We start from the raw sequence: 270,647 nt of genomic DNA, 5'->3' as shown, positions 1-270,647 counted from the left end.
TGTGTTGTGAATTGGCGCTAGATAAATAAAACTGAATTGAATTGAAATCTTTCAAACCCTCTCGAGATCAAACATGAGTTCAGAGTAATTCCCCTCCGTGTTTCAGTCATCTTACTTTCTGATTGGCTACACGTCCCGTTCAACAGGCTGCATGCTTGTTTGTCCTCAGGGAACATCCCACACAGTCAAGACAATTCAACATGTGGAATATCCCCCATCTGAGGTTGGAGCAGTCCCGACGTCCTTCTGAGCAGACTAGATCGCTCTTAACAAACCACACTGTTGGGACCCACAGCCATGAGTTATAACGTGAAAGGCCAGTACAAACTTTCCTGGAACTTTCAAACTAAATTGCATTAACCTACTTCCGGCACAACTTAGGAACTGGGGGTAGCAGCGGACTTCCCATGATGCCACTGGCTGCATAAAAGCACCCCCTTTCCAATGGTCTGACCTCTTCCACGCCGGTGATCATCGGGATAGGAGGAGACAGCGTGTTAATGTCTCTTTGCTAGCAAACAGACATAAACTTTTCAACTGCATCCAAGGGTGTCATAGGATCCCACGATCATATGCACAAGTTAAGTACTGATGAATTACTGTTGAAAGAATCCGGTATTCATTCATAAAAAGGGGTAAATTAAGGTATAAGCATTGCTTACTTTCTCTCTGAGGCCTGCAGAAGCAAACTGTCCCAGAGAAGTCCCCAGTAGAGACGCTGTCTCTACAAGCCGAGTGAAGCGGTTTTCCCTGCCTGAGAGAAGGACAACAGGAGCCGCATCACCATGGTTACGGTAACGGGCCGACAGAACGGCCGCCACTCCCCACAGCTAAGGAGGTTAGCTGTAACTAACCATTTAAAGACTGTGGACGTTTCTTCAAACTTCGCCGCCCTGGACAACGTTCCTCACCACAGTTCATGAGGTTACGTGTTTGGGCAGAAAAACATAGAAGTGATTTAGACTGAAATGATCTAAACGTTTTTCATTTTATGAAGTTTGGTTTTGTTTGTGTTGAACTCAGCTATCTTGGTGCTAGCAGAATATCTGCAGCACACGTGTACAGGTTTGTGTTCTTTGCTTGTAGGTTTTTAAAGTTAAGACAAACTTTACTTGAAGGGTGATTTTAAACAGAAGATTGATCATAACGCGCCGTCCACGCTTATGCATTTTAACCCTTTTATTAACGGCATTTTTAAAGGTGTGTGTTTTGATTCTGGTGCTAAGCTATTAGCCTCCTTTGTTAGCTTCAACTGCTGGTAAGAACACGTGTTTGCTGCCAAATAATATTTACCCAAAAAGGTTTAGTTTTCAATCCAGTAAATAATAGTTCCCTAAACATTATTCTTTAAAACATTACTTTATTAAAATAATATTTTATCTGATCTTGCATTGTGAATGGTTGTCTAAGTTAGTTCCAAGACTAACTTAACTTCATTTCCAGGTTCTTCAAGATAATCCTTGGTTCTCAAACATAAACATTGCATGGTAATGTTGCATCACTCTTTTGGTCATGATTTCTAATCATCTTTAATCAACTTGTTTATATTGTACATAGTCCATTAGTCTTCATTATTCTTTAATTCTGCTTGGTAGTTTAGTTGGATTGTTTTAGCAAAGTAAAGAGTTTGTTGATTGAAATATGTTTGACTTTGAGTTGACTTATTTTTGTTAATAAATTCTTGTATTTTGAGAAATTGTGTGAATTTATTCCATGTGTGTGGAGAGTTTATGCTGTTCAATAATGTCAGAGCTCATCTCACACCTTTCTATTTTGTCCTAATACCATCGCTTTACTGGGCTGGTATTCACAGGACAACCCTTAACAGATCCAAATATTATTTGATAAAATATTAAAATATTAATATTAAATATTAAGTAATATTCTCAGATTCATAATCCTAACATTACACATCAGGAATATCTCATAAAAGTATGAAGTAGTAGAAGTATTAGTAGAAGCTCACCCAGTAGCTATGTCTATGAGAGACAGGGTTAAACACTGAAAGACAGGGCCAAGTGTATCATTTGTAGAAGGTGAACATTACGTTGTTGGCAGCAGCAGCTCAGCCGATGTCCACCTCCAGAAAGATGACACAGCTAAAACACAGATCCAGGCCAGGTGTAGCTTCTAGCAAGATAAAGAAAAGTTTTTCCCACTGCGACAAACTGTGTTGAGTGTTGGTGATTTTCTAAGGTACACATGTGTACAAATACTGGGCCACCCTCCACCTCCTCTTTCCGCCCCAGATACCTGAAAGGTCATCCAGCTGTGGTTAGTGGTCTTGGCCTTTACTCGCCAGTTGTTCTCTGGACCTCCTGAATGCTTTCACTGTATAACAGACTGTTGACGGTTAAAGCTCCAACATCTTTTTGTTTCATATCATAAAAATGGTTTTTAACCTGCTTGATGAGTTTTTCTTCTGAATAAAATCTAAGCTGGTTTGTGTTTGAATCTAAATTGTTGGATAAAAACATGTTATTTTAGAGACAGGGTTGTTTGTTTTTTTTTGTTTTTTTTTTATTTAGGGCATATATCACGAAAGAAAATCAAAATTTAAATAAATAAAATGCATGCCAACTCAGCCTTTTGATTGATGTATACAAAGCAACGTGTAAAGCAAAATAATTTTTTTTAACAATCACAATTATAAATAAAACATAGCTGGAAAATGAAGCCAAGATCCTCGTATCAAAAGAAGCTTGGGTGAACATTTGTAGAACACAACTAACTTAATGGAGCTCTAACCATTGGAGGGGATTAACATAAAAACATAATATGTGTTTATTACTCTTGATTTAAAACAAATACAAAAGGACCAGTTAAAGTATGCGTTTTATTGGAGAGAGTGGGGGAGTCCAAGGGGAATTATTTCCATATCTTCTGAAATTGTTCAGTTATTCAACTGCTCTGGGTTGAATTTGCAGGAACAATCAACACTAATGTCAATTACACTAAAATACAGTTATATGAGCTGAAATATTCCCACCATTGCCGCCAGTAACTAGTATTTGATTGTTTTGTTAAGAGTTGGTAAAACAGCTTTCAGAAGTGAAAGATTTTGATTTCAAATGTTCTTCTTTCTGGAGAAATATCAGAAGGAAAACCTTTGAAACTGGACTTTCAATATTGAAAGTTGGAGAGGCTGCTAAAAGCTGCAGAGATAAACAATTTACTATCACTTTTTCCAGTTTTCTAGCTCATAAAAAGTTGCCCTTAGAGTGCTCATCAGCTGTACCAACACTCGTGCTACAGCGTGTCAGTGTAGAAAATCCAGAGCCATACATTTTTACAGACCTGTATAGTGACTGAGCGATCAGGATATCTTACTTCTTCCCGACTTTCAACAAGTGGCCACCCCATGGCCACCTCTTAGCTCCGCTGCTGCTACTTAATCTCAAAGTTGGCTTTACTTTGATAGTCTGGTCTGTGCCAACAGCAGTTTTACAAATAATAGTGGTGCATTCAAGAATAACTGGAAACTTAGCATGCTAAGGAATACAATTCTTGAACAGAATACAAGTTTTTTTTTAACTGTACTCTAATATTATCTGAAATATCACTTTTGACCTATCCTTTGCACCTCCCCAAAAACTGACATAGATTTTACTATAGTTTATGGCAGTAAGAGATCAGATGAAGAACCCTTAGTGGTTTTACTAAATGCTTTTCTCAGTTATGTTAACTTCATTACAGCAAATAGCTATTTTGTTTTAAATAGGGTTATTTCCATTTGCATCAGAAGTATGAACATAGATCCAGCAGTGATATCACACCCATCTGCAAGTCTGGAAAAATAGTAGGTTTGATAAATATGCTAGGCAAGCATGTTAAACACTAATAGCAATGGAAAGCTGATGAACAAAGCATTTCTCCGTTTTCCATGCATTCAGGCATATACAGATTGTATAGTACTATGTGTGTAACTGATTAAATGACATACAATCCTTCCTAAGAGCTAATAAACTGTATATTTCTTTAAATATTACAACATTTTACACGTGGGAGAGCCATGTTGGATTATGATGTCAGAGTTTCTCAGGTTTTTCCACTACCTTGACATCACAACTTCATAGAGTTCTAGTCCAAACCTGGTCAAACCTTAAACTGAAATCATGTTGCTGTGCTAAGTGACCAGCCTATCTACTGTCAGAGATTGAGGCCTATATTAATATCCTGGTTTGGATTTACCAGGAATCTCGAACTATCCTGCTAAGAATATTCACTTCAATTTTTCAGCTTCAAACTTTAAAATTGTGATTTGAAATGAATTGAGCTCGGCCCTGCTGCAATTCAATGTTCAATGTAATGCAATGCAGACGTGCCCCCTACCGAACAAGATGGGTAGCTCGGTCAGCAGGAAGCTGACGAAGAGCGGCTGCTGACGTCACTCTGCTGCGCCCGCCGCTCGGAATGCTTTTTCGTTTTCGAGTTCTGGGCAGTACTTTCCGGGCAGACCACGAAAACGAAAAAGCAATGTCTGCTTTGTTTTCTTTTTGATCATGGCATAAAATGAGCAGTCGTGAAGAAGAAAATGCAAATAGGATGATTGATTACTAATTTTATTTATGGGTCAAATAATGCAGCCACATTCTTAAAATGAAAAAGCATTTCTGGAAATGCTTTTTCACTTTCAAATTTTACATTTCAAATTGAATTTTGGTATCTATTTGCTGGGGCATATTTTGAAAAATAAATCTCAAATGTCTTTTTCTTTTTCATTTTAATTTAGTGAAGGAATGAGCAGTCTTGAAGAAGAAAATTAAAATGCAAATAGGATTATTGATAACTAATTTCATTTATGAGTCAAACAATGCAGCCACATTCTTAAAATGAAAAAGCATTTCTGAAAATGCTTTTTCATTTGAAATATGGGAACGATTTGCTTCCATATTAAATGCTCTTCAGCTGTAATTTCTGCAATTTATTTTCAAACATCAAACTTCCGAGCCACCGTGAACGCAGCAACCTCCACGTTGTCTCTGACGTCAGCCGTATGGGGGCGTGAACTTCCTGGTTGGGAATTTACTTTCTGTCAACATAGCTGTGACGGAGTTCAAGTACAGCGACGTGTGTCTGGAAAACTTCGGCTCTGTTCCGGTACCGGTTCAAAGCTCCGAACCGTCATTCCCCTGCTCGTCCAGCGTCGAACTCCTCTCAGATGTGAAGATGGCTGTTTGGAAAGTCCTGTCGGTAGTGATTGTGTCCACATGTTGGCTGAGCCTGTTCGCCGCCGCAGATGTGGCCCCCGCCAACAGCACCGCGGCGCTCCAATCCGCCGTCGCGAACTCCAGCCGGGTGAACACCACGCTCAGCGAAGGCAGCAGCACCAAACCGGGGGGGATCAACGGCTTCGGGGTGGACAGCTCCATGATCCAGAGGGCCCTGTACGTCCTCATTGGCATCACCATCATCGGAGTCCTGTACTTCCTGATCCGAGCTGTGCGGTGAGAACCACCGACATGAGTTCACACCACAACCGCTGTTCTGCTTAACCCAGTTCAGTTCTGCTGAACCAGATCGGTTTTAAATTAAGTTTGGTTTGAAACAAGGTTTCCTAGGTTGAGTTTTACAAAGCTGAGGAAAAAAGCTGATGAATTATTTATCATTTTCAAAAGTTCAATCATGGATTAAAAGAGTGCATCCTCATTTACCTCTAAAGGCTCTAACGTGTTTTCCAGGTTCTACAGTAATTTAAAAAGAACCTCTAGTGTCCAAAAACACAGGAGATGAGGTTTTAGAAGAATTTAGTTTAATAAAATGATCATCATCCACAGGAGAGTCTTAAAAAAGCGAGAGCTGTGGCAGTTTGCTGCTCTGGAGCATACAGGTGTGTGTTTGCACAATGTCAAGATGGAAAGACATCAGCAATGACGTTAAAGAAGCAACTCCTGTTGTCCATCTGAGAATACAGCCATTTCCTAAATATTTGAAGTCAGGCTTTCCACATACAGAAAGATGTAACCCTTAAGACGGCTGCCAATCAACCTAGGAGTGGACATCGTGTCGGGCTCAGAGGACGGAGAAAAAACAATTATCTCCATCTCAGACTTTACAGTCCTCAGTTAGCATATTCGATGTTAAAGTTCATGGCAGGACAATTAGGGGACGGCTCAACAAGCGTGGTTTGGTTGGAAGGGTTGGAGGACAGAGCTTCTTCTCTCTGAAAACAATATGGCAGCACAACTTAACTTTGTTGCATCTTAATGAACCAGGGGACATCTGGAGCAATGTCGTTTGGACAGATGAGACCAAAGTTATGCACAGCTTCCAACACAGCACCTCATACTAACTGTGAAACACAGTGGTGGAAGGATGATGGTTTGGGCTTCTAACTCCTGTGAATATCGGAGTGTTTCAGATTGACAGCTGATTTTTGGCCAAACTGAGACAATAAAATAAAGCACAATGATGCTGCTGGTTCTAATGGTAGTCTTACAAACTGTTAAATCATAGGGGTGTACTTACTTTATCACACAGCTTTTCTATGATGGCCTTGTCTTCATTTAATAAATAACAACATGGAGGGATCTGTTGTTTGTTTTTGTAAACTGGAGGTTAGATCTAAACAGTCTTAAAACCTGGCAAAAACAGCTTTTTATTATCTCCCAACTTTAAAAACCTTAGAACTGAAAGAGGATCAACTTCCCAGAACGGAAAAATGAACGTCGATATAAAATATTAAGAACAACGTTTGCTGCTTTAAATCTGCCATTTGGTGTTTCTAAAAGTAACTTCCAGTTAGAGTATAAAAGCTGATGAATGAAGAACCTGATTCCAGCCTGTGATGTTCTGATGATCAGCTGAGTGGTTCGATCCGTCGGTCATTCCTCATCCTCACTGGTTGCTCACAGCACCCAGCTGACATTTATCATGCACTCTGAGTCACGGGTTGCTTCCCGCTCTGGGCTGGTGTCCGTTTTCACTCTTTTAGGTCATGTTGTTAATAAACGTTGTTTTTTTTCCAGTTGAGCTCCTCTCACTCCGTCTCGATTCTCTGTCCAGAAGGTGGAAACTCCTCTTCCAGAACACAGAACCCTTTTATTGTACTGAAGCACAGAGATTGTGAAGGTATTTTAAAAGAAACTGGATGTTAGATGATATGTTAAAACTAATGCTGCACAACTTTGAGAAAACATGCAGTGGCAATAATATTGGTGAATGTTGTTGATGATATTCCAGTCACTAAAACCTGTCCAATCAGGGCCGGACTTTAAGGACAGTGGGTCCGTCCCGTTGGTTGAACTTGTCACTGGCTCTCAGAGTTATTAATGCTTTAATGCACGGCACATTAAATATAGGAGACTAGGAGTGCACTAATTGCAGTTTTCTGGCCGATCACCGATCTTTAAAAAGCCTGACCTGCCCATACAGATTTTCTTTATAACCGACACTGGCAGGTGTCATAATCATAAGGTCACAACACACCTTCAATGTTCCAATCTTATGTTGTTGATAGTTATAAACCGGGCACGTGCAGATATGACCTGTTGGGCGGGTCATTCAGTCAGCTCTCTCTCACTAAACGGCAGAAGGGGCTAGATAAGATCGGTGGATAAGATCGGTTTCACATGTAAGTATCAGCTGACCATCGATCACCCAAAATTATGGAAATTGATGCAACCCACAGGAGACTACCTAGTATTGCACTCAAGGAGTCATTTGTAAATGTGATATTGTACACATTAATATTTATATGAATTATATTCATCTTAATATCGCAATGATGAGTTGATATATTGTGTAGCTCTTGTTGACACTGAACATCTACCTGCACCTCAGGGATAAGACAGCGTAGATGATTTAAGAGAGGCGTTAAACTGGGAAAAACAACTTTAACCACAGGCGGTGGTCCCAGGTTTCTCTAAGCTTTGACCTTCCTCCAGGCAACAAGCTGGTTTACCTGAAACATGAGGTGAAAACACCCGACCGACAGGAAGGACAGCCGGGTCAGTGATTCACCGACCGCAGTGACCCGTCCAGTAGCAGTAAGACCTCTCACGGCACAAAGAGACATCAATAATTTCACCTAATCTGTCAATAAAAAATTAGTTTATTAATTTTTGGACACAAAAACAGCAAACCATGGAGGAAAACATCAGTTCACCACAAAGTTCTCCTCAGAGATCCACATATAAAAACAAAAATAAACCATCAATAAATTACTTTGATCAGTTAGAAGATTTAAAGATGAGGAAAAATATGTTCAGAAAATGTATTTGTCATCATATTTTGACATTTATCAACTCTCATTTATCAATATATGTTCCCAGGTGTTTTATTATAGTTATATCTTAGTAAATTTCTTTTTTTTTTTTCCTTTCGTTCAATTTTTTGGCATCTCTTCGTTAATTGTATATGCTTAGAAATACTAAAATAAAACTATTATTTTATTTTAGTTGAATAATGTTAATAAATTTAATGACAGGTTGTTATTGAAATAAGTTCTGCTCCTCCATCTGTGCTGTTTTCTTATATTATCATTTTAATCCCTTTGTTCTGGAACCGCCACTTTCTAATGTTAATGTTTCCATCAGTTTTTCCACATCAATCAGACAGAAAATCAGTTTATTAATTTAATTTCTGCCTGTTTTATTCTCTGCTGTTTTTATTAATTAAACATTATTTATAAAGCACTTTTCAGACAGTCAGGTGTAACACTAAGTTCTTTACCGAGATAAAAACAGGACAAAGTTTTAACCACTAGAGACTAGGGATGCACTGATTGCAGTTTTCTGGTTGATCACCGATTGCTGGTCTTTAAAAAGCCTGACCAGCCGATTCAAATTTTGGCCGATATTGACCGATAATGTCAGAATATACCTTCAATGTTCCAATCTTGTCTTATTGAAAACACTGAACAATACAGGTCCTTCTCAAAATATTAGCATATTGTGATAAAGTTCATTATTTTCCATAATGTCATGATGAAAATTTAACATTCATATATTTTAGATTCATTGCACACTAACTGAAATATTTCCGGTCTTTTATTGTCTTAATACGGATGATTTTGGCATACAGCTCATGAAAACCCAAAATTCCTATCTCACAAAATTAGCATATCATTAAAAGGGTCTCTAAACGAGCTATGAACCTAATCATCTGAATCAACGAGTTAACTCTAAACACCTGCAAAAGATTCCTGAGGCCTTTAAAACTCCCAGCCTGGTTCATCACTCAAAACCCCAATCATGGGTAAGACTGCCGACCTGACTGCTGTCCAGAAGGCCACTATTGACACCCTCAAGCAAGAGGGTAAGACACAGAAAGAAATTTCTGAACGAATAGGCTGTTCCCAGAGTGCTGTATCAAGGCACCTCAGTGGGAAGTCTGTGGGAAGGAAAAAGTGTGGCAGAAAACGCTGCACAACGAGAAGAGGTGACCGGACCCTGAGGAAGATTGTGGAGAAGGGCCGATTCCAGACCTTGGGGGACCTGTGGAAGCAGTGGACTGAGTCTGGAGTAGAAACATCCAGAGCCACCGTGCACAGGCGTGTGCAGGAAATGGGCTACAGGTGCCGCATTCCCCAGGTCAAGCCACTTTTGAACCAGAAACAGCGGCAGAAGCGCCTGACCTGGGCTACAGAGAAGCAGCACTGGACTGTTGCTCAGTGGTCCAAAGTACTTTTTTCGGATGAAAGCAAATTCTGCATGTCATTCGGAAATCAAGATGCCAGAGTCTGGAGGAAGATTGGGGAGAAGGAAATGCCAAAATGCCAGAAGTCCAGTGTCAAGTACCCACAGTCAGTGATGGTCTGGGGTGCCGTGTCAGCTGCTGGTGTTGGTCCACTGTGTTTTATCAAGGGCAGGGTCAATGCAGCTAGCTATCAGGAGATTTTGGAGCACTTCATGCTTCCATCTGCTGAAAAGCTTTATGGAGATGAAGATTTCATTTTTCAGCACGACCTGGCACCTGCTCACAGTGCCAAAACCACTGGTAAATGGTTTACTGACCATGGTATCACTGTGCTCAATTGGCCTGCCAACTCTCCTGACCTGAACCCCATAGAGAATCTGTGGGATATTGTGAAAAGAACGTTGAGAGACTCAAGACCCAACACTCTGGATGAGCTAAAGGCCGCTATCGAAGCATCCTGGGCCTCCATAAGACCTCAGCAGTGCCACAGGCTGATTGCCTCCATGCCACGCCGCATTGAAGCAGTCATTTCTGCAAAAGGATTCCCGACCAAGTATTGAGTGCATAACTGTACATGATTATTTGAAGGTTGACGTTGTTTGTATTAAAAACACTTTTCTTTTATTGGTCGGATGAAATATGCTAATTTTGTGAGATAGGAATTTTGGGTTTTCATGAGCTGTATGCCACAATCATCCGTATTAAGACAATAAAAGACCTTAAATATTTCAGTTAGTGTGCAATGAATCTAAAATATATGAATGTAAAATTTTCATCATTACATTATGGAAAATAATGAACTTTATCACAATATGCTAATATTTTGAGAAGGACCTGTACAACCTTGTTTTAACTTCACATGAGGCGGTGCTCTCAAATATAAATGAAATGTATAGAGCAAAGCAGATCCTTTAGTTTTTCGTTTTTTCATTTTTTTAAAAGAAACAAAACTTATGCAACAGGTTAGACATGTAGATGAGATCGCTTTCACATGTAAGTATCGGCCAATCACCAATCTCCCAAAATGAATCAAATCGGGGCCGATCGATCGCTGCACCCCTACTAGAGACGCAATTAATCATCAAATGATCAAATCAAGTAAACGGATATAATAAGTAATTATTGATGATAAAATGATGAGAAATTAAAAGTGAGAGAAATCAATTAATCATCATGTAGATTAGATTAGTGAGGAACCGCTGGAGATAGAGTTTATAAGCAGAGTTATTAAATAACATAAAAACAATTGAAATAACAATAAGATCTAGAATAGCACAGAACAATATTCTTTAAAGCAACAGGTCTAATTTTTTTATTTCTGTCTCATGCATGAACGCATGTTTTAATAATTCAGGTCATGTAAGATGTTGAAGTTGATCGCAGGACTGGGTCGCTCCTCATCCGATATTCCTTCCATCGTTTCAAACCGCAGAGCTTTTCCTCTCTTCATTTTTCTCCGTCTCTGTTCTGTCCCAATACGTCTGATCTGGATAAAGATTCAGTGTTAGATTTGGCAGTTTGATGTTCTCTGACTGTGAGTAGGATGTTTATCGAAGTGTTTTAGAACCACGACCCGTCTCACCGCCTGCTGGTTTCTGCCTCTCTTTAAAAGCTTAACTGTTCCCTGTACCTCGTCATTAAAGCCGTCACGGTCCCTCAAACCATCACTTAACCCTGATTGGTCTCTCAGACGCTTTTCACGCTACCAGTTATTATATGGATCAGTAAGGATTAGAGGCAGACTGTAATCCAGCGGGTTATTAGTTGTTGGCCTTACTGACCTCAGATCAGCTGAGGCTGCATCCATCTTAGGAAAATATTGTTTCGTGTTGATCTGCAGGGGCCGATTTCAGCTGATTCTGGTTTGTCTTTAAGGGCCGCAATATAAGAAAAATTAAAAACAGCTTTGAAAATGTGTTTTCTAACCTTCCTGCCATTAATCCAAGTTAACTATCCTATCCTATAGAAGCAGAGGTGATATCAGAACTGAATGGTTTGACATTTTCTATGTCTTTAGCATCTTATGTTAGTAATTAGCATTGCAGGCGTTAGTAGGCTTGCGATGATGTGATTTCCTTATCTGCAGATCCTTACATAAACTCAGATTTCCAGAATACTGTCATCATTCCCAAATCTAGCAGGTTCCCAGACACAGATGCAAATATACACGTTAAAACATCCAAACTCTGTTCTTTATTTAGCCTTCCTGTTATCTGCTAACGTCTTGCTCTGACTTCATATTTAAACTTCTCACTGATTCCGTAGACCGCTAACTTTGCATCTCCTTTGCTCAGTAACAGCATCCATGCTGAAGAGAGTTCTTGTCAGTCCCACCTGTTAGCACTTAGTATGGTGCGTTCACTGATCGGAAAAAGGTTGGATGTTTGAATTTCCGACCGGCCAGTCAGCGGTTAGGTCAGTTCAGACAAAAAATCTCATCTGATTCCATACAACGGCCAGTTTCTTTATGCATTTCTTTAAAAAGGTTATGAATATAGGCAAATAAAAGTTTCCTGCAATATGGCAAATAATGGTCGGCTTTAGAAAAATAAAAATTCTGGTAGACGACTCCTGTAACAGAAGCTCAACCAAGTACCAGATTTGGGGGCCTTAGTTATTGACCACTAGGTGCTTGATAATCGGCCCGATAGTTTTTATGTAATTCTTCTACTGCTCTGCACAGTAGCACCATGGTTCTGTTTTTTATCCTTTAACTGATTTTCCTTTATGTTCTGTGATGGTGTCAGGTTGAAGAAGCCCGCCCAGAAGAAGAAGTACGGTCTGCTGTCCAACTACGACGACTCCGTGGAGATGGATGCGGTGGAGAGCGACGAAGACGACACCCTTTACGAAGCCCGCAGCCTGCGCAGGTCAGAGGTCAACACGTAGCTTCAGACGCTGTGAAACATTTCAGGTTAATGTACATTTTACTACAGTTAGGGATGGGTACCTTTCACATTTGCACCGATACGGCACCAATTCCGGACGATGAGTCGCTAACAGATGCAGGCGGCTAGCGGATGCAGGCATGCAGCAGATGCAGGCCTGCTAGCGGATGCAGGCGTGCTAGGGGATGCAGGCGTGCTAGGGGATGCAGGCGGATAACGGATGCAGGCGTGCTAACGGATGCAGGCCTGCTAGCGGATGCAGGCGTGCTAGGGGATGCAGGCGGATAACGGATGCAGGCGTGCTAACGGATGCAGGCCTGCTAGCGGATGCAGGCGTGCTAGCGGTTGCAGGCGTGCTAGGGGATGCAGGCGGATAACGGATGCAGGCGTGCTAGCGGTTGCAGGCGTGCTAGGGGATGCAGGCGGATAACGGATGCAGGCGTGCTAACGGATGCAGGCCTGCTAGCGGATGCAGGCGTGCTAGCGGTTGCAGGCCTGCTAGGGGATGCAGGCGGATAACGGATGCAGGCGTGCTAACGGATGCAGGCGTGCTAACAGATGAAGGCGTGCTAACAGATGCAGGCGGCTAGCGGATGCAGGCGTGCTAACAGATGCAGGCGGCTAACGGAAGCAGGCGGCTAACGGATGAAGGCGTGCTAACAGATGAAGGCGTGCTAACAGATGCAGGCGGCTAGCGGATGCAGGCGTGCTAGCGGATGCAGGCGTGCTAACGGATGCAGGCGTGCTAACAGATGCAGGCGGCTAGCGGATGCAGGCGGCTAGCGGATGCAGGCGTGCTAGCGGATGCAGGCGTGCTAGCGGATGCAGGCGTGCTAGCGGTGCTGAATGCAGGAGTTGTAGCTGCAGATCTGAGGCTGATGAAAACTGTGGAAATCTTGCGCTTAACCAGGTGCTTTCTCAGATTAGAAATATTCCCGCCGCTGTCCTTGCACGTCGCGTCACAAATATGGCAGTGAGCGTAATCTGCATCGTATTTTGAAAAGTGGAGCCATACTTTCAGTCACTTTCTATCAGCCATGCTTTGTTGAAGGTACCAACGATTACTTACGTCATCACGCTCTAGTGCGTGCAATGCTGTGTTCATGTCTGGCATGGAAAATAGCCCACTCTTCCACTCTCTGTGTCACAATGATGTGTTTAGGTACCGAAACATGGTACCGTTTGATTTTGTGTGGATCGGTACTTGGTAATACCGATGGAATTAATTCGGTACCCATCCTTAACTGCTAGAGCTGAAAGCAGCAGTTGCTTTGAGGCTGAAACATTTTATTTCAATTTTCCTTTTTTGAAAGCAGTTATTTTTATTATTTATTTTCAGATAGTTTATTGATCCCGATAATTAAAATCAATGATGCCATTTCTAAACTGTTCATGTCTAATTTATTTCCCAGTGATTAGGCCGAAAATATTCTAAAATAAATAGCATGTCTCAAATATGAGTTTATACCTGTTAACCCTAGTAACAACTGATGAGGCATCATCCTAACTGTATGCATGAAGTAAAGGTTTATTTATAAATCTGCCAGCAGTAATATGGAGTCAGAATAAAAACCTGAACCTACTGAGTCCAGGTGTTATGTGTCTCCTCATTACACAGTCTACCACCATGTGAAAGCAGCCTCTATGTTCAGAGAAAGCACCCTGTATAATCCAAGGATTGTATCTTGTAAGCAGGGCTGCGATAGACTAAGCTTACCATAATATTGGTAAATATTGTACTGACGATATTAGTTGTGTTATGCCTATTTTCTTCTTTCCTCTCTTTCCGATCCGTACTTCTATACTCCTGTGACCTTTTAACCTTTTGAGTAATGTCATTAGTGTCTGGTGAGCATCCGCTGCTGTGAGACTCTGTCCAACTGAAAAATGTCAGGGTCATAACACTTATGAACTATCAGACAACAGTACTACTCTCCAAACTGTCCTTTTCCATATAAATATTGCACACACTGATATTGTGATGACGATATATGCGCCCCACTTTTAAGTTTCTGAAAGTACCCTGTACGTTCGGTGGAGTTACATGAAGGTAACCTCTAAGTTCTGGGGCAGTAGCCAATAATTTCTAGCTTAGAATCTTCAAGGTTCTGGTAAAGGAACCTGTAACTTCAGTAAAGGTAACCTGTACCTTTTTAAATTAGCTCTCTGTCAGTTTTGGGAAGGTACCCCCTGTCTGTTCCAGTAAAGTAGCCCATAAGGTCTGTGGAGTTCAGTTAATGCAACCTTCAAATTCTGGAGAAGTACCCTGAGAGCTCTAGGATGGTAACCTGTAAGTTCCTGGAACGTAACCTTTAACTTCAGGAACAGTATGGGTTCTATGTTGTGATGCTACCAGTGGTCTTCGGGTAGTATTAGAAACATGCGAATGAAATTAATTTTTTTAATTACATAAAACAAAACTATGATCATAGAAAAAATGTAAACCGTATTTTTATTTTATTTTAATTTGATTGGATAGGCTAGAACATTTAATTTATTCATGTTTTATTTGTTGTCCATAATATTTGCAGAGAGTTAAACATTTCTTAATAAAGATGGAAAAAAATATATGTTGAAAAACAAAAAGAGCTGCTGAATATATAAAAACATATGTGACGTGTTATTAATATCTCCATAACTAAATGTCAGACACTGAGATTTTTTTTGTAGAGACATGATGGATTAATTAGTTCTGAATATTTATTTCTAAAGAATAAAACAATCCTCTGTTAAAAAAGAGTTAACAGATGATGATTGATCAGAGCAGAAGACATCTATCAAGTTGCTGAACTTTGTTCTGCAGGTTGATCTGATCAGTCTTATCTGTTGTCCAGATGAGTCCTGCGGCATGGAGTCCAACGGATCAGACCCGCTGCCTGATCACCAGCTCGTATTGATCCAGGACAAACTGGAAGAGGACGAGAACGGACCAAACAGTCGTCGAAGATAAAAAGCCAAAAACTTCAAGCTGCTTGAAGAAATAGAGCAGGATAATTAATATTTTGTAAATGTGGTGTTGGATGGCAGAAATGCTGCTTTCAAGAAGCAGACGGGACACTTTGCTGGATCCTCCTGAGGCCAAATGTTTCTCCTCTTTTCATAATTTTCATTAATATGATGTCGGTCTGTAATAATTTCCGTTGTTGTGTTTTTTCCTCCTAAGTCTTTTCGGTTTGACTTTGTTCTTTGAACTACTGCAAGCTGCCTGCAGAGAAACTGAGGGACGCGCACGCTGCTGTGCAGACAAGCCCACCGGCCGGGGCAGCAGCGATTGGTCAGGATCTGTCCTCCTGACGGACTTTAACCCTCAGATAACACAGTGTTGCAAAACCTGTTTTTGCTATTGATGCTGATTTTCTGACAGATGAGAGTAAAATTTTGTACAAATGTCTGATTTCTAATGCATTTTCAAGCTCTGTGATGATGCTTCTAATAACAATACGATTAAAATCTAATTTTGAATAAAATAATCTTTGAGCTGACATGTTTTTACATTTACTCTTGTTACCATTATGCATGTAATCAAATGTTGTTCTTATTTTTCACCTTATTCCATCTAAATATGGCCACTGTTATTTTAGCTTTATTACTAATAAATAAATGTCTTAAAGCAAATATTACAGGGCTTGATGGGACAAGTCAACACAAACTCTGGAGAATTTTTTAATTTGTGGAGATCTGTAGAAATGATAATAAATGAGAAAAAATATGAACCCGTAAACTGAACATAAAAAATACTATTTAAAGAAATGTCCTTAAAATATAAAAGAAAATCCAAGGTTTAAATAGTAGCAGATGTGTTGATTCGCATTCAGAAACCTTATGAATGATAATATCTCAGACTTTAAATATTAAAAAACACAAAAAGGCTAAAAAAGATCAGTTTGTGTGATTGAAGCCTAAAAAACTGCTGACATCGTTGATGCGGTTTAAAGTTTGACCAAATCTTTATGATTAGCAGTGTAATAGCAGGAGACGTCCAGCAGATGTCTCCAGCCGTCCAACTTTTACTTCTTCTCTATTTATTCAGAAATAAAACAGCAGCTTGATTTTCAGCCAAATAAAATAATCTGTCTAATGCTTACAAGACCTATTACGGTCACTATTTATATGTAATACAATTCTGACGTTAAATAATTGTGAATTATGGTAAGATGTAAAAGTAAAACATTTAAAGACTAATACTGGGGGTTGACTTCTCATGGAATATTAAAATCCTTTTTATTTTATTTAATGTTTTTTATCATTTTCATTTGTTAAATTTTTTCTATTTTAAATTGCTAATGTTAGATATTTTTTAACAGCAACAAATTATTCACAAATAATTAGTAGTCATAAATAGAATAATTTTGTTTTTTTTATGTTTTCTGATTTTCAATTATTAGTTGTTTTTATTCAAAATTGGTAAGATTTGATAAACTGTTAGACTTTTTTTAAGTACCCAATTAAGGAATTAAAAAAATAAAACTGATTTGAAACATGCAGTCATGACCAGATGTTGTTAGTGAGACAAACAGGTTTTGCAGACTTGGCAGCTTCAGTTTTCTGCTAATTAACGTCGTTTTTATGTTGTTGCACAGGATTGATCCTCAGGTTATCGACATTGTGGACATGTTGCTGAGATCAGGGAGTAGTTTAGTTTGCAGATCCATAAACCTGGGGGACCTGAGAGAAGGTTGATCATTTCCACATGAATGCATTCATTTGTCACCATGACTAGATGCTCCTGTGTGAGAGGCAGTGAAGCATTTTCCCACAGTAGGGTCTGCAAGGAACACACACATTGCCAGTGGCTGTGAGGTGTTGGATCGTCCCTGTAACTAGCCAATGATGAGTGGGCGTGCAGCTAATGACTGATATCCATCTGAGCCAAAGCAGAGAGAGGAAAAGATAAAAAGAACGATGGGTCCCAGAGGAGCTGAGGGGCGTGTTTCAATTACAGAGTCAGTGTGTGATGCTGGTTCGCCTTCAGTTCCCAGCTCGATCTCTGCACGGTTCATCTGATCGGCTGTTAAAACAACCACTGAAGAGATAGAGGGTCCTCTTTATTGTAGATGTTTGCAATTTAGGTGAAGCATTCAGAAGCAAGCCTATAAAAGGTGGCCATTCAGGGCCTCCAGTAGCTGTGAGAGAAACATTAAATGGACCCCATGATCCGGCAGTGGAAATAACTGCAAGTAGCTGTTTCTTTCACACTGTTGTGGAGAAATTTTTGTTCCGGTATTTCTTCAGCTCGTTGAGGTCCGCAGCCATTAGTTTCTGCACAGCCCTCTTAAGGTGCCACCTCAGCTTTTTAATCAGGTTGGGGTCTGGACTTTGACTGGGCCACTGCAACACCTTGATTCATTGACTCACATTTGACTCTGCAAAAACTTGGTGTACAGAGGTGTTCATGGTTGTTTAGCTGCAAAACAAGCGGATGTCATCAGCCCTCCTCCACTGTGCTTGACAGTTGGGATGAGGCGTTTGTGTGGACATGCTGTGTTTGGTTTCTGTCCAGCCATGCTGTGCATTATGACCAAACATCACTATTTTGATCACATCTGTCCAGAAGACAATGTTCCAGACGTCTATACATTGTTCAGATGGAAATGTGCAAACCAAGTTGGGCTGCCATATTCTTCTAGGTCAAAAGCCTGAAACCTTTTCGACTCAAAGAGCCACATTTGCCTCCCGCTGCGGCAAAATAAATATTTGCCTAGAAAACTTGTCCAGCTGCAAAAAAGATAGATTTTATAAACATGTAATAAGGAAAATGTACACGTACTCGTCGTCTTCCGCTTTATCCGGGACCGGGTCGCGGGAGCAGCAGACTCAGCAGAGACGCCCAGACATCCCTCTCCCCAGACACCTCCTTCAGCTCCTCCGGGGGGAGCCCAAGGCGTTCCCAGGCTATTTTTTTAATTCCCAAGTTCCTCACCCTGTCTCTAAGGGAGAGCCCGGCCAGCCTACGGAGGAAGCTCATTTCAGCCGCTTGTATCCGGGATCTCGTTCTTTCGGTCATGACCCAAAGTTCATGGCCATAGGTGAGGGTTGGAACGTAGACCGACCGGTAAATCGAAAGCTTCGCTTTTCGGCTCAGCTCTCTCTTCACCAAAACGGACCAGCACAGCGCCCCCGTTACCGTGGCAGCTGCACCGATCCGTCTGTTGATCTCCCGCTCCATTCTTCCGTCACTCATGAACAAGACCCCGAGATACTTAAACTCCTCCACTTGAGGCAGGAACTCCCCTCCAACCTGAAGAGGACAAGCCACCCTTTCCCGGTCGAGAACCATGGCCTCGGACTTGGAGGAGCTGATCTTCATTCCAGCCGCTTCACACTCGGCTGCGAACCGCCACAGCGCATGCTGTAGGTCTTGGCTAGAGGGGGCCAGCAGGACCACGTCATCTGCAAAAAGAAGAGACGAAATCCACTGGTCCCAAAACCAGACCCCCTCCGGCCCTTGGCTGTGCCTAGAAATTTTGTCCATAAAAGTTCTGAACAGGACCGGTGACAAAGGGCAGCCCTGCCGGAGTCCAACATGCACCGGGAACAGGTCCGACTTAGTGCCGGCAATGCGGACCAAACTCCTGCTCTTCTTGTACAGAGATCGGATGGCCCCTAATAAAGGGCCCCCGATTCCATACTCCTGGAGCACCCCCCACAGGGAACCACGAGGGACACAGTCAAATGCCTTCTCCAGGTCCACAAAACACATGTGGACCGGTTGGGCAAACTCCCATGAACCCTCAAGTACCCTGTAGAGGGTATAGAGCTGGTCCAGTGTTCAACGGCCGGGACAAAAACCACACTGCTCCTCCTGAAGCTGAGGTTCGACTATCTGCCGGACTCTCCTCTCCAATACCCTGGCGTAGGCCTTACCAGGGAGGCTAAGGAGTGTGATCCCCCTGTAGTTGGAACACACCCTCCGGTCACCCTTCTTATGAAGGGTGACCACCACCCCAGTCTGCCAGTCCAGAGGCACTGTCCCCAACCGCCACGCAATGTTGAAGAGGCGAGTCAACCGTGACAGCCCAACAACTTCCAGAGAATTGAGGTACTCAGGGCGGATCTCATCCACCCCCGAAGCCTTGCCACCGCAGAGCTTTGTAACCACCTCGGTGACTTCATCCTGGGTGATGAAAGAGTCTAACCCCGAGTCCCTAGTCTCTGCTTCCACCAGGGAATGTGTGATGGCAGGATTGAGGAAATCCGTGACTAGCACAGAAGTCCAATAACGAAACACCACTCGGATTCAGATCGGGGAGGCCATTCCTCCCAATCACGCCTCTCCAGGTGTCACTGTCATTTCCCACGTGGGCATTGAAGTGCCCCAGCAGAATAATGGAGTCCCCGGGAGGGGCTCTATCCAGCACCCCCGACAGGGACACCAAGAAGGCCGGGTACTCTGCACTACCACTCGTCCCGTAGGCCGAAACGACAGTTAGAGACCTGTCCCCAACCCGAAGGCGCAGGGATGCGACCCTCTCATCCACTGGGGTAAACCCCAACACGAGACGGCTAAGCTGGGGGGCAACAAGCAAACCCACCCCAGCCTACCGACTCTCCCCGTGGTCCACTCCAGAGTAGAAGAGAGTCCGGCCCCCGTGGAGGCGCGAACCCGACTATTTCTAGTTGATATCTCTCAACCTCCCGCACCAGCTCAGGCTCCTTTCCCCCCAGCGAAGTGACATTCCACTTCCCTAGAGCCAGCCTAAGCATCCGGGGATCGGGCCGCTGAGGTCTCTACCTTCGTCCGCCACCCAATCCTCTTTGCACCGTCCCTCACGGTTCCCCCTGCAGGTGGTGGGCCCACTGGGGGATGGCCTCGCATCTCTCCTTCAAGCTTGGCCCGGCCGGGTCCCGCGAGGAGCAACCGAGCCACCAGGCGCTCTCTGACAGGTCCCGACCCCAGGCCTGGCTCCAGGGTGGGACCCCAGCTTCGCTGTACCGGGCGATGTCACTTGCCTCGTTTGTGTGGTCCTCATGAGGGTGTCTTGAACCGCTCTTTGTCTGACCCGTCACCTAGAGCCTGTTTGCCATGGGACACCCTACCAGGGGCATTTAAGCCCCAGACAACATAGCCTCTAGGATCATTCAAGCACTCAAACCCCTCCACCACGTTAAGGTGGCGGTTCAAGGAGGGGGTAAATAAAATAAAATCTATTTTCATTTTCAGATTTTAGAACAAAATGAATCATTAACGTTTACAAAGGAAAAACTTTTGTAGAATAAGACCGACTGAGGGAGGCCTTTCCATAAATATGGAAATTGGAGAAAAATAGTTAGCCTGCTTAAAAATATAAAACACATAGTTTAAAGCCAAAGAACATTAAATTACTTCTAAAAGCCTTGCACCTGATGTGCCCTTCTATGCAAATATTGCATAAAAACATACAGAAGAATGCCTAAAATCACCCTGTTTTACTGTCTTTATAAGTAAAAATATTTCTTATTTAGTTTTAAATAAGCCACAATGAAGGGGCCAAAGAGCCACATGTGGCTCCGGAGCCACAGGTTGCAGACCCCTGCGCTAGACTGAAGAAGCTTTGTTCTTCAACACTTCCAAACAAACCATACTTGTTGTGTCTTTTTCTAATTATCCTGACATGAGCTTTAATAGGTACCATTCACACCTGAGGCCTGTAGAGTCTGAGGTGGAGCTCTTGGGTTCTTGGTCATTTCTCTGAGCTTCACACTTTGACCTCTGCTGGGACGTTTCTGTCTGTAGAATGATTTATATCAAGTTATCAAGTTGTTGGAAAATGATTCTCCACATTCCCAATTTCTTCTCAAAGATCATTGCTGTTATCCTTCCTTTCTGGCATCGTGTTAATATTGTACTGTGTGCTCCTTAGCAGCCAACTGACAAAGCTCCTGCTGTATGGAGGTGCTGATGATACATCACAGCTGGTTTGGTTTTCGTTTGCATTGTTAAATGGATAACTGGCTAACTTTTTTAATTCCATTGAGAGTTAAATGTTTGAGCAGTTCATTTTGACACAACTTGCATTAAGAACAGAACCCTGTGGTCCTTAAAGTAAAGGACCAGATAGAGTAAATCTGGTTGTTCAGGACAAAACCTAAATTATTTTTACATAAAATTACATCTAATTGGTCAACGTGTTTGAAACACATTAAGTCCCACGTTTCTGGGAATGAAGCACAAAGTGTGAGCAGACACAGAGACTGAGGTGGGAACTGAAGACGAGCCAGCATCACACCATCACTCTGTCAGCCCGCCGTAATTGAAACACGCCCCTCGGCTCCTCTGGGACCTGTTGAGCTGTTATCACCTCTCACTGCTAGGCTCTCTGCTTGGCTGAGATGTTTATCAGTCGTTAGCACCAGTTCCACTGTTCATTGAGACCAGACCTCCTCTTTCTGATCCACCATCCTCGGTTGACCTTCCTGTTGGTTTTGTGTGAGTTCCTCACAGAATCAGTACAAATAAAAAAGAAAACTGAGAAAATTAAAGCTTTATTTTCAGTCTCCATTACAAAATGAATAAAAGCATTCTTGATTGTCTTTATTATGATGAAGCTGTCCAACTCCACATTGAGTCGAAGCTGAGAGAGACAATCAACTGGTGCTTTTATGAGGGTTTAATGTTATCCTGATATGCTAAAGTTGTCCACTTTGACAGGTTTTAACTGGGTAGTGGGGTTGTGTGGAGTACCTATAAGTAGTTAGTTTATTACCTTTAGCAATTAGAGCAAGCCAGGTTCAAAGAACCAGAGGGAAGAATTTATTTTTAAACTCAGAAATCTGAATTTCATCATTTCTGGTATGAAGAGATAAACTGGAGAGCTCCCAGGAATTCTGATTTCCCAACCTTGACTTTAAATTACAAAATAACCATCTTTCACATTTAAAGTGAAAATAGCTGTACGATTCAGTCAGCTAAACACTATCGGTCAAAGGTTTTAGAACGCCTTTCTCATTTAATGGTTTTCTTTATGTTCGTGACCATTTCCGTTGTACACAGATTCTCACTAAAGGCATCAAAAACAGTGGAATTATGTAGCAAACAAAAAATTATATATAGGGCTGCACAGTGGCGCAGTTGGTAGCACTGTTGCCTTGTAGCAAGAAGGTCCTGGGTTCGAATACCCAGCCTGGGGTCTTTCTGCATGGAGTTTGCATGTTCTCCCCGTGCATGCATGGGTTCTCACTGGGTACTCCAGCTTCCTCCCACAGTCCAAAGACATGCCTGTTAGGTTAATTGGTCACTCTAAATTACCCTTAGGTGTATGAATGAGTGTGTGCTTGGTTGTATGTGTGTTGCCCTGTGATGGACTGGCGACCTGTCCAGGATGGACCCTGCCTCTCGCCCATAGACTGCTGGAGATAGGCACCAGCTCCCCCACAACCCACTATGAAATAAGCGGTAGAAAATGACTGACAGACTGACTGATGAAAAATTATAAAAGAACTTTAAAAATGTTTTATAGTTTAGATTCCTGAAAGTAGTCACCCTTTGCTGTGATGACTGAAATATCAACCTTTAGCCGTCTCTCAGTGAACCTCTGGGAAGTTCTTTCAAGACTCTTTGGAAAACCATTTCAGGCGACCTCCTCATGAAGCTCATGGAGAGAACGGCAAGAGAGGAAAGCAGTCATCAGAGGGTGGATATTTTAAAGAATCTAAGATATAAAAATGTTTAGAGTTATTTCACACTTTTTGTTAACTACATAATTCCATGTTTGTTCATTCACAGTTTTTTTGCCTTTAGTCAGAATCTACAATTTAAATAGTCATGAAAATAAAGAGACCCAATAAGTGACAAAGTGTATATAAACTTTTGACGGGTACTGTATATTTGGACTTCTTTCTGATCGTCCCTCATTAAAGCAGTCACACAGAAATGACCATCCAAGCTATCACACAATTAGAACCTGTCTGTTTTGCCAATAAAAGAAGTTCTGGTCTCAGAGCACAAAAATGAGCACATCAACAGATTCTGGTTTTCAACCTGCAACTTGGACACCAAGAAGTCTGGCGTGACATCATTCCCATGTCAAAGACCTTACACCCAAGACAAGTTGAACCAACCATGTTCAGCTATTAAGAAATGCCAGTAAACATAGTAACTACAATTGATGTCTAGCGTATTAGAGTATTAAGACCAGGCTTAGAGAATTTTTTTGGGAAGTTACGAGAATAAAGTCGGATTTTAGATGAGAACTCTTACAAAAAACATTGTTTTCTATGCCTTAAAATGAGAAATGTTGAGCATCTTGTGAAGTTATACTTTAGTATCAGTTTCACAAATAAGGACATTCGCACATCAACATCAAATTATTACCACCATCTGGACGTTTAAATGTGCATACGACTATGTCTGTTTCAAAGAAAGAACCACACGGACTTGGAAGAAATTTCTTGTTTGTGGAAGAGGAGCTGTCGTTACCTTATTCTTGTATTTTTACGCCTTTATTCTTCTAATATTATGAGTTTGTTCTCATAAAATTACCACTTTGTTCTCGTAATATTAGCATTCGACTTCACACCATTCACGCAATTTAAAAAAAAGAAATGTCTTAGGCTGGCCCTAATACTCCGTTGTAAGATAGACACTGTGCTGTTAAAAGGTTTTTAACCCCTTACAGATTTCTTCGTGTTACTTGTCACCTTTAATGTTTCATATAACCAAACTGATGTTAACATCAAATAAAATAACCTGTGAAAATCCCAGAAGCAAAAATTATCATTTCATTTATTAAGAGAAAAAAAAATGTAATCTAACCAATCTGACCCTATGTGGAAATAGTAATTGCCCTCTGACCCTAATACCTAATTGTTCCCCCCTTGGCAGCAACAAGTCCCATCAAGTGTGTATGATAATAGGCAATGAGTCTTTTTTATCTCTCCGGGGGAGACTTGACCCACTCTTCTTTGCAGAATTGCTTTATTTCAGTCCGATTGGAGGATATTCAAGAATGATCTGCTTGTTTAAGGTAACGCTACAGCAGGGGTCTGCAACCTACAGCTCTGAAGTCACATGTGGCACTTTGGGCCCTTATGAAGGGCCCAAAGAACATATCTTCATTCAGAACTTTGGTCTAAAATGATAAAGACCTGAGAAATTATTTTAAAAATCAAGGTAAAAAGGCTAGTTTTGGCATTTCTTTCAGTGTTTTTTCATGCTATATTTGCACAGCTGAATGGCCACTAATAAAACATGGAATTATTTTCTGTTTAATTCTTTCATTCTCAAGCACATTTAAAGTAAAATACAAATTATTAATTGTAAAAATCTCTTTTAGAGATGCTTTGACCAATCTACAGATAAGAGTTAGCCTGCTTATGTTAATTTAAAGAAATAAAATTAACGTCTGATTTATTGATTGATTTTAGTCACTGGAGTGTTTTTCATCTGAATACATTGAGAAGCCATCAGTTAATGTTCATGTTTTTATTTGTGTTTATAGAAACAGATAAAAAAGCATCAAATTTGTATCATAGACATAAATATTCAGTGAACAAGAGTTTTTCTAACATCACACAGGACAAGTTCTATACAGAAATTAAAACTTTAAATGGACCGAAAGTTCCTTTAAATTGAAGGAAACTGAACCTGGTTCCTGGTTCTTCTGCTGACCAGCAGAACTTCACATCCTGAACGTGAAAACACAAACTTTTTACTGAAAAATAAGATCGATGTGAATTTCACATGGAGTCACTTTTTAAAGAACTGTTTCTCTGAAACAAAACATCGATGATGATCATCATCTTTTTTAACTTTGGCATCTCTGCAACCTTTCAGAAACACTGACATTAATATTCAGACCAAGCGACAAGTCTTTAATATAAAATACAAACACAAAAAACTGGATGTTTCCAGCTGGGTTTCCACCACAACACCAGTCCAAACTGGGAAAGTTCCGGGGCCTGTGTTACTGTTCGTGGGTTCGGATCAGTCTGCCTGCTGCTTAGCTGCACATAGTGTGCAGGTAGAGGTGCAACTGACTCTGCTCCTCCGACAGACCATCAGAGTCTCCATCCTCTGAACTCTGGTTCCAGTTGGAAGTTGGTGAGAGCGCTCCCTGCAGTTCATCATCCCCTAGGCTCCCAGCCCGACCCCTGGAGGCCACCCTGTGGTCCTGGTCGGTCAGAAGGCTGTCCAGGAAGTTGATATACCTGAGGGCGTGGCGCAGGATCTCGTTCTTGCTCAGCTTCCTGTCAGGTGGGTGAGTGGGGATAAGGCGACGCAGCTCAGAGAACGCTCCGTTGACGTTCTGCTGCCGCCAGCGCTCCCGACTGTTGGTGAAGACCCGACGGACGACCTGGGGACGTGACCCTGTGGGACAGCAGAAGATGGGTCAAGGAAAGTCCACAGAACATCCAAAATACATTTCAGGATCACATGAAGAAGAATAATGATGAAGATATGTAGATTCATAGATGTTCATATTGGGTTTTGACTGGAAAAAACTTTTCCTTCATTTATTAAAAGTCTTTGTATGGCCAGTAGGTGGCGATAATTGTGAACATGGCTTTAGAACTTGTTCTCCTTTTGGGAATAGTCAGTCAGTCATTTTCTACCGCTTATTCCATAGTGGGTCGCGGGGGAGCCGGTGCCTATCTCCAGCAGTCTATGGGCCAGAGGCAGGGTACACCCTGGACAGGTTGCCAGTCCATCGCAGGGCAAGGTTTGGGAATATATTAATAATAATATTATAATGAGCATAATAAGATGTTTCTGAGGAACATTTTTAGTTTAGAAGATAAGTTCAGTCCGAATATAACTTTGATTCATAATTCCAACATGTCAGTGACTTGGAGACCTCACCATCACTCTGGATCCTCTCACACGGACTTCCTCCCTGCTTCATTGGGATGCAGGACCCTGGATAACTGAATCACACAGAAACATAACATATATTATTCTTAATCATCAAGACCTGAACAGAAAACAAAAAACCTCGTTAAACTGTAATGTTTCTGTTAAAATGAAAGTAATGATTTCTTTCAGGTTTTTCTTTTTTGAGAAGCTGCGCAGTCCAGATAAAACCAAATGAACAGAAGCTGCATGTTTGCTAAAACAAGCTGCTGCCTACTGTTGTAAAGATGGATTCACCTGCGGAGGTTTTTCTCACCTGCGGAAGCTGCGCAGCTGATGTTGGATCTCGCGCACTTGTTGCTCGGTCTCGCGCAGCATGTCTCGTGCAGGACTCAGGTGGGTCAGCAGAAAATCCGGACTCATATGAAGCTCGGGGTCCATCTGAGAGCTCCTTGTCCCACTGCTTCCTTTTATAGCGACCCACGGCCCCCCCTGTTTGTCTCTTGGGGTGTCGCGTCGTTTCCACGCTGGCAATGACAGACCGATTAGAGGACTCGTTAAACTCTGGCTCCCAGGAAGCAGCACCCCTGGGACCTGCAGGACTCCAGGATCACGCCTCCCTCCTGCAGGAGTCGTGTTTTCCGCTGCTATCGCCCTTCTCCGTCACGACCTCCTGCACAAAGTGGTCCCACCTCTCCAGCCTCTGCAGGGGGCCAAGTGTTTATCTGTTCAATAAGAGCAGGAAATAATCTGGTGCAAAATGTGCCGCAAGTCTTGATATTTTACCTGTGTGGACATTTAATTATAGATATGTTTAAAAGACCACATTAAAATATATACTTTAAAAATGTTTGCTCATCCGTAAAATATATTTCAGTCATTTTAGTTGACGTTTCATTCTGCCATTTATCAGCAGCTTGATCAGATGTTTGCAATTATTTTGCATTTAGCCAGAAAGTCCCAATCAATTTTCAGGAAAATGACATGTAGAACATGGAAAAGTAACCTGCAAGTTTCAGCAAAATAGCCTTAAATCGGCTGAATTGTGGGTACAAGATCTGAGTTCCATTAAAATAACCTGCATGTGCTTGGGAGGAAACTTGCAAGTTTCAGGAAATTAACCTGCTGACGAAGTAACCTACAAGATCCAGCAAACTATCCTGAAACCAGCGGGAAAACCTTCAAAGGAAAAAAAACTATGTAAGTTCTAGAAAGCAACCAGCAAGTTATAGAAATGAAATCTGACTTTAGCTGGAAATTATCATGTTCCAGGAAAACAACCTGTACGATATGGAAAGTAACCTGTAAATTCCAGCAAAGTAACCTCTAACCAGCTGAAAACTAACTCTAAAATCTGAAAGTAACCTACAGGTTCTGGGAAAGTAATCTGCATGTGCTTTGCGTAAGACACTTGCAAGTTTTAGGAATGTGGTCTGCAATTTCTGGAAAAGTAACCTGCAAAAACCTGGAAAATACCTTGTAAGTTGCAAAACAATAAACTGGAAGTTTCATGAAAGTAACTTGTAATTTCTGGAAAAGTAACCAGTAAGTTATAGGAAACTATGAGCGTTAATATGCATGACTACCATTTGTTTAATAATCGATTTAACTGAGACCAAAATGCAACAGAAATGGTACCCATAGTTCATCCTGACCCACTTATTCAAAAGCAAAATAAAACAATGAAATAATTAACTAATTACCTATAAATACCCTTAGGATGAACCAAAATTATAAAGTAATTAAAGAAAAATTACAAAGCAGTAAAAAGTATGAAAGAACAAATATCTCCAACATTGAGCTGCGAGATTAATGTTAATGTTGCTCATATAAAACTTTTAACATTTCCCAAACAATGAATAATGAAACATCTAATTACCGACATACACCCTCGCGTTTCACACCAGTTTACCTGTTTTTAACCGCAGTCCAGGTAATTTAAATGTCCCTGATTCATTCTAACTGACGGACTCTTATTTTATAAGCAGATCAGTGAAGAGCAAATTACGGTTTTCGTTTTTACTCGTTTATTTTGGTAGGAACCTCTCAGGCAATTTGCCTTCCCGTGCGCGTGATCCAGGAGGTGTGGGTGGGGCAGGTGAACAGGTGCTGGTCACGTGATTTAATGACGCACCTGAGTCTGTTTCATCGCGTGGGAGTTTTTTTGCTGCATTTCTTTAAATTCTAGTTTGATTTTGGTTTATCCGTGGAGAAAAAGCGGGTTTAACGTGTTTCCGCCATGTTTTCCCGCTAATCTGAGTCTTTTACCGAGTTAATCTGGCGGAGACGGATTTAACCAGGTGAGGCGTGTTTAACGTGTGTGTTGTGTGAATGAGCCTGGGAGCCGGTGTGTTGACGCTGTTTCATTGGTCTGAGTGGAAGCCTGCAGACAAAACCAGGGGCTTAGTTAAGAGCAGATAATAGTAATAGGCGTGCATCATTTTAATGATGTACAAAGAGCTGCTGCTGCATCCAGAAATCATATTCAGCTAACTATTTATTGCTTTTTTCTGCTCGTATTGCAGTCCATTGAGGGGAAGAGTCAGAATTAAAGAAAGTCCTCCATAGATTTGAACATTTAGGAACCTTTGGTCACAACCTGAACAACAGCCAGCAACTGGTTTATGCCTATAGCTGCTTTCTGCAGCGTTTTGTCAGGAGAAGACATATGCAACAATTATGTTCTGTGGGAGATGCATATTTTCACAACTCTTCATTAGTGCAGGTATCTATCATTGAACCTTGTGGTGAGTTGTGTGTACAAAAAAGCAATTTTGTGTTTTATGTGAATGTGGAGAGAGCAAACAAAGGAGTTTTTAATTAATTGTGTGCCTGTAGTCACCAGCTGGAAATCCAGTATGTTGGAAGGTAGTCTGTAAGTTCTGGAAAGTAACCTGCATGTTTTTGGGAAGAGACCTGCAAGTTTTAGTAAAATGGTATAAAGAAGTGGGAAAGTAACCTGAAAGTAGCCAGCAACAAAGGTTCTAGCAAAATAGCCAGAAAGTCCCTTGTAACATCCGAGGAAATAACCAAGAAGCCGTGTGAAAGTAGCCTGTAAGTTCATGGAAAGTACATTTAGAGGCTGGCTGTAAGTGTTTTCACACAAAGTGGGATTTTCCTTTTCGCTCACAGCTTCCTGCACAAAATGTGCAGCTCAGCTAATGTTTCATTCATTAAAAGAGGAAGTGTCTCTTTAATCTGTAAAACTGGTCTTGATTAATGGTTCTCCAGACTTCCTGAAGGTCCTTCAGAAAGTTTAGATTTCTTTGGACTTTAGCTGCTTTTTAAATTTTCTTTCCAGTCCTTGAACCTGACCATAACGCCTTTTTGTACTGTGTGTGCTTATTAAATGAGGACTCACAGGTTTTCTTTAGCAGATAAACAGTATCTGAAAGTCGTCTTTTTGAAACAACGAAGGCCTGAACATGACCTGAGAGACGTATCCTTCAGTAAGCTGATGGCTCGTTGGGAATCACCTTGTTGGAGATGAACTCTTCTGGGAGCGTTTTATGCCTGACTGAATTCATAGGATGGTGCAAAGTGGCGTGAAGTGGTTCATATAACTAAAAACATATTTTGTTTCATGCATCTGCTTGTTTTTCTTTGCTTTAACAAACCGTTCAGCAGCTCTTCTATGGAGCAGCAGCCTGTCAGAAAATATTCTGTCAGGCAAAACCACTTCATTGTTTCTTCTAGCCCTCTGAAGATGACCTGGAGATCATCTGAGTTTTTGGAGAACCCAAGATGTTTGTAATTTCTTAGACTTCTATTGGGACACATTCTACTGGACTGGTTTGCTAATTTAGATGTATAGCAACCCTTAAGCATGCATAACCTGCTCTTAAACACACTCTGTAGATTCATTTAATCAGGAACTCTTTTTTTTTTTTTTTTTTTTGAGTAACTGCAGCCTGCAAACAAATCTCTGTTCAGGTGGCGCCACCTGCTGGCTGCTCGTCCACACACTCAGCTTTGCTCTAAGGAGATTTCAGCAAGACTTTCATAAGTGAAGTTAGCCAAACATTATTCAAATCTATCAAAAATGGTTTCAAATTGTTGTTCTACATAAGTGGAATTTTGTGTATATGTCGTTTTAAAGATATCATGGATCATACATACCAGAATTCAAGGAAATACTCTAAAAGACCTTTGGACCACCTGGACAACTATTGATCAAAACCAGCTGATTTAAAAAAAAAAAAAAAATCTTTCAGCTGGGAAGGAAAATGTAAAAAGATGAGGGGAATGACTCAAGAGTTTTGCATGGATATAAACCTTTATATACAGGTCCTTCTCCAAAAATTAGCTTATTGTGATAAAGTTCATTATTTTCCATAATGTCATGATGAAAATTTAACATTCATATATTTTAGATTCATTGCACACTAACTGAAATATTTCAGGTCTTTTATTGTCTTAATACGGATGATTGTGGCATACAGCTCATGAAAACCCAAAATTCCTATCTCACAAAATTAGCATATCATTAAAAGGGTCTCTAAACGAGCTATGAACCTAATCATCTGAATCAACGAGTTAACTCTAAACACCTGCAAAAGATTCCTGAGGCCTTTAAAACTCCCAGCCTGGTTCATCACTCAAAACCCCAATCATGGGTAAGACTGCCGACCTGACTGCTGTCCAGAAGGCCACTATTGACACCCTCAAGCAAGAGGGTAAGACACAGAAAGAAATTTCTGAACAAATAGGCTGTTCCCAGAGTGCTGTATCAAGGCACCTCAGTGGGAAGTCTGTGGGAAGGAAAAAGTGTGGCAGAAAACGCTGCACAACGAGAAGAGGTGACCGGACCCTGAGGAAGATTGTGGAGAAGGGCCGATTCTAGACCTTGGGGGACCTGCGGAAGCAGTGGACTGAGTCTGGAGTAGAAACATCCAGAGCCACCGTGCACAGGCGTGTGCAGGCAATGGGCTACAGGTGCCGCATTCCCCAGGTCAAGCCACTTTTGAACCAGAAACAGTGGCAGAAGCGCCTGACCTGGGCTACAGAGAAGCAACACTGGACTGTTGCTCAGTGGTCCAAAGTACTTTTTTCGGATGAAAGCAAATTCTGCATGTCATTCGGAAATCAAGGTGCCAGAGTCTGGAGGAAGACTGGGGAGAAGGAAATGCCAAAATGCCAGAAGTCCAGTGTCAAGTACCCACAGTCAGTGATGGTCTGGGGTGCCGTGTCAGCTGCTGGTGTTGGTCCACTGTGTTTTATCAAGGGCAGGGTCAATGCAGCTAGCTATCAGGAGATTTTGGAGCACTTCATGCTTCCATCTGCTGAAAAGCTTTATGGAAATGAAGATTTCATTTTTCAGCACGACCTGGCACCTGCTCACAATGCCAAAACCACTGGTAAATGGTTTACTGACCATGGTATCACTGTGCTCAATTGGCCTGCCAACTCTCCTGACCTGAACCCCATAGAGAATCTGTGGGATATTGTGAAGAGAACGTTGAGAGACTCAAGACCCAACACTCTGGATGAGCTAAAGGCCGCTATCGAAGCATCCTGGGCCTCCATAAGACCTCAGCAGTGCCACAGGCTGATTGCCTCCATGCCACGCCGCATTGAAGCAGTCATTTCTGCAAAAGGATTCCCGACCAAGTATTGAGTGCATAACTGTACATGATTATTTGAAGGTTGACGTTTTTTGTATTAAAAACACTTTTCTTTGATATGCTAATTTTGTGAGATAGGAATTTTGGGTTTTAATGAGCTGTATGCCAAAATCATCCGTATTAAGACAATAAAAGACCTGAAATATTTCAGTTAGTGTGCAATGAATCTAAAATATATGAATGTTAAATTTTCATCATTACATTATGGAAAATAATGAACTTTATCACAATATGCTAATATTTTGAGAAGGACCTGTAGTGGAGAAATCCCCTGTGCCTGTTTTCCCCCGGGAACTTCCCAAAGCATGCTTGTGCCAACAGCGCCGAGCTTCTGCCCACACGCAGTGCTAGGGCACCAAGTGCTGGGGGAGGGGGGGCACCAAAAAAGTCAGGCTCATGGAAGAACCATCACAATTATAGTAATCATAATAACATATTTAAAAATTTGTAAAGCATGTTATTAGATATAAGCACTACAAAACAAATGTTGGATTATGCCTCACACTGTGATTGGACATGGCCACATTTAATGAAGAGACACCAGTATGTAATGATGGGTAAGTTTGAATCTGGGTATTTTGGCATTGCTTATGGGGTCCCACAGGGATCTGTATTGGGTCCAGTGTTGTTTATAAATTAATGATATATTTGAAATGATATATCACACCAATACTTTATTCTGGCAGTTCAAATTGTTAAAATTCTTTGATTTATTTGATTTTTATACAGTACAAATTCCTTATAAAGCCTATAGAAATGTATTACACAGAGAGAAGGGGTTTATAATCTGAGGGGCTGTGATAACTTTAAGATCCAAGCAGTGAGAACCACTAGGAAAGTTTACGTGTGTGTGTTTATTTTATTTTTGTATTGTATCTGTTTTTTTACTGGCTTTGTATCAACCTTTTAGATAAAATATATAGACACACCCTCCATTTCTGCTACCTGTATGACCCATTCTCTTTTCCAATGGTTATAATCAGTCTGACAGAGGGAGGTATCCCAATAATTGTGGTTTTTAGTGTAACAATGACCATCAGTGGGACCCTTTCTGGGGTTCCTTGAGACGACATTGTTGTAAATAAGCGCCGTTTAACTAAATAATCTGAACTGAAACTATCTGTGTAGTTATGCTGCTATAGGCTTAGGCTGCTGGAGGACATAATGACCACTTTCACCCTCTTCACTACATTCTCACACTACTCTCCAATTTTGCATTATTTGCTGTTATTTCAGCTTTTAACTTTGTTCTCTCTCTTTTCTCTTCCTAGAAGCTACACCTGGCCTGACTCTGTGTCTACCTGTGACACCTTCATCCAATCATCCAAGCTTCTGCTGGCAACAACTTAATGCTCACCCTCTACCGATGATCCACATGGCCCTGTCTTTCAGTGTTTAACCCTTTCTCTCTCCTAGACATGGCTACTGACTGAGCTTCTACTGTAACTAACTCTATGTGCTCTCTTTCAGACTCTAACCTTGAAAACTGGCTCAGAGTTTATCTGTTCTTTCTTTCTAGATGAAACGACTAAAGGAGCTACATCCACTAACATTTACTTTTCCTTCCCATAGAAAGTACTCCTAGATCAGTGCTTCTTTGTTCTCTTTGTGTCTCTGCTCTGTTCTCTCAAACCTCCAGTCGGTTGTGGCAGATGGCCGCTCACACTGAGCCTGGTTCTGGTTCTGCTGGAGGTTTCTTCCTGTTAAAAGGGAGTTTTTCCTCTCCACTGTCGCTACATGCATGCTCAGTATGAGGGATTGCTGCAAAGTCAACGCCAGTGACTGTCCACTGTCTCTACATGCTCATCCAGGAGGAGTGAATGCTGCAAGTCACTGACTGGATGCAATCTGCTGGGTTTCCTTAGATAGAAAAACTTTTTATCCAATTTGAATAATAACTGAATCTGACTGCACTGTTCAATGGTTAGGATTAATTGGAATGTATGATCCTGACTCTTGTGAAGTGCCTTGAGACGACATGTGTTGTGAATTGGCGCTATATAAATAAACTGAATTGAATTGAATATAAGAGAGAGGGAGAGGTATAGATTCAATATGCATGGAGTGAAAGATGTCCAGCGATTATTTCCTATAATTTGATGATTCTAGCTTACCGATAATGAAAACCCAAAATGCAGTGTCTCAGAAATATAGACTATTATATACGATCAATAAAAAATGACATTTTAGGCAGAAATGTCAAGCTTCTGAAAGTGTGTTCATTTCTGTGCACTCAATACTTGGTCTGGGCTCCTTTTGCATGAATTACTGCATCAATGCAGTGTTGCATGGAGGAGATCAGCATGTGGTTCTGCTGAGGTGTTCAGGAAGGGCAGGTTGCTTTGATAGTGGCCTTCGGGTCATCTGCCTTGTAGGTTCTGGTGTCTCTCACCTTCCTCTGGACAATACTCCAAAGATTCTCTATGGGGTTCTGGTCAGGCTAGTTGCTGGCCAATCAAACACAGTAACATCATGGTCACTGGACCAGATTTTGGTACCTTTAGCAGCGTGGGCTGGTACCAAGTCCTGCTGGAAAATGAAATCACCATCTACATAAAGCCTGTCAGCAGAAGGAAACATGAAGTGCTCTAAAACCTGCTGGAAGGTGCCTCCGTTGACTGTGGCCTTCATAGAACCCAGTGGATCAACACCAGCAGATGGCATGGCTCCCAAATCATCACTGACTGTCTAAACGTCACACTGGACTTCAAGCAATGTGGATTCTGTTTCTCTCCACTCTTTCTCCAGACTCTGGGACCTTGATTTCCAAAATAAATACAGACTTTACTTTAATCTGAAAAGAGGACTTTGGACCACTGAGGGACAGTCCAGTTCTTTTTCTCCTTAGCCCAGGTGAGGTGCTTGTTGCCCACCTGTAGGATCCGTCTGTGCCTAGTGGCTCTTGATGCACTGACTCCAGCCTCAGTTCATGCGTTGTGAAACGTTCCCAAATTGCTGAATGGATTTTGCTTGACAATCCTCTGAAGGCTGCAGTTATCCCTGTTGCTGGTGCACCTTTTCCCACCACACTTTTTACTTCCCCTCAACGTTCTACGAACATGCTTGGATACAGCAATCTGCAAACAACCAGCTTCTTCAGCAGTGACATTTTGTTGATTCCCCTCCCTGTGGAGGGTGTCCATGACTGTCTTCTGGACATCTGTCCAGTCAGCTGTTGTCTCCATGATTCTGTCTCCTACTGACCCAGACTGAGACCAAAGGGTGGCCCTTGGAATAATTTTGTATGGCCCCCGACTGCAGTTGAAAACAGCACAAAGTTGTCCGTCCAGCAAATGGAGCTGATGCAGATGAACACTTTGTAATTTTCTTTTAGGACGAGATTTTCAAGGACAATTTTATATCTTATTAAAATGAAAATTTTTGGTACAACACAAAATATTTATTTGCCTTGATTTTTATTTTGCTTTGATTTTAAAATCACAGTAGGTAGACCCATAAACATCCTGTGACTTTTTCCTAAAAATATTTCATTAAGGCAAACGACTGAAACCGTTTTTCTGAACTACAATTTCTTTTCTACTTTATTTCATTATTATATTGCATGTTTAGTTTATTGCTGAGAAGGTTAAATAATAATTCACAGTAAAATTATTTTTGCAATTTTAATTGGAAGAAAGAATTGTGGCCCATGAGTACTTTCAACTTGCTGTTTTTGGTTCTGGGCACCACGGATTTAGAGGCTCGGGGAACCTTTGCAGGTGTGTTGAGTTAATTACCTGATTTAAAAGGTGACACCATGGGCATCCAGTAATTCTGAGTCACTGAATTTTGGATTTCATTTTCTGTGAGCCTTAATCATCAAAATCACAAGAAATATAGGCTTGAACTAGTTCACTGCATGGGTAATGAATCTATATAACATACAAGCTTCACTTTCTGATATGAGTGACAGTGGAGTTGTATTTGCACATCCTCAACACGATGCCGTGAAGGAGAAAATCTGTTTTAAAGCAGCTCAGTGATGTTGCAGTGATCCAGACCAACCAGTAGGTGGCAGAATAACTTTAAAAATCCACCTAAGGTGTCTGAAGTTCCGATTGTTGATCTGAATTTGTTTGTTGCTCAGTGTGTCGAAGGTGTTGTGTATTTAAACTTTTGCACAGCCTTAAAGATCACTTTATATATTCGGTGTGGATTAAATCAGTTTAATGTCGTATTCTCCTCAGAGACTGATTCAGTATCAATGTCAGCTGAACAGCATCACCAACATGACGAGTCGTAAAACAAACGGCAGGAAGGTGAGACGATGATGAGATCATGTTCTTCCTGGCACTGCTTAAACCTCCAAAAACTGTGTAAATACGATTCTGTTGTTGTTGAACAATACAGAGTGAATGCTGCTCTGACTGGACTCAACTGGGCATCCGGAACCTCCATGAGTCCACTGGGCCCCTGGAAAATAATAGCTTGTTCTTGGAAGAAAAGGGGATTTTCTTCATTATATCGGTTCGGGTTCTGGTACAGTCACTTCTAGCATCAGTTTCTGCTGCTTCAGCTGAAGAAGTACTGACTGCACCAGAACACAGCTGCAACAACAGCACCAACTCTGCTGGGCCAGAGGAAGGGAACACCCCTCTTTCCCTCCCCACCACCCGTCAGCCAATGATAATGTTGTGACCACCATGATTTATGATGATAAAAAAAATATATAGAGAGATAAATTAAAGACCAACTAAATACAAAGATGAATATGTAAAATAAACAAGGTGTAAAAGATTTAAATGTCACACATAAAGATAAACTACAAAATTATTATTATTAATCTAGCCTATTTAGCATGAAAGATCAAAGTTGTTCATGAAATAAAAATTAGCCAAATGTTAAAACGACTGAGGATGAATGAACCCATACAGGCTAAATCCAACATGATTAGTAAAAAAAAAAAAGAGAAATGTAGGCTGAAATAAAATGAAAAATGTAGAATTTGTTGACAAGTAGTTAAATAAATAAAAAAAACAGACAGCAGAGCAGTTTTTAAATATAGTAAAGGTCAGCAAGTGTCTCTTTAAAACAACCTTTATGGACAAAACTGGGATCTTTTAATTAGGGATGCACTGATTCATAATCCTGTCATGGCCATTAACCGACATTTACCAGTATTTTATATATTTTCCTATCCTTTCGACACCATGAAAAAAAAAACGCTGACAGTGCTTCTCGAAATATGTTCTCTTACTCGTACTCGTCGTCTTCCGCTTTATCCAGAACCGGGTCGCAGTGGCAGCAAACTCAGCAGAGACGCCCAGACGTCCCTCTCCCCAGACACCTCTTCCAAGCTTCCAAGCTCCTCCAAGCCCAAGGCGTTCCCAGGCCAGCCGAGAGACATAGTCCCTCCAGCGTGTCCCGGGCCGTCCCCTGGGCCTCCTCCCGGTGGGACGTGCCTGGAACACCTCCCAAGGAAGGCGTCCAGGAGGCATCCGGTATAGATGCCCGAACCACCTCAACTGGCTCCTCTCGATGTGGAGGAGCGGCGGCTCTACTCCAAGCTCCTACCGGATGACCGAGATCCTCACCCTATCTCTAAGGGAGTGCCCGGCCACCCTACGGAGGAAGCTCATTTCAGCCGCTTGTATCCGTGATCTCGTTCTTTCGGTCATGACCCAAAGTTCATGGCCATAGGTGAGGGTAGGAACGTAGACCGACCAGTAAATTGAGAGCTTTGCTTTTCGGCTCAGCTCTCTCTTCACCACAACGGACCGGCACAGCGCCTCCATTACTGCGGCAGCCGCACCGATCCGTCAGTCGATCTCCCGCTCCATTCTTCCGTCACTCATGAACAAGACCCCGAGATACTTAAACTCCTCCACTTGAGGCAGGAACTCCCCTCCAACCAGAAGAGGACAAGCCACCCTTTTCCAGTCGAGAACCATGTCCTCGGACTTGGAGGAGCTGATCTTCATCCCAGCCGCTTCACACTCTGCTGCGAACCGCCACAGTGCATGCTGTAGGTCTTGGCTAGAGGGGGCCAGGAGGACCACGTCATCTGCAAAAAGAAGAGACGAAATCCTATGGTCCCCAAACCAGACCCCCTCCGGCCCTTGGTTGCGCCTAGAAATCCTGTCCATAAAAGTTATGAACATGACCAGTGACGAAGGGCAACCCTGCCGGAGTCCAACATGCACTGGGAACAGGTCCGACTTAGTGCCGGCAATGCGGACCAAACTCCTGCTCCGCTCGTACACGGACCGGATGGCCCCTAATAAAGGGCCCCCCGATTCCATACTCCTGGAGCACCCCCCACAGGGAACCACGAGGGACACCGTCGAATGCCTTCTTCAGGTCCATAAAACACATGTGGACCGGTTGGGCAAACTCCCATGAACCCTCCAGTACCCTGTAGAGGATATAGAGCTGGTCCAGTGTTCCACGGCCGGGACGAAAACCACACTGCTCCTCCTGAAGCCGAGGTTCGACTATCGGTCGGACTCTCCTCTCCAATACCCTGGCGTAGGCCTTACCAGGGAGGCTGAGGAGTGTGATCCCCCTGTAGTTGGAACACACCCTCTGGTCACCCTTCTTATGAAGGGGGACCACCACCCCAGTCTGCCAGGCCAGTCCAAACTAAGGGTCTGAAAAAGGGACACTGCTGATTCTCTGAATCAGAGATTGCTTTTGGGAAACTGTTTTGTCTTTGAACTGACCTGACCTGCAACTCTGATTAATGAGCCTTTGTGATGCTCAACTCTGTTAATCTGGAAGCATCTGTGATCTGACTGTCCTCTGGTAAATATCACAACACAGAGGAGAATTCTTCTAGTTCTGACATACATGGCGCCTCAGTGAGGGTTTGGCGGAACCAGGCTAAACATTTAGATGTTCTGAACATCTAGAGGTCTGAATCTGCAGACCGCTTCATCTGCCACCTTCACTATGATCCTCATCTCTTAACAGTAGACCTAGAGCTAAACGTTACTCTCCATCATGCTGATGCTTTTCTTGCTCTCTTTCTCGTTGACCTCCGGCTGGTGAAGTTTGGAGGTGTCACCTGAACTAAAACCCTGCAGCTCTGAATGGACAGTTGAGGAGTTCATGCACCTCAGAGCAGCTTTGAAACACACCAGAAGCCCTGAATCACTGATGTTTTGAGAACGTTTCTGTGCAGCTGATGGAAAGCAGCAGCCATGCACTGAGCCTCTGTGGTCACGTATGGAAGAATATATGGAAATTTTAATTTATTACCTGAGCTCAGGAGCTTTTTTATATCATCACGATATACAGATCAGGACTGGGACTATAAACAAACAAAGCTTTCCTCTGAAAATGAGTCAAAAAGTAGTGAAAAAACTTTAAAAGACCTTTTAGAAAGTATGGAGAAATATTATTTCCCTTGATGGGAAATAAAATAAATGAGGGATAATTTGAACCTTCAGCACAGATAAACTTCTCATTTGGCATCAGATGTAATAATTTTTTTCCGGTCACAGAAACACTCAGAAAGACGTTTGTTTATTCTTTATTGAATCTTCTGAGAAACCATTGAAGAGAAGAAGACCAGGAACTTCTCCAAGAACCTTTTTTTAATGTTAACCAGGACTCTGAGATGATTGTTCTACAAACGTTCCCAGTGAGTATTTATACTGGCTAACAATAAAGACAAATATGTGTCTTTTATTAAGGTTGGGCTCATTCTGCCTAGAAGATGCCTAAACCCATCTGACAACCTCTCATTTTTAAATGCAGATCTCGTATTATTACAAACTTTGCAGCTTAGTTTTTTGTGCTGATGGATCACTTTGCTTTTGGCTTGTTATAGATAGATTTAGATCCAGATTAAGTAATATTAGCCTAAAAAGTTAAATTTAAACCCAAATAAAAGAGCCCAGAATGATCAGCTGACCTTGTCAGTACAGTCCTCTGGTCAGAACAGGTGAAGCTGTGAAGGAGTCCAGCTGAAATCGCTCCATGTTGAACAGACTGCTGAAAGCAGGTTAGATGAGGTGGACCTCGGTCTTCTTGTCTTTGCAGTTATCACCAAACAAAAGGGTGGAGCCATTATCACCAGCTAATAAGGCTTCTTCCAATTGATGAATTTGCATCTAAAATCCCTGCGTTATAATATAGAAGTTATCTTTTTCGCTTGGTTTTATTTATTTATTTAAGCTGAACCTGATTTATTTCTTTACAGCTCTTTTCAGAGGCGGGGTCTGAAAATGTTCTGTCTGAAAATCTTGTCTTTTTCTCTGTGATCAGTCAGAATCAACAAAATTAAACAACTTCAGGCATAAAAATGTATCTGAATACTTTATCAGTTCAAACTGTACTTAAAAGTACTCGATTACTTCCCTGCCTGGCTGTTCTTCTGTCTGATTGGCTGACGGAGGAGCGTTTTCCGGGCGTTCTGCCAAACTCAGCTGGCCTCCAACCAAACACTCAGCGAGGCAGCGCTCCGGCCGACCTCATAATGAGATAATGATGACAATATGGTTGAACTGCGGCGAGTGCTGGACTGCTGCCACCTTCTTGCTCGCTGTTTGTGCCGTTTGAGTCTCACTGTGTCTGTTTGACTCGCAGCATCCGTTGAAGCTCAGGAAGAGGTTCTGCACCTCTGTGACATCCACTCATCATCGACGTTCTCCACATTTCAGTGGTGAGTTCAGAAAATCACGTCCTGTAACTTTTAACTCATGATTCATTTGTTTTATAGTCTGGGTTTGTCAAAAATAGACCCGTAGAAAGTTTGTCTCTGAACCATTTTGAGATGTAGAGCAGCCGTTTGTGTGTTTTTAATCTAAATTTTCAGTTAAATGTCAAAACTGAGCTTCTCCCTGTTAATTTATGGTGAATTTGTCATTTAAAGACAATTTAAATTGATATATTTCATATTTACCTTCCAATATTGACAATGTTTGAAATATTTAAAAAAATCTCCCTTTTTAATAACAGCAGTCATTGTTCTGATTTTTCATCATTGCAAACTTTTCCTTTTAAGATCTTTTGTTTATATTTTCAATGTTTCTACACAGTTATGCTGTTGGTGTAAAAATATAGGCCATAATTTTATTTGGACCCTTTCAACTTTATCTCAGAATCAGAATCAGCTTTATTGCCAAGTTCGTACATACAAACCAGGAATTTGACTCCGGTACACTTTGCTCTTTGGTTTTGTTTTTGTATTACAGAATATACAAATTTACAATTTACAATAATGTCCATAACGAACACCATGTTCAAACATAAGGGTGTCCATCAGTGCACTTGGCACCAGGACACCCTAGGCAGGAGGTCGATGATCGACTTTGTTGTCGTATCATCAGACCTTCGGCCGCATGTTTTGGACACTCGGGTGAAGAGAGGGGCTGAGCTGTCCACTGATCATCACCTGGTGCTGAGTTGGATCCGCTGGAGGAGGAGAAAGCCGGACAGACTCGGCAGGCCCAAGCGCATAGTGAGGGTCTGCTGGGAACGCCTGGCGGAGCCCTCGGCCAGGGATGTATTCAACTCCCACCTCCGGGAGAGCTTCGACCAGATCCCGGGGGATGTTGGAGACATAGAGTCCGAGTGGACCATGTTCTCTGCATCTATTGTCGATGCTGCTGCCCATAGCTGCGGCCGTAAGGTCTGCGGTGCCTGTCGTGGCGGCAATCCCAGAACCCGGTGGTGGACACCGGCAGTAAGGGATGCTGTCGAGCTGAAGAAGGAGTCCTATCGGCTGTGGTTGGCTTGTGGGACTCCTGAGGCGGCTGACGGGTACCGTGAGGCCAAGCGTGCTGCGGCCCGGGCTGTGGCAGAGGCAAAAACTCGGGCCTGGGAAGAGTTCGGTGAGGCCATGGAGAAGGACTACCAGTTGGCCTCGAAGCGATTCTGGCAAACCGTCGGGCGCCTCAGGAGGGGGAAGCAGTGCTTTGCCAACACTGTTTATAGTGGGGGCGGGAGACTGCTGACCTCGACTGAGGACATTATCGGGCGGTGGAAGGAGTACTTCGAGGATCTCCTCAATCCTGCCATCACGCATTCCATGGTGGAAACAGAGGCTGGGGGCTCGGGGTTGGACTCTTTCATCACCCAGGCTGAAGTCACCGAGGTGGTTAAAAAGCTCCGCGGTGGCAAGGCTTCGGGGGTGGATGAGATCCGCCCTGAGTACCTCAAGTCTCTGGATGTTGTAGGGCTGTCATGGTTGACACGCCTCTTCAACATTGCGTGGCGGTCGGGGACAGTGCCTCTGGACTGGCAGACTAGGGTGGTGGTCCCCCTTTATAAGAAGGGGGACCGGAGGGTGTGTTCCAACTACAGGGGGATCACACTCCTCAGCCTCCCTGGTAAGGCCTACGCCAGGGTATTGGAGAGGAGAGTCCGACCGATAGTCGAACCTCGGCTTCAGGAGGAGCAGTGTGGTTTTCGTCCCAGCCGTGGAACACTGGACCAGCTCTATACCCTCTACAGGGTGCTCGAGGGTTCGTGGGAGTTTGCCCAACCGGTTCACATGTGTTTTGTGGACCTGGTGAAGGCATTCGACTGTGTCCCTCGTGATGCCCTCTGGGGGGTGCTCCAGGAGTATGGAATTGGGGGCCCTTTATTAGGGGCCATCCGGTCCCTGTACGAGCGGAGCAGGAGTTTGGTCCGCATTGCCGGCACTAAGTCGGACCTGTTCCCAGTGCATGTTGGACTCCGGCAGGGCTGCCCTTTGTCACCGGTCCTGTTCATAACTTTTATGGACAGGATTTCTAGACGCAGCCAAGGGCCGGAGGGGGTCTGGTTTGGGGACCAGTGGATTTCGTCTCTTCTTTTTGCGGATGACGTGGTCCTGCTGGCCCCCTCTAGCCAAGACCTACAGCATGCGCTGTGGCGGTTCGCAGCCGAGTGTGAAGCGGCTGGGATGAAGATCAGCTCCTCCAAGTCCGAGGCCATGGTACTCGACCGGAAAAGGGTGGCTTGTCCTCTTCAGGTTGGAGGGGAGTTCCTGCCTCAAGTGGAGGAGTTTAAGTATCTCGGGGTCTTGTTCACGAGTGAGGGAAGAATGGAGCGGGAGATCGACAGACGGATCGGTGCGGCTGCCACAGTAATGGGGGCGCTGTGCCGGTCCATTGTGGTGAAGAGAGAGCTGAGCTGAAAAGCAAAGCTCTCAATTTACTGGTCGGTCTACGTTCCTACCCTCACCTACGGCCATGAACTTTGGGTCATGACCGAAAGAACGAGATCACGGATACAAGCGGCTGAAATGAGCTTCCTCCGTAGGGTGGCTGGGCACTCCCTTAGAGATAGGGTGAGGAGCTCGGCCATCCGGGAGGGGCTCGGAGTAGAGCCGCTGCTCCTCCACATCGAGAGGAGCCAGTTGAGGTGGCTCGGGCATCTATACCGGATGCCTCCTGGACGCCTTCCTCGGGAGGTGTTCCAGGCACGTCCCACCGGGAGGAGGCCCAGGGGACGGCCCAGGACACGCTGGAGGGACTATGTCTCTCGGCTGGCCTGGGAACGCCTTGGGCTCCCCCTGGAGGAACTGGAGGAGGTGTCTGGAGAGAGGGACGTCTGGGCGTCTCTGCTGAGTCTGCTGCCCCCGCGACCCGGTCCCGGATAAGCGGAAGACGACGAACGAACGAACAATTTACAATGTACAATATACACATATATAATAAAAAGGTGCATTTGCAACATCTGTATGCTGTTGTTTTGTACTTTATTGAATGTTCAACAGAGAAACAGCCTGGGGGAAGAAACTGTCTCTGTGGCGGCTGGTTTTAGTGAACAGTGCTCTGTAGCGCCACCTGAAGGTAAAGCTCTGAACAGTTTATGTGCAGGGTGTGTGGGGTCTGCAGAGATTTTAGCAGCTCTTTTCCTGACCCTAGACCTGTATAAGTCCTGGATGGAGGGAAGGTCAGCTCTGATTATTCTCTCTGCAGTCCTGATTATTCGTTGCAGTCTGGACCTGTCCTGTTTTGTGGATGATCCAAACCACACTGAGATGGATGAAGACAGGACAGACTGAATGATGGCAGTGGAGAAGATGACCAGCAGCTTCTGTGGAAGGTTGAACTTCTTGAGTTGCCTCAGGAAGTACAGTCTCTGCTGGACCTTCTTTCGAACAGTGTCTGTGTGTGAAGACCATCTCAGGTCCTCAGAGATGGTGGTTCCTAAGAACCTGAAGTGGTCCACGGCCAATACAATGTTGTTGAGGATGCTGAGGGGGGTGTATGGGGGTGGTGTTCTCCAAAAGTCCACCACCATTTCCACGGTCTTGAGTGGGTTGAGTCGGGCACAATAAAAAGGTCTGTTGGATGGGTGCAAAAAACTTGTTATCACTCATGTAAAAACTTTGTGTTGCAAGGCACCCGCACTATGCCTTCCTCCCTGTGTGTGTGAGATCATTGTTATCTCTGTGTGAACCAGCCTCCTTTCTGTCTCACACACATACACCCTGTCTGAACTGTCTGTTGAACTGTGCATATAAATAAAGAGATAGGGTGTCAAAAACCTTGTAGTTTCACTGCAAGGTGGGCTACCCTTGCTGCAAGTAACTATGACTGTATCGTTCTTACCTCTGAGTTGACTAAATAATACCCAACAAGGTCCCAAAAGCTCCTTTAGTGTTTTTATGCTAATAAGTAACTAATTCTGAGAAATCATTATGTACAATCAATGAAATTTAAAACATTTATTTTAAATAGTTTTTTTTATCCTACTTAAAACAAAACAAAAATTTTATTTCAATATTTACTGTCTAAAAGGCTACAGCTACACCGTTTTGGGTGTTTTTAATGGAAATTGATTAAGTTTTATGAAATATTTCAACACCAGGAATCATTAAATGGAGAGTTTGGACTTTTTGTGGAGGAGTTCTGTGAAGTGGTCAGCAGTCGGAACCAAATCCAGAAACAGAACTGAAGCTAATGAGTTTGTAGAACTGGGAGAGATGTTCCTACAGATGTCAGGTTAACTGCATGTTAGACCAGGATCTCTGATGGAGCAGAATTTAGCAAAATGAAAAATCTCCAAACTTTCATCCCGGTGTTGGTGGCATCAAAGTATGTGAAACGTGTCTTCATCACAACATCAGCTTGTCCCTGTCGGCATCGCCAGAATACCAGGGCCTGTTCAGAACAGTCGTCGGATATAATATTCAGAGTGTTAGGAGTTCACTGTTAGCATGCTAACAAGATAATCTGTTGGAGGGAGTTTCACACCTAACCTAGACTTTGAAGAGTGCTGGAAGTACTGATGAGAAAGAGGAGTGAGGGAAATGTGGCTTCATCATCACTGATGTTGTCATGCAGCATTATCATCAAAGTCTCATGATCTCCTAACATTTTGCACCCCTGCAGGGTTCCTCCAATTTGGCATCAACTTCTGCACGTTGCATCAGATCATTGATTAGTTCGTTGCTGGTAGAACCTGAATGGTGTCTCCATTGGGATCCAGAATGGTGGATGGATCGGTCCACATGATCAGCTGAGACATTCTGCTGATATTATCCCAAACAGGGAAGATGTTCTCCTGTGGCTCCTTCATTCAGGTGTCTCCACACCTGCTCTGCTCCTCTGTCAGACTGAACCCTCCTTCAGTCCACCAAAACCTTCTCTGTGGTCAGTCAGCTCCATGTTCTACATCCTTTAGTAGGTCCACCATCGCTCCTCTGCTCAAGTCAGAACCATCTCAGCCTTGCCTCTCTAACTCCAAGCTGAACTGTTCGTCATCCTTCTGTGTCCTGCAGCCATCCCTCTGTCACAAAACTATGCTGTTGGTTTTCAAAAATGTATGCAGTTATGTTACAAAATCCTTCTAACCTGGAAAAAACGTTTTTTCTGGTTAGACATTCATGACTATGTTGTAGTTCTGTACATTTTTTAAATAGGAAATAATTCAGACGGAGCTTATTAAGTAGAACTTTGAACTTATTTTTATTGGCGGTGATTTTTATCAAACACAGGTTCATATTTTAACATTTTCTCTCTGAAATCTTCAAAGTAAATTCACTAAATATAGTTTTTCTCCTGCTCATGCAGCGCAGGCAAACAAAACAAGGCCTGTGACCTCTGACCCCTCGGTGGCTCTTGAGCCAGTCAGATAAATGCTTTTTTACTTTACAACAGGACTTGATAAGCATCCAATAAGAAAATATAAAAAAAACTGATGTTTTTTGTCTTTGAAAGAATAGAATACGGAGACATTTTGATGTAGAAAACATTTCCTTCTTGAGTACACTTAAAAGTTTTTTTCTGTAACTATTCCTCTTTTACTTTAGTGCCACAAAAAACTAAATTAATTCACACAGAAATCAATGGCAACATGGTGACGAGCCAAACAAGAAACCCACTGAATCAGTACCAGCCAACAGAACTAGAATTCACAGGACTACAGGGACCAGAATGCATTGTGATTCAAGTGGGAACAAAACAAGAAAACAACAACAAACATCAGACTTTACATCATATATGAATAATCTCCTGGGTTTTTAAAATCAAACAAAATGGCACAAACTCAATAAACCTCATTCCTTTCATATCGACTGGAAAACATTTTCGCCACTTTGTTTCCTCTGTTCTCCACAGGAGTCTTGTTGCGTCACCCGTCTGTCCTCCATCACAGTGCCGTCGTTTGAGATACTGCATTTCCCAGCATGCCCCTGCTTCTCCACTCACAAGGACACACTTCCCTCCATCACCTGGTATGGAAGGACATTATGAGGTGATGAAAACAACAGAAAGTTTGGGGGGGGAGGGCTTTGATGAAAAGCGTCACCACAAGGTGTCGATGTTTCTCATTCATTTAAAAATTCAGCACCAGTGTGGCAGGGAAAGGCCATTGATATATTTGTACACTTGTATTTTTCGCAGAACATTCGGTTTTACTTTTTATTTAAAACAAAATGACAAAATTTAGAAAAGAAGTAAGCTCCTCCCCTTTAAATAACCCCCAGCTGCTGAATGGCGCAACCCAACCCCAACTGCAAAGAAGCATCCAATAGAAAAGGTTAACAAGTCTTTGGCAGATTTTTCAGGAAGGAAAGGCCGTCGACTGGAAAGGAAGTTTGCTGCTGCAGGGCTGGACAGTTTATACACGGATTATTTATGAGGAGTACAGATTACAGTCACAGATCTGAGCCACAATGTCCACAGACCCTTTATCTTTTGACTCAAATGTAAAAAGTTAGTTTTAAAATCAGGGTTGTTTGAACTTAAAAAGACCCACAGCTTGTTATTTTTCAAGAAGCTAAATGTCAGTTTCAGGCCTGGTCCTGTTGTTTCCGTTGACGCCTCGTCTTCGATTTGAACACTGCACCTCTATAGTGTGAAACTGCAAGCATAATTTGCTGAATTTCTGCATTGGAAATGATTACAAAAGACCATAGATCTTACAGAAAGCTCCCAGTTCTTGAAAAAAGGTCCTAGCCCCCCAAAGACCATAGGTACTGAAAAACAATTTAAGCTCATTTGAAAACCTGTTACCAAACACTTTAGTTAAGAAAATAAAAGAATCTAACGCACCCCTAAAAAACCTAGATCCTTGAAAAAATACTGAAAGGTTTCTAGGTACTGAAAGGGATGCTTGCTACTGAAAAGGGTCCTAGACTTCAAAAGACCCTGCTCTGATGGAGCTCATTTTCAAAATGACCTAGTTCATGAAAAAAGGCTCCAAAACGCCCTGGGTCTTCTAAAGAATCCTAGGTTCTGAAAAGTTTCTAACTATTTGAAGAAGAACCCAGGCTTTAAAAACACCCCAGGTGCCTAAACGTCCTACACTTCAACAGACCATCTGTTCTGTAAAAGATCCCAGATCCTAAAAAAAGGTGCTAGACCCCAAAAGATCTTTGTCCCATGAAAAACACACTAAGCTCTTCTGGAGCCCATTTCCAAAAAGCACTGTTTGTAAGAAAAATATTCTAGCCTCTAACAGATCCGAGTTCTATAGAGAGGTCTTTGGATCCAAATGACCCTTGGGCCTAAAAAGATTTTAGGATCCAACTGGCCCTAGATCTCAAAATATTCTGAAATGTGTGTGTGTTCTGAAATATCTTGGGTTGGAGAAAGGTCCTAGGTTCCAAAAGCCACGAGAGCCTGAAAACAGCATTCATTATCCAAAATTTCCTAAACCTCAGAAGATGTTGGGGTCTTAAAAGACTCAAGGTCCTGAAAAATCTCTCGGGCTTCAAGAGACCCGAAGGCCTGAAAACGGTTTCTGTGGTTAGGAAGCAGTTCTAGTTGGAGATAAATTTCTACTAGATGTAGGATATCTGGTAGTTCCTTTACTGCTTCAGATATTTCTTCCACTGTAAGAAACCATCTCTCTAAGGAGCACTGACTATTTCATTCACAGCAAACTTTAAAATGTTTCCAGCTTGCATGAAAGAAAACCCTGAATGTTTGTTCTTATGACTCCATTAAAACAAAACACCAAATTAAAAGTCAGCTGGGTTCAGGGAAGAGAGGAATTACCTACTATGGCAAATGTTCTATAAGTTAATATTTAAATAATATTGTGAATGCTGCCTTTTAAGGTGTCTGCATTGATCTGTTTTGCTTCCAGGTGGAAACGGTGGCTCATTGTGACTGCAATCATCAGTGATTTAAACATGGACATTTCTGGAGTTGAGATGAAGCTGCCGGGATCTTCAGAGTGAGCCTGTCCTTGTGGGTGTTCATGCAGACCGGATGATGTTCCCAGTGATCCAATGAAAGCTGAAGATGCCTGGACTCCACTGACCACCATGTTTCACAGGTCAAACTAATTTCCACAGCAAACGTTTATAACCGTGCTTTTATTTTCAACCTGTTAGCTGTCCCATGAGGGATTCTACTGATTGGTCAGATACGGCAGATTATCACCTGATTTAATTATGACTTATTGATCAGGTATCCCACTTTAAGAGACCACAGCAGTGTTTTACCAGCTTGCTGCGGTCTTATTTTCTTTTTTTTCTCCTGATTGGCTCAAAAATAATTTCTCTAAACAATTATTCACTCTTCATATAAATATTTCTTAAATGTGTCTTTTTTTTAGTGCTTTAAGGTTAAACCTGCTGTTACTTTCATTATTGCAAATAAAAAAGCGTTCATGTATCAGGAATTAACTACAGCAGCTTGATAAAGTTTTCTCCCTACAGGGCAGGTTAGCCACACCTGGATCTAGTTTGTTGCAGTTGTAATGTCTAACCTGACCACTAGATGGCAATACTTGACACTCGTTAAATACTTAACGTGTTTTTATCTTTTTAAGAAGTTCCTAAATCTGCAAAGAAAGTAAACATTTTAAAATATTTATTATATTCTTAATTATTTCATAAGTAAATTAAAAAGAGGCACGTTTTGTTTTTAAGATAATTATCTTTTATATTTGGGTAATAAAGTAATTCTTTTGGGGGGATTTTGACGTAGAAAATAAAGTAACAACTGAGGAAGTAAAGTGGCTTAATTTTTCTTAAGGTTAAAACAACAAAATTAAGTTTCAAGGACCAATCATTCAAAGATTAAGTAGCAGATCTCAATCCCTCGAATTTTATTTCCAAATGTATTTTAATAAATCATCTGCAACAGGATGTGTCCAAACACTTTTATTATACTTCATCCAGCTATATAATTACAGGCCAATAGAAGTCGTCAGAGCATGCTAGGACTTGCCACTTTTGTTTATTAAAATAAGTGCATGGCGTGGTTTTGACATTTAGCTCTAGCTAATGGGGCTCAGAATGGACATACACAACTTTGGCATCAACTCTAAAAATGACCTCATTCAAGGCAGATTTTATTTTTAGGAGCTTCTAATATGCATAAAATCCAGTCAGCAGTGACCATTCGAACATGGGAGTCAGTGGAGTCTCAGTTTGGAGATCTGCAACAGTGCATTTGCTTTTCAGCAGAAACATCACGAAGCAGAAATGTTTGCAGAAACTCCACGTGGAATCGAGACGCAGCTCCAAATGCCTCCCGCTGCTCCTTATTGATGTCCAGTACAGGATCAGAGTTTAGGCAGCAGGAGGAAGAGGAGGAGGTGCTACGAAGAGACGAGGAGGAGGATGAGGAGGAGTGAGAGCAATATGGCGGACGGCAGAGCAAGGCTGCTGCCGCCGGTGGTGTCATCGGTCAGGAAGGGCTCCGGAGATTCGTAAATGGAGTCATCTGAGAGAGGTGAGAAGAGAACGGTTAGTTCTGAAAAAAATTATTTGAATTGTGGCTGTAAAGTTGGGTGTTAGGGTTTTCATATCAGGACAGTAATTATAAAACTTAAATCTAACCTCAATTGTACAAAAACAGAAGCCTGCATAGTATTATAACAAAAACACATGACGACCAATCAAAGAGTGATGTCAAAAACAGGAAGTGAGCTAGAATCAGCAAACTCCTCAGCATGATCAGCAGAAGCAAGGTAATAAGTTTAATAATGACTTTGCAGCTGTATGTATGGAATCAGGTGTTGCTATAAAACCTTAAGGCAGCTATGGTTGTATTTAGCTTATTCACACTGCTTCATTATTACAGACACAAATCTTTTATTGTGGAAGTCTTTGGTCAAGAAGAGTTTGTCCAGACTCCTTTTTCTCTGCTAAATCTTTAAGAGTATTTATCTCTGGAGATAAATGCATTAATTCCAGTGTTCATGTTCTGTTCATTCGACTGATATCTATCAAAACCTCTAGACCGGGTTCGTTCGTGGTGTGAATGTGATCCGACCTCCATCCAACACAGCTACCAGGTATAAGCTGCAAGCTTAATCCAAACACCTTCCTGTAGCCAGCTTTGTGTTGCATTGTGGGATGCGGCAGAGTAAACAAACTAACAACGGCAGCGCATTTTTTTTTTTTTTTTGTAGTGCCTAAAGCCCATTTAAATTTTTCAAGACATCGTCACATCGTTCTCGCCTAGTTTTCAGTGACTGGTTCTGGTTTGCTTGGAGTTTTCTCCGTATAAAAAGAAACTGAATCAACTGAAAGAGTTACAACTTAAACTCCTCTCCTCAACTGATTGGTCCAAAGTAAACAAACTACACATGTGGAAACCCCCTGACCTAACTAGAACCCAGCCATGGTACTATCAAGTAGACCATGTAATACTTCTGACCTATGTGAGGTCCTCCATTGGTTAAAATGTCAGCAGCTTTAGCTTTCTTTGGACTGTACGACTGTAAATTTCCTGAACTGCAGAGATGTTGGGTATGTTAAATACTTAGGAGTGACTGACAGGACCAGTCGGTGCTCTTGTATAAGTCACAGTAATGAGTCTTAAAGCTGTCATCTGTTCTGACAAAATGTAGATGTGAAAAATGCACATGAATATGATTAACATGGTCCAGTATAGAAGAGGGTGAACATTTGTCTTTAGTTTGAACAGCAGGAGAAATAAGCATTTAACAGCAACATATTTCTAATGGGGCTAAATTCACACCAGATGTTGGTAACAACCCAAGTAATCCTCTTCATGTGTCAACATGTGAAAACGATATGAGATAGGTGATATTTACTGATATTTATTCAATACAAAAGCCTTGGTTGGTGATAACAGCTTCAAGATGACTCCTGTTATGGAAAAACTAGTTTCAGTCTTTGCTCAGGAGTGATTTTGATAGGTTCTGAAGGCCTACGCTATGGACTCTGATCCCCAGTTCTTTCCATAGATCTTTAGTTGGATTTATGTCAACTGTGTATTTTGGGGTCATTGACCTGCTCTAGTTTGATCTTCAGATTATCTTCTTCTCCATGTTTTTTTTAGCATCCGCTGAAAAACAGCCCCACGTTGTGATGTTCCCACCTCCAAACCTTACTGTTGGGTGATGTGGAGGGCTACTGATTCTCCAGACACAGCATCTAGCAATCCAAAGAGTTCAGTGTTGGTTCCATTTGACCTAAATCTAAAGGCCAAATGGCCTCCTTGGCATGTTAGGAAGTTTTGATTATTAAATATTCATTTGATTCAGATGTGTTGGAGCAGGGATGCATCCAAATGTTGCAGGACACTCGAGGAATGGAGTTTCAGACTCCTGTACCATAGCAAATGTAAACAGGCTTCAACATATGCTGGTGTGGATTCTCAGTCATCGCTTGTTGGAGGCTGTTCACTTCTCATCCAAAAGACTTCTTCAGTTCAGAACATGGTAGGAAGTAACAGGCTCATAAGACATAGTCAGAAAAATCACACTAATAGGGTCATTAAGGTCACTAATGGGGCCATTAAGGTCCAGTGAGTCATGAGTCCTACCCTTTAGCTCAATGTTTGGGCTGTTGTTGCTCAACAATAAAAAACATGGTCCTAACAACGCCATGTGGGTCATTTAGGTCACGTCTCAATGTGTGAATTGGTGTGAAACTGTCTGGGGAGACAAGTCAGAGCGCCAGAGTAAGTGTTAGAAAGATGAAATCTGAGACCACCTCTTCTGTTTAGTTTTCCCGTTTAACGCTGTAAAAGAAAATTTTAGTGTCTTGCCTTGTTCTCTACTTTCTACTCTGCAGGACCTGATAAAAGTGTTCAAACCCCTTCTGTGTTCTGTTACAGACTTGATCTATGACGAGGGTCAGGACAGATGGTTCTGTTTAGTCTTGGAGAGATGTCTTCTCAGCCTTCCCCAGAGCACTTACAGGTCCTTCTCAAAATATTAGCATATTGTGATAAAGTTCATTATTTTCCATAATGTCATGATGAAAATTTAACATTCATATATTTTAGATTCATTGCACACTAACTGAAATATTTCAGGTCTTTTATTGTCTTAATACGGATGATTTTGGCATACAGCTCATGAAAACCCAAAATTCCTATCTCACAAAATTAGCATATCATTAAAAGGGTCTCTAAACGAGCTATGAACCTAATCATCTGAATCAACGAGTTAACTCTAAACACCTGCAAAAGATTCCTGAGGCCTTTAAAACTCCCAGCCTGGTTCATCACTCAAAACCCCAATCATGGGTAAGACTGCCGACCTGACTGCTGTCCAGAAGGCCACTATTGACACCCTCAAGCAAGAGGGTAAGACACAGAAAGACATTTCTGAACGAATAGGCTGTTCCCAGAGTGCTGTATCAAGGCACCTCAGTGGGAAGTCTGTGGGAAGGAAAAAGTGTGGCAGAAAACGCTGCACAACGAGAAGAGGTGACCGGACCCTGAGGAAGATTGTGGAGAAGGGCCGATTCCAGACCTTGGGGGACCTGCGGAAGCAGTGGACTGAGTCTGGAGTAGAAACATCCAGAGCCACCGTGCACAGGCGTGTGCAGGAAATGGGCTACAGGTGCCGCATTCCCCAGGTCAAGCCACTTTTGAACCAGAACAGCGGCAGAAGCGCCTGACCTGGGCTACAGAGAAGCAGCACTGGACTGTTGCTCAGTGGTCCAAAGTATTTTTTTCGGATGAAAGCAAATTCTGCATGTCATTCAGAAATCAAGGTGCCAGAGTCTGGAGGAAGACTGGGGAGAAGGAAATGCCAAAATGCCAGAAGTCCAGTGTCAAGAACCCACAGTCAGTGATGGTCTGGGGTGCCGTGTCAGCTGCTGGTGTTGGTCCACTGTGTTTTATCAAGGGCAGGGTCAATGCAGCTAGCTATCAGGAGATATTGGAGCACTTCATGCTTCCATCTGCTGAAAAGCTTTATGGAGATGAAGATTTCATTTTTCAGCACGACCTGGCACCTGCTCACAGTGCCAAAACCACTGGTAAATGGTTTACTGACCTATGGTATCACTGTGCTCAATTGTCCTGCCAACTCTCCTGACCTGAACCCCATAGAGAATCTGTGGGATATTGTGAAGAGAACGTTGAGAGACTCAAGACCCAACACTCTGGATGAGCTAAAGGCCGCTATCGAAGCATCCTGGGCCTCCATAAGACCTCAGCAGTGCCACAGGCTGATTGCCTCCATGCCACGCCGCATTGAAGCAGTCATTTCTGCAAAAGGATTCCCGACCAAGTATTGAGTGCATAACTGTACATGATTATTTGAAGGTTGACGTTTTTTGTATTAAAAACACTTTTCTTTTATTGGTCGGATGAAATTTGCTAATTTTGTGAGATAGGAATTTTGGGTTTTCATGAGCTGTATGCCACAATCATCCGTATTAAGACAATAAAAGACCTGAAATATTTCAGTTAGTGTGCAATGAATCTAAAATATATGAATGTTAAATTTTCATCATGACATTATGGAAAATAATGAACTTTATCACAATATGCTAATATTTTGAGAAGGACCTGTATAAGAGATAACATGTACGCCACACTGTGTAAGGTTCAGTTTCCATTGTCAACACGTCCAGGAGAGAATTACAACAGGTTTCACCTTGTCTCCCTCCGCTGTGAGGCTGGGTCCCATGAGAATCACCTTGAAAGCTGCTGTAGCTGTTAGAAGGAGAACCTTTGCTTTGTCTACTCAGAATGATTTGGCAGCACTCCTGAACACATGCTGTAAAAAATCCTTCTTTCTTGCAAGATATTAATAAAGCTGATTCTGACTGACAATCATCGGTCTCTGTCTTGGTAAAAATGATTTCTTCAACAATCGACGACGAGTTTGATGGGATTTCTTCCGAGGACATCGACAAAAGAAGAGTCTGAGCAACCTGGTAAGAGCCTCCCTGCCTCAAACCTGATTATTGTTAACGGGAAAAGGAATTGGAAAAGGAAGTGGCTTGTTCCACTCCTCTCCAAAACAAACTGTCCAAAATGTGCACATTGATCATGAAAGAGCTCTTTGCATTTACTCACTGTAAGATGCTTCTTATAAAATGTCGATCCAAAAACTGTATAGAACATAAATAGGACCAAACGATCAGACATTAAAGTACACCGAAAGCAGGACTGGTTTCTAAATACTAGCAGATTTCTGATGTTTTCTTGGCTTTTTGTCATTTTTCCTCATGTGTCCAATAATTCTTCTGTCATTCTCCTTTATTACAAAATTGATTTGCTTTAATGTGCAGAATGGGTTGCCACCAACATCTGTCGACTATTAGAAATACTGTAAAATATCATAGGAGGCATTCGAGTTAATTGTGGAAGAAAAGGTTTGATGTGTTTTTAAGTATCTCATAAAGATACTTACCAAAGCACTTATTTACACATAAAAAAACCATGGAAAACAAGGTTGGAAACAGGATAGTTTGATTTATTAGCTTGTGTTTGCAGAGCAGGACCGTACTTCCTAATCGTCTTTAATGAATGCTGATATTTCTTAGTAAAGTATTTTAACAGATTTACCGTTTTCCCAGTGGCATTTTATTGTGAAAAGGACCACATTACTGATGTAGTTTAAATACTGCAGTGAGAAATGGTTTGTTTGCTCCTTTAAATATTCAGATTCTGTTTTCTTTCACAGCTCGACTGTTTCGGAGCAATCAGTGCACGCAAAGACGATCCACCTCATCTAATGAACACCTTTTCTTCCCGCTCAGCAGTAAACAACATTTACTCTGCAAATCTCCCCCCCCCCGTCTATCTGACAAATCAACTTCCAGCGGCGGTGGAGATGATGAACGCTGATATGTTGTATGTTGGAGGAGATGCCGGATTTCCAGCCAGCGATGGTGTAAATGTGTTAATGCTGTTTTCTGCAGTGACAGTTAAAATCTCCTAAACTGCTTTGAAACTGTGAGGAGGAAGTGTTTAACGCCTTCACTGTGACAGCTGCGAGTCTTCACATGTTCCCGACTTCAAAAACTGACATTTACAGCTTTACATGAAGGAGGAGGGATTAATTAGAAGATCTGAGGAGCATGATGGCTCTTCACAGGGTGGCTGCAGATTGGAGGTATCTGACTTAACATGAGTCAAATGGAAATTAAAGTTTAATTTAATGTGGGATTTCTTCAATATATGAATCTTGATGTGACTACTATGTATTCTACCTGAGGTAAGTTAGGACACCCTATCCCCGAATAGCCAGTCCTACCCCCGTCTGTACGATGCTTCCTGTAGACATTCACCAGTTTCCGGGATTGGTCTGGGAAAAGTTTGTCCCACTCCTCACTTTCATCTGTGGGATGGTTGAGAGGTTCTTCCACGTTTGGCCCATTTCAAGTCATCCCACAGCATCTCAAGCAGATCAAGATGTGGTCCAGGACTTTCCATTTCTTAACTCAGTCCTTGGTGGATTTACTGAGATATTGTTGGTCATTTCATGTAGCCTGATCCAGTTCTGCTTCAGTTTAAATTTTACAGATTCTCCTACATTTTCCACAACCTCTCCCCGAAACACGGTAGAATTCATGGTTGAGTCCATGATGGTGAGTTGGGCTGGTCCTGCTGCAGCAAAGCATCCCTGAACCATGACACTTCCATTCTTTTCCAGCAGTTCTATGTATGGTTTTTACCAAACATTTCCTCTGTTCTGGTCTCCAAATAATTACATTTCAGACCAGGGGTGCCCAGGTCCAGTTCTCCAGCTACCATTCTGCAACGTTTAGGTGCATCCCTTCTCCAACACACCTAATTCAAATGACTGGCTCATTACAGGGCATCTGCAGAGCTGAAAGACCGATGAGGGAATTCAGGTGTGTTGAAGGAATGCATCTAAATGCCGCAGGACAGAATTTCTCGAGGACTAGACTTGGGCTCCCCTGATTTATACTCATCTGTCCAAACAAGGTTATTCTAGAAGTCCTGATCTTTGTCTGCTTTCTTGGTGGGATCCTTAATTGGGCCTTCGTGTTTTCCTTAGAGAGCAAAGGTTCCCTTTTTGCACACCTCCCATGCACTTTCATATCAACAGTAGCTGGAGCCACCTGTAGGGCCATTGATGACACTTTAGGGGACTTATTGCTATCTGCTGTCAGTGTGAACTTGCTGGAGCGATTGTTCAGCTCCTAAAGTTTTCTACACTGAAACGACTGATTTCAAGTTCTTTGGAGACATCTTTACACCTGTCAGCAGACCCATAAGCTGCTACAATCCTCTTTCTGAAGGCCTCAGACGGCTCCATCAGCCCCATGATGTTCACTCTCAATTCAGCAGTCGGAAACACCCAAACTAAATGTGAGGTTTGAACAGTGAAAAACATTTTAAAAATGTGGAGTAACGGTTTTGCAGTGTGTTCCTGCTTTGACATGAATGTAGGGAAATTTAGTCATCTTAAGTGGGAATAAATGTTGATGTCTTCTAATTTATTCCTCACTAGAAAGAAACCTTTTTTTAACTGTGCTCCTCTTCCTGGTCAGATCATCACCACCAAAAACAGCGTTTCAGTACGGATTTGGTGGAATCTGGGATTAGTTTATGAAGGAGGAAAACAGCTCTACTGGTAAGTTTTCTTCACAGAGGAATAGCTGGAACCACAAAGAAAACCTATAAAGAACAAAATTATCAACCAGAGCGTTTTGACGCAAAGAGAGCCAGTGACTTCCTGTGATCTCTGTAGTACGACGGCGTATTAGTGCCAGGCTAAGAGAATTTTTTTTCAATTACAAGGAGAAGGTAATGATGGCTCCTCTTCCACAAAACAAGCAATTTCCTCCAAATCTGTGTGGTTCGTTCTTTGAAACAAACAGTCATATGCACAATCGTTTCAAACATTCCTCATTTTAACGCATGGAAAACGGCGCTTTTTCTCATAAAAATTTAGACTTTATTATTGTAATATTTAGATGGTTTTCTGGTAACTTCCAAAAAATAAAATCTTGTGGCCTGGCCTTAATACTCCGTCGTACTGAAGGCTCCTCCCATAGCAAAGATCCTCAGCACAGCAAGATGTATGTTTACTGATTACTTTCTGCAGCTCTGTGAGCCAAGTCAGAAATAACCTGAAACACGCAAAGCTTTAACTGTTGTTGGACTAAAATACCAGCTGTGTAAAACCCAGCAGAGACTCCTGCTTCAGGGGGACACACTGTTCATTCCCGTCAAAGCTACTGTGGATCATGTAAAAGTGAGAAATCTGAAGAGTTTTTATTTTATAAAAACAATTTCTTAATGTTCATGTGATATGTTTACTATTATTTTATAGCAAAGATGCTTATGGATAACTGACTGAAGGATTTTAAAAATCTTTACAAAAACATTAAATTAATCCCAGTAAAGATTATTTTCTATTGACAGGATTAGATAACATTAAAGGTTACATAGAGGATTTATTCTGTAAAACATGAAAACCTGAAAATTGATATTTGGAAAACAGCTTTAGGTTTTCTAAGTTCATCAAGTTTAGGTAAAAATTTCTTAGGAAATTGTTTTCATTCCACTTTACCGTCACAAATTAAAGGGTCTTTGGCATAAAGTGCAATAATAATAAGTGGGTTTTACTCATTGCTAGTTTTCCTGGACATTTGACATCAGTTTGAGTTTTAACTCTGCAGCAAATCTTTAGAAAGATCAGCAGTTTGGCTGAAATGCAGCTAATAATTGTGTGCAAAACTTAAGAGCAGTTATTTAGCAATTCAATCAGGTCAATTTGTCCAAAAGTAATTTATGCAAAATTAAGGATTCCATTCATTAGCCTCTTATCATTTATGTGACTGCAACAGTAAATATTGCAGACATCAAACCAACAACCTTACCTCTGTGACTGTTTTACTTATGAAATATTTGAGCTGCAGTCACAGATACATTAGCAAACAATAGTGACTCACTGCTTGGTTTGACGTAGATTTTGAGCTTCAGGCAGGGTTTCCCAGCCAGGTTAGGATGTGGGGACGCTGCAGGTGAAAGACAAAGAAAACCAGTTTATTTTTTCCCAACCAAGGACCATTACGATCTGTACATTAAATGAAAAGATATCTAATCCATGAAAATAACAGACATTACACGTGCACATGGGTCAAACACTAAATGCAACCTCCTAGTTTTAGGTTTTCCTCCAGATCTTAGAAAGTCTTAAGGGTTCACCCAATGATCCAGAAACACCCTGTGGTGAAGCTCAGCCTTTATTTGACTTCATTCATCTCTCATTTTATTGGAAAGATATTTTTACCCACTCAGGCAATCAGGTTGAGGTCTGGACTTTGACTGGGCCATCACAACATCTTGATTCTTTTCTCTTTCAGCCATTTTCTTTTAGATATGCTGCTGTTTGGGATCATTGTCCTGTTCCAGACTGCACATTCCAGAGTTCTCCGTCCTTTTTGTTGATGTTCAAACATAAAAACACTAAAGTTCATCATGAATTTATGGCAGATTATGGCAGAGTTTAAATGTGTAATAAAACAGGGATAGACAGGAAGGAAGCACACAACGAAGGAGGACACGACACAAGGAAGGAAGGAAGGAAACAAATACACAAGCAATAAGGAAGGAAAGAATGAAGCACATACCAGGCTGGGAGGAAGGAAGGACAACACAGAGACCACAGGATGAAGTCTAGAAATTCGATGTTTTTTCCATTCTCTTATTTTCTTTTTCCAGATTGCACAGGAACCCTGTTTAGCTGTTGGACTCACATTTAACTCTACTTTGTTAGACAGAGAAGTTCAAGGTCCACATGATGACAGGAAGGAGCCTGGGTCCATTTGAATGCAAACAAAGCCCAGCTCATCAACCCTCCACCACTGTGTTGGGAAATTGGTTTCTTAGTCTTAACTATTTAAACGCATGTCTATATACTCTAACATTCATACCAGCTACTTCTGCCTCTCAGCTTACTTGCAAGTTGGCATAATGAGGTTTGCCAACGGCTGAGCCAAACTTAATCCAGCTGAATAAAATGAATTTTATAAAAAGCTTTTGAATTAAATCTCCAGTTTCAGATTCTTTGTTCTGCTGTTTGACTCTGACCCACAGAGAATGTTTTATTCATGTTTCTGCTCTGAACCTGCTGCATTCATTACACACACACACACACACACAGTCATTAAGTGTCATTTAAAACAAACCGCGTCTCTGTCTCTGCTGGAGGCCTTTCAGTCCAAACGAGCCACAATTTAGGAAATGTTTTCCAGCTTGGAGGACAAATTACGTCCAGACAGAACAAAATGCCAGCAGCTTGTGTGTTTGTGGGCTTTGGACCCGTTTTAACTGCATGTTGTCGGACCTGTGTTGGTAAACCTGCCGAGCACTTGATGTTGGGTTTAGACTGCATGATCAGATGAGTGGTTCCAGAAATCAGGTCATTTTAGACGAGAAATATTAAAATTTTATTTTTGAATAATTAGCCAACAGTTGTTCAACTGGAACCTTCTCTCTTGCTTACCATAGTAAACCTTAATGTACCATTCTGTCACGGTGTGTGTTTTTGGTTTGGCATTTGTTAACATTCAGTCAGGTGTTTTCTGTTACTAGTGTGACTTATTTCTTCAGTTCTTGTTTCTGGTACCTTATTTGTTAGTTGTTCTAGGTTCTGTTCTATTAGTTTTATTCTCAGATCTGTGCTCTGGTTTCCTTGGGTTTGTTTACAGTTTGTCTGGTCTGGCTCCTCATGTTCTTGTCCCTCCCTAATAAGGTTCACCTGCCCCTCTGTCTTCCCGCACGCCTGATCCACACCTGTGTCCGTTTTCCCTGATTACCTGCCCTATTGTTTCATGTCCACCTTTGTCTGTATTTAAGTTAGTCTTTGTCCTTTGTTCCATGCAGTGTTGTCAGTCTTATTTAGCCTGTCTTGCTTAGCTTTGTTGAAGTTTGTGCAGCGATCCAGAAACCAGGACGTTTTCATGAACCTGGATTTTCATTACCTGGATCTCCTGTTGAGCCTGCACCGGAGCTGTAAGTTGGCTCACCTCATTGAAGAGTGATCATCTCACCAGCTGTTTCTGCTCGTCCTGCACCTCTGGTCCACCACCAAATTGAATTATGACACGTTCGTAAAGTACACCTACTTTTGAACATGCAAACTCAAATTTCCGTCTAGTTTTAACCCATTCATCAACAAATGATGAATCCCCTGTGAAACTTCATGTCTTCATTTATCTATAAACATCAGACATTTCAGACCAGAAAACATGAGGTTCTAACAAGGATACCGAAACGTGGAAAACTATTTAAAGCTGTCATTTCTAATAGATTAATTGTAACCTGATAAATCTGATTTATACCCAAGGTAAAAAGAAAGTACACCCTCTTTGAATTCTAGGGACAAACATGATCTGGCCTGTACCAGGTCATAAAATTATTTAAATCCTTACACAAATGCACAACAGATTCTATGCCATCATTTATCAAAGATGAAGGCAAAATACAAAAACTGTGGGTGTGGAAAAACTAAGTACACCCTTGCTGCTTCCACATGATTTTAAAAGGGAAGTAGAAGTCAGGTGCTGATGATCAAATGCATTAGTTACCTGGTCATCAGCATGAGACCCTCAATAAAAGCATGGATTTTGGGAGTTTGGTGCTCTGGAGCATCAAGGTGTGTTAATACAATGCCAAGAAGGGAAGACATCAGCAGTAACCTCAGAAAAGCAACTGCTACTGCCCATCAATCTGCAAAGGGTCAAGACAGTTTAAAGGACATTATTTAGAAGTTGAAAATGTATGAGACAGCTCCTCCAGATCTTCCCAGGAGTTTTTACTCTCTGAGGTGCTCTAGGCTCAGATAGCTCCATCTCAGTTAACATAGGATATGACAAACAGAAAGAGAACGGGTTTGTTTTGAAGAAAAGCTAGGAGAATACCAGTTGTCTCGGCTCAGGTTTGGAAAATACCCTCTGAATTAACCACAAAACTACCAAAGAAGAGTTTGGCTCTATGTTACATTGATAACTGTCGAACATTTTGGGGAAAACCTGGTCTGATCCGGAGAGACGGCATCCATCCCACTTTGGATGGAGCAGCTCTTCTTTCTAGGAATCTGGCCGAATTTATTAGTTCTCCAAAACTCTGACAACCCAGGGTTCAGACCAGGAAGCAGGGTCGTAGTTTAATACTCCTCTCTGCAGCTTCTGTACTGCTACCCACCCATTACCCTATTAAGACAGTGTCTTGCCCACGGCCAAAATTTAATAGATTAAAAAATAATGTTAAAGGAGGAAATCAGGAAAATCTCATAAAAATAAACAACTCAGACCGAAAAGAAAAATAAAACAATAAAATGTGGCTTACTGAACATAAAATCTCTCTCTTCAAAGACTTTCCTAGTTAGTGACCTGATTTGTGACAATCAGATTGATTTATTTTGCCTCACAGAAACCTGGCTGCAGCAAGAGGATTGTGTTACTATAAATGAGTCAACTCCTACTAATTATTTAAATTTTCACATTCCTCAAAATACTGGGCGAGAAGGAGGAATAGCAACCATCTTTCAGTCCAATTTATTGATTAGTCCCAGACCAATCAATAGCTACAACTCTTTTGAATATTTAATCCTTAGTTTTCCTCATCCAAATTGGAAAGCACTAAAACCACTTCTGTTAGTTGTTTTGTACCATCCACCAGGCCCTTATTCTCAATTTGTAGATCAGTTTTCAGACCTTTTATCTGATTTAGTGTTAAATACAGATAAGGTTATTATAGTGGGGGATTTTAACATTCATGTTGACGCTGAAAGTGATAGCTAAATATAGCGTTTAATGCTATCTTAGACTCAATTGGCTTTGCTCAAAACATTAACAAACCTACCCACCTTTGTCTTCATTCTCTGGACCTTGTGCTGACATATGGCATTGAGTGTAAAGACATAACAATATTTTCTCACAACCCTGTCTTGTCTGACCATTTTTTAATAACCTTTGAGTTTAATTTAACCGAGTACTGCACACCTGAAAGAAAATTTCATTATAGTAGATTATTATCAGACAATGCTGTAACAACCTTTAAAGAATCTGTTCCACTTTTAATTTCCTCATTACCACTGAAACGTACAGTGGAGGGCAATAATTTTGTTTCTGACCCTTCACAAATTGATTCTTTTGTTCATAGTGTTTCTTCATCATTGCGTGGTGCATTAGACAATGCAGCCCCCTTGAAAAATAAGGTAATTATTCATAGGAGGCAGGCTCCTTGGTTTAATTTAGAGCTGCATACTTTAAAGCACAATGTTAGAAAATTGGAGAGAAAATGGCGCTCTACACACCTAGAGGATTCCTACTCTGGAAAAATAGCCTACTGTTGTATAAAAAGACACTTCGCCTAGCTACAACAGCTTATTTCTCATCATTAATAGAAGAGAACAAGAATAATCCTAGGTTTCTCTTTAGTACAGTTGCTAAACTTACACAGAGTCATAGCTCTGTTGAGCCATCCATTCCCTTAGCTCTCAGCAGTCATGACTTTATGGGATTCTTCTTAAATAAAATTGATTCTATTAAAAAGAAAATCTTTGATATACTCCCGAAGATGATTACTTCATCCTCAGCAAGTGAGACAACATTGGAAATAACTGCAGAACCTGATTTGTGTTTGGACTGTTTTGATCCTGTGGAGCTTCCTGAGTTATCAAAATATTAGCTTCATCTAAACCTTCAACTTGTATGTTAGACCCAATCCCGACCAAATTATTTAAGGAAGTATTCCCTCTGATTACCAGCCCCATTTTAGATATGATTAATCTATCTTTAGTAAATGAATATGTACCACAGGCTTTTAAGGTAGCTGTAATTAAACCTTTACTTAAGAAACCTTCACTTGATCGAGATGACTTTAAAAATTACAGACCTATATCCAATCTTCCATTCTTATCTAAACTTCTTGAGAAAATAGTTGCTAATCAAATGTGTGAACATTTATACAGCAATGACCAGTTTGAAGAGTTTCAGTCATGTTTCAGAGCTCATCATAGCACTGAAACAACTCTGCTGAAAGTCACTAATGATATTCTTATGGCCTCAGATAATGGACTTGTGTCTGTTCTGGTTCTGTTAGATCTCAGTGCTGCATTTGATCCAGTCAACCATAATATTCTCTTAAAAAGGCTGGAATATGCTGTAGGGATCAGGGGAACAGCGCTAGGCTGGTTTAAATCTAATCTAAACAGACTCCAGTTTGTTTATGTAAATGATAAATCATCTTTAAACTCCAGGGTTAATTGTGGAGTACTACAGGGTTCAGTACTTGGGCCAATTCTCTTTACTATATATATGCTTCCAATAGGTCAAATTATCAGGCAGCATAGGATAAATTTTCACTGTTATGCTGATGATACTCAGCTTTACTTATCCATAAATCCTGCTGAGCCCAACCAGTTAGATAGACTACAAGCATGTCTTGAAGATATAAAAACTTGGATGACTTTAAATTTTCTGCTTCTAAATTCAGACAAGAAAGAAGTTGTCGTCTTTGGACCGGAGTCTTTAAAAAAGAAACTGCTTAGTCAATCACTTAACCTGGATGGCATTAAATTGACCTCCGGTAATAAAGTAAAAAACCTTGGAGTTATTTTTGACCAGGACTTGTCATTTAAATCCCATATTAAACAGGTTTCTAGGATTTCCTTCTTTCACCTCCAGAACATTGCCAAAATTAGAAATATCCTGTCCAGGAGTGACGCTGAAAAACTAGTTCATGCATTTGTTATTTCAAGGCTGGACTATTATAATTTGTTACTATCAGGATGTCCACAAAATGCAGTTAAAAGCCTTCAGCTGATTCAAAATGCTGCAGCAAGAGTTCTTATGAAAATTAAAAAGATAGATCGTATTTCTCCTATTTTAGCTTCCCTTCATTGGCTCCCTGTTAAATCCAGAATATAATTTAAAATTCTCCTCACATATAAAGCCCTTAATGATCTAGCTCCATCATACATCAGAGATCTGATTGGTCCATATGTTCCTAACAGAGCACTTCGTTCTCAGACTGCAGGTTTACTGGTGGTTCCTAGAGTCTCTAGAAGTAGAATGGGAGGCAGATCCTTTAGTTATCAGGCTCCTCTCCTGTGGAACCAGCTCCCAGTTTTAGTCCGTGAGGCAGACACCCTGTCTACTTTTAAGGCTAGGCTTAAAACTTTCCTTTTTGATAAAGCTTATAGTTAGAGTGGCTTAGTTTATCAGGGAGAGAGTCTTCCTCCCTCCCTGTTGGATGGAGTAAGGGGGAGTCAGGTTTAGCCTAAAACGGCTCAGTTATGGTTGAGGTGCAAACACACCCTCCATTTCTGCTACCTGTATGACCCATTCTCTTTTCCAATGGTCATAATCAGTCTGACAGAGAGAGGTATCCCAATCCTTGTGGTTTTTAGTATAACAATGACCATCAGTGGGTCCCTTTGTCGGGTTCCTTTTGACGACATTGTTGTAAATAAGCGCCGTTTAACTAAATAATCTGAACTGAAACTATCTGTGTAGTTATGCTGCTATAGGCTTAGGCTGCTGGAGGAGATAATGACCACTTTCACCCTCTTCGCTACATTCTCACACTACTCTCCAAGTTTGCATTATTTGCTGTTATTTCAGCTTTTAACTTTGTTCTCTCTTTTCTCTTCCTAGAAGCTACACCTGGCCTGACTCTGTGTCTACCTGTGACACTTTTCTGGAGAGGGGAATCGTCCGAGCTTCTGCTGGCAACAACTTAATGCTCACCCTCTACCGATGACCCACATAGCCCTGTCTTTTAGTGTTTAACCCTTTCTCTCTCCTAGACATGGCTACTGACTGAGCTTCTACTGTGACTAACTCTATGTGCTCTCTTTCAGACTCTAACCTTGAAAACTGGCTCAGAGTTTATCTGTTCTTTCTTTCTAGGTGAAACGACTAAAGGAGCTACATCCATTAACATTTACATTTCCTTCCCATAGAAAGGACTCCTGGATCAGTGCTTCTTTGTTCTCTTTGTGTCTCTGCTCTGTTCTCTCAAACCTCCAGTCGGTCGTGGCAGATGGCCGCTCACACTGAGCCTGGTTCTGGTTCTGCTGGAGGTTAAAAGGGAGTTTTTCCTCTCCACTGTCGCTACATGCATGCTCAGTATGAGGGATTGCTGCAAAGTCAACGCCAGTGACTGTCCACTGTCTCTACATGCTCATCCAGGAGGAGTGAAAGCTGCAAGTCACTGACTGGATGAAATCTGCTGGATTTCCTTAGATAGAAAAACTTTTCATCCAATTTGAATAAATAACTAACTTTGACTGCACTGTTCAATGGTTAGGATTAATTGGAATGACTGTTGTAAAGTGCCTTAAAACAACATGTGTTGTGAATTGGCGCTATATAAATAAAACTGAATTGAATTGAATGTTTGGAGAAAACCAAACAGGGCACTTCAGTACAAACACCAAAAGCCATCTGTCAAGCACAGTGGTGGAGGGATGATGATTTGAGCTTGTTTTACAGCAACAGGACCTGATGATAATATTTAAGTTGTTGAGTAAACAATGAACTCCTATTTACCAAAGTACCCTAGAGTCAAACCTGAGACCATCAGTTCAATATGAGAAGTTTGATCCAAACTGGGTCCACAGCAGGACATAGATCCCAAACATTACAGCAAATCTACAACAGAATTGCTGAAAAAGAAAAGAAACAAGGTATTCCAGTGGTCCAGTCAAAGTCCTGAACTCAACCAGATTAAAATGATATGTCTGGGCATTACGAAAGCTGTGCAGAGACAAATGTTTGGAAAGAAACGATAAGTCCTCCACCATATGAGAGATTTATAAAGTCAGACAGAACAAAGTTCCTTCTGCGACAGGTGGTTCTACAAGCTGCTGAATCAAGGCGTGTACTTAGTTTATGCTGTCACAGGATACCTACAAACCAGTGATGAGCAGTAAAACAGAGTGCTCGGATTTATCTGTGACTTTTTACTGGTATCTGGAAATAATCCACAGAGATCCCTTGATAACGAAATACTCCAGAGTGTTTATTACTTACAGATGTAGTAGTACTCATGTCCCGGCCTGAACTCAAAGCCCAGGCTGAAGGGCGTGAAGAGCTGGAACTTCTCGGAGAATTTGAGCGGTCCGTTCGGGCTCTGTGGCCGGTTGCACTCCCAGCGTTTGAAGCCGTTCCTGTAGTGGTTGCAGCTCATGTAGCCGTCGTAGTTGACCATGTAGAGAACATAGTGCTCCATGCGCTCGGCCGGCTCCGCCACCTCGTAGTGAGGACAGTAGATGTCCAGGTAGTCGTTGATCGCCACCTCCACTGTGTAGTCACCACGGAAGAACCTGAGGAGGATAAACAAGCGTTCAGCCTTTAATGTCACAGAAGATTATTTAAACTTTTATTGGAGGAACTAAATAAATCATTATCTAAACAAATGTGCAGCTCTGTCAGGCTTAGATTACTGTCAAAGACGTGTAAATATTGGTGGCAGAAACGAACACGGAAGAGGTTTCCGATGCCGTTATCAAAGCTCAACATTGTTTGCTTTGATTCATTTAAAATGAACACAAATCAGATACTCTCCAGTGGAGCAGATGCAGAAAGAAAAAATGAAGATTAGCTCTGGAAGAAGCTCGCCATCTCTTGTTTCCTGTTCTCACTACTGCTGATTTCAGCTGAATCTATAAATGTGGTTTCTTCGGGGACGTGTAGCTCTTGTTGGCAGCGATATTTATAAACGCTGATCTCAGATTACAAAGCAGGTCAAGATTGTTCTTCACAAATATTGACTATTGTTTGAAACTGAATTTATAAAGCAAGCTGGTGATATTGTGATAGATGTTGCATGGTGATCCTCTGCAGAAACTGAGAATGCAACAGTGAGCACATCATACCTTTATAAGACGACGCTTTTTCATTGATGAAATATCAAGAATTTCTTTTCTTTTTGCTGCCATTAAAATCAGGTTTAAGAACTTCATTGATCCCCATAGTGGTAGAAATGTATACAAACAAAGATTAGAGATATGAAATGGTTTCTTTGGCCCAAAATCACCCAGTGAGTGTCTGTCTGTTCGGCCATCCATCTATCTGTTGTCTATTCTGTTTTCCAGGTTCGTGGGGGATTGGTGCCTATCTCCAGTGGTCATCGGAGGAGAGGCGAGGTAAACCCTGGACAGGTCGGCAGTCCATGACAGAGCAACACTGGGACACAAGACATACAACCACACACACACACGCATACACACACCCCTAAGGGCAATCTAGAATGACCAATTAACCTAAGAGTCATGTTTTTGGACTGTAGGAGAAAGCTGGAGTACCCTGAAAGACGCCATGCATGCAAAGGGAGAACATGCAAACTCCACGCAGAAAGACCCCAAGGCCAGGATTCAAACGAGAGACCTACTTGCTGCAGGGCAACAGTCCTAACTACTTCATCACCAGTGGGTGTATGGATAAAATCATCACTCAGGCAACAGCATTATTAATGCAGATAGCAAAAACAACAGTTAGCTTCAGATGTTTGCTGTGAATTTGGGCTAGTCCAAATTTCCATTGTCCTTATTCAACAGGGATTTAACAGCAAAAATAAAACTTTCCAGTTTTCCTTTGAGGTCTGACCTGCTAATTCAGATTTCAATTTTATTCTGAGAATATCACAAAAAAGAAAAGTCTGCAGCAGGTGTTTAATTGTAGGTAGAAGTTTTAAATCTAACAGAAAATTAAGGAAATGCAAGAGTTTCTCAATTTGTTCAATAAAACATGCCTCTAATCTTTAAATCTGATTCTCAGATTTTTCAGTAATCGGCCTGCAGATCACCAATCAGAGCCAATTAATGGAAAATTGGCTGATTCTGTTCTGACGATTTATTGTTCCTTATTTAGTTTCAGTTGTTAAAAGTAGGAGAAACGCCCTAAAACACAGTTTTGTTTTTTTTCGTGTCAACAGAACAGCTGAAGAAAAAACAAAAAATAAATAAAGTCAAGCTTGTTTTCCTGCTACCTAAAAAAGCATCTCAGGTTTCCTCAGATTTATCGAGGTAAATCTGATGATTTGATTTTAAGGTCAAGCTAATGATTAGTAGTCCGACATTTAATCAGTCAGATCTTATAAACAGCAAACAAAAACAATTAGTGATGTAATGCATGAGTGTCCCAAAGCTGAATGGACCGAATAAAAATGTAAGGTTAGCTGCTTCCTAAGGCTGTGTCCCCTCAGACCAAACCTGCTTTCATGTTTTACCATTTCCTGACAATAAACAAAAACACACTGAAACATTTCAGGACCAGATTCAAGGAACAAAAAGAGCTGCAGCAGCTTCACAAGTTCATGTTTCTAACATGAGTCTGCAGACGACATGAAAGGCCAGAAAGAAACGGAGCGATAAAAAGTTTCCGAGTTCAGGTTAATCCATCCCATGCATGCAGCCGCCCAGAGTTCACCATCTCCAGGTCCAAACTCCACACATGGAAACAATTGATCACTGGCTGCTCGTGTGCATGGGTTTTCCCCCAAACCCCGAGAGGCACCAATTAATCAGAGCCAACCGTTTATCAGAGCGTTTTGGTGTTTACACAAGGGAGACGCTGCTACCAGCTGGGCCCGCTTCCTGCCTCTCAGAACCGCTCACACTCACTTAAAGGAACTCCTTTTCTGTTTTTTATGTGACAGGAACACCAGAAAATAAAACAAATAACTGAGCCACCCTGATGCAAACTGATACAAACAACAGCGACCATCTTTAATCCCATCATCAATCAGGATTCAGGATTCAAACCTTAATTTTTCACTCAAACGTGTTCTTTCAAATGCTTTACAGCATCCTTAGCATCTAGTTTGCCGGCTTTACACCAGTTATACCTTCATTAGTCCAGTTTCTGGGGTTTTGTTAAGGATACCCAGAAAACCTTTAAAAGATCTTCAGAAACCCTGAGGAACGCTATTTTCATTTTTTTCATAAACACTGTTTTCAATAAAAGACAGGAAAATCTGAAGTCTTTCTGATTACTTTAGCACAGATGCATCAACAAATATTCTTGAGAACTAAAGAAAACTTGATGCTGATGACTGTAGTCATTATGTTTTAACTGTAAATGCAGTGTTTGCTTGACCAGAGTGAACTCTTAAACTCTCCAGAGAGACAAAGACTGAAACTAATAAGGGGGGCTTGAACACATGAACCCACACTCCACCCGTGTGGGATTCAAGGTGTGGGAAATCGAGCGCTCCCCGGACAGCGGGTCAGTCCCTGCCGGGAGGGGGGGACGGGGGGTGGGGGGGGTGTGTTTCATTACGGCAACCCTAAACCAGGTCCTCACCTGGAAGTGTTCCGGGTCTGTGTTGAAGTTTAGCTTTTTGTTCCCCCGTGGTGACACAGAAAAAAAGATTTAAGGCCCCAAAACTTAAATTTGACAAACTAAATATGTTCAAGTCGTTTCTAAATGTCCAGATTTCCTCTTTGAGCTCATAGGATTGTCCTCTGGAGGCAGTTTTACATGGTGTGCATTTACTAAATCAGTCCCTCACTGCTGATATTTTCCCAAAACTGGACGCCAGTTCTCCCAGACCTGCACAAAGTAATTCATCACCACAGCTTCTTCCTTAACAGATGCATAAATCTCATCATTTCAGAAGTTTAAAAATATTTAGGACGCAATCTTAAAACAAAAAAGACTAAATACAGGTCCTTCTCAAAATATTAGCATATTGTGATAAAGTTCATTATTTTCCATAATGTCATGATGAAAATTTAACATTCATATATTTTAGATTCATTGCACACTAACTGAAATATTTCAGGTCTTTTATTGTCTTAATACGGATGATTTTGGCATACAGCTCATGAAAATCCAAAATTCCTATCTCACAAAATTAGCATATTTCATCCGACCAATAAAAGAAAAGTGTTTTTAATACAAAAAACGTCAACCTTCAAATAATCATGTACAGTTATGCACTCAATACTTGGTCGGGAATCCTTTTGCAGAAATGACTGCTTCAATGCGGCGTGGCATGGAGGCAATCAGCCTGTGGCACTGCTGAGGTCTTATGGAGGCCCAGGATGCTTCGATAGCGGCCTTTAGCTCATCCAGAGTGTTGGGTCTTGAGTCTCTCAACGTTCTCTTCACAATATCCCACAGATTCTCTATGGGGTTCAGGTCAGGAGAGTTGGCAGGCCAATTGAGCACAGTGATACCATGGTCAGTAAACCATTTACTAGTGGTTTTGGCACTGTGAGCAGGTGCCAGGTCGTGCTGAAAAATGAAATCTTCATCTCCATAAAGCTTTTCAGCAGATGGAAGCATGAAGTGCTCCAAAATCTCCTGATAGCTAGCTGCATTGACCCTGCCCTTGATAAAACACAGTGGACCAACACCAGCAGCTGACACGGCACCCCAGACCATCACTGACTGTGGGTACTTGACACTGGACTTCTGGCATTTTGGCATTTCCTTCTCCCCAGTCTTCCTCCAGACTCTGGCACCTTGATTTCCGAATGACATGCAGAATTTGCTTTCATCCGAAAAAAGTACTTTGGACCACTGATCAACAGTCCAGTGCTGCTTCTCTGTAGCCCAGGTCAGGCGCTTCTGCCGCTGTTTCTGGTTCAAAAGTGGCTTGACCTGGGGAATGCGGCACCTGTAGCCCATTTCCTGCACACGCCTGTGCACGGTGGCTCTGGATGTTTCTACTCCAGACTCAGTCCACTGCTTCCACAGGTCCCCCAAGGTCTGGAATCGGCCCTTCTCCACAATCTTCCTCAGGGTCCGGTCACCTCTTCTCGTTGTGCAGCGTTTTCTGCCACACTTTTTCCTTCCCACAGACTTCCCACTGAGGTGCCTTGATACAGCACTCTGGGAACAGCCTATTTGTTCAGAAATTTCTTTCTGTGTCTTACCGTCTTGCTTGAGGGTGTCAATAGTGGCCTTCTGGACAGCAGTCAGGTCGGCAGTCTTACCCATGATTGGGGTTTTGAGTGATGAACCAGGCTGGGAGTTTTAAAGGCCTCAGGAATCTTTTGCAGGTGTTTAGAGTTAACTCGTTGATTCAGATGATTAGGTTCATAGCTTGTTTAGAGACCCTTTTAATGATATGCTAATTTTGTGAGATAGGAATTTTGGGTTTTCATGAGCTGTATGCCAAAATCATCCGTATTAAGACAATAAAAGACCTGAAATATTTCAGTTAGTGTGCAATGAATCTAAAATATATGAATGTTAAATTTTCATCGTGACATTATGAAAAATAATGAACTTTATCACAATATGCTAATATTTTGAGAAGGACCTGTATACTTAGGCCAACTTTTAGAAATGTACCTTTTTACAGAACAGGGAGTTTTTGTACAAATAAAAAAAAAAACAACAAAAAGGAAATACAGTAAATCTGCTCTACAAACCAGAACATTTTTCCTTAATTACAACCATATTTATTAAGTATTTCAGTGATAAAAAATAAATGCCATAAGAAATTAATTTAAAGCTTTTTAAACATCCTTGTTCAAAGAAGCATTTTCACCTTGATCAAGCATCAAGGTCCTTCTTATGTGGTATCATATTTTTGTTGTTTTGCTTTTATTGGTTTTTACTTTGTAAGGTGACCTTGAGTTGCCTGAAAGGTGCTTTAAATAAAATGTACTATTATTATTATTATTATTACAGAAATAAAGGCTGTTGTCACTTTTTGCAGAGAAATCGTTTGCAAGATTGCATTTTCCTAAATTGTAGAGAATTCAGCTCCAACGTTTGACGGGTGTGTCTTTGTTTTAAAATACGTTTAAAAAGGACAAGATCTGGTCCAATGAGGCTGCTTTGGGTTGCGCCTGTAATGCAGTTTCTGGTTCTGACCCAGTGGGAGCTGTTTGAGATAATGCCCCAATGAAGTCTGATTTGTTCTGTGCTGTTCTGACCTGAGAATATGCAAACTGATCTCAGTGTGGTAAAAATATTTATTAGTGAGGTAGACAAGCCTTAAATGTTCAGGTTAAAGGTGATGTTCTTGTAATTTATGGCTGGAAGATGATTTTTATCCAAACTTCTACATCTATTTTACAGAGAATCTGGAGCAAGTTTCACCTCTGAAGTTTTAACTTTAAAGTGATTTTGTTTCCTGATGATTTCTCCTCACAGCTGCTCTGCTGCACTGTTGATGTATAATTTCCATAATTTAGCACAAGACACAGATTTTCTTACTCTGACAGATGCAACAATCGATCTCGCCCAATTAACTGGGCCAATTTAAATTTTGGTAACGAGATTTGCTCACGCTGATTTGGTTTGTTTTTGGCGCTCCTGATTAACTGATCCGAGCTGGTTAATCACAGCTTGTTTCAGATTCAACTCGAGCCTCGCAGGTCAAAAACAATTAAGAGTTAGATTTACACATTTTGACATGATGGGGGGAGAGGGGGGTGTGAAGATAATCTGTTTATTGGAATAAAATTAAACACATTAAATCACTTTGATTGCTGTTAGAAAAATAAATTTTAAGGTTTACGTCTCGGCTTTCATCCATCTAGACTCCAGGAAAGTTTGTTAACATTTTTGTAAAATTTCAGGTTGATAGAGACTCAGCGAATGATGTCAAATGTCATTAAATATGAAATTATGATTATTTTTAAACCTCCTCCTGAATAGTCTCATCCCTGGACGGTAAAATATCAGGAAATATTAGAAGATTTAAAACTTTTTTTTTCTTTAGGAATTTTTAAAATTTGTCTAAATTTAAAACAATCCATTTCCTGGAAGTTCACTACCTTGACAAAAACACAAAGTAGTTATTTTACAGCATAAATGGTACGCTTAAAACCACATCACTATAAAAACACTTTGACTTCAGAGGTTCCTCGCTGCCGAAGCGCAGCGCTGATTATTCCCATCTGACCTGAATGCAGCATCAGTGCCGTCCTGATTGAGTTTGGGGTTGGTGGATGAGAGCAGCTGGAGCATCAAAGAAGAAACATCCTGCTGAATGAAAACGATCCCGATGATGGGAGAGGACAGGGAGATGCTTCTCTCCTCCGCCTCGCCCTCTTTGTCTTTTCTAACACCATTAGCAAAGTGCATGCTAACTCAGTTAGCTGAAGGATCGGGTGACGCTAACAGCTCAGAGGGGAGGCGATGCGTTCACTGAACTCTGTCCCCTCGGTTCTCACATCATTACTCATCACTCTAATGGACCGAGGCTCTCTGTCCGTCTCAGCTGGGTGACCAGGGTCACCACCTCCATCAGCATTAGCATCATCTTTAGAGGGCTAAAGATTGGTTGATTAATTGATTGAAAGACTGACGGAGGAGTCAGGAAATTAAGTTTCAAACCGGGGACTGAAATAGCAAAAAGGGAACCAGAACCAGCAGAAAAGCACCAGGGAAAAAAAGGGTTGAATCAGGACAAATCCCAGAGGAAATAGTGGACCACTTTTATCCTAAAATACCAGGAAATATAGGAACAAACCGGACCTCAAACAGAAGAAATATTTCTTGAACCAAGTAAAAAACACCGCAGATTGCTGTGTCAAGACCTCAAAACGTCAAGACGTGACCAAACAGCAGTAATGAACAGAAGATTGTACTGCAAAGAAACACGCAAATAAATCATGGAGTAACACCTCTAGCTCATATAGAAACACCTGAAGGTAAGGTCCAACATGAACTGAAACATTACGGTAAACAGGGCCGAACACTAAGACGCCAGATAATACTGGAGCAAAGTTACAGCATGTCATAAATGTCCAATGTAGAACTAAACCAATGAAAGTACTAAGCTCAGCACAATGGAGAAAAATGGAAAGTAACTGCAGGAAACTCACCAGTCTAAAACTAAATGCCAGAGAATTTGGACATGAAGATGAATCTGGGCAACGCTGAAAAGCCAGAGGAAAGTAGACCTTACGGCAGAGAAGTTTAGCACAATCTAGAAACTACCAGTCCGGTGCAGGAATAATAAAAAATAAACCTGAACTCAGATCTCAAGCTAAGTTGAACCAGATTCAGACTGTAGGGACCAGACATCGTAATTTAAATTAGGAATAAAACATGAAAAACAAAGGGATGGTTTAAACCAGAGCTACAAACCCCAAATTATTTCAGAGAAAATAGGAAGAAACCAGAACCAAAACATCACAGCACTCAGGAGCCGTCTGGAATTTGATTTGAGCTTTTTCCACATCTGGAATTAAGTCTGGATCGGAAGTATGAGCATTTGCAATGCCAGCTGCACGCCTCATCCCATCTTTTAAAAGCAGCATTCATCCATTCATTAATCATGTGCTGATCAATCTCTGGGTTTACCAGATTCCATATCTTAATCCTGACAACTGTAGAAATACCTTCCATTAAGACACAAGACTGTCTGTATTTATTTAATCTGGGATGAAAGGACTGAGAAGTATAGGAATTTGAGCCTGGAAAAGTCTGGAATTTCAACATGAGGTGTGCAGAGGTCATGATATCAGGGAATACTGAACCAACCCAGAGCTAAACACCAAATAATGCTAAATAAACACTGGCCAGAGGTCGAGGAAGCTCTCCTTGTTTTATCTTCTAAGTGTTTCCAACAGTTTTCCCCTACAGTAGCAGCAGCATCCTCTGCTCTTACATCAGTTGTAAATCGATTTCATTTCCATTCACTTTTATGATGTCAGAACTCCCAGCACCCCTCCGTGTGATTTATGATTTAATCTGGGCCAGTCTCTGAAGGTCAGGTGGATTAGATCCAGGTCATGAGTGGATGGGGCTGGGTCAAGGTCATTTATCAGCGTTCCTGACAGAGCGGAGATAACAAAGGCTCTCAAAGTGAGCAGAAGAGACCCGCTGCTGACAGATTAATGATCTGACCCGTTCAGGCAGAATCAACAGTGTTAATGGGGACCAAAGGGTAAAGAACCAGGTTTATTCTGCTCAGGTGGTCTGGATCAAGCAAACTCCCAGTATTCTGATCCAAAAGAAGCAATGTGAGACTGATGGCCATGTTTAGGCCAAACCATGAAAGTGTACTGATCCAACCCCAACTGCATGGTATCAAATTACAAACCAGCACAGCTAAGAAGGAATACTTTCCACTTTAGGACCGTTAAACATGAGAAAACATGGGTTTTTCATCATGCATCCAGTTTTTGTAGACCATTATCATCCATTATCCATGACATACCTAAAGCCTGATCTTGTCTCGTTTTTCCCTATAGTGATGATTTATGGTAACTGTGTTTAATAAGCCTTCTTTTTCATCTCAGTGATCAGAGGAATCTGTGGAGCTTTGAATCTTATGGTTTCAGCATCTTCCAACCTGCTGTTGTCTTGTTTTTATAGTAGTCCCGATTTCTAGCTTTAAATGCTAGCTCTGAACCCTTTAAAACCGTTTACTGCAGAAAATAACTAGGTCGGGGTTAAACGTGATTACAATTCTATTAAATTGCTCTTTGCACCCGTGACCCCAGAGAGCTATCATTTCTTTCTTTGGTTGGAAAGGAAATCCAAACCAAATGAGTTTGGGACCTAAAGCGGCACCAAAATCAACCAGGACACCGATGATAAAGTAACAAAGGGAGCAAATCTCAGTCATTCCTATTAAAATTGATGGGGGTGCACTAGTTTTTTGTAAGATTGCTACATTTGGGAATATAAATGAGGGCACAACTCACTTTTCTTCACAGGATCAGGATTATTAACGGTAAAGGCAGCAGTTTGGGGACCAAATCAGAGTTTGTTGCCAAAAATGGATCAGAATGAGATCTCACCTTATTACTCGGACAGATTTGTCTCGACGTATTTTAGTTGGTTTTTTTTTTGCCCTTCTAAAACTAAAAAGGGGCCATTTTAATACTTTGTTATGATTTTTGGTTTCTGATTTGACTCTAATGGGCTGTTTCACTTGTTAGGTAATCTGGACTGCACTTGATTCGCATCTGTAATTCAAAGTCAAATAAAATATAAAGACAAAAGCAAATTGTGGGCTAGATCAGCACCAAAGGTAAAGTCCCACAGAGCAAAATGGAAAAATGTTGCTTAGTGCAGCTTGAACTCCTCAAAAGTTTCCTCAGAATATCTGAACACTGATGTATGACATCATGCAACCACATTTCTGCAGTTATTGAATTAGAGTTAATGATGGAGAAGGATTTTCCCACAGCAGCCGGAGAGAGCAGCTTTATTATTTCTGCCCTGCAGTCACATGATCGATGCCCTCTGGAGATACTCGGCTTTCCATTGTGTTTTAATGTAATGTGACTCTGTACTGACAGGCCTGCCTACAATAGCCACAGTGTTTCCTTCTGGTTCAGACAAGAAGCTACAAGCTGCAAGACAAAACTATCTGATTTGCTGCGCGAACACCTGATCCTACCAGCTGAATACACATGGTTTTTTGGGGCTTGTGTAAAGAGAAACCTTCACCCTTGCCTCACACGATGCTGCCCAATCAAAATCCAAGCAAACCAGGAGAGATGAAATAACAGTTCCAGCTTTACAACTTTATTTAAACAGCTGATGTTCCTTTTTTACACCAGAGCAGAGGAAGATGCTAATGTACCCCACTAAGAGTGAGGAGGTAAGCTAAACCAACGACAGGGTGTTTACTGGGAGTAGATTTCCAATAATTACATTTTCATATAGGGCTGCATGATATTAGGAAAACATGTAATAATATTGGTGAATGCTGCGATTACAATATGAAGTAAACAAATAAAATATACAAATACATTTTATTTCTGCTTTGGAGCCCCAGATAATAGTCTATTCAGCAACTTGAAAAACAATAAATTTGTTATTTCCATCCCAACAACAAGGTTTTATTGAAGTAGTTGCTTCTGGCTGACGTCTGATGCTGTAAGGTGGTCTGACACACAGCTTTTATGCTGCATTAAACAGTTGTCAGCCAATATATTACAGGCACAGAGAGTCTGAACACGTTTTACTTAAAGTATTAGCTAGCACTAATCGCAGTCCAGGCAGTTCTTGGCAATATTCATATTGCACATAGGTGTATTGCGATAACAATGAATTTGCGATATCTTGTGAAGGCCTAATTTCATTGTAACAGAAGCTCCTCGTTACACAGGATGAAATTCTTCCTCCAGAACCAGGAGGGGCAGGAAGAAGAAATGTTAGTGAATTCCTCAGGTCTCTGAGTCTGATTATACCAACGGTAAAATCTACAAAGATAAATTTAACAGAACGTTATAAAACGTTGGCCAAAAATTTTTGTTCATCTTGGAAACAGTGCTGGCATCAGCTGAAGATTAGCTTCTCTCCTGGAAAATGGGCAAAATACTGGATTTAAGGATGACAGTAATCTAAACAACTGCAAATTAAACTGATTGGTGATTCCATGAGGTTCATTTAGAGGCTCAAAAATCCTCAAACTCTTGAATTTTAATGTGGAACATCTAATGTAGAGGTTTTCAAAGTGTAACCAGTCATTATCCAGACCTGCCAACCTATCTACATGTAGTCCTTCAGAAATTCCCAGCCGTTTTGGTCTACATAGCTACAATAGAGGGAGGACACCTTTCAGCCTCCCTAAGATGGACCGTCCTAAGGTACTTGAGATCTGAGGTTCCTCAGATTCAAGTAGAACAATGTGATTCCTGCTGAAGACTGGACGGTTGAGAGTGGGCCAGAGGGTGATTAATCAGTCTTCATGTGATTTGTTGTCTTGGAGGAGGAGTTTCAACAGGTCCATTGTGATGTCCTGTGGAGACTATTTGGGGACCATGATGTTTAGGGGCACCAATAAAGGGCCATTTGGTCCCAGTACTGCTGAAATGAGAGCTTGATTTGGGTTGGGGTTAATAAATCAGTCATGTTTCCATGTAGTTTTTGACTTCAAAGTGATTTTAATTTTTCAGTCCTGTCCATTACTGCAAGGAACACAATTTCTGCAATTTTTTGGATTACATCACCGCTTTTTGCTGACAATGTGGTCCTGTTGGACCAAGGACATCCAGGTATATGCAGCTCAGCATAAAGCAGCTGGGGTTGGGAGCAGTACCTCCATAACAGAAGCAATGTACTGCATGAAGAAAAGAGTGGATGGTAACCTTTGGGTTAGGAGGAAGGGGTGGCTCAAGTGGAGGAGCTTTAGTGCCTTGGTTCATGATAAGCTGGAGATAAAAGCTGGAGGAGATGGATGTATGGTACCAAACTTGAGTATGCCAACCCAAAGCCTCTGTTCCATATTTCCACACAATGCTGCATAGGTGTACCAACAAAGACATTAAAGTATTTCTGCTGCATAAAAGCTCCAGTGTTAGACTGAGACCTGCCCTTGTGGCATTTGAGTTATGCACTGAGCACAAAGTATCACTGAGAGTACAACCTGGCAGAGTTCAACTGGGAACAATCTGGAATTTGTCCCAAGGATGCAGAAACTCTTACTTTGGTTAGACATTGGTTATAAATCCAGATAAAGCATTTCCAACACCCCATACTCACACAACACCCCTCAAAAAACACCTCAGCCATGGCCCAAAGCAGTGTCCAGATCCCTAAAATACATGTGGACTAGATTGCAACTGTGTGAGAGTAAAGATCTGGTCTGTTGGTCCAAGGCCAGGATAAAGCAAATCAGCCAATCACATGGCAGCAATTAAATCTGCTTAGGCATCTAGATGTTATGAAGATAACTTGCTGGAGTTTAATGTGAGGATCAGAATGGGGAGGAAAGGAAATTTATGGGTATTTAACAGTGACGTGACGTTTGGTGCCAGACAGGCTTGTTTGATTATTTCAGAACCTGTTGATCTACTCTACTGAGTTTAATGCACAACCAGAGAGAAAAATCCAGTGAGCGTCAGTTGTGTGAATGAAAATGTCTCGTTAATTTCAGAGGTCAGAGGAGAATGGGCACCCTAGATTGAGATGATAGAAAGGCAACAGTAGCTCAGATAATCCCTGGTTACAACCAAGGCATGCAGAACACCATTTGTGAGAACAGCACATGTGAAACGTTGAAGCAGATGTGCTACAGCAGCAGACTACACCAGAGGGCCACTACTGCCAGCTAAAAACAGGAAACTGAGGCAATGATTCAGCCAGGCTCAATAAAACCGGACAATAACAGACTGGAAAAATATAGCCTGGTCCCATGAGTCTTGATTTCAGTGGCGACATTCAGTCATGTATCCATTCTGCCCTTCATCAACTGCTCAGGCAGCTGGTGGTACCTATAATGGTGTGAAGGATATTTTCTTGGCACTCTTTGGGTCCCTTAGTACCAGCTGAGCGTCATTCCAACGCCACAGTCTACCTCAGTATTGTTGCTGACCATGTCCGTCCATGTATGACCACCATGTATCCTGCTGGCTACCTCCAGTAGAACATTGCACCATGTGACAAAGCTCGGATCCATCCCAAACTGGTTTGCCGCACACAACAGTGACTTCATCCAATAGAGCATCTTTGTGATGTTGAGGAACCGGATTATTACCATCATGGATGTGTACAGCTGGCAAATCTGCAGAAATGTGTGATACCATTACAACAACAAGGACCAAAATCTCTGAGGAATATTCCGACCTCGTATTAAATGTAGGCCATGAAGATTTAAGGCAGTTATGAAAGCAAAATGGAGACCAACATGGTATTACCAAGGTGATCGATAAACCATCATTTCTCATTGTGGAAGTAACTGCAAAAGGGTTTCGTTTTGCCTTTGTGGGAGGAGCAGGAACCCTTGGTGCAGTGGTACTAACAGGAGGTGTTTGCAGTATTCCTACAGCCGTACCCCTACAGCAGTACTGCAGGACTGACTGGCCATTTAGAGTTGAAGGATTCCTTAGTGCTGTAATATTCCAAAAACGTCAGATCACATTAAACGAACATGTTACACAGCAGCAGCCACATGTTGACTGTAACTCGACACCAGGCTCTTGGCTGTCGTTACCATGGGGACCCATGATGAACTCCACACCAGGCGTGTGTGTGTGTGTGTGTGAATAAAACACAGTGTCCACAGTTTATGCAGCTCTTGCACTGTTCTGTTTCTGCTCAAAGACCACTTCATGACTTAAATGGCATGTTTGAATTGAAGCTGAAACTGGTTTCCAGCTCATCCTCAGACGCCTCAGTGTTTAAGGTTAAAGCTCCGCAAGCTCACACAAGGACAGTGGCACAGGCCTCCAAAGCGCCTTCAAACAAGTAAGGGGGGAGAGAGAAAAACCCTCATGTAAAAAATGCCCCCTCACCCTCTGCCAGCCCCTATTGTTGACCCTGCTCCTCCCCCATCCCAGTCAGAGACAATAAAAACAATAAGACGCTGCTGCGGCTTTGTGTTTGCTGATCTGAGAGGTGAAGCCTGTCAGATACAAACACACACCCATGTGAGGATCCCACCATCCCGTCTGTCATGTGGGTCAGGTGGCCCCTGTTGGCCCCAGGACCCCGCATGGCTCACTATTATCTTTACTCCTGTCAATCAGGTTGTTTTTTTAGAAGAAAGCACAAAGTGAGGAGGAGGAGGGTCGAGAGCCGCTAAAATTCAAACAAGACAAATTCTCAAACAGAACATGTGAAGTCATGGCAGGAAACTGTTTTACTGTTAAAAATGTTGAAGCCGAGTATTTCTGAGTCCTGGAAGAGAGACAAAAGGAGACCGAGGGGTTTAATCAACTATTGCAACAGAGAAAAATAAAGCTTGACTGACACATCAATGAAAAGCAGTAATTAAAAACAACTTTCCAAATTTTAGAAGAAGAGATTGGTAATTATCAGAGATCCAATTTAACTAGATACATGCATGTTCTGAAACAATATCCACGTACATTATAAAGCACTTCTTTAGTAAATCTGTAAATCCGTAGTTATAATTTTACATCTTCTGTTTGAAGTGTGGCACACGCTACATTCTTGGACTTGTACCGTTGTTGTGAACCTCTAATCTGGTTATTTCAGTTTCTTTCCAAGGACGAGAACCATAAAAAGTCGTTAACCTTTTGAATTTAATCGTTTCAGCTTTTGGCCTTTTTGTCCCTATCGAGATTTTATTTGTCTTTCATTTGTAAATAAGAAACATGCTGGTGGCAGCATTCATTAGTTCCACGTTTTACGGCTCCGTTTGGGGAATTTGGATGTTATGTTTCATTCTGTCGGAACGAATTTATCGGCAGACATTCAGCCTTTTCAGCTAAAAACATGCTACTCCTAAAACTCGCTCATAGTTTACTTGGAGAATAAAAATCAAAAGATTCTTGTTGCCTTTTCCACCGCCAGCAGATCGTCATGGGGAATTTCATATTTAACCAAGTTTGGTTTGAATACTTTTATTTTGAAAGTTGACTAAAACCTTGGTAGCACATACTTTCCCAGAACCTAGAGGCCAAACTTTCCTGGAACTTTCTGGGTTACTTTCCAGAACTCAAACCGTACTTTTACTAACCTTCTTGGTAGTTTCCCAAACATCTCAGGACCTACCAGCAACTTTCAGGGATATTTTAGGTACTTCCCTGGAACACACTTTGGAATTACAGGTTACTTTACTAGAAAGTATCCACTAAGTTGAAAGAAAGTAATCGGGAACATTTAGGGAAAGTACCCACTAAGGTCCGGGAAAGCACCTATATGTCACCTAATGTTACAGCCCAGTTCCTAAAAGTTACCAATAAGTATCATTAAAGTTCCCAGCAAGTTCCAGGAAAGTACCTAGAGAGTAAACTGAGTTCTGTGAAAATACCTGGTAAGTTCTCATAATTGAATCCAACTCATAATACAGCCAGGTTCCTGAAAGTAAAACTAAGTGTAGAAAAAATAACCAGTAAGTTGCGTGATCCATCCAAAAAAAAGTACCTAATAAGTTCTGGAAAGGACCTGCTGAGTTATGAGAAGTGACCTCTAGGTTCTAAAAAAGAAAAGGCTAACCCTGGAACTGATGCTGTATAATGTGTAAAAGGAGTTAATGGGATAGTCCTTTTTTGTCCCTCTGTGGATAAATTTCCAGTTTACAGCAGTAAAACGGGACAGGCTGACAGAAGTACACATTTGTCAGATGACAGAGACAAAAAACACATGTGGACAAAGTTAAATCTCTCTTACTGAAGGTATTAATTAAATATAGTATTATGTGAGTCATTTTACATATTTCATGTAGGTCCTAAGATTAAATCAAACTGATAACAAAAAGGTCTTAATTTTAACACACTAACACTTGCAAAAAACCCTGTTTAAGTGGCAAAATTATTTATATCAAACTTGTTTTGTATCACTAGAAGTCTAAAATAAAACCATATTTGTACAAATAAAATCCAACTCAGAGAATAAGAGTAGTTATTCATTATTAATCAGACTATAGGCCCATTTTTCTTTTCTTTAAACACATTAAAACAAACGCACACCAGATGTACAAAGTTTTATTTATTTATTTTATTTTTTACAAGCCCTATACTTAGAATAAAGCATTGTCTATAATAATATTTGGATAAAATGGTCTCTAGTTCCTCCTACCTTAAACAGTCCTGGACAGAAGCTTAAATCAACTCGAGATGAGCATGGATACCAAATTAATTTGGGGCTTTTAATAATAAATGTAAAATGCTCTATTTAGGGGGAAAGATATGAAAGATTATACAAATTCAATAATGTTTCTCAAAAACAAGGACTGGGATCACAAATTTCAATTTATTTAGGATTTTCTCGAATCTGCCGAGGATCGAACATTTTACCTATAGATTCAAATAGCTCTAAAAATCCTGATACATATTGAATACATACAACTGTGTCCTCTGCTTTCTTTCTGTACAAACACGCATTCACATAAATATTCACATGCCTTGGATTTTCTCACTTCACAAACAAATATGTATTTTATTGGGACCTTCTGTGATAGACCAACACGTAAAAGACAAAATAGGGCATAATGTGAAGTAAATGGGTTTAAAATTTTTTTATTTAAAAATGAACAAATACAGTGCCTTGTGAAAGTTTTCAGCCCCCTTGAACTTTTCAACCTTTTGCCACATTTCAGGCTTCAAACAAAGATATAAAATTCAAATGTTTTGTGAAGAATCAACAAGTGGGACACAATCGTGAAGTGGAATGAAATTTATTGGATGTGTCAAACTTTTTTAACAAATAAAAAACTGAAAAGTGGGGCGTGCAATATTATTCGGCCCCTTTACTTTCATTGCAGCAAACTCACTCCAGAAATTCAATGAGGATCTCTGAATGATCCAATGTTGTCCCAAATGACTGATGATGATAAATAGAATCCACCTGTGTGTAATCAAGTCTCCGTATAAATGCACCTGCTCTGTGATAGTCTCAGGGTTCTGTTCAAAGCGCAGAGAGCATCATGAAGACCAAGGAACACACCAGGCAGGTCCGAGATACTGTTGTGGAGAAGTTTAAAGCCGGATTTGGATACAAAAAGATTTCCCAAGCTTTAAACATCTCAAGGAGCACTGTGTAAGCAATCATAATGAAATGGAAGGAGTATCAGACCACTGCAAATCTACCAAGACCCGGCCGTCCCTCTAAACTTTCACCTCGAACAAGGAGAAGACTGATCAGAGATGCAGCCAAGAGGCCCATGATCACTCTGGATGAACTGCAGAGATCTACAGCTGAGGTGGGAGAGTCTGTCCATAGGAGAACAATCAGTCGTACACTGCACAAATCTGGCCTTTATGGAAGAGTGGCAAGAAGAAAGCCATTTCTCAAAGATATCCATAAAAAGTCTCGTTTAACGTTTGCCACAAGCTACCTGGGAGACACACCAAACATGTGGAAGAAGGTGCTCTGGTCAGATGAAACCAAAATCCAACTGTTTGGTCACAATGCAAAACGATATGTTTGGCGTAAAAGCAACACAGCTCATCACCCTGAACACACCATCCCCACTGTCAAACATGGTGGTGGCAGCATCATGGTTTGGGCCTGCTTTTCGTCAGCAGGGACAGAGAAGATGGTCAAAATTGATGGGAAGATGGATGGGGCCAAATGCAGGATCATTCTGGAAGAAAACCTGTTGGAGTCTGCAAGAGACCTGAGACTGGGATGGAGATTTATCTTCCAACAAGACAATGATCCAAAACATAAAGCCAAATCTACAATGGAATGGTTCACCAATAAACGTATCCAGGTGTTGGAATGGCCTAGTCAAAGTCCAGACCTGAATCCAATCGAGAATCTGTGGAAAGAGCTGAAGACTGATGTTCACAAACGCTCTCCATCCAACCTCACTGAGCTTGAGCTGTTTTGCAAGGAAGAATGGGCAAGAATTTCAGTCTCTCAATGTGCAAAACTGATAGAGACATACCCCAAGCGACTTGCAGCTGTAATTGCAGCAAAGGGTGGAGCTACAAAGTATTAACACAAGGGGTCCGAATAATATTGCACACCCCACTTTTCAGTTTTTTATTTGTTAAACAAGTTTGACACATCCAATAAATTTCATTCCACTTCACGATTGTGTCCCACTTGTTGTTGATTCTTCACACAAATTAGAATGTTCTATCTTTATGTCTGTAGCCTGAAATGTGGCAAGAGGTTGAAAAGTTCAAGGGGGCCGAGTACTTTCACAAGGCACTGTAGATACAGATACCCCTAAATAAAAGCAAAGCAACAGTCTGCCTTTGGTACTCATCTAAACAGAGACCATCTGTGTGGAGTTTAATCTCAATACAACTCCAGCTGCTCTGTTTCTGGTCTTAGAGGTTTGTTGGAGAACAAACAGCATCACGAAGACCAGGGAACACAGATGACAGGTCAGGGAGGAAAGTTTAGAGCAGGATTATTTTCTACAACAATGTCCCAAGGTTTGAACATCAACCAGAGTTCTGTTCAATCCATTATTTGAACATGGAAAGAGGATGGACCAACTCCAGACCTACAAATACATGCACGTCCACCTACACTGACAAGGAAATAGGCAAGGAGAGAATGAATCAGAGAAGCGGCCAAGAGGCCTGTGATTACTCTGGAGAAGCTGCAGACACAAAAGGCTCAGGTGGGAGAGTCTGTCAACAGGACATCTATTAGTCCTCCACTCCTCAAACCTGGCCTCCATGACAGAGTAGCAAGAAGAAAGCTGCTGTTAAAAGAAAACCATGAGAGGTGAGCAGTTCACAAAAACATGCCACACTTTTCAGATTCTTATTTGTAAAAGCTGTTAGAAATAATGTATGTTATCATCTTTGAGATCAAAAAGCATTTCCTCCCCTAACAAATGTGTTATTCTCATTCTCATTTTCATCTGAAAAATCATATAAAAATAATTTTCATCTGGAAACCAGTGATGCTGAAACCAAAAACTCCAACTGGAATTAAAAAGTTTAAATCTGATAAATCTGTAACGGAGAGAAGAAGTGTGTGTGTTGTTTTTGGGGGGTGCTGCTACCCCAGAAGTGTAGCGAGCGGCAGGAGCAGAGAGATGGTTGGGGGTCAGTGGGGGACCGAGCACGGCGCTTACAGTTGGATAATTCTCCGTGGTGCACACTCATCTGAAAGAAAAACCTTCAAACAAAGATAATTAGTTGGAAACTAATTGTCCTCTGAGTGGAGCAGACTCCCTCCTGCTGTTTGAGTCAATCTTAAACCAACAGTTCCTCACATTTACTTCAGTGGACTTTAATACAGGGAATTTGGTTTGTGCTTTACTGAATTTTAGTTGAGAAGAATAATTTAGTGGCCGTTCCTCCTCTGAACATGAATATCCTGGAAAGGTTTTGAATGTGAACATGACTCTTCTCCGCGCTGGTCTCCAGAGGATTTCAGAGCCATCAGAGCTCACCGAGGAGGATGAGGAGGTTTTTCCTGCCAGTTGGCAGCCTCTTTATCACCTCTATTAGCTCCGGCCTGACGTCGGCTCAGCGCCGCCGTGGCCGGCTGCCATTACACGTCACACTTCACACTTGTGCAGTAGAAAATCCTGAAATTACGAACCTCCTCCTCTGAAATCAGCTTACAGACACCAGCAGTTTAGACACATTTCATACAGTTTATACCAAGATGCACCAGACGAGGGAAATGTGACCCTCTATACCCTCCCTGCCTGACCCCCCCACATTTCATCCGCGCACCAATAGACTCTCCACTCAGTTTAAATATGTCACAGCTCCACAGCAGATTGGATTACTTCCAGTTTTTCCTGTTTATGTTCATTATGTAGTGTTGGGAAGGTGGAAAGAACTGGGTCAGAGTGGAAAAATGATTCTGTTCTGGAGCAGCCGGGTATCAGGAAAACATGAAATATACGACAATATTATTGAATGTCACAAAATGGATATGACTTACTTAAACATACTTTGTTAAAGTGCTTTTGGCATGACCAGGATATGGAGCAGTCTGTGCAGACACTGGAAACCATTACACACACTTTCTCCATTCAGACTACATCTTTTTCATCTGCCTACAGCTGCTGTTTTGGCTATGAAATAACTGAGTTTTGTGGCAATAAAGTTTTTTTGATTTTGTTTTTTTATTTATTTATTTTTTGATAGTAGGCAGACAGGAAGGAGGGGCAAAGAGAGGGGGAAACATTCGGCAAAAGGTCGCCAGGTCCGGGACTCGAACCCGGGATGGCTGCTTCGAGGACTATAGCCTTTACATGTGGTCACGCGCTTAACCCTTACACCACCAGCGCCGCACCCGGCAATAAAGTAATCGCATTACCAAAAAAATCTTCCTTTAGCTTCCTTACAGATTTCAGACAATTTTTAATTACAATGAAATGTTTTAGGTAAAACAAATGTTAATATCAGAAAAAGATAACCTGATTAAATACAAACACATTTTCCAAATGATTTCATTTATCAGCCAAAGACAAATATCCAAACCAACTTGAACCTTTTGCGAAAAAATAATTGCATGATTTCATAAATTATGAACTAAATGTGATCAATCGCATGTTTTGGTTCAGTTTCAGTAGCTACACCCAGGTCTGATTACTATCTGACCCGCAGAATCAGGAAACCACCTAAATAGAACCTGTCTGACTACATGAAGCAGGCTTAAAGATATTAAAAGCAACACATCATGCCCCAAAATAAAGAAATTCAACAACCGATAGGAATCAAAGTTGGTGACATCCGAGTGTAGAAAGGGTAAAAGTCTGGAGAAAACATGCAAGAGTGGTGAACCATCCCAGGAGTGGTCGGCTTACTGAAAATCTACCAACAGAGCATCGAGGACTCTTGGAAGAAGCCAACAAAAATAACCCAGAATATAATCTGAATCTCTACAGGCTTCACTGGCCTCGGTTAAGGTTAGAGCTCACGATTCAACAATAAGTAAGGCATAGGTCAAAAATTACCTTTGAACCAAAGCACACTGATAAGTACACCTCTGGGTGGCAAGATTCTGGAGTGGCTTAGTCAAAGCATGGGCATAAATCAGATAGATGTGCAGGCATGACCTTATAATAGGCTGTTAATGCTCAAAACCTTGTAATGTGGCTGAATTAAAACAATTCTGTAAAGAAGAGTGGGTCAAAGTTTCTCCACAGTGATGTTAAAGACCTATTGCCTACCCATTTAAACCTTTTAGTCTTAGTTGTCTGAACAATCTTAATAAAAAATCCTAAACAACACTGGCTATTTTCAAGGGGTTTTATTGTTATTGTATATTTCATCCATCCATCCATCTCTTATTAACTAAATGGTAAATGGACTGAATTTATATAGCGCTTTTCCAGTCATACAGACCGCTCAAAGCGCTTTACACTAGAGCCACATTCACCCAATTGCACTCACTAACGCTCACACATTCATACACCGATACGCAGATCGGTAGGCCACTTGAGGTTAAGTGCCATAGGCACATCGACCTATGGCAGGAGGAAGCTGGAATCGAACCCACAACCTTCTGATTGCAAGACGACTACTCTTCCTACTGAGCCACAGTCGCCAACTAAAAATGTCAAACCAAACCTCCAGGCAGTTCTATAGTGGCCACTTTGTATTTGTTTCTCTTGACTGAAATGAAACAAAAACAAACTGAACCGTGACTTTAAAACGTACCGAACCGGGACGTACAGTTACACCCCTAATTACAAATTCTCTAAAACCCAGTTTATGTTATAGCCTTTACTGCGTTTGTGAAATCAAAAAAGGGTTTGTGCATTATCACAGTGTTGTCACTCTCTAGTGACAATGAAGTTGTAATGTGATTCGTAGCTTCTAATTCACCAGCCTGTAGGCTTGTTTAGAGCTTTTAAAGTATCTGGATACATTTTGATCAGGTCTAGTTTACCGACTGAAACACAAGAAAGAAATAAAACTCATGGGAAAAAACAATATGAGAAAAAACTCTGGGGAGTCTGAGGCTACAAGTCACAAGCTGACTTCAGCTTTAAGCAGTGGTTATGATTCAACTTTTCCTTTTCAACACACCTCATGGACCAGTCCAAAGGCTTTTTATGATCACCAGGATTTAAATGATCACTGAAAATCGTTGAAATCGGTCTATTTAAGTCTGTGCTGGTCCTCTTCACATACTGCTGCCAAATCGTCCATCATAAATGATTTGGGACATTTAGCCCTAGGTGTAAGGAGTAGACCCCACTGAATGATGGACTCGATAAGAACCAGGAGCAAAATCTGACAAACTGCTTTAAAATATGGTCTCATTCTCGTAGGGTAAATTAATCGTTACGCAACAAACACTCAGTTTTCCAAAACAAGCAAGACCTTGACATGGAAAACACCTCAGCATTTGCTCATATTTACCGTTTTTCCTTCTCACATTCTTAAAGAAATTTGGTCACTTGTAAGTTTGTTTGTATGTTTGAGTGCAGGTGTACATCTTAATGTAATGATAACAACTTCGCTCTGCTCTGATGACCTCTTCTTGAGTTTCTCTGACCTTTCTTCATCTTGGCCTCCTACTGCTGCTGTTGGTCCTCACAGCTAAAGCCGACCGGCTGCTGTGTGAACGAGGGATTTACTCAGATGACAGGAATGAAAATGCGAAGATGAAGAGCAGCATGGTGGGAGCTTCAGATTACACAGAGGAAGCCACAAAAACACCCACAGAAATGAAGTGTGGATTTCAGATTGTTGCAGCTCTGATCACTCTGGAGTCTTACTGAGTTAATGTTAATTACGGCTGCTTTCACTCAGGTCCTTTTCATAAAAAGTCTCCAAAGTATGTTGTTCAGAAAAGTGTGCCGTTTCACTTTCACTGAGGCTGTACTGTGCAAAAAAGAACAAATTTGATTTAAGGCCACATTAATTCAATATATCAGCTGGTCACACAAAGTTAAATGACCTCGATATGTATTTACTTGTCTTGTAATGGAGGTTAAGTCCCAGCGTGACTTTGTAAAACAGATTTAAAGGCACATTCACAGACACACAGCATTCCTCGCATCTCCTTTCCTGTGCCGCAGCAGGATTATTAGTGATTCTGGACCATCTACCCCTGGTTTTTCCTCAGACTGCTGCTCGGTGACATCAGGTCCACAAAAACAAACCACAAATAAACTGTTTTTAATACGGCCCTACAGACGTATCTTCAATGCCGTTTTTCAGCAGAAAACCACAGAATCACAACAACCCATCATGCCTTAACGAGATGTAACAATGGTCATCAGCTGAGATAAAACCAGTGAAGGAGAACCAGAGCTTTATAAAAACCTGAGTTGAATTCTCCCTCATAAACCCTCCAAAGCAACTTTAAATGCAGCCCTGCGGCGGCTGTAATGAATGCAGCGTGGCGATCTCAACCTCTTTCTTTCTAAGTAAAATACAGCAACTCGTTAGCATTTCAAAGCTCGTCAGGTGGTGGTGGTGGGGGGGTGGTTGTAGGTTAAACAGCTGTATGAAGGGGGTCTGGGGGACGAGGGGTTAGAACAAACAGAGATGTCGGTGACCTTCAGCAAGTTTGTTTGTCATCGACTCAAAGGAAACCGAGACCTGCTGCAGGCTTTTTAGCGTTTTTTTAACCAATGATCCGTATTCCCTTCAGAGTTCACTAATGTTGTCCTTTTTTCATTTCTTTCTCACTCTGTCATAGCACCTTTATTCCCTTTTCTGTCGTCTTTCTGACTTTATACTCTTCTTCCCTCTGTTTAGTTACCATTTATTTTCCAACCTGCTAAATGCAGATTTCCTTCCTTTATTTTATTCATTCTTTGTCTTTTAACGTTTCTACTTACTCCGTTGATGCTGGGTGCTCTCTCTTCCCATTTTATCCATATTTCTTCTGTATATAATTTTGTCCTTGCTTCTTCTTGAGTCCTTTTTATTTCATTTTAATGGAAGGTTTTTGAATAGCAAGTTCTGTTAGTGCCACTAGCTTGAAACCATGCGGAGGTCTAAAGTGGCATGTAGTCAGTGTGGTGAGTTTGTTTAAATATGTTCTCTTCACCATTGGTCGAGCATGGGTCAAATTTATCAAATGGATTTTGATTTATATCTTGGTCAATAATTTTTCTTTTCATTAATGTCTTTTCTGGATGTCAAACCCACCTTTATGTTAATATTGATAAGAAGCTTTTAAACATGAGAAAATGTCAAATGGTCTAAATAAAACCATTTACTTGACCAAAAAAACAATGAATAGTACCAGATAGTAAAACATTTTCTAGCAATAAAAACATGTAACATATTGTATAATATTTACTCTTTTACATTTACATTTTCTAATACTCCAGCTGTCAGGTAGATGGCCTCTCATTTAGACAATAAAATGCTTCAGTAAACAGAGTTAATGGTCAACACAATGACTGCAAGGTGCCAAGGTCCTACTGCTGCAGATCAAGACCACACAGAAGAGGTTTTCTCCTTCAATCCTTCCTAACAAGTCATTCAGGTACTTCTACTTGTCTTGTCATAAACTTTAATATTTAACAAGCTAACTAAGGTTTGTAAAATCTAAGATGACGGTCCTGTGTTTTTTTTTTTTTGTTTGTCATTTCTCTGAACATTGCATGCTCTGACCTGGGGAGGACTTTGCTCAGACGTCCACTCCTAGGAATATTTAGCCATCCTAAATCTTTCCACTTGTGCATAATATTTGTACTTTCAAATGATGGGTCTTGAAAAGAGTGGAAATTATAAGCCTCCAAAGATCGATTGTCAGCAACAGTTGCTTCTCTACAATCATTGCTGATGCCCTGCCACCTTAGCATTGTGTTAACAGATACCGGTATGCTCCAGAGAAATACCTTTCCTGCTTAAACTCAGGTTTCTTTAATAAAAAAATGACTATGTGGAATTTGTTTCCTTGTTTTGTAAACTTGATGTTAGATTAAAGAGTGTCTTGCCCACGGCCAAAATTGAATAGATTAAAAAGATAATCTAAAAAGGAGGAAACCATGAAAGTCTCATAAAAATGAACAAATCTCAGACTGAAAAGGAAAAATAAAACAGTTAAATGTGGCTTATTGAACATAAGATCTCTCTCTTCAAAGACTTTGTTAGGTAATGACTTGATTTGTGACATTTATTTATTTTATCTCACAGAAACCCGACTGCAGCAAGAGGATTATGTTACTATAAATGAATGTTACTCCTAAAATTTTTGCATACCTCAAAATACTGGGTGAGGAGTAGCAACCATCTTTCAGTCCGATTTATTGATTAGTCCCAGACCATTTAATAGCTACAACTCTTTTGAATATTTAATCCTTAGTCTTCCTCATCCAAATTGCAAAGCTGAAACCACTTCTGTTTGTTATTTTGTACCGTCCACCAGGCCCATATTCTCAATTTTTAGATCAGTTTTCGGACCTTTTATCTGATTTAGTGTTAAATACAAATAAGGTCATTATAGTGCAGGATTTTAACATTCATGTTCACAATTAAACTGATGGCCTAAATAGAACGTTTAATGCCATGTTAGACTAAATTGGCTTTGTTCAAAACATTAGCAAACCTACCCACCTTTGTCTTCATTCTCTGGACCTTGTGCTGATATTTGGCATTGAGTGTAAAAAAATAACATTTCCTCATAACCCTGTCCTCTCTGAGCATTTTTAATAACTTTTGAGTTTAATTAAACCTGATCTGTGTATGGACTGTTTTGATCCTGTGGAGCTTCCTGAGTTATCAGAAATATTAGCTTCATCTAAACCTTTAACTTGTATGTTAGACCCAATCCCAACCAAATTATTTAAGGAAGTGTTCCCTCTGATTACCAGCCCCATTTTAGATATGATTAATCTATCCTTAGTAAATGGATCAAAACCACAGGCTTTTAAAGGTAGCTGTAATTAAACCTTTACTTAAAAAAACCTTCGCTTGATCAAGATGATTTAATAAATTACGGACCTATATCCAATCTTTCGTTCTTATCTAAAATTCTTAAGGAAATAGTTGCTAATCAAAACACCCTGTCTACTTTTAAGGGTAGGCTTAAAACTTTCCTTATTGATAAAGGTTAGAAATGGAGTGGCTTATGTTATCCTGAGCAATCTCTGTTCCTGGAGGGGGGCATCGGCTGAGCTGCTGCTGCCAGCAACTAAATGCTCACCTTCTACAGGTGTTCTTGGCCCTGTCTCTCATAGACATAGCTACTGACTGAGCTTCTACTGTGACTAACTGAGGATGTTTTCAAGTCTAGGGGATGAAAGAGAGCATATACAGAGTTTATACAGTTTGAATAAATAACTGAATCTGACTGCACTGTTTGATGGTTAGGAACAATTGGAATGTATGAACCTGACTTGGAACCTGTGTGATTCGATTGAGTCGACTTGGTAAAGTGCCTTGAGATGACGTGTGTTGTGAATTGGCACAAAATAAAAAAAACTTAATTGAATTTAAATACTTTCAGAACCTGAAATGTACAATGAGCAACTTTTGGATGGTTCTTATTCAATAAATATGATCTCATTCCTGTTTTGCGTAATTGCGCCTTAAACATTTCTACTTCTTTATTGTCTTTTCCTCCAGTTATTTTCAACCAATAATTATAGTACATAATTCTTCCTCACATCTTCCCTTGTTTCTTTCTCAATGTTTGTCCATCTGTTTGTGTTCAGCCAGCCACATCAACACCGATCGGCTCCTGGTCGAAGACGCCATGGGAACAATGAACAGTGATGTGCAGTGAGGTGATGAAGAGGAGAAGAACAGGAGAAAGATGACAGCAGGAAGTTAAGCTAAGGAAGGAAGAAAAAGGAGGAGTGAAGGAGGGTGGGAGGACAGGCAGCCTCGTGTTTGGCTGACGGTTCGTTTGATTGGCAGGCAGATCCGGCCAATTGAGACGAACTAACAGAGCGGGACGCGGTCACCGGGGCGACCAAGAGTGGAACCATCAGAGCTGTCAATCAAGACAAGTGTGTGTACGTCAATCTGGGTGTGTGCGGACAAATTTTATTAACGCCACGAGGACATTCTGTCCAGTCCTCACTCTGGGACAAATCCCCCAAAGACCGTTTGAGGGCTCATGTTAGAATTAGTTACAGGTCTTCATGCAGGCAGGAGAGAGACAGAGTGTTTGTGTGTGCGCACACACGCGCGTGTGTGTGTGTGTGTGTGTGTGTGTGTGTGTGTGTGTGTTTGTGCATGTGCGCGTATGCACTGATTCTGTCAGGACTGACTTTTGGAGCATGGCTTCCTCTCCCACGATGCATCTCTCACCTCAGGATCAGTTCTCACCTGTCATTCACCTGTCAGTCAAAACTGATGCACACAGTTATTCTGTCTTTTTGAGGACCCTAATTAACATAAACAATTCCACATCCCAACTCTGTAGACCCAAACCTGACTCCATCCTGGAACCTAAAACCAACTCTGGAAAATTTTAGGAAGAACCTGTCCAAAATGTCCTCATTTTCCTGAGGGGCCCCATCGGTTCCGTGGTCCACTATTGCCCATGTAGACAAGAACGATCACACAAGTACAAATGTCACAACAGGCAATCGTCCTGTTACACAACAGCAACAAAGTGTTTCAAAGTGCATTAAACATCCAAACACAACATTTTTACTATTCTTTGATAAAGAACTGCTTATATATGGAAAGGATCAACAACGTTATTATAATATTATCTTGTGTTGCGTTCAGATTAATGCTGCTTCCCATTTGTTGCATATTAAGCTCCGATTTCCAACTTGGAAAGCTGGAAATGTGTACCAACCCAGATGTTAAAATTCAGTGTGTCTGTAAAATAAAAAGGTACTTCTGACTGTTTAAAACTGCCCTGAATCATTCAGGCACACAATGCTTCTCATATGCTCATTTGCCTAAAACACTTTAAAGTTTATTGTTTTCAGCTTATAACAGTAACGGTAGTTAATCTGGTCCCTAAACCGACAATTTCAAAGATGTCCAACTGACTACTTGGATCATATTGGTTAGATGACGTTCCCAGATTCCTGTACCAATGTCAATAAAGCATTAGATATTCCTCAAGTTTTAGCCATCGGTATTTTTGTTACCGACATCAAATTGAACATATCGGTATCGGTTTAAGAAGTAAAACTGGGCCTTAAGTAACAACCAATGTTTATTTTCATCTTGTTGCCATTTGTGTGCGTTTCTGGAGGGAGGGGTGTGGCCAGGTGGTTTGGGCCTGTGACAGTGATCTTTATGTAGCGCAGGACTGTGGGGTGTTTAACTAAAGCAGAAAAGCAATGTCAGTGGCCCCCATTTTATCTGTCTTGGTTCCGTTACCGGATAATGTCAGTCTATCTTAAGGGCGAAGGTTCTGGGTACCTTTGGCAGCTACATACAGGATCATTTCAGACACTAGAAGCCTTTTAGCTTATTTTGTTTTAGAGATTGGATCAAGACATCAAAACGACATGAGACATCCTCTATATTTAAATAGAAACTAAAATTTTCTAATTTCTTAAACTGCAAACATTCGAGTTAGTTTTCTTTATTAATACATTTTGATGTTTTCTTAAGTAAAGGATGATGTTCTAAGAATTTTTTCCCTACATTTTCATGAATGAAAATAGCTTTTTTTTTTAGATGTATACACACAAACTGCTCAGAAACATTAAGACCATCATGAGTGATTCACATCAATCTTTTTACACACAAGAACCACAAATCTCCAAAGTCTCATAAACTGAAACAGAAACGTGTGCCCTCCCACACACAAACATGACAGTAATTAGTGTCTTGTTTTTCACTCATTAAACAAATCAACCAATCAAATCAATCTGCGTCGCTCATGACCTCGTTGAGAGGCAACAGATTCAATCACACACACACACACACACACACACACACACACACACACACACACACACACACACACACACACACACACACAACAGAACAACAGCAGGTCCAAGTTCAACTCTTTGTTCTCTGAAAAATAAAGTCATGATAAGCCATTACAACATCTCAGAGCATAATGTACAAAGTAGAAGAATCTTCATTTATTCATGAAGATTTAATTTAAAGGAAAATTAATTTAAATAAATGTACTCATATCCTTCATAGAGGTTTTAAGTATAAAGTATAGGGTGCACTTTGGGTTAAATGACTAATAAAATAACTTTGCAGACATGTGGCAAAAGGGAGTATCAATACCAGATTTATAAAGCTAAGTAAAGCCCAAAGGCGGCGGCTGGCTACAAACACTGAGCCGGTCTGTGAACACAGCCATTTTTTTCTTTTTAATTATCGTCAAATTAGTGCAGAGTCACATGCAGATCTGTTGGTAATCAGGTCATTTACAAACAACACAGGTGCAGCACAGGAATAATTCTTCATTTTAATGACATCCTAATTTCTTATTGTTTGTCACGCTTCAGGACCATGGACAGAACTCTAGGATGAGGTAATTACTAGGTCATTAAAGGCTAATGAGCTCCAACATTAAGAACATGGGAAATGTTTGGGGCCAAACAAAAAGCTCTTGTTATTCTTCACTCTAAACTGTTGTGTATACTGTTGGTTTCACTCAACAAATAAAAATCAGACTCAAACCTCTGTGGCACCAGTTGGAGAACACCTTGCTGATCCTGCAGTTACGTAGAAAATTAAATCATGGGTTGTATGAAAGAAAAACAGTTTTTTAAGTTGGCTAGTTTGGACAATCAGGAAGAAATCTTATGGAGTCAAGTTAACAGGACAAAGCAGAGTGAGAAATGAAATCATGTAACAACTTTCAGCAGAAATAACTCAAAGTAACTAGCTAAACTAACTAAAGTAATATTTTCTGCAAGGCCCGCTCTTCTTTGCAACCTTCAGTTCATTGTGGCTTGATAATAGCGATGTTTAATTATTGAACAGTTTATTGTTATCATGAATTTGTTTTAATCATCATAAGAATTTTGATTTATAAATTCTTCTTGATTATGTTTGGAAAGCCAAGAAATGAAGTGCTGCTGGGATTAATACTTTTAATATTTCCACTGTTAGTCCAATAAGAAGCAAAACAATCAGTCTATTTAAAAATAGGATTAAATGCAGTTATTTTGTGCTGTTGAGCAATAAAACTGCATTACTTAATATAACTGGAGTCTAGAAGAGCGATATTTAAGTTTCCGGCGCTTTGACTGCAGTGAAATACTTTCTGTAAAAATGAATGTGGCTGTAAACTCCCTCTGAAACTCTGCCATTAGGAAGTCCCAAAGTTGGAGGTCCATTCTGGTTCCTGCAAGACAATTCTTCCATTTGGTTCATGAGCGAAGAAAAACCTGTCCAAGCATTCTTATGGTTGGAGATAAAAAGCAATGCAGCCAGATACTTTTCTGTTTTTGTGCTGTCAAAGAACGTTTAATAAATTACTGAGGCCTTTAGAATCAAAGAGGGTGCAGAGTTTTTTCTTTGGTAATTTCTCTGAGCATTGACTGGTCTGTCCTCTGATTGGATCTGCTGTGATGTCCACTCCTGGTAAGACTGAGCGTATTCCTTCCCTCCTCATTCAATAAATTATCTCAACCAAAACAAAGCTTTCATCCCACAGATATTTCACACAGTAAATTCATCTCGCTGTGCAGGATGTTTTCATCAGTGCCTGTGTGGTACGAAGACTGTTGTGCGCCTCGTCCAGTCTCTGTATGTCGTTAAGGCAGGAAACATCTGTCAGAGCTGCTTCTGTCGGTAACATGAGCTCCTAGATTTTTGTGTGTGCAATCGGCAACTGCTGAATCTTCAACACGCACGCAGAAACCCACATGCAGCAGCAGATGGGAGTGTGTACAAGCTCGTCCCTCAGCTCTTGTCATCAGTGTCTCACCTCACCTGCTGCCATCTGTGCACTACATGCTAAGTATATGCGGGCTTCCTTGTAAGTGCGATTCTGCTGAACATGTTTCTGCCTCTGAAGAAAGCAAGTGTGCTGCTATCCACCTGCCTGTATTTTCCCCACTTCAGAAAATAGAACTGCTAAAACTTTGCCAAATATTATAAAAAAGCTTTTCCAAGGAGAATTGTAACCGAAAACGTAGAGAAATGATCAAAGCTGAACAAGTCGCTCTCGTTCTCTGCGCCTTCAGAGGTTTGAGCTCTGTGTTTTCAAGTTTTCATTTCATGCACTTCTTTAGGACCCCTCCCCCCCACACGAGTCTTAAAAATATCAAGACATTGAAGCTGAACAGGATTTAATTTACTAGTTTCTGACAGCAGGTATGATTTAAACCAAAAAAGTAAACAGCATCAACAGATCAGCTCACATTGGATTTCTGAAAGCCTTTTGTACAACAGATCTCTGCACATCAACCTTGTCAACATGGGATATAGAAAAAACAAGGAGAAATTAACTTTTTTTTACTTCTTTGTTTTCTACTCGGAGAGTAACAGTAGATGTATCGGTACTGATCCATTACATTATTGACAACAGTCCAGGCAGAGGAGATCAGTGTCATCCAGACGAGAACAAGAACACGTGTTTTGCCTCAGACTCTGCTGTCAATCACACAGCTTGTTTCTGCAAGCATGTTTAACAAATTAGTAATATATAAAAACAAAAATGAACTATAGATGATTGCATTCTTTATTAAAAGAGCACTCTATCCAAAAATCTCAACAAGCAGATGCTGCATCCTCAATCTAACATTAAATAAATGGCACAACAAGTCAGAATTAAAAAGGACCCTGTTGTCAATCCAGCAAATGAAGTGCAATAACTCCCTTGCTGTCTGAGAAGGATTTATCCTCGACTTGAAAACATCCATAAAAATGTCTCAAAAGTATTAAAAGGGGAAATGTCAGCGCTCAAATCAAAATGAAAAGAATGAAACGATGGCAGTTTAGGAGGTAAATTACATCAACATAACAATGACACATTCAGACCAATACATTTCTTCTAAAACTTAGGCAGCCATCTTTTATTTGCAAACAGACTCCTCCCAACTTCCAGCATATCCCCTAATCTTTACATTTCAAGTTTTCTCAGAGCAGCTAACCATTAAGTTACCTTTGTTGTATTCTAACAGAGTTAGGCCAAAAGGAGTCCACCCCAACATGTGCACACAAAAAGTGCAAGGCCTTAACCTTCTACAGTGAGGTACTATGTGCATTTCGCAAAGAGTTTAAACGTAGGTCATCCTGCATTTACTAACAGTTACTCATTCAACTTGTTGATTAGCTTCATTATTTAGTACTTTAATCATTAATGACTCCATCACCAGGCTCAGAGCAATGACAAAAACCTAAGAGCTTCAGCTGGCTGAACAGGTAGACTATCATAAGTTTACGTTCATGACAGGACAATTACAAAACCTGAAGTTGAAAGACAGAACAAGCATGGAAGGAGTAAAGGAGTATATCTTGTCTCTCTGAAAACATCAGCATGACCGAGGTTTATAAAGCTGCCTCTAAATAAAACAAACCTTCCAGGACGATATCCTTTAGAAGGAGGAGGGAAAAGCAGAGGTTTGGTTATAATCCACAGCACTGTGTGTGGAGAAAACAGCTCAGAAAAAGCACCTCACAGGGTCTCTCAAGCACGGTAATGGAGGGGTGAGGGTTTGGGCTTGTTTTGCAGTCATAGGACATGGCCACCTTGCAGTCAACCAAGTATTTAAAACAATTTTTTTTGAATTTTTATTTTACCTTTATCAATGGGCAAAGCAAGTATTTTAAAACAGAGTTAATGTCAGATATCAACACAAAGTGTTGGACCACACTGGAGACGCCTGTCCTGGAGAAAGTCTGTATATTCATGCATTTTTCCTCTCTTCCTTGTTCTGCTGTTTCACATATCAGAATATGATGATGAGCCAACTTGTGTAGCTTGTTAGCAGATGAAAGAACTGTAAATTCATGAGTGTCTGGGTTAAAATCTTCCTTCAGCAGCACATAACAGTTGATTTTCTGAGTCTGGCTTTTTCTGAGCTTTAATTTACATTTTGAGCAACAGATTCAGAATCAACATCAAAAATCTGTTAACAGATTGGACTGCTTTTAGAAAACGTTCCTGTTCTAAATTATATTACAAACTAACCCTTTACTATGCACAAACATGTCCTCTGATTAAAGGAAAGGACTCTGGGGACAGCCCGGCTGGATTTATGTAGATCTGTTCTGATCCACGATCAGCTCAGAACGTCTGTTACTGGTCTGTGAAGAAACAAAGACTTCAGTGAGTGTCCGAAGAAAAATGTGGAGACGGTCTGACCTTGGTGGGGGCTGTTGGGGTTCAGTGATTAATGTGGGAGGGGGTCCTGAAAGGCCATGGCTGTCCTTTCACGAGTCTGAGTGTTAATTATCCTCCTGTTAATAAAAAAAGGTTTCACCTGCTGAGAGGGCGGAGTCTCAACCCAGTTCACAGGTGTTCATTTTTGAAGCGCGACGGGCTAATCAGTGATTCTGTGAACCTGAAGTCTGAATACCCGATCTAAAAAAAAAACAGAGTACTTGATTCAACTCACGCTGAGCGCAACAGAAAATATATATATATATATAATTATATATACACACATAAAAAGAGTTTAAAAAAACCGTTCAGGTTTTCTCTCAACAGGCAATCAGGTGATCTTCTAGGAATAAAACCAGAATACAGCCAGAATCTGCTCTTTGATGTGTTGTTGGTGCTTTATTTAAATCCCTCCATCAGCGGCTACCGAAAACAGGACGAATCAGTTCACCTGGATTCTCCTGGAGTTTTTTTGATGTCGAAAACCTGCTCATTAAACAACAGTAAAACCCAAACCAAATTTTACTCCGAATTTACTCTAAGATTTAAAGAAACATGCAGACACAGGAGTAAAACCGCAATTACTTTTACTTTTTATTGCAAGCTAAATATCACTGATTAAAGGTTTTATGCAGAGAAAATCTAAAATAATTTATGAATTTCCAGAGTATTTCCAGACTTTTGTTTTAAATTACATAAACCTAAACAGGAATCAACTGTTTACTTCATATACGTCATAAAATGTTTAGTTTTCTATTTTTTATGTTCCTAATCCTGGTTTTCTTTCACTTATCTTTAGTTATTCTAAACTACATTCTCCTAACCGGATAAACTTACCAAAAATATTGCTTATTATTCAGCAATTTTGTAAAATAAATTCAATAAATGTATTTTGATCCTAATTAACAAGGTTTTTTCAATTAGTTGGATGCTATCAGTCAAATACTTTTGTAAATGCTTTAAATTGTCAAAAAAAAAAGAAAAAACATTTAAATGTTTGTTTTGTTTTTCCTTTTAAATATTTTATTATTTTTTATGTTTAAAGTTTGTATATTTGCAGATTTAGATTTCTGGTCAAATTCAAACGATGAATGTACCAAAATAATTTAGGCAAAACTAATAATACATTTTAAATTAATTTCAAAACGTGTTTGCCCCATTTGCTGCAATATAGCTCAACTTAAACCAAAACGTTTCTGATTTTATTTTATTCATCATTCGCTACATTTACTTATAAGTGCAATACTATATTATAAACGCTGGTGTGAAAACTTTTTACTTGGGTAAATGAACCCGCTGAGCTGAAATCCAACTGTAGGTAAAATGAGAGTTTCCTGCTTTTGGAGGAAAAATCTCCGTCCACTCAGGGAATTCTGGGAATGATGGCAGCTATTGTTGACGGCAGCGTGTGATTGGTGGAGCATGTCTGCTGCTGACAGCCGGGACAAAGACCATGGGGGTGAAGGGGTGCGGTGGAGGGGTTCATGGCCGACCAAGTAGAACTAATCCACCCCTTTCCTCACCCCCTGGACTCACCCGTCGTCTTAAACCCCTTCAGACCCCCCCCCCCCTCTGACCCCTACGGTGGTTCTGCGGGGCAGAAGGGTCACAGAGAAGACCTAAACCCAGATTCCAAAGAAAAACCTAAAAAGTTGCTTCAAAAAATAGATTTCTGGTCTCAGCAGCTGCTAGACTCTCCAACACCTAATGCGGGATTTATTTTTGTCAAATTTTATATTTTTCTTTTAAAATACTAATTAAAACATTTTATACAAAATGTTTTCTTTGCTGAAAAAAAAAAGAACAATCTTTTCATTTAACGAAAAACATTAAAAGGCAAAATAAAAATGCTCAGTCAACAAAATTTTAAATTGTAAATATTTTAGCTGAAAAAGAGTATATTTTGCATAAATTTTAACTTTTTTAATTTAAAGTCAAAACGTTTTAAGATTTTAGTTCAGTTTTAGAGTAGAATAATAAAACAGCTTTTGAACTAACAACAGATATATATATATATTAAAATGCACAGAACATAATACAACCTAAAAAAGTACTAACATGTTTTATTGATGGATAAACCATAGAAAAAAACCTTTGTATTCTTCATTATTTTTTAAATGTATATAATGCTCATTTATCAATCATGTTATCTTTATTTTGTTTTAAATTCTATCAAATGTTTTACTTTTTGTTTGTCTTCTAACAGATTTTATTGTAACTGTCTGAATCAAGTAGCTGAAACTCTGCCATGTTCTGCCAGCAGCTAATAGAGGGTGAGATCAGCTGAATACATTAAATAATTAATACTCAAAGTATTTTGATTATTGTCCAAACTGAAAATCTATAAATCATATAAATTTCATAATTGAGCTTTAATATTCACTCAGGGGTTAAAAACACACACAAAAAAAAAACAATTATTCATATATAAAGGTTAAATTAATATAATTAGTTGTTTTTTTTAGACCCTCACATTCACAGATAACATGTATCGAAGCCGACGTTTTCGTAATGAATACGGCCTTTTGTCACGTTTTAGCATTTTATTTGAGTAGCAGCGGTTTCATTTTAAAACTATCTCAAGTTCAACATGAGACTGATTACATAGAGTTCATTCCACGTTGTGTACAATCAATTGAAACCATTTAATTCCCAGTAAAATGTCTGAAAAAACTTTGATCATTCAACACAGTTCGATGTTCCAGGTACATTTTCGTTTTTTATTTTCCTTAAATGTCGCCGATAAATGGTGCAGAAACTGACGTTTTTAGTTCTCTTCGTCCATGTTTGGAATTAGATAAATTTTAAAGATTTCTTTAATATTGGCTTACGAGCTTAAAATTTTGGCTTTTAGTTTCAGTAATGACAAAGTTAGCATAATTTACCCCCTTTGATTGATTTACTTTTTTTTTACATTTTTCAAAGCCTGTAATCTTGAAAAATAAATCTCAGTTGTCATGTCTCATTTAACTGATAAATAGTGAACATTTGCTCAAAGAAACTAAAATGGTATTAATCAAATTTTCAGTTTAGACTTTTTAAAAGTTTCCTCAGGACTGACATGTGGGGACACGTTACACTGCAACTGATCCAGTCTGGCTGCAAGTCGAACTGGATTTCATTAATTTGAGACGTGATTAATAACTTCTGCATGTGTGCAGATCCATGGAAGTCAGTCCGTCAGATCATTATTCATTTGTGTCCCACTCAGAGTGTAAATACCCGTTCCTCTGGAAACAGAACAGCACCCGAGTCTTTGTGTTTGAACAGTTGATTCAAGTTCAGGTTGACGGTGAAAAGCGTAAAAGTGTGAACAGAGAAAGCAGTCTGCTGCAGAGGCTGATCGGATTTTCCAAAAATAAGGTGTCACTCTGCACACGCTCAGTGGGTCTCTGCAGAGCTGTGAGGTTTCAGGTTTCACGCTCCAGAGTGCAGCAAATCAAACGCAGCCTGACCTCCGACCTTTACCGCCTTCTGCACTATCATTCCCCATCAGACAGAGGAGACTTCACACTCCTCCATGGGAGTAACGCGAATAATCTGACAGAAAATGTGACGTTTATTTGTTCATGAATATCCTAGTCCTGATTCCTTGGAAAGCTGCTTTGCTGCTTTGGTCGTTTTCACATTAATCCTGACGTTATCGGTTTAAAAAAAGCAGCCGAGGAAAAAGGGGTGTATGAGATCCTGCCCCTTGAAGAAATACATTTAAATCAACGTCTGATCCTGAAATTTTTGCCATTTGCACTAAAGCTGAAAAACTGAAATCAACGTTTAATTAAATCAGCCAAGAAAAACTCATACAAATTTAATACCAGTTGAGGAAAGTTCACAATCTATAAACATCTCTTCATGGATCATAGATTTAGGTTAAAATGTTTCCCAAAAAAGGAATCTGTTTTATTGTCATTGAACCATTTTAATAAAGTATAAAAATACGGCCAAACATTGTATATATTTTTGTTTTAATGTTAAGGTTATTGCTGTGTTTTACAGATCATTTCAATTCTAAAATCTTGATATGAAATAAAAAAATTATAGAAATTATTTAAATTATATAAACAAATTATTTAAAACATGTGCACCATACTTCGTAGATGAATTTCATAAAAAAAACATTTTACTTACAAATAAAAAATATCAGAAAATGTTTATTAAATGCAGAAAAGAATCTCAGAATAAAGAAAATAAAAGTCAACTTCCTGGCTGAATCTGATGCTAAAGACAAGCTTTGTGCACCAGTTACATTTAAATTTGTTAACTACCGTTTAATTTGGTGCATTTTTATTGGAAACAAACGGGGGAAAAATAACGATGATTCGCTCTCATTTTCTCTGAATCAAAATAAAAACATGACCTATAATGTTTGCTGTTATAAGCTCAGATAAAAGATCAACTTTATATTTCATCTGAACAAACTGAAGAATAAAACCAACAGCTGAATGAAGCACGCTCTGAAACTGAGCAGCAGCTGTTTGAAAAGCTTTACAGACACTTCATTCTGACCCATAAGTCAAGGTCACACTGGATGAAGACCAGTTAACGGTACGTTTCCAGTCCCACTCAGATCGGGGTCCTGAAACTCTGCAGACGTGTTACTGTGCTGAGATGCAGCTAGGCTGTGGTGGGAACGAGGGCCGCCATGCTGCATCAGCGATGACAGGACATAACGAGGTCAAGTTTCCAACCATCTTCCTCCTGAACTAGTTGGTCAAACATGAGCTGGGGCGGGTACCTTCTATAAACCGCATCGTTTTTACAATCTGCGCACCTTAAACGTTGGTTTAGCTTTGAAAAACAGAGTCAGAGCATCAGGAAATTAAATGAAAAAGTTAAATTCTGATCATTGTTGGTGATTCTCCGTTAAATAAAAGCTGAACAAATTTTCCCAGCGGTCCTTTCTCAACCTGTCCAGCAGACAGCGGAGGAGTCACAATGAAGAAGGGACTCTTTCCCATTTTTTCTCATACTTCCATTTTGTACCGTAAACAAAGCCTTTTGAACTCATGTATTTATGCATATCAACCTATTTCTGTTGGTAATCTGGTATTTTAGTTGACTGTTCCTATTTGGACCTGTCAGCTGTGGTCTTTTTATTTGTATTAAATAGGTTTCATTGAATTATTGGTTTTAAAAGGTCAACTTGTGGATGCCTAACCAGGGACTGGGCCTGCCAATTAGCCGTTAGCTAGAGACATAGACAGGACAACTGTTTCTTCAAATGTAACTTATGAATTATTTACTGTTTTCAAATAAAAATGAAATAAATAACTCAAATATGTCCTTTCAGTAGATGAGAAGTAGAAAACAGAACGTTACTTTACATCGGTTCTGAAAGAAGGTACCGCCACTAATAACGACGCCAGGTCGGCATGGTTGGTATGAAACCCGTTTTCTTCCCATAATCAAGCATTTCAGGTACAAAACAACCAAAACTGCAAATGTGTGAAATTACAAAGCGGCCAAAAGACCATTTTTAAGCATGTTCAATGAGATATTTATTTAACACCTAACTATGATTACCCCACAATTTGTTCTGGGATGCTCCCAGTTGTTGTTTTCCAACTAAACTATTTTCTAGGTTCAAGCCTGACTATGTGGAAAAGCAACTTATGCCCACCGTTAGGCTTGGTGGAGGATCTGTGATGCTGTGGGCCTGTTTCTGCAAACCTTTGCAAGAGAAATAATATGAGATTTTTTTTTTAACAAACGTGGTTTTTAGAAAACTAAAACTGGATCATCACTGGAACTTTCAAAAGGAAAATAATCAAATTAGCACAGAAATAGTTAACTGGACACTAAACCAGTCTTCTTCTGTTGACATCTCGTCCCCAGACCTACATACAATAGAAAACCTGTAGGCTGAGCTCAAGAGAAGACAGCAGAGAGGATCCTGGACCAAATGGACTTTTCTGCATTTTTCTGTGTGAGATGCTGCATCAGGAGATTCATTCATATGAAGGTTTATTGCCTTCTTGAACTGCATATTACACTTTGTGGTGGAGTGTTAACTGCTAACACAACAGAGTTGTATTAGTTGGGGCTAACATCTAGCAGAAAAACTACAAAATATGATCTGGCTTTTGTTTAAATTGTGCCCTTTGGGAAAAAGAAATACATTTTTAGTACCAGGTATCCGCTTCACCTTACATGATCCTCGGTGTGGATCCAGGTGAAATGGGATCCACACCAAGCGCATGGTGGTTCGCTGTGGCTAAATCTACGTCTCTTTTTCTGTTTTCTGATTGTTAACTGTGGCGGCATCGCATCAGAAATCACTCACTATAACAGACTCACATCTGGGAACCTAAAACTCCCAGTAAGACCAACATCAGAGGACAGATCCAGCTGGTCCAGCCACAGTTTGTTAGACGAATCTAGAATGTTTTCTCAAGTTTCCTCAGCAGGATTCAGGTCTGCAGTCGCTCTCAGTGGGAACAATGTGTCCTCTCGCTAACCCTCCTCTGTCTGTGGGCGTGGGCGGGACCAACGATTGGTCATGGCCTTGGTGTTGTCGCCCAGGCCCCTTCTACACGGCGGAGGGCTAAGAACCCAACAGAAACAAACATGTTTGGTTCAGCAGGTCTGGGCCTCCTGCTGATCACCCAAATGGAAGAGGGTGTAATTTCCATTAATTTGTTCAGTGGCTCCCCCTCCTTCCCCACTGTCCCCCACCCGTCCTCGCCCACGCTGTGTTTAATGAAACCTGAGGCCCCTCACTTTCAGCTGCTACCATGAAACCCCTGATCCTCCTCATCTTCATGTTTCTGGAGGATCTCCGTCTGATCCAGGAACCAGATCCGTTGAACAACTCCTCTTACATCTGCTAGGAGCAGCAGTCTGCCTGCTCGCGAGACCCTGTGGCTCAGGGTCAAATCTGCTCCTGTGTTCTGTATTCACCTAAAGTCTGTGCAAATAAAGAAACTGGTGGACAACAGAAACATCCTGAATCTGAAGATACCTTCTCCCTTATTTGTTTAGATGGAAAACACTTAAACAGCCCTGAGGACAAACGTGTGTCGGGCCTAATTTCAGAAGACAGAAACTTCCACATATTAAGCAAATTCAAATAAACTGAACTCTATGCTGAAATGTAAAAACATTAAACTTGTCAAAAGCTAAACTCAGAGTGGAGGTCTGTCCCCTTTCTGCTGCTTCAAGACACAGAGACCCATCCGGGTGCAACGATGCATTCTGCTCACAAGAAGGAACAATACCTTCACAAAAATCAGTTATCTAAGGATCCCCAGTTTTTGTGTCATAATTAGTGAAGAGTTAATATTTCACAAATTAGCTGTATTGTAAGGAATCAGTGTGTAATTAAATAGTTCAGGTTTTACCAGAATTTCTTGCCTTTTTCGGGATTTTCTCCATCTTAAGAGGTCATGATGCCAAATAAAAGCATTAAAAATAAATTAAAGGTCCTCTCAGCCCCCCAGCTTTTCTGGTTGCTCACACTGAGCTGGGTAACGTTGAAGGTTCCTTCTTGTTAAAACGCAGACACCGTCTCCACTCCATGCTTGCTCTGGTGGAGGAGGGATTGCAGCAAAGCTAATAGCTCGACACAGTTTTACCGGTTTCCAGCATATGACCGGCTGTACAATGCTCTAATAAAGTAATGTTTCACCTGCATGTAGTTAGCACTGAATGCAACTAAACGATTGGATTAGTGCTGCACAACATACAACATATTTATGGTCATAGCAAATCACTGTACGCAATATGCATAACAGCCTGGACTGTGATAAATGTTAGCCAAGAACCAGAACCCGAATTCAGGTTCTGTATGCCTGTAATGTATTTGGTGACACTTGTTTAATGCATCTTAAAAATATTTTACAAGAGAAAGAAGTAGTGCAGGGGGTTAAAATCATTAACAATTTACAACAAAGCAGATGTTGCTCAAAAGCAACTTTTCAATAAAACCTTGATGAGATGGAAATAATAAAGTTTTTTCTAGTAGCTGATAGAGTAGTGCCTATCCGGAGTCTATGAGTGCTATTAACCCGAAGCAGGAAGCAAGTAACACTTTATAATTATTTATTTATTGCACGTTATGCTGTCACCAGGACTTTACCGATATTATCGCATATCTAAACGTTTTCCTAATATTGCGCAGCCCTATTGGACTCATTTGAATTTAAAAACCTCCAGCAGAACCAGAACCTGGCTCAGTGTGATCGACTGGGGGTTTGAGAAGACAAAGCAGACACTCAAAATGCACAGTAGCTCTGATTCAGGAGTACTTTCTGTGTTTAAGAAAAAGAAAATGAATGGTAGCAGTAGCTCCTTCAGTGGTGTCATCTAGGATAGAAACCCAGCTAAGCAGATAAAGAATGAAAAACTACAAAATTAACCTGAGTTAACCAAAGTTAACTAAAGAAGTCACAGCTCCTTCCGATGCTTTGGCTCAGAGAGAGGGTTAGACACAGAAAGACAGAGTCAAGTGTATCGTCTATGGAGAAGGAACATGAAGTTATAGCATTAGCTCCACTGATGGCCCACTCCAGGTATATGATGTTTCTCTCTGAGAACCAACCAATCAGAAACCTTGCATCATCGGATAACTAACAGATCATTTTAATACAGTTCAGTAAACTGATGCAGGGCAAATCACAAAATTTAATCTTAAAGGACTTTACTAAACAAACAGATGTAATTCATATCCCATACAGGATCAAACCATTCCAATACAACCATAAGCAGATGTAAATTCAGTTGCAGTGCAGCGTTATTCAAGATGTAGTTCAAATTGTTAATAAAGTTATCTAAGCAAAATTTGCAGAGTGACTGACTCTGCAGCAATCCTTCCTCCTGAAAAAGCAGGCAGCTACAGTGAACAGTCGCTTGCATTCAGTGCAACAATCTTGTAGCATTAATGGCCTTGATTTGACAGTTGCTTGACAGGAAATGGAGCAGAGGGCAAATGAGTCCAACCCAACAAAGCTACATGAAAGACCAACAGCCTCAGAACCGCTCCACCCACGGATTTATGCAGCATCTCATCATGCGAGGCATCAGGAGATCATATGATGTTTCACTCTGCAGAAGTCTAGGTGTGATTGTGTGGATAATAACAACGTCTGCATGCAGAGGAGGGATTAAAGTGACCGTTTAGCAGATAAATACAACATAACGTTTAAAACTTAAAGTAATTTCTAGAGGTCATGCGAGCAAAGTGGGTCTGCTGGATAGTCGGACAACAGGTGATGTAAATATGTTATATGTTGTATATATTGTTATGATATTTGTGGCAATTATGCCTCATTTCTTCGTCTTCACAATGACTCTTCACTGATGCCACATTAACTTATCCCCACGTTTTACAAACATTGTTTAACACACATTTCAATGTTTAAATAGAGCTGGGTTTAATTGCAATTATTACAACTTGGAATTTATTTTCATTCCTTTTGGGACCATGAAAACAATTTAATTTAAAGTTAACAAAACTGCTTTTTTGGCACAGAGGATTTTTTATTGTGCCATCAGTGAAATTATGAATTCATATATATCTTCAGTATCAGCACAATCTTACATCCTAAATATAAAACCAGAACACAAAAGATAACTAAACTTTTCCAAGTAGAACAGCTCACCTTTCGAACAATCAATAAGCTTCATAACTTCGAAACACGCCGATTATAAAGATTATCAATAACAAACGATTCCAAATGCATAATGTTTTCATGACACGTTAAAAGCTGCCGCCTCCTCTGATCCTGATTGGGGGGACCTCCCGGACCCCTGCCCATCTTATCAGCACCCTGACACTGCTTGGATTACATGACCCCAGTGTCTGATGGGAGTTCTGCTAATCTGACCGCTCATTAATATTAAAACACAAATCCTACCAGAAGACACGGACACAGAAGGGAAGGCTGCTGTGGTGGGTTCTGGTTGGCAGAGAGCCACTGTTGTTGTCTTTTGGCCCCTCAGACCAGCCAATCAGCTGCTGCCTTTCACCAAGGGGCTACAAAGCCTGTCAGCCAGAGCAAAGGGATAAAAAAAAAGGCAACAACAAAGGAGTGACCGGGTTACTGACCACAGACTGACCCGACTGTATGCAAGCGTAATGACTTCAATCTCCACCAGACTCAGTTTAATTCGACACGCCCATAACAGTGTTATAAGCTCCCAATAAACTGTTTGTTGCTTCTTCAACTATTAAAGGTAAAATGTAAATATAAAATATATATGATATAAAATAAAGCGAATAATGTCCTATGATATCTTTTAATAATCTAAGTGACCGATTGTACTTATTTTTTTCTTTCAGCTTTTTCCCTTTCAGGAGTCTAATGTTACTAATTGTATTTTATTTCAGATTGTTTACAGTAAACTTTGCATTTAATGCAAACCACAAAATACAACGGAAGCAAAAACTGGCACTGTAAAGTATAAAATGTACGCATAAAGTGACAAAAATAATAAAATTATATTTTTTTATTTTGTGTATAAGAAAGGTATTCAAAAGGTTAAATATGATTAGATTGAATTGAAAAACAAAAAATGCCCTAATTTCAGAAAACAAAATCTGTTACAACCTTTTGCTTGAAAATAATCACTGAGACTGTAACATCCCAATCTAACCTATCATGCTATATTTATCAGCTGCATGTATTTCTGGGTTTGTCTGGTTTAAATGTATTTAATTTAGATACCAATGTTGTCTACACAAATAAATGTGATTAAAACAGGATGAAGTGAATTTTATTTGGTCGGCTGCACATTAACACGTGCAGACACAGAGTTGATCAACTCTCATCCAGAGGTAAAAGTAGCAGATGTGTCTAAAAGTAGCAGATGTGTCTAATTGTACTTAAAAATTATTAAAAATTAAAATTACAGTGGCTTTTTTTCTTTCGGTCCGCTCATCAGTAGCTGCTGAGTGGCATCTCTTCAGATGCTCATCATGCATGTGCCTTGTGTTGTTGCTGGGGTTTCTTAATGAAACCAGAACGTCTAAAACCCTGTTCATCATCACTTAATTTCAAGTACCCTCATATAGACCACTTCAGCTTTTGATACTGTCTGGAAGCCTTTTATGACCTTGACAATTTTGAGAGCTCCAGTTCCTCTGATGGTGGCCTTCAGCTCTTCTAAATTGTTGGGTCTGGCGTATTGCATCACCCTCTTCACAATACCCCATAGATTTTCTATGGGGTTAAGGTCAGGCAAGTTTGCTGGCCAATTAAAAACAAGGTTACCATGGTCCTTAAACCAGGCACTGGTAGCTTTGGCACTGTGTGCAGGTGCCAAGTTCTGTTGGAAAATTAAATCATAAAGTTGGTCAGCAGCAGGAAGCATGAAGTGCTCTAAAACCTCCTGGTAGACGGCTGCGTTGAGCTTGGACCTCAGAAAACACAGTGGACCAACACCAGCAGATGACATGGCACCCCAAACCATCACTGACTGTGGAAACTTTAAACTGGACCTCAAGCAACGTGGATTCTGAGCCTCTCCTCTCTTCCTCCAGACTCTGGGACCTTGATTTCCAAAGGAAAAGCAAAATTTACTTTTATCAAAAAACATAACGTTTGACCACTCAGCAGCAGCCCAGTCCTTTTTGTCTTTAGCCCAGGCAAGACGCTTCTAACGCCGTCTCTTGTTCAAGAGTGGCTTGTGACAATTAATGCGACAGCTGAAACCCATGTCTTGCATACGTCTGTGCATGGTGGTTCTGAAAGACCCGACTCCAGCTGCAGTCCACTCTTTGTGAATCTCCCCCACATGAATGGGTTTTGTTTCACAATCCTCTCCAAGGTGCGGTTCTCCCTATAGCTTGTACACTTTTTTCTACCACATATTTTCCTTCCCTTTGCCTCTCTATTAATGTGCTTGGACACAGAGCTCTGTGAACAGCCAGCCTCTTTAGCAATGACCTTTTGTGTCTTGACCTCCTTGTGCAAGGTGTCAATGGTCACGTCAAATCAGCAGTCTTCCCCATGACTATGTCGCCTACAGAACTAGACTGACAGACCATTTAAGGCCTTTGCAGGTGTTTTGAGTTCCTTAGCTGATTAGTGTGTGGCACCAAGTGTCTTTAATATTGAACCTTTTCACAATATTATAGCTTTCCGAGATACTGAATTTGGGGTTTTCATTAGTTGTCAGTTATAATCATCAAAATTAAAAGAAATAAACATTTGAAATATATCAGTCTGTGAGTAATGAATGAATTTACAAGTTTCACTTTTTGAATGGAATTGCTGAAATAAATTTTTTCATGATATTCTAATTTTATGACCAGCACCTGTATATCAAACATTGTTAAAACGATTATAAATCCTGGAATTCTCAAAGATCTTAGAGAGCCATTAAAATCAGACAGGTGTTCCTTAACATTATGACATCCTATTTGAATTTCTTCACTTTTATACTGTTCTGTCTCGCCAAGTCCGCCACCTCTCAGCAGCAGCTCTGATCTCCACATGCCTGTTATTGCATCTGCAACCTCCAACTTCTGACCTCACAACTTTATTGGTCTGGATTCCTTCACAGAAGCATCTCGGGCTCTGATGGGCTGTTTCTGGTCAGGTCAATGTTTAATAAACTGACTGTGAGTCAGGATTTAACGCTCCGATACAACCAGCGCTCCACCGCTTCCTTAATCCAACAGGAAATGGATTTTCTTCCTTATTAGGGCGTTGTAGGCGGCGCATGAAGATTGTTGATAAGAGGAGGAGGGAGGGCCTATAGGGCAGCTCTGAATCAGCTGATCATTGCTGTACCCCAGACTAACTTCCCAAACTGCATTGAAAAACTCAGAGAAGACATGCAGATTTATTCACGCTAGTTTCTGAAATCCTGCATGTCTGGAGTCTAAATGATATGAGATATAAATGAATCTAGAAGAAATTTCAGTTTCACTTCCTGATAATGTATCCAGCTGCAGCCTCACAGGAAATGCATCATCATTCATATGCATCATAAGCTATGGACTCTGCTCTGTCTAAAGATCTAAGCTGCAGATGATAATCACAGTCCCCACAGTGTTCCAATCCCCTCCTTTTACTAATGCCACTCACATAATTACTGACTACATGGTGGAGCAGTTGGTAGCACTATTGCCTTGCACCAAGAAGGTCCTGGGTTTGAATCCCAGCCTTGGGTCTTTCTGCATGGAGTTTACATGTTCTCCATGTGCATGCATGGGTTCTCTCTGGGTACTCCAGCTTCCTCGCACAGTCCAAAAACATGACTGTTAGATTAATTGGTATTTCTAAATTGTCTCTAGGTATGTGTGTGTGCATGGTTGGCTGTCCTGTATCTCTGTGTGGCCATCCAGGGTGTATCCTGCATCTGACCTAATGACTGCTGGAGAAAGCACCAGCCCACCCAGCAACCGTGCAAGAATAAGCAGGGATGGATGGATGATTACTAACAGATTGTCTAAAAGTCCGCATCTGTTACAAAAACAAAAATATAGGAGGAAAAAAAATCCCCAAAATGCTGCTCCAACATCCAGTAGATTTTAGAGCAACATTTCCTGAGACCACATCGGAGACATTTTCCAGACACAACCAGGCATTTTGCACAGAGACAACAGAAAACCACGTTCTACACATATTTCAAATGTTGGCTGAGGAAGAGGAGGAAAGGACCATCAGACAGGCACTTCTGACCAGACCCTGATACAGAAGATTGGGGAATTTAAAAAACTGGGATGACAGCGAGCCTGTATTGTTTGCGGCCTGAAATTCTTCATCACGCAGTTGGAGAAAGGAACTGAGACATTATAAGTTGAGAGAAACTTTGCTAAAATAAGTATTTGGAACTTGTTGCAGCCTGAATTGCAGGAACTTGTGTTTTAACCTAAATCAGTTTGACAGAGCAGAAAAGCTGCACTGATTACATATGTGCACTTTCCCATGCACACTTATCATGGAGAAGTTTATTTAAACTCATTCAGACTATAAACCAGACCTAATGAACTCACCGAAGGATCCAAGCAGACCATAACTGCCCAGTGTGGTAAAACAGAGGACACCCCTGGGGTCCTGAAACAAACAGGCAAGGAAAAGGTTTTTTCCTCTAAATCCTGAGATTTGTGCGATCAACATTTTTCATTTGCTGTTATTTGAAAGCCAGAAATTCACCTGCAGAGCACCTTTTGGTGAAATTTAAATGTCACAGTACCTGAAAGAACTGCAGATTTCTTTGGTGGAAATATTTAACTAATCCCTCATATCTCAATAATAACACACACATATACACACATATGTCTGTATGTATATATGTATATAGATATATATATATATATATAATGATAAACCATTTTCTGATGCATAACTTTTCATCTTCAGTTTCCGTCTTTTCTTTTGAACAAAAAAGTTATTGTTCTCTGCTTTTTGGTCAAGTTTTGATTTCATTTAAATTAAAAATTTGACAGTTCGGTTGTTCCCTGTAAATGGTAAGCGATTTATTGTTCGTCTTGTCCTAATGCATGCGGAGGTTTTTTATGTCTGTGCACCACCTGTGTAAAATCTCCTAGTCCATTAAATCAAACGCACCGATCTCCTTGGCAACCGCTCTGTGTTTGAGGTAAGCACGCATGCGCTCTCGTGTAGTATACGTGAAAACTCTGTTCATAAGCGGTGTTTTCGAGCTGTACTGTGTTGCTGTAATTCAGCAAAGTAACATGAACCACAACTAGTTTCTCTCCCTTTGCTTTTAACTGGGGTATTTAGCAGCGAGCAGACAGACATTAAACGTAGCGGTGCTCGTTTTAAAGGCTGGCCGTTCACAAAAACCTCGAGCTCCAAGGAGAGAGAAGCAATGCAAGAGCATTGAGGCTCCAGTATAGCAGAACAGTTCAAAAACGATTTGGAATGAGGGGAAAAAAACTAGATTTATGTTTTAGACTGCCTATTGGTAGCGGATCTGATATTCTTTGTGTGCTCATGAATTTTTGCAGCCGTAACTGGTTCTGGATGACAGCAGACAGCCGTTCTTTCCTCTTCCCGGTACTACGTACCGGCGCAGAATCTTTTAGTGGTACGCAGTACCGGACCGGCTCACTTTCACCCCTGCCATTTAGAGAGACGAGGACTTCTCCTTGAACCCTTCTTGTTTAGTTTTCTCTAATCCCCCTGTCCTGAACGTTAACATTTACCATCCTAGCTCAACCCAGTAGAGTCTGACAGGAAGCTTGTGGGTGTTTATAATTTCTCTGCGAGGTGCTCGCCCCGACCTTTGGCTGAATTTGCCAGGGGATTCCCTCCTGGAAGATTAGCAGCTGTCTGAAGTGTTTTTCTTTTTGCAGAGTGATGGACTTCAGATAATTTGGATGTTATAACTTCTCCCAGATTGATAGGCAGTACAAGATGCTTCTCTAAAGTTGTTGAACAGTTAATTAATGCATAGGATCAGCAGCAACAGGCTGCTATTGTCACTCCTTAATACTACAGAAGCAAGGATAGTACTTAGTTTTTCATACAGTTTCCATTGTTGCTATGTTTTTGTTTGTGTGAGTAGAATCTGTGTTTTTTGTAAACTTAAAGTTGGATTTAAATTTTAAAACCAGGTACAGACAATTTCTTTATGTCCTCATTCATAAAACCCTAGAATTAGAAAAGGTTGTACTTTCCACTTTAAACAAAACTTTCACATACTGTTTTGACTGTAAATAAATTAATATAAAACCTTCTCCAAAGCAAGTTGCAGCATAAAGAAAAGGTCCTGGGAAGAAAATACTAAGGTTTCATTGTTGGAGCCAAAGGTTGCTTCAGTTTCAGACTGAAATCGAGTCTTGGAGTAAAAACAGTTTGTGGGTTCAGGTTCTCAGATGATGACAGGCTAACTGAAAGCTTCTGTCATATCTCACAGTAAAATCCTCTGCAGTTAAACCTGATATCACAAGTTCACAACTCGGGTTTGCACGATAAATTCAAATGACATAGAACCAGAGACGGAAGACGCAGCTGAACAGAGCTTCATCCCTGCTGACCAAAGAGAAACATGGTGCATGTGTACTGGAGAAGAATGGATCACCTAGAGATCACTCCAGAGGAGCAACAGGCAGACAGGAAGCAGCAGAAACACCAGAAAAGGCAGCAGTAAAAGAAGATGAAGCAGTGTTAATGCAAATAATTCAGTATTTATTAGATAATCATTAACTTTAGGAACACTCTGTGCTAACTAGCAACAGTTCATAACCCCTGCAACCTGCAGGGGGTATTAATTGGCTTATGAAGCTCCAGGAGACACTCCAATAAACCACAGTGATGAAGACGCCGTGATCAGAACCAGATGTAAACAGCTGGCTTCCTTAGCCCCACCCCCTTGCCTTCTGATTGGACAGTTCAACTCTTCCTCTGTTCTCATCGGATGCTTTTACCCCATCAGACCAAGCCTGTCTGATCCTTCACATCTTTAATATGTGAAATGAGAAACGGCTGTCCACACCGCGACATGCAGAGACGCGGCTGAAACGACCATTTAACGAATCAAAGTGTCTTTACTCTGAAATCAGGCAATGAGGCTGCAGAAAAACCTCCGGCACAAAAACTTTGCAGGTTCAACTTTTCAAAAGCAGAACAGACACACAAAATTTTTACATGAAAAATAAAACAGAGGAGGAGATCTGAGAAAGTTGCTCAGAAGTTTGATGCTCTGACAATCTGTGTTAACGAAGTGCAAGAAGGGATTTCAAATAAATGATTCCAAGTATCAACCCTGACTCAGGTACATCATATCAACCTTATTAAAAATGTGTTTAGATCGATCCGGATAAATTCGGATTTTTATCCATGTTGAGAAATGATTTTTCATGTTTTCCAGCCTGTCTCAGGGATATTTTTCATCCTCTGATGAGTTAAAAACTGAACAAAAACAGCATCTTGATTTTAAATCAAACTCATTCAGGTCCATCTAAATTCTTGTTTTTCCAAAGCCGCTCTTATTTCCTGCATCAGTATTTTCTCTAAAGAGGTGAAAATCTCTTTAGTTGCAACCTGAAAACACACGTGGGATTTGCCAATTGTTGTGCTCAGCGACCAGGTTAAGTACGATTAGCAAACACAGCAAATGAATTATGTCTCTCTAATCGATGCAGTGAAGGATCATGTTCACTTATAGCAATTGTACTGTGGTGTGTCTGGTACCACAGAAATCAGCCAGAAGAGCAACAAACTGTTCAATTCCTGCAGTTTTTCCCCGTGTTTTTTATGTCCGACATCCAAACTGAAACTGTACATTTCACAACTGTACACATTTCTTTGTCCCACTAAGAAATGTGTAATTTTCAGTATATATATATAAACCCTCTGATGTTGCTAGAGGCTGTTGGGGACCAACTGACTGCTGTTCCTCTGCTTTTTGGCAATTATAGTTGCCATTAATGTTCTCTTCTTGCTTTTCATTCCATAGAAAGTACTCCTGGTCCAAGACTTCTGTGTCTGCTTCAAACCATCTCAACTGCTAACCTCCATGGTGTCAGGCCTGGCTCTGGTTATGCTGGAGGTTTCGTCCTGTTGCTTACCTTTTAAAAATATGCAGATTTAGTGTTAAACGTCAGATTCAGTGGAACTGTAATTAGATCTGTGTGGGAAGAAACATGTGCCATCAGAAACTGAATTTGAATTGCTCTGACTGAATTTGTATTTGTTTTTGAAATTAAATGCATTGGTTTGAAAAACGAGTTTCATTAAACTGAAACTGAATTTTATGGTTTGAAACTGAATTCATTGCTTTTAAATTTAATTTTGTTGTATTAAAAATTCCGTTTGCCTACTTTCACTTTCAGGTCTGTAATACAATTTCAGTTCCAAAATTCAGTTGTTTGTGTCAATCATCCGGGTCCTTGAAACCACAGATTAATCAGACACAGATTCACCGATTTACGTTTCACATCAGGTTCAACTTCCTTTACGGCATGTTGAGCTGCAGCAGTGCAGCTACATGAGCTTGATGTCAATCATCAAGTCAAATAAACGTCTATAAGAAGTCATGTAAACAAATGATGGTCAAACAGCAACACTTATGCTTCCTGTAGCTATTAGCTAAACATGCCAGATTAGCATAGTGCCGCCGGTGTTACGTCGGTTTGCGTTTCTCTTGCCCTTACCTCAGTGTAACTTCTGTTGCCTAGCAACTGCGTTAGCGTGAAGCGCAGAGCTGTGAAGCCGAACAAATGGAGCCTGAAGGTTAATAATGTTGTCTCTACTGTAAATGACTACACGGTTTTTATTTACCCTTTTATATATTGCTGATGGATTATAATGCTGTTTTGTTTTAAAATGTTATTGTTTTATGATCTTGTTCATTAATCAGCCATTTAAAATGTTGAAAATATTTTGTGTTCATAGATATAAAAATCTAACACTAGATAAAATACATTGATGACAAATACTATTTGTTTAATTTATTTCTAAAGCTTTAAACAACTTAAACACTAACATATTAACTTTAACAAAGTTTAAATCAGTTTATTTGCAGAGCATAATTATTATTATTATTATTATAATAAATAAACCAAAATATTTTAGATTTCATCTGACTGAATTATATGTGTTTAACTTCCATCCATTGGGGAAACCCAGCGGGATTTTGAAAACAATGTGCCGGGAGTCAGCTGTTCTCTGGGGGTTTAGCGCACCTCAACCACCCGGTCAGCTGACAGCTGGCGAGGCGAGCGGCTGATGGGCAGCGGACGAACATATCGGCACATTTGTGTAATAAAGCGATATCTTGATAAACTGATCAGATATTTTAGGTTTACATAACTAGATTCTAGTCTAAAAATATTGTAAAAGTTTGCTCAAGGTGGCAGCAGGTTGGAGTAGCTCTGTTACTTTTGATTCTGATTTATTCTTTTTTGGGAACTATTCCTCTTGTGGTGGCTACAGTTGATTTTTTTTGGAAGACTGTCCACTCCGGTGTTGGATGCTGTGCAGCTTGGAGGATTTTTCTTAATACTTTCTATTTTTGGACATTTGTTATGATGCATTGCCATGGCAATGGGGTTGTTTCTTATAACCAGGAGCAGCTGATTAATATCTCAAAAGCTCAAATAATACTTCAACTACAACCCCAAATCCCTTGCAGTACTTGTGGACAAAAGATGGTCATCCAGGACATGTTACTGTGAAGTGTCAACTCTGCAGTCCAGATATTGAACTGTTGGCAGTAAGTTTTCGTCCATATTATTTACCCAGAGAGTTCACCAGTGTTATTTTGGCAACAGTTTACGTACAAACTGTTGAAACGTTGGAAGTGTAGCAGAGAGTGAAGCATGGTTAAAATCACCAGAAATTGCCACAAAAGCATTGGAGTTTTGTGTTTGTAGTTTAGTCAGCTGCTCTACCAGAGAAAACAAAACGTTGGATTTGTTTTATGCAAATGTCAAGGACTCATACATCTCTACAGCAAGACCTCCTCTAGGCAAATCAGATCATAATCTTGTTTTTCTCTGCTCGAAATATAAGCCCCTTGTTCAGAGGCAACCTGTAATAAAGAGGACTGTGAGAAAATGGTCACAGGAAGCTGAAGAAGCTCTGCAAAGTTGCTTTGAGGCTACAGACTGGGACGCACTGTACCAGCCACATGGAGAGGACATCAATGCCATGACTGAGTGTGTATATAAACGTCTGTGTGGATAACATCATCCCCACCAGAACTGTGAGATGCTTCCCCAATAACAAACCTTGGATCACCAGTGACCTGAAGGACCTGCTTAACAAGAAAAAAAGAGCCTTCAGAGAGGGAGACAGAGAATTATTGAGGAGTATACAGAAGCAACTTAAAGTCAAGATAAGAGACAGCAAGGAGGTGTACAAGAAGAAGTTGGAGAGCAGGCTCCAGCAAAACAATATCAGAGATGTGTGGACAGGGATGAAGAAGATCACAGGCTTCAAGCAGAAGGATGATCAGACCGATGGAGGTCTGGACAGAGCCAATGAACTGAACACATTCTTCAATAGGTTCAGTTCAGAAACAAGCTCAGCATCCTCCTCTCCTGCTCACAGCCAAACCGACATTCCACCTTCCTTTGACCCACAGCTGTCCAGTAACACCTCACATTTTTTATCTTCCACCTCAGCCCTAGACCCTTCTACATGTTTGGCTTCAACCATATCAGAAGATGCTGATGCTTCCCCCTTCCACCTGTGTGTCTCAAGAAGTCAGGTGAAGAAGCAACTGGAGAGACTGAATCGGAATAAGGCTGCAGGTCCAGATCATGTCAGCCCTAGAGTCCTGAAGGCCTGTGCAGAGCAGCTCTGTGGGATTCTGCAGCACCTCTTCAACCTTAGCCTGGCCCAGAAGAAGGTTCCGGTGTTGTGGAAGACCTCCTGTCTTGTTCCGGTACCAAAGAAAACTCACCCATCAGTCCTCAATGACTATAGACCTGTTGCCCTGACATCTCACATCATGAAGGTCCTAAAGAGACTCCTGTTGGCCCACCTGAGTAAGCAAACAGTAAACCATCAGGATCTCCTTCAGTTTGCTTATCGCTGTGGAGTTGGAGTTGAAGATGCCATCATACACCTGCTTCAACAAACCCACTGTCATCTGGATAAAGCCAGCAGCACTGTGAGGATCATGTTCTTTGATTTCTTCTGAACATTTAATACAATCCAACCTGATTTGCTTTGTCAGAAACTCCAGAAGACTCAGTTGGAGGCCTCAACAATCTCCTGGATCAAAGACTACCTGACAAACAGACCACAGTTTGTGAGACTGAAGGGTTGTGAGTCTAACCAGGTAGTCAGCAGCACAGGAGCACCACAGGGCACTGTACTCTCACCATTCCTTTACACTCTGTACACCTCAGACTTCCAGTACAAGACAGACTCCTGTCATCTGCAGAAATACTCAGATGATTCTGCAGTCGTGGGGTGGATCAGAGATGGACAAGAAGCTGAGTACAGGAAGGTGGTGGACCGCTTTGTGGCATGTTGTGGAAACAATCATCTCATTTTGAACATGACTAAAACAAAGGAGATGATTGTAGATTTTAAGAGAAACAGGAATAAGTCAAACACTATTTCCATCATGGGAGAAGAAGTGGAGGTGGTGGAGGAGTATAAATAAATACCTCGTGTTCACCTGGACAACAGACTAGAGTGGAGATGCAACTGTGAAGCCATCTACAAGAAGGGACAGAGCAGACTGTACTTCTTGAGGAAGCTTAGGTCCTTTGGTGTTTGCAGCAAGATGCTGCATATCTTCTATAAGTCTGTTGTGGAGAGTCTGATCTCTTCTGCCATCATCTCCTGGGGAAGCAGCATCAGAACCAGGGACTTAAAAAAAGCTCAACAAGCTGATAAAAAAGGCTGGCTCTGTTCTGGGGACTCCTCTGGAACCTCTGGAGATCATTGTGGAAAGACGGATTCTTCATAAAATGAAGAACATTATGGAGAACCCTGAGCATCCTCTTCATCAGACTGTCCTACAATAACAGAGTGTCTTCAGTCAGAGGCTTCTTCAGATCTGCTGTAAGACGGAGCGCTACAGGAGATCCTTCCTGCCCACAGCCATCAGCATCTACAACGGCTCTTTGAGGAAACCTTCATAATATGAGCTATAACAACATTTAATTTCCCTTTGGGATTAATAGTATCAAAAGTATTTTTGAATTGAATTGAATATCCAATTTTATTCACAACTTTTCTCTCTCCTCCAGCCTTTGCTACTTCCGTTGAACAATTTACTTTGACCCGCAATGAATCATGGGATAGGGTGGGACACGGAGGATACACGGGACCCATCCTTCAAATCTGGGGATAAGAAGGACGCATTTGTTGAAACCTTGGAGATTGGACAGCATTCGTCACCTCATCCAGGACGTTATCGGCCTACAAATGCGTCCTTCGATGATGCAGTCCTGAATCTGGACCCAGCGATAGTGAATGACATCCGTGGATCAGTAAATCTGTGTTTGATTAATCTCTGGCTTCAAGGACCCGGATGTGTGACACAAAAAAACTGAATTTGGGAACTGAAATTGAATTTTAGACCTGAAAGTGAAAGTAATCAAACTGAATTTTCAATACAAGCAAAGCAATTATCAAAGCAAACAAATTCAGTTTTAAACCGTTATATTCAGTTTTAGTTTAGTGAAATTCATTTTCAAACCAATGCATTTAATTTCAAATTACACAAATACAAATTCAGTTTATGATGGCACAAGTTTCCTCCCATAGATCTGAATCAGTCTAAATGATTGTACTGTATTGGAATGGCTTGAATTATTTTAAACTGAATGATGAAAGAATTTGGACCTGCATAACTGAAAATGAACTAGAACTGTACATTTTGTAAAGTGGAATGACATTTACTGTGACTTTGTGCTTTAAAATCACAGTTTTTCTTTTAAAACTGTGGCTTTTAATCACATTTATTTTCTGTGTAAGATTTTTTTCACATACTCAGGAAATTTCCTCTTTTCCGTCTTTATTTCCTGCTTTAGGTTCTGTTTCATTTATAACTTGGCTTTGTTGGTTTCTTAGTTTTTCCTTCTCTCCCTGTTCGTCTTCTCAGCCTTGTTTCTCTTGTTGGTTTACCTTGAAGCAGCTGATCCTCTGAGCCTCCCACTCGGACCATAACTCATTGCATGAAGTCTGATGTGACGGATCATTTCCTGTTTGGGAGGGGTCAAAGGTTTCATCCCGAGGTAAAAACTTATCCTTCAGCCGTAAATTCAGAGCCTGTTTAACCCATAATGCATTGCTTCCTGTAGCCGTCTCAAAGCCAGCAGCCGCACGGTGGTCCAGCATCAGGTCGACACGGGACTCCATGTTCTCATGCATTCATTTCCAGACGTGACGTTAAATCAAAGCGTGTGATATTTTTTAGCAGAACTCTCATCATCATCTTCTGTTACATCGTCAGCAGCTGCAGAGACTCCTGAGCTGGTCTAGTTGTTGAATCTTCTGGTTTGGATAGTCCACGAGGTCTGCTGTTGCTATAAGATTCAAAGCAGAAATGACCTCTGACCTCTGGAGCTCAGACTCCAACACAAACACCACATTGAGAACTAAAGATGAAGAAATCTCAGGCATGAAACGGGGGGAACAGAAACCAGACCACCGCAGGGATTATGTTAGGAGCCGATTTTCTCCAAACAGCTCCTGGTCCTCACCCAGATGAGGTGAGATCAGAAAACAGGAGGCATCAAGTCATCAAGCTAATGAAACAATTAAAGAAACAAAATAAGAATTAATACCTCGCCTCCACACTTACTGACCCCTCGGGGTCAGTAAGTGTGTGGGAAGTGTGTGAAAAGCTCTTAATTTAATTTATTTAATCACACACTTAAAAATGAACAGAAATCGACTGAATACATTCAGTTAGTGGGAAAGAATCCAGTGTTAAGAAGATGCCATGCATTTAAACAAGGTTCCCAAGGGCACTGGAGGAGAAAACAGCCCACAGCACCACACATCCTCCATCGTATTTAGTTTCCTATTAGACCGGTGATTCTCAAAATGTAAGACCACAATAATGAGGTGCTAGAACCTTCCTGATGTCAATTAAATATTTACAACATTTATTGGTAAGCGGAGCTCATGTGTAGTCTTCCGATGTTGCGACCTAGACTTGTATTTTGGTTACATGCGACAAGTTTCCCCCGGTGACGGGATAAGGAGTGGATTGGAGCTCTGCTGGTGCTGGGAGGCTCTCATCACAAGGCGAATGTTTCCATCCGCCACCAAATGTGGATCACCTCTGATGTCCTGTTTTGCCAGGTACAAATCCAGAGGTGGAGGACCTATCTGAGTAAAGACGAGGGTGCAGCACTGCTGGACCCAGTATAAATGACAGAAACAGGAGCAGTAGAGACATAAGGACAGACACCAACTGTTAAAAGCATGACCTGATATTTCTGCCAAATGACTGCACTAAACTCTGCAACTATAAAATATAGAGTATTATTTATTTAAAAAGGTTCTTTGCAAAAATTAACACTTAATTTTTATGGCTTTTAACTTGTCTTTAGTTCTGAATAACTGAAGGCTGATTTGGCTCTCCATTTTATTTTATATCTTTATAGTTTTGCTTCTTTATTCAAAAATAAAACAGTCCAAGGACAAAAGAAGGTAAGAACTAATTTAAATTTTTTGAGAAAACAAAAGACATCGGAAATTCAAAATAATATACATTTTTTGGTGTTTTTTGTTTGACTAAAATAAAAATGCATCCATATTTTATTCCAATATTATTGCAGGAATATGAAAATGTTATTAATTTTAGACGTTATTCCATAAAAGTTGTTTTTTGGAAAACCGAGTCGATGTTAGTGGAGGAATTATGCAGAGGCATCAGTTATCCCTTACGTGCACATCATGAAAATATTCATTAAAAAATGTTTAAATCAACAATCATCACTTCTAAAATTTCAGGTTGGAAATTTACAACATGGGCTCACAGCAGCATTCTGGGAAATGCGTTGGTCTGAGTTCGAACTCGGCTTTCCCGACTCAGCCTCGGCGTTCCCGTTGAGCTCTCTAATATCTGCGAGTTCATCAGCGACCCGCAGCGGCCTGTTTGTCGGAAACCGGCCCGTATAAATCTACCTTCTTACCACAGCGGGCCCTCCCAGCAGCCAATCAGAGAGCAGGGAGGGGGCGGCATGGGAGCGAATTAATCAAGACGACTGGCGCGTTGGGAGGTGGACGAGGACACGCAGAGGACTGGCAGAACACAAACAGAAAAATTCAGGTTTTTTAGATGTTTTCCCTTTAGAAGCACGCTCTGTGATGCATCCTAATCACACTGCTGGCGATGATCCAGTTCACCCGCTTGATCCTCTGATTTCTTGACAGAAATCATCAGAGGTGAGGCTGGTGTACAGCGAGACAGTGAAGAGGTCAGAGCTTTGACAGCTGCAGCAGGAACCCAGCTGCTCTAACCGCCACAAAGGTTTGTAATGCCACTGATTGCTGTAATTAATTAACTATGTGTTTTCTAACCAAACACTGATCGCTCTGCCCTGCTGGTCACCTCCTGCTGGGATCAAACAGTCAAACAGGGGTGGAGGTGATTAATATGGGACTAATTAAGATGACCTGATGGGAGGACAGGGGCTCCTGGAGGGCAGAGGACAGAAAATGATGCCCTTGTTTCACTTGGGCAGATGTAACTGTGTACCGCAAATCCACATATCTACTGATCTAAAAGAAATTCACACATTAGAAAGTCAATAACAGTTGCTATTTGTGGGTGTTTAACCGAAGCAGAGAAGCAATGTCAGAGGTGTGGCCGTTTTTTTCACGGTGTCAAAAGGTTAAATAAATACATATTATATATCGGTAAATATTGGTTATCGGCCATAACAGCAATATTTATATCGGATATCAATAAGGGCCCAGATTTTCATATTGGTGCATCTATAGTTGAAATGTTTTCAACAGGAAAACACTGAAGAAAGCAGCTACAGCCAAAGAAAGCAAGGAAGCTCCACTGAGAATCGTCAGGAATGCGTGGAATAGACTTAACCAGCTACAATCTTCAAGAGGTGAATGGTTCTCCTCCAGAGGAACTGAAAAATATACAAGCATCAGGTCCTAATTCCTGCCAGAAAAGGACTTCTATCAAACAAATGTGTGGAAATACTTCAGCAAAGTTAACACCAGAGAAAGTCTGGATCAGACACCATTCCAAGTCACCTTTTTGAACCCTGCAGTTCTGGAGATCAGGAAATGTCTTCACAAACATCTTCAAACTTCCCTTGCTCGCATCAAGACTTCCCACATGCATTTAGAGCACCATCACCCTCATACTCCAAAAAATAACTGAAAGAAGCTGCTTGTTGCTTTCACCTCCATAGCATAACATTCTTTAAGTGGATGTCAAAGCCCATATCACAACATCTCTACCAGCTACAATGGACCCACGGCAGTTTGCTTGATGGCCAAATGGACCCACAGGTGATCAACCTGAACATGTGGATGATGTTTGCTGACCTCAGCTCTGATTATAAAACCAGAACTCGTTTCACACTCATCATGAAGCTCCAGGACCTGCATATCAGTGCTTCTCTATGCAACTGCACCCTCAGGTTCTTCACAGGAGGACCTCAGGTGATACAGATCAGTACAAATTATGTAAACAACAGTGGTGTCCCTCAGGGATGTGTGCCTGGTCCCATAATTGTATAGCCAAATACAAATCTAAACTCCTCTTTGAATTTGAAGATGATGTCATCTTCTTCAGCTTCAGTTTAGATAGTAATGAGTCCCAATGAGAAGAGATGAGAGTCCAGTTGTCATGGCGATAGCACAACCTGTGGCTCAACATTAGGGAGACCAAGGAGCTCATTATGGATGACAGAATCCAGTCCAAGGACTGGCTGCAGCGCATAAAGGATGTTACAGATGTTCAGTTGTTGTTTAATCAGAACATCTGTAACATCCTTTATGCGCTGCAGCCACTTCATTGTAAGACACTATTATTATTTTGTCTGTTTAATTAAAAATACTTTTGTTTTACTCTGATCTATCTGAATTTTAAAACTTCCAACAAGAACCTTAATCTGTTGGAATCCTTAGTTAAAAGGTTCTGGACTCTGGCTGTATTTGGTCCAAAGTCCCTCTTACAATGATCCCCAAATTAATTACCTGAAGCAGAAAATAAAGATGATTTGTTTTTCATGAACACATTCAGGAGGATCAGGTCACTTCTCTCTCTGCTTTGTAAAATTGTATTATTTATTACAGCAATTTTTTGCTCTTCAGCTATACTTTTTAAAGCTACATAAACATTTGTTGGATTCTCACGATCCTGCCTTTGAAAACCTCTCCGACCTCCATCTGAACCACAGAGCTCTTCACATGAAAACAACAAGAACCGGCTGAGGACAGCAGACAGGATGAAGGTGTGTTTCCTGCAGGGTTTGGTTCAGGGGCTGTTCTTTAAGTGAAAACTAAAAATGGGCTCTGCAGGTGCTACTTCCGTCAGAAACCCACGTCGTCACTGGAGAACGGAGTGACAGGGGGCCTGTTTATGTATTCATTGAAGACCGAAATGATTTTCTTTGACATGACAGCATGACTCCACCCACGTCTTCGTGAGGTGACACATGATGCGATCTGGAGCTGATGTGAGGATAAAAAACATCTGCAGCTGCATGCAGGGATTTTAGGCTGCAGGTTCTGATCGGTTCTGAAGATGCATTCAGCTTAATTTCAGCCGCTGTTCTGTCGGAGCGGCTGGGCCAGTAAAGACTAAATAAAACCCCTCTGTTGTGTACATCTACATGATGCATTAATGATGGACGAACTATTAGATTTTAAAGAGTAATTAAGCCAAGTATGATGATCCGATTGAATGAACTCCTGATCAAAATCTTAGCAATGAAAAAAAGACAAGTACGATCATAACCAAGCTGTAAGCACAGCTTCCAAATGCAAAAACGACAAAGAGAAGCAAAAGAAAAAACACCTGGAGTTGATCAATTGTAAGACTGCAGTTCAACAGGATGTCCATCAGCTGATCAAAAGTTTAAGATCACAGCTTTAGAAGGTAAAAACTTTTCAAAAATCTGGCTTTTATGTTAGTTTCTGGCAGGCAGTCACGCAGTTAAGACTCCCTGATGGCAACAACTGAAAGGTTTTACATCTTTATACATAGAAATATTGTTGCAGGGTAGCAAGGCCTCTCAATACATCACTGCAGAGGTTGGACGCAGTAAAACTAACATTTTCAAATTCCTTAAAAGATCCTGAGGTAAATAAATACAAAAAATTAAATATATCACAGAGTCAACTCATGGAGCAACGTTCCCATCAGTCTTCTGGAAATCCTCACATCAAGCATGTCTTAAATCTTTAAATGATCAAGACGAACAATCAGGCTAACCACTACTGACTATTTTGGTTTAATTTGGTTTTGGGTGTTTTGTGGCTATTGGTCCAACCCTTTTGATAAGCTGATGTTTGTGATTGAATACAATAGCAAAACGTAATTTAAACGCATTTACTCAATGCTTTCTGGAAGACACTCATTTTCTAGAACTCACTCAGCAACACTTTCTGGAACTCACTCATTGCTTTGCAGAATTTATTTGTTGCTTCCAGAACCCACTCCACACTTTCTGGAACTTTTTTGGACCCACTCAGAGCTTTCCAGAATTCATTCTTTGCTTTCTAGAATCTACTCAATGGTTTCCGGAACCCACTCGAAACGTTCTGGAAGTATCGTAGAACTTCCAGGAACTCATTTAATGCTTTCTGAAATGCAATCGTTGCTTTCCAGAAGTCATTCAGAAATTACAGGTTACTTTCTGGCAGCTTACAGGGTACGTTTAAACAACCTACAGGTTGTTTTTTAGAGCTTAAAGGTTATTTTCCAGAATATCATCTGCAGTTTCCGGTGTAAATGAGCTGTATCATCTATTGCAACCTAAAATTTGTCCTTCCTCTAAGCAAAGGTGACCATTTCGGGAAAATGCTCCTTTCAATGACACAGATCCTAAGAAACATGTATCTTTTCTCACTAATTTTAGCTAACATACCAAATGTATGCAGGAGTTTTAGACACCTCCAGCCAATGAAGCCCTTATAATCCTCAGCTTAAGTTTAAGATCCAGTCAGATCAGTGAAATCTGCTGCATTTCCACCACAAGCACCAGAGTAAAAGTCAAGGTCCTCCCAGAATGCCGCCTCCTGCTGCAGCAATCGGCTCTGAGAAAGAAAAGGGAGGAGGAGGATGGCTGGGATGCTGTTTTGATATTGATGTGGATCACAGGAGCCCCATTCCTATTCATGGAAAAGGATAAAACATGCATTGATGGCTACTTAAAGAAACACACACACTCAGAAACTGCAAATGACTGCGGTCACACATATTCCTCTCAGGGCAATAAACCGTGATTTACAAGAGGAAGGTCAGACTTTTAAAATGGATCTTCATCAGGCCCTAATAGGGACTCTATGAATTTCACATCAACAGAACCACAAACCAGCAAACAAGGCCAGAACCCTGACATCCTACTGCTGCATTCTGGGTTGGGTCTTTCTGGATGCTTCTAGATCAAACTGAACGGATTTTAATGCAAATAAAATATTGGTGAAGAAGTCTGTTTCAGTATGATGTTTTTAGATCACGCCTGGAGGGCAGAGAACAGAAAATGATCACGCCTGGTCAAACTTTCCAATAAAATTAATGAACACGAACCAGGATGTACAGTGACAGCTTCTCCCTGAAGAGGAAGGCAGCTTTCATTAATACACCTGTGCATTTCCTGCAACTGTATGTCATCATGGCAGCCCCATTCCCAAAGAGACTGCTCGTAACTTTGCCTTTTCCAACAATTCCAGCTGTGAAACTCTTCCAAATATGGTCCCACACTAACCAATGATAGAATATTTAAAATAAAACCAAAAACGTCTGAGCTTTACTTAAACTTTGCAGGTTATTTTTCCAGGACACAACAGGGAAACGGGAGCAGATTTTTGGGAAAATATGCAGCCTTTTTCCAAGGACAGAAGCTGAGCTGTCACATTATCCCTGACAGTTCCACCAAAATGGGAGGAATGAAGGAATGAATTTTCCACACCTGGTCATTACTCCACAAGCAGGGCACTACAGCTCCCAGCATGCCTCAGGGCTCTTCAGAACGTTTCTTGGTCCTAATCATCAAAGGACCCAGAAAAGATGTCACCTGACAGCATCCTGCAGGAACCCTGAGCCGGTGGATCCGAGGAACAGTCACGGCACCGGAAAAGGAGGTTTATCGGATCAGCCATTCTCCCTACCAGTACCGGTTGGTGCAGGAAGTAGACAGGTCCAAGAAAAGTTTGCACTTTATGGTTCCATGAAGGAACATGTAGGAGTTCAATGCGATTAGAATTTTATAAGAATAATGAAAAGATATATTTTCACAAGATATGAAAAATTTATTTCAAGGATGATGTTCATTAAAACACAGACTTTATACACTTTATCAGGTTCCTGAAAATAGCCCATCACAGAGCCGTATGAAGTAGCCAATCAGAGAGCAGGGACCGCATCAGTTTTATTCTATTCTATTTATTCAATTTTTTTCCCCATTTAATCCCATATTGGTTGTTTTCTTGTTTCTTCTAATATTACTACAAAAAACTATTAAAGTTTTTCTAACTGAGTTGTTTGTAAAAAAAAATTATACATTTGGTGCATTAAGACCTTTTTACCAACATGTCAATTTTTGTAGGCCTTATTAATGAAATTTTATAAAACTACAGTTTTAATTCAGCAGCAGGAAGTGCAATAATTTTAATGATCCACCCCATTGTTGTTGAAGATACTGAACCAAACACACCTGCACATTTACTGGAAAACCAAAATGAACCCTTTCCCTTAGAGTGGTGCAGAAGTTGGTTCTGGTTCTGCGGACTGAATCGATGAGAAGTGAGATTTAGCTCAGCTAATGCTTTGCTCTCAGATACCTCATGGATAGATGCATTTTCATCCTCATTGAACCCCACTTTCCTCCACTCATCCCCAGTCTATGACTGCTGCTCTTGAGTTGAGGTGTGGATGGCAGTTCTGGTTTTGGCTTCTTTTCCTTCCAGATGATTTTTAATAGACAAACAGCAATTCTTGCTTCTGCCCATTTATCTTTCATATTTCTGTTGTACATTTTCTATTTTCAACACATATTGCTTTGAGTTTTCTGTCCTGATGCTTCCATGCCTTTCTTTACCTAATTAAATGTTTTTCTTTTGCAACGTCTATCCATCTATCCGTCCTAGATTGGGTCACAGTAGTACCAGGAGGAATCATTTTACTGCAGAGGAGGCCCCAGGTTTTCTATCCACCTCCCAGCTCCATCTTCCTATCACACCAAAACACCTGAACTCCTCCTCTGGGGAATTTATAGACCCAACTAAATGGGAAAAACAACCTGACTCAATCTTAATTTACCTTCTTGAAACACTTTACAAATTATTTTCATTGTTTTAACTGAAAGTAACCCAGCTGCAACCCAGAACTCGACTTGTGCAGGTATTTGTTTTAGAATTGGAAATTACAGCCACAGTATGTTTCCTTAACTTCACCTTAAAATAGATCTTACATCAATTACAACAGTGTTTCTTAAAGGAAGCCACAATGGTCAGTGGTTAAATAAGATACTTATTCAAAAATTGCTGCCAACATTTGTAACTTGACTCTGATTTGGGCTTTTAGAGGGAACATTAACTTTTTTCTGCAGGATGATTTTTCAAAGATGAAGCCAAGGTGGAAGCAGCCAAGAAGGAAGCCAAAAAATCCTTTAACTGCTGTAAGGTTTGGAGAAATGATGAGCAGAAAACAAGGCGATGAAAACTGGGATAAATCATTCAAAAATGTTACTCTGGGTTTTAAAGGCTTTCAGAAAGCCTCAGAGGACACTCCATCAGTCGGACTGTATACAGTGATGTCCAGCATGGAGCCCACATGGTTATTCCACCTTCTTCTCTGAACCACAGACACACATTCATGGCTGGCAGAATGGGAATGAACGTATACACAGCTCAGCCTCCGTCAATGTAAACCTCGTTAAGCAATCAGAGCAGAAAAACACACCGAAGGCATTCCCGTTGTTTATCGCGGCTGTTCAACCAGAAGGAAATATTAAGTTTTATTATTAACAAATCACATGTTTTATGAATGAGAAGGCTCTGAGACCAGAAGGGAACAATCTAGGAACATGTCGCTCAGAGTTCAGACCTACAGATGGAAAAAGATTTGAGCCAATAACATGAGTTCACCGCATGTGAGTTCCTCAGTTGGTTCTGCTCCGAAACGAGAGAAAAACCCTGTTTAGGATAAATAATGAAGGACAGAAAGACTGAGGAGAATCGAAGGAGGAAACTGAGAACTCAGGTCAGTGTTCAGGAAATGAAAACGTTTAGTTTTACTTTTCCAGTTTTTAATAAAACTGATCTTTAGAAACACTGTTTTAAAAAGCACAAAACAATTTTTCTCATTCCGTCGTTAAATCACACTAAACCTGACATAACTCAGAATGTATTTTATTTTTACTTACATTTAAGATCTTTAAGAGTTTACATACGCTAAAATTACTATTACTTTACACAGTTTGTGAAAGCCCGCATGATGTCATGCCTTTGTAAGCTTCTGATTGGTTATTTGGCAGCCTTTAGTTAAATCGATGCATGAATTTAAGCCAACACATCAAACACTCCACTTCCTTGTGTGAACATGGGAAAATTAAAATAAATCAGCCAGGATTTACAGGAAGCGAGTCCTGTAGCAACATGGCTGAAATGCCACTCAGAGAGGAAGAAGCCATTAGCCCACAATCAACACAGAAACACCCAGGGACAAAGAGCTTCGTTTTTGGAGATGTCCTGTGGTCTGATAAAACCAAACTGAAGTGTTTGGCCACAATACAGTCAGAGTAAAAAGGGGAAGCTTACAAGTCTGACTGAGAACAACATGTCAGCTGTGAGGCACAGGGGTTGCCGTATCATGTTGGAGGGATGTTTTGCTCCAGGAGGTAGTGGTGGACCTTAAAGTGTAGATCTCGTCATGAGGAAAGAACATTATGTGGAAATACTGAAGCAGCATCTCAATAGTCAGGATGTTAAAGGACAATGATCACCAAAGTAGTTACAAAGTAAATGTTTCTGTAGAAGCCATCACAAAGCCCTGGTCTCAGTCCCATGGTTAACTTTGGCACCGAGCTGAAAGGAAGCAAGACAAACCTGACCCAGTTACACCGGTTCTGTCAGGCTGAACGGGCCAATATTTCAGCAAAATATTGTGAGCAGCTTGTGGGGTTTGCCCACGTCGTACAGTTTAAAAGGAAACTACCAAATACCGAAGAAAAATATGTAAACTTTAAAAAGAAATTCTCATTATTCTGTCATTTAACAACTAGAATAATTTAGGTATTCTTAACTTGTCTAAAACAATAAACATTGTGTCTTCTTTATTGCTGGACGTTGAGAAAAAAAAGGTTTTGTCTTTTTACAGTTTATATAAATATAAACTCTTGTATGTTCTCTTAAACAAGTTCTGTGGCTTCAGTAAAGAAAACCCTTCAGTTTTAATGGCAGCTTCACTGTTTAATGTGGAGGATCATTTTCACAACATTAAAGCATTGGCTGATTGGAAAGCTGTCCAATTATTTCTGGAAACAAAGACGTATGAATTAAAGTGCTGCTTCGGGTATAACTACTGGCATCAGTGGGCAACAAATTCATAAAAATCCTGAACCCGAAACTCCTTTCTTTAGAATGAACTTCCAAACAGCAGGAATATTTTAACTTCAATTTGTCTAAACCAATGATTCTTGCTCCTGTTTCTGACTGATTGGGAGCTGAGAGAACTGAGCCAGATGTTAGGAAATCAATGGGTTCTGTTCATTAATAAACATGGTTGTGCAAATAAATGTGGGTTTTAGTTGCCTCTTGTCGGAGCTGCCCAAAACCACAACGACCAGGTGATATGCTGCCTTTCCCCCAGTTACTAGCCCTGGATTGTGAGGTTAACAGTAGAACTGACATAAAATATATGTTGGACCAGGTCTGTAATTTATAGGCATAACATCGTAAGGATGAAGTGATACCGAACCCAGTATGTGTTAAAATAACATATGTGCAGTAGAAAGCGCTCATTATATTTTTGACTAATTATTTGGGTTTTTTTTGGCTTGTTGATCAGGTCAGCTGCTGGTGCGTAATGGATCACATAAATGATGGTTCTGTGTTTGGTAACTTTTCATTCGTTTTAACAAAAATAAAACCCAACAGAAACATGAGCAGAAAAATGACCATGATAGAAAGAATGACATCCTAGGTGGAAGGTGCTGAGATGAGCGTCCTCTGTAGGGTCGCTGGACTCAGCCTAAGAGATCAGGGGCCTCATGTAGTGTGCAGCTTTCATGTTAAAAGTTGCTGGTAAGGAGAAATTCTGAAACTTGCGGCGCACAAACAACATCAGATGTATGAAACTGTGCGTAGACATGTCACCGCAAACGTTGTCTTCATACGTCCCAATTTGCAGTGAATTCTGTGCAGTTTAACGACGTTTGGACCGCCCGGTCCCCGCCCATAAATACGTATGCAAAGTTGTATAAATAACCGGATGTCACCCATCATGGGTCCAAATAACCATGGTAACGGGGGCGGTCAGAAAGGCAAGAAAGAGGAGATTCACTGAATATGAAATACAGATCTCAGTGTCCAAGATGAAGGTCAAAAGTCCAGATTCATTTGGCAGCATTTCCCCCGGTATTAGTAATATATTTCAAAAACTGAGAGGCAGAAGGTTAAATACCGTTAACACGGTAGGAGCTGAATTACATCCATGTGTCAAATCCAAACGGCGCCATTTCTACTAGGAAGACGATCACCACACAAACAATGTGAAGTAATTAAAATCTTTAAAACCATTCAGGACGTCACATAAAAACAGACAAAAAACATCAGATTAGAAGTCAAGTTTATTTCTAAAGCGCTTTTCAGCAACAAGGCACTCAAGGCGCTGTACATAAGGAAAAACATTACAATGATACAGAAAATAAAACAATAGAGGTAATTTTTTTTAAAAAAGAATAGAATGATGGATAAGAAAACGAAAGGAAAATTGGACTGAAAACTTAATAATGTTTAGATAGCACAGTCAAAGGCCACTCTAAAATACGTTTTTAATCTTGATTCAGGAGGGGAAAGCAGTGCTTCGCCAACACTGTTTATAGTGGGGGCGGGAGACTGCTGACCTCGACTGAGGACATTATCGGGCGGTGGAAGGAGTACTTCGAGGATCTCCTCAATCCTGCCATCACGCATTCCGTGGTGGAAACAGAGGCTGGGGACTCGGGGTCGGACTCTTTCATCACCCAGGCTGAAGTCACCGAGGTGGTTAAAAAGCTCCGCGGTGGCAAGGCTTCGGGGGTGGATGAGATCCGCCCTGAGTACCTCAAGTCTCTGGATGTTGTAGGGCTGTCATGGTTGACACGTCTCTTCAACATTGCATGGCGGTCGGGGACAATGCCTCTGGACTGGCAGACTGGGGTGGTGGTCCCCCTTCATAAGAAGGGGGACCGGAGGGTGTGTTCCAACTACAGGGGGATCACACTCCTCAGCCTCCCTGGTAAGGCCTACGCCAGGGTATTGGAGAGGAGAGTCCGACCGATAGTCGAACCTCGGCTTCAGGAGGAGCAGTGTGGTTTTCGTCCCGGCCGTGGAACACTGGACCAGCTCTGTACCTTCTACAGGGTGCTCGAGGGTTCATGGGAGTTTGCCCAACCGGTTCACATGTGTTTTGTGGACCTGGAGAAGGCATTCGACTGTGTCCCTCGTGATGCCCTGTGGGGGGTGCTCCAGGAATATGGAATCGGGGGCCCTTTATTAGGGGCCATCCGGTCCCTGTACGAGCGGAGCAGGAGTTTGGTCCGCATTGCCGGCACTAAGTCGGACCTGTTCCCGGTGCATGTTGGACTCCGGCAGGGCTGCCCTTTGTCACCGGTCCTGTTCATAACTTTTATGGACAGGATTTCTAGACGCAGCCAAGGGCCGGAGGGGGTCGGGTTTGGGGACCAGTGGATTTCGTCTCTTCTTTTTGCAGATGACGTGGTCCTGCTGGCCCCCTCTAGCCAAGACCTACAGCATGCGCTGTGGCGGTTCGCAGCCGAGTGTGAAGCGGCTGGGATGAGGATCAGCTCCTCCAAGTCCGAGGCAATGGTACGCGACCGGAAAAGGGTGGCTTGTCCTCTTCAGGTTGGAGGGGAGTTCCTGCCTCAAGTGGAGGAGTTCAAGTATCTCGGGGTCTTGTTCACGAGTGAGGGAAGAATGGAGCGGGAGATCGACAGACGGATCGGTGCGGCTGCCACAGTAATGGGGGCGCTGTGCCGGTCCGTTGTGGTGAAGAGAGAGCTGAGCCGAAAAGCAAAGCTCTCAATTTACTGGTCGGTCTACGTTCCTACCCTCACCTATGGCCATGAACTTTGGGTCATGACCGAAAGAACGAGATCACGGATACAAGCGGCTGAAATGAGCTTCCTCCGTAGGGTGGCCGGGCACTCCCTTAGAGATAGGGTGAGGATCTCGGTCATCCGGTAGGAGCTTGGAGTAGAGCCGCCGCTCCTCCACATCGAGAGGAGCCAGTTGAGGTGGCTCGGGCATCTATACCGGATGCCTCCTGGACGCCTTCCTTGGGAGGTGTTCCAGGCACGTCCCACTGGGAGGAGGCCCAGGGGACGGCCCAGGACACGCTGGAGGGACTATGTCTCTCGGCTGGCCTGGGAACACCTTGGGCTCCCCCTGGAGGAGCTGGAGGAGGTGTCTGGAGAGAGGGACGTCTGGGCGTCTCTGTTGAGTCTGCTGCCCCCGCGACCCGGTCCCGGATAAAGCGGAAGACGACGAGTACGAGTACGAGTACGAGTCAAAGGCCACTCTAAAATACATTTTTAATCTTGATTTAAAGCAACTTAGGTTTTTGGCGCTTTTACAGTTTTCTGGGAGTTTATTCCAGATTAGTGGAGCATAAGAACTAAAAGCTGCTTTTCCATGTTTGGTTCTGGTTCTTCAAAGTAGATTCGGGCCAGAAGACCTAAGAGGTCTGGGTGGTTGATCCACTGACAACAAGTCTGTAATGTATTTTGGTGCTAAGCCATTCAGTGATTTATAGACTAACAGAAGTATTTTAAAGTCTATGCTCTGAGCTACAGGGAGCCAGTGTAAGGACTTTAGAACCGGGCTGATATGCTCCACTTTCTTAGTTCCATGGCACACCGAGCCTGCTTTAAGTTTGTTCCCAACACAACTATTATAATTAGAATAATTATAACTATTATTATAGTATAAAGGAATCAGTTGAACAGGTCACTGTGTTCGTGGGACACATTTGCGCTTCACAAATAGGTTGCAGATATTGAATGAAGATCCTTTCTATTCACAAAAGAAAATTCCTTAAAGCGGTCCATACTCTGATCACATTTAGAAAACAGCAAATTGCTGCAAATTGTAATATAATGTTTACCATTTTAGCCTCAGTTTAGGAGAGTTTAAAATATATCTGAGCAACACAGGGGTGAGGCCGACCCATATGGCCGGCACGGCCCGGCTCCGGGATGACTGTTAAATCCCCGACCTGTCAGTCAGCTCCCTCTGAAAAGCTCTGGTTGAAAGGACCACAGTGTAGGGAGAACTTGAACTGGTACCAGCGACGCACGGTTCCTCCTGGTTCACCTCTTTAACACTGAGACCTAAATATGATTCAGTTTCATCACTCGGGTTTAAACCATAAAAGCTCTAACTCATGAAAAAACATCTGGTTTGATGCTCCATGGATTAAATCAAACTGAATTAAGTCATATTTTCAGTGTATTCATGTGAGTTTTAGTTCTCTGTAGTTTATTATTGTAAAATAAAAGTTTGCATGGCTACCGCACATTTTCACGCAGGTCAAACTTTTGCGTGGATTTACGCACAGTTTTACGCAACATTCATTTTCGTACATGCCGAGTTGCCCGTAAAACATCGGCACAAGGTTTTTGTGCATAAGTACGCTTCGTACATGAGGCTTCTGGTGAGGAGTAGAGCCGCTTCTGCTCTGCATCAAAAGAAGTCAGTTAAAGTGATTCAGACATCTGATCAGGATGCCTCCTGGACGGTTTTCTGGGCACATCTAACTGGGAGGAGACCCATGGAAGACCCTGAACTTGTTGGAGGGACTATAGGGACCCATCTGGCCTGGGAACGCCTTGGGATCGCCAAGAATGTGCTGGAGGGTGTGGCTATGATGTCTGGGTTTCTCTTCTGTCATGAATGATGAATAAAAAAATCTTTTAAATGTTCTTTCTCTATTTCATGCAAACTAAAAAGTTAAAAGTGAATTTACAAGCTTCCATCAATGTGAAAAATACTACAATCAAATGATAATCATCCAACTATCTGAACTCCTCCTCACCACAACTCACATGCAGCAGCGCAGAAAACCCAAACATGAACTGGTTATTAGTTCATTGTTTCTTTATAAGCAGGCCTCATTTCTACACGGTGGACTCTGGATCGATGTTACTTGTTTGCAGCAGCTGCTTAACCCGTTAAGTCTGATGGCGGGTTGAGCTGTGTCTGGTGTAGAGGCTGACATTTTTTCGGGAGTCCCACGGGTCACGGGATTCCCATGGGAATCCCGCGGGACGGGAGACAGCATCAGTAAAGATCACGTGATTGGGACGGTACAGGATAAAAAATGAACGGGAGCAGACGGGAGCGGGAGCTAACTAATAGGAGGGAAAATAAACTAGGATCAATTGTCCTTGGAAATGTAAAACTGAGACTTTGTTATAAACTTTAAGAAAAAAAAACTTGAATCGACGCTGCCATTGTGTAGTTTTTTTCCAAGAAGCCTATACTATAATGCGAGTCAAACGAACTACACGACCCACAAGCCAACAGTGCTTCTGATCGATGTTTTCCACCTGCGTTCAGGATGGAGGGAGCAAACGCAGGTGGAGAACTGGACGTGGTAAAATTGGATTTTAAAGTCAGAAGTAAGGTCTTATCTATTAAACTCATAGAGCTGACAGGAAAGTCGCAAATATTACCGAACTTCAAGAGAGTTGAATGCAGCGGTTTTAACACGCAGTCTGCTGCTTGTAAAACGTGTTTAGTCGTAATCAAGTTCACCAGTGATTAAAGGACACTTGTAAAACTGATTCTGGATTAAATAAACCCTGCATCTCTTCATTCATCAAACCAAAAGTATCATCATGTGTCAAGTCTCATCTGACCAACAAAACTGCTGCATGTGCTCTAAAGATTTAAGAAATAAGGTACGGAAGCCCGTGAGGGGACATGGGGAAATTTATTACTTTTGCGTCTCCACGCAATACTTTGCATTCGGCATTTTGGAGCAACAGCACAGATGATAAACTGCTCATAAAACAAACACTGATATGTGATTGATATGGTTTATTTGTCATATGCAGGTTAACACGCAGTAAACAATGTGATTAAATACTTAGGATAAGAAGAACCGTTCAAATCACGATAAAAACAAAAACACTAATGGCGTGCAAAAAAAAAAGAACACATCATGCAGCAGTAATAAGCAAATAAAGTGTCACAGATGTGGTTTCGTGCAGTTTTATTGTTCAGTAGTTTGTTTGACAGCTTGTGCATAAAAACTTTCTTTTAGTCTGATTGAAGATCATTTTATTTAAGGCCGATTTCAAAATAAAACTCAATAAATCTCAAAACGGGTGTAGTGTTTGTTTCATTTTTGCAGTTATCTGGTTTGGAAACTATCCCACAAAGTATTGCGAAATAACGCAAAGACTTGCGTGGGAACGCAAAAGAGAAAGAATTCCCCTTGTCCCCTTGTGGACTCCGTAGAAAGGCTTCATCAAGGGAAGATATTAAATAAATATGTTGTGAAAAAAAAAAATTGAATGTACCATTAAATGTACAATTTATTTAATACATCATGAAATATTAAGTGTACCACTAATTACGTCATGTCATCTTTAAAATTATACTTAATTATTCAGTGGCACATTTAATTGCATAATAGTCCATTTCATGATATAATGGTACATTTATTGTTTCTAATGATGTATTAAATAAATAAATGGTACCTTTAATTTAATGGCACAGTTAATGTTACATTTCTTTCATGTTACATTTACTTCACTTATGGGACATTCACAACATTTATTTATTTAATGATGATTTTATTGTATTAATTTTGTCCAGTTTGACCCTCCATTCTTGATGCCTGTATAGGAGGTCATGTCAGAATTTAAATCAGGTGTTCTGGAGCAGACAAACATCTAAAACTTGCAGAGAAGAGGTCCCTGAGAACCAGGGCTGTGAACCATTGAGGTACAGTTTCTAAATGATGAAGGTTTTGCCTTTTTGCCCTTTTGTTCAACAAGTACAGTTCTCTTGCTAGGTGCATTTTTCTTTCGTTTCAGCAACTTGAAACATAAAAGTAATGTAATTGTTCAAAGGAAACAATCACTTAATAAATGAGTAAAATACAACTATGTACATTTTGTTTATTCAGCTAAGATAGACATGGTCTGTTTCCTTGTTTGATAATTTATTATTTCTTCATTATTATTCTTTTTACTTTAACTGGCCTTTACTACAGCTAAAAACAGGGACCTAACTGGTCTTTCAAAGAAAGAAATTACCAAAAGACTAAATGAAGAAAACAAAAATGGGAGAGTCACAGGAGTGGGAGTCGTTCTAAATGGGAGCAGGACGGGAGTGGGAGTCAATTTACCAGGAGTGGGATGGGACAAGACATTTTTCTGTGGGAGTGGGATGGGACAAGACATTTTTCTGTGGGAGCGGGATGGGACAAGACATTTTTCTGTGGGAGTGGGATGGGACAGGAGAGAAAATCCACTCCCGTGTCACCCTCTAGTCTGGTGTGTTCAATTTGTTTCATGTTTAATGACAAATAAATCAGTAACAGTTGCAATAGTGCTTCCACTTGAAAAATATTCCTTTATGTCGTACCTTTACTCCGGTACCAAATGTTTGCATGTAGACCTTATAACTGTGGAGCTATACTTGATTTATTTCAGGAATGTAATTTCAGACGGAAATTGGTTTTATTGCAATAAGGAGCAAGACGCTCCAAAATGCTCTAATTAAGCAGGGTTGTTGCTACGTCCACCGTCAGGACGAGGAAGAAAGCCTGAGGATTCCTGCAGATAGCTCTCATCCCTTTTTCAGGCCGTTTTTTTACAGTCTGGGGGCGCTATAGAGCCTCTTCGGCTAAAAGTGTGTCAAGAATCATTTAGTGTAAAACCATCTTTAGAACTCAGTAAAATGGAGGCAACTGTGGCTCAGTAGGAAGAGTAGTCATCTTGCAATCAGAAGGTTGTGGGTTCGATTCCAGCTTCCTCCTGCCGTAGGTCGAAGTGCCCCTGGGCAAGGCACTTAACCTCAAGTTGCTTACTGATCTGTGTATCGGTGTATGAATGTGTGAGCGTTAGTGAGTGCAATTGGGTGAATGTGGCTCTAGTGTAAAGCGCTTTGAGTGGTCTGTATGACTGGAAAAGCACTATATAAGTTCAGTCCATTTACCATTTAAAATAAACAGCCATGACGCTGCTACTTTACTGTATGTTAATCTGCAGCGATATTGAACCCTGTGTTTTTGCTTTATTTGTACTTGGCTGATTTCCCACATGTGTTTCTTATTTCCCATAATTGATTTTAAAATCCTTCTCTTGGCTTTTAAATTCCTTAAAGATCTTGCTCCTAAGTACCTCTCTGACCTGCTTCAACCTTGGTTTCACCACGGTCCTTCTGACCAGCTTCTGTTGGTTGTACCAAAAACTAGACTGAAGCTCAGAGGAGATCAGGACTTTAACGTCGTGGCTTTAAGATCTATGGAACAAGTTGCTGTTAAATACAGGTCCTTCTCAAAATATTAGCATATTGTGATAAAGTTCATTATTTTCCATAATGTAATGATGAAAATTTAACATTCATATATTTTAGATTCATTGCACACTAACTGAAATATTTCAGGTCTTTTATTGTCTTAATACGGATGATTTTGGCATACAGCTCATGAAAACCCAAAATTCCTATCTCACAAAATTAGCATATTTCATCCGACCAATAAAAGAAAAGTGTTTTTAATACAAAAAACGTCAACCTTCAAATAATCATGTACAGTTATGCACTCAATACTTGGTCGGGAATCCTTTTGCAGAAATGACTGCTTCAATGCGGCGTGGCATGGAGGCAATCAGCCTGTGGCACTGCTGAGGTCTTATGGAGGCCCAGGATGCTTCGATAGTGGCCTTTAGCTCATCCAGAGTGTTGGGTCTTGAGTCTCTCAACGTTCTCTTCACAATATCCCACAGATTCTCTATGGGGTTCAGGTCAGGAGAGTTGTCAGGCCAATTGAGCACAGTGATACCATGGTCAGTAAACCATTTACCAGTGGTTTTGGCACTGTGAGCAGGTGCCAGGTCGTGCTGAAAAATGAAATCTTCATCTCCATAAAGCTTTTCAGCAGATGGAAGCATAAAGTGCTCCAAAATCTCCTGATAGCTAGCTGCATTGACCCTGCCCTTGATAAAACACAGTGGACCAACACCAGCAGCTGACACGGCACCCCAGACCATCACTGACTGTGGGTACTTGACACTGGACTTCTGGCATTTTGGCATTTCCTTCTCCCCAGTCTTCCTCCAGACTCTGGCACCTTGATTTCCAAATGACATGCAGAATTTGCTTTCATCCGAAAAAAGTACTTTGTACCACTGAGCAACAGTCCAGTGCTGCTTCTCTGTAGCCCAGGTCAGGCGCTTCTGCAGCTGTTTCTGGTTCAAAAGTGGCTTGACCTGGGGAATGCGGCACCTGTAGCCCATTTCCTGCACACGCCTGTGCACGGTGGCTCTGGATGTTTCTACTCCAGACTCAGTCCACTGCTTCCGCAGGTCCCCCAAGGTCTGGAATCGGCCCTTCTCCACAATCTTCCTCAGGGTCCGGTCACCTCTTCTCGTTGTGCAGCGTTTTCTGCCACACTTTTTCCTTCCCACAGACTTCCCACTGAGGTGCCTTGATACAGCACTCTGGGAACAGCCTATTTGTTCAGAAATTTCTTTCTGTGTCTTACCCTCTTGCTTGAGGGTGTCAATAGTGGCCTTCTGGACAGCAGTCAGGTCGGCAGTCTTACCCATGATTGGGGTTTTGAGTGATGAACCAGGCTGGGAGTTTTAAAGGCCTCAGGAATCTTTTGCAGGTGTTTAGAGTTAACTCGTTGATTCAGATGATTAGGTTCATAGCTCGTTTAGAGACCCTTTTAATGATATGCTAATTTTGTGAGATAGGAATTTTGGGTTTTCATGAGCTGTATGCCACAATCATCCGTATTAAGACAATAAAAGACCTGAAATATTTCAGTTAGTGTGCAATGAATCTAAAATATATGAATGTTAAATTTTCATCATGACATTATGGAAAATAATGAACTTTATCACAATATGCTAATATTTTGAGAAGGACCTGTATTAAACAGACTTCCTCTCTTGCCGTTTTTAAATCTCACTTAAAAACACTTGTTTTTAGTGGTTTTTGACACCTAGTTGGTTTGTTTTCTGTTATTTTAAGTCATTTCAGGTTGTAGTACGTTTTGTTTCTGCTTTTATTGTTTGATTATACTTGGTGTTTTAGACAGAGATCCACTCACCTATGGTTTCTTCAAATTTACTCTACAAACAGCTCTATTTTTCTCTTTAAAAAAAAAATATATATATATGTATTTCTGTGTCCTGTGTTTAACAGCAACGTTCAATGCAAATAAAGCTCCTCGCAGACTTTAGATGGCTCCAAACACAAGGCAACACGAACACCTCTAGTTGAGACTCCATCTGACTGCATGAACTGGACTGGGATGTCTACTGGGACTGTTCACAGTGGATCGCTTTCCATTCATAACCGTGCACCCAGAGCCAGATTTGAGAGGATGTGGGGCTCCTGGGACAGAGCCAGTTTTGGATCCCTACCCAAACAGTTTATTTTACGCAGGCACAAATCACAAACTGGGTTTTAAATAATCTAATCGTTGCACAATAATTTGGTCCAACTTTAAACAGTTTATAAAGTACAGTTAGTGCAATCTAAGGTGGTCCTAACCTTAAAAAATTGTAAATGTTTTTGTTTTGGGTTTTAATAAATAGAATAAATGTTTCCTGAATCTTTAATTATCTTAATTGTCTTAAAGAATAATTTAGCATTCTGCAGTTCAGTCCATTCAGCCCAAACAACTTCTGAATGTTCCAGTGAGCACCTTTGGAGCCAATATAATAATAATAATTAATGCACAAAACCACAGTGAGTCTTGTACACACTTCACTGCACAAGACTCCACTGCTAGAGACACAGTGAAGCTTGTTTAAAGTTTGAGGAACGTTTGGACCAGGAGGAATGGTCCTGCACATCAACCCAAAACCACCAGACCAGCAGCGAAGTCTGGAGGTGGGACCTACATGGTGTGGAGCCGTTTTTCATCATATGGAGACTCCATATAGTTAAAGGACGGATGAATGTAGAAACTTACTGGGACAGTCTACACAGGAACTCGGCAAAACTAAAATGTTTTATTTCTGTGTGCTGAAGAATTGATTTTAATTTTGATTTGAAATTTTAAACAAAACATCCCAAACAAACAGCCAAGGAAACTTTTAACCGGTGTCAGAGAAGGAGAATAAAGCTGGTAGAACAGCCTGGACTAAAACTCTGTGGAAAGAACTGAAGATCAGAGCATCAGAGAAGGTGCTCCAATGCTTTAGCAATGGGTTGGACTGCTTTCTCCTACAGGAGAGCTGCTGAGATTGTCTTTACCAGAAAAAGGATTTTCTGCAAAGTATTTAACCAATTTCAGGAATAATGTTCACCATCTCACTTTATTTATTAAACTTCACTTAAATTATGGACTATTTGAGCTGATTTGCGTGTGTGGATTTGTTGGGTTGTTGGCTTTCTGAAGGTCTCTGTGTTTTTCTTTGGGTTTTGGCTGATTCTTCTCTAAGATTCTGTTCAAGAACTGGACCTTAATTCACACAACTTTAATAGATTAGGAGAAAATCTGGCTTGCTGGCAATGAAATTTTCAAGAAACAGGGATTGTTTTAGAGTTTTGTACAGTACTAGTCTCTTTTCTTGTTTTTTTTATTGTCCTGAGACAAACACCGTGCTGAAGTACTGTAGAGCCAGGCACTGAGCTGTCAATCAGCAGGCCGACCCTTAACCCCGACTTCCCCCGACGACCCTCTGAGCAGCTGCAGCTCCACTCCTTTCTTGTCATTGTGTCGTCTTTTCTTTGAGCGGGAGAAAGTCTGAGCCGCTCAACCATTTCCATAATCTCCATTAAACACTTCAAATGGGCGCTATAAGAGCGCTCCCATCTGCATAATCCCATTAACTCTGAAGATGCAGCGCCACAGCCGCCACAACGCCGCCGCCAGGAGCTCCAGCTCAGGTGGAAGGAAAACTGGAGGAGAAAAGGCAGATTTAGTTTGTGTCAGGTTTCTGAATGAGGAGAAGTCGAGGACAAGGAGAGGGCTGACAGTTCAGGGCGGGTACAGAGACCCAGCCAAGGCCGCTCCGGGGAGACAAAATAAAAACCTTTTTTTCAGTCCCAAAGCTTCATCCTGGTGTAAATCTATTGGTGCGTCCCCACCGTCTGGAGAAAAGTCCGTTTCCCGTCGCCACCCTCCTCCTCCTCTTCCCTCCATTCTTCCAGATCCTCTGACTGAAGAGAAGGAAAACCGTTTCACGCTTTCTGATAACGAAGAAAGTAGGTCAGATTTAAATTCAGACCAAATCTGGGTGTTTTCACCACCACCCTCGTAAAAACACCGGCCGGCTGCTCACTCCACCCCTCTCAGAACCGGCCCTCTTTGGGAAATAAAAAAAAAAGCCAAACCCTCAACAGGCCGCAGCAAGTCCCTCCAAATCTGACTCGTTTTTTTATTCATTGGTGAGGAAAGATCCAGAGCGCTCGGAGCTCAGAAACGACAACGGAAATGAAACATCCATCACACATCAAAAGGTCGATAAAAAAGCAGGAAAGTGGTTTGGTGATTAATTAACCACAGACGCCTCCTGGGGGAAACACTAATGAACCACAGAGAGGGAAATAAGTGGATCCGTTTCAGCGCCCCGTTCTGCAGACGAATGACGAGGTGAAAAAGAATCCCAATATGTTAACTGCAGCATGTTTTCTGAAAAACATGACTCATTTATTCCAAACATGTTGTGCTGGAAAAATGACTTCTGCCTGCAGTGATGACTGCTGGTTTCTGTAAGATCTTGAAAAAAGCTCCTCAGGATTTAACCCCTATATTTCCTGAACGTGAACCAAGTATTTTAACGTCTAAACAGAACCAGATGAAGAGATGACGCCCACACGCAGGACCCAATGCTCCCAGCAACCACCCAAACAACCATAAAAGCTCTGCGGTGGAAGGTAATTACAGTAAAATGTGTGAAGGTTTTGCACAAATTACCAATATGCACATACATGTGAAAACAGATCTCTAGATGTTCCCTGCAAAGGTTCTGATGGGGATCAATCCCACCAGAACTGAAACATCTCAGATTGCCGATCTGAGCCTTTTTCTGCCAGTAAAGACATAAAAACCAGAATCTGGACCAATTTGTCCAGAATGATGCAAGACAAACACTCAGTTGAGGTCCTCTCCACACAACCAAATATTTTGCAATACAGAGATGCTTTTCTGATTTCCAAAAGGGGGATATTTTCTAAAAGTCTGTGGTTGTGTACATGTGGACTGGATATCCATACACACGGCTCAAAACAATTAAAGGACTTTGAAAAGTCATCTGACTTCAATTGGAAAAACCTTCATGCTGGATATCCATACTGGTATGGAATGTGTAATGCAGAAGCAAAAGGACGCCACATCATTTGATGAAAATAATCAACTCACAGCGGGCTTAACCCGAAGTCAGTCGAAGTCAAAGCTGATGTCTCAGGCTGGTCCAATCTGCTGAAATGTCCTCAGTAGTTTTTATGGCCTCCAGATGCTTGTAAGCATGTCTGACAATGTAAGGACATGTTCCTTATGAGATGATGGATGATGTCCTGGGGTATCTTCTCCCAGATCCTGACCAGGGCATCACTGAGCTCCTGGACAGCCTGAGGTCAACCTGGTGGCATCTGATTGGACCTAAACATGATGTCCCAGAGATGTTCTATTGGATTTAGGTCAGGGGAGTGTGGAGGCCAGTCAATAGTATCAATCCCTTCATCCATCAAATATTTCCAGTCCAGGCAACTTTTTGAAACAGTAATCAATGTTTTTATTTCACCCCGCTTAGAATATTGTTATGGTCTATGGACTAACCTAGCCCTGCACATTAGAGAGGCTTCTTCACCACCTACTATTAAAACACGTCTTAAAATTCATTTTTGTTCTTTGACTTTCAACATTAGCAAGATTTAGTTTGACCCTATTTATTTTAATTGCTTTATCATTCTTATGCCATATTTATATATGCCTTTTCCTTTGATGTATGTTTATAGTTTGCACTTATGTACAGCACTTTGTTTCAGCTGTGGTTGTTTTAAAACACTTTATGAATAAAGTTGGTATGATATCCTCCAGGAACATCCTACATGCTCTTGCCACATGAAACCAGACATCATCATGCAGCAGGAGGAACCCAGGACCTACTACCCCAGGAAGGGTCCAACAAAGGATCTAAGGATTTCATCCTTCTACCTAATGGCAGGCATGGTGCCGTTGTTTATCCTGAACAGGTCTGTGTGTCCCTCCATGGATACGCCTCCCTTGGCTAACACTGACCCACAACCAAACTGATCCTGCTGAACAACATTGCAGGCAGCATAATGTTCATTGCAGCTTCTCCAGAACATTTCACGTCTGAGTCTCACATGAGCTCAGAGTGAACCTGGTCTCATCTGGGAGAAGAACAAGGCTCCAATGGTGAACCTGCTAATTCTGGTGTTCTCTGGCAAATGCCAGTTGAGCTCCACGGTGCCCACAGTGAGGACAGGGCCTTCTAGAGGACGTCAAGGCCTCAGGCCACCTTCATGAAGTCTGTCTCTAATGCTTTGATCAGAGACATTCACTCCTGGAGGTCACTTTGTACGGCTCTGGCAGTACTCACCCTGTTCCTCCTTGCACAAAGAAGCAGATACTGGTCCTGCTTATGGGTTACGGATCTCTGACAGCTCTATCCAGCTCTCCTAGAGTAACTTCCTGTCCCAGAATCTCCTCCATGCTCTTGAGATGGTGCTGGAACACGCAGCAAATCTTCTGCCATCCTGGTGGAGTTGGACTGCCTGTGCAACCTTTGTAGGGGTCCAGGTTTCACCTCATGCTACCAGAAGTGACACTGACCCTGGTCTGATGAAAAACTACTGAAAAGCAGTAAAATAAATGAGGGAAACATGTCTGTGGCCTCCACCTGCAGAAGCATTCCTGTTTTTGGGATCTTGTTGCCCCATTAGTGAACCTGTTGTTCATTTCATGAACATCAGAAGAGCTGAAACTGATCAACACCCCCCTCTACTGCTGAACTAATCAGATTAATGTTCTAGGAGTTTAACTGACTTGATATTATACTCTGATTTATTTGAGTAGTGTGCAATTAAAAAACAATGACAGACGCTCACTTTGTGCATGCCTACTCTAGGCTAAAAAGCACAGCGATGAAGTCGTTCTATTGTTCTGTGCTGACTGTGTTTCCATTAAACGTGAGCTGTAAGAGAATGTGAAACTGTGTCAATGAACAGTCTGGGATTACCTCCAACTTTCACCATGCACAGACTGATCTTTTGATTTTTACACCTTGCTATCCTCAAGAAGCCATCTCAGGTCAGGACTCATACTTCCAGTTTCAGGAAAGGTTTTTAAGGAAAGAACGAGAATCTCATAGATTACACAAGTAACCGTTCTGGAGGAATTTCACATTTTGGGAAGCAGCAAATGGATATAAAAAGGAACATCCTACAAAAAAAATTTTTTTTCCAGGCGTAAGTCCTTCATGTTCTCCACAACATCAGAGACATGTTCTTTTACTAAGGACAGCAGGAACAAGAACCAAGTTCTTTCTGGCCCAGACATGTCATACCTCACAAGAACTCAAGTGCAGAACTGAGAAATCCTTGCAGGTCCAACCTACTATAGCATTTTTGGTGTTTATCAAGCACTGCCCCTTTAAATTTCTGGCTAATCACACAACAGGGAAGGTTCTGCCCAGAATATGTTTTAAAGAGCAAGGTGCAGGAACTTCCAGAATCATGTCATTTTGTTTCGCACAGAAAACAATACCCTCTCCTACCAGTTGCACGTTAACCTGCAGCAGCGTACTAAGAGAAAGCAGAGGTGGCTCATCATTTCAAGCGGCAGCGGAGATACACATACACTCCACAGATCCCCAACCCATCCACCAACTAGACTGGGTCCATGTTGGTGCTTCAAGCAGACCCAGTGAGGTGCAGTGCAGGGAGTACTATGAAAATGGTTTTCTGCAGGACATACTACCAGCAGAAGGCAGTAACTGACGAAAGACACCAGTAAACAGCTTCGCAAGCAGAAAATAAACCAGTTCTGGTTTACTTCAAGTGCTTCTGGGATTTATTAATGGTTTTTCTTTTGAAACTTATTAATTAGCATTATGTCCTCTGAACTTATCGCCACATCATAAGTGTCTTAATTTCTTCATAAAATATGCTACTTTGATGCAGAAGAATTTATTATTTAAACTAGTCAGTGGAAATATATAACAACAAATTTCCAAGGGGGAAAATCTGTTTTGTCAGAGCATAAAAAGGTCAAGCTTGGAATAAACTGCTTTCACCCTCAATATTCAGCCAGATCCAAATCTTGATCCTCCATTGTGTGAGTAGCTACCTGCACTAGGATGTTTTATATTAAGACTGATGAACATCAGCTTTATTGGTTCCAACTCCTCCTTTGGGCCAGACCCTAGCAGGGAGGTCGAAGGTTACTTCAGCACAGTGAGGAGAGACTTTATTCTGCTTCATGTCCAGCAGCATGGCTTCAGTCAGCTCTACCAGCCTGCCTGAAGTTCAGATCCACCTGAAGCATCATGAAGAAGAGAATCCATCATCAGCCACAGATCTTCCAGCAGCTAACATCTGGGATTCATCAACAACAGACACCAATTTTTCCTGAAAAGTTGCAACAAGGACCAATAATCCAGAAACAACCAAACAAATGAATAAACAACAAACGCAAAGTTGACTTTTCAAACTTCTTTTGGATGATATGGAGCTAAATCTAAACATATTTATAGTATTTATTACTGTTACCTAAATAAAGCTGGTCAGTAAAGACAATTGTTACGTTTTTCCTGCTTCGGTTTATTTTAAAAATGTTTAAAAAAAAGAGAAATTTCGCTTGTGAGCAGAGTATGTCATTAGTTTTATTGATGAAAAAAACAACAGAATAAAAACCAAAAGCACTGACAAATAAATAAGGGTTAAAACTGAGTTTCTCTTCCTGCCTGAACAGCAAGGTCAAGCCCAGCTTCGGACGATATGTAGAACAAAAAATCCACAGTGGGGATCCTGCTCTGATTGGACTGCTTTCAAAGATTCATGAGACGTCTCCAAGCAGGATTCCAGGTCATTCATAATGAATAACAGCAAACATTAAAGAGTTTCTGCTCTGACGTGAGCTCACTGGGCTCTGCTGAAGAAAACAACACTTACATGGAAAACGAAACCCGAATTTAATTTGGAAAAACATGAAAGCAGTTCCAGGGCTAAAGGTACAGGTTAGTTTCAGCAATATTAGCTGCAATGGAAGCTGTTATATTCATAACTATAACTAATATGATTGGCAGATGGAACCACTTAGGCAAAACCAGACCAGTTTATCTGGACAGAACCAGTTAATAAACTGAAATAACAGAAGAACCCGATAGAATCAACTGGACTGATGAAAACAACTAGTTAAACCAGTAACAACCAACCTTATTGCTGAAAATCTTCCAAATTATTTCATTACAACAAACTGGATCAATAAACCAGAACCAGGAGAAACTGGCAGAGTTCAACTAAGCAGAACCAACAGAACAGATGACACCAGCTAGCTGGACTAATGGACAGGGAAAACAATCAGAACCAGCTGAATTAATGAAAAAACAAACCAAAGAGCCCCAGTTTGAAACAAAGGACAGAACCAACTAAAGGACACACAACCATCTAAAATAAGGGATACGCTAACCAAACCAACCAGAACCAGCTGGAATGAAGAATATGACCAACTGAAACCACCAGAACCAGCTGGAATGAAGAATATGACCAACTAAAACCAGCAGAACCAGCTGGAATGAAGAATATGACCAACTAAAACCACCAGAACCAGTTGGAATGAAGAATATGACAAAACTAAAATCCCCAGAACCAGCTGGAATGAAGAATATGACCAACTAAAACCACCAGAACCAGCTAGAATGAAGAATACGACCAACTAAAATCTCCAGAACCAGCTGGAATGAAGAATATGACCAACTAAAACCACCAGAACCAGTTAGAATGAAGAATATGACTAAACTAAAATCCCCAGAACCAGCTAGAATGAAGAATACGACCAACTAAAATCTCCAGAACCAGCTGGAATGAAGAATATGACCAACTGAAACCACCAGAACCAGCTGGAATGAAGAATATGACCAACTGAAACCACCAGAACCAGCTGGAATGAAGAATATGACCAACTAAAACCAGCAGAACCAGCTGGAATGAAGAATATGACCAACTAAAATCTCCAGAACCAGCTGGAATGAAGAATATGACCAACTGAAACCACCAGAACCAGCTGGAATGAAGAATATGACCAACTAAAACCAGCAGAACCAGCTGGAATGAAGAATATGACCAACTAAAATCTCCAGAACCAGCTGAAATGAAGAATATGACCAACTAAAACCACCAGAACCAGTTAGAATGAAGAATATGACTAAACTAAAATCCCCAGAACCAGCTGGAATGAAGAATATGACCAACTAAAACCACCAGAACCAGCTGGAATGAAGAATATGACCAACTAAAATCCCCAGAACCAGCTGGAATGAAGAATATGACCAACTAAAACCAACAGAACCAGCTGGAATAATGGGCAGGACCAACAAAACTCATCAGAACCAGCTGGATAATTAAATACAACCAATGTTACTAATGAGACTCATAACAAACCAAACCAACCAGAACCAGCTGGAATTAAGAATATGACCAACTAAAACCACCAGAACCAGCTGGAATGAAGAATGAGACCAACTAAAATCCCCAGAACCAGCTGGAATGAAGAATATGACCAACTAAAATCCCCGGAACCAGCTGGAAAAATGGGCAGGACCAACAAAACTCATCAGAACCAGCTGGATTATTATATACAACCAAGGTTACTAATGAGACTCATAACAAACCAAACCAACCAGAACCAGCTGGAACTAAGAATATGACCAACTAAAACCACCAGAACCAGCTCGAATGAAGAATATGACCAACTAAAACCACCAGAACCAGCTGGAATAATGGGCAGGACCAACAAAACTCATCAGAACCAGCTGGATAATTAAATACAACCAATGTTACTAATGAGACTCATAACAACCCAAACCAACCAGAACCAGCTGGAATGAAGAATATAACCAACTAAAACCACCAGAACCAGCTGGAATGAAGAATATGACCAACTAAAACCACCAGAACCAGCTGGAAAAATGGGCAGGACCAACAAAACTCATCAGAACCAGCTGGATAATTAAATACAACCAGAGTTTACTAATGAGACTCATAACAACCCAAACCAACCAGAACCAGCTGGAATGAAGAATATAACCAACTAAAACCACCAGAACCAGCTGGAATGAAGAATATGACCAACTAAAAACCCCAGAACCAGCTGGAATAATGGGCAGGACCAACAAAAGTCATCAGAACCAGCTGGATTATTAAATACAACCAAGGTTACTAATGAGACTCATAACAAACCAAACCAACCAGAACCAGCTGGAATGAAGAATATGACCAACTAAAACCACCAGAACCAGCTGGAATGAAGAATATGACCAACTAAAACCACCAGAACCAGCTGGAATAATGGGCAGGACCAACAAAACTCATCAGAACCAGCTGGATAATTAAATACAACCAATGTTACTAATGAGACTCATAACAAACCAAACCAACCAGAACCAGCTGGAATTAAGAATATGACCAACTAAAACCACCAGAACCAGCTGGAATGAAGAATATGACCAACTAAAACCACCAGAACCAGTTAGAATGAAGAATATGACTAAACTAAAATCCCCAGAACCAGCTGGAATGAAGAATATGACCAACTAAAACCACCAGAACCAGCTGGAATGAAGAATATGACCAACTAAAATCCCCAGAACCAGCTGGAATGAAGAATATGACCAACTAAAACCAACAGAACCAGCTCGAATGAAGAATATGACCAACTAAAACCACCAGAACCAGCTTGAATGAAGAATATGACCAACTAAAACCACCAGAACCAGCTGGAATAATGGGCAGGACCAACAAAACTCATCAGAACCAGCTGGTTAATTAAACACAACCAATGTTACTAATGAGACTCATAACAAACCAAACCAACCAGAACCAGCTGGAACTAAGAATATGACCAACTAAAACCACCAGAACCAGCTCGAATGAAGAATATGACCAACTAAAACCACCAGAACCAGCTCGAATGAAGAATATGACCAACTAAAACCACCAGAACCAGCTCGAATGAAGAATATGACCAACTAAAACCACCAGAACCAGCTTGAATGAAGAATATGACCAACTAAAACCACCAGAACCAGCTCGAATGAAAAATATGACCAACTAAAACCACCAGAACCAGCTGGAATAATGGGCAGGACCAACAAAACTCATCAGAACCAGCTGGTTAATTAAACACAACCAATGTTACTAATGAGACTCATAACAAACCAAACCAACCAGAACCAGCTGGAACTAAGAATATGACCAACTAAAACCACCAGAACCAGCTGGAATGAAGAATATGACCAACTAAAACCACCAGAACCAGCTGGAATGAAGAATATGACCAACTAAAACCACCAGAACCAGCTGGAATGAAGAATGAGACCAACTAAAACCCCCAGAACCAGCTGGAATAATGGGCAGGACCAACAAAACTCATCAGAACCAGCTAGATTATTAAATACAACCTAGGTTACTAATGAGACTCATAACAAACCAAACCAACCAGAACCAGCTGGAATGAAGAATATGACCAACTAAAACCACCAGAACCAACTGGATTAATAGATAGGACCAGAAAAACAAACAGCAAGCATTTAGATTTGTAAATGTCAGTGACTAAACCAATCAGAACCGGCTAGTTAATGAAAAGAACCAAGTAAACAAAAAATGAGACCCAAAAATGAAGGACGCAACCAACTAAACATGTCATAACCAAGTGAAATGAAGGATGTGTCAAACTAAATAGATCAGAACCAAAGTGAAATACTGGACAGGACTAACAAAACTCACCAGAACCAGTTGAACTTTTAAATAGAACCCAGGTATTTAATGAGAACCATCTGATATCTGAACCTGTTGGCTTAACGGACAACTAACTAAACCACCAGGAACCATCTGGCTTCGTGGGCGTGACCAACAGAACCAATGAAAACCAGGAATTTAGGGATGCAACCAGCTACAACAACCAGCTCCAGTTGGAATGACAGATCAGAACCATCTAAACCAGTGAGAAGCACATGGAGTATGGGACAGGATCAAGTAAACCAGGCAGAGAAATCCAGTTAAACTAACTGAAGTTACAATCGTGCAGGAGTTCTGTTGAAGCTAGAGAGAAAAACCCGAACAGCTTCATCTTCAGGACAGATGGACAGATGAGCTTCTTCCTGTTATTCAGAGCTGAACAAATGAGAGGAATGATAAATACTGCTGAGAATAAAGATAACTGGAAAGACTTGGAACAGCTGCTGAGATCAAATAAAATTATTCTGAACGGATCCTCCGAGGTCCGGCTCGAAGAACGTGATCTTCCTGTTTACTCTGATGATCCCAGCTGGGTTCTCCTCTGGGCTCTTCTCATTCAGCAAGAAGATGAAACTGCAACTCGGAGCAGCTCGTCAGGAGCGGGTATGAAATATTAATTACATTATCATGACTTCATCTGACAAAACCAGCATAATCTGTTTGATGACAGAAGTCTGCTGTGACTCTCAATTATGCCTTTTCATGAAGAAAACCGTGATCAAAAACACAGTCGAGAGCAAATTTTCAGAAAAACCCAGATGACAAAGGGTAGAAGACAGTGTGTTTTAAATATCCTTCCCCTTTGACCTGAACAGAGGGTAAAAACAGGGCTTTAACGCAGAGGTGGCATGTGTGCGTCTGGCAGATCGCTTGATTGCGTTGAATCTGGACTGCGAAACCATTTCACGTTATGTTTTACGGTCAGAGTAGCTCATCATGCATGCAGCTGAGTCAGCAGCTGTTTTCTGTGTTTTCCATCCGCTAACTCGCTCTCTGAGCAGAGAGGAGTTTCAGTTACACTTTAAACATGAAAAACTAAAGATCAGATAAATAAGAGGCTGATAATTCTGATTGGCCTTTAAACACACTATTTTTTCTCTTTATATTTGTTGTAATCATGCCAGGAAAATATGACAGTAGCATGTAACAGCTGGAAACACAATTAGTACCAATATCAGCATTCTGAATGATACCTTCAATGTTTTTGTTGGGTTTGCAGTAAAATTAATGTGCTTCTTCTTTGGTCAATCTTCAAATTATTCTAGTTTCATGAAATCCAGCAGTTTACTGTTGGTGTAATTTTGAGGCAAACTTTGTTTAACTTTTTTTTGTTTAACTGGGAATTTCCCATTTGTTCTGCCAGTGAGTTTTGGACAAGAAGACATTTAATTTAAAGCAGTAACACGATTCTGCCAAAGCAGTTTTTAAAAGCTGTTTAAAATTACAAAGTGATAGTAATGAATCCAAGTTAAATTTGTTCTGGAGATCATTTCATGCGTAAGGAGCAGATGTTTGAAAAGCAGTTCTGTACCTTTAACAATCAGTAGTTGAGCTCCTCTTGCTCTGTGCTCAGAGCAAAGTAATGAAATGAATGTATTTCAGAGCACAGCGGAGCTGATGGACCGCGTAGATTCTTTATAAAGACAATCTATGCACATTAATGTAAATTATGTCACCATAAACGCACTTTGGATTATTTCTGCTCAAGCAAGAAATAAAACATTGAGCAAAAATAACCAGACTGTGGTCTAAAATATTTAGATTTACATAAACATCAAAGGTTTAGCTTCATCAATCTACATAACGAGATTCTTACAAAATATAACCGTCTGCAGTTGAATGTCATCTTCTGTAGCAGCTGTAAGGTTAATTAAGTTAATGAGCCGGAACGTCTTTAAGCCACATATTAAATCTTTTCAGCATTAAATGTCCATTTTAACTTGTCCAAAAAACTTGAATCCACACTGCAGAGGTCTGTTGCACAAACGTGCACCACAGCTAGAGCTAAATTTATATCAAGATTGTTTATATGAACAGAAGAAAAAACTATTGGACTGACCCAGGTGGAGCACCAGTCTTCAAGTCTTAAACTGCTGAGTTTTAATTACCCATCAACACGCTGGGCTCCCCAGTTAAACAGCTTAAAACCAGTTCAATAGAGTCGCTGGAAGCCGACATGTTTCAGAATTTGTAAGAGTTCAGTTGCAATCAAAGTCATTCAATTCTCACCGTAAATTAGGTTAATCAGCAAAAGCTGTTTCCAATGAGAACAATTCAACAAGAATAATGTAAACAGATCAGTTATTCATTTTACAAGTGGTTTCCCCACATCTTACCCCAGTCTCAAAATTAATCAACTGCTTCATAAAAGCATCTGTGGTACTAGTAAAGCTCCCTTTACTGTTTCTGACCTGCTGCAAACATGATTCCCAGCCAGACAGCAGCTTCCGGCAGCATCCTGAGGAATCTTAGCCGCCAGCCCCATATCCCCCTCCCCTCAACGGCAAGCGCCTCTGGTTATTCAATATTCTGGATCTTTCAAATCCCACCAGAGGTCTATCACTGAGTTTAAGTCAGGTGACTGTGATGACCACTCTAATATCTTCCAGGACGTCTTCTGAAACCAAGTCTTGGTGAACATTGAGGTCTGCCTGGGTTCATTGTCCGGTTTTGACGCTTCAGCTTCACCCAGGATTTTCTGATACTTGACAGACACCATCTTGACAATGATACATTCCTCTTCCTGCCACTAGATGTTCCTTCAACTTTAAACCTCAAAATCTGCTTCCTACTGTACTTCTAGGAACATTCAGAAGCTTTGTTAATATTTGTATTATTTTCCTTGTTTGCGCAAGGCAGCCATGTCTTCTCTGAACCTTCTGGAGTATTCTCATGCATTCAAACCTAACAGTCAGCCCAGGTTTTTGAGATGGAACATCTCAAAAATCTGATGCAATCATTTTCATTCTGCCGTAGTTTATTAATTTAATTACAATTGATGCTTATTGTCATAAAGGTAATAAAAAAGGTGCTTTTAGCAGCTCTTTGTGTTTTATACAATATCTGCATAAAATATCTAGAACAGAAGGACACCGTTGGTACAAGGCTTTTATTTACAGGAAGAGCTCAGTCAGCTGTCCTCATTCTACAAAATAAAGTTTTTTTTTCATTGGTAAAAAGTTAGATAATTAATTCTGCTCTAAAATCTGAAAATAGACAATTTTACTTTATTTCATTTAGTACATTATTGATCAAATTCACTCTTTTTGTGTCTAGACAAATTTTATTTTTAGCAGCGGGGGCAAGAGTGGCTATTTGAAAAGATTGCTGACCTCTGGTCTAAAGTCTTACTGTGTTTGACTTAAACATAATTTGTAAGTAAAAACTATTCATCTGTTCATTTATAAGATTAAAAAAAACTTTTAAAAATTAAGCAGGGTTGGCTGATGGTGTAGGGGTTAAGCGCGCAACCATATATGGAGGCTACAGTCCTCGAAGCAGCTGTCCCGGGTTCGAGTCCCGGACCCGCCGACATTTGCCGAATGTCTCCCCCTCTCTCTACCCTTCTTTCCGCCTACTGTCAAAAAAATTTAAAATAAAGGCCACTAGTGCTGAAAAAATATCTTAAAAAAAAGAAAAGAAAAAATCAAGCAGGGTCACCAAATAAAAATGGCGACTACATTTGTCTACGTTCAGTTTTTTCTTAGATGACAAACTTAAGAAAGACGATTTCAGGAAAGTTAAACCTCCCACTCTGTAAGCCACAAACATCTAATAAGTCTGAACTTCCTTCTGAGAACTTATGATCATGAAGGCAAATGGTCAGGTCCAAACAGAGAATCTTTCACACAACATTTCCCACCTGCCCCAAACATACATGCACTGAAAGCAGCGAGTTACAATCTGGGTTCAGATGAAATTATCCCCATTCTAATTAAATCCAGAACATCTCAGCATGCAACATGGAGAAGAAGACGACAAAAAGGAGGTCGGAGGCAGGTTGGCCTCAGATCAGCTCAAGGATGTTAATTAACCTTCGGGGGCAGCTGGAGCATGGAGAGGGGGCTTCAAAGAAAGATGAAGAGGACCTTTGCTTCAAAATATTTAACAAAATCGAGTTGAGAAGTCGCTCCACCCTCCTTCAATCCACCCACCCTGCTGGGCTGTCACCAGGCAGAAGTCAAACGCTCCTCGTTAAATCCACCTTCACATCAATGTCAAACACACATCAGCAGAGAGCAGAATAAAACATGCGCCGTCTCTTTCTCTGCAGCCACATTGACTCCATTTTTAGTTAAATAAAAATCCATTTTCAAGCCAAACAATTCAACCAAATGAATTATAACTGTAAATTATTACTGAATCAGCAGCACTTAGAGGATTAGTTTAACTGTTATTCTTCTTCTTTTCATTATTGTGGATATCTGCACATTTACAGCGGCCTCAGCAAATTCATTTTGGGAAATTTTAGCAGTGAAACATTTATGTGAAAGAAGGTAATCCACCTTTTAGAAAGGATTAATATCATTTAAAGGTTGTGGATGTAATTTTTTTGCAAAATTCTAAATAATGTATAAAGATTTTAAATCTGTTAAGAAAAAAAATTTATAGATTTAAATTTCTTTTTTTTCTTTTTTTCTTGAAGAACAAAAAAAGCTGCATCAGATTTAATGAAGAAGCTGCAGAAAAAAAGCCACCGGGAAATTAATTCAGAGCGCAGGAGGTTTGAATCCTGCAGGCAGGAAGCGGCCTTCATAGAAGGTGAAGGAAGTTAAATGCAGCTGCGCACGGGTCAGGACGGCGCCGAACGTTCGCCTCTTGATGTTTCCACAGCCAGGCTTCAGAGACCTGAAACGTTCAGCATTGTGGATCGACGAACAGCTTATCCCAACTCCAGGAGGACCGAACTGGACCGCCAAACACCTGAGGGTCGCCTACAGACGCGACGGGTGGGGGAGGGTCAGCACCACCTGCCCTGAAACACTCCCAGTCCGTGTCTCTGCAGCATCCACAAACACACCTTTTGTTTTCAGAAAGCGATAATTCGGATTAACAGCACCGTGCATGCTCAGGAGGACTCGTTAATCCTGTTAGAGGAACACCTGAGCTGCAGGCTAATCCTTTTTAAACCTCAACACACACAATAAACAAGCTGCTGAGCTTCTACAGCCAACCAACACTCTGATAACACCTGGACGCAGACTTTTATCTTTAATTGGGCAGATATAAACTGATCAGGGTGGATTAGCAGGAGTTTTGACTACTTTTTATACCATTAGGACCAATCCCTGATGTCAGAAGTTTCTCTGTATCCCAGAGAGGGATAAAGCAGGTAAAAAGATCCCACCTGTGCAGCGAGGACCAGAGCATGCTTCTGTTTTACAGAAAACTTTAAGCCTGATTGCCTTCATCCAAGTTGAAAATCGTAGCCTGATAATAAATATTTGATTTATGAAGAAAGTAAACTTTGTTTTGCACTCGTTAAAACCTGCTTGAGATTGTGCTCAGGATTCTGACCCTCAAGAAAGGCAAACTCAACTTTAAACAATAGTAAGAAACAAATTAGCGCAGTGACTGACTGGTATTAAACTTACAGACAGCATCATATCCATTCTGTTAGTTGATGCATTTACTGACCTAAAACAGAGGAGATTCTTAACGTTGATGCATTTAATGAATTTAATGAATTCCCCCATCAGACATGATCAGGGAAAATCGTTTGATTCGGGTCTCTGGACGACTGTTTTGAGCCATCTCTACATAAGTGTGCATCTCCTTAAAGCCATATTTTTGGGTTCAGAGGCCTCTTTGAGTCAATACTTTATGGAGAATCTGATTAAACTCAAAGTTGGACATTTCCTGGCATTTGCCTCGTTTGGCTACGACCACAGTTTGTAGAGAGGTTACAACAGATAAAAAGAATCCACAGATTTCTTCACAGCATGCGGACTCCCAACTGCCCGCCAAATCTGAAGGCGCTGCACCTCCTCCAGCTCATGTTTCAGGTTGAATCACCTGAAGCTCAACACCAAGCCATGCTTTGGTACTCCCTCATACCTCCAACAGATCCCCGGGCAGCAGTTTCCTCAATGCTGCACCGACAATGTGTAACAGCTGTCCTTCTGCGGTTGTTGGAGACTTTGCATCAGGAGGGGTTCAAGCCTTTAAACAGAGACTAAACCAGCATCTCTTCAGAGTGACAATAAACCCATCAAATTTAAATCTAATTACATTTTCTCTGAGAAGCTGCAAATCAATGTTGGACTTTTGTTAAAACCTGAATCAGCCATAGTTGGACTGAGAAGAACCTCATTGTAGAAAGGTATCAGACAGGAGAAGAGGCAAAAAAGAAGAGGGCTGTGGACAAGAGATGCCCTCACAGTCTGAGAGGTTTGGAGAACGCCTGCAAGGCAGAGTGGGAAATATTACCCAGTCAACATGTGGGAGGTTGCTGGACTCCCGCGAAACAAGACAGAATGCTGAATCTGAATCAAGAGATGAAAAGCTGACTTATGGGTGTCTTTGGTGTTGGAATCATACCAACATGTTGTAGAAGGATGGGTGGACCACTGAGGAGACAATCTTATTGTCTTTCAGTATTTGAGCTGCCAATCACGGAAAGGGTTAATTAATTCAGAAACTGGGCTAAGATACCAGAAAATCTGAACATTTAATTATGTTGTATGTTCAATCTTTAGCTAAATATCAACATATCACTGAATCATCTGTGTGCTTTTGTGTTAGTTTGGGCTGGCTTCATTTGTACCAGACTCAGGTTTTCATGTGAACATCAAAACATGTTTCTCCATTCCAGTGCCTCTTTCCTGTGGGGTTCCTCATGGTTCAATCCTTGGACCTCTTCTTTTTCCTTGTATCTCCTCCCTTTTGGGGTCTAATAAGAAAAAAAGGTGATGTTCTTCTACCGTTTTATAGGTGACTGCCAGATGTACCTGCCTTGAAGTCCAGATAATCCATGTTTCATCCAGCCTAGTGTCTTGAGTACATCATGGGATGGATGGCTCTGAATTTTCGGAGCTCCAGTAAAAAAACAAAGTAGTCAAGTGTAAATTGGTATACTCCTTTTTCACTGTTTCAGTTTTATTTTCTGTTTTAAATCTGCTTTTATCGTCTCCATTCCTGGTTTCATGTATTTAACATTTTTATTATTGTTGGTTTAACATGTTGTTGTTGTGTGCTTTATAAATAATTTGGGCTTAGACATGGCCACTTTTTGAGGGGAATGCATCATTTTACAGGAATTTGAGAGTTTTCCGGTTGTATTGGTCCGAGGACTGAAGCTGCTCCTGCCAAGAGCAGAAGATGAAATACGACAGCTGACGGCATAAAATCAACAGCGGATTGCAGCCACTCATATAAAGCGCCTTATGTGGGTGTTTGTGAGTCACATCATGCGCTACACGTGTGTGCTGCTCTCAGGAGGTGGTTTGTGGACTCAGACAAACTTTAAACGCAGCGACAGGTTGTCGGGCTGAATTGTGAGGAAGCTGAGACACATTCATCTCTGGCGTTGGACACAGATGCTGTCAGTCGGCTGCTGTCTCTCCGTCAGTGTTTCAGATCACGGTTATAAATCATAAAAATGATCCATCCTGTAGTTTTCATGCAGCCGAAATCTTTGTAGACATCTTAGCCCCTTTCATTCATTTCTTTTTAAACCTTAAAACCCAAAATATGTGAGCTTTATACCCAAATATAGCCACTGGTAATACTAACAAACCGCATTTATTGTTTATTAATTCTGCAGATGTTTTAGTTCAAACTGAGGCCAATTGGAAGCAATGAGGTTTAAGCATCTTCCAAGCTGACTGGAAATTTATTAGCCAGTTAGGATTTTTCTTCAGTTACTTTCCTGATGTAAGGCTTTTTGCACCTTTAGCCAGGCTGCCAGGACCTATGGTGGCAGCTGTACTCAAATAAAAATTATTTTTTGCTTTGATCAGCATAAAATTCAGCATCTTGTCAGAAACTAAGTGATGCCATCAAAACCAAGCTGAAGATCCTGCATACGAGGTCCAAACCAGATGGAGATATCAAATCCACATCAGTTATTCAAGTTGATCGTCTGCTACTATATGAACTGCAATTGTTTTTAAGAGCTGGGAATATTTTGAATTCATCAGAAACAGACATGAGGAGAAAAAAAGCGTTTCTATCCGAGTTGAATCGCTGGATGACAGTTGTTAGTTCAGCAGTAAGCTTAGACAGCTTCAAAAATACCTAAAACTCCCCCAAAAAGGAAAATAAACCTTAAAAGCAACCTTTCAGGGAGCATGTGAGTGACAGCGTTGGCTCTCTGCCACTCGCTCCTCAGAGATCTCAGATGTAACGTTACTCTGCTTTTCTTTCCCTTCTTCAACTCTCAAAGCTGCCCAGAAGGTCAGAAGTCACCATCTGCTCTGAGCTCCAGGAACCTCCACGTCCCTCAGCCGGGACCCAGCGGACCGATCAGGCCATAAGGTGGAATGGGAATGTAAAGACGGCAGCAGCAGCCATATGTGCTACAGTATCAGTTTACTCATCTCGTCACAAGGACGCATCACGTCCCATGATGTCCACGTGTCTCATCACCCGGTCCAGTCATACAGAAAGGTTGCACAAAGCCAAAAAGATTTACTTTGTCCCATCATGCACCATTGATACCAATGATTGTCCAACTACTCAGTGAACGACGATTTCCCCAGGGTTGACCTGAAATTGAAATCTCTGCATTTCAAACTTTTAACTTTAGAAAACTAGGTACACCCAGAAGCAACTTTAGCTGACTTACTTTGACTGGACCATTGCAGCATATTGATTCTTTTATATTTAGGTCATTCTGTTGTAGACCTGCTGCTTTGTTGTGGATCACTGTTCTGATGATGACCCAGTTTGGACCAAGCTTTAGCTTTCAGCCTATTTAACTCTGGAGTACTTGGGTATATAGGGGACTTCATGGTCCAGTCAACAGGCATGTTTACAGGGACGTAAGTGTTTGGAATAAAGGGCCGATCAGAATAGAAATTCACTTGTTCCGATCGTCTCATTCTGACTGGGGCAAACAGACCTGGCAAAACTTGGAGGGATTTTAATTTTCTCCTGTTCTTTCATCCTGTAATGCAGGAACAGGAACAGCAAGTGGAGAAGGAACATAAGCGCATTGATATTGTCTATCCACCCTGGCGTCATCTTAACATCTTCTGCTTTGATAGAGGAACTCACATTGATGATGATGTTCAATTAAGTGGATTTGAGTGTCCCTCTTAAATCTTGTGGGAGCCCTTAAGGGGGTATTTAGTTTCCCCCCACACAACTTGTGCCTTCATCTTTGCTTAATAAACAGTGTTAAATCTCTTTTATAACCTTGTGAAAACCAGATAATGTTTCTCAGATCCTGATATTTTCTTCATCAACGAGCCAAACTGAAAACAGATTTCATGCAACATGCTTGAAAACCTTCATGTGGAGGCAGAAGGTGGATTTATGTCACCAACTCCCACATCAAACATCAATGTAAATATAGATTTACCCAAAAAAGTAACCGATTTTGTCAGATTTATGGCTGGGGGTCAGTTCATACCTGGTTGCCGTTAATCTGAGGTTGTTCTTCATGAACCCCTCAAGCTGAGGACAGCCCACTAAAATGTCAGTTTACACACCTGATGCTGAAACGAGTCACATCTGTTCTGTTCATTGTAATGGAGAGATGCTAAATTTTAGGCCTCATTTTACACCCACTGCCCAATTTATCTCTGATAAGTTAGATTCGGAGGCTCCGATCCACAACAGCAGGTAAGCTTTAATCACCCAAGCTAACTGGCTCCTTTCCGGCATCATGTTGGAGGCACCAAAGACTCTGCTGGAAAGTGTTCTTGGAAAGGGACTGATGTCCCAGTTCCAACACAGAAAAATGGTTCGATGACCGTAAATTTTGCAATCAAAGATTGGTCGGACAAAAACCCCTCTGATGAGGGCCAGTCTGGTTGGTGCTTCATCTCAGCTACCAACAATATACTTCAGGATTGGGCATCAAGAGCAGTCTGAGTAAAATGTTACTGGCAGGCAGAGCGTTAATGCATGACTATGAATATAATGTCCTATAAAATAGTGCATCCAACCACTTCTTGGTGACTCGCATATTAAAGCCAGGCATGAAACATTTCGACTGTTGATGAATCAGTTGTTGACACAGCTGGACATTGAAGACTTCACTAATCTGTGTTAAATCCATACACAGCATAATCTGAGAAGTTTCTGCTTCCACTGGCACTTTGAAACCATGTTCATGTTTATGCAGTAGTGTATAAAATAAATGATCAATGCACAAATACTCAGAAATGTTTATCCGCATTAAGAGTTTGATTGTCTGCATTTTCTCTGAAACGCCTCCAGAACAAAGGTCTGCATCCAACATGGACATCCAGTGCATAACGCAGCAGATTCAGTTCAGAGCTAACAAATGAAGGGAGCAATGGCCGTACTTCTTTCGTCAGTCCAGCGTCAGTTTTCATCGTTTCTAATCACCATTATTAATCCGCCGACAGTCCATTACGTCTCTGAGGTCACAGTTCACTCCATCTTCTCACATGTTGTCCATCTGCCGCCGCTGCACATTACAACAAAATAACCCAGATCACAACGCAACACCTGCAACTCCTGGCAGCCCCGAGTCAGAGCCTCCGACATCTGTGCATGAAATCTAAATTAATTACCAACAAGAAACAGTTACATTGGTCGCATTTTTTTATTTTTTATTGAAAACAAAAAATCTCATCAGATCATCTTCGAAGGTTTGATTTGTAATTCAGTTTTAAAATCCGATGCAAGTCACAATTAGGAGCTTTAATTTCATAAATATTTAAACCGTCTGAATTTATTCCATCTGAGTCGAACGCTGATGTGTTTGAATACCGAGTAATAAATCTGAAAGCTAAAAATAATTCTTAGTGAACAGACACAAAATAAAATAAAAAAATATCTAAATAGGTTAAAATTATGAGGAATTCTGATGTTTTTCTTTTTAATTAAACACATTTTTTCTTCAGAAAAGAAAAACAGGAGTTAAAGTCGCTGGTTTTTTCCGGTTTCTTTTTTTTGCGGTACTAGTGGCCTTTATTTTTCCAGTATTTTTTGACAGTAGATAGACAGGAAATGGGAATGAAGAGACAGGGGAAGACATGCAGCAAATGTCTCCAGGTCCGGGACTCGAACCCGGGACAGCCGCGTCGAGGACTAAGGCCTCTGTATATGGTTCGCACGCTTAACCCCCTACATCACCAGCGCTGCACCCCCAGTTTCGTTTTTCTGAATGTCGCCACTCATCCGTAAAATCATCTGATAAAATGATCGATAAACATTCGTCCTCGTCGTTGAATCACAGCTTATACACACACACACACACACACAGATAATAAAACAACAGGCAGAACTGTGCTTAAAAAAACATCCGAAACTATAAAAACCAAATCTTATAGAAGCTATTATCTGATGACTTCCTATTGCCTGTCAACCCTCATTTTACCTTATTTCTAACAACAAAACATTCACACAAATTCTCAAAACAATAAGCTTTCTGTTCGCTCCTAAAGTCAAAGAGGAACTTAAACCAGATACATTGATGCTGCAGTCTTCATCAGGCTTTTATTTCATCGTCCACTTTCACTGCAAGTGGATTTTTTTAAGAAGTCAAACATTAACAGGTTTAATAAACAAAGATGAGGAATTGTATGTGTATAAAATAAATATTAAGCTATGCTGATGGATGCAAAAACACACAGAGCTGCTGATGCCCTGCAGAGGTATGTTAGAGGTCATGTTTTAGGTAAGACCTACTGGAGGGAAAAATACAACTACTAAATTAATTTAGCAGGAAGCAATAATCCCAGGATTTACAGAAATTAAATTCCCAAAGTGTTCCTAAACCAGAACCTAAAATTGATAGAAATTGAGCATTGAGCAGATTTAAATAAAAATCCGCGGCACAGAACGCAGAAGCTGCTGCTCCCACAGTTTCAGAGACAAATTGCTGCCCTGAGTTATTTCCTCATTTTATGTTTGCATATAAATTATGTTTCGATGCTTTTAGGTTTCTGCATTCTGCATTAAACCAGCAGGAATTTCCACAAGAATACAGTAAATTCATTTTAAATTCGCCATGAGATTCAATACTAACTGCACCTAATTAACATACTTTAGCACATCTTCTTCAATGCATGGCCAATGAATGTTCTTTACACAAGGCAAATACAACTAGAGGAAAGAAAATCCATAAGTTAGAGATTATGAGATCCCTTCAGGTCCTAATGAGTTACCACAAAGCTACCCGAGAAAAACCTCCTCAGATATCTCCAGTACACAACTGCATTAGATAAAAGATTCATTTCAGGTCAGACTGCCTGGTTTTAATCCCTGCAGTCTTTGTTCAAACAGGAGAAAAGCAGCTCTCAGATCATTTTCAGCTCGTTGAGGAAAGTACTGAATGCTTCAGTCCCCAAAAACTTAACAGAATCAGTCCTAAAAAATGTTCATTTATAAATAATCTCATGTTTCCAGCTTGTTTTTCACTAGTTTGGGATTCTCTGCAGGGCTGGTTTGAAAGTTGGAGAGACAGTCGTGGTTGTTAGAGGCATTTCTGTTCCCTCGAGACGGCAAAAATCCAAGACCCATCAATGTTCTGGACACCAGAAACAGATGAAACTGATACGTTCTCCAGTGACTGTGGGTTTTTTTTCTTTCTGGATTGTAACTGCATGCATGCATGCTTGCAGTTCAGAAAAACAAAAAACTGAAAATCTTGTAAACGACTATCCCAGTCTGACCCGCTTGGCTCTTTCTGATGCTTCTCAGGGAAAATTTCATCAGAAAAACAGTGAAAGGTTGCAGCTTTTCACCCTCCTTCTACACCCCTGTGTGCTTGAGCCAGGACTTCAAAGTTCCCCTGGTGTGTGTGTGTGTGTGTGTGTGTGTGTGTGTGTGTGTGTGTGTGTGTGTGTGTGTGTGTTTGTCTAGTGAAATGTGGGTCAGACATTAAAATGTATGAGCAGGGAGCAGAAAGCATGATGAAGTGCTGAGACACGAGGAGGAGAGAATGTAAAAATAACTGGAGGAGCGGCTCTGACACAAACCTCTCCCCCTGACGCCACGCTGCCACGCCATTGGTCCATGCAACCAACAGGAAAAAAAGGTGGGGGCCCCGGGTGTGGCGTGGGGGGCAGAAGAAAGAGAAGCGTTTCCTGCTGCCTGGATGATCTGCAGAGCTCCCATCACTGCTGACAGAATGCCACGCTTATCTCAGACAAGGTGGAGGATTTCCAGGAACACAACCAACAACAATAATTATTTGTTTTTCTTTGTTTCTGTAGAACAATAGGAGTCAGATGGCGAAGAGAGCTTTACTGATGCTGCAGAGAAGCGTCCCGGAAATCATGTAACTGCAAAACCAACTACAGCAAAAGAAAAGATGTTGCCAAGTTTTAACAAGCGTAGTTCTGCAAGAAGTTCAAGCAACACCTGGTCCTTGAGATCCATAAAAAAAACTCTAATTCAAATAGAATAGAAATGGCCTTTATTGTCCCCTAGGTGCAGACATTCAGGTGTACCAGCAGCAAACCGAGACAAATGGAAGCATGTAGATTCACACAAAGGTAAAATATAAGAAAAATATATAATAAATAAGAGATAGCAAGAGCAAATTTACAACGTAAGAAAAAATACGGTACAGTTATTAAAAACAGCATTCTCTAAGAACTGTACAACTAAGCAGGATCATTTTCTAGATTTCCAAGGTTTCTACTCTAGCTGATAATTTCAAAAGATGTTTGTGTGTAAAAAAACAACTAAATATTTATGGAAATAGTAAAAAGTATGGAAAAACTTTGCAAATAATAAAAATCTGCTCGATTCCTGCAAAAAACGGATAAATGTTTAGTTTCCTAAAAGGATCCAACATGAAATCTGTGTAAAGCGCTCCTGATGAAACGCTTCTCCGTCATCAGCCTGTTGTTTAACCCAACTTTCTGCTGCTACGATAGTCCAGGTGTGAAAAGGTAAAGGTGTGAATGATCATCTCAAGCTCAGGATTCAAGGCTTCGAGATGTTCCTCGGTGTGATGAAGCGGTTCTTTATCGTCTTTAATAACGTTCCTAAGCCATAGTGGAGGCAAGGCTAACATCAAGACTTTAATTCGTCTTTCAGACATTCCTGAATTCAACTGTAGGTAGTCATCTGACTACAGTTGACATGATGGCTTATGGTATTCAGTAGACCTCAATGAGCTTTAAAGAGAAGCTCTATCTAGAACAAAAGGTTCTCACCTGCACTTTAAATCTGTTTCTGCTCCTTCCAGCCGATCTCAATCAGAGGTGAACTTTTTCAGCACACCTGAGGCCGTGCCTTGAATATTCTAACAGAACCACATCATCTGCAAATGGCAAATATAAAACCTGACATTCCCAAGCCAGACTTACTAATCTCCACGACGATGACCTGAGATCCCGTCCATGAACGCACAGAGACCAGATAGCCCAGAAAAGTGGGTCCAGCACAACATAAACCCTGAGCACCCATCACAGATCACCTCGAAGAACATTTCTCCAGGTCCTAAAACCACTCATGGACCACATCAGGGGTTAGCAACCTTCACAACCCTAAGGGCCACTTTTGCCTTCAGTCAAGCTAAACAATTTATTTTAGAGTGACAAAAGCAACATAACTCCTCAACTATGGGAAATTTGTTTAGATTTTTTTATTAAAATATATATTTTTGTTTTTAGGCTTAATATATTTTTTTCAAATAGGAATTTGTTATTAAAAAATGTCATCAAAAAAGGCACAAAGTTAGCAAACCTATTGACCAACAATAACTTTATAATAAGGAATATTCTTTACACTATTAGAATATTCTTGGTGGAAATGTTTTGAATATATTGCAGAAAAACGGCAAGGAAAAACTGCTAAAGCTGGTATTTTTTTAATTATCTTTATGTTTGAAGACATTGTGCAGTTCTTCAGCCTTTCTGGCCATAGTGGAGGGTCTAAAGAGCAACATTAAGGCTCTGGAGCTGCAGGTTGCAGACCCTTGGACTACACAATGAAACTCCCCCCAAACATATATCAAACATGCAATGACAGTTTATAAGAAGATAAAAAGGCTTCCTTCGTCACTACAGGATGCACTGAAGGTTCAGATGGAAAACATCTAAACTAATTAGATGGTTTAGGCCAACTGAAGTCCTCAAAGTCTGGTGTCCTGCATGTTTTAGATGCTCCAAATGAGTTGATTCAAATAGTTGTATGACATCCTATGCATATCCTTCAAGCTCTGCAGAGGTTTGGCAATGAATCATGGAATAGGGGCAGGTGCTTGAACCAGGAAAGATCTAAAGCATGCACGACGTTGGGCCTTCACGACTCACTTAGGACACCGCTGGCCAGGCCCCTGGCTCAACTGTTCAAGGATAATGTTTAAAAAAAATTTTGGTTCTCCATTTTTGAAACAAATTAGCATCTGTGACAGACATTAACAAAATCAGGATTCAGAAGAACTCTGTGGGCTTGGCTAAAGCAGGAATTGGCTAAAGAGCTTTCTAAAACAATCGTAGTTGTGTTTTCTTTGGAATCATTTACCCTTTGCTCTCATCCATTAGCGTTTTTAGGATACAATCAAAGTTTAATGGAAACAAAGTTAAAACAAAGTGTAGGATGTGGAAAAACCCATAAATACAGCCCTGATGTGGTTTCAATGCACAAGCAATAGAAAGCATGCGTGAAATGTATTCTTATGTTACTTTTTAATCATCTCCAGATGTCCAGGTAACACAGAAGGTGTAAAAATCCACAGACTGACGTTTTGAACGGAATATTCCCCCATTTTTGAGACACAACGGGTCAAGACAGTTCTAAGGAGTTGAATGGATTATGGATTGCATTCATTAATTTCAGTGTGTAGTCAAACCTTTCTTTACTTGCCTTTTTTCCCTCATGTAAAGCACTTTGAGTTGTCTTGCTGCAGAAACATGCTCTATAAATAAACTTGCCTCATCTTGTCTAAACACAGCAGAAAATCTATGTTTTGCAAAATATCAATATTAGTGAGGGCAGGTCCTTAAGGAGGACCTCTTATTGATCCCATGAGAGCTGAGCAGATGAGAGATCCTGACAATTCATAGGAAGCAAAGGCTGTGAGAAGGTTTTTGTAGGTGAACCTACAGAGGTGTCATTAAATGTCTGGTAGCTGCTGACAGCAAAGCTTCCCAACCCTGGTCCTTCTGGGCTCACTGTCCTGCATGTCTTAGAGGTTTCAATAACTGGTCATTAACAGGTTTCTGCAGAATTTGTTGTCAGGTTGAGGACATAAAGTGTTCATTAAAATCAGAGAATCATCTAAACGTTGTGTTCAGGAGACCTAAAGGACCAGGGTTGAGGACCTCTGTCCCTGTCCAGGGTGTGGCTCAGTGGGTAAAGTAGTTGTCTTGCAATCAGAAAGTTACCAACCTTCTCACCGCCTTCATCGCAAAGCAGACTCTTACCGGCCAGCCATCTGGACTCAGGCTGTGTAGTTTTCCAGGGTTGGGTTCAAGAAGTAATGGTAAATATCAAGGTAAGTGTGTAAATGTTAAGGTAATTGAACCCATTGATGTCACACTCTGTAGCAGCTTTCTACTTAGAAATAAAATCTGAATAAGAGTCATTATTCAAAACCAGAACTTGAGGTCCTTTATGCCCCTTTTCCACTGGCTCTATGTAGCCCGGTTCCACTTCACTTGGCCCGCTTTGTGAGCATCCATGACTGTTTTTTCCATACGAGTACCTACTTTTTCCTCCCTTCTCCTGTGCAGTCAGTGGGACAGTGGAAACAACAGGTTCCGGATTGAGTAGAGTGGGGCCGAGTGGACCAGAACTACGCCGCCTAAATGGAGCCAGTGGAAAAGGGAAATATTTCAAGTCTAATCTCTGTTAAACTGTAATAGTATGATTTTTACAATGGGTTTGTTTTTTGAAACTGCTTTGGGATTATTTCAAATTGCAATGGACACCCGCTTCTACACCTGCAGAAATGCATATTAAACAACAGCATTGTTACCGAAAAGTGCACGGTACTAATGAACGCAAGATGTATTTAGTGGTAACTGAGGCTCAATATAGAACGTCTGTGAATCTGTCAACACCTGAATCCAAACACCTGTGGGTGAGCGTACTTGCGTATATTTGGTTTCTCCACAAAAATATGCAACGGCGAGTGTGAGGAGCCACAGACCTGCCCCTGGACCCGAGACAGACATGATAGGGATCTGAGCCCGACCCCCCCCGGCAAGTCCACCCAAATGCAAACCCCCAGTCAGCAGAAGCACATGCACCCCTCCACAGAAAAACAGACTGAAACCGCCAGCACCAGCCAAGCAGACCCCACGACGCACCACCCCGCCCACCACGGGGGAAAGACATGGGAACAACATCGGCCCAGCAAACCGAAGGGCGCCACAGAAAGGCCACAGCCTGCACCGCAAAGAGGCTACACCCACTCCCGAGACGCAGAACCGCCAACATCCAGGCCAGTCAAGCCAAAATGATAGAGCCAGGACAAGCCGCAGCTCCCCCCGAGCCGACGCCACAGCAACAGCGACACCACACATGCTTCCATACATCCATAGGGACATGGTGAAAACCACCAACCCCAAGCACACACCACCCACCAGACAAGTAAACCCCACGCCAGTATACAGTTGAGAAGATTGATGCAACCGCCAAGCCCAGCAACGCCCACCCCGCAGTACACACACACACACGACAGCCAGAGCACCCCACCACCACAGCACGGCATACAGCGGAGCATAAGCTGATGAATCAGCGGTTTCTGCTTCAACAGGATGAACATAGGTAGGACCATCTGACAGGAAAAATAATCACCACAGTCCAAAGAAATCCTGACATCAGGTCCTTATCTCTTCTCTAGGAAGTGGATTTGATCAGTCTACTGCAACTTTTACCCTTCTTACTGCAACCATGTAGACACACATACACACACACACTTAATTTCCTCACTCTAAACCAGGTGATGAAAACAAGTCTAATTGGCATTTTCTGTAGACTTAAAACTCTTCACTGGATGCGAACTTTGCTGCTGTTACAAGTCGTTACATCATATCACTCGTGCTGTTTCCATTCACCTGCCAAACAAGTCTAATGTGAAAATCTTTCAATGCACCTCCATAAAATCTGTCCATCAGACATAATTTGATCACCTGGTTTGGAGAAAATTATGATTCATCAGACATTTCTGCTTAAACAAGGCTTTAAAAAAAGAGAAGGCAGCAAACATGGATGATGTAATGAAGCCAATTGTTATGCAGACTCATTTCTATTGAAGCAGGAACAGCAGTTAGAACAATATGATAAACTTTAAATCCTATAAAAACACAATAGATCATTGTTATCTAAAAGAATATGTTGGCGACGTTCTTCTCCTGGAACCTGCTACTGTTTGCAGAAAACCTACATTCAGGTTACATTTTATAGGTAAAAACAGGTTCAAAACACACAGGAAATAAGACCACTCACAGTCCATAAGGGCCAAAGTGTGATGGCAAGGTGACCGGGTCAGAACATCTAACATCCTGTAATTCCTGTGTGGTGTTTCCAGTCTGTAGTGGGTGGTCTCCATCAAAAGTGGTCAAAAGAAGGAACACCAGTAAACTGGCAACAGGGCCCAGGCTCATGGATGGACAGAAGGTGGGATCATGTGGTCCAATCCTACAGAAGAGCTTTTGTAACCGTAAGAAGTTCTGGTTCTGAAAAAAAGGTGTCAGAATACATGGTGCACTGACAGCTTGATGTGTAGCTGCAGACCAGTCAGAGGGTCTAAACTGGTCATATCAGCATAAAGCATCCTTCACACATGGATATTTGTAGAAATGATATCAGTTCAGACACATAAGTGCATTTTTCCTCTAGGACTTAATTTAACTTAAATCCCCTCCAGGTTACATTTAGTTTCCTCCAGTAACATGAACTCGTCTTCAGTTAAAACACAAAGACTAATTGTTCCTGCTATAAAATTATAAGAACAGCTTAAATCCAGTTTAAGTCTTAAATTTCAAGGCGTTCTCCTCTCTTGGCCACGATCTCCAGTTGATTGAAAGCTGGAGGGTCAACATCAACAATGACCTCCGGGTTTTCCAGGATTTATAACATTTTCTTTAACTCAAACTCAAGTTGTGGCTCATTTTATTAAGATCTCTTTATTTGTAACTTAAAATAGGCTCAAAGCACAAGAACAGCAGGGTGGGAAATAATTTTGCAGTTTGAACCACCAACATCTGCCTGCTTCTGGATAAAACCGTCCAAGCTGGGATTTAATTTAAGAGACAATTACCATCGATCCCAACTAATCACTGCAGCTAACCTGGTAGGAATGTCCGTTTTACTTTTTGTTTTCATTTTTAAATTCACTTTAGGGTTAAAAACATCTGAATCATTTTCAAAACTCTGTAAAAATATTGCATGAGAAATAAAAAGTGAAGAAACTAATGTACAAATTAAACCAACAAATATTAAAAAGTAACATTACATTTTCCTTAAATAATAAATCTGAGCAGCAATACAGGTTTTTCCTAGTCAGACTCATTGGAGGTGGAAGCCTGAGCACTCGGCCGTTTTTCAGCTGTCACAGCGGCACCATCATGACGTAAACGTCTTATTAGAGAGCAGCAGCAGGAGATAATTAACAGCCTATTTCACTCTGTGAGTCTCTCTGGGACCGACTCGTCTCCGTTTCCTTTCTGGATCCAGATGACAGAGGTGATAAACCCTGCGGAGACTTATGAGGTTGTAATGAGGAGCTAAATGTGCTTCAATAACCCAAACCGCTCGACGACGGCGTTTACAATTAAACAGTCCGAGTTTTCCAGGATTCATAACTCAGATTCAGGATCATCAACAAGTCACTCTCTTCTTAAAGCCTAATAGAACAGGAAAATTTCAATTCATTCAAAGAAATGTGGACACATTTTTAAAATAGTCTGGGAAAAATCAGCTGTATAGACAGATGCATAAAGTTTCAGGGAAGTTTCATTCTTCACCTGTTTCAGGGAGGAGGCTCAACAAAATTGCGGCTGCAGTGACGCGTAACCCCTTTCTTTTCTGAACCAAACCGGCAGCCATTTTCTTCTCCGGCAGTGCAGAGCTGCAGGCGGACCGACGAGGGCCAAATTGGGAAAAAAAACTCCCAAAACCATTCAAACTACATCACTGTGGAGTTGTTTTTAGGTGGTGGTGGGAGGGTGTGTTAACATGCTGCCATGTCAGTCAGACGTGATGAATCGTTATCCACTCATTAGCAGAAAGATGGGTGATAACGACAATACGTCACATAATATGATCGGCTCAGTTGTAGAGCGTCAAGATTTCAAGACTTTAATTATTATGGACAAATTTTTACGGATTCTAAACTCAAGTTTTATTTGTTGAAATTAATTTCATTCGTAAACATATTATTTAATTAACAGAAACACACAGTCCCTTTGCACTCGTGCTCCAACTGCTACAACCTTTCCACATTTCGCTACATCAAAACCATAAGCCTCGTTGTATTTGATTTTATGGACCAACACTAAAGTGGAAACTAAACAAGGTTTTGTTCACATAATGTTTAACAAATAAAGGTTTGCTGTGTCTCTTTGTTCAGCCTCCTCGTTTTTAGGCTTGTCTCAACCATTTGTTCAAGTCTTGCCACAGATTGCATAATTAGACTTGGATGTGGACTTTGACTCCGTTGTAACACACAGATATTCTCTGATCTAAACCAGGGGTGCCAACGCTCAGTTCTCCAGAACTTCCTGGAACTTTTAGATTGATCCCTGCTCTAACACACCTGGAATCAAATGGCTGATTTCCCTTATTGGCATTCAGCTCTGCAGAAGCCTGCTAACGAGACATCTATTGGACTCGGGTGTGTTGCAGAAGGGCTGCATCTAAACGTTGCAGGATAGCAGCTCTCAGGGAATACGGTTTGGTACGCCTGATCTAAACCATCCATTGTATCTCTGGCTGTATGTTTGGGGTCGCTGTACTAATGGAAGGTGAACCTCCACCCAGTCTCAAGTCTTTTGCTGCTTCTAACAGGTTTTCATCCAACATTGTCCTGTTTTTAGCCCCATCTATCTCATCTACTGACCAGCTTCTCTCTCTGCTGAAAAAAAGCATCCCCACAGCATGATGCTGCCACTACCATGTCCGCCAGGTAGATAGTGTGTTCCTCCACACATAGCAGTTTGCAAACAGATTAAAAAGTTCAATCTTGGTCTCGCCTTATCAGAGCATGGAGCTGCATGGTGGTACAGTTGATAGCACTGTTGACTTGCAGAAAGAAGGTCCTGGGTTCAAATCCCGTCCTGGGGTCTTTCTGCATGGGGTTTGCATGTTCTCCCTGTGTATGCGTGGGTTCTCTCTGGGTACTCCAGCATCCTCCACAGTCTCACTAAAGCATGACTGTTCAGTTCTTTGGTCTCTCCATATTGCCCTTCGTGTTCATGGTTGTTGGTCCTGTGTCTCCGTGTTGCCCTGTGATGGACTGTGGACCTGTCCAGAGTGTCCCCCACCTCTCACCCAGTGACCGGGGTGTCTCGGACACCGCTTGCTGACATCTTTTATCTGAACTATCACAATTCAAACTGTCCAATCAGAGGTGAGATGGTTTGCTTAGTTTCAGTTTCGACAGTTTCAGATCTGATTCGAGATGTATTTTTCCTCAGACCCTCAAGTGATTTTGCTTCTCAGGCTCTGATTTAAACTTGAACTGATGCCTCAGAGATGCAAGGTAGCAGCTTGATTTTCATTTATATCAGACCTGCGTTGTACAAAAACGTTTTTTTTTTTTACAAGAAGCCAACTGAAAGCTACAACTTCTGATTATGAGAGAAAAATCAGACCAATGAGATAAGATTTCACCTTCACAGTATAATGATGCTCATTAGGAGTGTAAAGGTACAATAAAATCCCAGTTTAGTACCTTGGTTTTAAAGTCAGAGTTCGGCAAAATGTTTGATACTTTCAATCGACAGAAGTTAAATTTTACTTCTTTAGCAGTGAACAAATTTTCAAACTTGTAAAAAATACTCTTATTTTATTATGTTTTAGAGCTTAACATAGTGGCTAGCAAGAAATGACTGGAGATTTGGTTGGATTATTTCTAATTTATTGATTCCTTATTTAAAATAACCCTAACTTTATCAGGTATTGCCAGTCTGGATAAATTGTACTACAATAACACCTGAAAATGGTCAAGTTGTTGAGGACTTTTTTAATTAGACTGCGCTGATATTTGAGAATAAAAATGCTTACATCACTTTTGGAGTTGTTATATAGACACTCCAGTGTACGGGTTGCCCTGAACGCATCTTAAAACTTCCAGTGTTGAGATTTCGTCTCTCCTCAGGGGGAATGCATTTTAGGCTGGTTGAATGTTGCAAGCAGCAGGATTTGGACCCTGGCAGATTTTACTTCAGCGCCAGTGGTACTCAAGTTCAGCTTGAAGTTGTTTTAGGGGAGTAATTCAGGTATGTGTTGCAAAATTCAAACAAACCTTTGGTTCTGTCTGCCTTTATTTCTCCATCGTCACTGAAGCTAAATGGGAAAACTCAACTTTCCTTGAACATTTGACTATCTACAGCTGAATGTCCCCACTGTTTCATTCGGGTGTCGCGTTTTAGAGTTGCCCTGCAGAGTTCATTGCCAATAAAGGCAACAGATTCTGATACAACTACCTGAAACTGACTCATTAAACCTGCTTCCAAGTCCAACTAGGTATCCTGCCGTTTAACTGCCCTCTGGCTTTACTTTTTTTAGTTTACCCAGAGAGGAAATGAGGTCCATACCAACATTAAGGAACATAATTTCTGTCCAGACTTTAAAGTTGGTTTTCTGAATATTCTGCAGGTCACAAGGAGCGCTGCTGAGACAAATGACATTAATTTACAGTTAAATATTCCCGTTGTCCAGATAAAACGTGGAGGTCATGCTGGAGGTTGGGTTCCTCTTCAGACGAGCATGAATCAGCTGCAACTGGCTGCTCCTGCATTCATCAGCTGATTATTTCTCCAACATAACTTCAAAGTCGGAGGGTGGAGAAGCGGTATAGCAGGTGCTCCATATACAGATGTTTGATTCCCGACCTCCAGACCTTTCCTGCATGTCTTCCCCCCTCCTCTCGCTGCCTATTTCCTGTCTGATTAATGTCAGTGAAGGCCACTCGTACCATTAAAAGCTTAAAACAAGTCAAGTGATTGTGTTTCGTTTGTTTCAGCTTTTCTGATCCAAGAACAGCTCGATCCAACGTAGGTTCGGCTTTTAGATTCACCTTTTTCCCCAGAGATGCACCAACCTCAGCTCCTACAGTTTCAAATTGTTTAATTTTTGGCTGATTTTAGTTTTCATTTTGTATTTTCACCCAATCGGGACTTTTTCCATCTCGAGAAAATTTAAATTATATTGTTCCAGGTTATTGGACAGAGATATTTGTATAGATTCAACCTGTCTGAAAGGAATAGTTTTATGCTTTACTAGTCAGACCATAACTTCCTTTTCACAACCCTGAAAACAACACAAATGACCCATCACCTTAATGTGTCCTTTATGAATACCAGCGTTTCTATTTTTATTTCTTTTCTTACATAATTTACACTCAGCTTCTTACTTCTCATGTAGTTTCTGGCCTCATTCTAAAACACCTTAAAGTAGTGGGGTCCAAAGTGTGCCTGGGGGCCATTTATGGCCCTTGGAATAAATTTGTGTGGCCCCTGGCCACAGTTCAAGAAAGGTACATCTGCATCAGCTCCTTTCGACCTCCAGCAAATGGTGCTAAAGCCGATGCAGACTTTCTGTAATTTTTAGGATGACATTTTCAAAGACAAATTTAAATCTTCTGACGTGGGAAATGTTGGGTACAACACAAAGTTTTTTTTCTGTAATTAGCTTTTTGTTTTTGCTTTCATCATAATATCAGTGAGCAGGCTGCAAACATCTAGCTTTTTACTCAAAAACAGACTTGGTCAGATGCCTTACCTAAACTTGACTAAATTCAGCAAAGGTTTTCAAAGAAAAATTCACATTTTTGTTTCTGGAAATAAACTAAAAACATTTTCCAGACCAACAAAACAGGAAAGATTCTAACCAAAAAGTTGAGAAACGGTACAAATTTTATTTTATTAAGGCAAACATCATAGACTGCTTTCGGGCCTAAAATAATTAGTTATTTTCTAATTAGTTTAATTTAAAAATTGCATTTTTAATTTATCACCAAGCAGGAAAAGAAGATCACAATAAAATTATCATTGGTTTTTAACTAAAAGAAAATTATGAAAATTTTTTTAACTTGCCAATTTTGTCCAAAGATGCAAAACGTTTGTAAACCGCTGTCTTACTGGGAAAAAAATACATTTACAAATGTTAAAACTAAAATGTTACATTTTTGACAGAAAATAAACTTCCACATTTAAGATGTTTCTGATGTAAACTGGCAACCTAATTAGGAATAAAAACCAGACTCTTCCTGCAACAAGCTGATCAGACCAGTGAGACCAATTTGGTCCCCAAACAGTTTTATACTGGATCACAACTTTAAACATTTTTCAATTGTTTTATTTATCTCGTTTTGCCGTTTGTTCAATTATTGGACATTTAGATAAAATATGACAAAGTGAAGGTTGGATGAGGAAACTGCAGCTCGGACTGATTAACCTGCAGAGACCCGGAGGCTCAGATGTTTCGGTCCGGTTGAAATGTTTGGTCTGCTGTGGTAGAGTCAGGCTCCCACTGAGGCTTTAAATAAACTGTTACCTTAAACATTAATCATAACCAGAGCTCATATCTGTGTGTTAAAGTTTATTCCAGCTAAGAAATGCTGAATTTTGAATGGGGGTCTCTAGATGGGGGATGGTTGACCACGTCAAGGGGTCAAAAAGGTTAAAAAGTCATAGTTTAATAAAAATAAAATAAATCACCCCTCCTTATTTACTCACCTGGCGATAAATTTATCTCTGCATTTCTTTTTGCTACTCATACTTTAAAATTTTATAAAGATTGTTTTATTAAGATTATTATTATCATTACTGGTATTACAGCATTTGTGATGTTTTTTTATTTGTTGTCGTTAAAGTTTATTCCTGACTATCAGATTATTTTATTTACCATTTCAATCAATCAACACACATCCTGCTCTGTGCATAGATAATGGACTACTAACAGGATTTAAATATTTATCTTTTTGTCTGTTCACCTTTTTTTTTTTTTTTTATTGGCCTCGTTTGCATTTTTTGCCCCACAAAAATAAAGTTCAGAATATTCTAACTGTGGGAGAAAAGTTACTCTTAAAAATTTGAAAATCATATTCCTAAATGATTTTCAGTTCCCAACTTATTAAATAAAAGCTTTTGTTGCTAGTTAGCAAGTTGTTACTAATCTAAAAAAAAAAAGGCATTTCAGTACAGACTAAGAGAAATTCCTTTAAATCTTACATTTAAATTTGAAACAATTCAAAATATTTTTATTCATCTACTCTGAAACTGTCAAATTAAATCTAATACTATTCTCATTCTTAACAAATACAAAAATTTTCTATAGTCTGCGTTAAAATTCTAACATTTATGGGAGGCCCCTGATGGTTAGTTTGCTTATGCCTTGGGTCGGTTGTGCCTGTATGCATCCCTACTTTAAATCTAATTATTTTTCTCCATTATGGTCAAAATAACAAACAGAGTCAGATCAGTAATTAAAGTTTATCAAATCACATATAAACAGCTAGAGCTGCACCCATAGCTTCAGTTTAATAAATGCTGAATTTAATTTATTCCTTTGCCATTTTGGTTTGTATTGAAAGTGCTGAATTTGCTGGAGAATTGGTTAAAAAAAACTGTTTTTGCTTGCCCAACAATCTGCGGTATTCCTAGCTTTCTTTCATTCCCTGTGCAGCTTTATTTAGGAAAAGAGTTTGATTTATCTTAAACTATGCAGCTTCATTTGGTAAATTTAATGTGCGTTTTAATTAGTACAGTACCATATTTAGAAAAGACCAATTTTAAACTTTTCAAGCCTTTTTGGATTTATTTCTACGTTTTATGAAAAACAGCTCCTTTTATTTCCTACAATAAGTAAGAAGTTCTAAAAGTGTTTAAACCTTAATGCCTTTTAAACTTTTCTTGCATGCAGTTACAAGTTTTAACACTAAACTCCTGAAAAAAAAACCTTCCCAAGTTTCATTTTAAATCTCAAACAACCTTCATTATTGTTTGCCATTGTTGTTTGGGTGGTTAAACTTCCTGGGTTGTTAAATTTGATGGTAACTTCAGTGCAAAGATGGTGAATAGTCTGAGGGCGAACTCTTGTTTTCCTGCCACACACGTTGGTTTTTATTGGATCCATCAGGAGCTTCTCACCCAGTTCCCTGCGGCGGCCTCAGGACATATCTGGAGGTCTCTCTGCTTTGAGGGAACCTAAATGAAGTTAACATTTTTGGGGGTTTTGGGTTGAGGGAAGCGGCGTAGCAGTAACAGAGGACCGTATTATTTCCTTATAATTCTATTTAGTGAGATAGAGTCGAGCCATAACTAAAACATGTTTAATTCGCCCTCAGCCTGAGCAGCCAGTCTGGTGGAGGAAACCAACACAAAGATCTTCAGTCTGCAGAAAAACATGAAGATTTGCAAACACCAGTCAGAGAATCCATCTGCAGGAGAGGAACTCATCAACACTGACTGATCTACACATCTGGTTTCTACAACGTGCACCAAAATTTTTACTTTTGTATTTAGACTGAGATGTGCGTTTTTTACCATTAATTAATCAGAAGAATATGACCAACCAAAACTTCATATATGTTCAAACTTTTGGCAGCAAAACAGGAATCAATGTAATATCAGATTAGGTGATCATAATGTTATGGCTGATCTGAAACACCAAATATACAGCAACTGACGAAAAGAGTTCAACCCCAAGAAGGAATGGTCCAACTCGGGTGTAATTCTGATCCACGTGCAGGCGAGTGACGACTGTGAAATAGACTCAGTGTGCAAAGAGCTGCGATGTCGACTGTAAACACAACACGACAAACTGTGACATCACCACTGCAGCCATGATGTCATCAGGCAGTTACCGGTAGGGGCGGAGGATAAAATGTTATTTTCGAAGCATCGAGATGCAAACACGGACAATTTTGACTCAATGAGCAATCATCAAAACTTGATTATGTTGATGTCCATTAATGGCCTAAAGTTGAACACATAAGGTCAAAGGTCATCTGCACCGCATCATGGGCCCTCTGCACCAAAGGAAAACGGACTTGGACATGAGCCCCTCCATATGCAAGCTGTGAGAGACCAAAAGGAAACACCACTAATTTGAGGAACCTTATTACACGTTTTGACCCAGAGGTGGAGCTAAAACAGCTGATCTTAACTGTGGTGCTAAACTGGAAAGCCATCGAGGTAGCGAGAGCTAGCAAAACTCCCTCTTATCTCTGGGAAGGCGAAGCTACCGTATTTTCCGCACTATAAGGCGCACTTAAAAACCTTTAATTTTTTTTAAAAATGACAGTGCGCCTTGTAATCCGGAGCGCCTTATATATGGATCAATTGGTTAATTGGTTGATCCATACTGGTTGTACACGGCGCTCTGTCAAAATGTTTCAGTACGACTGGTAAACTACAAAGCCGCACCGCTTGCAGCATTACGGCTACCGTAGTCAGGGGTGTCGCCGAAGTAATAGCGGTAAACACCTGTACTGTGCTTACTCCTAGTCCAACACCACTTGTGTGTGTATAACGTTTGAATGTACTGTTGCAGGAATTGCCTGAACTATATGTGATTAGAAGCTCAGTGTGTGGGGTGTATGTTTCGTGTGTGTGTATGGAAGATGTTGACATTACTCCTCCAGACAGAGGTGGCGCTGTGTGCTGCCGTACCTGAGAATCAAGAGTGAAGGAGTGACGTCGGTATTATTGTGTGTGTGGGGTGGGTAGAGACGGCGACCGGAGCAGTGGTGTATGAGTCTGTAAGCCCTGTGTTTTTACGTGCTGCAAAGTCATTAAAAAGAACCCCGAATCTCGTCAACAACTCAGTGTTTTGATGCTGTTTCTTCATGCTCAACTCAGCAACGTATGAGTGAGGGAGTTAACCCCGAGGAAACTAGTAACTTCGGCCCTGGAGAAAGCGTCTCCCCTGTGTCATCAGACTACGGTCAGGGGACAGAAACAGGAAAGGTTAACAGTACTAACGTTTGATTTAGTGCATCAAACTGTTTCTTTTACGTGTTTACTGAATCAGGGAAAAGTTCCCTTTCACGTTTTAACTAACGTTTGATTTCAACTTCAACTTCATAGACTCCAATGCATTCCTAACGTGCGGTTGGCTCTATTCAATAGAATTCTATGTAGAGGAGACCTTACCATGAGAGTGAATGGAGTTATCAGAACGCTGGTTTGTAGTGTATTAATAAAGTTTGACTGACTGTTTTGTTGACATTCTCTTTAGCACAGCTCCATCTAGTGGATGCATAACGCAACCCCAGTCAAACGTTTGACTGCAGTAGCTTCTATTCTATGCGCCTTATAATCCGGTGCGCCCTATATATGAAAACAGTTCTAAAATAGGCCATTCATTGAAGGTGCGCCTTATAATCCGGTGCGCCTTATAGTGCGGAAAATACGGTAATTAAAAAGTTCATTGACATTTTTACTGCAGACGATGTGCAACCATCGAGACTCGTTAAGAATCAGGTCTTTTGTGCTACGGAGCGTTCTTTGGATTTAATATTGAACCTGAGAGGTTTCTCATTAAAACGGTGACCCCTACAGACAACACAAAAACAAAATGCCACCTCCAGGTATGAACAGGTATTGCCACTGAACTTCGTCAATTTTCTTTCTTCTCTTTTTCATTTACTTCCTTTTTTCTTTTCTTAAATTTTTCTGTTTTTCAGTTTTTCCTTCTCTTTCTCTTTCTCTTTCTCTTACGTCACTTTTCTGATGCATGGTTGCTAGCGTTTTGTGCGCTCCGAATTAGATCAGTGAATGAGTCACATGAGTCTATTTAGTGTGTGTGTGTGTGTGTGGGGGGGGGGAGCAGTTGGTACCGTCAGACGCTCCAGAGACTGCCTGAAAAAAACCACTTGTGATGTCACCGCTTTGGTCATTAATTACCTATTAAAGATGTTCTAGCTTCTTTCAAACAGAATCATTTAATAACCCAACAATGGTCTGTAAAGTTACATCCAGACTAAACGCTTCCCTCTGAGTGAAGAGCTACTTCAGTTCAACATTTTAAACACTTTGTAACGTTCTATTATTCAGAATTTTATTTTTACATTTTAATAAAAAATATTCCAATCTTTTAACCTTCAGTTAAAAGGTAAATGATTTTCTAATTTTTAGAACTCAAGTTTATAGAACCAACATCTTTTCTGTTTCTCAGCTGAGCTTTTTACCTCTTGTAGATAAGGGGTCCTTTCCACTGGATGAAGACTCCACCCTGATATCCATGAACCACTTGACCTAATTTGGTTAACCTACCCTTCCTCAGGGTAATCGTGCTATTGCTCCAGTTCCATGTTTTTTTCATATTTTCCCATGTCCCGGGCACGCTTTCGTAATAATCCTGCGGGCATGCCCACCATCACGACGTTCCCCTAAAATATCACGCCCCTCTAACAAAATGGTACCTTCATGGGTCTCACATCTGTGCTCTGGGTTCAGATTCCTGAAGGGATTCAGGCTCAACATCATGGATATGCTGCCACAGCCGTCAGCACACTCCCCTACCCTCCACCCTGAAATGCTGCCACCGAAATAACAAACCACCACGACCTCACTACGGGAGCCTTGAAGCATGACCCTAGGGAATGCTCACACTCCATCATACGACCTTACCAAAACCCTGACAACACCATCTATGTTCTGGCTTCTTAGTTCCAATCATCCAGCGTGAAAGAGCTCTAATAAAGATTTATGTGAACAGAGTTGAATGCTGCCACTGATAAACAAGATTTTGGTTTGTAATATACAAAAATAAAGTAAAACATTTAGTTGAATGTAAACAGCTCTGAATTCTGTCCTTTGACCAGCAGTGGTCCAAACAGTCCAATAGGGGGCTGTTTATTGTAGAGTATTATTCCTTAAGTTTGATGAAAAATTAAAAATAAATTGTTTCACTTTGATGTTTTAAAATATATTTATGACAAGACTGTACTTTTCATGCAAGGCCATCAGACCTGTCAATTTTTTTTATTGTAAAACTGAATAATTAATCACATAAGTCTGATAATTAGCTAACAGGTGTAATCAGTAAAATGTTTTTTTGAAAAAAAAATAAAATAAACATTTTCAAAATCTTTCATCTTTGTGCTCTTAGGTTGTTTTTCTTGTTCTACTCACCTGTGCTACTCTTAGTCACATGTATGTATGGTATGCTGGGAACGGCAGGCATTCACACTGCAAGCAAACCGCTCCAGGGTCCAGATAAACCGTGCCGAGACCGGCAATTGTAACCAGGGTACGATTCTCTGGTCCATTTCAGGGTCCAAGATTGGTTCATGCTGGCGTTATCTGTTCAGGAAACCGGACTCTGGCAAGGTACAAAGCATTCCAAAGGTTTGCTGTGAAAGCAATTCAATATTTTATTATTTTCTGGCATTTTAGAGACCAAATGGTCCTACATAAGTAGATGTATGAATGGAAACAGTTTTTGATATTAAAACACATCCTGTGTCAGTTTGCTTTTTTTAAATCGTTAATATGTTTACAATTATCTTTCTGTTGCCAGAAAGATGTTGACATTAGTGAAATGACTCACTGACAGAATAAATGAGACCAGACTGGATTAAAACAGAAAATAGGAACACTGAAAGCAGGCTTCACTAAACACAAACCACAGACAGGCAGTCAGCTACTTACAGGAACATTTAAATAAAAATCAGGTGGGGAAGCAGCCGGGCCTCCAGCAGAGAGCCGCGCTAAAACCTGAGCCGAGTGGAATTATGAGAGGGGGGAAAAGCTTTCTCATTGTGTCATCTGACCATTTAAAAAAACAGGAATTTTGTTTTGACAGACATTGCTAAAAAAAGCAAAGAGTGTGTGAGATCGGGATTTAGCCCAACAGTTACTGGTTCCCAAAGCGTGGAAACCGATTCAAACATTGACATGGCTAACAGAAACCCTTACGAAGAAATATTCGATATTCATAAGTTTTACTCGTGAATGCATTTCTTTCTTCACTGCCGTTCTGACTCAAAACCACACTGTTTCACTAATGACTTCTCTCTGTTCAGGCTAAATTCTTTTAGCAGGGGTATAAATATTTCACAGCAATTCATTTACCTTTTTTAGAGTTGAACTTTTATTGTGAACACAAACAGGAAAAACATTAAATATTATAGCTGCCTTTAATAGATGGCTTGTGTTTAAACTGATTACAATTAGTCAGTAGGACCAGAAAAAGATTATCTGAGCAAATGGCATTTAGAAATCCAGACAGATTCATGAACTGGTCAACAGGGGAGACTAAAAAGGGTCAGGAAAAGGGCAGCTAACATCTATGCAGACCCAACACATCTTGCAGACAAACTGGTTAGATTTTTACCTTCAGGTCCGCATTACAGACCGCCATTTGCAAAACCCAGAGAACCACAGAGACAGTTTCTTTCCCTTGAATATGTCTCTGATGAACACTTAACAGTTAGAGTTCCTAGATTGATACCACGTATATTTGCAATAATACAACCACGTCTTTCGCTATAATAAAAACACTTTATATATACGCATATTTACAAAACATTTTATTTCCCTTTATATTTCTGGAGTATTTGTCCTCATTGAGAGAGAGAAAGGGGAACCAAAGTCAAATTCCTTGGTGGTGTCCCAAAAACTTGGCAAATAAAGCTGATTCTGCTAAAAAACAAATTAGCCCAATCCTGACGCCAAGTTAATGATTGTTTGGGGAAGTAAAAAAGAACACCCTTGGAAACCCAAGCTTATGCTTATTGGTCAAGAGATCTGATCAATAGAGGTCCACCAATCAGGAAATCCTAGTGGTCCTAGGAGGACGCCTCCAGAAAGTTTTTTAAATGTGCCGCTAATAAGGGTTGCAAACCCCAAAAAAAAAAGATTTCACAGGTTTAATTTATTGAAGAAGTTGGAAGTGTACGTCTTCTTATAAAGCAAAGTTTTTGCCTGGTCCCTCTTGGAAAACAGATTTATAATTTCAATTAGGTTTTACCTGGTTAAATAAAATTAAAAGATTTTTATGTATTAAAAGATGCCTTTCTTGTCTCCCACAAATTTTCATAATTTAAAAGGACAAAATATAATTACATTTTTTTTAAATATGTACACATGGCAAAATCTGGGGGCGGGGCCTGGACTGAGTGACAGATATTCAAAAGGGTCATCATGAAGGACAAAAGAAAGCATATTAATAAATGTGACAAATCATTGAAGCTTTGTCTTTCTTCTTTTAAATACATGAATTAAAAATATTATGCATATTATACATATGACCTTTGTGCAAGACCGGGGGCCACCTGGAGCCACCGGGATGGCTGATTTTCCTAGACACGGTGTCCTTAAAGTCCAACACGCAGACTCCAATTTTCTCAAACTTTGTTACAATTTCTTTATGTTTTAAATATTAAAGAAATACTGGAAAACCTTTGTTTTCATGCAAAAATGAAAGAATAACTTTTTTTAAACAAACAAATTATGAGAAAACTGACGGATCCGTTTCAGCGCATCAGTACTAAAAAGACATGACTCTTTCATCGAGGTTACCAGGTAAACAGCAGAGAATGATGCTGATGTAGATTATCTGTAGCGTGATAATACAGGAGACTGGATGTCTGACACAATCAATGAGGAAGAGGAAAGAAATCAAGAACAAGAAAGAACACCATGATCTAACTTCAGATGTTAACCTTGGATCAAGATCCAAGGACCTCTCTGCTGCTCAGCTTCAAGCAAATAAAGACAAAGATGCAGCTATGGTAGCGATCATATCCACAAACAGAATTATTTTGATTTTTAATCAACGCCTGATCCAGACTCCATCAGTTTGATGGTTTTCCTCCATTTTACAGCCACACTGTGACCTTGTTTATTGTTGGGGCAGGTTGTGAAGACCTTCAACCAAAAAGCTGGGGGCCATTTTGATGCCTAGATGAACATCGCATCCCTAAAAGAAAAAGGGGGCAAGAGGACGGAAAAATGGAGGCAAATGGATGAGTAGAGAAATTAGAAGTGAAGCGGATGGTTTGCATGTTTACTGAAATACAAAAAAGTGTGGAAAAAAAAATGAAAAGAGAATCGTTTACAATTTTTTGCATTTAATGTTCTTAATTACTTTGGTAATCCAATTGCAGCGATCTGAAGGTGTCCAGAGGCAGCAACAAAATAAATAAATTTACACTTTGGATGAGACAAAAAACAAGGTCAGAAAGATTTAATTAACACAATGTAAACATGTATCAGATGAAAGACTGAGTGGTGGCTGCAGCCATCATAGACAGGATAAGAAGTGATCAGTATCGTTTAGATGAAGCTCTTTCTCTTTTTCAATTTAGTAAAATAAACTTTCCCAAAATCAAGCGTTTTTTAGAACAGATTCAAACATTTTACAGTTTAAAAAGCCAAAATGTTGGGAGCAGAAACTATAACTTTTTTATATATATATAAATTCTTGTATGTATACATTTTTTTTATAAGTGGAAACAGATTTCTGTACATGAAGAAAGAAAAGTGGCATTTCTAACCAAAACGTGCCTCAGTTGGAGTCCACAGGAAGCCAGAGAGAAACCATCCAACCTGAGAAGACGACTGCTGCAGCAAGCAAGGCACGAACCAAAAATCACGAAAACACTACGAGCTGCTCAAAGATCAGCACCGACAACCAGCCAATCAGAGTGAGACGCATAGAAAGTATCAAAAAATTTGCCGAAGAGCCAAGGTCAAAGGTCACCAGCAATCAACAGACAAATACTTTGATTTTAAATCAATGTTTATGTCAAAACACTTTCAATCAAATGTATCAGTACGATAAATAATACATCTTTAAATAAGAATTACATGCAGCCATAAAACAAACAGCTTCTGTATCAGTTGGTGTGTTCTAGGCTGCAGAGGTTATTAATTTTTAAAGTGTTTGGAAAAATATTTTATTTGTGCAAACTAGAAACATTTGCAGACAAAAATAGTATGTTTAAAGTCAGTGATAGCTGATTTAAGGTACTTTCTGAAATCTGCGGCTTATTATTTTCCTGTTAACTGTTTGGTTTGCTTGCAAAAGTCAGAAAACAGCAAAGCTGATGGTTTTAGTTTATCTGAATGTATCTGAGCAACAATTTCAGCAAGAAAACGAAGAGCTTCCAGCTCATCAGCAGCTCATCCGGTCCTGATTTGGGTTTTTCTTCGTCAGATTTTAGGCTACAGTTGAGTTTTGCATCATAAAGCCGCTCCGTAACAATAACGGGAGTCACATCAGCTCCTCTAAAAACTTACATCTCACAAAGGTTTCTGTTAAAACAGTGAGTTTAAGTGTCAAAGCAAATTGTTGAGTCGAAAAAAAAATTTCCAATAATTTTTTCCAGTGCATTCCCTGAACGCATCATTTTTGGACATATGGCCGGAGAGGCACCAGAACACTGACCCGGATGAGAAAGCACGGGTTGAATTTAAAAAGCCACTGATTTTTATTTTTTGTTTTTATATTTCTACGTTTGTGTGTCTATCTGCGGGATTTAATCTGCCGCTTTGCTGCTGGTTCACCTGGATTTCAACAATAAAAGGATATTTTTATTCTATTTACTGAAAACTTCTCACTTTTTGAAAGTTGGTTCCCTTCGATCAAATCCAGAAATCTGTCAAAGGCACAAAGACAGCGTCTCATTTCATAGGTCATCGTGTTTTATTCTGGCAAAATCTGGCCTGATTTCCAAATATTTAGAGGAATTAATTCAGTCTTTCAACCATTTAATACTTATATTTTTTCTGATTTTCTGTGCTCACTTTATTCCACTTCAAACAAAACAAGACAATTAAAAACATTTTTATATGTCTATCCTAAAACATTTAGATTGAAATTCAACGTAATCCGGGAGGTTTTAGCCTAAAATTGATAAGAAACGGTGAAAAGAAATTCCACGATTTAATACTTCCGTAAATTTAACCCATAAATGTTGAGGTTTTCCTCAAAATCTTTCAGTTTAATGAAATTAAAACGGTCAAGTCTGTGTTAAGAAAATATTTTAGAAAAATACTGGAGGACATCATCATTGGTTTTGACGCATATTTTTTTTTCCTACACACAAATAAACTCATGAAACCGTTTAAAATTACTAAAATGAAAAAACTCATTCAAAAAAGTATTTTCTTCCTCATGTAGAAAACTGAAAAATAATAAATCTAGTCCCTAAAATGTCAAAAATATATATATATTTTAAATTAAATTCATTTTTCAAAATGATCCAAAACCAAAAAAGTAAAACCTGTAAAAATGTACGACAACATTTTTGTTTTAAGAATTAAAGTCTTTTAAACTATAGAATATTTGATGAGTTTATATTCATTTAAAAACCAAAATAAATTCAAATTCCTCCAAATTTAGTTTTCTGTTTTTCTCCTATTTCAGCAGAAATTTTACTAATTTTTCTTATATGTTCCAGTGAAGTTGCTTTTATCAGAATTACAGAAGCGTTTTTCATGTGTGGAAACATCTCAGACGTAGAAACCACACCTCGAACGTCTCCATTCTTCAGGTTCTGTTGCTGCCGTGATCGCTCAGAGCGGACAGGACGCCAACATCAACATCCCTGCAAACCTAAACGGATCTCTCGGTCATGCTTGAACAGAACCAGTGGCAGAATAGTGTTTTAAAGGAAAAAATCTCTAACCCGAACCTAATCAGCTTGAACCACAGAACCGTCACAGCGGGATGAGAAGGTTCCTAGCCTGAAATTCTCCGTGTGACGTTTAATAGAAAACAGATTTCCTGCTGCAGATTGGTGGTGGCGGAAAATCATTTCTGGGTGTTTAATGAACTTCCATCAGTAATAGATTAACTGATGTTTCCCTTGATACAAATAAATTCATTCTCCTGTGGTTTTTCTGTGGAACTGAGACGTTCACCTGGAGAGATGACAAGGACACAAATGATCAGGCAGCTGGAAACTCAGGATGCTGCTGCTCACATCTGGAGGACCACACACACTCAAACCCTTTATGAGGATGGCGTTTACCAGCTTTTCCTGCTGTAGAACCTCTCAACATCAAACTTTCCCCTCCAGCTTGCTGCTGGACTCATTACATGCTTTTATTTTGAAACAACTGAAAACAAAAAGTAAAAAAATCTGACAAGAGAAAAATTATTTTTCCTTAGTAACACCTTCACATTATAACCCTGCAACACCACAATAATCCGCAAACACCGCCGCCTCCTATTGGACAGCTGGGGAACCAATTGGAGCGACTAACGCGCTGCTGCTAGGCACAGAAAACAGAGAAATCTAAGGATACAGCGGAGGTCAGAGGTCACATACTGATTGCAAATGTTCCAGACAATTGTACACGTTTTTCGCAATCAAAGGAAACTATTTTTTTTTTTTTGCTGAAGCAGCAGGAAACACCTGGAGTCTGAATCGTTTCTCAAACCGACAAACGTGGCTAATATGGACGCCAGTCTTGATGATCCGAATCAAAGTCAAGTTACTGAACAACATGGCCGAAAAATTTACTTAATTTCCCACAAACCATGAAAACGTCCTTAGATGTTCCGCTGAACCAACAGTTCAGACCCAAACACATTCATCTTAACAAACAGCAACAAAAAAGCCGCCCATCTGAAAGGCTGAAACTGGAAAACATTTTATATTTTGACACAAAAAATGAAATTTAACTGACCCAAATAATCTCTGGCACCAGTTTCCTAGAACAGCTCATTATATTTATGTCGATGTTTTAAAAAATGACAAATAGCAAAAAAAGTGCTTGATTTTTCTGAGTCCAATTGATTTTTCTGTAACATTTCTTAAAATTAAAATATTTTAGATTTTTGGATCAAACAAGATGTCACTTTCGACCCATCGAAGCAGCAAGGTCGTTTTTTTCTTCTCGTGGACCAGTGACGCAAAAAAATTGTAATATTGTATGCATTATCAGCCTTCATCAACTAATAGCAAAATTATTTCCAGAAGAGATTATTACAATTTTTCCTGGAAATTCTGGTCAAAATGACCAGAATAATAAGAAAATGTCCTGCGTTGTCCGACCAGCAGCTCAGCACCAAGATTTATCGAGTTATTAACTGATAAGGCGAGAATAACAACTAATTACTGTAAAATTACAACAAAACAAATTAATTTGTCAACTATTCTATGATAAATTGCTTCATTCCTTTTTCTAAGCAAAAAACATTTTACTTTTCCCCAAACTCCGCTTTCGGCCTCAAAAATGCTCGTATTTCAGTATGGATTTAGGAACTCGTGATGCTTGGAAGAGAAGGTCTATCTGGTGTAAGTCTGCATCCTTTGAAAAGTTGCGTGACCTTTAAGGCTGACATTTACTCGAACATGGAGCTGGAAGCTAAAAACAGTCTAAGGAAATAATGTGCAGCAGCATAATATCTGTAATTTCATCGAAATCCCAGAGAAGCTGCGAACTGTTGAGGTTCGTGAAGCTAGTCTGGTTCAACACAAAACAAGATCTTCTTGCTGAAAAGCGGAGCATCTTCACTGATTGTTCTGCTCCTCATGGAGCCCAAACAGGATCAGATGTTTAAATCTCAGCTAAAACACTTTCTGAGCTGCAGTTTCTAACATCTGTAAGTTATTTGCATTAAAAGCTGAGTTTCATGCTCTGCTGCAGGAACCCTGCACCCTCTGATGTACCCTGCAGCTCACGGACCTCTCTGCCTTCATCCTGCTGCAGAAAGTAAAGCTTTTCATTTTCCTGAGCCATGCAGAACCTAATGTTCCACGTTCCAACTGGGTTTATTCTGTGTTTGAGGAAACTTTTCCTCTCCAGTCTAACTCAGGTTTAATACTTCCTTCAGGTTTTTGATAGGATGTGAACTCAGAGCAGATCAGAGGTCTTCAGGTTCACATTCATTATTCAAATCTGGTCCTCCTGAGAGCGCAAAGAAAACTGGGAACAGTTTGGATTGGAGGACCAATCCGGCCTTTCTACGCCTGTCCGGTTCGGGTCTTACCTGGGGTTGGAGCTGTTCCAATAGACCGCGTAGCGGTCGGAGATGAGGCGGTCGTCGGTGACGGCGCAGCAGAGTCGCAGCAGCAGCCCGAGCAGCAGCAGCGGCGGCGGCAGCAGCAGCGGCGGCCGCCTGGAGCGCTCCATGAGCGCCTGCGGCGGAGCGCGCTGCGTCCCGGCGAACATCCGCGTCTTTTCGGTTCAGCTGTGAGCGCGTTGTGAGCCAGAACCAGAACCGAAGCACATGAAAAACCTCTCGGGGTTCGGTGCTCAAAGGTTCTTCAGTCACTTTAAATCCACAGAGATCAATACAAACACTTATTTACAGCAGGTTGGCTTCATTCTGCCGCTTAGAGTTGAACTGGTCATTTCCCAGCAGCCGCGCAGACCATCCATCTCATTCCGCTGCAGGACGCACGGCTTCATGCGTGGGGAGGCAGATCCCTCTCTAAAGTCAACAAAATATTCCAAACATGCATCCAGGAGGACAACTTGCTCCAAAGTTTCATTTTCACTCAGTCAAAACCGGGTCAGAACCGCGTCAATCAGTTCGTCCATGCGTCCTGCTTGCAGCTGGGAACTGAACTCAGTCGCACATTTACGCGCAGGGTCTGGAGCTGAAGCCAGAGCTCGGAGCTCATTCAGGATTTATGTTTGCTCTTATGTAACTGAAGTCTCACCGAGCAGCTCTCCAGAACGACCTTCCTCCAAATTCTCCCTGCCGCTCCGGTTATCTGCAGCCGCTCGGGAAAGTTCAGCTCCTAGCCGTGTTTTTCTGCTCCCTCCGCTCCCAAACTTTTAGAGCTACTACAGGCGGAGCAGAACCGAACCAAACTGAGCGGGTCGGGTCGGGACCGACCCGTGCACACGGGAACAAAGAGAAAAGTTGAGTCGCAGCTGCACGAGGAGCGTTTGATTACCGGCTCAGCTGCAAACTGCTGCTCCCGGTGCGTCCCGGTGGGCGGGGCTTCTGATTCACCAAGCTTGACGCCCCGCCCCCCTCCAATGGCGGAACCTCCTTTGCAAAAATGTGAAAACCTGGAACAGAGGCGGTCCTACCATCCGGAAACACGGGGAACGAGCCCAACCACACTGGATTTTCATACAGAAGTTTTTTAATTTAAGAAAAATGTACTTGAAAAAGCCAGACTTACACTATATAGCCACAAGTATTGGGTTCCAGCACCAAATCAATCAATTATGTTGTGTTCCAATCACTTCCATGGCTGCAGGTGTATAAAGTTTGGTGTGGAGGAACCTGACTGTCCTGCACAGAGTCTTGACCTCAACCATCCTGGACACCTGTGGGATGAATTAGAGCGGAAGCTGCAGTTCTGGTTTTCTTATCTAACAATGAACACACTCATAAACCTTCTGGAAGATGTTTACAGAATAGTTCAAGTTGCCTTTGCCGGGAAGGGGGTCCATCAACAAAATTAACCTTATGGTTTAAAAATAGGATGTCATCAAGGTTCATGTACATGTACATGTAAAAGTAGACAAATAAAAACTTTTGGCATTATTGTGTACATTTATTTTTCAACTATGTCTTTTTTTTTTTAAATAATTTGGATCATGTATGATTTAACCAACATTGGGGGGCAAACTGGATCAACTGGGCCCATCATAAGTCAATCTGCTTGGCAGTTGCGGAGGATGGTGATACAGCTTTCCAGGTCCGGTCCTCCTCTGGTGGAGGAACCCCTCACATCTATTTGGTACCTGAAAATTAAAAGGAATCATTCTAGTCCACTTTGCTCCTCTTCATCAACCACTCTCTTTTAGTTTTTGTAGCTAAATTATTCAGAAACCAGTTCTCAGTATATAGTTTAGTTGGGTTTCTGCTGAGGAATAAATGTGAATAAAACAAACTGTTTTCTTTTGAGCAGATTAGAAATCCTACTTTCTGTGAACCAACTCCTACTGTGGCATCCTCAAGCAACATCCACAGATTGCAGAAGTTGATTTCACGTTATGAGTTTGACTGATCCCCTCCTTGAACCGCCACCTTAACGTGGTGGAGGGGTTTGAGTGCTCGAATTATCCTAGAGGCTATGTTGTCTGGGGCTTAAATGCCCCTGGTAGGGTCTCCCATGGCAAACAGGCTCTAGGTGATGGGTCAGACAAAGAATGGTTCAAGAACCCCTCATGAGGACTACACGATCGAGGCACATGACGTCGCCCAGTACGGCGGAGCCGGGATCCCACCCTGGAGCCAGGCCTGGAGTCGGGACCCGTCAGAGAGTGCCTGGTGGCTGGGTTGCTCCTCGCGGGACCTGGCCGGGCCAAGCCTGAAGGAGCGACGCGAGGCCATCTCCCAGTGGGCCCACCACCTGCAGGGGGAACCGTGAGGGACCGGTGCAAAGAGGATTGGGCGGCAGACGAAGGTGGAAGGAGCCTAAGCTTGTGCGGGAGGTCGAGAGATATCGACTAGAAATAGTTGGGCTCGCCTCCACGCACAGCGTGGGCTCTGGAACCCATCTCCTTGAGAGGGGCCGGACTCTCTTCTACTCTGGAGTGGCCCACGGGGAGAGGCGGCGGGCTGGGGTGGGTTTGCTTGTTGCCCCCCAGCTCAGCTGTCTCGCCGATAGTCGAACCTCGGCTTTAGGAGGAGCAGTGTGGTTTTTGTCCTGGCCATGGAACACCGGACCAGCTCTATACCCTCTACAGGGTACTCAAGGGTTTATGGGAGTTTGTCCAACTGGTCCACATGTATTTTGTGGACCTGGAGAAGACATTTGACTGTGTCCCTCATGATGCCCTGTGGGGGGTGCTCCAGAAGTATGGAATCGGGGGCCCTTTACTAGGTCTCTGTACAAGCGGAGCAGGAGTTTGGTCCGCATTGCCGGCACTAAGTCGGACCTGTTCCCGGTGCATGTTGCACTCCAGCAGGGCTGCCCTTTGTCACCGGTCCTGTTCAGAACTTTTATGGACAGGATTTCTAGACGCAGCCAAGGGCCGAAGGGGGTCTGAGTTGGGGACCAGTGGATTTCGTCTCTTCTTTTTGCAGATGACGTGGTCCTGCTGGCCCCCTCTAGCCAAGACCTACAGCATGCGCTGGGGCGGTTCACAGGTGAGTGTGAAGCGGCTGGGATGAAGATCCGCTCCTCCAAGTCCGAGGCCATGGTTCTCGACCAGAAAAGGTTGCCATGTCCTCTTCAGGCTGGAGGGGAGTTCCTGCCTCAAGTGGAGGAGTTTAAAGTATCTCGGGGTCTTGTCCATGCGTGAGGGAAGAATGGAGCGGGAGATCGACAGACGGATCGGTGCGGCTGCCGCAGTTAAGGGGACGCTGTGCCGGTCCATTGTGGTGAAGAGAGAGCTGAGCCGAAAAGCGAAGCTCTCGATTTACCAGTCGGTCTACGTTCCTACCCTCACCTATGGCCATAAGCTTTAGGTCATGACCGAAAGAACGAGATCCCGGACACAAGCGGCTGAAATGAGCTTCCTCCGTAGGGTGGCCGGGCACTCCCTTAGAGATAGGGTGAGGAGCTCGGTCATCCGGGAGGGGCTCGGAGTAGAGCCGCTGCTCCTCCACATCGAGAGGAGCCAGTTGAGGTGGCTCGGGCATCTATACCGGATGCCTCCTGGACGCCTTCCTCAGGAGGTGTTCCAGGTACGTCCTACCAGGAGGAGGCCCAGGGGACGGCCCAGGACACGCTGGAGGGACTATGTCTCTCGGCTGGCCTGGGAACGCCTTGGGCTCCACCCGGAGGAGCTGGAGGAGGTGTCTGGGGAGAGGGACGTCTGGGCGTCTCTGCTGAGTCTGCTGCACCCCGCGACCCGGTCCTGGATAAGCGTAAGACGACGAGAACGAGTTTGACTGATTTAAAAGCAAAGTCTGGCCAGCATGTTCCACTTTGTTTTCAGAAATGAAAGCATCGCCCCTTAGAATATTGTATTATATAGACTACTACATTTAAATTGCCATTTAAAATGCTATTTTAACCTAAAAATGTAAATATTGTCTGAGGTTTTATTTGTTAATTTCACACAGTCATGTGAAATAATTAGGATTGAAAACATTTCAGCCAAGGGGGGCTAGGGTGTCCTAACTTTTCCCTCAGCTAATAAATTCATTTTTACATATTGTTTGTTTAATGAATAAAAGAAGGCACATAATATTCTATTCAATTACATTCTGTTCTGTTCTATATGCATGGTTTAGATGGCCTTCCTCTTGACTGACTCTGAGTCTTAGTATTGGTTGGAAAATTTGTTTCAGTTACTTTTAATTTTCTTGTCATATATACTTTATATCACATATATATATATCTGACCCTCCAGCACATGCAGTAGATGTAGACAAAGACTTTTCAAAATCTTTTTTCGGCGACAAATGAAAACCTTTTAAAAATGGAAAATGGAAAACGTTAGGTACAACACAAACTATTTAACTTTCATTAAATTGTTTTGCTTGTAATCTCATAAAACCACAAACCTTCAGCAACTTTACCTAAAAACAGACGTGGCTGCATCCATTTATTAAACATAAACTCAAAGAACGCGTGATTGATAGACTATTCTTGTATAATGGAAAAAAACGTCTCAAAAAATATAAGAAACTTTAAGTTTTTCTTTTAATAAGGCCGATGTGTGACACACTGTGTTTTGGACTGTCTTGGACTGAAAAATACAACTTACTGTGGATTTTAACAGTCCAGGGGGTTTCTGCTGCTTCTCTCCTTTCATCATTGGGCTGTAAGCTGGTCCCTGCTGGTCTAGGTTCCCACAGTTTGGGCTTTATGAGCTTCTCTGTTTTTCTTTAGTATCTAATAAACATTTTAATACTTGTTCAGGTCAGATTTGATGTTTGAAATGGGTCTAACCAGCCCCTGAGGAGCTACGAGGTTCTCCAACCACAAGGAACATGCCTCTCAGCAGAAGTTTCAGCGTTTTCAGATTCTTCTCCATCATTAAAAACTCCCATCATCCTGAGATCGATCTGCAGCAACGTCCAGTCAGTCTGGAAGGACCTGAAAGCACACCTGTAAAACGAATAATACATGATTAGATTTCTTTTTGTGTTTATGTCTCTATTAGATCAACAACTTTACACTAATGTATGTGTATTTTATTATTTGTTAAACCTCAAGGTGTACAAATGTATTTAACTGACCTGAATGGAGATGATGGTGGCTATATCATTAAATTCAATATTTACTCCACAGGTATTCAGTGGTGCTTCTCCTGATTTTTAACATTTATTTATAAGTATTCTAATTCCATTTTTGATAGAAATTTGGCTTTTATTCTAAGACTTATTCAGCAGACCAGTCAGGAAGGAGCTGTTTTGTGTTTTTTATAACAAAAACCAAATAAATGTAAGAGCCATATGTCTTGATCTGCTTGTTGGTTTTCTTTTCAAAATGCTAATTTGTCATTTTTTATTCACCATTTTTGAAGGACATTTCTGTTTATTTTGAGCTAAATCAAAAGAAAGAGGAAAGCGGTCGTTACTTGGTGCTAATTTAACTACAAAAATATTTTAGCCATCTAAACAACACGACATCAAATAATTCAGATGATATCAAGCTATTATATAATACAAAACGGTTCAATAAAGACACAAAACAACATTAAACAGTATGATAAGATCGCATTTGACTTTTCTTTTCCAGTAGGACCTCAGGTGGTCCAGAAACAGCAGGAAAATGCTATTTTAGAGTTTTTACACAGATCCCAAACTGCTTAATAAATGTTTGTTCGGTCTAATATTACCAATGTCTGATTTAACAAGTCGAACTAGCAGAAAACGTTGGAAAATTTGTGTTTGGTCAATGATTTGTTGTAAGTTTGCTTTGTGGCAACAAATCTTGAAAATTCAGGTTATTTCCTTTTAGAATTCTGTCATATTTCAAAGGAAAATGCATTTTTGGGTTGAGCAGGAGGGTTGAGCATCCGGGCTGCACTCAAGAAAAACCTCTCTGCTAATGACAAACAAATGTTGGTGGAGGCGGTATGATGGTGTGGGGCAGATTCTCCCTCACTGAAGAAACAGGGCTTGCGATCACTGAATGAAATATTAGTGCAGCGAGACGTCGAGGTGAGATTCAGCACCTGGTGGCAGACCCGTTTCTCCACTCCGATCTCTATCCTCCAAGAGGACAATGCTCGCCCCCACAGGACGGTGTTTCTCAGAGACTACCTGCAGGTTCTGGGAGAGGAGAGAACGGCCTCCCTGTGGTCCTGACCTCTACTCCAGTGAAAACTGGTGGGACATTGATGTCCTGTTCATGCCAGAGTGACCAACACTACCACACTGGCTGACTTGTTAATAATGGCGGTAAAAGAATGGGGTGCCATCATGAGGAGGAGCTGCCAGGCTGTTGTGGTTGTGGATGGTTGTCCCATGCAACACTGAGGCTCCTAAGTAACTTCAAGCATCTAATCCAACAAGCAACACCAAACAAGAACAAACTGTTTGGCATAAGCAGAGAGGATCATGGGTAGAGCAGACAAACTCAACTCTGCTGCTTGACCCACAAATACATTTTCCTTTCCTAACAGAAGTGGCACAATTTCAGAGCGAATAAACAAGCAATAAAACTATATAATTTCTTCAAGAAGCATTGTTACAACAAATAATTGATCAAACTCAGTTTAGACTGTAGAAGATCAATTATAATCCTGATTCTATGCAAACAATGAAACTAAGGTTTCACACTTTACGTTTTCACACACGAGTTAGTCTACTTTGGTCCAAATCAGTTGATGGGTTTGTTCACCTGTAACGGTTTCTGTTTACACCGAAAACCCCAAGAGTTACTTTAAATGTCTGAAGGCGCACCTTCACATCATCCACCATTGCTCCCAACTCTGGCGTGCCTCAGGGCTGTGTCTTTAGTCCAAGTCTGTTCACACATAACTGTGTCGCCACTCAGACCTACAACACCATCATTAAATTTGCTGATGACCCAGCCATTGTGGGACTGATCAGCAACAATAATGAGGCACTATACAGGAAGGAGGACCACACAATGGCAGCCTGGTGCAGTGACAACTTCAACATCAAGAAGAACAAAGAAATCATGTTTAATTTTAGGAAATCAAGGTCCACACTGCACAAAGAACTGAAGAACAACAGATTTCAAGGTTCTTGGAAGATCTGAGCTCGACTACAAACACCACCCACATCATCGAAAAAAAGCCCAGCAGTGCGTCTGCTTCCTGTGGATGCCGAAGCTGCCTTCAACTCTTTTAAACTTCGATCGCTGCATAATTGAGAGTGTCCTGATATATGGATGTAAAGGCTGCCCACTTCAGCGCCTGGATTAAAACTACTGAAGTCATCTTCTTGATGACTTGAGAAAGATCCAGAATGACCCCAGTCATCCAGAACACTCTCTATTCGCATCCCTCCCTTCTGGTAGACTGAGAGTAATCCAAGCCTGCATCAACACACTTAAATACACTTTCTTCCCCAGAGCTGGGAAAAGTTTGCTGACGGAACCACAAGCCAGTCTCCCGGTTCCCCAATCCCTCCTCATCCTACCACACACATACCCATCTACATGAAAAACAAACATCCAGCCAATTCTGTGCAGTAATCTGATCTGCAGGAAAAACAGCTCTTTTCATTTTAGTACCTTTTGGTACATATATATCTTTAATATGTGTTATATTTATTTTTGGCTCAAACGCCTTCCAGTAGTTGGCTTAGCCAAACAAAATCACAAAACACAGTTCCTCTACATGAGATATATCCTAACGGTTTAAATTCTTAACATCTGGTGTCACAAGATCTTGTTACACACCTAAATGATACAAAATAAAATGATCAAATATCAAATAGTACTGAACAATACAATACGATACAATATACTGTTGCAAGATACGATACAATGTGTTACAATTAGATATTATTTGATGCAACAACAATAACTGAAATGTGAAACAATGCTATAAGATTTATATTTTAGTTTATTGTTTGTGTGAACAGATCATTCTTAGTCTCAACAAGTCTAACCCTTATTAAATAAAGATGAAAACACTTTTATGAACAAAATATAGGAAATGTTTGATCAGTAAAGTTTGATATGAACCCATAATATCAGGTTTGATACAAATGATACAATGGGATGTGAAAAAAATACAATAAGACACAAAAAGATACAATTAGAAACAATTTTAAAAATGACAGAAAATGATACAGTAAGATACGATAGGAAAAATATCAGATCAATACACCAGATATGATAAAATACTATAGGCTACAATAAGATAATTAATTAAAATAATTTAATAGAGTAATCTGATAGGATAGGTTGCTAAGATATGATCCAGTAACATACAGAAAAAAATTTAAAAAAACACAAAATGATTAAAAATATATGGAACAAAACTATATAATAATTTATACGATATGATACGATGCACTTTAATCTCCATTTGGGCAAATTTGCTTTGGACTTTGGATTTTGCTTTTACAAAGGATTCACAAAAAAACAACACAATTAATACTCAAATAAGTTGTCAAAATAGCGACACAAATGAAGCTTGTGGTTAGAAAACCTCCATCTTTCAACTTCAATGAAGAAACTGAGATGGTTTGTTTAAAACTCCTCACCTGTTTGAGGACAGACTGCTCATAAATGTCCTGACGGGAAACATTTTCAGTGCTCCTCACCTTTATGGACCACTGAAAGTATCCATCTATGCATCGTCTATGCCCGCTCATCCACGCAGGGTCACCCTGGACAGATCGCCATTCCGTCACAGGGCAACATAGAGACAGCCATGCACGGATTCACACTTAAGGACAATTTACAGAGACCAATTAACCCGTTATGTTTTTGTATTGTGTTAGGAAGCAGGAGTACCTGGAGATAACCCATGAATGCACAGGGAGAACATGCAAACTCCATGCAGAAAGACCCCAGGCCCAAAGTAGTTCCTGCTGCAAGGCAATCTTCATCGAAAACATTGCCATAGAAATTTCAATAAACAGCATTCATATCTTCAGTTCCATTTGCCTCCTCTTCACCCCTCAGCCATCTGACTTGAGGCTGCACAGGCTTGATGTTTCTGGGCCTCGGACGGCAGCCGAGGCCCTCTGAAGCAGTGAGGAGATTCCTCCTCTCATCCAGTGATTCAGCACTCATAAATATTTCAGAGTGTCAGCTTTGGAGGGAAAAGCAAAGGAGAGAGGGAGAAAGAGGAATACAGATAAATCTTTCATTCTTGCTTTTAAAATAGAACCAACGGATTAATGGGAGCTGCTCTATTAAACTTTCAGAGGCTTCCGTAAATAAACGCAGAGACGTTCGCCAGCCTCTGACCGTGGACACTAAGAACGAGATGGAAAGAAGAAATCACAATAGAAACAGAGCATCAATGGCATAAATGGGCAGAGAAGAGACATCTGGCTCAGGTGACACCGCCCAGGTCATTTAAACCCACATGACAAGGGTTTCTAGATGGTTAAATATAAGTGAGGATCTCTCCCATTGTTCACACTGAGCACTTCTGTGCTGAGAAGATGTCTGAATAAAATGTAACTTGAATTTTTGGCAAAAAATCAGGCTAAATTTTATTTGATAGCAGTAAACAACATTGTAATTGTTTCTGTTTGGGGAATTAATATCAACTGCTGAGGTCGAGATCAAAAACTCATATTTGTTTTTCAGATGATGTAAGTTGTCAAATACTCCAGAGCTAACCAGCCAGTCATTCAGAAGATGACACGCTCCCTAGTGGTAACTGAACAGTAACTGCTCTCCACCAATTTCAACTGTCCCAACATCTTAATTCTTTAATCTGATGTCTTATCTTGGCGCAAAAAAAAACCCAATAAGATACAAACCATTATAACATAAAATCATCTAAGATTATTTTGTGATAAGATTGTCATGAAGTGTAGGTTGTTTGCAGGACCAAAGTGCAGACAGGAACTCGGAAGCAGCATGATGAATAGAAGGATTTACTAATAAAACTGACAATAAGGCACGGAACTTGAAGCACTGACAAAACAAGGTAACGGACATGATAACAGTAGAATCCAGTAATGAGTAATGAACTTAGATACTGAGGGAAGTGAGGAGAATGACGTAGAATACAGGTGTGTGTGTAATCAGGGGATAATGTGGAGCAGTTGTGGAGGAGAGAAAGCAGGGAAGATGAGGGAGGGAGACTAATTAACATGAACTGAGACACTATCAAAATCAACTATCAAAACCAAGAGGAGATGTAACAGAAAAAAATCTTAATTTACTCAGAACAGAACGTAAGAATAAACTAAGAAACAAAACACAAAGGAATAAACTAAATAAGTCAATGTCTTAGAGAACACAAACAACAGACGGACACAGAGGCACAAAAGAAACCCAAAAACTCAAACACTTATGGATACAACAAAGATGGGAGGAAAATGTATGTAAAATTATACATAACTTTATGAAAACCTAAACAAAATATGATACCATAACAAGACACAACAAGCTATGACACAAATAAAAATAAAGTAATATAGATCGATATGATACCAAACAGTATGAAGAAATACAAAATAGTATGGTAGCAACAAAACAATAAAATATGATGTAACATGATACAACATAGCTGAGTACTACAGGATAATATGCTAAACAAAACGATATAAGACAATAAGCAATTATCAGAAATAAAACGTTATGATTAAAAACACAATGAAACAAGTCGACATGGTAAGAAATAATGTAATAAAAACACTGATACTAAAAAAATTCAAAATACAAAATGAGACAAGAGACCATAAAATGATAAGAAAATTTTATACAGAATTAAATAATGCAATAATGTATTATATCAATTGTCACAATATCAAACAATAAAAAATAAATTGATGAATCCCAAAACAAAACAATACTTTATGATAAAAAATGTGATACATTAATATATGTTGTGAAATGATACAGATTATCAAAACAATTGAATACAGAAAATAAAATTAAATATAAAATATGAAAAGATACCATAAGACCTGTTAGGAAACATCACAGATACAACAAATGAAACAAAAGTCATATAAGCTTTGATACAACCTGATCAATCACAGCATTTATATTTTAGGTTTTCAGCTTTTAATTGAACAACCCGGTTCTGTTTGTGAAAAATAATCCTGGTTGAATAATTTGTAAAAACATTGGTGGAGAAAACACGTTTAAATAAACCTTTTCAAGCTGCGCTGTAATCTTGATTTTGGCTCTTTTCCAACAGGATGTGCATATTTTATGTTTTTTATTTGTTTAATATTAAATTAATCTTAACTCTGTTTAATCTGAATCAGATTTCCTCTGATTTCCCCGGAAGAATCTCGGTTCCGATCAGATTTAAACAATTAAGGTGTTGCCTTTTCTAATCATCTAAAACTAGCAATCACTCTGCAGGCAGTACTGATAGCGCCCCCGTGTGGGTCAAGTGTGTCTGTCAGGAAGGTAATCTGACTTTACAGGAAACAATTAGACTGAATGAGTTTAAAAGCTCTGTTCAGTAGTTTGATTTCATTAGTGCTCATGCTAATGACGCTAATTATTGAGGCTAATTAGAGTTTACAGAAACACACACACACACACACACACACACACAACCAGGCTGAACAGGTGAGTCTGATTGTTTTACTACATTGACGACTAAGACCTGGATCCTGAGTTTTTTCTGTAGTGGGTATTTTGATTTTTTTATGGATGCTTTGTGTGTGTTTAGTGTTTTTATTTCTGATGCTGTTTTCTGGTCCTTTTGTTTTCTTCTGTAGATGTTTTGGTCTCTTGGTGGTTGTTTTGGATCTTCTTTGGATCTCTGCGGAGTTCTTCTTTTGTCAGTTTTGTCAGTCTGTCTTTCTCTTTGGTTCTGTTTTGTCTTGCGGGCCTTTTGTGTCTGTTCCACACAGAACCTAGAGCCCAGGGGAACCCCGCAGTGTCTGAACTCCGGCTGTGGGTTTGTCCTTGCTGAAGGAGACGTCTCTGTGGGGGTCCGACCTCCAAATCAGACACACAGACGACTTAATGGACTGTCTGCTGATTCGCCCATCAGCCTTTAATTGACCTGCAGGCTGTGTGTGTGAAGCAGCTCATCTTAGTGGATCTGTGATGTTCTGGGGACATAAATCTGAATAATGAGGACTTGGCTGCAGCAAAGAGGCAAGACTTTAGAGTTTTCTGCAGGTTCTGATCAAGTTTCAGAGCTCAGAGACAACATGAGGTCCTCATCGCTGCCCTAACGTTTGTGTTAAAATCCTCCACAGCACTCGGAGGAGTTCCCTGCAAGCCGACAGTCAGAAATCCGAGTTCCCTCTTAAAAATTAGCGTCGCGCATGCAAGGTGCTTTACGGTAATGGAGCAGAAAGGACCAGATCCTGGCAACGGTTGAGAAAATAAGAGGAAAACAGAAAGTAATCTACAGAACATTTATATTAATTACATATTTACAACTTTCACATTCATGTTTTATGTAAAAGAATACATATTTAATATTTTACTGTACAGTTTTGGAGAAATAACGGATCAACGTACCTCTTTATGTATGCTGTGGGAAGTGGTGGAGGGTCTGGACAGCTTAAAGTGCATAGAGAAGACCTCCAGTAATCCACTGACCTCCACTGTGTCAGATGTTGGATCTCATCAACCTCACCAAAAAGAAGCGTTTGTGGTACTTTCTTGGGGTAGTTGTGTATTTCTCCAGAAACCTACAGTGAAATTATGAAATACTAATTCTGGTTATAGTGTAGATGACCCTCTAATATAATCTAAAGAGATTGTGTTGTCACCTCTCATGGTTTTGGAGAAATATATTCCTCAAAGTGGGAACAAAAGCATATCCTGAAAAAGCATTATGAGGTACTTTGATCCGTTATTTCTCCAAAACTGTACAGTAAAATATTAAATATTTATTGTTTTACATAAAACATGAATGTGAAAGTTGTAAAAATGTAATCAATATAAATGTTCTGTAGGTTACTTTTCTGTTTTCCTCTTATTTTCTCAACCGTTGCCAGGATCTGGTCCTTTCTGCTCCATTACCGTAAAGCACCTTGTATGCGCGACGCTAATCTTTAAGAGAGAGCTGGTCGGCTGACGTCACCGCGTATTTCTGACTGTCGGCTCACTTGACCGCAGTGAATTAAGGGGTTAATTATAACCCGGAGGACGACGTGGACTCGGCGACTGAAAATGGACGATTATTTACGTCTCATCACGCGTGGACAGAATTACCTGCAGGCTCCCTGCTGGACGAGCTCCAATCACCAAAACACCAGGACGGCGACGCCTGATATTGGAGAGCCGGTGCCGGTGGTGCTGGTGATGGCGAGCAGTGAACCGAACTTTTGCATAATCTGCTTTTTCTGCAGAGGCGCAGAAGCTGTCAGACGGAGAGGAGGCCGGCTACATCCATGATGGACCTGTCAGCCGGACGGCCATTAGCTGCACGCTGAGCCACTAGTCCTTTTTTCTCCTTTCTGCCAAAACACTGTTTTCCGCTCCTTCCGCCCCCCTCAAACATGTCAAAACACGCGTGACTGCTCATCACGCAGGTGAGCTGCGGCAGGATTAGCGGCTTGACAGCCCGAGCGTGTTTGTTTGCGGCGGTCACTCGGCGGGAATCAGCCGGACCGGACGATGTGTGGAGGTAGAGATTGCCTCGGAGGTAGTTAGTGGGACGGAGGGTGTTTTCTGAGAGCAGGGCGGATAGGCGGGGAGAATTAGCATTTAAAGTACTTGCCCAACAGGCATTAGCACACCTTGGTGAGCTCAGCCAATATGTTCCCCGCTGGCCAACGAGAACTCCACCAGGAGGAAAAATATCTCAAATCATTTCACTTCAGAGGAGAAGAATGTAAATCACTGACAGAGAGCAGCAACATCACAAGAGAGATGTCAAAGTGCTTCATTAGACTGCAGATAAAAAAATCCTTTTTTATTTCCTTTAAACGTATTTAAACCTGATTTTATTGTCTTTGTTTTGACCTGAGTTACACTGTAAAACCACGTTTGGGACATGAACTAAACAAAAACTAACCTATTAGCAAATTTAGGGTATAAACGAGCAGCAGCAGGAGCTCCAAGTTCCTACAGGTACACTGATTTAATTAAAAATGAGATTCAAAGTTTAAAACCACTAATTTGTTTGGATTATGGTTGTTCTGACTTTTATTTGATGTTAATTTAACTAATTAACGATCCATTCATGATATATATTCCCACATACGTTTGCAGGGTCGCCAGGGGGGTTGGTGCCTATCTCCATGAGTCACCCTGGACAGGTCTGCAGCCCATCACAGAGACACACACACACACACACATCTAAGGGCAATTAGAGAGACCCGTTACCTTAACAGTCATGTTGCTGGGCTGTGGGAGGAAGCCAAGGTACCTGGAGAGAACCCACCCATGCATGGGGAGAACATGCAAACGCCCAGGCCGGGATTCAAAGACAATAGTGCTACTAACTTCACCACCATGCAGCTCCTGTTTGCAGACATTAAGTCTGGAATTAGAGTGAAGTAAACATTTCCCAAAAATGTTCACTGCCTCCACACATTTATCTCTGCAGGCAGAAATTTTACATAAAAATGTGGAGAGGTTTATGTTATCAGGCTCCTGGACCAGTAACCACCTCTCCAGGTTACCAGGTCCTGGTTTCCTGCAACCCATAGATGTTTAAATATGTGTAGCAGTTTATTCCACCTCCTCAGTAGGCCAACCTCTGCAGATGCTTTTAAATGACATTAATTTCCAACAAGTGCGCAGGATGAGGGGCTCTTCTAAGAGTTGGAGGCCCCAAAGGTCTGGTGATGGAGACCAGCTTGCTACAAGCTTCCTAATGAGAAGAAAAATGTCCAATCCTGTTCATTCCAGCTGAAAATAGAATCAAGATATAGTGCTTCTCAAACATTTACACACCCCTGTTTTGTGACGTAAAAACCACGATAAATTTTTTCCAAAGTTTTTGTACACACAATGCAACATCTATCTAAAAATAAAATCCCTCTTCATCAACAGGTTTCTAGCAGACATCTGAAGGTTTCAGCCCAAAACTGGCACTTTTCAGAATTTTAATCACGTTGACCAAAACCCCCAGTTCCATCTGATGAATACCAACACCCATGCATGATGCTGCCACCACCGTGTTTTACTAGTGGGGATGGTGAAACTTTGTTTTTTGTCAAATTTAACTTTTGCAAATGTGGCTCTGAGTTCAACTTTCATTACATCAGACTAAAACACATTTATAGACATGGTTTTGAAAGGTTTTGGCCCGGCCTGGATGTTTTCTTTGAAAGAAAAACCTTTTGGTACCGCACAAAAAAGTCCCTGTTGGAAATTCCCTGTTGTCTTTATTGCTGTGGGGATTTTTGGGGCGCCGTCTCCTGATACCTTTGTTCACAGAACCTTTTTATCATTTGAATGCCAGCTGTTGAGATGGTGTGACAGGAGGTGCAAATGGAGCTGTAATCCTCAATTAGTTTGACAATCCTCCCTTAATGTGGTCTGTCTTGTGCAACCAGAACCTTCGCAGTGTGTGAGGTTCCCCCCTATTTCCATTAGTTCCAAGATTGGGCTGCTGAACATCTGTGCACCCTACATGTCAGGAGATGGCAGAAGAAAACCACCTGGTCTTGTATAAACCGACAAATTGACCCAGAACCAACGATGCATGCAAGAATAAGCTGCAGCTTTTTATCTCACCTGTCCGTCCATCTTTTTACACCGGAAACACAATTGTCACAAAAATGTGTGCACAAAAACCATCCCATGGTCCTCAACCTTGGAGATCACATCATTCACAGTTACTGTTCTGCAGCTTAGACCTTTTCAGGGTAATGATGACAAGCGACAGGTACACCACCGAGTCACAGCCAATGTCATGTGGACAAGTGACAAAAAAGGAGGAAATTTAGATTTTCTGAGGAAATAAAATGCCAAAGAAGAAAAGATGAGCGAAATTAATAATCCCTTTTTAAAGAGATCAACTGAAAGCTAGAAAACCTTTAATCAGCATCTTAAGAAGAGGCATTAAAAAACTGTCCATCCTTAGAGGAAGAGGAGGAGGAAGAATACAGAGGAAAAGGCTTTTATTTTGAAGAAATCTAATTCTGAGGAGGCTTGCATGAAACCCAACCAGATGCTACCAAATGGAATCTGCATTTATCCATCATTTCCTCAACTCCTGAAGGTCCTGAAGTTCAAACTGTTTCTGGGGATGATGAACAAACATCAACAGATCCCTCATCAGTAAATGAGAACATTTATTCATGAATGTTGTAAATATTTGGATGAAGATTAAACCTACTGACAAATGAGTGTATTTATGTAGCCTTGATGAACATTCAAATGAAGCGAAACAAAATGTAAATATCACAATAAAAGAAAAGAATAAAATAAATGAATGTAATTTAACAATAATGCGGCTGTTAGGTTATTTTTTTAACTGAACTGAGGCCACATTAAACAGCAATCTGATTAACTGTGAACAGCTGCTGTAAAATGAGACAATTTCCAGAAATACACTTTTATTCTGAAAAAAACTCACTAAATTTTCTCTGATCTGATCTGTTTCTTGTTGTGGTGGAACATGACTTTTCATTGGCTTTAATCTTTTTATAAAAATGTGTCCTTTTAGCCTTTCTTTAAACTTAACAGTAAGAACTGGAGATCCATTCCTGGACCATTAAAACGACTGCTTTAGGTTCTCTGCAGATCCGGTTCTGCATGCATCCTCCAGTCCAGATGTTTTCTTTTAGTAGCACACAGTTCCCGTCTGAAGTCTCCATTGACTCATTGCATGCTTGAATGTCATAATTATTGGGGGCCTTTAGTGATTTATTTGAAGCGTTTTTCTCGCAGAGCGGGAGAACTATAAAACAAACATCATCCATGATTTTACAAACAAGAATTAGAGAAACAGGTTTGAATTTATTGTATATTTTTCAGGATGTTTAACAGCTTGGTAGAGCTCATTTAAACCAGTTGGTTTCCTGGTACAAACCCGGCTTTTAACGAGAGTCCGGTCAGAGCCAAATAAGGAGCACAATGCTAGGCTGCCTTATGCATTCCAAACCCAGTTCTGATGTTTCAGGATCATTGTCCTTAAATACTTTTTTTATTTGGCCCATTTGAATGAGAAAAAACAAAGATCTACCAGTCATGATGGTGGATCTGCTGCAAACATAGAACAACTGGGAAACATCAGGACAAACACAAGCCTTAAAACATGAGTGGAACAAAAGGTCGATGCCTTCACCGTCAATACTGAAAAATACGTGAAGTTGGGTCTGCATGCAACAAACATGTTGGTGGTCCCCCTCCATCCCATAATGAAACCTGAGGCCAAGATAATACATAGATAAAGTTGTGGAATAAACATTGTTTATTATCAAACTGTGGGCTTTATAAAAACTAAGGAAAAATGCAGAGGTGGAGAGTAAAAAACAACGTAGAATGACTGGTTCTACAAGAAATAAGAGGGTGAGTAACGGGCAGGTTCTGCTGATCAGATGCACTGAATAACTGATGAATATCAGTCCGAGCAGCTCTAGAGAAGCTAAAAAATGTTCCCTAACCCGCTGATGGATTCAGCTCCTCTTTGTATCCAGTTTGTCTTTAGGTTTTGTCCTGTTTTCTGAAAATGGGTCAAAAGTGGTTCCATTTTTGAAATGACTTGTTTATCACTATAATCAGGAGCTTTAGCATTTGCTTGCAGTTGGTTTGACCTCAGCAGCAGTTTACAGAACCGTTCCTCCTCCTGCTCGGTCTCAGTCTGAGAGTCCAGGAGCTTTTGGGGAGAAGTTTGGGGGGATTATGCTAACTCAGCTCGGACTGGAAAGATTTCTGTTTGACAGCCATGCGAGACCAAGCTGGCGTGCCGGCATTTGGTTCCCCCTCCTCACACTAAAATCTGTCTTTGTTCGGCTGCGAGTCACCGGTCCAACGTGTTGCTGGTGAGAATAAGAAGACACGGATATGAACTTCCTCCAGTCTGTAAAGCCTCAGATCTTCTCTTGTTGTTTCCACAGGACTGACTGTGAAAGGGAACGCTTCACTTCTCTTCTCCTTTGGTTTTATTATCTCTGCCGCTCATTCCTTCTGTGCTTTTCTTTGAAAAGAAGCTTTGATCGTTCTCTCAGATAAATCTCATCTTCAGGTCACAATGCATCTGCAGATAGCTGCTCCAAAGACTATGCAGTAGGAAAAAATGGGTTGTTTGACTTGGTGTATATGAATGTAAACAGACAAAATTCAGTTTTTTAATTTAAGCATATAAAATTTAAAGCTCATGACAGGACATTTAGAAAAGACTGAACAAATATGACTTGTTTAGAAGGTTGAAAGAGAAAGGCTCTTCTCTCTAAGAGGAACACGACGTAGATCTGTAACAGTGGATCTGAATGAACCAGAAGACTTCTGGACAAATGTCCTTACGATTGAGAAGAACAGTGTAGAAATTATTTGACTTAATGTAGAGCACTAAATGCAGAATAACAGCACAAACACCCCATACCAACTGTCAACCGCGGCGGTGGAGGGCTGATAATTTGGGCTTTTTTTAGGCACCACAGGACCTGGGCACCTTGCAGGCCTCTGGATACTCAATTATATTTGACTGGAATCATAAGAAGCCAACAGTCCAACAGGTGAAGTTTGGTCCCAACTGGGTCATCAGCAGGACAATGATCCCAAACACAGCGACTAATCTACAGTAAAAAGGCTGAATCAAGGTGTTGCAATGGCCCAGTCAAAGTCCAGATCTCATCCTGATAAAAAAAAAAAAAAGCAGTGCTGGGACCTTAAGAGAACTGTGCAGAAACAAATGTCTGCAAACCTCAAAAACATTTAAGAGTGGACCAAAATGTCTCCATCACAATGTAAGAAACAGATGAAGTCAGAAAGTTCACGGGGTGGAGTTTTTCACAAATCTTCTGCACTTTAAAACTTGAGTGAAACCCAGGTTATGTATGTTCCCTCCATGTTGGAGGGGGGCAGCTTCATGTTCACCTTCTACAGATAATCCACATGGCCCTGTCTTTCAGTGTTTAACCCCGTCTCTCCTAGACGTAGCTACTGGCTGAGCTTCTACTGTGACTAACTCTATGTGCTCTTTTTCATCTTCTGGACTTAAAAACTGACTCAGAGTTCATCTGCTTAGACTTTCTCCCCAGATGAAGCCACTGAAGGAGCTACTACTGCCTTTAAATATCAACTTTTTCTTTAACATAGAAAGTACCGCTGGATCATTGCTGCTGTGTTGTTTTTTTGGCGTATGCTCTGTCTTTTCAAACCTCCAGCCGGTCATGGCGGATGACCGCTCACACAGAGTGTGGTTCTGGTTCTGCTGGAGGGCTGCTCCTGCCAATCAGCTGGTTTTCCATATATAGAAAACCTTTTAACCACTTTGAATAACAAACTGAACTTGGCTGCAATGTTTAGTAACTACGATCAAATAATGTGTGTACTTGACTTGGAATCTGTCTGTACGATTGGACTGAAGTAACTTTTTCAGTAAAGTGCCCTGAGACGACATGTTCTGAATCGGCGCTACATTAATAAAGAAGTTCAATGAAATTTATTTTTGATATGGAAATCTCATTGCTCAAAGACTGTTTCTTTACAACATTTAAGTCAGTTACACTGGGCCTGGTCCTGGTTCTGCTGGGGTTTCTTCCTGTTAAATGTGGGATTTCCTTTCGGCTGTTGCTACACGCTCATTCAGGAGGAGGGATTGCTGCGAAGTCGACGATGCAATCAGCCGGACTTCTTTATAGAAAACTAACCCCAACCCTCTAATCTGTCTATGTTGAATTAGACGGACTAAATTTTTGTTAATGAATTAGAGCTGTATTTTTAAACTACCGAGTAGCTAAATAAGCTGGTTTGAATTGAACTGGGAGTTAGAAGAGTGTAACTGTGGTGTTAAAGAGTTTTCAGTATAATGAAAATGTCAACATTTTGTGCTTCCTGTAGATCATCCAGTCATCCTTTCTAAGGGTCTTTTCTTTTTTCTACGTTATTAACTGGAACCAGAAGAACAATTAAAACCAGACTTTTGGTTTGGAGTTAATTCAGTTGTTATTTTGCAAAGCTGTATAATTTTCTAAGTATCACATGTCAAACAGCACCTTTAACTTCTTCACAGTTTCACTCAGATATTTCCGTTTATTTTCTAAAACATTAGGGCAGGATTGGACTCAAAGTTTGCAAATAGTTTTAGAAACGTCTATAGCAGAAGTTTATAACTCTTTGATGGTTGATCTGGACTTTCTTGTCTCGTAGTTTCAGTAAACTCCATGTTAGAGAAACACCATGGGGTAAATTGAAGCTTTTATTCTGGGATTTGGGCGCCCTCTGCTGGTTAAACAGCAAATTTCTATTTTTTAGTTCATGATTTTATTCTCACTTTTGATCACTTTGTGCTAAGATGGTCCCCGGTTTCATCATCAATATAAATTAAACTTGTTTTATGTGAGTTGAAGGACGTGTCCTGGTCAAAAACAACTCCAAGGTTCCTCAGACTGGTATCATAGACCAGAAAATCCCATTCAGGAAAATCCTTTCATTCACTACTCAGTGCCTTTTGTCTGCAGTGGGACAAAGAGTCATCCAGAGTCTAACGATTATGAAGAAAAAGAAAATATATCTGATTTGTTGTCTGTCTTCTGAAGGTAGACAAGAACAATAACAGAATCTGCATTTTTCTTTGCAAAGTCAAACATTTCTGGCATAAACTGAAAGACGTTTGAAAAATGATGTTTCCTGTGATTCGCTGAAGTGATGTTTAGTTGGATAACATCTGCGCTGCATGGAGCTGACCAGCTTCGGGTCACCTGTGAGCAGGTATTCCAATCCAGGACGACTGGACTATGCAGTTCCTCTGAATTTCCTGGTTTATCCTCAGAAACTGCATGCTGGTTGTCACCCCACAGCTTTTCTGTTGGATTAATGTCCAGGGATTGGACTGACCGCTCTTTAACATGAATCTTGTTGACGTAGAACCCAGATGTTGTTCACTTCCTGGTGTGTTGGGTGGTTGCTATGTTCAAACACCCATTGCATGGGCGTTTACTCTTCAGCATAAGCTACTAGACCTCTTACAGGATTTTGATGAATTCAAACTGATCCATGATCCCTGGTAAAGATCAACTGACCTGACACCATATCATACCTACACCACCATGCTACACAGTGTACAGTGGCTTGAGTTCACTATTTGAGGCCCCTGGAGACATTAAACAGTCCATTAAACACAGCTCAATTTCACTTTAAGGCGATTAATGTGTTCCTGAGCAAACTGTGACCTCTTCTGTTCATGTTTTTACAACAGTGGGGTCTGCAGAGATGTTAGCTGCCCTCTTCCTGACCCTGGACCAGTACAGGTTCTGGATGGAGGGACGCTCAGTTCTGATGATCCTCTCTGTAGACCCGATAGTTTGATGCGGTCATGTTTGGTGGATGAGCCAAACCACTCAGTGATGGGTGAACCCAGGACAGACTGTTTAATGGTAGTTAATCCTGCTAAAGATTGTGGGTTTTTTGGCGAGTTTTAAGTGAAGTTTTGACACAGCTTTGTATGCTGATATTGACCCAACATTAAAACAAATTACCAATGATTATTCCAATGATGAAACTGGTCATATAAACAGTTTTATAAGAAATGACAACAGTCATTATGTTTAAAAAAAAGAACTCATTTATTTTATTTTACTTTGTGACACAATGTAAGGCTCAGACCTGTTGCACACTCGAATCAAAATATACACGTTTTATTGGATATAAAAACCACCAATCACCTCTCAGACCGCCGTGTATAAAACATGTATGTACAGTCGGACACCCCCGTCCCTGCCTCTGTCCTGGTTTGGACTCCCACACCTGCCTCACCAGAGGTTCGTGATGCATTCAGGTGCACCCAGGGAGAAACTGTACAAGCAGCCAGATCGTTGTGTTTAAGGTTCAAAGTTTCTTCACAGCTTGTCTGAATCATTGACTTTATGTCCAGCATTTGGAGTGTTTTCATTGGTCCACGTTATAAAATGGTGAGAAAGCCTCATAACTCTGGACACAGAGAGAGCAACGTACTCAGAAACCAGCTCAGGATGTCAGACGTCGCAAAAACCAAAACCTAAAACCAGCATCAGGTTTTTTTCCTTCAACAAATGATCCAACTTATAAATCAAGCTGTGGTGCTTCAGCTTACCAGATGCACAGCAGTTGGAGCTCCCCAAACATAATGGAGGGCCTACGCGGCGACAGTCAAATCATTGTTTTAAATTAATTTAAACTACTCTGTGGTATCTAAAGACAAATATATAAGAAAGAATCAGTAACTCTTAGTATTATTACATTTTCTGACTTATGCTGCAATAGTTTGCATTACCAAACCTTTAGGCCAATAAAATGCTTGCTTTAAATTCCAAATTTGATTAGATCAGATTAGACCAGATCAGACTCTGTGTCAAAGACTCTGTGGCAGATTTAGGAAAAACTCAAATATTAAAGTGTTTGTGTACAAAAAATAACTGTTTCTGAAGCTTAATTGAATTTCAGTCATATGTTCAGGTGGGTGGAGCCTGATCAGAGCTGACCAATCAGAGTGCTCAAGGAAATCCACAAAAAAGCATTTCTCAGACAAATCTGTAAACATGCAGGGGCAAATTATTATTATTTTTCTTTAAAGGTTTCATGAGGATTTTGTTGAACAAAATAATCAGAGATTTTTCAGTCCAACTTGTAACATTCATTTAGGCCAAGAAGACACCTAGACGTGGACAAAGACCAGGTACATTAAAGTAAAAAGTGTATGTAGTTATTGGAGGACAGCACTGAGACATGGTTCAGTTTGTTGCAGTTTTCTCCATTTTAGGCCCGTTTTTGTGTTTTGAAGGAGTTCATCAGCCTGATTCATTGTCGGGTTCTTCCTGGATCTCAGTGGAGCACTCGATGAGCTCCACTGGAAATAAAAGGTCAGAGAAGAAGAGCCTTGAACCCAGGTGATGGTGGACTAATGGATGTGGATTTCTGCTTCTGTTAGGCTCCGATTCTATGTTGCTTTTCTTTTTTGGTTCTGGTCCAGTTTTACTCACACTCAGTCTTTTATCCCTTCGGCATTTTTTTGGTACATTCGCGGTTCCATTTGTTCAGGAATCGGTCACAGAATGTTTCAACCCGCCGTTTCTTTTCAAACCCATCTTCAGGTCGAGTCGTACCCACTTCAACAGCTGATGATGTAAAGTAATTATTTTTTGCCAACTATAAGGTCTGTAGGTAACAGGGTTATGTGACTAATTCATAGTATCTACCAGCAGAATGTTAGTTTAGTTCCATCAGGGTTCATAATCGCTCTTATTTCACAACAGTCAACTGGCACAAACTGGCGTCAGAAATACATTTGATGGAAACTGTGAAATATAAAATCTGCATTATATAATAAACAAATTATCTGAACCTTTTATGATCGCCTAATTCATGAAAATATTGAATTTTTAAGAGAAAAGCTGAAAAACAACAGTTACACGTTGCCTTTTGTCTATTCGGACGTCCGTTTCATATCCGCGAATAAACCACTTTGTCCCTGTGTCAGTAAAGCATTAATATTGTATATTTTTAGTTGAGGTCAAATATTTTCAAAACATTTTCAGATAAAAATCATAAAAAATAGCCAAATCATGTGTAATTTATGGTTTATTTGTAGATTATCTGAAAACGTTGCACTCCCATTTGTTTTAGTTCTGATCCCAGAGTGGGACCCAGTTGATTCCAATAGAATATGACCGATTATGACCCCTAATTGAACCTAAATGAGCCTAAGCAACCTCCTGCTGGTAGACGTTATTTATTGGAGTCACGTGGCCACATTGCTTACAGTAGACTATGAACAGCATAAAGACAATTATTTTAAATCTTTGATTGTCAAAGCAGGTTCTAACTGCCCCCATGTTGGAAACCAACTGACCTGGGTCAATACAAAACATCCAGAGGTAGATGGCGGTGCAGTTGTCCAGGCCGAATGGACCAGGACCCAACCAAACTGGGACATTGGGTCTTTATTTTTCTTTTCAAGGTGTCGATGGGAGTTCCCCGAACTCTTCCTAGGTGCACCAAACACATCACGACCATAAAACTCAGCAGCTAAATTCTTCCGTCAAACAGCAAAATGTCACATGATGTTGAAAATGAGGTGGACCTCCGAGTGGCTGGAATGTCGACAATTTCTAATATTAAGACACAAATAAACCAAACCAGCATCTTCTGGCTCAAACGTTCACTAAACCATCAAGGGGACCAACTTCCTGATGTAGGACTTCAGCGCTGGGTTAAAAGGCACTCCATGTAACGAAGCTAAAGTCACACCACTGGACTGAATCCAGTAGAGCCATGAACATTTTCACAGACAGAAAAACACCAAGTAAGCCTGAATCAGCAAACTGCCGTGTTTTAGTCCTTAAAATCAGAAACCTGAGGCAGGGGGGGGGGGAACTGTTTGCATCTAAAAGGCTGTTTTTGGTTTTAGCTGTAGTGGATCACAAACGTATAAATAAAAACCGTTCCGAGAGACACGCGACCGAGAAAAACAATCATCCTTGGATCGAAGAAGGCAGCGAGCACAGGCGAGGAAAAGAAAAAGCTCGGGAATGATTAAAATATTGCTACAATATATGATTACATTATGATTGCATATTTGGAAATAAAAGAGCCAGAAAGTGATAAGAAAAAAAATTAAATCGAGACCATCAACCTAACGAAGCTGCTAAAACACACTCAGTTCACATGTTTGATGCTACAGTAACCAACATTACAAAACACTAACATAAAGCACTGACAACACCAATAAAATACACAAAAATATGAATATATCTGTAATACATCTCAACAGTAAACCTTTATCAACTGTAAACCTGCTTGTCAATTAACAGAGGCTTTGTTTGTTTGGGTTTAGGTCAGAATAAGGCACAGGGATCATTTTAAGGTCAAAGCAGGCCTCTCTGAAGGATGCCTGTATGAAATCTGACAGAAGGCCGAGCTACGACTTCCCAAACACCGTCAGGGCTCGTTGTTTACCAGCGTAAATCTTTTTATCAGGTCAGAACAAGAATCAGACATTAAAGTGATCATTCTGAGTTAAGGTCAGTTTATAACATTTTAGTCAGAGCCCATGGTCATTTGGAAAGGCTGACTTTAGTCCCTTGAACATGGGGCTAATGTCAAAAGGCAAAGGAGGCTAAAAACATGCTAACTTCACAACAAGAAGGACATTAAATTCTGATAAACAAATCTGACTTTGTATCAAACAGTTAAAACTCAGAATACTGACTTTTCTCTGATTTTAGAGAATAATTACAGACCTTCAGAGCACAATCTCTGAAGTTTAGTATTTATGGGATATTCCTACCTTTCTGTGAAGGTAAAGACTCTAAAAAGGTTAAAAAAGAAGAATAATTTAACATCACAGCAGACTTCACGAGTTTCTGCACATGTGCATTGGAATGATTGGAGTGTAGTGGACACCATCGAAGAGGATCCGGCTCGCAGAGTCAGAGGCTCAGATGGAGGACTTGGAAAAGGAGACCCGCAGGTGGTGGTTCTCTCCCAAGTCGTGGTTGTGGAACGTGATCAGACAGTCGATGGCTTCTTCGACCGAACCCATCTGGATCAAAGCCATCTTATGGTCCTTCCTGAATAAGAAACAAAGGTTGACCAACAAAGATGATTCAAAAGCAGAAACTGAAAGTGTCGCCTAAGATTAAGGCAGCATCAATGATCGGGTCTTCGAGGTGATGACAAAAACATGAGTAGAACGAGAAAATAACTAGATGCAGGATGGAAAATTCAAATATGGTGGACATATGGGTAAAAAGGGAAAGCTACACCAGAAGAAGGAGGTGTCTCCACACACAGGCAGAAGCCCAATTAGGGACGTTGACGAGAAAACAGGACTGGGCCTTGATAACCACAAAATGAGACTAAATGGAAGCCCAAAGAAAAATAATTGACATTAAAGAAATGCTTCAAGGTCAGAGAATGATCATGACATTAAAAAACTGATGAGAAGGGCAGGTACTCTGGGAACATTCATACATGGCTTCAAAAGAAGCAAAGAAGAAGTGGCTGAAGATCAGGACAAGAGCCAACTTACATTACAGAGGGCATCTGAGACAGCTGTCTCAGAACAAAGACAGAACCCAACCCAGAGAGATGCAGGAGGTTCCTACAGAACCCAACCCAGAGAGATGCAGGAGGTTCCTACAGAACCCAACCCAGAGAGATGCAGGAGGTCCCTACAGAACCAAACCCAGAGTGATGCAGGAGGTTCCTACAGAACCCAACCCAGAGTGATGCAGGAGGTCCCTACAGAACCAAACCCAGAGTGATGCAGGAGGTTCCTACAGAACCCAACCCAGAGAGATGCAGGAGGTTCCTACAGAACCCAACCCAGAGAGATGCAGGAGGTCCCTACAGAACCAAACCCAGAGTGATGCAGGAGGTCCCTACAGAACCCAACCCAGAGAGATGCAGGAGGTTCCTACAGAACCCAACCCAGAGAGATGCAGGAGGTCCCTACAGAACCCAACCCAGAGAGATGCAGGAGGTTCCTACAGAACCCAACCCAGAGAGATGCAGGAGGTTCCTACAGAACCCAACCCAGAGAGATGCAGGAGGTTCCTACAGAACCCAACCCAGAGAGATGCAGGAGGTTCCTACAGAACCCAACCCAGAGAGAAGCAGGAGGTCCCTACAGAACCCAACCCAGAGAGATGCAGGAGGTTCCTACAGAACCCAACCCAGAGAGATGCAGGAGGTCCCTACAGAACCAAACCCAGAGTGATGCAGGAGGTTCCTACAGAACCCAACCCAGAGAGATGCAGGAGGTCCCTACAGAACCCAACCCAGAGAGATGCAGGAGGTTCCTACAGAACCCAACCCAGAGAGATGCAGGAGGTTCCTACAGAACCCAACCCAGAGAGATGCAGGAGGTTCCTACAGAACCCGACCCAGAGAGATGCAGGAGGTTCCTACAGAACCCAACCCAGAGAGATGCAGGAGGTTCCTACAGAACCCGACCCAGAGAGATGCAGGAGGTTCCTACAGAACCCAACCCAGAGAGATGAAGGAGGTCCCTACAGAACCCAACCCAGAGAGATGCAGGAGGTTCCTACAGAACCCAACCCAGAGAGATGCAGGAGGTCCCTACAGAACCCAACCCAGAGAGATGCAGGAGGTTCCTACAGAACCCAACCCAGAGAGATGCAGGAGGTTCCTACGGAACCCAACCCAGAGAGATGCAGGAGGTCCCTACAGAACCCAACCCAGAGAGATGCAGGAGGTTCCTACAGAACCCAACCCAGAGAGATGCAGGAGGTTCCTACAGAACCCGACCCAGAGAGATGCAGGAGGTCCCTACAGAACCCGACCCAGAGAGATGCAGGAGGTCCCTACAGAACCCGACCCAGAGAGATGCAGGAGGTTCCTACAGAACCCAACCCAGAGAGATGCAGGAGGTTCCTACAGAACCCAACCCAGAGAGATGCAGGAGGTTCCTACAGAACCCAACCCAGAGAGATGCAGGAGGTCCCTACAGAACCCAACCCAGAGAGATGCAGGAGGTTCCTACAGAACCCAACCCAGAGAGATGCAGGAGGTTCCTACAGAACCCAACCCAGAGAGATGCAGGAGGTCCCTACAGAACCCAACCCAGAGAGATGCAGGAGGTTCCTACAGAACCCAACCCAGAGAGATGCAGGAGGTCCCTACAGAACCGAACCCAGAGTGATGCAGGAGGTTCCTACAGAACCCAACCCAGAGAGATGCAGGAGGTCCCTACAGAACCCAACCCAGAGAGATGCAGGAGGTCCCTACAGAACCCAACCCAGAGAGATGCAGGAGGTCCCTACAGAACCCAACCCAGAGAGATGCAGGAGGTCCCTACAGAACCCGACCCAGAGAGATGCAGGAGGTTCCTACAGAACCCAACCCAGAGAGATGCAGGAGGTCCCTACAGAACCCAACCCAGAGAGATGCAGGAGGTCCCTACAGAACCCAACCCAGAGAGATGCAGGAGGTTCCTACAGAACCCAACCCAGAGAGATGCAGGAGGTTCCTACAGAACCCAACCCAGAGAGATGCAGGAGGTTCCTACAGAACCCAACCCAGAGAGATGCAGGAGGTCCCTACAGAACCCAACCCAGAGTGATGCAGGAGGTTCCTACAGAACCCAACCCAGAGAGATGCAGGAGGTTCCTACAGAACCCAACCCAGAGAGATGCAGGAGGTCCCTACAGAACCCGACCCAGAGAGATGCAGGAGGTCCCTACAGAACCCAACCCAGAGAGATGCAGGAGGTCCCTACAGAACCCGACCCAGAGAGATGCAGGAGGTTCCTACAGAACCCAACCCAGAGAGATGCAGGAGGTCCCTACAGAACCCAACCCAGAGAGATGCAGGAGGTCCCTACAGAACCCAACCCAGAGAGATGCAGGAGGTCCCTACAGAACCAAACCCAGAGTGATGCAGGAGGTCCCTACAGAACCCAACCCAGAGAGATGCAGGAGGTCCCTACAGAACCCAACCCAGAGAGATGCAGGAGGTCCCTACAGAACCAAACCCAGAGTGATGCAGGAGGTCCCTACAGAACCCAACCCAGAGAGATGCAGGAGGTCCCTACAGAACCCAACCCAGAGAGATGCAGGAGGTCCCTACAGAATCCAACCCAGAGAGATGCAGGAGGTCCCTACAGAACCAACCCAGAGTGATGCAGGAGGTCCCTACAGAACCCAACCCAGAGAGATGCAGGAGGTCCCTACAGAACCCAACCCAGAGAGATGCAGGAGGTCCCTACAGAACCCAACCCAGAGAGATGCAGGAGGTCCCTACAGAACCCAACCCAGAGAGATGCAGGAGGTCCCTACAGAACCCGACCCAGAGAGATGCAGGAGGTTCCTACAGAACCCAACTCAGAGAGATGCAGGAGGTTCCTACAGAACCCAACTCAGAGAGATGCAGGAGGTTCCTACAGAACCCAACCCAGAGAGATGCAGGAGGTCCCTACAGAACCCAACCCAGAGAGATGCAGGAGGTCCCTACAGAACCAAACCCAGAGTGATGCAGGAGGTTCCTACAGAACCCAACCCAGAGAGATGCAGGAGGTCCCTACAGAACCAAACCCAGAGAGATGCAGGAGGTTCCTACAGAACCCAACCCAGAGTGATGCAGAAGGTTCCTACAGAACCAAACCCAGAGTGATGCAGGAGGTTCCTACAGAACCCAACCCAGAGTGATGCAGGAGGTTCCTACAGAACCAAACCCAGAGTGATGCAGGAGGTTCCTACAGAACCCAACCCAGAGAGATGCAGGAGGTCCCTACAGAACCAAACCCAGAGTGATGCAGGAGGTTCCTACAGAACCCAACCCAGAGTGATGCAGGAGGTTCCTACAGAACCAAACCCAGAGTGATGCAGGAGGTTCCTACAGAACCCAACCCAGAGTGATGCAGGAGGTTCCTACAGAACCAAACCCAGAGTGATGCAGGAGGTTCCTACAGAACCCAACCCAGAGAGATGCAGGAGGTCCCTACAGAACCCAACCCAGAGTGATGCAGGAGGTTCCTACAGAACCCAACCCAGAGTGATGCAGGAGGTTCCTACAGAACCCAACCCAGAGAGATGCAGGAGGTCCCTACAGAACCAAACCCAGAGAGATGCAGGAGGTTCCTACAGAACCCAACCCAGAGAGATGCAGGAGGTTCCTACAGAACCCAACCCAGAGTGATGCAGGAGGTTCCTACAGAACCCGACCCAGAGAGATGCAGGAGGTTCTTACAGAACCCAACCCAGAGTGATGCAGGAGGTCCCTACAGAACCCAACCCAGAGTGATGCAGGAGGTTCCTACAGAACCCGACCCAGAGAGATGCAGGAGGTTCCTACAGAACCCAACCCAGAGTGATGCAGGAGGTTCCTACAGAACCCAACCCAGAGTGATGCAGGAGGTTCCTACAGAACCCGACCCAGAGAGATGCAGGAGGTTCCTACAGAACCCGACTCAGAGTGATGCAGGAGGTTCCTACAGAACCCGACCCAGAGAGATGCAGGAGGTCCCTACAGAACCCAACCCAGAGTGATTCAGGAGGTTCCTACAGAACCCGACCCAGAAAGATGCAGGAGGTTCCTACAGAACCCAACTCAGAGAGATGCAGGAGGTTCCTACAGAACCCAACTCAGAGAGATGCAGGAGGTCCCTACAGAACCCAACCCAGAGTGATGCAGGAGGTTCCTACATCAGGTCAATAACGGAGATTCCATGTGCAGTAGAAACATCAGGGAAAGGTTGGGCAGAAAGAAGGCAACAAGAGGTCCAACAACAGACCAGAGTCTAAAAAGACAGGACCAGTACTTGACAAACCCAAGTAAACACAGGGGAAGGACTTCAGGGACAAGATGGCATTTTCAAGGAAAATAAGAACCTCAACATGGTTACAGGAAGCTGTGACTCTAAGATGTCTTAAAGCAGTGCTACCAATACGGCCTTCAGAAAACCTAAACAGCAAATAAGATTCAATAAGAGGTTTAAAGAAAATGCCACAAAGGACCGAGGGGTGGTTAGGGACCAGAACAAGAACCTTCCTACATATCTTCCATTTCAAAATCCACTTTTCTGGATTCAAGTTTCTGGATTTTTCTAACATCACGGACATTTGAGCTGCAAACGTTTACCTCAACATTGTACATGTTTTCAGATTTTATTATATTTCACAAATCAAAGAACAACAAAAAACTCAAGCTGGCATTCAGAGCATGTGGTAAACGGTTATTCCACTGTTATTTTTAACACTAAGACCAACATAAATTAGCTCTTGTTTGCTGGGACCAGTTTAAGGTGTGAAAAAAGTAGTGAAATGGCCCTTTTTGGGTTATAAGTCCAATAAAAACCTAAATATTAATGGTTAAATGTTGAACTCAGCTGGTTATGTGACAAATCTAGCACTGATAGTTTTCCAGACAGTCCAGGAACACTTCAAGACAAAGTTTCAGAGCAAAGACACAACATACCAGGACATACCAAGGGGACATGGGATTTAGGGTCAATAGGGTCTGAAACTTCTTAAATCTAATGAGACCCACAGTAGGACCTTCAGGAAAGAGATGGTGGATTAAAAACAAAAGACAGCGTGCTGTGACAAAGAGAGGTACAAGGTCATGGCCAGGATCCCAAACCAAAGAAAGTCAAACAATGTGGCATGCAGGGCATAAGTTTCAGGTAAAGGATGGACAATCCAAGACAAGACGAGGTCTTTAACAAGAGGACGTTGGTCTTTAGAGGTAAGTCTGTGGTAATCAAGGCTAAGGTAGAGGATTTAAAGTCCACACACATTGCTTTAAGGTCATAACTTACACAGTAGTGAGATTTAATAAGAAGTAGAAAGCAGGAATCTTTAAGGCTTCAAGGTTAGAAACTGTGAATAAGTGACTTACTGGAAGAACTTGAAGGCTTTGACAATGGCTCCAGAGCTGGAAAACAGCATCTTCAGATCATCTTCAACCACAGAAGGGCTAAAAAAACAAGCAGACCAGTTTTATAAAAGTGCCAAAGTTGTTTTCTTAACTTCATCTTCCAGCTGTTCGGGCTGGACAGGTCTGGATTTAAGTTCAAGGGACATACGGGATGTTGGAGAGGTGCAGGGTGGCAGAAGGTGGGAAGATGTTGGAATAGTTTTTGGAACCAGGCTTCTTGAAGCGGTGTAAGGGGGAGCTGCTGTAGTCTTTGGTCAGGCCCTGGTCCTCGTGGTCTTCACGAGGAAGCTGGACACTGGTGTGTTTGGACAGCGTGATCCGAAGAGGCTTTCCGTGCAGCCTCTGGCCGTTCAGGTGGCTCATGGCTGCGAAGTAAAGGTTCTGATCAACTCTTTTAAACCGATTCATTTCTTGCATATTCTGTTCATTTTCATTACTTTCCTTCGTATTTAATGATTGCATCTAGTTGTCAAAGACATCTTTAGGCAGAAGATCCCTACAAAATGGTTTGAATATATACACAACCTTCTGTAGATCATTCAATAGCCCATTTAGACATGTGGATTTATTAAGAAGATCTGGTTAGCAGCAGCTTACATATAAAGTTACCCACTTGGATCACACTGGGCATGTGCAGACAGTTACCTAGCTGAGCCTGAGTACTGTCGCTCATCTGGACCAGAGCGTTTTCCTTCTTGTTGAACAGGATCTTCACTCTCATTACGTCTCCATAAACACCTTGACACAGTTAGAAATAAAAATTAACTACTTAAATATTTGTCTTAGTTCATGTCACACTGTATAATAATCTAGACATGGAGCTACACCCATAAACGCTACAAGATGTTGTGTATGAAGCAGATCTGCCTGCAGCCTACCAAGCCACTGACCCTTCATATTACTGGTAAATACAACATATGGGAAGACTATACAGGGAGATGGGATTGCTTTGATGGGAAAATAAATGTAACCAGGAAGGGGGTCAGGTATAGCAGTAACATGCTGACATAATGAATGGGAACACTGACAAATTGGTAAATATAACTTTGAAAGCAGGGACTTCTTAATGATTATTCACAGGAAATGCAAGTGAAGAAATTCAGAATAAGGGTCAGAGAAAATAAAAAAATAATGGCAGATTACATCATGTAGACACTGAATTATGGGGTTTGATGAAACAAAACCAAGCGCAGCTGGTTCAGCACTGAGGACATGCAAACTGAAAGAAACCCAGCATGCAAACCTAAACTGAGGCTCAGTGAATTGAAATAAAAACACACAATACATGCAGCTCCTCAGAGTTTGCAGAATCTCCAAACTGAAAGGTACAATGCATCTCGTTGTTAGGAATTAAGAGGACTGGTTGTATCATCAGTCCCTCCTTCCCTTCCTTCCAAGGGGTCCCAGTTGCTTGCTGAAACCCCTTGGGAAGGATGTCCATATTTTTTTTTTTTGCTTTATAAAATTAAAAACTAAACAGTTTGGCTATGGGGAAGCCATGTTTAAAATCCTGTTTAAAAGACTGTAAATTCTGTGTAGGTTCCAGGCTTTGTATTTAAAACTTAAATCAATTACTCAGGAGTCAGATGGCATTCAGTCTTCAAACGGTACAATAAAAATGCCATTTTTAAATACATAATTAGTCCCTTTTACAGTGATTTTATAAATAACAGTATTATTATTTAGTTATTATTAGTACTTATGGGATATTCCTACCTTTCCTAAGAAGGGCAGACTGACAAAGCCCCAACATTTTACAGATGACATTTACCCAATGGCACGAAATTAGGCATTAAAAAGTTAAATATATAGTCAAAAAAAAGCTTAGATAACATTACTCCTAACATTAGCAAGACTTTAAATTTAGAGTCTTGTTAATGTTAGGATTTTAGCTAGCGTTATGCAATGGTTAGCATAGCAAATAGTGTTAGCTACTGTTAGCTTATATGCTAGTACTAGAATCTTAGCTAGCTCGTACTCATAGTCTTCCGCTTATCCGTGACCGGGTCGCGGGGTCAGCAGACTCAGCAGAGACACCGGCCCTGTCCCAATACCCTCACTACACCCTACGCCCCTCTATGAAGTGTTTACTTTGTACAAGTGCATGTAGGGGTCGAAGTGCGCAGGTTACAAGCGTGCAAAATTGGAGAATTGGGACAGTAGGCGTTACGTCATCGACTTGCACCTCTGCACCGTAACTGCAACATCAAAAAGGGCGGGAACCAGCGCTGTTTTCACAGTCTTGCTGCTAAAAAAAACTATTTAAAACTGCAACAAGCAATTGTTTTGAGGAGAAGAAAGTGCAGGAAGCGACGGAGGCTTATACACCAGACTCTCGCCGCACCAGTGTTTGTTTGAAAGGTAACTTCAGTGTTATACTGACTGCCCAGACTCACTTTGAACCCACTGGTTTCTTACAATGTTGAGCCTGGAAAACCAGTAAAAAATATATTTGTCGGCTTGCTGTCTAAAATTTACACAGTTCTTATTATTCTGATTTGATGGCTGGTTACGTTGACGGTTGTGATTGGTTTTTGCTCAGAACGTCATCTGCAGCAGTGAATTGTGGGTAATATACTTCGGCGAAGTCCGCTTCAATGCAGGCTTCGCCGAAGGGCTAATGTGGGGCACAAAGGGGGCGGGGCTAAGGACGACTCTGGAGAATTGGGAAACACTACGCACTCGAACCCATCAATGGGAACACGCAATTCAGGGACACAAGGGTGGAAGTGCGGGTATTGGGACAGGGCGGCCCTGTCCTCAGACACCTCCTCCAGCTTACGGCCGCAGCTACGGGCAGCAGCATCGACAATACATGCGGAGAACATGGTCCACTTGGACTTAATGTCACCAACTTCCCCCAGAATCTGGTCGAAGCTCTCCCGGAGCTTCTCCCTGGCCGAGGGCTCCGCCAGACGTTCCCAGCAGACCCTCATTATCCGCTTGGGCCTGCCAAGTCTGTCCGGCTTTCTCCTCTTCCAGCGGATCCAACTCACCACCAGGTGGTGATCAGTGGACAGCTCAGCCCCTCTCTTCACCCGAGTGTCCAAAACATGCGACCAAAGGTCTGATGATACGACAACAAAGTCGATCATCAACCTCCTGCCTAGGGTGTCCTGGTGCCAAGTGCACTGATGGACACCCTTATGTTTGAACATGGTGTTCATTATGGACAATCCATGACTAGCACAGAAGTCCAATAACAAAACCCCACTCGGATTCAGATCGGGGAGGCCATTCCTCCCGATCACGCCTCTCCAGGTGTCACTGTCGTTTCCCACGTGGGCGTTGAAGTCCCCCAGCAAAATAATGGAGTCCTGGGGAGGGGCACTATCCAGCTACCCCCGACAGGGACGCCAAGAAGGCCGCGTACTCTGCACTACCACTCGGCTCGTAGGCCGAAACGACAGTCAGAGACCTCTCCCCAACCCGAAGGCGCAGGGATGCAACCCTCTCATCCACTGGGGTAAACCCCAACACGAGACGGCTGAGCTGGGGGGCAACAAGCAAACCCACCCCAGCCCGCCGCCTCTCCCCTTGGGCCACTCCAGAGTAGAAAAGAGTCAAGCCCCTTTCGAGGAGATGGGTTCCAGAGCCCACGCTGTGCGTGGAGGGGAGCCCGACTATTTCTAGTCGATATCTCTCGACCTCCGGCACAAGCTCAGGTTCCTTCCCCCCCAGCGAGGTGACATTCCACGTCCCTAGAGCCAACCTAAGCATCCGGGGATCGGGCCGCTGAGGTCTCCACCTTCGTCCGCCACGAGGAGCAACCCGGCCACCAAGCCCTCTCCGGCGAGTCCCGACCCCAGGCCTGGCTCCAGGGGGGGTCCCAGGCTTCGCCGTACCGGGCGACGTCACGTATCTCGATGTACTAGTTCTCATGAAGGATTCTAGATTTTAGCTAGCATATTATCAAATTTACAAAATACAAATTTAACATTTTAGTTAATGTCAGCATTTTCAATTATGATAGCATTTAAGGTGCCGTTGCTATAGCAGAAAGTGCTGTTGGCTAATATACTGGTCCTTCTCAAAATATTAGCATATTGTGATAAAGTTCATTATTTTCCATAATGTCATGATGAAAATTGAACATTCATATATTTTAGATTCATTGCACACTAACTGAAATATTTCAGGTCTTTTATTGTCTTAATACGGATGATTTTGGCATACAGCTCATGAAAACCCAAATTCCTGTCTCATAAAATTAGCATATCATTAAAAGGGTCTCTAAACGAGCTATGAACCTAATCATCTGAATCAACGAGTTAACTCTAAACACCTGCAAAAGATTCCTGAGGCCTTTAAAACTCCCAGCCTGGTTCATCACTCAAAACCCCAATCATGGGTAAGACTGCCGACCTGACTGCTGTCCAGAAGGCCACTATTGACACCCTCAAGCAAGAGGGTAAGACACAGAAAGACATTTCTGAACAAATAGGCTGTTCCCAAAGTGCTGTATCAAGGCACCTCAGTGGGAAGTCTGTGGGAAGGAAAAAGTGTGGCAGAAAACGCTGCACAACGAGAAGAGGTGACCGGACCCTGAGGAAGATTGTGGAGAAGGGCCGATTCCAGACCTTGGGGGACCTGTGGAAGCAGTGGACTGAGTCTGGAGTAGAAACATCCAGAGCCACCGTGCACAGGCGTGTGCAGGAAATGGGCTACAGGTGCCGCATTCCCCAGACCTGGGCTACAGAGAAGCAGCACTGGACTGTTGCTCAGTGGTCCAAAGTACTTTTTTCAGATGAAAGCAAATTCTGCATGTCATTCGGAAATCAAGGTGCCAGAGTCTGGAGGAAGACTGGTGAGAAGGAAATGCCAAAATGCCAGAAGTCCAGTGTCAAGTACCCACAGTCAGTGATGGTCTGGGGTGCCGTGTCAGCTGCTGGTGTTGGTCCACTGTGTTTTATCAAGGGCAGGGTCAATGCAGCTAGCTATCAGGAGATTTTGGAGCACTTCATGCTTCCATCTGCTGAAAAGCTTTATGGAGATGAAGATTTAATTTTTCAGCACGACCTGGCACCTGCTCACAGTGCCAAAACCACTGGTAAATGGTTTACTGACCATGGTATCACTGTGCTCAATTGGCCTGCCAACTCTCCTGACCTGAACCCCATAGAGAATCTGTGGGATATTGTGAAGAGAACGTTGAGAGACTCAAGACCCAACACTCTGGATGAGCTAAAGGCCGCTATCGAAGCATCCTGGGCCTCCATAAGACCTCAGCAGTGCCACAGGCTGATTGCCTCCATGCCACGCCGCATTGAAGCAGTCATTTCTGCCAAAAGATTCCCGACCAAGTATTGAGTGCATAACTGTACATGATTATTTGAAGGTTGACGTTTTTTGTATTAAAAACACTTTTCTTTTATTGGTCGGATGAAATATGCTAATTTTGTGAGATAGGAATTTTGGGTTTTCATGAGCTGTATGCCAAAATCATCCGTATTAAGACAATAAAAGACCTGAAATATTTCAGTTAGTGTGCAATGAATCTAAAATATATGAATGTTAAATTTTCATAATTACATTATGGAAAATAATGAACTTTATCACAATATGCTAATATTTTGAGAAGGACCTGTATTATCAGTCGCATACTGGCTAACAGAAGTACAGTAGCTAATATGAGAATAAAACCTAGCTATTGTGTAATATATAATGTTTGCTATGGATATCAACATACTAATCCTAGCATGTTACCTCATGTTAGCATTTTTAGGTAAAATAATTTCATTCACATGGTTTAATTGTTACAAATGATGGTTCCAAATGTCTAATGTTGATGTGGACCATAGCAACAAAGGTTAGAGTTTTTTCAGGAATTTTTCTGGTTCATTAATAAATCGTGCAAGCTAAACAATAAATTTGGACATGTTTGTTGGCTATAATCTGTTTACTCAGGATATTAAAACACATTAAAATAATTAATATTTGAACACAAAAGAGTTTTTCTTTTTTCAACTTAATTATAATTATTGTAATTAAGTTGAACTTATTTATATTTTTTTGGTTTTGCATCATTTGCAATAACAAATTTTATACTTATGGTACCAAGAGCTCAAAGCAATATTATATTAAGATTTTGTCAGCTTTCAATTTTCAGCTTAAGCGTCAAACGTCTGAGGAAAAGCTCCAAGTATTGAAAATCAACTCAAATCAACACAAAAGATCAGACAAAACAAGCAGACACTCATTTCTCATGAATCAAGAAAAAATAAAATAAGAAATCGAAAACAAAAACCAGAACATCCAGGTGGTACTGATAATTCAAAATAAGAAGCTAGTGACAACATACCGAAGAGAATAAAGAGGCAGTGGGGCGTAACTCTCTTTAAAGACAGCAGAGAAGGCAGCGGAGGGACAGGACAGGTAAAGGTGGGAGGGCAGGACAGGTGGAGGGTCCGAGGCGTTTCCATGGCAACAAATTAAAAGGGGAAGAGAAAAAAAAAAGACAGGTGAGGGGTCAATCAGAAGGATAATTTACCTTTGGAGAGGAGGGGTTAGATAATGTCAAAATAAGATCATTCAAACATGACTGAACAGGTGTGTGTTCTGTGTAAGGATGCAGGTGTAGGGGGACGTTGGGTGGGTGGGGTGGTGTCGTTACAGGAAGTCAGACAGCGAAACAATAAATATCAGAGAGCAAACCTCCTATAAACTGGTTGTGTTTGTGCTTGAGGATTGGATCGGCTCATTATGGGTCAGATTTCCCACAGAATGCTGGAAATTAAACTGAGTAGCATTTTTTTTTCATCATTTTGCTCAAATATTTTAGCTCCATCTTTATGCAGTTTTAGGATTAAAGCAAATGCGGTGCTCATCAGTGCAGGCTTCGCACTGAGAAGAGGGCTCACCTCCGGGTTCAGGTTGCTGACCAGCAGGACCGAGTGTCCGGCAGGGATGGCATGGAACCCCAGCCTGGCGCTGGCGGGGAGGGTCAGAGCGGCCAGTGCTCCGGGGAGAGTGGGAACCGTCAGGCCTGGGTAATGGGAGGACACTGAGAGAGGTGGAACGGATAAAAAACAAACTAAAAAACTGCACAAAACAAGCAAAACACTGAAAATGAAGAAATCACAGATTAAATTATTTGTTGATTTCCAGCATAAATTATTAATGTTTTTACAGTGCATGTCATTTTTTAATTGTTATATGGTGCTACAAGTCGGAGTTTACTGATCTACTTGCCTTACATCAAAGTTAGTTTTTATTCAAACTTTTATTAAAAAGATCTTTTACTGATATTTAATTTATCTACAGAGTAACCAAGGAAAATCGATAAATCTTTATAAACTGAATTTTTAGGGTTTAAGTTTAAACTATAGCAAATATTTGACTGATAAAAAGATCTTTGAAGTAAAACAAATGACTCACATTATAACATTTTATGAAACTATGAGGGTGCGTTAATATTAGTCTGATTGTCTGCAGTTTCTCCTCAGGTGAAACTCACTTGTCGGCTGGATTGCGAAAGCCGGCGGAAAAGCATGAGTTGCTCCGGCGTACGGTGCCGCCGAGATGATCCCTGGAGCTGCAGAGAAGAAACAACAATTAAGTTTTAACTAATAAATACTATTGTTTTAACCACAGCCTGGTTTTCTGGCATCATGGGCATAAAGGCAGATGGATCCATCTTCTGAAAGTGCTTCACCTTCTTGTCTCGTATTCTTTGCAATGTTTTTTTTCCCTGTAGATGATTTAAATAAACTGGTCCTTCAGGTCAACCTGTAGCTGCCTTAACTCTTGTGGTTGTGTGAGTGTTATGGAGTGACAGAGTCCTTACTGAAGGCTGCAGCCATGGCCGAATGCTCCAAGGAGGGCTGGCTGTCTCCGGAGGGCAGGTCAGGCCTGGTGAAGTCTCGGCTCTTCTCATTGTTGTATTTGATGTTGAGGCTGTTGAGTTTGGAGAAGCTGATCCTCAGGGTGCAGCAACCATTGTAGATGTTCTGTCCATCCAAAGACTGGAACACAACAGCACCAACGTTCACTATCAGGAGACCGTCCAATGAGAGCAACAGAAGCTCTGAGACATACTGGTTACCAACTGCTGCTCACCAGTTTGGCAGCCTGGACCGATGTTCCGTCTGAATACTGCAGCAGGGCCTGGAACTGATTGTTCTTAGTGAAAATGATGATCCTCAGCACGGTGCCAAACTTTGAGAAGATCTGAAGAACAGACAGCAACAGAGACATGATTTCAGATTTGTGTAAAAGTCTCAATTCAGCTCTCATTTCAAAAGGTTTCACATCCAAAGCGGCTTGAAGGCCTTTTTAAAAGATCCTGTTTTTTTCCCAGGTATGTTTGCCCACACCTAGGTAAAGAATCAGTGTTTTTCCATTTCTTTACTTGAAAACGTTCCAACTTGGCTCCGACAAAAACATCGGTACCGGTACCAAGTAAAACTGGGCCAATATTAACAACCAATGTTATTTTTCCATCTTGTTGCCGTTTGTGTTTCTGGAGAAGGGGTTGGCCGTATGATATCTGTTTGGTCAGGTGACAGTAACAGTGATGCAGCACAGCATTCTGGGATGGGAACTCTGAGATGGCTTCCAAATTATACTGCAGTAAGATAGGAGTCAGCTTGAATTACTCTGATGCTAATCAGATATTTTATTTTTGCAGAGTTGCTGTGTTTTTTGAAATCTTATTGTTTTAAAATTAGCTGATAAACTAAACTCTAGAGTTTTAAACAATGTTTAGATTGGCTGCTGTTCCCAAGGAGACCGCCTCTAGTTCCTGACAAAGCGGTTCCTTCCTCTGGTCCAGCAGCGAACTGGTGTAAGATTAGCATCAATTTTTCACTGCTAAAAATAAGCTCCAGCAACAGTTTAGCACTGGAACCAGTTTGGTGCAAAGAGCCTACCACTGCAGGCCAGGTTTTCAGCCGATAGTCTTTGAGAATCACTGGAGGTAAGAACCAGAAACCCCTTTTACACATTATTGCAAATCGTACTATAAGCGGAAGCGATGGATCAGGTGCTGCAGAGCACCGCTCCTTTGGCGTTACCTGACAGAGAGCGTCCAATGTGACCGGGTACAGCAGGTTCTCCACCACCACCCTCAGCACAGTGCTTGGAGCGACCATGGGGGTGTCCACATGGGAGGAGCTGAGGGCCCTCAGAGCAGCTTGGGCCCTCTGACAGGGGACAGAGACAGAGTGGGTAAACAGGTGCTGACAGGAGCTAACAGACTGGTGTGTATGGGTGAGGCAGTTACCTCCTGGTTGGGGGAGTTGTCGGTTTTTAACTCCTTGTGGTTGGAGAACTGAACGTAGACCGGTTGGTGTCTGATGACAGGCATCACTGTGGAGTAATACCCCACCATGTTCTGAGCTGCTTCCTCTGAGTTCATTTCCAAGAAGGCCTGAAAGAGGACAGTGTGGCAGGACAGGGGACAGGATGGGACAAACCGATCAGAAGAGGTCAACACCATAACATGTGGCACAAACAAAACATCCGTACTGAGAGAAATGAGAGAAAGCAGCTATAAAAAAAAAAACCTTCAGCACTTCTGGCTTTCATTTCATCCTCTCCTGTGAGGTTAGTTTATTGAATTGTTTCAACATGTTTTTTTCTGATACTGTAAAGGAAATTGTGAAATGATCAGATTGTTCGGTTCTGATCAGATCCCTGTGATGACTTCAGGGTTGTTCATTTTCCAGAATCATCTTGAATCATTTTGATGTATCCACAGACATTCATACAGTCAGTCATTTTCTACCGCTTATTCCATAGTGGGTCACGGGGGAGCTGGTGCCTATCTCCAGCAGTCTATGGGCGAGAGGCGGGGTACATCCTGGACAGGTCGCCAGTCCATCGCAGGGCAACACACAAACAACCATGGACACACTCATTCATACACCTAAGGGAAATTAAGAGTGACCAATTAACCTAACAGGCATGTCTTTGGACTGTGGGAGGAAGCCGGAGTACCCGGTGAGAACCCACGCATGCACGGGGAGAACATGCAAACTCCATGCAGAAAGACCCCCAGCCGGGAATCGAACCCAGGACCTTCTTGCTGCAAGGCAACAGTGCTACGAACTGCGCCACTGTGCAGCCCACATTCATACAATCATCTAGAAAGTACTCATGATGTCCCATATCATGACACTTCCTCCTCTGTGCTTCACTGATTGTTTACAATGAAATTCAAAGTGTCTGAAATACTTGCTTTGGCTCTCTTTGTGTCCAGGATGGTTTCCAGTCTAAACTTTGTCCAGCTAAACTGATTTTTATTCTATGTAATTATAGCTTTTGATCTAATTTAAATTTTTTTGCTTTGGAAATGTTGAGGATTTTAATCAGTGGTACTCTCATAATGTTCAACTCATGTTTGTTGATCCAGTTTCCAGAACCCTGAACAGGATCCAAACTGCCAACAAATTACCTCTGAGCTGCACTGGTACCAGCAATATGTGACAAGACTATGGTTCACAAATGTATCTAAAAATGTTCTCTTAACATGAACACAAAAATGTAAATGCCAACAGCCAATCAAAGGCAGAGAGTCTGTAACTTGGATCGGGTGCTGGTCATTTTACTCTTTCACCATTTCATCCGCTACCATGGTGTTAATTTATTAAACAGAAGGTCCTTTTGGTATTAAAGGATTCTTGGAATTCCCATATCTGCTTAATTTATTAATATTTTGTGTTCAAACACTTTAAAGATCATCACTGTAAAAACAAATTAATTTGGGTCATTGTAAATTTGTTTGTGCGAGGAGCGAACAAAAGAAACGCTTACCTTCATTGTTGTTCCTGTAAATCGTTAACAACTGTTAACAGGAATGGGAAATACCAAAGATTGGTGACTTTTAAAATCTAATGTTGTCAACCTACATTTTGTGGAGGTGCACTAAACTGCCAGGTTTAAGCAAGAAAAGCAAGTCTGGGGTCCTGCTGGGAGTCATTTTATTGTGAAGGTTTCTCTACTGCAGGCACCACACAGTGATTTCCTGTTCAAGTCAGTTCATTTATAGCATCCAGCAATCTCAGGACAAACAGGTCCAAATCATATCCAGTTTTATCAAAGTAAATAACCAAATAAGATTAGAGAGACCGAAATACAGTACAGCCAATGTCTGTTGATCAAATAATTTCAACAGGGGAAAATTCTTCATCTAAGGAAGCCCGGCCATCTGCATCGAGGCTCCTCCTCTTAGCGATAACGCAGTGAAAACATGAGGAGGAAGGTTAAATCTGTACCTGGTTTTTGGCTTTCAGCAATAGCAGGTTGGTGACGTCCCCGAACGGCAAGCCAAGGCTGATCACCTCGGCCTCTGTGATGTCGCTGGGAAGCTTGCGAATGTGGATGACCCGCGATGGCAGGCTGGGACCTCTTAAGTCACCTTTGAACTTCTTGGTGTCGTTGCCATTGGCTGCAGGAGTGAGACAATAAAAGGTTTACGACGGTCCTGAGATTCAGCACAGCGGTGTACCACAGGGATCTACATAAGGACCTTTTTTTTTTCTACAACTGACTAGTGAAAAACAGAAAATTTGTATTTTGATAAAGTATAGATCATTTATAATTTATGAATGCTGAGGAAACAAGAACATATGGTTTCAGTGTGGCCCTTTCTGACCTGTGGTGTTCATGATATACGGGCCGTTGGAGACGCTGGAGAAAAGCTCTTCAGATCCTCTCTGGAAAAAATTAAATTAATCGTATTTGATAACTGCCACAAAATGTTATGGTTTCAATAATGTCTGATAAAAAGCAAACAGGAAAAACAGATGTTTTGAATTAAACGCGTAGGAAAAACAGGTAGAAACCCATGATTGCTTTTATATAAACTGTTTAACTGAAACTGGTTGTTTCTTCTTTAGGGTTGATCTAAGAACTTAAAAGACTTATAAATAACAAGGGTTTCAATGTTTTCTACTTGCTTTCTGCCTGTATTTTGAGTTTTAAAGAGCAAGTCTTTGTTTACGCTCTATTTTTGGGGGGCAAAAAATACCAAAGTAGTTTTTGTAATGAGCAAAACTACCTCCGTTTTTGTTCCACATTAATCAACAAATCATTCAATTAAATGACAGAAAAATAAAAGTAAAATAAAAACAACTGTTTATGGATGGAGAGCAGTCTTTTCCCTGCCTCTGACTGTGATGCAGTGATTCACTGCTACCAGCAGGTTGCACTAAAGAGTTTCCACACAGATGTAAATGTTCTTTACATTTAAAGCAAGCAGGCAGGAACATGAACACTACAAACCGACCATCACCTGCAGCCTGCAGGCCCTCCTCCTGCAGGAGCCGGGGGGTAAATTCCTGAGCCGAGGAGCTCAATGAGAAACAGATGCTGACAAACAGACAGAGTCTCATTCAGCAAACTGAAGTGAACCCTCCTCATCTCAGACCTGATCGTCTGAGCAAAAACAAGTTCTGGGTTAAGCAGAACGTTTCCTGCAGTTTCACAACAAAAGTCCCAAAATGAAGGTTTCATTTATTATTGACTGACAAAGAAAATGTTTTTAACCAGAAAGAGTTGCTCTGTTGTAAACACGTACAAGATTCAATGAAAACATATTTGTTTCACATTATATGAATACTTTCATTTGCTATATCAGATCTTTAAGGGTATCCGCGGTTCCCATCTTAAAATTGAGGCCTTTTTGGCTCAGTGGGTTGAGCGGACCCAACATGAAACAGCGCCATCAGAACCGAACAACCTGAGGCTAATGCAAAACGATCACAGTTAATTTCAGCTTCATGCATTTTTGGATGTTCATTCGCTGACCTTTAACCTTTAGCTAACAAGAAAGATAAACATCTGTTAGATGTGGAGGTTGTTACTTCTATTTGTTTGTTATTGTCAGGAAAATCACATCGTAGAGCCGCCAGCCATCGGCTTCGGACCGGATTCTACCCAGTTTTTACCTTTAAATAAAGCCAATGTACTTTTGCAAATCAGTTTATTTCTCTTGGTGGTCAAATATTATGGATGAAATATGGAGATAAAAGATCATAGAAATGCTCAAACTACACTTTCCGCACTGACTGTGGTTCTGATCACTGTTTGGGCCAGTCGCCTCTGAACAAAACCAACAGATTCTAAGCTAGCTGCGGCTGGTAGACATTAATTAAGTCAAGAAACAACTTTCATTTAGAGTAAAATTTCAGTAGGGAAAAGAAAGTTACATGAACTCAGCGGTTGTCACAGCAGACACAAAATGACCTGAAGGTGGGTCCCAATGGGCCATTCAGGGACCAAAAGGCTGCTAAACTCAAGGGATGAACCAGTTTCTGTAGTATGAAACAGAACTAAGGCAAGAACCAGGTTTAAACTGGATCTTTAGCAGCAGCGTGTCACAAAAACACAATTTTCTCTAATTTCTTTCAACGAATCTATCGGAAAAACCTTAAAGTAACACAGTTTGACAAACAGATTCTTTCCAGATATCTGCTGGATGTTTTTTCAGGCCTCCACTTCTCCAGTTTATCACATTTTTTCAAACCATTGCACATCAGACTGTGTTGGACAGGAACAAGCTGGATGAAAAAGCAGCTAAAAGCCAAAGAAAACTTGTTATTGATCAAGAATTTTTAAAAGGTAAAGGGAGTCGGCTGCTTGGAAGGAAATAAAAAGGAAATGAAGGATGACTCATGACTTCTCAGCACACTACATTTCTCTGCTTCCACAAACCAGTTTTGTCGCCATCATCGTTTCATCTCTGAGGAACCTGAACGTTTTTTTTTTACCTGCACAAAGCTGCTGGAATCTTCTTACCGATCCTCCCATGAATAATAAAAGCAGCAGAAACCTGAGCGCTTCTCTCTGCTGAACCCTCTTATCTCCATCTCTGTCTGACAGCTGCCGAGCGACGACCGGAACCCGCCCTCAGGCGGCGCTCCGAGATAAAGGAGCCGCAGCTCCACAGATGGACACGGACCAGTTATCCAGCATGAAACGACCCTAACAAGCTGAACCACAGCTCTGCTCATTCTGACCATGACGCTGCAGCTTGTTGCTCTGCAGCTTCTCTCCACCATGGGATGTTTTAGCTCACACTCAGAGGGAGCAGGCAGTATAATGAGGACAGAGCTGAGGGTCTCAGTTCAAGGAAGCTAAAATATGATTGAACAGACAAAAAAGAAAAAAAACAATTGTTGATGGTAAAAACTGATATTTATAACCGGCTAATCCTTAAGAATTGTCTCCATGTTTGCGTCCTACAGGTTTAAATCAAAACCCAAGGAAGCTTTGAATCTCCATCAGTTTTAGTTTATTACCCAGCAGCACAGCAACCTGCACACTGTGTCACTGAAAAGCTCCTCCAGATGAAGAGGTGGAAACTCCTCATCTAACAGGGCCGATCTCCATCCAGCTGAGCGAATTAAATCTGAAGAGGTTTTACCCTATAAACCGAAGTTAAGGTGTTGCTAATAGAGCTGTGTGTTCCTGAATTAAACTGCAGATTTGTGATGTTTTCCGCATGTATGAAATGGTCTAATTTCAGAATAATCTACATTAATTAACATTTGTGGCTTAAATGAGAAGTTTCATTTACAAACATCTGGGACCAGAGGGGTCCTGTGCTCAGATGATGAACTTTCTTTCTGCTTCGGTGGTTTCCTAAAACCTTCCTGTGATTAAATGAGGCTAAAGTGTTACTGCAGGATGAGCTGCCTAGTTTAACCAACATTAAAATGAATTACTGAAACAATTCATTTTTAGAATGATTCTACTGCAGAAAGACAGGATTATGATAATAAATACTGGCATTTAACTTATTCAGGCCATTTCTAATTCTCATTTTACTGGATCTAAGCAAATAAAATAAACTTGGCATCCCTGCTGGGATTCCCCCATCCTAAGGTCAAATTAGAACAATTAAAGGCACATATATCCTCAAAAAGACTTCACCTCAGCCAATCCGGTGCTACTCTGATCTTAAGGACCAACTTTAAGGTTTGGCTCCTTGTCAAGGTCCAACAAACATCTGAAACATCTGGTTGAGTTTCACAAAAAGTATTGTGTCTGTAACCTCAATTTAAATCATCTGAGAAAATTAAATCTCTATTGTCCCACTTGAGCTACCATAAGACATGTAAATATCAGGTTGTCATGGTGACCTGCCGCTCAAGGCGTTTCACCGTTCACTCTGCGCGGCGCTACACTAAAACAAGTTCATGGAAACGTTCAGGTTTCCTGAATGCTACCGCTGAGCAAACGTTAGCGGTGGATGAAACCCGACTGTGTAGAAGCTCTCTGCCACACAAGCTGATGCTAGCAGCAACACGTCCAACAGGTTGACTCAACTTTGTTGCCCAATACATTTAAAATATATTTTTAAATCAATGAAGTTCTCATTTACTTTAAAAATCAAATCAAATCAATAACTGCATTGGAGGGTAAAGTGTCTGAGCTAATGGGAAGTAACATTTCAACAAAGGAATTCACTTTCAGTTTATCCTTGGTAAAAAAATAAAAAATAAAGAAATAAAATCTAGAAAAGCAGATAGATCCTGAATCAAGGACGTAGAGTTTTCTGAGTCAGCAGAATATATTCAAACCCAAAAAAGAAACATAAACCAGATTGAAGGAAATCTTTCTTTGTCTCATTAAACCAGACGTTGACACAAAATTTCCCTGCACTGCTTTTACAAACAGTTTTAGATTGTTGGGTGCTAAATTTAGACGTGTTGAAACACGGCGTTACAAATGAAAGCACTAAGACTCCATACTGCTCACCTGCTGGCCCTGTTTCCACTCATCAAACTGCAAACAAAACAGAAAGATAGAAATCTTCCTTAGTTTTATGACAGGTTGAAGTATTTTTGCCATTTTTCTACACGACATCTGAGTTTTGGGACCATCTCAAGACAAACTGCAGCTTTTATTTCTTTTATATGGATCATCAGAGGCGGTTCCTGAGCCTGAGGGGTTTCTCTAACAGAACCTGGTGTTAGCAGTCTGCTCGGCTTCCAATTACTCGCCCAAGGCCAGAGGAGGAAACAGGAGAGGACACCTCCCTCGCTCATCCCATCACTTCCTGTCTCTCTGATCCTCCTCAGCATTCATGTGGTTTGGCCTCAGATATTAGTTTTTCCAGCAGCAATCTTCAGCGCTCTGCTGCCAGACACACACCACCTGTGATTACAGCCCAGAAATGTGAACAAAGTTGCCTCAGACTTCAGGTGTGAACACACCGTAACAATGTTTTTAAGTTATAATATCAAAAAGTCCCATAATCCAAAACATCGGCCTCTTTTGTACTGCAGGGACTTCCAGCAGTTACCTGGGATTTTCAAAGCCCTCAGTGAGTTTCAACACAATTTTACCCAAGAAACTAAAATGTTCCCGGTCCACACAAAAAGGTCCTCGTTTAGAGGTCGGACTTTCAGACTAGCCCGGGGTCGTTGAGGGGCGGGGTTATGTGATGAGCAACGAGGATTGGTGGACCCCTTCTGTTCTGATGTCCGCTCACCCACCATATTTAAGACCCGCGTGTTGTTGTTGTTTTCCATTTTATCCAAAATTAATATTTAACTGTACTTTTACAATTACAATGTGGTAAAACACCACAAGAAAAAAAGCAGCTGTGCATTTTGTTTGGTGAACAAATAACAGCAAGATAAGGGCTTTTTAATTGTTTTCCCTTTGGTTTATTACTGCCACCTGCTGGACTGGAGATGTAGTGCAGTTTTCCCATTAGTCAGACAAATTTTCGGTGACCTTTCAGGGTAGTGGAAACAAAAACCGCAAAAATTACCAAGGATTTCTTTTACCAAGTTAAACTAATTCCCAGGTATTTAAATCCCGGGACTTTTGGGGGAAAAGGGGATGATAAGTAATCTGTAACTAAGCTGTGTGAAAGAGAACAGACTGAATATGGAAACATAAAAACAGTTAAAAGTTAAATGTATAATAAAAATATATTTCTTAAAACGTAAAACAATGTACAGCCCTATTTTAAAATTTACTGAAATCAGTTCTGATCTTTTATCTTTCCTCAACTGAGATGATTTAGAGATAAAAAACACCACAGATGCAATCAATCAATTGACAAGAGATCAGATTTTTCCCTTTAATCTGATCAGTGATCTTTAGATAAAATACTGAAAAATCTGGTTTAATTTCCTCTCTTTATTAAAAGCATGAAAACTAAGAATTCCCACCAACGTTGAGTCTGTAAATACATCAACCAACAGCATGCACTTTTGGCACCTTTTTAATAGTTTAATATTAAGTATATTACGGTTAGGGGCGCATTCCTTGTTGCATACATGGGAATAACGTAAACTAATTAATTAATTCATATGTTTAACTCATTGTACATTAATTGGTTAGTCTAAATATATGAAGCTTACAAACCTAACAAATAGTTCTTTAAATCAGCCAAACTCTCACTCATTGCTCATTAATCATCTAAGAGCTGTACAACCCTAACCATTCAAAGAGCCGTCACGAACTGCTGCTACAGCAGCAGAACCACCAGACAGCTACACAGCTGGCAAAACAGCTGATCAGACGATGAACTTTATATCAGTTATTTCAGTTTTTTGTGTATTAAGTTATTTAAAATAAAAAATAAGACAAGCTACTGCTAAAATACTGTGGACCTGTGTACAATGTATATTTGTAGCTGTTTTTCTGAACTTTAATAATTATTTTATGAACGTTAAGCACACAAAGTGAAATCAAGGCTAACCTGCAGCTCCATCAGTATAAAAGGTGCCTGTTGTAGTAAGACCATGAACACGCTGCAGAAATTATGACAGTAAATCTACCCGTTTAACAGAAACAATGAACTGTTATGACATTGCTGGTAAAAGTTACAGATCCCCAGCAGACCGCAGACGCCTTCATTTTAAACCTGCACACCAAGCACTGCAGACACACACCTGCAGGGCAACAAGCTGCAGCGCAGGAACGATCAAAATGTGAACATTTTCTCTGTTGAAAGGCATTTTTACTGCAACCTCTCCATGTTGACTAGTCTGCTTCATTCTGGTGTGTCGGGCATTGTTGTCGAAAATAAAACAAATGTTTCAAAGAAAACTTGTTTACAGCAGATCATCAGCTGTTACTGCTCCAACACGCTCAGGTATCTTTCAGTTTTATAATCTGCAATTACTGCATTCCCTTGAAATGTCTTCGATCGGTCTAATGCAGAACCGTGCAAGGTCGCACCACGTGCACAAGGCTGCACTGGTTTCTGGGCTTCAGGCAGGCTCAGGATAAGAAACAATATTTATATAAAACTGTCCTGGTCTGCAACCTTTCATCAAAACAAGTTGAGATGGCACATAAATATTACATTTCCCTCGTTACTCTTCTATTTACTTTGATTTTTATAACTTTTCAGACCCTTTGAAGCCAAAATATTTCAAAATGCAACAAGAAAAAAGCTCACTCACTGAGGGAAACCTGAAAATTAGCCAGTTTCAGTATTAGTGAGTTGTTTAAAATGAAGTCAAAGGAAGCACAGAGATGCAAGAATGTGTTTAAAAAGAACCTGTTTACCATTCGTTGACAAACACCTGCTCTTCATTCCAGAAGGAGAGAGAGAGCCAGACTTTCAGCAGATAATAGGAAGGCTTAACGGAGTACAGGAAGACCGTCTGCCATGGAACGTGCTGAATATTGAAAGGATTCTTGGAAATCTCAAGCTTGAGTTAAACGTCTAGATTCTCTAGAACAGGGCTGTAGTTTTAGTATTGCTAGCTGCGCTAATCACTGATATAAGATGAAGGTGAGAAAGTTTAAAACGTGAACTCTGTAATCTGTGTTAAAACTGTTCCTACTATAAATAAATAATCACTATATGACAGAGAGGCTAGAACTTTTTATTTTTTACTACTTTTCTGTTTTTCTTCTTGTAGTCCTGAAATCTGAACTGCCTAAAATCCATTTACAAAAAAGATAAGAAATGAGTTTTTCATCTTCAACTTTTCAACAAATACAGAAAGACTGAAGGGGATTTTCTCATTTCTCCACCTGCAGAACAAAAACAAATAATGAAACCATTTAAGGAATCTGGAGAAATTTCAAAGAGCGAGTCCAAAATAGATAACCGGGATTTCTGATCTCTTCAGACGGCACAGCATCAAGGATCGTCACTCACCAACAGCTGATAAAAGCACGCGGACAAAGGGATTACTATGTGAAGCTTTTGTCAAGTCCTACAGAGCTACATTTACCAACTTTACTGTGCAGAAAAGAATCCAATAGAACCGCAGGAAATTTACTAAACCAGAGTTAGATCCGTGTTTAGGCTTGTTTTTAACACCTGGGTTTAATGATCTGAGTGAGCAGGAATGAGGTGTGATCGTCTATTTTGAGGATGCTAAATCGTTTAAAGCAGCGCTTTGGTCCTTTAGCCATGCTGAATAATCAGATTAATCCTCAAACTTTTCCTGGAATGTGCTTTTAATGTCCGAATCAGGAACAACAGAGCAGCCGCCACATTAATTACGCTGAGAATCCCCGAGTTGTCCTCAGATGCCAGCGTCTCCATCCTGTCCGACTCTCTGTGACGATCACAACAACAAACAGAGCAACAAACCAGAGGAGAGGAAAGGAAACCAGGAGGAAGAAGCAGAGGTGCCTACCTTAGTACCAACTGTTATATCGTGGTGGACACTGCTGTGAAGAAAAGAAAGCATGTTAGAGGCAGCAGGGAGAAAAACCCAAAAACAACAGCAACAAAAAGGGTGGGGGGAAAATGAACGAGGTTAACGAGACGCTGTGAGAGGAGGAGAGGCAGGGAGACACTGAGAGGAGCCCAGCAGAACCCAGCAGAGCACAGGGGTTTAAACAAAGCATGGCTGCAGCTAACAAGCTTAGAGGAACCTGCAGGACCTTCTGGGTTCCTGGCACAATGGTTGCAAGCAGAAATTCACAGGCATGATGGCCTCTAACTGGACAAATATGGTGTTACAAAACTGCTGTGGTTGCTTGGATCAGAACCACTGACCAATTTATTTAGAAGGGCCCATAATCATGAATTAAACTGTTTCTGGCTGAGATGCCCTAAGCTGAGGATACCCAGTTTGGCGCCTGACCAGAACCGTGTCTGCAGCTCAACATCTGATGATCTCTGCAGGACCTCAGGAGATTCATGGACTTTTTCAGTAATGGAAGACGCCATTTTCATCTCTGCATCTGATGCGCTTATTGCAACCACATGGTTTCATACACAAAGTAAGTTTTTACTGCTGTCGAGGTGGCTTTAAAAGTTGCATTCAGCTTAGAGCAACTTGGATTAAATTTTACTACATTTTCTTAAAAATATGCATAATTTTGAATAAAAACAACTTAGTGAAGGTTGATGGTAAAGAAATAAACTACTTTTAGTGTTTTAAAATGACATCAACAAACAAACAAAGAGTCTGAATGTTTGTGGATCCTCAGTTCGACCAACACATCACAAACAAACTCCAACGGGTCATGACAAGGTATTTATGGAGGGAAATCATATGTTTGTTTGGTCACAGCAGAAGTTTCATCCCTGTTAAATTTGCTTTGGTTGACAAAAATCAGTGAAGGTGTCTGGAGACAATAAACTGAAGACCTCTGTATGAAACTGCAATGAGTCCATCAGCTTCTCTGTTCAGAAGAATCGAGTTCTGCTTGTTTTACTCCTCCCATTCATTCATGTGTGAATAAAAGCCAGAAGGAGACAGAAAACCACCTTCAGGAGTCTCCATCTGCCCCACCTATTACCATTCAGCCAGGAAAATTATTCAGATGTTTCATTGTGAGGGAATTATTCTGATTTTCTTCAATTAACACCGTGGTTCTTAAAGTGAAAATAGTCAAAGTTTGTTCCCTTATACTGCAGGAGCTTCATGGTCGTTTGGTTTTTCACGTCATAAAAATGGTCAAACCTACTGATTAAGGTGAAGTTGTCCAAACCACTCACAGGTAAAGCATGAACCAAATAATCAAACGCCTGAAGTAAAAACACAGCAGCGTCCACGGAGCTACACCATTACAGAGAGAAGACAGCATCACCTCTGAGGACAGATGTTACACCTTAGCCTGAGAGATAAACGCCCTAACTACGATGGAATAAACACAAACAGTTTAAACATTTAAATCTGAGGATATGGAAAACAGTATAATTCTCATAAACTGATGCTTTGCAAAGACATTAAAACACATGTAAGACGAAAACAACTCAAACACCAACATGCAGCGGCTCTGAAAAGTCTGCAAACCACTGAAAAAATGGATTAAAATGAGACCATTATTAGTTACAATTGGTGCAACTGAATTTTCAAACAGACAAATCAGTTAAAAGGAAAATAAAATGGTTGTAGGCAGGGATGGAGCGGCATTAACATCGGTATCAGTCCGATAAGTAAAACTGGGCCAACATCAACAACCACAGCTTCTTTCTATCTTGTTGCAGTTTCTTTATGCGTTCAGCCATAACAGCAACATTATCGATGGATATTGGCCCATAATTTCACATCGGTGCATCCCTAGTTGTAGTAACCCAAGCACCACACTCTTCAACTAATACTGAACACACTTTTCTCTATTTCAGCACCTAGTCTTCTTTCGTGGAAGGTGGGACTCCACATCTTGCCTTGGCATTTTGTGCCCACCTTGCAGAGGTTCTCCAAACCCATGAGAGTGTGAAGATATCAGTTGTCCGCAGCTCTCTTTCAGATGTAGCCTGTGGACTCTGGCTCGGTCCTTTCAAAACTTTAATTTTCCTCCCATGAAGTTATTCTTCTGTGGGTTTGGACAGGATTTATCTTCCGGTTAATAGCAGCGACCTCCAGGTTTTGGGGCAAAGCTGACTGGCATTTAGACCTGAGTATAATCATTCACCTTGATCTAAACCTCAGTTCCATCTGAAGAACAGTAACCACACATCATGATGCTGCCAACGCCATGTTTCACAGTAGGTATGACATTTCTCTTGGCGGGTCGTTTTTGTGTTGAAGTTACGTTTTGAACGCCTTCGGTTTGGCTTAAATTCCTGCTTTTCCTTCAGTGTTGCTGTTGACGTCTCGGCAACCTCACTGACCAGTTCTTGTCTTTTAGACATTTTGTAAAAACCTTCTCCTGACTGAGCCACTGTCACGTCTTTACAAATTAATGGCAGAAATAAACTTATACAATGGTTAATGTTAGGCGTGTACCCATTAGGCCTCAATGCTTTAGCTGAATCATAAGCTGCTTCATAGTATTACCATAAGGGTGTGCACTCAGGTTATTGCAACCTTTCCTTTTTTTACAATTACACTCCAACCAGGTGAGTTTGTTTTCCAGATGAATTGTTCAGGATGGATGTCACAATAAAAGGTGGAAAATATTTATCATGCTTTCATTTTTAAACACCACAAACACATGGTATTTTACCAGAGGGGTGTAAACTTTTCAGAGCCACTGTAGGAGTTAACCAAGATGAGTGAGAAACCAGCTGGTCGGGCTGAAGCTGACACACACACGAAGCATAAACTGGCAGGAGGAAGACCCTGCAGGGCATGCATGAGTCCTGACGAAGCACAAATATTCACGGGGAACATAAAAGTGGCCTGATTGCACTTTGAGGGATTTCTCTAGTAGTTAACAGGCTGCACTGGTGACAACACGACCGTCTCATCAGGAGGAGCTAAAACCAACTGCTCACAGGTTTTAATCAGTGGAAAATAGAACTGGATAAACAGAAGGTTTCAGCAGCAAGCTGATGCAGGTTTAATCTGTTGATGACAGGTCTAGAGCAGCGGTTGACTGATTTCAGGATTTCTGTGGCGCATGCCGATAGTTGGAAATAAGTGCAGATCATTAATGTATTATTTCTTTTTTATTTTATTTAGCAATTAGCTCTGGGCAGCAAATATTTGTTGCGTATTAGGCTAAAATAATCTGAATGATGCAAAACAAATTCCACACCCAGAAAACATTTGATCATCTCGATCTGTGGTCTGTGGCAAGTTGGAGCTCATCGTACGGCTGCGCGGTATTAGAAAATCTTACGATCCCGATAATTATGGAAAATACTGCGAAGATGATATCTGTTGCGATATATACTCGTTTTCCTCTTCTTTTTCTCGTCTGTGCTTCCGTCACTCTGTGACCTTTGGGTAAGGTCATCTGTGTCTGGTGTGATACTCTGTCTAACTGGCATTACATCAGCATGAAAAATGCAAACTCATAACACTTATAACATATTGGGCAACCTTTGTTGCACTCTAAACAGTCCTTTACGATATGAATATTGCACACACCAATATATTCACAACATATTATTCAGCCTAAGCCTACTGTTCACTAAGTTAGAGCTGAGTAAAGCTTTGCTATTCCAAACCCAAACAGCTGGCACAGACGAGTACCGCATGAAAACGCGACAATCGGTGCAAAGCAACCAGATCCTCCTGAAGACTCCCAACATTTGGTATGAAATGTTCAGCCCTGAGACAACAAAAACTTTGTTTTTAGGTTTTTTAAGAGATTTAACCACCCTAAAGAACCTTTGCATTAAACATTTGGTTATTGGTAAGGCAAACCCAATGGAAAACTGGTTTCTTGAAAGTGGGAAATATCAGCTGAATTTCTATTTGCAGACACAACACTGGTAAAGTCTGAGATTTGAAGAACATGTTTGAGGAGCCATGTGGAAATCTCACCCATCCACCCCCACCCTGAACCAAGTGTCTTGGTCAACTGTTAAAAATGAACGTTTCTGCGTAGAATTAATCAAATGTGTTCATTGTTAAAACCCTTAATATTTCTCACGGATCTTTTCTATTATTTTTCATAAGTAGGCAACTTCTAAACGTTAAGCGCTCCAATTGTGCACATTTACAACTGATCTGATTATAATTATCCAGTTATTTCCAAAGCTATCTAGAACTCAACAAATCACCTCTTTTATGAAAATTTCACTGAGAACAAAAAAGGTAAGAAAGGAAGATCTAAAAAAACATTTTAAAAAAAATAGGTCACATGTGAGTGATAGGCCTAACATTAAGAAAAACTTCACATAAAATGATTAATAGGACACATTTTGTAGTTATTTTACTAACTGGATGAGACAGGAACCATTAAAAAGTCCAGAGATTCATAGTTTTCACTTTTTTGGCAACATTGCACATTGAATCCCTGCAGTCAGTAAATGATTTCCGTCTTCACACGTGATTATGTCGCTTGAACTAAAATAATTAACATAAATTAAACCTAACCTTTTAACCACATCGTTAACAAAAAAGGAAAAAAAAAAATCAAATGTTACATAAAACAACCAATGATTGTAGTTTCAGCTACAGTATTCACTTCCGTTGACAACCTGAGCTCATAAACTGAACTCCATGTAAAGACTGTACTACTTAAGTTACCTCACGGTTTTAAAGGCAAAAACACACATAAAACAACTCTTTACCACCTAAGAATTTATATTAGAGATAGTTTGCCAATTCAGTTCGGAAATAACTCGAGTAAATTGCTTTTAATTGTATTTTTCACTTCCTGAAAGTGATAAAACAGCAGCAGTGGGCGTGAGACCCACCGTTACCGTAGAGATGAGCTGGAAGTTAAGAGACTCTTTCAGGCAATTGTTTCTAAATCAGACATAAAACTGGACGGTGGAAGCGGCCATGAAAGCTTGTTTCCCCGGGTAAATATGTGACGTTGTACCGTCAGGTCGCGTCAGGGAAATTGTTCCCGCAGATAATGGCCCGTTGTGAGGCTAGCATGGCGGCTAACTCTGCCAAATTAGCTTCGTTTCCTGTTTTCAGACAAACACAAACTTCCCCGACTTGTCTTCTCAAAAACAGAGCTCGATGCGCTGCGGAAATCTACAACATCTTTTAAGACGTCCGTGTATCTGGTCTCAGATGGAAGTAAAAGAGTCAGAAACTACATGTAAGAGGAGTAATGAAGTCGATGGGATAACTCACCCGTCCATTGCACAACACGGAACTACGGAGCAACAGGTTCCAGCCAGCGGCCAGCAGAATTCCCCCATCTACAAACTAGTATCGACCGACAAAATGGCTGGAGGCGGGCCTGTGATTGGACGGATTTACTAACTATGTGGGCGTCGCTCCTCAGACCCGAGCGATGATTGGCTGAAAGCGCAACAGCTAAGAGGATATGGTCCAAAAATCAAAGATTGTCTCTTTAAAAGAAGATGTATGCCTCTGAACGGAAAAGGCGAGTTAGCCTGCTTGGCCAGTGGGCGTTGTCCCGACAAAAACAAATAGAAACCCGTGACCCCCAAAGGTATGGAGGTCCATCAACGCCACTTGGCAATAAAACATTCAAATGACGTGTCATAAATATAAGATTCAGCACCGTACCATGCAATACAATGTATGTTTCAACATCGCTATTGTGAGTTTAAAACTTGAAATTGTTAGATAAGGGTTTATTTACGAATTTGAAAGCCAGAGCTCCAACGTCATATTTAGGAAATAAAAAGCCATGATTAAGTTTTATAATTATTAGATTTATGTTATAGTTTCCAGGTTATTAGACATAAATAGGAGATAATAACTTTTAATTCTGAATTTGAGTACCAACATTATGAGCATTAAAGTCCTAATTAGGATATAAAAAGCTTATATTATGAGGTTCAAAGTCATAAATATTAGAATCAAAGTCATGATTTGAGTTTAAAATCAAAAATTTAAGATCCTGCATTGGATGGTTTAGTGGTAGAATGGGCACCCCACAACCAGAGGCTATTTCTCCTTAAGACATCCGCCTTCCCCCCTTTCTCTTTGTGCCTGTTTCCTGTCTGAATACATATGATAAAGGCCAGTGGTGCCACTGAGAGATTCAAAGTGAGAATTCAAAGTTTTAAAGTCATACTCAACAGATTGAAAGCCATATCTCAGAGACACAGTCATAATCATAAATAATAAGTATCATAAGTATCATAAGTATCATAAGTAATTATAGGTTTTAATCCTATAATTTTAAATTTGAAGCAATATTTGTAGAGACAGAGCCATAGTTGTGAGGTAAAAAGTCATAAATATTTGATTCAAAGTCGACAGAAAGGAAAGGAAAGATAAAACTGTTTCATATTAGCTACTGACAGCAGGTCCAAAAAAAATTTAAATATTGAAATTTCAGTAATATTGGAACAATTTTGTATTTGTTTAAATTTTGTATTTGTTTTCCAAAGAAAACCAGCTGATAACAGTAAACATTGACAGAAACTGGACAAGTTGAGGAAAAAAGTAGGAGTGGGAGGTCTCACAACAAACTGCAGCAGGAAAACCAGTTAAAGTCTTGTTTTACAGAAAACGACAAATGTGACACAGAATGAACCATCATACATTTGATCTTCTAGTGTACAAGCAGTAGTCAGAAAGTCATGTTTAAGGAACTGAAACTGGAAGGAAAGGCTAAGGTTGGTCCTGTGAGGGTTTGAATCAGCAAAAGGACATGGGGTTCCTGCTGACCTGCACCAACGCAGTACAATAGCACTCAGTAGCTGGTTTCTCTCGATCTGCTGCACCCGAGTCATGTAACACGCTAATAAATAATTCCTCTCTGTGTTGTTTTTCAGGAAATGACTCCATGTGATGGTATATGATCCAGCAGTACACAAATAATTCAGAGGGTCCAAACACAAAGTGCATTTTAAGGGATAACACCGGTACCCATGGAAACCTAATGGAAAAAGAAGTTGTCACATTTGCAGGATTAACAGTCATAATTAAGGGTTATATTCAGGAAATTCAAAGTCACAATTCTAAACTTAAAAGTTACAACTGAAAGATTCGAAGTAATTTGTTTGAGAGTCATAAAAATGGAACAGAAGTAGTGATTATTTGATTAAAAACAATCATGGGTTCAAAAGATATTTCAAAAAAGATCTTTAAAAAGATATTTAAAAATCACAATTATGTGGTAAAAATTAATCAGTAAGAAAAAAACAAATTATGAGAGGAAGAATTCACTTTTATAAAGTAATATATATATATATATATATATATATATATATATATATATATATATATACTTTAAAACATAGCATCAAGAAAATGTGTCAATTATAAGTTTCAATTTATTATAATTATAAACTAAAAGAAATACTACAAATAAAAATCATGGCTATGAAAAAATATCTAAAAAAAAGATGAAAAATCACAATTATAAAATACAACATCATAATCAAGAGACAATTCTAATTTAAAAGTAATTAAAAAATAATTGTGAAATACAAGTATTTCATTTAGGAGTAACAAATGGGATTAAAAATCCTAATTGTTATTTTTGACAAATTATTAAATAAAAAGTAATCATGACAATTATAAGATAAAAAGTTGGAAATATAAAACAAATATGAATTATCACGAAACAAAAAAAACATAGTAACGAGATTACAAGTGTAATAAATTTATTAAACAAAAAACTTTCATTATGAAATGAAAATACATTATAAGTAGAATAAAAAAAATCTTATCTTAAATAAAGCAATAATATCACAATTATTTCATGATTAAAAAAATCTAATCATAAACATTTTTTAAAAATTATGAAAAGAAATAGAATTGGCAACAAAATAAAATCAAAAATCCTAATTATGAGACTAGTAATTATAAACTTGGAATTTCTTTTAAATTTTTTGCTATGGGTCCATTTGTGTCTTTAATAAGGTATCTAACAAACTAACTATATTCAAGATAAACAAAGACAAATGTTGGTATGAAAGCTATAATAAAAAAAACAAAAGTAAAAACGTAATTATAAGAATTATTATCAAATAATGTGTTGTACTTTAGAGATTTAGAGTTACAATTAGGACAGAACATCACAAGTATAATTTTCTTTTTAGGTTTATTCATGGAAATGGGCTTGTGAGAGATTGTTATTTTCTTTTTGCGCCCTAATAAAACCGTTGATAAGCAAAATGTTGTCTTGGCAACATGCTGCGCCGAATCAGATAAAGGAAAATATTTTCCTCGGCCTCCAGGAGGCGGTGTCGAGTAGAGGTTAGTTGCGTTTAGCGCTGACAACTGATGACGCGAAGCAAAGTGGAACGTTATTGGTCATTCTGATTGTGAGGACATTTCTTATTGGTCTAATCTGTTACCCCGCCAGTATTATCTAAAATCAGCGCCATAATTAAACGACACTTAACTCTAGCTTACTGTAGTTTTTTTGTTTTTTTATTTTCTCAAACAAGTTTTAATAAATAAGGATGAAGTCAGCTTTTTAAGAAAGTGTTTTCTACGTCCATTAGTCATCTAACGGAGTGGACCTTTGATCGTTTCGTGGAGCTAACTCGGAGCCGATGCGGTCGGAGCGGGAGGTTAGCAGCCAGCTTTAGCTACGGGGACCCCGGTGTTTCCGCCCTTCACCTGCAGCTCACAGCTTCACTTCGCCGGGCTCAGCAACTATGAGCTACCCGGTGAACCTCCAGGCCCTGCCCGGTGAAGTCCTTCAGGACGTTTTTACTCCAGAAAACATGAGAGGAAGGTGGGTTTGTTGCGTTTTAGGAGCTAACCGCTAATTGAACTGTTTTATGGCTACAACAACCACTCTAGCAGAGCTGATTAAATGTTAGGGCCAAGCTTCATGACGTCAGTGTTTACAAATATTTACTCAAAGCAGAGACAAAGTTGCACGTCAGCTATTTCACCTAAACACTTCCTCCGGGTTTGTGCATTATTCTTATAAACGAATAATTTGAACATATTTAGCACAAGAGGACTGGGAAGGTCAGAACCAACAGAGTTTGGACCCAACAGATTTAAATGTTCTGAAAACTTTGCAGCTTAGGTTTTGTGGAGACATTATTTTTAGCTTATTGTACAGATTGAGTCGCTGTATATTAATTTGCTGCAAAGAACTAAATATTTAAAAATTAAACTGATAGAAAATTGGCTGTTTTTCAGTTCTAATGATGAAATATGATGTTATAAATATTAAAGTAACTCACTATACAAAACAAGCTAAATAAATAAATAGGAGTTACAAACAGTAAGGGGTCTAAACTAAAGTCTTAGTTATGAGACAAACTCATAATTCTGGCATAAAAAAAGTCATCATTTTAAAGTTAGCAGTCAGATTGGAGGTTCAAAAGTCTCAAGGTTATAATTGGGACCAAAAAGTTGTTTGATTGCAGATCTTCTTCTGAGATGTTTCTCCAAGTATCAGAAGGAACAGCTTGATGTTGTGAGAAATAGGAGTGAAGATACTTTCGTCTCCTCCAGAATTGGTCCGATGACAGTGGCCAGAAACCTTGAGTGAGGCAGCCATATTGTTAGCAGACTTGTCTAAAATCTCTTCTCGTAAGGCCCAAAGGAAAGCCACTAGGTCTCGATGCTTTTTGTGAAACATTCAACAGGAAAAGTGGATAAAACGTGTTTTACTGAAGTTCCAGATAAGACTGAAAAAAGGGCGGAGTTGGGAAAACAACGATTTGCGTCGTTTTCAGGAAATGAGGCGATTTTAGAAGCTGCAAAGAATATTAAACTGAAAAACTATTCCTGCTCTCTTTGGAATAATAAAATCAATGACACATGAAGTCTTGTTTCTCTGGAGCAGACATGTTACTGGTTTATCTCATGGATTTTAGACATTTGTACTGTTCCTAAATGTTGTTGTATTGTAACTAATGTTGTCATTAGTTCAGCTCAGATTGATTAAAGTGAAACACCAAAATAATGCTAGAGGTGACATAGAACCAGACGATGGTCCGTTCACGTTCTTCTCTGAGCCTGATCTGTTGTGTCTGTCTGGTCTGATGATCTCTGCTTCCTGTTTCCAACCAGCTGCTCATTGTTTTCTTTCCTCTGTTCTGCAGAAGGTCCGCAAGCTCCCTCACTCAGCTGACTTTCCCTAAATCCCGCTCGGCTCTGTGGGATGGCAGCCCCGCAGGAGAGAAGCTCTGCCTCCAGCTCTGCTCCCACAGGTAAACACCTTCCTGTCCGACACCAAATCTGCATCTAACCTTCTGCTGCTTTGCTGAATCTACGGTGGCCCACATGAGGCTGAGATTTGATTGGCTGATTCGTTATGGATGCTCTGCTTTAAGATAAACTTTTCATCAGCATCCAACCTAAAATCTGACTTTAACTCTGCTTAGAAGTCATTACTTCGAGTTAAAACACTGGATTCTAAATAATTATACTCAAGTTCATGTAGTTCCAACACTGCCTGATAAACAAATGCTCTTGTACTTTTTTTATTTGAAAAATAAGACAGTATTAGGATGGAGCGGAATCCTGGTCTAATATTAGATCACACTGATTGAACATTCTCATCGATACGTACAGAAACAAATGATTAAATGTGTGATCTGTTTTAGACTTAGAGAGGAAAATGTTTCAGCGGGGTTGAAAGATGGATGCGTCTGGAAGTGAGCAGCTGTACTGTCGGCTGCTCGGGTTGACCGGCACAGGGGAAGCAGGAAAATGGCTTAGGAGGAAGATGGAGCGGGTAGTGGCAACACATGGAGCATATGTAACTCTATGCGTTACATTAACGCTCAGCTTGGACTCCTGCTTACTTGCACTGCTTTACTTGCACAATGATCACCTGCACTGTTGTATTGCTCTTGCATCTTATACTGCTCTATATTTACTCTCACTCACTTAAAACTGTGCACTTATATTTATATTATATTGTAGATATGTTTATACTGTTTAATTTGTATTGTATTGCACCGACTACGCCAAAACAAATTCCTTGTATGTCCAAAAACGTACTTGGCAATAAAGCTTTTCTGATTCTGATTCTGATTCTGATTCTGATATACTGGAACAATAAAGTCACCAGAAGCTCACACAATATATCCTGAATGAACTTGATGTCCTGCCGAGGAAGACTCTAACGCTGTCACTGACATCATAGTTTGTATGTTCGGAGACGACGAGCGTTTCCTGGTTCTGTATGACAGGACACGTGTTGGAAGGCTGCAGGTTCTGTTAGGTTGGTTTGTATTCAGACATCAGTGTAGATTTAAAGGAGCTTCAGTATTCTGCATGTTGTAGATGCGCTCCTACTCCAACTGGTCAGCTGACCTCTTCAGCTGGTGATTGATCTGAGGAGGCCTGTTTTTGGCACGTCTGGTCTGTTCACAGAACAACATCTCAACTTTAAAGGACAGAGTTAGCGTTCTGTTGTCTTCTGTGTGTTAACTTCGTCTCCCTCTGCAGGAAACCTCAGATTGTTCTCCTGGAGAAAGCTCTTCGCCTGGCGCAGCGTCACGCCCGTCATTGTAACAAGTCCCGCCTCCAGTGTTTCTTCCTGGGATCGCTCTCTGTTAATGAAGGTCAAAGTCTACCTCCATCCTGAAGAATTCATTCATTTATTATCTGCTCGATGTTCTGAATCCTGCTGTGTGTCCTCCAGATGAGGAGGGGATCACTGTGACCCTGGACCGCTTCGATCCAGGTCGGGATCAAGCCGGGACCACAGACCGGGTCCCGTCCGCTCTTCTTCCTGGAGACGTGCAGGTTCCCTGTTTGTTCTCTCCTCAGTCTGAGACGACGCCTGATTCTGTGGTCCAATCAGAGGCTGAGCTCCATCATTGCTTCAAGGTGACTGATTCCTTGTTGCTTGTTTCTTTTAGAGTGATAGAAGCAGCCAGATGTTGGATGGTAAAACGATTGTTTTGGGGTTTCAGGCGTTGCAGCAGTTTGTGAGCAGCAGACAGACTCTGGATCTGTCTCAGCTGCTGAAGATCAGAGCTCAGGTGGTCTGCTCCCAGAGGTCAGACGCCGCAGCGTTCAGCCTCAGCTGGTCAGCCGTCTGTCCCTCTGTTGGGGTGGACGTTCAGCCGGTCCGACCCGTCCCCATCATCCCCACCGCCCTGCTGAGGTCACTGACCAGCATCGGGCGACCGGCGCAGCACGCTGGTCGACAGAGGGGGTGAGATGCTGCCGACTTTACTCTGAGACCTTCTCTGATGGATCCTGTTTACTTTTTACTGAGGTGTTTGTGTTGCTCGCAGGTTTCTGACAATGGATCAGACCAGGAAACTGGTTCTTCTGCTGGAGTCGGATCCTAAAGCCTCCAGCCTGCCTCTTGTTGGGCTGTAAGTTCATACGTGTTTTTATGTCCTGTGTTTAGGATCAACTGAACTAAATACAAACTCTGACTCTGGTTTTTCTTTCTTTCTTGTCTCAGTTGGCTGAGTGGAGTCACGCACATCTACAACCCTCAGGTGTGGGCCAGGAGTCTGAGGTTCATGTTTGGCGCCGCCCTGCAGGACAGGTGAGTTTGAGTGGCACAATCAAGTCTAGAGTTTCTGGGTTTTGAAGGCTCTAACTATCCTGTCTCTGTTCGGTTTCAGGGTTCTGTCTGAGATTGGCTGTTTCCTCCTTGTCCTGTTCGGTTCCACTCACAGAGCACCTCAGTTCTTCCAGTGTCGAGAGTCTCGACCAGGATCAGGACCTCAGCTGGACTTCCAGCTGCTGACTGCCTCCCAGTCTGTCACACTTTACCAGGTAACAACTTGTACTGTGTTTCTGTGCCTAATGGATGAAGAGTTCTGGGTAAAAATGTGGACTTGTCAGCAGGTTGCGCCGGTGGACGGTCGGGCTCTGCGGTGCGAGTTGGATTCAGATGATCGCAGCCGACAGGTGGAAGTCTTCAGAGCAGCTCAGAGCTCCTTCAACAGGTCAGAAAATTCATTTTTGCACAAATGATTGGATAAAAGAGAGGAACTTTGAGACTAAAGTTCATGTGTGATCCTGTCCTCAGGACGTCGCCTCCAGCTGCAGGTCCGTCCGTTAGCGACCAGGACTCTGGAGTCGAGGATGACGACTTTTCTCCTCGACCGTCTCCGAGCCCGCATCCTCCAGCTCCACAGGTCAGACATCAACCCAGTCGCCTCTTTGGCTTCTGTTCATGCAAACCTTGGCTTAGATTTGTATTCAACCCTCTTTAATCTGACGCCACCAAATAAAATCCAGTTTGGCCATTTTTCCTCTAGAAGTCCAGTAATTGGATAATACAGTCCAACTGTGTGTGACTTACTCTGAGCATTAACCCAGAAACACACATAACAAGTCAGGTTCTCATACCAGAACACCACCTTATCAGAAGAACCCCTTACTGTGGTCCAGCTCTTGTTGCGTCACCTTTAGGTGAACCCGACTTGGTCTCTTGACCCGTGGTTCACACCATCCAGAAGAATTAGACAGAAATAAAATATTAGAAGTTGATCAAGCTTCTGTGATTCAGCCGTGCCTTTTTCTCGGTTCTGTGTCCTGTTTGTCAGTTGGACTGTCTCTTTATCTGAGTAGACGTTCACACAGCTCTGGTTAAGCTTCAGGAGGAGAACGCATCACCTCTGACCTCGTTGTGTTAGACATTCACTTAGAGAAATGGAACCGGTTATTTTCCGCCTCGTTCCTTAAGATCAGAGAGATGATGAACCATCACTGGATGAGAGAGTTGACTTACTGGAGCGCCGACCCGTTCAGGGTCAGAACATTTTACTCTCGCTGTTAAAGAAAGCAGTTTGCATTTCAGTTTTTAGGAAATGGATCATTTTTTAAAGTTGGTTGTTTTTAGTGATGTCATTCACTTTAAAGGACTTCTCGACATATAATGGTGGGATTGATTTTAAAGGTGAGGTTTGATTGTAGCTCCGCCTTCCTCAGGTAAACACTGATGTCTGTTTCAGGCTCGCAGAGTTCAGCCGTCTGTTCCTGAACTCTCACTGCTGATTGACAGCAGCTTTTCCTCCAATCACAGCGGGGGCCAGGACTCTGGCTCCGCCCACAGGCTTCCTCCAGCCAACAGGAAGTCAGCTTCTCCCACTAGCTTCAGTTCGACCTCCTCATCGGCCCCCAAACCTGCCCTTGTTGCTTCTCACCTCCACAGCACCCCACACTCCAACCTCCAGCAGCCCTGCTCCTGCTGCTCCACCCACACTTACAACTGCACCTCCATTTTCCCCTCCCCAGCACTCCTACCTGCTGCTGCTTCTCACTTCCATCAACAAACTCAATTCAGCCTCCAATCTGCACCTCCCTCTTCCTCAAGCTGCAGCTCTGCACCTCCTCCTTCATATTCCCATCAGAAAACTTCACCGCCTCTCGCCTCCTTTCGTTGCTACGCTCCCAAACGCCCATCCACTCCTCCTCCCTCCTCTCAACAGCAGACTCCTACTCCTTTTAGCCCTCATTCTGCTCCTCTTCCTTTCACCAAACGACCATCAACTCCTCCTATACCTCCTGCCTCCTGTCATCAGCGAACTCCTTCTAACCGTCATTCTGCTCCTTTTTCTCCTCCTTCCAGCCGCAGTTCTGCTCCTTTTCCATCCTCTCAAAAACAAACGCTTCCCCTTTCCACCCATCACCCTGCTCCTCCTCCTTTCTGCTCCAATAAGCAGACTCTTCCTCCTTCCAGCCTTCAGTCTATCTGTCCTTCTTCACTCCAGCGAACTCCAGCTCCTTCCAGCTCCCATCAGCACACTCCAACTCCCTGTAGCCCTCAGCCTTCTCCTCCTCTCTCATCATTTCTTCAGAGTGCATTTCCTCCTTCCAGCAGCCATCCATCCTCTCCTCCTCCTCTTCCTCCTTGTTCCTCTCATCAACCTGTTCTTCAGCCTCTTTCATCAGATCTCCATAACTACCCTCCTTTTACTCCTGTTTCTACAAATCCCAACACACCTGCTCCCCTCCACCCTCCTCCTCATCCCTGCAGCCATGCTCCTCCTGCTCCCTCGTGGTACGGAGACTCCCCGTCTCCTCACCCGTCCCATTCACCAGGAGACGCCGTCTCTCCTTGGCTCCTGCGTCCTCCATGTGGGAATCACTGCTGTGAGAAAGTGGGAGGAGTCCTAACATCTGACACCTACCAGCTCCTGCTGCATCAGGACCACCAGCTGCGCCTCCTGCAGGCCCAGGTAACAACTGCAGTGTGCCTCTCACCTGTTGGAGAAGCTTTACAGTCTTATTTGCCGAGATTGTTTTTTTTTTTAATTTATCTAACTATTCCCAGATAGCAAAAGGTGCTTAATAAGAGATTCTGTACAGAATTTGATCTAGGTGAAGCTAAAACTAGGCCACTTGAGGAGTTCTGGGCTGAGCATATTTCAACAAATCTATTTCAACGTGCAGAAACAGATTTTAATGATGGATTGAATCAGGAAAATGGAAAGGAGATCATGCACTAAATTTAAACCTGAACAGGACAGCCTCGGAAATGACTGAATAAAAACAAAGAAACTGAAGCTAGTTGTTTGTGGCGTTTCCAAGAGGTTCTGGTTGGTGGTTTTCAGATGTCTTCGATGTTGCTCTGCAGGTCCAGATGCTGCTGGAGGCCCAGGGAAAGCTCCAGTCCTCCAGCCAGCCGGTCGAAACTCAGACGTCCAAGACCACAGCCAGCATCGCCGTGGAAACCGGTGAGAACGTTTTCTCCATGCAGCTCTGATGGAGTCGCTCACCTCTACGTGTTTCCTCATCCTAACCGTCTGCTGTTTTCAGGTGCCAGTCTGTTCTGGGGACAAAATCCTGACCAGCCCATTCTTCATGAGGAGAAGGAACCTTCACCATCCTCCCTGAAACCCAAGCCCTCCCCCAGATCCCCCCCTTCGTCTTCCTCCAGCACCTCCACCTCAACACATGACCTGTTGGAGCACAAACCTGAGGAAGGAGACCTCACACCTCAGGCAGCATTCTGCTCCTCATCTGACCCACACAGGTGAGACCCAACACCTGAGCTGAGTTTGACCCAACATTCCCACCTGAAGTTTCTAGCGTGATTTTTTTCACTAGAGAAACTAATCCTTCTGCCACTGGTTAAACCACGGTAAGCCAGTGGTAGTTTCTATAGACTATAGAATCCTTGTGTGGATTTAGTTTAGCTTCACTTGATACTGGAGAGAAGACCAGAAATTAAGGCTCCAGTCTGTTGTGTTAAAGAAGAAGCTGTCGAGAGGTCCTGCGTCCGGCGTGAAACGCGTCCAAAGCGGCAGACGCCACAGTTGGGAAATCTGAACTTTTGGAGGCTGACGCGCAGAGAAGCTCATCTTTGTAACATAGTGACATATTTTATCATGAGACGGAAGGACCGTTTTACTATTTACACATCAGCGGAGCGCTATATTTAATAAGATCCCTAACCAGCTCATTACACATAAAATCAGCTGTTCAGATGCACAAACATTTCCCTCAAAACAGTACCACCATGACCATGAAAGGCGTTGTTGGTTCTGACATTTATTGACGGTCCTTAACCGTGAACCAGCGTCTGCAGGAGGAGGGAGCAGGTGATCGGACTGTCTGCCTCGGATCAATCTGGAGGAAGTCCTGCTGTATCCGCGGAGCACGAATATTCAATCTAAAACAAACTTTACCGCAGTCAAAAAAACGCAGTTATGCTCTTCAAAGTCCACGTGCCTATAACTGTCTTTATTATTGCCATGGCTGAGACACAAACCTCCTCATAAAATTGGAACTTCTTCAGGCAAACTGGAGCTTCACCAGTCCAGACAGCAGCGTCTCTCCTCGCTGCTTCTCCTGCCACCCCCCTCCTGAGTGGATCGGAGCCACAGCGCCTAAAACGAGCCAGTGAGGAAGGGGCATTATTGTCGTGGTTTGCCCGTCCTGCCATTATTCAGCAAATAAAGCCAAGCCACTCTATCATTGCATCTGCCATTGAACACAAGAGACCGGCAAAGGAAAATAACCACGGGTAGCTCCTCCACACGCACATGTGTCCGCACTTTGCTCATACGCGTCTAGAGCGTTTTTCACAGGCGTCTAGAGCGTCTGACTTCAAAGTGCACACGCGTCTAACCTAAGGCGTTTGACGCCTTTTTGGTGTGAACGCACCATTAGAGATGAGGAGGTCTATCATCCGGTTGGAGCTGCTCCTCTTTCGCATTGAAAAAAGTTGGTTTAAGTGCTTCCAGCTTTTCATCATGATGCTTCCTGGAGGCCTCTTCTTCAAAGGGTTCCTAAGTAGATCTTTCCAGATGGAGACCACTTGGCAGACCCAGAACCTTAGAGTATTTACAGTTGGGCTCAAAAGCAGTCATGCTATTGGTGGATTCAGATAGCCTTCTAATTACTTTCATTCAGCCAAGAAGTTTATTTTTGACTGGAAATGACCCCAAAGATAAGATGATGTCTTCCTTCTTTGAAAGACAAAAAGAAGCATTTCTCAGTTTTCTTTGCTTCACACCTGCCATCAATCATAGTGAATCTGATTGTAAATAAAGTTCTGCTGTCTTTGTTGGATTTTCCTCACGTTTCCACATTAGCATCCTCCAGCTGAAGCCAGAGTTTGTACAGAAGTTACATAGGATTATAATGATCTCATTGTTTAAAGGTATCAGTCAGGAGAAGGACACAAAATTTAAAGCAACATTAGTCAGGTTCCATGAATCAAAAGGTGCTTCAACAAAGCTTTGGCTGGGATCAGTGGGAAGAGGGGCGTCTGGGTTTCCCTCCTGGACCAAACAGTGTTGAATGCACGGATATGAAAATTTGGACCGATATTGATGTCCAATATTAACATTGCTGTTATGGCCGATATATTTACTTCCTTCCCCTTTCAGCAACCACACCGCTGACACTGCTTCTCTGCTTCAGTTCAACACCCCACAACCCTGCGCTGCATCAGTGTCACATCCCCCCCTCCCCGCCAGAAACAGCAGCAAGATCTGCCCAGTTTTACTTAAAGGGCCAGTACCAAAACTAATGCTGATATATCTGCCCCCCCCTTGTTAAAATGTAAACTGAATGCGTTCTTTTTGTGCTTGTTCTGTTCAGTATCAGTGGTCTGCAGAGTCCGGTTCTGGGAGAAAGTGCCAGCATGTACGAACCTCCAGAAGGAAAGCAGAGCTTCTACCAGAACCTGATGGTAACTCCATGCTTATGATCTGTAAATAAATACCACGGTGATCAGAAACATGGAGATCAGAAGAGCGTTAGGACTCTGTTTATTTCAGTTAGGGATGAGATTAACCAGCTGTTGGGAGACAGGGCAGGAAATATTCTCTTCTCTTTCACATTTCTTCTGTTTTCTTTAGGAGATTGTGTAAAAACTGGGCAAAGTGCAAACTGTTGCATCCATTTCCACAGGTTTTGTTCACTTGATGTTGGTTCAAGGTTTCCTCTCAGGAACAAACAGGTCGCTTTAATTCAGTCTTCTTCCTGCTCAGACTCAACTCAACAGCCGTTTGCAGGAGTCGGGCAGCAAACAGGAAGCCGAGGAGGATTGCAGAAGGAAGAGTCTGTCTGTGTCGGACCACTCCCAGTTATCCCAGTCTTCCCAGCAATCCTCTTCCTCATCCAAGAGGAAGCAGGATCAGAAGAAAAAGGAAAAGGGCAGTCCGGAAGCAGACACTGTGATCCGAGCCACTCTGCGGCGGCTGCAGCAGCTCGGAGTCACTGTGGATGCAGAAAATCTGACAGAATCGGACAAAGATCGGATCAAAGCTGTGGAGACGGCCAGGTACTGAGCTCGCCTGGACAGAGTTCTGTTTGATTTGACCTTTATGAAACTTTATTTGCTCTCTGGTTGTGTTCTGTGTTCTGTCAGCACCTTGGCAAGCATCAACCCGGCGGCGGTCGTCTCCAGACTGAGCGTCTCCGAGCCGACGGTCAGCGCTCTGTTTCCCGGAGGCAGCGTGGATCTGAGTCTGGAGGCCAATGCCATCGCCCTGCGTTACCTCAGCCAATCACAGCTCAGCCGGCTGTCTCTGGGAGGCCACGCCCCACAAAGCATCCCTGTCCCCTCCTCCTCCAGCGAGTCCCTTCTGTCGCCTAGCAACATGTCTTTAGCCACTAGGAAGTACATGAGGAGGTATGGCCTGATCGAGGAAGATGGTGAGGATGAGGAAGAGCAGGAGGAGGTCAGAGGTCAGGAGGTTCTTCAGCCGCTGACCGAAGCTTTGAACACCAAGCTCCTCCCACAGAGTCAGCTGATCCGGGAACTGCGGCCAAAAATGCAGCTTTTAGCCAGAAACGGCAAACCGGACTCTGAGGACAAGGAGAACTGTTCTGACAGGAGGCCTCCGATAGTCCGAACGATCAGCCGACAGCCGGAGGGATCGGTGGGAAATATCCTGGACCTGAGCCGCCTGAGGCAGCTGCCCAAACTCTTCTAGTGGCCCAAAGAACCAAAACACCAACAGAACCTCAGCCGAGTCAAGGGACCAGAACAAAACACTTTGATACACATGAACTTTTGAGGTTTTTAACGTCGAGGTTCTGGTTTCAATGGACCAGAACCAAGTTTTATTGGTAATGTTTGTGTTTTTTATTTGATTGTCTTCCCTGGTTTTCATGTGAAACATCTTCTGCACTTTTTTAATATTTATGTTTTCACAATAAAAATTATTTGAAATTTTTGAGAAATTGTTGCTTGATGTTTGATTAAAGAAAACTTCGAGCCGCAGGTCTTTAAGAAACTGTGAAAACGTTTTTAGAAAGAAAGGAACCAGTTTTCAAATATCTACATTTTACATTTAAATTAATAGATTTTTATTTGTTTTACTGGTTTATTTTTATCAAATCTTTATTAAAAATAAGACACAAAACAACTTAATGGGACACACCGCAACAAAAAAGAACAATTTAACTTAAAGCTCAAAATACGAAACGATGTGAAGAGAAAATATTACTAGAAGTTTCCCTTCTTAAAGTAAATATTAATATATTGGAACAATAACTGGGCTATTATATAACATTTTAGCGCCTCCTTAAATAGAAAATAAATATATTTGGTTCTGGTTTTCTTTAACTAATTATCTTTAAATGAATATTTGATGAATTTATTTTTATTTATTTTGTCCATAAAGCTGCAGACGTTAATAATCAAAGATGGTTTCTTTTAATCAGTAAAATCATAGGAGTTTCCTCGGATAAACTGAGTTTTACTACATGTTAATGTGTGTTTTCTGATTAATGCATCATGTGATAAACTGTTAAATCAGCAGAAAGTAAATCGAGCATCTGCTAAATGTCGCCATTACTCCACCAGGGGTCGCTGCAGGAAACCTGATGGTTGCTACAGCCTCCTTCTCTGGTTCCATCTCAGATCTTAAATCATTTCTCCTCCTTCTGCAGGTAAAGAGCTTTAAGTCACATGTTCAAAAGAAACTTGAAACATGTTCAGGGTCTGTCTGCAGATGAGATGTTACTTTCCATCCAAACTCACAGAAACATCCGATGCTGAAAAAGGTTTTCTGCAAAATGAGCAAAAACATCAAATCTTTGGGAAGAAAGTTGATTTAAGTTTACTAACGTTGCTCTTTGGTTTTTAAATCATGAGTTGTCTTGATTTGGAGTTTGGTTTAAATCTGAAATCACAAAACTAAAATATGTCTGAGTGAGCCAAGATCCTCTAAACTAGCGATCTATTTACTGGACGTAAAAAATGTCAACCATCGGATTTTTTACATTTTAATAACATTTAAAATAAAATTTTTCCCTTAAAATATTTTCTTTTCCACATTACTAATACATTTATTTTGGGAAGTTTAAGTGACTTTTCTTCTTGAAGCAAAGATTTGACTTTAGTTTTATAAATTCTTTTGAAAAATTGCAAATTATGCAGTTGCATCAAAATATTTCAGAAGTACATTTTAAGCAATTCTTTCAATTCAGTTCAGTAATTCAACATTCTGATTTATTGAGTTTTTATTTTATTCAAAAACAACATGTTCTGAATTTAAAGCGTAAATAAAACGTATGCAGCTGGAAACAATTAAAGTTTAATAAACTGTTTTCTCTTAAAGGAAACTTTAGGCTTTGCTTCTCCCTTTTTTTAAACCTAGTTTTTACTATAAAGACTTTTAGTAAATTTAGGGGACTGAACTGTTCAATTGTTAGGATTAATTGGAATGTATGTACCTGACTGTTGTGAAGAGCCTTGAGACAACATGTGTTGTGAATTGGCGCTATATAAATAAACTGAATTGAATTGAATTAAATTTGCTTTTACTAATTCCTTTAAAGCACTCAGTCACCCTTATGTGACATAAGAGTGTCCATCAGTGCACTTGGCACCAGGACACCCTAGGCAGGAGGTCGATGATCAACTTTGTTGTCGTATCATCAGACCTTCGGCCGCATGTTTTGGACACTCGGGTGAATAGAGGGGATGACCTGTTCACTGATCACCACCTGGTGGTGAGTTGGATCCGCTGGAGGAGGAGAAAGCCGGACAGACTTGGCAGGCCCAACACATAGTGAGGGTCTGCTGGGAACGTCTGGCGGAGCCCTTGGCCAGGGATGTATTCAACTCTCACCTCCGGGTGAGCTTCGACCAGATCCCGGGGGATGTTGGAGACATAGAGTCCGAGTGGACCATGTTCTCCGCGTCTATTGTCGAGGCTGCTTCCTGTAACTGTGGCCGTAAGGTCTGCGGTGCCTGTTGCAACAGCGATCCCCGAACCTGGTTGTGGAAACCGGCAGTAAGAGATGCTGCCAAGCTGAAGAAGGAGTCCTATCAGCTTTGGTTGGCTTCTGGGACTCCTGAGGTGGCTGACGGGTACTGTGAGGCCAAGTGTGCCGTGGCAGAGGCAAAAACTCGGGCCTGGGAAGAATTCGGTGAGGCCATAGAGAAGGACTACCGGTTGGCCTCGAAGCAATTCTGGCAAACCGTCCGGCGCCTCAGGAGTGGGAAGTAGTGCTTCACCAACACTATTTACAGTGTTGGTGGAAGAAGTACTTCGAGGATCTCCTTAATCCTGCCGTCACGCATTCCCTGGTGAAGCAGAGACTAGGGACTCGGGGTTGGACTCCTTCATCACCCAGGCTGAAGTCACCGAGGTGGTTAAAAAGCTCCGCGGTGGCAAGGCTTCAGGGGTGGATGCGATCCGCCCTGAGTACCTCAAGTCTCTGGATGTTGTGGGGCTGTCATGGTTGACACGCCTCTTCAACATTGCGTGGCGGTCGGGGACAGTGCCTCTGGACTGGCAGACTGGGGTGGTGGTCCCCCTTCATAAGAAGGGTGACCGGAGGTTGTGTTCCAACTACAGGGGGAACACACTCCTCAGCCTCCCTGGTAAGGCCTACGCCAGGGTATTGGAGTGGAGAGTCCGGCCAATAGTTGAACCTCGGCTTCAGGAGGAGCAGTGTGGTTTTCGTCCCGGCCGTGGAACACTGGACCAGCTCTATACCGTCCACAGGGTACTCGAGGGTTCATGGGAGTTTGCCCAACCGGTCCACATGTGTTTTGTGGACCTGGAGAAGGAATTCAACTGTGTCCCTCGTGATGCCCTGTGGGGGGTGCTCCAGGAGTATGGAGTTGGGTGCGCTTTATTTGGGGCCGTCTGGTCTCTGTACAACCGGAGCAGGAGTTTGGTCCGCATTGCCGGCACGAAGTCGAACATGTTCCTGGTGCATGTTGGACTCCAGCAGGGCTGCCCTTTGTCTAGCCGCAGCTAAGGGCCAAAGGGGGTCCGGTTTGGGGACCAGTGGATTTCTTCTTTTCTTTTTGCAGATGACGTGGTCCTGCTGGCTCCCTCTAGCCGGGACCTACAGCATGCGCTGGGGCGATGTGCAGTCGAGTGTGAAGCGGCTGGGTTGAGGGTCAGCCCCTCCAAGTCCAAGACCATGGTTCTATATATACATATATATACACGGCCTTGTCAAAAAAAAGTCACCACCTGGATTTAACTAAGTAAATAGGTACAAGCCTTCCATTGGATAATTACTGCTTGTTCCAGCTGGCAACAAGTTATTTAACCCCAACTGGTGCAATGAGTTGTTTCTCATTTCTTAAAACACCATGTGGAAAGACACATTCTGCGGTCGTGGAAAAGATGTCAGTCTGTTTCAGAAGGGTCAAATCATTGGCATGTATCAAGCAGAGAAAACATCTAAGGAGATTGCAGAAACTACCAAAACTAGGTTAAGAACTGTCCAAGGCATTATTAAACCTGGAAGGATAGTGGGGACCCACAGTCTTCGAGGAAGAAATTTGGCTGGAAAATAATCCTGATCGATCGTGATCGGTGATCACTTAAACGTTTTGTGAAATCAAATCAAAGAAAAACAACAGTAGAACTCCGGGCTTTGTTTAATAGTGAAAGTAAGAGCCTTTCCACGCTCACAATGCGAAGGGAACTCAAGGGATTGGGACTGAACAGCTGTGTAGCCTTAAGAAAACCATTAATCAGTGAGGCTAACTGGAAAAAAGGCTTCAATTTGCTAGGAAGCATAAAGATTGGACTCTAGAGCAATGGAAGAAGGTCATATAGTCTGATGAGTCCAGATTTACCCTGTTCCAGAGTGATGGGTGCATCCCGGTAAGAAAAGAGGCAGGATAACTGATGGCCCCATCATGCCTAGTGGCTACTGTACCAGCCTGTAGGGGCAGTGCTATGATCTGGGGTTGCTGCAGTTGGTCAGGTCTGGGTTCAGCAACAGTATGTGTTCAAAGAATGAGGTCAGCTGACTACCTGAATATACTGAATGACCAGATTATTCCATCAATAGATTTTTTCTTCCCTGATGGTACGGGCATATTCCAAGATGACAATGCCAGGATTCATCGGGCTCCACTTGTGAAAGACTGGTTCAGGGAGCATGAGACATCATTCTGACGCATGGATTGGCCACCACAGAGTCCAGACCTTAACCCCATTGAGAATCTTTGGGATATGCTGGAGAAGGTTTTGTGCAGCAGTCAGACTCTACCATCATCAATGCAAGATGTTGGTGAAAAATCAATGCATCACCGGGTGGAAATTAATCTGGTGACATTGCAGAAGCTTATTGAAACACTGCCACAGCGAATGGAGCCATAATCAAAGCTAAAGGCGGTCCAACGAAATATTAGAGTGTGTGACCTTTTTTTTTTGGTGGCAACTTTTTTTTTGGCCATGCAGTGTACATATAGGTGGCTCGGGCATCTATACCAGATGCCTCCTGGACGCCTCCCCTGGGAGGTGTTCCAGGCACGTCCCATCGGGAGGAGGCCCAGGACATGCTGGAGGGACTATGTCTCTCGGCTGGCCTGGGAACACCTTAGGCTCCCCCCGGAGGAGCTAGAGGAGGTGTTTGGGTGTCTCTGCTGAGTCTGCTGCCCCTACGACCCAGTTTCGCATGAAGCGGAAGCCACGTACGAGCACTCAGTCACATATCATGTTTAAATGTAAATTAATACAATTTTTAGTCAAACATTTTGTTAAAAAGTGAAACTGGGATAACATTCCAACAAGTTAACAAAATGTCAAGAGAAATTCTGATATATCTAAGACATTTCCAAAGAAAACTTGCTGCTGTGAGGATGTTTGAATCCTCCCAGCCCAGCCACTCTGATGCGGTGTAGCACCTCCTGCAGGTGAATCACCTGCTCCTCCCAGGACTGGCTATACACTACATCATCCAGATATGCTGCAGAAAATACTGACACATCTCTCAGTACATGATCCATTAAACGTTGAAATGTTGCTGGTGCACCCTGAAGCCCATATAGCATGACTTTAAATTGGTACATACCAAAAGGAGTTTTGAAGGCGGTCACCTCTCTTGCCTCCGGTGCCAAAGCCACTTCCCAGTATCCTTTACACAGATCCAGCGTTGTAATGTAGCTTGCTGAACCGACTTTCTCCAATAGGTCATCAACCCTGGGTATCGGGTACAGATCAAAGTTGGACATAGCATTTAAATATCTGAAATCAATACAGAATCTGAGAGAGCCATCTTTCTTTGGTACCACCACAACTGGGCTGCACCACTCACTACTTGACTCCTCAATTATTCCCAAATCCAACATCAGCTTTATTTCTTTTTCCAGCACTGGCACCAAGCGTTCAGGTATTCGATAGCTCTTTTGATGGCTAGGTGAATCTTCTTTCACCCGAATCTTGTGTTGAACCAGTGATGTGAATCCTGGAAGTTCTCAAAAAAGCTGAGGATCCAAAAGAGGATTTATGTTGCTCTGCTCAATAGGGGACAAATGAGAAAGGTCAACTGAAGCACCCTCTGATGTGCTAGTTGGAAAGAATTTCTCATTCACCACCTCATCCTTAACTGCACGCACAAATAACTCCTGGTGCACAAGCTCCTGTCGACTGTGAAACTCTTTCAACAGGTTGACATGAAATGTCTGATATTTCTTAGCTCTTTCTGGCATGTGCAGTTCATAAACAACTTTACTCACTTGTTTGGTGATCTCATATGGTCCATGCCATTTTGTCAGCAGCTTGTTATCGCTGGTAGGAAGTAGTAACAGTACCTTCTGCCCTGGAAGGAAGACCCTATCTCTGGCCTTCTGATCATACCAGGTCTTTTGATGTTGTGGAGCGGCCTTTATGTTGTCCTGTGCAAATGATGCCATTTCCTCCAGTCTCTCCCTCATGTTGATGACATATGCTGCAATGTTTTCACCCTCTTGTTTGGGGTCTTCCCAGCAGTCCTTCCGCAGATAAAGTGGGCCTCTCACTTGGCGCCCATACAATAGTTCAAAGGGTGAGAAGCCTGTGGAAACCTGCAGAACCTCCCGGTAAGCAAATAGCAGGTAAGGTAGCCATTGGTCCCAGTCGGCCCTTGTGTCAGAGACAAACTTGCGCAGCATATTTTTTGGAGTCTGGTTATATCTTTCCACTAGCCCATCCGTTTGGGGGTGATACGGGGTGGTCTTAAGTCCCTTAATCACTAACAACTTGTACACCTGCTTCAATAATTTGGACAAAAAGTTTGTCCCACAATCTGTAAGAATTTCTCTTGGTATTCCTACTCTAGAGAAAAGCTGTAGGAGACAGTTAGCAACATGGCAGGCTTTAATGGATCTAAGTGGAAAAGCCTCTGGGTACCGTGTAGCGTAATCACATATTACCAATATGCAACGATAACCTGTAGAGCTCCTTTCTAATGGACCCACGATGTCCATGCCTAGCCTTTCAAAAGGCGTCTCAATGATTGGCAGTGGTTGTAGCTGAGCTCAGGCTACTCCTTTGCCTGAAGTTAACTGACACTTTTCACAGGAACTACAAAATTTAGAAATCTGAGTATACATTCCTGGCCAAACAAAATAGCTGCTGATCCTACTCAGTGTCTTGTGAAAAGCCATATGACTTGTCCAGGGAACTGAATGCCCCAGCTCCATCACTTTGTGCCTGAACTGTTGTGGGAGGGCTGAAGCTTCACACTTTCCTTTTTTCTGGTACAAGATGCCTCCTTTAATCGTGTAAACAGCTTCTTCCAGAAAGTTTACGTGGCCCTGATGTGTTCCCTCCATCCCTGTCACCTTTTCAAACCAGGGTTTTAGAGTAGGATCATCCCTCTGAAGTGCCCCTAAATCTGAGGGAATGTCAAACTCAAATAGGTTATTTAGCTTAGACAACAGTGCTGTCCCCTGATCATCCAACCCTTTGAACTTATCTCTTCTTTTCTGAGCTCTAGACGTCTTAGTCTTTCCCACCTCTGCTTCCAGAAACTCCCCAAAGAAGGGCAGCTCTTCCAGTCCTGTTTTTGCACTTTGTGCTCTTGTGACTACATGACAGGGTTCCAATGATTCTGCTGGTATCATTTTAAACTTAACTGAGCTCTGGGTGTCTCTGTCAGTGAACACTTGGTCTGACTGATGTATAAGGTCAAATAGAGTGGGGATATCATTCCCAAGTATAACTGAATATGGCAATGAGGGGACTACCGCTACCTGTTACAGGTACGTCTGACCTCCCACTGTCAAATAAACCTCAGCTGTAGGGTAAACATGTTCATCTCCATGCACATACCTTATTTTAGACCCCACCCCACTTAACTTTTCTTCTGAGATCAAGCTAGCGTGCACTAGAGACTGGAAGCACCCAGAGTCAAGCAAAGCTTCTTCCTTTTGCCCATTAACTAGAACAGGAACAGTGCAAACTTTCTTTTCTACCATCTCTGTGGCTGGTCTTGGAACTGCACACAAAAGAGATGGCTCTGATTTCAGGGCAGGGCAAAAGTGTTGTGTATGGTCAAAGTTATTACAATTATAACATCTTATATCTTGGACTGATGACTTGGGAAATGACTTTTTAACATGGTGAGGTCTTTGGGAAGGAAGCTGCCATGAACTAGAAACATTTCTAGCCTGAACTTGACCAGACCCCTGTTCACCCCCAGTGGACTTACCTGGTTGGGCATAGTGGGTCTCCCGGCCAAAATAGGTTCTCTTGCTCCCCTTCCTGGCTGATGTGA

At 41.3% G+C, this 270,647-nt stretch overlaps 4 protein-coding genes and 3 long non-coding RNA genes across 17 annotated transcripts; 4 read left to right on the top strand and 3 right to left on the bottom strand.

Annotated features, from left to right (window-relative positions):
• Positions 1-24,959: 24,959 nt before the first annotated feature.
• Positions 24,960-26,995, bottom strand: LOC124874413 (T-cell acute lymphocytic leukemia protein 1 homolog). The gene is made up of 3 exons (XM_047375763.1): positions 26,612-26,995; positions 26,305-26,369; positions 24,960-25,812 (listed from the first exon to the last, which is right to left on the bottom strand). The coding sequence occupies exons 1-3, from the start codon at positions 26,734-26,736 to the stop codon at positions 25,445-25,447; spliced, it is 558 nt and encodes a 185-aa protein (XP_047231719.1). The 5' UTR covers positions 26,737-26,995; the 3' UTR covers positions 24,960-25,444.
• A 1,464-nt stretch (positions 26,996-28,459) lies between these two features.
• Positions 28,460-40,516, top strand: LOC124873263. 2 transcript variants are annotated; one of them, XR_007039489.1, is made up of 3 exons: positions 28,460-28,595; positions 36,107-36,178; positions 40,452-40,516. It is a non-coding gene; the product is annotated as an uncharacterized LOC124873263 (long non-coding RNA). The 2 variants fall into 2 exon arrangements; XR_007039488.1 differs by lacking the exon at positions 40,452-40,516 and adding an exon at positions 36,270-36,637.
• Positions 40,517-45,750: 5,234 nt separating this feature from the next.
• Positions 45,751-193,128, bottom strand: LOC124873943 (ephrin-A2-like). The gene is made up of 4 exons (XM_047375020.1): positions 192,147-193,128; positions 66,502-66,794; positions 58,408-58,473; positions 45,751-49,984 (listed from the first exon to the last, which is right to left on the bottom strand). Exons 1-4 carry the CDS (start codon positions 192,326-192,328, stop codon positions 49,860-49,862), a joined length of 666 nt encoding a protein of 221 aa, XP_047230976.1. The 5' UTR covers positions 192,329-193,128; the 3' UTR covers positions 45,751-49,859.
• On the top strand, positions 118,023-127,106 carry LOC124873944. Of its 2 annotated transcripts, none has more exons than XR_007039671.1 (5): positions 118,023-118,079; positions 122,416-122,548; positions 124,701-124,797; positions 126,612-126,751; positions 126,819-127,106. It is a non-coding gene; the product is annotated as an uncharacterized LOC124873944 (long non-coding RNA). The 2 variants fall into 2 exon arrangements; XR_007039672.1 differs by lacking the exon at positions 118,023-118,079 and adding an exon at positions 121,633-121,801.
• A 12,918-nt stretch (positions 193,129-206,046) lies between the features above and the next one.
• LOC124873434 lies at positions 206,047-208,448 on the top strand. Its single transcript, XR_007039524.1, has 2 exons — positions 206,047-206,187; positions 206,329-208,448. It is a non-coding gene; the product is annotated as an uncharacterized LOC124873434 (long non-coding RNA).
• A 5,325-nt stretch (positions 208,449-213,773) lies between these two features.
• LOC124873640 (polypyrimidine tract-binding protein 1-like) lies at positions 213,774-250,128 on the bottom strand. Of its 8 annotated transcripts, none has more exons than XM_047374422.1 (16): positions 249,996-250,075; positions 243,177-243,210; positions 239,314-239,340; positions 235,205-235,265; positions 234,825-234,997; positions 232,832-232,978; positions 232,623-232,751; positions 231,667-231,777; positions 231,395-231,572; positions 231,065-231,142; positions 230,469-230,611; positions 229,910-229,943; positions 224,254-224,346; positions 223,757-223,973; positions 223,570-223,647; positions 213,774-217,778 (listed from the first exon to the last, which is right to left on the bottom strand). In XM_047374422.1, the coding sequence occupies exons 1-16, from the start codon at positions 250,058-250,060 to the stop codon at positions 217,646-217,648; spliced, it is 1,701 nt and encodes a 566-aa protein (XP_047230378.1). In that variant the 5' UTR covers positions 250,061-250,075; the 3' UTR covers positions 213,774-217,645. The 8 variants fall into 8 exon arrangements, with proteins under 8 accessions (XP_047230378.1, XP_047230377.1, XP_047230379.1 ...); XM_047374421.1 differs by lacking the exon at positions 249,996-250,075 and adding an exon at positions 248,481-248,503; XM_047374423.1 differs by lacking the exon at positions 249,996-250,075 and adding an exon at positions 248,481-248,503 and having other exon boundaries at positions 243,177-243,207.
• A 1,477-nt stretch (positions 250,129-251,605) lies between these two features.
• On the top strand, positions 251,606-262,868 carry stil (STIL centriolar assembly protein). 2 transcript variants are annotated; one of them, XM_047373773.1, is made up of 16 exons: positions 251,606-252,018; positions 253,349-253,456; positions 254,703-254,818; positions 254,899-255,086; positions 255,173-255,417; positions 255,500-255,583; positions 255,676-255,762; positions 255,842-255,995; positions 256,065-256,168; positions 256,252-256,360; positions 257,180-258,406; positions 258,805-258,904; positions 258,987-259,203; positions 261,279-261,369; positions 261,671-261,963; positions 262,051-262,868. In XM_047373773.1, exons 1-16 carry the CDS (start codon positions 251,939-251,941, stop codon positions 262,616-262,618), a joined length of 3,771 nt encoding a protein of 1,256 aa, XP_047229729.1. In that variant the 5' UTR covers positions 251,606-251,938; the 3' UTR covers positions 262,619-262,868. The 2 variants fall into 2 exon arrangements, with proteins under 2 accessions (XP_047229729.1, XP_047229730.1); XM_047373774.1 differs by having other exon boundaries at positions 251,607-252,018; positions 256,068-256,168.
• Positions 262,869-270,647: the final 7,779 nt, after the last annotated feature.

The sequence above is a fragment of the Girardinichthys multiradiatus genome, chromosome 9, assembly GCF_021462225.1.
Source record: "Girardinichthys multiradiatus isolate DD_20200921_A chromosome 9, DD_fGirMul_XY1, whole genome shotgun sequence".
NCBI classification, from domain to species: Eukaryota; Metazoa; Chordata; class Actinopteri; order Cyprinodontiformes; family Goodeidae; genus Girardinichthys; species Girardinichthys multiradiatus.
The sequence above is the reverse complement of the archived record's forward strand: the minus strand, read 5'-3'. Positions and strand labels throughout refer to the sequence as shown.

Excerpts from the sequence above, each read along its gene's own strand:
- LOC124874413 (XM_047375763.1), bottom strand. The coding sequence starts at position 26,736 with ATGGACCCCGAGCTTCATATGAGTCCGGATTTTCTGCTGACCCACCTG. Across the intron at positions 26,370-26,611 it reads CAGCTGCGCAGCTTCCGCAG|TTATCCAGGGTCCTGCATCC; the intron begins GTGAGAAAAACC and ends TGTGTGATTCAG. Across the intron at positions 25,813-26,304 it reads TGAGAGGATCCAGAGTGATG|GGTCACGTCCCCAGGTCGTC; the intron begins GTGAGGTCTCCA and ends GCTGTCCCACAG.
- LOC124873943 (XM_047375020.1), bottom strand. The coding sequence starts at position 192,328 with ATGTTCGCCGGGACGCAGCGCGCTCCGCCGCAGGCGCTCATGGAGCGC. Across the intron at positions 66,795-192,146 it reads TGGAACAGCTCCAACCCCAG|GTTCTTCCGTGGTGACTACA; the intron begins GTAAGACCCGAA and ends TATCCTCCTCAG. Across the intron at positions 58,474-66,501 it reads ACATGAGTACTACTACATCT|CGTCCCCACATCCTAACCTG; the intron begins GTAAGTAATAAA and ends TTTCACCTGCAG.
- stil (XM_047373773.1), top strand. The coding sequence starts at position 251,939 with ATGAGCTACCCGGTGAACCTCCAGGCCCTGCCCGGTGAAGTCCTTCAG. Across the intron at positions 256,361-257,179 it reads CGCATCCTCCAGCTCCACAG|GCTCGCAGAGTTCAGCCGTC; the intron begins GTCAGACATCAA and ends TGTCTGTTTCAG. Across the intron at positions 261,964-262,050 it reads AAAGCTGTGGAGACGGCCAG|CACCTTGGCAAGCATCAACC; the intron begins GTACTGAGCTCG and ends GTGTTCTGTCAG.
- LOC124873640 (XM_047374422.1), bottom strand. The coding sequence starts at position 250,060 with ATGACTCGGGTGCAGCAGATCGAGAGAAACCAGCTACTGAGTGCTATT. Across the intron at positions 224,347-229,909 it reads CTGCCTCTTTATTCTCTTCG|GTGTTTATGGAGACGTAATG; the intron begins GTATGTTGTCAC and ends AACTGTGTCAAG. Across the intron at positions 223,974-224,253 it reads CAGTACTCAGGCTCAGCTAG|CCATGAGCCACCTGAACGGC; the intron begins GTAACTGTCTGC and ends TTTACTTCGCAG.